Below are 262,646 nucleotides of genomic sequence, written 5' to 3' on the forward strand. Positions count from 1 at the left end.
GGCGACAAATGTGTGCTCTTTTATGTTGCAATTTTCTCCTTCATTATAGCATTGACTGCGCTTGAAGAGCAAATTGTTTTGGGTTGTGTAAATGGTATAAAAGTATCCATTGGATAGAGGATCATACTAGAGCTTTGACTGCAATGCTTCAGCATGTGTCATGACAAATGCCCATTTGCAGAAGAATCTTTTTTTTGTCTGGAGGAGAGGTGCCTGCAGCACTGAATATACTGTTGAGTATTTGCATTACTTGGTCTCCCCTCAAACTGGGTTTGGTTCCCAGTCTATGCTGAGTAAGGATGTGTTGCAGTCTGACTGCTACTGTTCTGTTGACTGTTGGTGTTGATTCTCCTAAGCTAGTGGGGGCAATTAAGAATTAAGTGTAGCTTTGTGTTCTAAGAGTTCTTAAAGATTTCCCAAATCAAACAGTCGCATTGAAATAGAGTGCCGAAGAAAGCCCTGCAAACCGTCAAGTCTACACTTGACCATCACCACTCATTTATACCAATCCTACATGAATCCCATTTTTATGTCCCCACATTTCCATCAACTCCCCCCTCCCCCAGATTCTACTGCTCAGCTCCACACTAGGGTCAATTTACAGTGGCCAATTAACTTACTCACCTGCACTTCTTTGGGATGTGGATGGAAACTGGAGCACACGGAGGAAGCCCACACATACACAGGGAGAACTCCATGCAGGCAGCACCGAGGTGAGGATGAAACCCAGGTCTCTCATGCTGGGAGGCAGCAGTTCTACCAGTTTGGTTGTAAAACCTTGCCGACAAATAACTACCTGTACTTACCTGGGTCGCTTGTCCCGAGTCTTTAGTGTTTCACTTTATTAGAAGTAGACAGCATGATCCTATAACTGCAGAAGAGGAATGATTCAGGGGAAAGCAGGGAACTATTAGTAATACAATATTGAAGGCTGTATTAGCAGCCATTATTCTTGGAGATGTGTAACACTATGTGGGATATGACTATTACTGTCCTGAAGTGGCTGCTGGTGTGATGATGGATTATACTAAAGTGTTTAAAATAGAACTAATGTATATTTAATGCTGACTCATTTTAAAGATTTGAAAGGCTAATCTTTGCATCAGAATTTATAATATTTCTGCAAATGAGGACCACTGAAGGCAGAATATTGCACCTTAAAACATGCCATTTAACAGACCTTGAAACTTGTTCACCTCATCCTCTTGTGGAAGTTCAATCTGCACAGCATAATAATCAGCCGTGACTCGAATTCCTTTGTTCACCAGATTATTTGAGCATGTGCAAGGAACCCACCCAGATACAGACTATTAGGCTGCCTTAAAAATCACATCTCTTACAGTGGTAAATATACCCTCAGCATAGTTACGTGGTAGAAGAGACAGTGGTCAGTTTTTGTTTAGCTTGCGTCCACTTATAATGATGTGACTATGACCTAGTCACTCAGTCTTTACTGGTTTCTGAGATGTTGGAAACTAACCCTATTTGAAGATCATGGAGGAAGGGAGAGGTGAGGGTTTGAGTCTTGGCAGGGCCTTGGCTGCATAAGTCCCAACACGTCTGCGATGAAGAGGTTAGTACAGGTCCATCCTAAAAAATAGCTGAATTGTCAACGACAATTAAACACTCAATACCGCTGCATGGGTCTGGCGATCAGAGTACATGATTTACAGCTGAAAGGTAAAATAGCTAACATAATTTAAAATATTCTAAAACACTAATACTTCTCCCACAAATCTGTCAGCTGAAACCCAGTGTAGGATGTTGAGTGAATCACCCTGTGTTGAGGAGTTGTCACAACACTGAGGTTTATCATTGGACCCCCAGAGGAATTCAGTATTAGGTTGCAGTTGTCGAATCTCCAGTGAACAGTTGACAGCATGTGTGGGATTTAAGTTGACGCACCAGTAAGTGCCTTGCTGTGGGAGAGCAATATTGATGGAAGTGCCATCATCCAGAAGAGACATTAACTTGAATCACACCAGCTCCCTCAGATGGATGTAAGAAATCCAATGGCATTAGTTTGGGAAAGAACTCGCTATCCAGTCATAATGTCCCATTTTGATATTTGTATTTTGCCCAACAACACATGTTATCGCCTTTTGAGAGAGTTTGACTTTCATTCTGTCTATTCCCTTCATGAACTTATACAACTCCATAAGATAAGACTTATTTTCAACCCCTGGGATGAATGCATTAACTATAAATGCAAAGGAGATGTTAGGTCAAACCTCCAGAGATACAACAAAGTTGGCAGCATTACCAGGAAGAAAAATCTTGCAGTCAAATGAATGAAGTCCTAGCCTGCCCAACCTCACCCTATAGCTCAGGCCTTTGAGTCCTGCAAACGTACTCGGAAATCTTCTCCATGCTCTGCCTGTTGTCAGTGTGAGCCTGCGTTAATGGAGACATTAAATGAATTGCTGCAAACTCCCTTATCTTTCCTTTTATATATGTCAGCAACAACACGGTCATATTGCTGATGGCTAACAAGCAGATTAATCTCTCAGAAAAGAAAATGCTTCATTTTCTAACTAGATTAGTGTTTCCTGGTGCACTTTTGATGATTTTGTCTGCAGCAGTGTAAAAAATGTCAATTTATCCAACCCTACTTAGTATTGCTTATCTTCCCAGTTCTTGGTCACACAATATTGAATGATTACTAATGATTTGTTGACAAAAAGATGCCAGTGCAAATATCAATTTTCTGCGCTGTATCTCTCAACTAAACTAAAATTAAGCTACATTTATCAACAATTTTTATCCATTTATATATTTCCCCTTTCCAATTTGTTTTTTTGACCAATAAACTTCTAATTGGTCAAAATTAGGGCAGCACAGTGGCACACCTGATAGAGCTGCTGCCTCACAGCACCAGATATTCATGTTCGATCGTAACCTCCGGTATTATCTGTGTGGAATTTGCACAATTCACCCTATGACTGCGTGGGTTCCTCCCAGATCCCGAAAACGTGGGTGTGTAGGTTAATTGGCCTTTGTAAATTGCTCTTAGTGTGCAGGGAGTGGACGAAAAAGTGGGATTACATCAAACTTGTGAGAACAGCTGTTCGGCATGGACCCGATAGTCCAAAGAGCCTGGTTCCATGCTGATGTATCTTTCAATCAATTAAATCGATCAATCTATTAATAACTAAATTCAACTGGTGTCAAATCAAGATCATGAAAATTGTGTTTTTAAACTTTTCTGAGATGTTGATAAGCCAAACCAGCACGTACCTTCACACAAAAAAAGCATTGGTTAGACCCATGGAACAGGCCAGAAACTCATCATCAGGGTTTATAATCTATGATTATTGCTGAACAACAACTTGACTTTCAAATCTTCTTCTTGCATAAGGCGTGCACAACCTAAAGTTGTAGGACAACTTGTTCTATTTGATCTTATTTGATTGTGCACACTGGGTTGATTGCATTTGTCGAAACAGGGCGGACCACGTGAAGGTTGCAATCTCCCACCACACTTTCAGATTTGATAATGCTGTATGTGCTGCCCTATGTAGATCAGAATTGCAGTTGAGATCCAATCTCTTGCAAGCATCTGCAGATGCACGATAGAAAGCATACTAATGGCGTGTATCACAGCTTGGTTTCGGAACAGACTGCCCTAGACAGCAAGAAACTGCAGAGAGTTGTAGATGTAGCCCAGTCCATCACACAGACCAGGCTCCCCATTATGACCTTCACTTGAACCTCACGCTGCCTTGGAAAAGCAGCCAATATCATCAAAGACTTGTCCCACCCTGGTCATTCTTCCTTCACCCTGTTCCTGTTTGATGGATGTACAGAAACTTGAAAGTGCACACCATCAGACTCAGGAACAGCTTCTTCTCTATCAGGCTTCTGATAAGCTAGGGTACTGTCTGAATCACCTCTACCCCATTGTGGACATTGGACATTGTCTATGAAACTGATGTGCTACAATGCTGTGAACTATATTCTACACTCACTATCTTCCCCTTTGTCCTATCTATTCTACTTGAGTTTGGTTTGATTTGAATTCTACGTATGGTATATCTGATCTGTTTGGATTGCATGCAAAACAAAGCTTTTCACTGTACCTCATTTCCAAAGATGGTGGAGGATCTTTGTCCTGAACTCTTTTTGCTGATTGAGTTCCTTGGGAAATTCCAGGATCCTCTACAAATCAATCGGGGATTAGAAAGGAGAAACTTGCCCATGTAAAGCATTTAACAATCTCAGGATGCCAGTCGACCAAGTACTTTTGAAGACACAAGGGACTGCAGATGTTGGAATCTTGAGCAATACACAAAGTGTTAGATTAACTCAGCGAGTCGGGCAGCATCTGTGGAGGGAATGGTCTGAGGACATTTTGGGTCAGGACCTGGAATGGTGACATTTTGGGTCAGTGCCCTTCCCAATCCAAAAGAGCCCCAACCTGAATCGTCATCTGTCCATTTCCCTCCACAAATGCGACCTGGCGCTCTGAGTCCCTCCAGCATTTGTGTAAGTATTCTTGAACTTTGGTCAACATTATAATGTAGAGCGTATGGCATTCAATTTGTGTATTCAAGTTCCCACAAGGATCAAGTGCACGTTTCCATCCTTATCTTGCATCCCTTACACATCACCTGTCTCGAAACCTATTATCTCATATTTAATATTCATTAATGGATAATGAACCCACAAAGTCAGGAAGGTGGTGGCCCTGTCAGTGTTGAAGTTGCAGAGAAGGGAGTTGTTGTCAAAGTCAACTTGGGAAATAGTTGATATGCATTTTGTTGACTTTGTTTAATATGGCCACAATGCTCTGTTGACAGAGTACAAAGTCAACTTCTCTGCTGTGGATGTTATCAAACTTTAAGTGTTGTCAGAGCTGCATTCATCCTTGTACATTCGTGGCATGAAGCCTGCGGTTGGTAGAAATGCTTCAGTGAATTAGGAAGTGAGTTACACATTGCAAAGCCTGTGTCCTCTTCTCTGGCTGTAACATTGACTCACACTGGACTGAGTCCTAAACAGTTACCTTTGTTCAGCTGTGGTCAATGGGTTTGGTGTATAGGCAATAGACAATAGGTGCAGGAGCAGGCCATTTGGCCCTTCAAGCCAGCACCGCTATTCAATGTGATCATGGCTGATCATCCACAATCAGTACCCCGTTCCTGCCTTCTCCCCATATCCCCTGACTCCGCTATTTTTAAGAGCCCTAACTAGCTCTCTCTTGAAAGCATCCAGAGAACTTGCCTCCACCGCCCTCTGAGGCAGAGAATTCCACAGACTCGCCACTCTCTGTGAGAAAAAGTGTTTTCTCGTCTCCGTTCTAAATGGCTTACTCCTTATTCTTAAACTGTGGCCCCTGGTTCTGGACTCCTCCAACATCGGGAACATGTTTCCTGCCTCTAGTGAGTCCAAGCCCTTAACAATCTTAGGCAAGTGAAGTTCTAGGGAGTTGGTGGGCCAGACCAACTAATGGTGCAAAGATGGTCATCCGACAGAAGGGGAAACAGGATATAAACCATGCGTTATTGGTGTATCAGAGTTCGATACTTGATTGGCAGTGCTATATGTCCCACACCTTACCTCCTGCTATTTTGCTATCTTGTCTCAGTTTAGCACAGAGGGATTATGCTGTAAGACGTTGTCACTGCAATCAGAATCACCAGTTCTAAACATATTCAGCAAGACGGTTGGACCAAGGTCACCATGGTTGGACGTCCTTCTTATTGAAGACTTAAGCTGAAAAGTCAGGCTAAATTATTGGTGAAGCTTTGAGCAAGTGCTCCACTGAGGAAGATGCTTTTTTTTGGATGCATCACTAAAACACAGTTTATCCGATATCTCAGATGGACCTTAAAGTATATTGTGGCCGCTATTTAAAGAACATCACGAGGAAATAAATGTTACCTATTTTCTCTCATTAAAAAGTCTAATCTAATTCTGTACTACATTCTTGACTTCATTCCCTACATTCTTGACTTCATCTACCCTTGCTCCTTGATTAATATTTTAAATACCTTGATCAAATCATTCCCTTTAACATTCCACAAAAAAGGGTGTATGCATTTATGAAATCTCCCCACAGAACACCCAAAGCCCCAAATAATTTTCATGTGAGTCTTGTCTGTCCGTTGATGTACAAGAATTAATATTGGAATAATTAAATTCCTGGTCTATCTATTTAGTTCCACTGTTGTAACATTGAGCTGCTGAAGCGCATCAAGATGTAATAATGTTTGTTTATATCCTGGGGATAAATTGTCTGCTGCTGTGGCCGGGAGGAGATTGGTTGCTTTGTTCAAAACTCTTAAAGCAGTGCAGACTCGGCTGAGCACACACGATAACGTTCTTCATTCTGTTATAGGCAGAGTTTGTACACAGCTTTGCAAAGAGCGACATAAATCTGGAGCACAGGCTTATGATTGCTCATTAAATAAATGGTCTTAATGGTCCTGCGATAATAATTGAAGCATAAAGCAGAAGCTGCAAGATGACAGACATTCTCCCACATTGTTTAAACAGGGCTCAGTTCATAGTCATTGCGTACTACCCCATAGGTTCAGTTGGCGCCCTTCCCATTATTGTCCAGCGCTCTCTGTATTCTTGTGTCTGGGGATGTGGTAGAATGGGGTCTGGGGGTGCGGATGCATTGGGTGGAAGGAGCATAAAACATAGCTGAGCTTACACAAATGCATTTCCCTAAGGTAGAAGCAATGCACAAAGTGCTGGAGGAACTCAGCAGTTCAGGCGACATCTGTGGAGGGAATGGACAGATGCATTTCAGGTTGTGGCCCTTCTTCCAACCCTTGAGTCTTAAACAGGGTCCCGTCCAAAAAGTCGGCAGTCCTTTTCCCTCCACAAATACTGCCTGACCAGCAGAATTCCTCCAGCACTTTGTGTTTTGCTCAAGATTCCAGCATCTGCAGTGTCTCCCTTAAGTAGAAGATTGATCTGTGTTCCCCAGACTTACACCCAAATATGAAGGGACAGCAATTTAGAAATATGATCTTTCAAATACCTTTGATTATATTATTTTCAGGAATGAAGCACTGGAATTGCAACTTCTTTGAGCTCCTCTCATGATTCCTAGTTTGGTTGTCAACTTTGTCCTTCTACTGACTTGAGTAATCACATTAACTGCATACACTAATCGACAGTAGCTTAAACTATCTGCACAAAAATCAATAGGCAATCTCCTGAAACTGCCCACTCCTGATTGATTTCCACACATCTGTGCCAGTCCATTTCAGTACTAATGCAACTACATTGCCCCTGGGCGGAGGATCATGTCGTTGGAACACAGCTATATTGTTATTAAACTCAGGACTAAGTACGGGCACCCAGAAATTCCATTGCTGATCTCTGAAGCACCTTGGCATATTTCTATTCCATGTTAAAAAATAGTGTAAAAATGAGAATAGATGCTGTTGTAAGAAATATTTACTGATGTGATCAGGCTTTATGGGTGTAACCTTCCAGGCACGCAGATTTAATAACCTCTGCAATGGCTGATGCAGTGGGTGCCACAGTAGCACCCACTGCATCAGCGCCCGAGCCACATCGACCCCCGAGCGCACCGTCCCTCCCCTCACACACCCACTGCTCAACCTTCCTGCAGCTGGTGTCATTTTGTATCAAGAGGTCCTGTTTAACCCCAGCATTGCCTTCCAGGCTTATTTCGTTTTTCTCTGTTAACAGCCCATTTCCCATTCATTACCGCACCTTGTAATTACTGCAAGAATAGGATATTAGTAGCGCATAATCGCTGAGAAGATGAAAGCAAAAGCGACCAAAGTGACGGTAGTGCAGGGTTGTAATTCCATCAGTGTATCATCTATTCATTATTATGATTATAGCTTCCTGTGCAATGAAGCATCCTGTGCATTTTCTGGCTATTTCAGCAAGGAACTGTTTTGGGGAAGTGTTAACATCAGATAACATCATTGCAAAGCAAAGAAAAACTGCAGATACTGGAAATCTGAAACAAGTGCAGGGAAAAAAAGGAAATACTCAGCGTGTCAGGCAGCATCTGTGGAGTGAGAAACAGAGTTTAAAGTAATTCAGCAAAACCTTTAGCTTTGTTTTTCTCTCTCTCTCTGCAGGTGCTGCTTAACTGGCCAGGCATTTCCAGTAGTTTCTCCTTTAAGTTAAACCCCGTCTATGCTGCTTAGAATGTCCCCATAACTTCTGAAGGAACGATGTGTAGGGGCTCGAGCAGGGGCAAGGCAAGCTGGGCTGGGAAACAGTGAGAAATGGAACGGTACAGAAGATGTTTTTAGGCATTGTTTAGTTTTGAAATACAGTGTTAGAAACAGGCCCTTTGGCCCATTGAGTCCACACTGCCCAACGATCACACTAGTTCCATGTTATCCCACTTTCTCATCGACTCCCTACATACTAGCGGCAATTTACAGAGGCCATTTAATCTACAAACCCCCATGTCTTTGGGATGTGAGGAAACCCACGCAATCACAGGGATAAAGTGCAAATCCCACACAGACAGCACCTGAGGTCAGGATCAAACCCATGTCTCACGCATTGAGAGGCAGCAACTCTACCAGCTGTGCCACTGTGCTGCCCTTAAGGCCTTTGCTCTGGGGACTTTTGCAGAGTCGAGGGAACCTGGGTCCTACCATCCAGATGCTGGAACATGATGATGGAGTGAGGGGGATGGCTCTGTAGCCTTGCTGGGACTGAGCTGCTTTCAAGCTGCTTACTCCACACTCATGGGCAAGATTAATAAATGCATCTTCAAATCCCTTACCCCTAGAACCAGTAGCTCTGTGATTGTGACACTGCAGGAATTGCTACATTCCGCCATTGCATCTCCTGAAGTGGTGATGTTAGGCACCCGGAGGATGTTGTTAGGCAATGACATGGGCTATATGTCAAGGCTGAACTGGGGAACAGCGATGAATGACAGAACTCTGAGAGTGCGCACCATGTCCCTCCAACTGCACCTATTATCCTGCAGTCCCACCCCACCCCACCCCATAGTTTCCAGTTGTGTTCCCCTTGACCTGCTCGTGAGGGGCAAGTGTCAGTGGGACACGCCGTGCTGGAGGGGACTCAGGCAGTATCTGTGGAGAGTAGGAACAAGGAACTGCAGATGCTGGTTTACAAAAAAAAGACACAAAGTGCTGGGGCAACTCAGTGCGTCAGGCAGCATCCTTAGAGAACATTGAAAGGTTCAGTTGGGACCTTTCTTCTGACTCCGTCTTCAGTATTTGTGGAGGGAATGGACAGACAGACTGAAGAAGGGCCCCAACTCAAAACGTTGTCTGTCCATTTCCCTCCACAGATGCCGCATGATCCACTGAGTTCAGCACAGTAGGTTTTGCTCAAGGTTCCAGCATCTGCAGTTTCTTGCGTCTTCAAGTGTCAGTGGGAGCCGTGCTGTGTGACCAGGTGACGTGCTGTCACAGTTGAATAAGTAACCATGTACAAGCTGTGAGAAATGGGTCTTTGACTTACAGCAGTAGCACGTGAGTGAGGGTGTGATGGGGAGTATGAGTGTGAGGTACAAATGCTGATTGGCTGGTGTGGCCATGTTCGCCTGGTCCATTCATTTAACATCTGTCCGTTCGCAAAAGAACGTGCTGAAGAACATCAGGGTGGCACACTGGCACACTGGCACACCTGGTACAACTACTGCCTCACAGCACCTGAGACCCAGGTTCCATCCTGACATCGAGCGCTGTCTGTGTGGAGTTTGCATGCTCTCCACGTGATCCCTGTGGGTTTCCTCCGGGTGCTTCAGTTTCTTCCCACATCCCAAAGACGTGCCGTTTGTAGATTAATTGGCCTCTGTAAGTTGAGCCTAGTGTGTAGGGAGTGGATGATGCTGCAGTAGGGATGACATAGAATTAGTGTGAATGGGTGATTGATGGTCAACATGGACTTTGTGCAGCAAAGAGACTGTTTCCAAATTGTATTTTTCAAACAAAAACATACTTACAATTACTTGTGTGACACACATCATGTTATGTAATAAAAAGAAAATGTGTCGGAATCATTCAGCAGGTCAGGCAACATTTTTTATTAGATTTCCAGCATCTGCTTATTTTCGGTTTTCAAAATCAGTTATGATTTTAATTGGCCTGCTCTCCCAGCAAGGTGAATTATATTCTTAAAGTGAGACAAATGCCACTGTCAGGCGTGTGATTAATTAACACACTTAGTAGTCTGGCATCTCTCCATGAGACATTCTCGTTGCATCTAAAATGAGAGAAACCTGTCCCATTGCCTTCATTACAAAGTTGTCTTGTCAACAAGATGATGTGTGTTTAAGAAGGAACTGCAGATGCTGGAAAATCGAAGGCACACAAAAATGCTGGAGAAACTCAGCGGGTGCAGCAGCATCTATGGAGCGAAGGAAATAGGCAATGTTTCAGGCTGAAACCCTTCTTCAGACTGATGGGGGGTGGCGGGGAGAAGAAAGGAAAAAGGAGGAGGAGGAGCCCGAGGGCTGAGGGATGGGAGGAGACAGCCCGAGGGCTGAGGAAAGGGAGGAGACAGCAAGGGCTAACAAAATTGGCAGAATTCAATGTTCATGCCCGCAGGATGCAGACTCCCCAAGCGGAATATGAGGTGCTGTTCCTCCAATTTCCGGTGTTGCTCGCTCTGGCCATGGAGGAGACCCAGGACAGAGAGGTCGGATGGGGAATGGGAGGGGGAGTTGAAGTGCTGAGCCACCGGGAGGTCAGGTTAGTTATGGCGGACCGAGCGGAGGTATTCGGCGAAACGATCGCCCAGCCTCACGTCTCACTATCTAGAGCAGCGGATGCAATAGATGAGGTTGGAGGAGATGCAGGTGAACCTCTGTTGCACCTGGAACGACTGCTTGGGTCCTTGAATGGAGTCGAGGGGGGAGGTAAAGGGACAGGTGTTGCATCTCCTGCGGTTGCATTGTTGCTGACAAATGCACATCACAGGTTTGCACAAGTTTTATAATCAGACAATGCATGGTTACTTTGGATCGCACTAAATTAGCCAGGAGTAGATTAGGTTAGACTGGATTAGATGGAATCACCTTGGATTATGCGTGGTGTAAGATCTATGGAAGGGAGTCTCACCCTGTATTGAAAATTCCCATTCAACCTCCATAAACCTCGTCTGTATTATCCAGAGCCAAACCTCTATCTTATTGAATGGCTGTCTGTTAAATTTATTTGAACGATAGGATGGGAGCTTTTATTCATCGCAAAGGTTAGGTTGATTAATTGCATAGACACTATACAATCCATATGTTTTTGTTGAGAGGATAAAGAAGCTTTATTTTAGTAACATCATATTGAACGTTCTGCACACAGATCAATTTTTTCATAGTTTATGAAATGGCAGTGAAGATTAATACGACAATGACAGACATTTACGATTCAGGGGATTCATTCCCAGGCAAACAATAAAACTGATCTTCTCACACTGAGAGGGAACCGCAAACCCAATTCTATTTTCATCGGAGCAACCCAGATTTTAATGGGCATGCAACAGTCCTTCATACTGGAGAAGGGTCTGACTCGAAATGTCACCTATCCATTCACTCTGATGGATACTGTCTGGTCAACTGAGTTTCTCCAACACTTTCTGCTTTGCTCAGGATTCCAGCATGGTGAAAACCGCCCATCATATCATCGGTGCCCCGCTCCCTGCCATGGCTGTCCTTCACCGCACACGGTGTCTGAGACGGACTGGCAAAATCATTAAGGACCCCTCACACCCCAACCATGGACTGTTTGCCCTCCTCCCACCAGGGAGGCCGTACAGGAGCCTCAGGTCTCGCACCAACAGGCTAAGGAACAGCTTCTTCCCCAACACCATTACCCTGCTGAACTCACAGGTCTGGCGCTAGCCGCCCCCCCCCCCCCCCCCCCCACTTCTCATCAGTATTATTTCTAGTTTATATAATTTATAGTTAAGCTCTTATTCACCATCAGCTGCTATGATTAATGTGTCAAACTGGTTGCAGTTTTCTGAATTGCATCTAAATTTGTCAAAGACTGTCTGTATGTTTTTCTCCAAAAAGGCAAGTACAGATGCAGATCCGGATGTGTTTGTTCATGGAACAAAACTTAAAATTGTAAAGGAGTTTAAATATTTAGGAATCGTGATTGACTCACAGCTCGGTTTTAAACAACAGGTAAAAAGAACAGTCAATTTAATTAAATTTAATTTGTCCAATTTTAGATATATTAGGAATAATTTAACTACTGATTCGGCTAAATTATATTTTAATGCTATGATTATGCCATACATGACCTACGGTATAACGACTTGGTCATTGGCAGGTAAGTCCACGATAAAGCCTGTTGAAATTGCCTACAAACAAGCCTTAAAAACTCTTGATAAAAAGCCCAGAATGTACCATCACTGCAGCATCCTTAAAACATTTGATCTGCTGACCTGGGAAAATGTAATAAATTATTCGGACTCAATTTTAGTTTATAAAATCATCCATGGACTAGCCCCACCTCCGTTAAAAGAATTTATAAAGAAGAACATAAATAGGTCGACAAGAGCAGCATCTGGCAGGTGATTGTGTTGTCCCGTTTAAGAAAAGTGTATTTGGCCAGACAGTATTTTCCTATAGAGCGTCGCATACCTGGAACGCGATCCCCTGCTTCATACGGGATCTGCCAACCATCACCACATTTACAAAACAACTCAAAAAATGGTTACTGGAAAATCAAACCTGTATTCATAATCAACCGTAATATAATCATCTGGCAGTCTTTTATTGTTACTTTTTAACTTTATTGTCTGTTTTGTTATGTTATGTTTTTTGTTTGTCTTTTGTTTTGTTTTGATTCTTTTCTTATGGATTGAATGTGTTGTGATGTGTTAACCTGGTTTACCAGAGGGACTACAGATGGAAATTAGCCTATAGCTATAATCTTGCGTATTGCATGCAAATGTTTATAAATATGTACTGTCCTTAATTTTAAAAAAAAAACATCTAACCAGAATATAGCACATGTTAATCTTTTGCACCTTAACAACTATCTGCATATATGTATATGCCCATATACATACACCAATATAATCCTCATTTGTATATATTGTCTTAATCAGCATGTTACTACTTTACACCCCGGTCAGATGCAAAACTGCATTTCCTTGTACTGTACTTGTACTATGTGCAATGACAATAAAGTTGAATCTAATCTAATCTACGGTTCATTTGTGCCTCCCTGGATTTAAGGAGATTGACAAACAATGGCATCTTGAGGGAATTTTTCTTTACTTTTGCTGGGGATTCGTAATGTACTTCCTGAAGAAGGAAACGAATTGAATGGCATCTTTCAAAAGGGGATAAATTGTTGAAGGAAAAAAAATGCAGGGATCTGAGAAAAGAAAGGGTCAGGACAAACCAGGATGTAGTTTGAAAATAATGTTGACAGCATGGGCTGACTGGCAAGATCCTGGACAATCCTGTTCCATGATCCTTATCCTGGGGCAATTGGAAAGTCGTTAAGGGCTCATATTTGTGAGCAATATGTGCGTATGTGCCTAATGTTCCCCGCCAACGGTAGTCATATTAAAATCCTCCACATCACTGTACAATTCCCTGCAAATCTTCAGGACTTCAGGCTGTGGATTCTGCCTAACATTAGAGAAATAATGAAATAAATTGTGGCATTTCCAATTAAGTGTGATATAATATCACAGAGTAATTCAGCTGCCATGATTCATTCTTATAATTGACTGCTGATTTATCACGAAATTGAATCTATTCCTATCCAGCATTATTTTTTAATAAATTCTACACGTGTTTTATTTTTAGAGCGATCGCTGCAAATAATCGGTTGACCTGTCCTTGGTGTGGCCTGCCACCCAGACCTGCCCTCGCCCTCTCCACAGTGGCCCCTGAGCCTGGAGCTGAAGGTAGGGTGGCCTCAGCTGGTGAACCATTGAAGCCCTCTCCCCAGAACCCACTGTCAGACTTTGACAGGAGATAGGATTGGGCTGGAGATTCAATCTTTGTAGCCTATAGGGCTTTAAAATCATAGCCATACAGCATAGAAACAGGCCCTTTGGCCCAATGAGTCTTTCTCACCCTTTTACATTAACTCCCTTTACATTTCATTCATCCAGCACTGCGTGCCTTTTCTCGTACGCCAGCATCTACAGTTCTGTGTTTCAACGCCAGAACAATGAGGCAGTAACTTACTAACTACACTCTTGTGCTGCCTAAAGGGCCTGTCCCACTTGGGCAACCTATTCCGCCAGTTCTGGCGAATTTGCCCTCCACTCATACTGGTAGCATGGTCGACACAAGCTCGTAGGAGGTCTTCGTAACTCCTTCATGCTTGAGAGTGGTCTCCGCGTACTAGAGGCCTCATCTAGGTGGCTGCGTTTTTTCAATATGTTAAAAAATGCCCGCAAGTAAAAAAAGGTCGCCATGGAAAAAATCAATACTTTTTTTACTCGTAGCTTTAGTCGTAGTAGGTCGGCATGTTAGTCGTAGGTAATCGAGGGTAGTCGAAGGTAGTCGTAGATAGTCTTCATCATAGTCGAAGGGAGGTGGAAGGAGATCGAAGGAGGTCGTCTTCACTCTCCACTATTCGGTGTCCAATTTTCCCTAAGTTAGTCGTAGCTAGTCGAAGCTGGTCTTCAACATAGTCGAAGGAGGTCGAAGGAGGTCTTCTATATGTCATTTTTTAAACCTCTTCTAATTAGGTCGCCCAAGTGGGACAGCCCCTTAACTGAGGTTTTCAAATGACTGTCATGCCTAGCATTATGTAAAAAATATTTACATATTTTGATCACTAACTATTTAATGGAGTTCTAAAAGTGAAATGTGTTAAACCTTTAATAATTAATCGATAAGCTGACAAAAATAACAATGAAAACAGTTGAACTTACCCTTTCCTTTCTTAGCCCTAGATCTAACTAGCGTTAGGGTCACGGAACCAGATGCCGTGTTATGATCAGACTTCTTGGCCACATTAGCACAACACAACTCACTCAGTTCCTTCCAGGTGGCTAGATGTTGGCTGTTTCATGAGGAACTGCTGGCCACAGTAGCTGAACCCGGGCTGGATCTCGTGCGATTCTCCTTTCCCATCCAGTCAGTTTTTAAATTGCCTTGGCTGCACACAGACCAAAGGAAAATTAGGATCTCTGTCAATTAGCCCATCTGGTTCGAGAAAGTGGAACTTGTTTTATTTTGGAGGCGCAAGATGCTGGAGAAACTCAGCGGGTCAGGCAGTATTTGTGAAGGGAATGAACAAATTACCTTTCGAGTTGGGATTCTTCTTCAGACTGATTGGAGCAGTGGGGAAGAAGTTGGAAAAGAGAAATGGGGGGGGGGGGGGGAGGGGGGGACAGGACAAAGCCTGGCATGTAATAGGTGGATTCAGGTGAGGGGGGTTAATCGGCAGAGGAGTGGAGTAGGTGACGAAGGCCATGGTGAAAAGGAGACAAAAATGTATCAGATAAGGAGAGATGAGGAAGAGTGAAATGTTAAAAGGGAAAACCTGCATTATTTTAGTGCCTTTCTCTGGGCCAGCAGTTTACATTTTTTTGAAATAGTTTTGCAGGCTGATGTCAAGCATTGAAGACACCAATTTGTGCTTGGCTTGTTATACTCATGTATAGTATGATTTGATTTGACTGGATAGCATGCATACTAAAAACTTTTCATTCTATCTCGGTACACATGACAATCATAAACCAACACGGTGTGTTGGCAATCCATGGCCTTCAGCTCTCTCTTCAACAACATGGACTCATTCAACCAGCAACGTTCACAGTGATGGACCTAATGGCAAGATCAACAATGGAGGGATCAGAGAAGGAATGATCAGATGGTGAAAACACACCAAGTGGGGTAATGGGGGAAACAGAGATGGGATGTGAGGAAAGCGAAAGGGGAGAGTGATGTTGGTGTGTCAGAGCTGTCCGTTTACAGCTTTTGACCTCTGAGAAGAAGGAGTAAAATTGAATAACTAAATTCAGTGAAAAATAAAGTGAGCAGGCAGACTACAACAGACTACAATGAGGTAGAATGAGTTGTGTTGTTGCAGAGAGAGCTGAAGAGCATGCACTGCCTACACATAGTATTGGTATATTATTGGCATGTGTTATTGTTATTGACATGTGCGCCAAGATTCAGTGGAAAGCTTTTAGTTGACATGCTATCCAGTCTAATTAAATCCTACTATACAGGAGTATAATCTAGCCATACACAAGTACAACAGAACGCGCAAAAACCAAAGTACCAGAGTGCAGATTATAGTGTTACAGCACAATAAGTGCACCTTCTGCGTTGAGGTAGGTTGGAAGCCCAGCTTATTGTAGGACCGTAGTCTGATAACACCACGGAGGAAGCTGTTCCTGAATATAGTATTATGTGCCTCAAACCTTTCGTATCACATTGAGTACAGATCGAGAAAATGAAGAGAACGTGACCTCGTAAGATATTGGACAGTTTGAAAATACCTGTGATTCTGGGAGGGGTAGAATTGCAAATGATAGAATTTCCGTTGGAATCCATATGGGATGAGTTGGAGGCAGCAACATTTACTAAAGGAAGAGATATGATGTGATGTGAATGTAGGATAGGTTCTGGTCAAAACCTGGCGACCATCACTGTGGTGAATCAGAGCTTTAACCTTGCATATTGTACAGAGAGAAGTGACCCAGCAATAATAATAACAGCAAGTGACATAAAACAATATACTGTAGTGGCCTGGATGAGGTCAGGAAAAGGCCAGACGCCAGGCAAGTTCAGAAGTCGTTTAATGAATCATGGCAAAACACACAGAACGCCCGAGAGCAGGACCCGGGAAACCCTGTGGGCAGACAATCGTCCCTGTCCCGAGGGGGATGACCCAAAGAGTGGCCTAACCCCCAGGGACCGCCACAATACTGTACGTTAAATGGAGAATCCAGCCACGATTTTCCTTGGACTATACTGCCTTGCTGCACTCTCCCTGCTCCTTTTACAGATGCATCTAAAACATGCTTCATTGGTGTTTGTGGTTGAGATAAACTGTCATGATAGCATCATACTCACTTCCCAAGCTTATGCCCGTGGTCTAGGCATAAGATTAGGGGCGACCACGCCTTTGCAGTTGCAGCTCCTAGACTGTGGCACAGCGTCCCCCTTCCCATCAGAACTGCCCCCTCCATCGACTCCTTTAAGTCAAGGCTAAAATCTTATCTATACTCCCAAGCCTTTCCTGACGTCCACTGAGCGAGGGCTACATGTATATATGTATGTAGTTTGTTTGTTTATACTATTCTTATAACAAATGTAAAGCACTTTGGCCAACGAGAGTTGTTTTTTTAAATGTGCTATATAAATAAATGTGACTTGACTTGACTTGACTTCCACAGCACAGTGACAGGTCCACATTGTGAGTCAAGTCAAGAGAGTCGAGGATGGGGGATGTTTTGGCCCTTCATCAGACTGATTGTGTTTGGGGAGAAAGCTGGAAAAGAGGAGTAGATAAGGCGCCCCACCACCTCCACAACCAGTATGAGGAAGGGCCCCGACCTAAAACGTCATCTATCCATGCTCTCCAGCGATGCTTCCTGACCCGCTGAGTTACTCCAGGACTTTGTGTACAGTATATTTTTGTAAACCAGCATCTGCAGTTCCTTGTGTCTCCAGAGAGTCACGAGTGTTTAATTGTCATATGTACTGACAATGGAACAATATAATTCTTATTTGCAACAGTATAACAGGCCTGTACACACAATACACATAGTTAATATATAATAAACGAAAAATTAACAACCCCAATCCTACTGCAAAAAGAAGTCTGCAACCTAAGATATTTCATTGGGGCGGGGTGTAGGGTTCAAGAGCCTATTTGTTGTTGGGAAGAAGCTATTCTTGAACCCAATGGTTGTGGTTTTCAGACTCCTCCATTACCTTCTTCACAATGACAGGGGTGAAATGAGAGCATAGCCATGGTGGTGTGGTTCTTTGATGATGCTGACTGCCCTTTGGAGTCTGTGGATTAGGTGTGGCTCTCTCCATCCTTGAGTATCTTCCATTCTGGACTCACCTTCCCTGAATCCTGCTGAACATTTGCCCTGAACGTAACATGACTGAAAACAGACGAGGTGCAGTTACACAAAAATGTTGGAGAAACTCAGCGGGTGCAGCAGCATCTATGGAGCGAAGGAAATAGGCAACAGTTGTTGGCTGTGGGAGCTTGCAGGCTGCAGCATCCTGTACAATTCAACACTGCTATACCTTGGTGCTTATTTTTACTGAGACAACCTGGGGAGTTAAAAAGATCAAGAAGGTGCCGTTATAATTGAGCTGTTCTGAAATCAATATTAGCTGTTATTAGCTATGAGTCATATTCCTGTGCAATTTCTTGGTGTTTCAAAGAAAATAGGCTATGGCAAAACACAAGGGGCTGGAGTAACTCAGCGGATTAGGATGGGATGGAAAGGAAACGTTTCAGGATGGGACCTTTCTTCAGACTGATTGTAATAAGGGGGGAGGGGGGGGGGGGGAGAAAGCTGGAAAAGAGAGGTGGGGAGAGGACAAAAGCTGGAACTAGACACAAAATGCTGGAGTAACAGCGGTTCAGGCAGCACCTCTGGAGAAATAGATGACATTTCCTCCTGAGATGCTGCCTGACCCGCTGAGTAACTCCAACATTTTGTGCAGCTTCGGTTTGAACCAGCATCTTCAGTTCCTTCCAACACATGTGACAGGTGGATACAGGTGATGGTGGTTTGATTGACAGATGGGTGGAGTAAGTGACAATGTCTCGATGTGAAAAGGAGACAAAAGTGTGACAGATAAGTGGATGTACAAGAGAAGAGTGAAATGTAAAGTCATAGGGAGGGAAATAGGTGGAAAGCAGAGGGGGGGAATGGGCGAGTAAAAGAGGCAGGATAGTGAGATAAATGGGTGTAATAGGTACATAGGACAGAGAGAGAATGGGGGGGGGGGGGGGGGGAGGGTTTACTTAAAATTGGAAGATTCAATGTTCATGCTGTTGGGTTGTAAGCGACCCAAGCAGAATATGAGGCACTGTCTCCCCAGTTTGCAGGGGGCTTCACTCTGGCAATGGAGAAGGCCTCACAGAAGGCTTTAGTAATGCAGTGTTGAAGTTATTTACTTTGAGCAAGTCCCAGAGCGATGTTAGGCCGACACCTTCTGTTTACTTTAAAAGCAGGTGGAGACCGATGCTCAGAGAACAGAATGTCACCAAGGCCAGGCAGGATTGTTTACCCAGGTTGTGCTGTGATCAAACAGAGCTGCACCTCAGTGGACTGATCAGAGAATGTCTTTCGCTAGACACCATAAAAATACGTCCAAGACAAGAACTCAGATACGTTTCCCAGAAAGTAGTTAAAATGTAGAGCTGACAGTGGCATAAATGAAGTGCAGTGAAGTGTGTAGGAAGGAACTGCAGACGTTGGTTTAAACCGAAGATATACACACAAAAACCGCAGATAGACACATTCCATCTCTGGATGAAATTGGAAAGGAAACATTTCAGGATGGGACCTTTCGTCAGACTGATTGTAGTACAAGGGAGAAAGCTAGAAAAGAGAGGTGGGAACAGGACAAAGCCTGTCAAGTGATAGGTGGAACTAGACACAAAACGCTGGAGTAACTCAGCGGGTCAGACAGCATCTCTGGAGAAAAGGAATAGGTGATGTTTAGGGTCGAAACCAAGCTGGATAACAACATGAAAAAGAACAGAATAGAAGAATAGAGGGAGGTGGAAGGACTTTGACGTGCTCAGACACTGATATTGATCAGTTGGGCTGCAAATAATTTTAATCTTTTATCAGTCAGGAAACAGTGATTGGGTGGTGCAAAGCAGTTACATACACATCCTGATGATTGTGGCATGAAGGACAAGAGTGCAGGTACTGGCTGCCCTTTTTTCTGTATTCCCCGACATCTAATCAGTTGATGTTTTTGATAAGTTGGAAAATACATACATTTCATGGGCTATGATAACCACACCTCCACAGTACTGGAGCGAATGACATCAACAGCACATAAGACTGGCAAAAAAGAACAATTACTAAAAGTGGAGTAAGATTAAATTAGTTCTGCTATTTGTAGGAACTGTTGTAAGTAATACGATGTATATAAATGTGAGGTTATCCATTTTGGTGGCAAAAACAGGAAAGCAGACTATTATCTAAATGGTGGCCGACTAGGAAAAGGGGAGATGCAGCGAGACCTGGGTGTCATGGTACACCAGTCATTGAAAGTGGGCATGCAGGTGCAGCAGGCAGTGAAGAAAGCGAATGGTATGTTAGCTTTCATAGCAAAAGGATTTGAGTATAGGAGCAGGGAGGTTCTACTGCAGTTGTACAGGGTCTTGGTGAGACCACACCTGGAGTATTGCGTACAGTTTTGGTCTCCAAATCTGAGGAAGGACATTATTGCCATAGAGGGAGTGCAGAGAAGGTTCACCAGACTGATTCCTGGGATGTCAGGACTGTCTTATGAAGAAAGACTGGATAGACTTGGTTTATACTCTCTAGAATTTAGGAGATTGAGAGGGGATCTTATAGAAACTTACAAAATTCTTAAGGGGTTGGACAGGCTAGATGCAGGAAGATTGCTCCCGATGTTGGGGAAGTCCAGGACAAGGGGTCACAGCTTAAGGATAAGGGGGAAATCCTTTAAAACCGAGATGAGAAGAACTTTTTTCACACAGAGAGTGGTGAATCTCTGGAACTCCCTGCCACAGAGGGTAGTCGAGGCCAGTTCATTGGCTATATTTAAGAGGGAGTTAGATGTGGCCCTTGTGGCTAAGGGGATCAGAGGGTATGGAGAGAAGGCAGGTACGGGATACTGAGTTGGATGATCAGCCATGATCATATTGAATGGCGGTGCAGGCTCGAAGGGCCGAATGGCCTAGTCCTGCACCTAATTTCTATGTTTCTATGTTTCTATGTTTCTATGTATGTACTTTGGAATTTGATGATATTATGGGAACTCATTTGTATGCAGGAATGTCCAATAGTCGTGTGTTCATAATCCAGGGATGGCCTGTAATAAGTTTTAGCTTTTAAATTCTAAAGGAGAGTGGAAGCTGTGAGGAGCATTAACTTGTGAGAGCATGGAGGAAAATGTAGAAAAGGTTCGGGGGGGGATTGCATGGCAATAGGCTCAGTAACACTGTACATAGAAAGGAAAGGTCTTGAGAAAGAACTTGGAGCCAAAGGTGGAAAAGGGATTTCACAGCAAAAAAAAATGTTTTCCCCTTTATCTCGATCAACTGAGATGAGTAATGTCAGCACAGTGGCACAACTGCTGGAGCTACTACCTCACAGCGCAAGAGACATGAGTTCAATCCTGACCCGCGGGAGCTGTCTGTGTGCAGTTTGCATGTTCTCACAGTCGGTGCATGAGTTTCCTCTGGTTTCTTCCCAATTTCCAAAGATGTGCGGGTTTGTAGGTTAATCGGCCTCTGTAAATACCGCTTAGTGTGTAGGAAGTAAATGCGAAAGTGAGATAACATAGAACTAGTGTGGATAGGTAATCAATGGTTGATAGGGATCATGACGGAAGCCTCCTCGTGCCGATCCCTGGAAGCGACGACGCGATGCACTCTGTGCCGCGTCGGGCGACAATTCTGTCAACGTGTTGGACGACCACAGAAGCCAACAGCGAGCGACATCGTCTGACACACGAGCGAATGATCAATGGTTGGTGTAGACTCAGTGGGCCGAAGGACATGTTTCCGTGCTCTATCTCTGAACTAAGCTAAATACAGCTGAGAACAAATAATTCAAGTATTTGATCTTCTATGGATTGATAACCATAAATCCTGTAGACAGATACAAAAGGCTGGAGTAACTCAGCAGGTCAGGCAGCATCTCTAGAGAAAAGGAATAAGAGACATTTTGTGTCGAGACCCATCTTCAGACCATAATTCCTGTGTCCATTTTGAGAATGTTTTAATTTTCCTCTATCTGGGCTACATTCAGTTCTAATTCCTTACTCAGATTCATCTTGGATGTTGGCACAATGTGAGCAGAATCAGATCAGGCACCAATATGCGCAGTTCCAGATACATCATTCAACAGAGTGCATTGGAACTGAATATTGCGTGCAAAATGCAATGGAAATGTAGTTTTGTACTGAATAGCAAAGAAGTGAGGGTGATAGAAATCTGAACTTAAAAGCAGAAAACACTCAGCAGGTCAGGCAACATCCGTGAAGGGAGAAACAGGATTAACATTTCACTTTAATGATTGCTCTTTAAGCCCCATGGTAGGATATCAACATGAAATCTTGACTTTGTTTCTCTCTCCATAGATGCTATCTGACCTGCTGAGTATTTCCACAACTTTCTGTTTTTATTTAATCCATCCTTAGCCACACTGCTGTTTTGTGCCCAGATCTACCATAGCCTGTGCATGTGAGCAGACGAGAGTGTCACATGGTTGTTAATCATAGCTGGGTCTCATTTTGTTCAGATCTAGTATCCACACAAACAAACTTTAGAATACAGGACAATCTTGGCAAAAAACATGGTCTATACATTGGCTTTTCTTTATCTTTACGAATGGCTCCTCCATTAATCTACTAGGGTTCATAGTTTTTAGAGCCGTAATTGACCAAGACTTGAACATAGCACTCCACCTGTGTCTGATTAGGCCTGGCTTTGTTTATACCCTAGTGGTCAGTCAGACAGCACAGAAATAGGCCCTTCTGCCCAACATGTCCATGCCAACCAAGATGGCTGTTCTAAACTAGTCCCAGTTGCTTGAGAAAAGAGGAAAAGATTGTCCTTTATTATGAAATCCATTTTTCATCTGTGGCTCCAAATTCTTTAACAAGATCCTTCCTTCCTCTATTTCGTTGATGCTTTTCCAATGCTTTGTCCTTCTAACCTTTCGTTTCTGCTCTCTAAGCTGCAAATATTCTCCTCTCTATGCCCTCCCCATTTGAGGTTGTTGATGTTAATGATCTTCACAGCTTCCACCCTCCTTTACAATTAAAAAACTAATATTTACAGAGACTGACCAAGCTGTAATTTGCCCTTCCCTTGTCCTGGGGCTGTTCCATGTCTGCAGTCCTGTGGCTAACGTTGGGTAACAGGGTTGGACCTCAATTCTATCTGACTTGGAGCTCAGTTCCTCTTGGAATCCTGGATTTGCCTCTGTGAGGTATTCTCGGAGGCCCATACTTGCCCAGGCTTTTATCTGATCAAGACTGTTTGCATGAGCAAGTCTCCTTGTCTCAGGAAATAAAAAATAGCAAATTAACTTTTTACTGACTCATCAAACACCAGCTATGTTGATGGCTGTGAGAATGATGTGACTCAATGATAGATTACCAGCGTGTGTGAGGATGATAGAAGGATTTAGGATGGGGTGTGACTGCACCAAAGGTATCTGCTTGGTCCATTATTCCTGTGTCAATATTTTAGTAAAAGTAGAATTGTATGTATAAGATGGTGTTCTTCCTCAAACCATCTCACAACAATGAAGTCATCTTCTTCTGAGGTGTGGCCTTGGCATTGGGAGGTGATTTGCTTTCTGCATTCTGATGTGACTGATGGGACCGACAGACCCTTGGGCTAGGATGTGCTGACATAATGGGTTAGGAGGATAGTTTGGGATCTGCTGCACTCAGCTCTGGAAGCACCTTAAAGTTATGTCATCAGCCGGTGAAGCGGGACACGGCGTCCATGGGGCAGGGAAGCGGAGGGACGGCTGCTGTAGGAGACAGACGACACGTTTGCGGTGGTTGTGGTGTTGGCAGAGATGCTCCAGGATTGACCCAGACTGGATCTGACTCCTCCACCTCCTCCGGCAGCGAGTTCAATACATCAACCACTCTCTGTGTGAAGCTCTCCCCTCAATCCCCTTTAAAACCTCTTCCTCTCACCTTAAACCTAGGCCCTTCATCAGTTATCGACCTGATAACTATCGGCCCTCTCTACACCTCTTATCATTTTTATGTATCTCTTTGAGGTTACCCCTCGGGGTCTCTGCCTTTGTGGGAATCAAGTGTATCCTATCTCTCATAGTCCTAGAGCTGTAAGGCACAGAAATGGCCCATATGCCCACCTTGTCCATGTTGGCCACATTGACAAATGCATTTGGCCCAAAGCTCTCTAAACCCTTCCTATTCTTATATCTGCCCAATTAAAAAAGTCATAATTGTATCCACTTCTATAGCTGCCTCTGGCAGCTCATTCCAGATACAGATGACCCTCTGAGTGAAAAAACATTGCCCCTGAGGTCCCTCTTAAATCTCTCCTCTCTCAAGCCTATAGTGTTAGAATGCTCTATCCCATGAGCGATCAATTTATCCATGCCCCTCATGATCCTGTATAAGGCCACTCCTCAGCAGTGCCGGCCTTAGGAGGTGCAATTGGGAACAATTTTGGTGAGCCGCAGGTTTCCAGCCAAGGTCTGTAGAATCATAGAAATATAAATAAAGTCTATTATAGACTTTATATCTCTATGGTAGAATGGAAAGTAGTCAAAATGTGCGCTTAAAAAGTGCCTGCGTGTTAATGGATCAAACAAATCTATGCTACATTTTAATATAAAATTGCATACATGTAAGCCTACAAGTAACAAACAAAATGTGTAGATCACCTCTGAAAAATACATGGTTACAATGCCACTTGTTTTAGTGACTGTGAAATGAAAATGAAAAAGTAATAGATCCTGGAAAACCAATAACCATTGACGAAAAACCAGTCCAGGCATTAGATTTTGGGAGGTACACAAAAATGCTGGAGAAACCCAGCGGGTGCAGCAGCGTCTATGGAGTGAAGGAAATAGGTCACATTTCGGGCCGAAACCATTCTTCAGACCCTAATAGGTAACGTTTCGGGCCGAAACCCTTCTTCAGACTCTGGGATTCAGCCCCATCCTACCATTTCCGGCTTTGATTACTGCAGACCTTTTTGAGTGGAAGACTTGCTATTTAACCACGGATTTTATGATTGAACTACTTGGCTTCCCCCCCAAGTTGACTCTCTCCAACTTTCCACACGAGAGCTCGCTTAAACCAAATATTTAAAAAAATTACATTTGGCTGCCACTCTCCAGAAGCTGATGAATCCAAATCCAGACATATATTGAAAGTTGAGTGGTGATTTCCACATATCGATGAGGTGTCTGTACTCAACACATCATTGCAACATAATATGGTGCTCAGTTTCAACTGTCTGGTGCCCTCCCATCCTCCCATACTGTGAAATGATTGATTAAAAATGTTAATTTATTTTTTCTCAGAAAAAAAAAATTCAGAATTGTTGGAAACAAATTATCTTTTTTGGAGGTAGACAAAAGTGTTGGAGAAACTCAGCGGGTGCAGCAGCATCTATGGAGAGAAGGAAATAGGCAACGTTTCGGGTCGAAACCCTTCTTCTATTAACATTCATAAATTATAAATTAGTTATATTATTATTGCCTTTTATTATGAGAAAGTTATCTTTCTTGCTTTTTTTTTAATCTGCAAAGTGTTTTAGAATTTTGTCTAAGTTTAAACTCCTGCTAATTTCAGATTCAATGGACATAATTGCCAAACTGTTCAAACGTTCTTGCTGAATTGATGATCTCAAGTAAGTTTTGATCAGTTTCAGCTCGGAAAAACGCCTTTCTCCAGATGCCACAGTCACTGGGATTGTCAAGAAAATCTGAAGAGCAATAAATACATTTGGAAATCCAGGTAGACCTGTTGTTACAAGCAAGGAATTCAACCATTTTCATGGGGTTTTGAATCTCTGGTGGCAGAATTGGCTTTAGTGCCTCCATTTCCTCACTAAGCATGTATCCATCTATATCAGCCAGTTTTATGGTTTTAGCTTGATCTTTTTCCTGTCCCAGCTTGACCTCTGTCAATGCCACTTCCAGATCTGCTGCACATATTCTTATGGTGTCCTTGGACAGGTACTGAAAATTGCACAAGAATCCAAATAAATGTTGATACTTTTTCAATTGTTCAAACCGTGGCTCAAGTGTTTGCAGTGCTTTATCTACCACCTGATTAAAACATTGCACTCTGAAGGCTGTTTCTGGATCTGGCAAAGGTTCATCTGTAGATCCATAATCAAATAATTTTCTTTTTTTGAGTAAGTGCTTACTCTGAGGCTTGAATACAGGCTCAGCATCTAGGTCTTTGGCAAGTTCACTAGCGTCAATCAAGGCTTCATCAAAACCCTTTTCCCCTGTATGTCTTTAACCAGTTACAAAGCTTTTGAAATCTAGAAAGCCCCATAGCAACATCCATGGTATCACTCTGAAGTTCCTTACTCACAAAACTTACTTGAAAGAGTAAGGAGTGCCAGAAAACATGAGACCAGAAACTTGTAATCTCTCATTTGACTGACTAACGATTCAGCATCGCTCTTTGCTTGAGCATCATCAGTGTTCTCTGCTAACGCTTCTAGTGCATTACAAACTTCAGCAGCTTGGTACCGTACAGCTTTGACACTTTCCATTCTACATTCCCATCGCGTTTCAGAGAGAGGTTTTACAGACAGACCTGTTACGTGTTTTCTAAAAACAGTCCATCTTTTAGTAGATGATGCAAAAATGGTGTAAATACGCTGCAGAGTTCCAAAGAAAGTCATTGCATCTGGACATGTCTTGGCCGTGTCTCCCAAAACTAGGTTGTAGTTGTGACATGCGCATGGTGGAAAGAAAGCTCTTTAATTCTTCTGTAGAAGTCGTGCCTGCACACATGAGGTGTGTCCCTTCATATTGGCACCATTATCATACCCTTGTCCACCGATATTTTCCAACATCCAGCCCTAATGTTTCAAGTTCATGGAGAAGGGTGTTGTACACACTTTCACCTGTGCTACTTTCCACCACTAAAAACTTGATGAAATGGTCATATACTCCTGCTGGAGCATTTGATTGTACACCATCAGCTACATATCTAATTACCATCGACATTTGCTCCTGATGACTGATGTCAGGAGTACAGTCGAGAATTACTGCAAAAATATTTAGCAGCATTGATTCGCAAAATGATTTCCTTGACCCATTATATTAATAAGCTCATTCTGGATTCTTTTTCCTAAATAAGGATCTTGTATTTCCTTATTCTGGACTTTTCGCAGATGATCTTGCATTACTGGATCAAACTTTCCTAGCAACTCAATAACACCAAAGACATTTCCATTATGTGGTGTTCCTATGGTTTCCTTAGAGCCCCGGAATGGCAAGTTTCTTTCTGTTAGGAATTGTACAGTGGCTACAAGTCGCTCAAAAGCTGGATGCCAGTGTTTTGCTTCTTGTCCGGTTAATTTTCTACCACTTCATCAATAGTTTTTTTCAGCAGATAATCTTTGCTGCAGTTCACAGCAACTGAGCATAGCTTGCAAATTCTCTTTGGAGTTCTCATGCTCAGCTAGTCTTGAATGAATGTTCAGCTAGTTATTAAAACCACAACTTGCAAGTGCACTTGCTGCGTTATTATCAAAAAGCTTGCAGTAGTAACAGAAGATGTTATCACTTGATACAGAGTATATTAGCCATGGACGATCTACAAATTCACCACTTGGCAGTTTTCTTTTGCAGTGAAATTTTGAAAAACGTGATTCACTCTGACATAATTTCTGGCCATGTTGCAAGATCATCTGTTAATTCTACAAAACTGGCATATTTTGAATTCCCATTCTCCCTTGCCTCAGAGGCACCAGCAGTCACGTCAACAGGCGAGTTTCCTTGTTTGTCAAATTCAACACTTTCGAAATGGCTGATCTCACTTTCAGTAAATAAATTCCCACTTTGATTGTCTTGCATAACTTCTTCAGACTGGGCTTCCATCGGTGTCATCATCTTCACTGTGTTGGGGCTCCACTTGCTCTTCAGCATTTTCTGAGAGTTTTGCTGAAGTACTTATCTAATGCACCTTTCTCCTTTTCTGCTTCGGCCTTCTTTGCCTTGGCAACACCCCTCTTTTTACTGCCACTCAAATATGTTCTGCCGATGTCCCATATGCCCCTGTCCCACTTAGGAAACCTGAACGGAAACCTCTGGAGACTTTGCGCCCCACCCAAGGTTTCCGTGCGGTTCCCGGAGGTTTTTGTCAGTCTCCCTACCTGCTTCCATTACCTGCAACCACCGGCAACCACCTGCAACCTCCGGGAACCGCACGGAAACCTTGGGCGGGGCGCAAAGTCTCCAGAGGTTTCCGTTCAGGTTTCCTAAGTGGGACAGGGGCATTTAGTCTTTTACTCATATTTACAGAAACCACATAAATCTCTGTAGAACCTGCAATGTGGTGTTCCATATATATTGCAATGTGTTGTGTGTACTTCACGAGCCGAGATTATAATTACTCTAGCGCGGGGCTCCCTTAGACGCAGGGCCCAATTGGGAGCAATTGGTCCAATTGGCTTAATAACGGCCCTGCTCCTCAGCCTCCTACCCTCAATAGAAAGAAGTCCCAATCTCTCCAACCTCTCCATATAACACAAGCCCAGGTAACATCCAGGTCAATCTCCTCTGCACTCTTTCCAACCCTGTCCCCATAACTGAAGCTCAATCCAGGCAACTTCCTCATGCATCTCCTCTGCACACAACACACTAACCACTGAGGGGATTAGGTATCCTGCCAAGAAGTCAAAAGTCAGACTTCCATGCAAGGCACACACTGATTATGTTATATGCACCTTCTGAAAGAAGATTCTTGCTGGAGTCCGAATAGACAGACAGAGCAGTGGTTCCATCTCCTGAGTCCCTGCCCCTTTCTCTTAGCAGCCGATGAAAGAACTGTTCCTTCCTGTGAAGTGCTTAAGGAAATGAAGCTCTCACCATCCTCTCTGAGCCGTGCATATTGTTGACCTTTACAGTTGACCTTTTGAATAAACAACTTCCCTCAATGTCCTTCTGGCTCAGACAGGATGCAAAATTGAAAAAAATCAAAGCTGTGAGAAGTAGCTTGTTAACTCAGCGTCTTGTTAACTGGGAACATATGTGGCTATCCGCTACTTGCGTAAGTGTGCACAACTGCGTACAAGAGGTACCTATGAATGCGATCTATGCATGCTTTATTGCCTAGTCCAGTTTCAAGCCCCCTTCCATCAGGTACGGCAGTAGTCCCTCATCCGCAATGTATAGGGTTGTGGATATGGCCCAGACTATCACACAGACCAGACTCCCCCACTACACTTCATGCTGCCTCTGTAACGCAGCCAACATAATCAAGGACCTCAAAATTGCTGGGGAAATTCAGCGGGTGCAGCAGCATCTATGGAGCGAAGGAAATAGGCGACGTTTCGGGCCGAAACCCTTCTTCAGACATAATCACATAATCAAGGACCTTTCTCTTCTGGCCATTCCTTCTCCCCACTCCTGTTGGGCAGAAGGTACAGAAGCTTGAAAGTGTGCACCACCAGACTCAGGTACAGCTTCTTCCCCTCTGTTATTCTGAATGGTCCTTCCATAATCTAAAGTACTATCCGATTCAACTCTTCCCCATTATGGACTTTAGACTTTACTTCTGGAATGTTACGTTTCAATGCCTAGATCTATTTTCTGTATCTTTCCTCTCACCCTACCTATTGCACTTGAGTTTGGCCTGATTGCATGTATGTGTAGTATTATGTAATCTGAATGGATAGCATGCAAAACAAAACCTTTCACTGTACCTAGGTGCACACGCCAATAATAAACCTCAACCTAAACGTGTTCCTCACTGTGCATGTTAATCTTGGTAAAGCCACTCACCCTGCTATCCAGCAGTAAGGCCATACTCCACCCTACCTCAAATCAAAACAACCCACAGAGGTGAAATTCTACCTTAGTTTGGTTTGGATATACCGCATGTCAACCAGCATTTCCGCCCACTCAGCCCATGCCGACCTGGTCACACTAGTCCACTTTCTCATCCACTCCATACACACTAGGGGCAATTTACAAAGGCCACTTAACCTATAAACCCGCCTGTTTTTGGGATATGAAAGGAAACCGGAGCCCCCCCCCAAGAGAAACCCATGCGGTCACAGGGAGAACGTGCAAACTCCACGCACCCAAGGTCAGGATTTGTCATAAGGAATAGGAGCACAATTAGGCCATTCGGCCCATCAAGTCTACTCTGCCATTCAATCATGGCTGATCTATCTCTCCCTCCAAACCCAATTCTCCTGCCTTCACCCCATAACCGCTGACACCTGTACTAATCAAGAATCTATCCATCTCTGCCTTAAAAATATTCACTAACTTGGCATTCACAGCCTTCTGTGGCAAAGAATTCCACAGATTCACCACCCTCTAACTAAATACATTTCTCCTCATCTCCTTCCTAAACTAATGTCCTTTAATTCTGAGGCTATGACCTCTAGTCCTAGACTTTCCCACTGGTGGAAATATCCTCCCCACATCCATTCTATCCAAGCCTTTCACTATTCTGTATGTTTCAATGGGGTCCCCCCTCATTCTTCTAAACTCCAGCGAGTACAGGCCCCAGTGCCAACAAATGCTCATCATAGGTTAACCTACTCATTCCTGGGATCATTCTTGTAAACCTCATCTGGACCCTCTCCAGAACCAGCACATCATTCCTCAGATAGGGGGCCCAAAATTGTTCAAAGTATTCCAAATGTGGCCTTACCAGTACCTAATAGAGCCTCAGCATTACATCCCTGTTTTTGTATATAAGCCCTCTTGAAATAAATGCTAGCATTAAGTTTGCTTTCTTTACTACTGATTCGACTTGCAGTGAAACTATTTGGGAATCCTCTCAAGTCCCTTTGCATCTCTGATTTCTGGATTCTACATCAAAATAGTCTACACCTTTATTCTTTCTACCAAAATGCATGACTGCACACTTTATTCTTTCTACCAAAATGCATGACTCCAACCTTTCCAACCTGCGTCTCTAGCACTGTGAGCAGCAGCTCTACCAGCTGTGGTGCTAAATGTTTTATCTCCTGTGTGATCTTCCTGAATTGCTGTCATACACACTTGCTTTGATTCATTGTGGCGAGCTGCGGATTGTTTCCCTCCCGCGGGAATGTGCATTGAGCTGATTTCAGTGAAGGCAAAGTCTCCATCCTACTCTGCTGTCTTGGCTGTACCACGATCTGCCCCACCAAGGGTTAACTATGCTCTAGACTCCCCTGAGTCCCAGGAGAGGGAGCTGCTAGGAAGACCGGGATTTCCATCTCTCGCTCCGTTACACCAAGCTCACTCCAGCAACAGCTCACACCCTGTTAGTAAAGCTCAGCAGAAGGTATGGTGACATTTCTGAAGCATTTACTTTGAGCCTTAATGAACCAGTGACCAGTGCAGGGAATGGCAGCTTCTTGCATCCTTACAGCACAGGTAGGTGTACATTCATTGTATCACTTACTGCGCCCCGAGATTTTTAAATGGACAGTTTCAGGTCAGTGAACTAAAATCCTCATTAAATCTACGCTTGGATTTGAGAATGTTTTGAACATTGTCTGAGACAAAGCCCAGTTCAGCACCATTCATGAAAGATGCACATCAGTGAAATCCACAGGGACTCTGTTGCCTTCTTTTTAATTATTCATTTAGAATAATATTCTAAAGATGTAACATTCTAAACTGTGATATGCATTTTGTGCAAATGTCTATCTAAAGCTGGCTCACAATGAATAATGTGCATGTTGTTACAAAGCTGTCGGATTTATTGATGATAAACTTTCCCAGATCTTTTAACTGAATTCTCATTAAAGAGGATTCTCATTAAAGAGGATTGCATTTAGTCAAGACAATCAGTGTAATCGCGTTAATATTTTATCTTAAATGATGCGACATCATTTGCCGTGTTAAGTACATCTCTTCAAGAGGTTTCTAAAGTAAAACATATTTTGTTTACATGCACTGTACAATGACAAGACATTAGCGGTTTGCCTCGATTTTAAACAGCATTAAGATTTATAATCTGTGCAAGTTGACGATGGCTTTAAACTGATGGTGCACACACAGCACTTCCAGCCGCAGAGTTAGAAGCAGATAGATCACTGCTCACTGCCCTGTTGTGGTCACTGTGTTTCTAAAATACCACTCCCTAAAATATATTTCAAGGCGTGTTTTTGTCGGAGGACATAGAGGTCAGTCTGTGGGTTGGTTATTTTTTAATTAGAAGGAAGACATAGATTTATTACTAAAGAATAATGCAGGAATGTGTATGAGATAAGTGACAGAATATCTGCATAATTACCACAGTGGAATTTGAATTGGTCCCCATTTACACAGTAACTTGTAGCCCGATGACACCTTGCGCCAAGGGGCGCAGAATAGGGAATGTCCCAAATAAACGAAGGAGGACTTCAGAGTCCACTCCAATACATGTGACTCAGCATGGGTTCTTCCAGGTGCTGGCCCACTACATGGCTGAGGAACATCGCCTTCCCTGCGGCCCAGATGCTGAACCCTTTAGTAGCCCTGACGCACAAGCAATGATTCAGGGACAGTTTCTCCCCAGCTGTTATCATGCAACCGAATCATCCTACCTCAACCAGAGAGCAGTGCTGAACTACTATCTACCTCATTAGTGACCCTCGGACTATCCTTGTTCGGACTTTGCTGGCTTAACCTTGCACTAAATGTTATTCCCTTATCATGTATCTATACACGGTAATGGCTCGATTGTAATCATGAATTGCCTTTCTGCTGACTGGATAGCACACAACAAAAGCTTTTCACTGTACCTCGGTACACGTGACAATAAACTAAACTGAACTGAACTGATCCCCTAACCCCAAGCGACCACATGCATTTGTATCATGCCTTTTGTACAGTAAACTTCCCAAGAGCAGCATTGTTGACATTGGGTCAAAGAAGCAATCATTATGAGATTTTTAAAGCTGTAGTCTCTAATGGTGAAGAGGTGGAGAACATGGGTTGGGGCAGTTCCAGAGCTTGGGACTTAGACTGATGGAGAGGCACAGTAGACAATGGTTGCAGGATATTCTTGAGAGGTCAAAGAGGGCCGTAGGGTTGGAGGTTCTGGAGGGGTGACACATGAATGTAAAGATGAGGATTTGGCAATTGAGTAGTCACTATTGGTCAATAAGGAAAGGACGTGATGAGTGTATGGATGATACAGGTTATGGCACGAAGAGCAAAACTTTGGATGATGAATGAACCAGTAATTGGTTATCGGGCTTTGTGATCTACAGGCAAGATAAATTCACAATGATTATTTAAACTATAGCGAGGGAGACCTATTTTGGAAGCTGAGGACCATTAATGTAAAAGACAAAGTGCTGGAAGAACTCAGTGGGTCAGGTAGCATTTGTGGAGGGAATGGGCAGACGACATTTCAATGTGAAGAATGGTGCTGACCGGAAATGCCACTTGTCCATTCCCTCCACAGATGTTGTTTGACCCCCTGAGTTCCTCCAGCACTGTGTGGTTTACTCAAGATCGCAGCATCTGCAGTTCCTTATGTCTCCACTACACCAAAGTGCTGGCTAATACTTTATGCTCATATCTATGAAACGCAACTTAAATCCCATGGCTTCTAACTAGGAGATGAGGGCTGTCCAGAACAATGCAGCTGTCTCACAATCCATATTTTAATGAGAGTGGGAATTCAGCGCTTTGGGAATTAGAATCTGCTCCATGGGGATCGTGAGTGCTTGAGGTTTATTATGGCTGTAACCAGGCATTAATGTCCTTTGCTGTCAAATGAATGTTGTAAGTTGCTGTGCTGGTTTTGAGTCTCACTGCATATTGTAATATTCAGAGCGAACAGCAGCCATGAATATGTAGTGGAGTCAGAATTCACAAGTGGAGATGCCACTTGCATCAACAGCTGCTCGCCTGAAAATCTGGAATTCGTTTAAGGGATCTATTATTCGTCGCAGTGTTTTCATTGAAGTTTGAAAGCATGCAAGTGCAAAGCCAATTTAAGGGAATAGAGTAACATAAGCTTCTGGTGCAAAGGTCAACGTCAACAGCTGTCAAGTGCATTGAAGCAACATAAACTGGAGGATGAGGCCATGGAAGACAACTTCTTGGGTAAATTATCCTTGGGAAGAGAAGACCACACATTCCGCTGAGATCAGACTAAACAAGCAACACTGTGCATAGAAAAAAGTCTTCCACATCTGCAATGAGATCAAAAACATATTCCATCTGAACAATGATATTATGCAAAGCTACCTTCCCCTATGATACTTAAATGATGCTGCGAGAGGCACAGTGGTGCAGCTGGTAGAGCTGCTGCCTCACAGCTCTAGAGACCCGGGTTTGATCCTGACCTTGCCTGCTGTCAATGTGGAGTTTGTACGTTCTCCCTGCGACCAGGTTAGGTTCCTCTGGGTGTTCCGGTTTCCTCCCACATCCAAAGACATGCGGGTTTGTAGGTTAATTGACCCTCTGTCTGTAAAATTACCCTTGGCGTGTGGGGACTGGATGGGAAAGTGGAATAACATGAAACTGGTGTGAACAGGTGATCAGTGGTCAGCGTGGATTTGGAAGGGTCTGTTTCCATGCTGGATATCTAAACTAAATTCAGTTCATGTTCTGAAACATAGCCTACAGCTAATTTAATTTTGTTTCAGCTTTGCGGTCAGCCACATGTCATTGCATAATGTATAAGCAGCAGGAAGAAGACGCACATTAGTATGTCGCCTTCCACGATGTCCTAATTCATCTCACTGCCAATAAATTCCTGGCACTGTGACAGTGTAGTAAAAGCAGCAGCTGATTTACATCGAGTGATCTCTCACCATTTGAAATACAATGATGATAACATAGGCTGTTTTTCTTGTGATGTTGCTCATGAGTTGCACCCTAGGGGTGAGCAACTACTGCTGCTCTTCATACTGTGGGGTCTTTCCTGTCTCTGTGAGAACATAGATAAGGCTTAATGGTGAACTTTAATGTCTTGATGAAAATCTGCTGGAGGTGAATGTATTTGTGTACTAGAGAGCCCAGTTTTGTGAAGGAAGGAACCGAAGATACTGGTTTACACCGAAGATAGACACCAAATGCTGGAGTAACTCAGCGGGACATGCAGCATCTCTGGATAGAAGGAATGGGTGACGTTTCGGGTCGGGAAGAAGGTCTCGGTCTTCATCTCGGGCTTCTGTAGGTCTGAAGAAGGGTCTCGACCCAAAACGTCACCCATTCCTTTTACCCAGAGATGCTGCCAGTCCCGCTGAGTTACTCCAGCATTTTGCGTCTATGCCCAGTTTTGTGAGCCCATTGTCCTCCCGGTAACTGTTGTACAATATTATTTTTGCCTTTTTGAGAAGGACAAAGGAGATTACAAAAAGTGGTGGATACCGCCAGGTCCAACACAGGTACTGGCCTCCGCCCCATCGAAGGGATCTATAGGAGGCGCTGTCTGAAGAATGCAGCCAATATCATCAAAAACCCACACCACCCTGGCCACATTCTCATTTCAGTCCCACCATCGGGAAGAAAGTACAGGAGCCTGAAAACTGTGACCATCAGGTTCAAGAACAGCTTCTTCCCAACAACTATTAGGTTCTTGAACACTGCAAAACACTAACAAATCTGTGAACTATGAACTATCCATGAGTGAACTAAGGACTTCAGGCTTTTTCACACCAATATTGGAGTTATAACTTTATTGATTTTTGTACTCATTATCTGGGTACGATGAGAATTAAACACTCTCGACTCTCTTGAGTGGATTAACTTGGTATCATAATGGGGACCAGGCATTGGAATTCTGGTGTAACATGGTTGGTGAGCTAAACGCTCACATCAGGAGTGACACAGACACTACCTAGCAGTGGAGGAAGAAAACAGAAAGAGACTCATAAAGTGTGTAATAGGGAGAGAGAGAAAGCAATAGAAAATGGTGGGAATGTTCAGCGCACCAGGCAGCATCTGTATAGAGAGAAATTGGGTTAGTGTTTCAAAGCTCATTGACCTGAAAGCACAACTGTTTCTTTCTCTACTGATTCAGCCTGACGTTCACAATTTTCTGTTTAATTTGATAACAAATACACGTGGCATTTTATTAAGGAATTGAGGAATTACGCTGCTAAAAGACACGGTGCTCTCTGCAAACCGAGAGAAGCAGCCTATAAGTGGAGTCTCCTTGCCTGGGGTAAACATTGCAGGTAAATCTATCAACAGGACATAAGACTAATGCACAAGGAAATGCAGATGCTGGTTTACATTCCGTGTGGGTAACATACTGTAGATCAATCACTATTAATTCCATTCGGGCAGTACCTGATGGTACGAACATTGAAATCTCCAATTTTAGATAAACTACCCACCCCCTTTCCCCCTCTTTTTTACCTCCTCTCTTCCATCTGCCCCATCTGGATGTGCACCCATTTCTCACTTTCCTCTTTCCCCCATTCCCCTGCCACATATATCCTGTCCTCTGGCTTCACTTTCTCACCTCTTCTATCCTTGTCTCCTTATCACCTTATCTTTTCATCTCTGGCCTTTGTCCAACCATCTTCCAATCAACTCTCTTCTCACTTGTTTCCAGCTATCACTTGTCAGGCCTTGCCCCACCTCCACCTCTCTTCCAGGCTTCTCCCCCCCCCCCCCCCCCCACCCCCCCCCCCCCCCCCCCCCCCAACTACAATCAGTTCGAAGAAGGGTCCTGAACTGAAACATCACCTATCCCTGTTCTCCAGAGGTGCTGCCTGACCCACTGAGTTATTCCAGCACTCTGTGTCTTTATAAGACTAATGGACATTCCTTTTATTGGGGTCAGTCTGGGTGCTGCCATATGTATTGGAGATAGCAAACTTTCAATGGTATTTCCAACAATAACTAACATGTGGCAAGCAAGGACCTGGAAATAAACTCTGTCAAATAATTGAAAATAAGCTGCATAATTTCTCCTTTTAGCCCAAACGTCACTGTATGTCATGTTGTCACTTGCGGGCGGAGCACCAAGGCAAATTCCTTGTATGTGAATACTTGGCCAACAAACTTATTCATTCATTCATTCATTCATTCAAATAAGAGTTAACTTCAAATGTATACAGGCAAGAAAAATGAAAATGTACATGTTTGTAGGTTATTTGGCCTCTGTAAATTGCACCAATTGTAAAGGGAGTGGATGATAAAGTGGGATAACATGGAACTAGTATGATTGATGGTCGGCGAGGACTTGGTGGGCCAAAGCACCTGTTTCCATGCTGTATCTCTTAGTTTCAGTTTCAGCTTCAGTTTATTTTATTGTCACATGTACAGTGAAAACCTTTCGTAACTAAACTAAAACTAGATATGAAATTGTGTTATCAGACACATTAACATGCTAGCATTACCACCATCACACCAACGAACCTGATGGTTTGTTCGAGCAATTCTTGATTAGTACGGGTGTCAGGGGTTATGGGAAGAAGGCAGGAGAATGGGGTTAGGAGGGAGAGATAGATCAGCCATGATTGAATGGCGGAGTAGACTTGATGGGCTGAATGATCTAATTCTGCTCCTATCACTGATGACCTTATGACCATCATTCTCCGTCTAGGTATCAAGCGGTCTCTCCCAATGGCAGCATCAAGTTTGTCCAGATGGTTTCAGTACATGAAGGTTAACCCATTGGGGGATGGAAGGACACAGGTTGGATCTTCAGGTGCAGCGAGTACATGTGCGAACGCAGACTCGCTGCCACAAATCATTTCATTCTTTGCCAAAACCACCTCAACAATTGCTGTGAGCTATCCAAAGGATAGCAAGGTTCAACAAAAAGTCCCCAGAGAGTTTTTTAGACAGTTGTCAATGCCTTTTTCGATGTAGCAGCCAAAGGCAAAAATGTGTCAAAAGTAACAAACTCAAAAGAAAGTTTACAATTATTAATTTTTAAAACCATTTGAACAAAATATCTGACAAAGATATTAATTAGTGTATTTTTTGATGTCACCAATATCTCAAGGATTTTGATTGAAAGATTGAAAGGTACAGCTTGGAAACAGGCCCTTCGGCCCATCAAATCCACACTGACCATTAATCACCCATTCACACTAGTTCTGTCCCACTTTCCACTTTCTATCCCACTTTCCCATCCACTCCCTACATACTAGGGGCAACTTCCATAGGCCAATTAGCTTACAAACCCGCACATCTTTTGGATGTGATACTGGAGGATACTTTCACTGGGAGAGCATGCAAACTCCACACAGACAGCACTGAAGGTAAGGATGCTTTGGAAATGATTGTGAAAGTAGCCAGGATTGAGGGCCTTCAACTGCGACAAGACACTAGTGAAACCAGCGAAACAGTCTGCGGAAGGGTCTCGCCCTGAAACGTCACCCATTCCTTCTCTCCAGAGATGTTGCCTGTCCCGCTGAGTTACTCCAGCATCTGCAGTTCCTTCCTACACATAGTGAAACCAGGGGCATGTTTTAATTTTTGAGGAGAGGAGATTTAACAAAGAGGATCAAACTTTTATATGATTGTAATAATAAAGATCCAATGAGTGAAGAACCAACGAGGTCTCTATCACTGTGAGGCAGCAACTCTACCAGCTGTGCCTCTTCAAAAGTGATAGAGACCTCAGTGGATCTTCACCTACCAAGATTTGCGCGGGTGTTGTTAATATTCAGGAATTTAATTATTTGAACAGCTCAACGTTGAATCATGGCCTGAGCAACTGCCAAACTGTAAAGCAATAAAGGCTTTCAAGGCAAATTACAGCCGCAATGATATATGCTGCAGAATCCCATTAATTGTTGTTTAAAAGGAAGCTTTAAGGCAGCACGCTCAATCCCGATGCAGAGTGCTATCAGTGGTAACATGTTTCATCTCTCCATGCTCCTCTTCCCCTTGAGGCAGTTTCTTTCTCTGTCGATAGATTATGACAAACTGATTTGTCTCCTTGCTTTTATTACTCTTTTAATTTCCCACTGCTATTTTTGTTTGTGTTGGTGCTGATCTATGTTAAGGGCCTGTCCCACTTTCACGACCTAATTCACGACCTCTGCCAAGTTTGCCTTTGACTCATACTCGCAGCATGGTCGTCACGAGGTCATAGGTAGGTCGTAGCAGGCTGTGATGCTAGTCGTAGGTACTCGTGGCATCAAGTAGGTCGGGGCTTTTTTTTCTAGCCTGATGAAAAATGTCCACGAGTAAAAAAGGTCGTGAATTAGGCCGTGAAAGTGGGACAGGCCCTTTAATGTAAGGAAAGCAATACAACCCAATGCACAGTTATTTCAATCTGAGCACTGATGTTATGCTGGGTTAATGCTGGGTTAACACCATGGACAAGGATGAAACAAAACCCTTCCTCATCTGCCTACTAACCACTTTCTTTACTCAGAGAGTGGTAGCTGTGTGGAATGAGCTTCCAGTGAAGGTGGTGGAGGCAGGTTCGTTTTTATCATTTAAAAATAAATTGGATAGTTATATGGATGGGAAAGGAATGGAGGGTTATGGTCTGAGCGCAGGTATATGGGACTAGGGGAGATTATGTGTTCGGCACGGACTAGAAGGGTCGAGATGGCCTGTTTCCGTGCTGTAAATTGTTATATGGTTATATGGTTATAAAGGGGCCTGGTACCTCTGTCCAATCACCACTGCAATTCTGCATGTGTGTTGGCATTGTTTGCAGAGTTTCACAGCATCTCATAGAATTGATGACCCATGCACAAATCAGCAGAAGCAACCAGGTTGAATTAATTTTGGTTTAGTTTCGTTTAGCAATACAGCATGGAAACAGGCCCTTCGGCCCACCGAATCCACGCTGACCATCGATCACTTGTTCACACTGGGTGTGTTATCCAACATTTATATCCACTTCTACACACTAGGGGCAATTTACAGAGGCCAATTAACCAACAAACCCACACACCTTTGACATGTGTTATCCCAATTTATGTATTATTTCCATGGATTTTTTTTTGTTTTAATTAATTGCTTAATCTTTTTGCATTGTTTATAAATGTTTCTGATGATCATTTAGAAGCAGCCCGAATGTCTTTGAGAGCAGTGACCATTCTAAAGGGGCTCAGTGTGATCTATGGTAGACCTGCCGATCCTGCAGTGTGAAGCTGAGTTGTGGGATGGGTGCAGCAACAAGGACCCCAGCAGCATCAGACCCACACGGCCATAAAGAGTAAGGATGGTCCTAGGATTAGGGTGGTCCAAGCAACCCGTGTGGGCAGTGAGCCAGATTGTGCATATTCACATCCAACATCACTTCATTATACAATTGCACCTGATAACATGCCTCTGAAGCACCTTGGCACATTTTACTACAATGTTTACACTGAGATTTTCAAATAGATCAAGAGTGCAGGAGTAACTCAGCAGGTTAGGCAGCATCTCTGGAGAACACAAACAGATGACATTTTGTCCGGGGCCATTCTTCAGACTGATTGTGGTGGTGGTGAGGTGGGGGGGGGGGGGGGGGGTGCGGGGGGAGGAGAGAAGGCTGGAGGAGAGATGGGGCAGGACCAAGCCTGGTGAGTGATGGGTGGATACAGGTGAGGGGGTTGATAGGAAGTCCAGGTGTGGTACAGGGAAGAGAAAGGGGGAGGGGGGGGGGGGGGGGGGGGGGGAATAAATAAATAAACTCCGTTTGTTCAATAACTAATTTTGTAGAATTCAATGTTCATACTGTTAGGCTGTAAGCTACACAAGCAGAATATGAGATGCTGTTACTGCAGTATGTGTGAGAATCTGTATTCATTTTTAACAAGGATTTAGTTATTTAAATTGCAAATATGGTCACTTCTTTTCTCAAACTATTTAGTTCTTTAAGTGAAGTCACAACTTACCTGACACAGCAGTAACATGATTCTAATCCACTCGTGTGGCCCTGTGCTTTGTATTTTTCCAGATGCCTTCTTGTGCCTGTTTGAGGGATTCTACCAACAGCGAATCTGTCACTGAATCGGCTTAGGAAGAATGATTCACAGCCTTTATCCTGAGCCTCTTTAGCTCCTGGACATAGCGGGCATTTCCCACCCCCTTTAATCTCTCCTGACCACCATTTCACGGAGGACCTGCGCACTCCTTGGGTCACTCCTGTCAGTCACCATGGGATGTGTGATGTGTTCTCCCCTGCTGGAAGTGTGGAGCCTCTCCTGGAAGGAGCGCCGGAGGAGGAATTGCATGGAGCTGTCTCTGTTCCCCAGCTCGTGTCTCTCGCAGTACCAGCGGGTGTCGGGGTTGCATTACCTGTCCTCCTTCTCGGAGGCAGAGGACTGTTGTGAGGAGAGTTCCGCATCTGGAGACTCCGACTCTGAGACGACTTGAGTGCAGACGATGCAACATGAAACCACGGAAAACTGAACTGGATTGCTTGTGTTAAATCAATCTCCTTGTGTGATATTTTTACTGCAGAAACAGGTCTCCCCCCCTTTGTTTTTCTTCCCTCGTACTTAAAACGACAACCAAATGCAAGTGAAGAAGAAATTAGCCAGGCTTTTGGGTTTGATTGCTGTCCTGTAGTTTGGCTACGATATCAATCATAGCTATGTAACCAGCTGGCTTTGAGAGTAGGCAGGAACTGCAGATGCTGGTTTAAACCAAAGATAGACACAAAAAGCTGGAGTAACGCAGTGGGACAGGCAGCATCTCTGGAGATGACCCGAAATGTCATCCATTCCTTCTCTCCAGAGATGCTGCCTGTCCCGCTGAGTTACTCCAGCTTTTTGCCTCTATCTTTGGCTTTTAGAGTGTTCCTTTCTGGTGTAAGAGTGTCTCAAACCTTGCATGAGTTAAGCTGGGTGAACAGCTTTCCAAGAGTCTTTGGAGTGGAGTGGCAGTACAAGCAAAAGAAGGACATAGTGAATGGACACTAGTTGAGACTTGCATACAGGCTCAGGCCATTTGGATCACTGGATTAGATCAATTGTGCACAACTCTCAGCTTGCAAAGTCACACACAGCCTAATCGACACTTCCAAGCAATAACTGGTACAAAACATTTGTAACACACAAACACAGAGGGTAAGTTGGATGGATGCAGCCCATAACCTGTTGAGACCCTCAGCAATGGCGACTTTGACAAGTAGTTTGAGAACCATCGAGTATAATGAAGACCGATCCACTTCTGAACTCTATCCAGCCACCTTGACTCTCGTATCTAAATGCCCCGTTACTCTCTCCAGAATGAAAAGAACGACTAAATTCCAATAAATAAACAGGTCAATTATCTAAGATATTAAATGATTTACTTGTTTGTTTTCTACCCTTTCCAAATATTCGATTTGTCACTTTCCCATTCAAGGGATCAGTTTCCTGAATCACAAAACACAAGGAGAATTTGGACAGATGCATCAACAATCTCCTCACCTTGTAGTATCTTGCATGGAAATCCTTTGGTCTGAAAAGGGTTTCTATCTAAATTGTTTTTATCATACAAGTTAATTTGGCTTTGTGCTTTTGTTGGACTGGCAGTTTTATCTGATTGGAGGATTAGACAGTGGTGCAATACTGCTTTCATCAACTTAAAGCTATAAGCCTGGACGTATCCCTGCCAGCAGAGTCCGTGTGTGTGTGATCTAATATAAAAAGCAGCAATGAATACATTCTGGTCATTATGACTGGATTAAGCTGCACCACTTGTCAGTCAACAGGTTAGTATTGAATACTAATATCATTAAAGGGTTAATTGTGGACTCCTTGTCAATTCATTTACAACTGAAGAAGTCCCCAAAGTAATTGGCTCAAAGTCCTAAAAATTCTTAAATATCAGAAGTGATCTAAAGATGAAATAATGTTGAAATGGTGTAATGTGTTCATAATACTTAATAAAAGTTTACCACTATTTGTTGAATGTCACTTATTAAATCAGGCTGACATTACATGTTGACTAGCTTACCCCTAGGAACCTTGAACAGAGTGGGAATCTCTTTTGTGACCTTATGGTCAGATGATTCCACAGATGAGCCCGTTCAACTTTCCTTCCAGGGTTAAGCCAGTATGTGTCATAGAATTATACAGGAGGGAAACAGACCCTTCAGCCCAAGATAGACACAAAATGTTGGAGTAACTCAGCGGGTCAGGCAGCATCTCTGAAGGGAAGGAATAGGTGACGTTTCATCAAGTTTGTGGAAACAAATTGTGCCGTATACGGAAGCTGGAGGTTAACTAAAGAACACAGAGTTCCAATAAAGGCCATTGATCTAGGAAGGATATGAGGAGCATATTTATAATACACGGCCTCAAAGCATATCAAAAGCAGATTCAAAAATAACTTTCAGAATGATTTGCTATCAACAAATGTACATGAGTACGTGTGAGAGATCGCAGAAAGTAATTGGCAGATAGAGATTTATTGATATTCTCTGAAAATGCGCATGGACCTAAGTAATCTCCTTCATATAAAAGTATAGAAACATAGAAAATAGGTGCAGGAGTAGGCCATTCGGCCCTTCGAGCCTGCACCGCCATTCAATATGATCATGGCTAATTATGCAACTCAGTATCCTGTACCTGCTTTCTCTCCATACCCCCTGATCCCTTTAGCCACAAGGGCCACATCTAACTCCCTCTTAAATATAGCCAATGAACTGGCCTCAACTACATTCTGTGGCAGAGAATTCCAGAGATTCACCACTCTCTGTGTACATTTTTTCCTCTCATCTCAGTCCTGAGATGTAAAATACTGAGAAGAATCCTGAGAAGTAAAATACTGGATGTGGGATGGAACTGCAGTTGCTGGTTTAAACCGAAGATAGACAAGATAGAATAACCAAATGTCTGTTCAAATTTCCAGAGATGCTGTCTGAACTGACGAGTTACTCCAGCTTTTTGTGAGAAGTAAAACAGACAGATACAGGGATAGGAAGAGTTTAGAGGGCCATGCGCCAAATGCAGGTAAATAGGAATAGCCCAGCATGCCAACTTGTTTGGCATGGACAAGCTGGGCCAAAGGGTCTAAATATAGATAAAAAGTCAAGAATGTTTATTGTCATATGTACCAGTAAAATGAACAATAAAATTCTTACTTACAGCAGCAGCACACCAGGTTTGTAAACACATCTATACTCAATAGATAATATAATAGACAAACAAAAATACCTTCAATAAATTTAAAAAAATAATGTGCAAAAACAAAGCAAAGCCCAAGACCTGAGTGCAACCCTGGCAGTTTGTGGCTCAGAGTGTTCAACAGCCAGATGGTTGTTGAGAAGAAGCTGTTCCTGAATCTGAACATTACAGTTTTCAAACCCCTATACTTTCTTCCTGATGGCAAGAGTGAAATGAGAGCGTGGCCAGGGTGGTGTGGTCCCTTAATGACGCTGGCTGCCTTTTCGGGACAACACCTTCGATGGTGGGGAGGTCAGTACCAGCAATGTTCACCACTTTTTGTAATCTTCTCCATTCCTTGCCGTTCGAATTGCTGAATGAGGCCATGATGCAACCAGTCAATATGCTGGTACCATCCTCTACCATGCACATATAGCAGTTCAAGAAAGTATTCATCGATATCTCGAATCTCCACTATCTTCTAAGGAAATAGAGATGTTCATGGGCTTTCTATCTGAGTGCATCAATGGGCTGGGTCCAGGACAGATCTTCAGAGATATGCAGGCTCAGGGACTTGAAGTTGTTGACCCTCTCCATCACTGACCTGTTGATGCAGAAGGGTTTGTGGATCTTCGGCCCTCAGCCTTCCTCTTCTAAAGTCAATAATCAGTTCCTTGGTTTTACTGATGTTGAGAGCAAGGTTGTTGTTCTGGCACCATACGATCAGATGATCGATCTCCCTCCTATAGTCCAACCCATCCATTATCCATAACAGTTGGACGGTGTTGTCGGAAAATTTAGAGATGGTAAACATTGAGTTCTGCAGCTCAGAAACAGGCCCTTGGCATGCCAACATCTTCATGCAACCAAGGTGCCTATCTAAGCTAGCTCCATTTGCCTGTGTGACCTATATGTCTCTCAGCCTTCCCTGTGCTTGTACCTGTGCAACGGTTTTTAAATGTTGTAATTGTACCAACCTCTACCACCTCCTCTGGCAGCTCTTTCCATTTATGCACCACCACTGAGTGGAAAATCTATCCCTCAGATCATGGTTAAATCTTCCCCCTCTCATCCAAAACCCATACCCTCTAGTTTTAGACTCCCCACCCAACCTGGGAAAATGATAGTGACTATATATCCTGTCTATGCCCTTCATCATTTTTTAACCTCTAAAAGATCACCCCCTCAGGCACCTTTGATCCGGGAGAAGCAGTCCCAGCCTATCCTATCCCTCAGCACAATGGCACAGTTGGTAGGTTTGCTGCTGACAGCACCACAGGCCAGGGTTAGATCCTGACCTCGGATGCTGTCCGCGTGGAGTCTGCACATTTTGCCTGTGACCATGTGGGTTTCCTCTGGGTGCTCCGGTTTCCTACTACATCCCAAATCCATGTGGTTTGTGGGTTAATTGGCCTCTGTAAAATTCCCCCTAATTTGTAGGGAGTGGATGAGAAAGTGGGATAACATGGAACTAGTGTGAATAGTCAGCGAGGGCTCGGTGGGCCGAAGGGCCTGTTTCCATGCTGTACCTCTATACTAAACTAAACTAAACTCAAGTACTCCAGTCTAGGCGACATCCTTGGGAATCTTTTCTGTGTCCTTTCCAACTTAATCGCATTCTTCCTATCGCGAGATGACCAGAACCACACACAATAGTCTATTGTGGCCTAACCAAAGTTTTGTACAAGTGTAATATGACCTGCCAACTCTTGCACTCAATGCCACAAGCAATGAAGATGCCACACATCTTCTTCACCACCCTTCTTCCCTGTGTTGCCACTTTCTGGGAACTCTGTACTTGCACCCTGAAGCCTCTCTGTTCAATAGCACTCCCCATGGCCCTGTCATTCACTTGGTAAGTCCTGGGCCCAGGTCGAAAAGGAGAACATCACAGGGCTCTGGGGACTGAACATAGAAATAGCACAGATCAGGAATTCTTCCAAAGTGCAATCATGTGATCATTGGCCAAAAGTGGCAACAGCCAGTTTCCTCCCATTCTCCAAAGCCGTGCAGGTTTGTAGGTTGATGTAAGATTATAATTGTAACATTGTCCCTGGTGTGTAAGATAAAACTAGTTTACGAGTGATCGTTGGTTAGCGTGGACTCAGTGGATCCACGCTCTCTCTCTAAATGGATCTTTATGCCGTTCTGACGGAATTTGTGGTTGACAGCAAACTATATGAATTTACTCCACTCATCTGCCAATCAAATTCCCCTCACCTGTATCCATCTATCGCTTCCCAAACTTTGTCCCTCCCCTTCTCTCTATTCCAGCTTTCTTCCACACTCCTGGAATCAGCTTGAAGAAAGGCCCTGATCTGTTAACCTCACTCCAAAGACCCACTGAGTTACTCCAGCACTTTGTATTCTGCTAAGATTCAAGCATCCACAGTTTCTTGTGTCTCCATATGAACTCTCCAGCTAAGGATGTGCTGGGATCGTTAGCTTTATACTGTAGGAATGTATTTATATGTTTGCAATATATTTACATGTTTGTAATATATTTACATGTTTGCAATATATTTAAATGTTTGTAATATATTCACATGTTTGCAATATGTTTACATGTTTACAATATATTTACATGCTTACAATGCACCAGACAATATGATCTGCTAGGAATTCAGAGTTTAGTTTGTTTAATTGTCACGTGTACCGAGGTGTAGTGAAAAGCTTTTGTTGCGTGCGAACCAGTCAGCAGAAAGACTAGGGTACACAAAAATGCTGGAGAAACTCAGTGGGTGCAGCAGCATCTATGGAGCGAAGGAAATAGGTAACGTTTCGGGCCGAAACCCTTCTTCAGACTGATAGGGGGTGGCGGGGAGAAGGAAGGGAAAAGGAGGAGGAGGAGCCCGAGGGCTGGGGGATGGGAGGAGACAGCCCGAGGGCTGAGGAAGGGGAGGAGACAGCAAGGGCTAACAAAATTGGGAGAATTCGATGTTCATGCCTGCAGGATGCAGACTCCCCAAGCGAAATATGAGGTGCTGTTCCTCCAATTTCGGGTGTTGCTCACTCTGGCAATGGAGGAGACCCAGGACAGAGAGGTCGGATTGGGAATGGGAGGGGGAGTTGAAGTGCTGAGCCACCGGGAGGTCAGGTAGGTTCTTGCGGACCGAGCGGAGGTGTTCGGCGAAGCGATCGCCCAACCTCCGGATTGTCTCACCGATGTAGATCAGCTGACATCTAGAGCAGCGGATGCAGTAGATGAGGTTGGAGGAGATACATGTGAACCTCTGTCGCACCTGGAACGAGTGCTTGGGTCCTTGAATGGAGTCGAGGGGGGAGGTAAAGGGACAGGTGTTGCATTTCTTGCGGTTGCAACGGAAAGTGCCCGGGGAGGGGGTGGTACGGGAGGGAAGGGAAGAATTGACAAGGGAGTTGCGGAGGGAGCGGTCTTTGCGGAAGGCAGACATGGGGGGAGATGGGAAGATGTGGCGAGTGGTGGGGTCAAAGACTATACATGATTACTATCAACTCCACGCACGGGTACACGATCAATGTAAAGCCTGGTGGGAGAGGGGAGAAGAGTGACCTGGGTGAAACTTGTCCTTTGTCATCTCGACTTGCCGAGGCTGCGGAATCAATTCATCAATTCACCAATTAATCATCTGCCTCAGTTCCTCCAGCACTTTGTGTTTTGTTTCACACACACCAGGAAGTCTAGAAATCAGCGACTCTAACAGGCAACACTCGTTGCTTTGCGTAAAGTGAAATCTGAGCGTGTGAGAGGAAGCTGATTGAAGGAAACAGTCGGAGGGTTGCGGTTTCCGCAAAGTGGGATGAGTCTCCCAGCTGTCTGGCGGAGCTGGGACGGCGCTGGCGGGGACTGGGCACGGGCTGGGCTGGGCTGGGCTGGGCTGGGCTGGGCACGGGCTGAGCTGGGCTGGGCACGGGCTGGGCTGAGCTGGGCTGGGCTGGGCACGGGCTGGGCACGGGCTGGGCTGGGCTGGGCACGGGCTGGGCTGAGCTGGGCTGGGCTGGGCACGGGCTGGGCTGGGCTGGGCTGGGCTGGGCACGGGCTGGGCACGGGCTGGGCTGGGCTGGGCACGGGCTGGGCTGAGCTGGGCTGGGCAGGGCACGGGCTGGGCTGGGCTGGGCTGGGCACGGGCTGGGCACGGGCTGGGCTGGGCTGGGCACGGGCTGGGCTGGGCTGGGCTGGGCACGGGCTGGGCTGGGCTGGGCTGGGCACGGGCTGGGCACGGGCTGGGCACGGGCTGGGCTGGGCTGGGCACGGGCTGGGCTGGGCTGGGCAGGGCTGGGCTGAGCTGGGCTGAGCTGGGCACGGGCTGTACAGGGCTGCGCTGGAGAGTAGGCGTGATCGGCTACACTTTGCCCACCGTCCGAGCCACCTCGCTCATTGCCTGCAGTCCGAGCCCCGGGGAAGGACATGGACAGCGCCGTCTTCGCCTGCTTCGCCTTCTACGGCTCGCTGCTCATCCTGAAGATGTACGCACTGGCCTTCATCACCGGGCAACAGCGACTCCGCAAAAAGGTGACCACTCAACCTGTCTGTCTTCTGTAGGAACGAACTGCAGACGCTGGCTCAAACCGAAGTCAGACACAAAAAGCTGGAGTAACTCAGCGGGTCAGGCAGCATCTCTGAGAAAAGGAATGGGTGACGTTTCGGGTCGAGATACTTCTTCAGAACGTCTCGAACCGAAACATCACCTATTCCTTTACTCCAGAGATGCTGCCTGACCCGCTGAGTTACTCCAACTTTTTGTGTCTATCTTCTACTGGCAATGTTTGTATTATATATCTGAATCAAAGCCCGAGATCAGGTGTTTATGTTTGTGTAACGTTAACATGTGGCGGAACGTTCGAAACTCCACCTCGAGTCAATGTTCTTAAGATGTAGACACAGGAAACACAGAAGGTTCACAAACAAGCTGGAGAAACTCAGCGGGTGCAGCAGCATCTATGAATCTATGAAGCATCCTTCCCTCCATAGATGCTGCTGCACCCGCTGAGTTTCTCCAGCATTTTTGTGTACCTTCGATTTTCCAGCATCTGCAGTTCCTTCTTAAACACAAGGAACACAGATGCTGGCTTACAAAAAAGACACATAATATCGGAGTAACTCAGCGAGCCAGGCAGCATGTCTGCCTAACTTTGACTGTGTATGCTTTCAGCAGTTTAAATGTACTGTTTGCACTTGTTATTAAGGCATGCATAATTTCCATTTGATGAGCTCCATGCGTTTTTTTTCTGTTGAAGGGACAGACTCCACTTTGTTGATCTTCAACATGTGCAGGCGAGTGCCTTGTGTTTATACGATCTCATGTTTAATAGCGAGAGAGAGAGAGAGAGGAGATTCTCTGTTCTAGCCGCGAATATCTGCCGAAATTTTTAGCACCTTCATTCCGAGCACTAAATATTGCCAAGAAACTTTATTTGAACAAAAAATATATAAGGAAGAAAATAGAAAATAAAGCATGCCTGTTAGTGCGGGGAACATTGGGCTTGTTAAGGTCAGAGTTGGTACTATATTCGTGTTCTGAATCCCAGCGCCATGAGGCCAATGTTTTCAGAGTGACACTTGCCATGTAAACCTGGAAGCGTCTGGGTTCTTGTTAATGAAGTTGTAGCCAACCTTTTGGTGGCCACAATAGACAATAGGTGCAGGAGTTTCGGCCCTTCGAGCCACTCACGGTGATCATCCACAATCAGTACCCCGCTCCTGCCTTCTCCCCATATCCCTTGACTCCGCTATCTTTAAGAGCTCCATCTAACTCTCTCGTGAAAGCATCCAGAGAATCGGCCTCCACTGCCTTCTGAGGCAGAGAATTCCACAGATTCACAACTCTCTGGATGAAACGTTTTTCCTCATCTATCTCCGTACATGTTCCATGCCTCTATCGTGTCCAATCGCATAATAATCTTATGTTTCAATAAGATGTGGTTAAAGGGACGTTTCTTTGGAATAAGAAGCAATATCTTAAATTATGCGGTTAGAAGCATATTGTGTTTCCAACCACATTATGCTGGGCTGGGGGTTGGGCCTCGCCAGGTCGTGTTTTAGTTGTTTTACTAACGTCTGCACAACGATAGCCCCTTTAATTTATCCTCTCTAATCTTTCCCTGGCCATAAATGGGCTTTTGGCACAGAGTTTGAGATCTTGGGACGAGAGTGAGAAAACAGAAGTTTAAAAAAAATGCAGAAACGTGAGGAACAGGAAGCGGCATTCAGTTCGTGAGCGTTGCTAACCCTAAAATGCATGTTGATCCCTTTCATAACTCCAGCCACCCGCTGCGGCTCTGGGAATGTTGCTGCCTTTAAAGCACTCGGGTGTCACATACAGATGCCCAGTTCAGTTGGTGTATTTATTTCCAAACCCTTTGTGAAGAAACTCCTGCATTGAAATGGTTTGAAACCAAAAACCCTCAATTGTGACAATCTGATTCCCCATATTGGAGGTGTAACAGGTTGAAGGTTGAAGGAGACGCAAATAGTTGAGTTCGCAGATGCAGCAGAAAAACTGGTCCTTCGGCCCACCAAGCCCACGCCTACCATCAATTCACTTTAGTTAAAGATGACGCCTTAGCCAGGTGACTCTGAGTGCTGGTCCCAGAAGTGGATCTGCAGTCATTATTTACAATCGCTCCACTCTTTTAAACCTGTGCTCCAACATGTTCCCTTTATGCGGTATCTGTACACTGTGCACTGCTCGATTGTAATCATGTGTAGTATTTCCCCTGACTGGATAGCATGCAACATAAAGCTTTTCCTGTACCTTGGTACATGTTACAATAAATTAAACTAAGCTAAATTCTATTTTGTACCACATCCACAACCCCACATTCGTCCCGACACAAACTTGGGGCAATTTTTACAGAGGCCAATTAACCTACAAACACCCACACGTCTTTCGGACATGGGAGGAAACCAGAGTCCCTGGCTGAAACCCACACGGTCACAGGGAGAACGTGCAGACTCCACCTGCACCTGAGGCCAGGTTTGAACCCGGGTCTCTGGTGCTATGAGGCAGCAGTTGTGTCACTGTGCCGTCCTAAGTAATTTGTGTTTGCCTGACACAAAATAGTGCAAAGCCTTTGTCTAGTGATCAGTTTGTCATCTCTGTCATCAATGTATCTTCTCTGGCAGATTTCTTTGGAATAGGAAGAAATATCTTAAATTATGTGGTTAGAAACTGATTTTGTCCAGTGATTATTAGGGCCCAAAATGAATGGAGATTGATAGACTGAGAGTAAATGATGGACGTTAACAAATTTGTATTATGTTTAATAGTGTAAAACATGGGAAAGCAGCACTCTTCAGAAACAAACGAGATTTTCTGAAGAAGGGTTTCGGCCCGAAACGTTGCCTTTTTCCTTCGCTCCATAGATGCTGCTGCACCCGCTGAGTTTCTCCAGCTTTTTTGTGTACCTGAGATTTTCTGCTTGGCTGGTGAATGAGACTTTGGAGAAACTAGGAACTGCAGATGCTGGAATCCTGCAAAAAAAAAGTGTTGGAGGAACTCAGCAGGTCAGGGAGCATTTATAGAGAGAATGGACAAGAGATGGGACCCTTCTTCAGAATGAAATGACCCAAAACATTGTCTCTCCGTTCCCTCAACAGATGCATCCTGAGCCACTAGTTATTCTAGTATTTTGAGTTTTGCCATGAGACTGTGGGGCAGGTTTGCCTCTGAGGTAGGTTTTTGAAACCGACTGGGAGGGAGATGGGGAAGTTTAAGAAGGAAGTTCTGAAGCCGAGGGGACTGAAAGAGGAGAAGCTGGTTCTGAGACAAAGGAACTGATGATCTCCAAGAAGCCAGAGGTGAAGGATTGCAGAACTGGTGGAGTCACTGGATCAGATGGAAATTGAGGTTAAAATCGAGTCATTTTCAGGGATGCCACAAGGAGCAAGAGAAACATATTTTACATGTAGAAATAAAGAATACAGAAGGAGAACTGTTGTGAGAAGTAATGGATTGAGTGCAGGATTAAGGAAGGGTCTCGACCCGAAACGTCACCAATCCATGTTCTCCAGAGATGCTGCCTGATCTGCTGAGTTACTCCAGCACTTGGTGTCGTTTTGTAACTTATTTTACACATAGGGTTGTGGAGGAACAGCACAGAGGCTCAGCTGTAGAGTCACCACCCCACAGCTCAGTGACCTGACCTTGGTTCCCTGTGTGGAGTCTACCCGATCTCTCTGCCACCATCGGTTTCCCTGGAAGCTTCAATTTCCTCCAACATTGCATTGACTTGCGGGTTAGTAGATTCATTAGACACTGTAAATTGTCCCTTCTGCCAAGGAGCATTAGAATCAGGCTGAGGGGGAGTAAATGGGAAGGTGAGGAGAATAAAGAAAGTCTGGTGTAAATGCTGCTTGATAGTTTGTCTGGATCCAATAGGAGAACCCTTTTTCCAGACTCCATGACTCTATGGCTGTAGGTTGTTGTATTTCTGGAGATGTTGAATGAAAGAGAAACATCTGCCATGATGCAGTGAGAGACCACTGCTCATGTTTGATAAGATGCTGTAGAATTGTTTACACATTGGGTTGGAGTGTCCTGGTTTAAGGTCTCATGGCGTCAGTCATGATGCCGGCTCAATATTGAATACACTGGTCAGTGCACACAGTAAGGTGAACGCACCCGCTGGGCTTTATTTCTAGAGACAAACAGGTCGGTCTAGAATCATCCCTCACAGCTTCCTCTCTCTCGCTGCCTCTCTGGACTCCAGGGTTGATAGTTATGTCGGATTGGGTTTATTGGTCCAATAACCCTTAATTGGATTTGGCTCTGGCTCATTTGCCTGTGGTCGGGAGAGAAATAGATCTTAAAGAGGATGTGTCATTAGAGTATCTACAGAAGTCACCCCTGATGGGTAGCACTCCATCAGCAGAAGACGGGGAGTGGGAGTGGTGGGAGTGGGAGTGGTGTGGGGGTATTGACCCAATGATTTCGAGAGGCAAGAATACTGCCCTGGGTTAAGGTTTGATCAGAAGTCAATCTTGGTGGGTCAGCACTGATTCAGAGAACTGGGATATGGGGGCAGGAGGGGACTTTGGCCTGATTTAACGATCTTGCCTTTGGATGGGTTTCGACCCATGATCTTGAAAAGCAAGAATGCTGCCGTTTGACTCTCAGCAGGCACGGGTTACGAGTTGTGGAGCAGGGAGGTGATAATGAAGTAGCTGTTGAAGTGTGTACATGCTGACATTTGATCCTGATCTGATTTACTATCTACAATAACAATCTCCTCTGGTGGAGTAAACTGTGGGTAATCATATCGAAGCACTGACATACTGTCTTTAGTTCTAGGTTTTCGCTATAAAGTGACTTGTCTAACCTCCTCCTCCTCTCTTCCCCAGGCCTTTACCAACCCAGAGGATGCGATGAGACATGGCGGACTGATGTACCATCGGACTGATCCTGATGTGGAACGGACTCGAAGGTATGGTTCTCTGAAGCTGACTCGTACAATGAAGCAATCGGCAAAAGCTGCCGAAGCTGAGAAGATCAATTATTTTCTATATAAAAGCTGGTAATATTATGCAGCTGATGCCTCTCATTCCCATAGTCCTGCATTTTTGGTTCCCCTTTATTTATCTGCCTGCCTTCTGAAAGCTTAGCTTAATCTGCCTCCACCTCCCTCCCAAGCAATGCATTCCAGATCACAAATAGAGCAGGAATAAAACCCCCTCTCGTATTGCCTTTGCCTCTCTGGCCATTTAACCCTTTAGATTTGTGCATTCAACTGCAGACTGCGAGGGAAAAGAGTCCTTCACGTGTCCAGCACCTTACTTTTTAATCTGAGTAATGATGAATGGGAAATCATTGTTGAGGATAGATAGGGCAGGTTTTTGTGTTCATTTCCAGCACTACACACAGCTGTAGAACTCGTCTTAAATGTTGTCCATTCCACAAATGTGGTCATATGTAGCTGGAGAATCCGAGGGTAAGTTTTAATCTCATTTTCAGTGAGACTAGTTCTAGTGATACGTCCAGAATATACACTAAGACATTTTTGCATGAATACCTTGAATAAAAAAAGATATTGTTTTTATGTGAATAGGTCTACGAAAAATTGTCGGCCCAATTATACCCTCCCCCCCCCCGGGGGAATGTGGGCTGTCTGTTCATTAAATTGAACAGCAACTGTTAAATTCAACTGACGGCAACTGTTATTATGGTGTGGTGTATGGCATTTCGATCCTATGCCTATTGTGGCAATTGAATCATGGCCATGAGGAAATAAGAATATAATGTATGACTTTGAATTGCATTTCCGTACCACCTCACGCGGAGTTAATCATGCAAGGTCGCCATGCGTCAATTATATGTTTTAACGCTTTTGGTTGTAAATTGTTAATCTAGTTTAAATAGTTTCCAACCTAGTTCCCAGAGGATACAAGTCTGCTGGAACTGAACTAAGCCAAATTTGGCATTGGTGCTTCACAGATCTCCGGAGACCAAAATGTTTAGCTGATAGCTCTGTATGGAGAAAAAATTCTTCTCATTGTTAAAGAATTATAATTGGAAAATGATATTTAGCCTGGTATACAGACTAGATTTGCGATTAGATCTTGCAGATGGAATCCCAATTTCCAGTGCTTTTTCTTCTGAGCGTTTATATTTTTCACCAAGTATTTTCTTTATCCTCATTTACTCAATATTTTGTTAGATGCCTCAATTTGCACACTTGGTGAAACTTGCCACATTCTTGCACATTTCTCCTGGTTCTTTCTCCACTTTATTATTTTGCCGATATTTCCACAGGGGCATGGGCCAGGTTTGCATTGGGGTATGTTTGTGTCAGATCGCACTGGGTGACAGCAAGAGGTTTTTTAAAGTATGTATTTTACAATGAGTTTGCCAGAATGCTACCTGGATGAGAAGATATTAGCTAGATGGAGAGAGGTTGGATGAACATGGATGGTCTTCTCTGGAGTGCAGAGACCGAGGGGAAACCTGATAGAAGTATATTAAATTACTGAAGCCATAATTTGAGTAGACAGCCAGAATCCTTTTTCCCAGTGTGGAAATATCAAAGACTAGAGGACATCTTATTAAGGTGTGAGGGGAAAAGTCTGCAACTACTTCCCTTTGTTTGACACAGGGGGTTGTGGGTGCATGGAATGTGCTGCCAGGAGCAGTGATGGAGGATGTTACGATAGTGCCATTTAAGAGGCTGTTGAATCGTGGAACTGGTTCTTTATGGGAGATGTTCAGGTGCTCCTCTATTCAACAACATTCTTTTGAAGGAAGTTAAAATACAAAAAAGAAAGCATAGAAATCAGATGGAAAGAGATATGGCTGTAGGGTGGGATAGGCTGTCCATTGAATGCATCACTGGTGTGAATCATTTCCTACTTGTGTTACTGTAACAAGTGACCACATTTCACTCTTTACCTCAACACAATTGTTAACTAGTTCTGTGGGAGATGGCCCTTAATCTAACCTGTACACACAAATTCTCAACTTTTAAAACTTTCCTATCGGATTTGATCTATTAATCTTGGCAATATTTCATTGAACTGTTGGCATGTATTTTCTGTGATTCCAAAAAACATTGTATCATTCGGATTCTCAGAACTGCTTATGATGCAGTTAATTTGTTTGCGTATTTCCTGCTTTCATATTCAGTAGGTCAGATATGAAATTATGAGCGTACTCTTAGCACTTAGCTCTTAGCACTTTTATCCCTGTAATTCAAGCTCTTTTTGAATTTTTCGACCTGGAGACGTGCATCTTTTTAAAGAAGACTTAACATCATTGTTGTTTTTTTCCCATACTTTAGAACTTTCTGCATTTTCTTTTCTCACCTCATTAAGCTGTACATGCTAGGGCTGTGTATAATATATGGGGGGGGGGGAAAGGTGTCTTTTCATTGAGCTTACTGCTCTTTCCATCTTCCTAAATACTTTTGTTAAAAGTATAAGAGTCACAAAGTTATATTGCAGCATTCTAGGCCTTTGGTTAGGCTGCATATAGAGCATTGCATGCATTTCTGATCGCCTCATTTCAGGAAGAATGTGAAGGCTTTGGAGAGAGTGCGGAAGTGATATCCCAGAATACCGCGATTAGGGAACTCTGAACTGCAAGGAGAGGTTGGACAGGTCTGGAGCATTGAAGGTTAAGGGGTTACCTGATACAAGTATATAAAAGTGAGAGGCATAGGTAAACAGAGTGGAAATGACAGAGACTAGAGGGTATAGCCCCTGTCCCACTTAGGAAACCTGAACGGAAACCTCTGGAGACTTTGCATCCCACCCAAGGTTTCCGTGCGGTTCCCGGAGGTTTTTGTCAGTCTTCCTACCTGCCTCTACTACCTGCAACCTCCGGCAACCTCCAGGAACCGCACGGAAACCTTGGGTGGGGCGCAAGGTCCCCTGAGGTTTCCGTACAGGTTTCCTAAGTGGGACAGGGGCATTAGCTTTAAGTTGAGAGGGTCAAAGTTTAAACGAGATGAGCAGGGATAGTTCTGACATGGTGGTTGGTGCCTGGAACACACTGCTGAGGTTGGCGGTGGAAGCAGATGTGATAGATACGTTTACTGTAAGTGGATATTAGATAGGCCCATGTATGTGCATGAAATAGAGTGATATGGATCATATGAAGGCAGGGAAGATTAGTTTAATGGCCCTGTCCCACTGTACGAGTTCATTCAAGTGCTCCCCTGAGTTTAAAAAAAAATCAAACTCGTGGTAAGCACGGAGAATGAACGTAGCGGGTACGTCGGAGCTCGGGGATGTCTCTTAGCGGCTTGTAACGCTAACCGGCAGGTACTCGGGAAATGTGGTAAGCTCGGGAAGACTGGTGAAGATTTTTCAACATGTTGAAAAATGTCCAGAAGAGCCCCGAGTACCGACGAGCGGCAATTACCGTAAATCTCAGAGTTCGAATCAGGGCAAACTCGGGAGAACTCTTTGAATGAACTCGTACAGTGGGACAGGGCTTTAACTTGGCATCGTGCTTGGCACAGACATTGTGGACCAAAGGGCCTCTTCCTGTGCTGCACTGTTGTATCTTTTTAAGATGGGCTTCAGAATACAAATATTGCTGTTCAGTTAAAGTCGGGACATTGGTTCAGCTCCCTTGTGTAATCATTCCACAATATGTATGTAACCACATCATTGTTTTTCATTTATTTATTCATCAAAAGTTAGGGGTTGAAGCATTGCAGTTGTTGAGGTGAACGTACTCTACGGTGCTGTCGGGTGGGAAATGCCAGGGTATCAGCAATGAGAAGCAGAGTTGTGTTTTCATGTTGGGTTATGTGTGATGTGAACTTGGAGGGATTCGCAGTCCACAATTTACCACAGGGTTCCTTTCCTGAGAACTGCATAACAAATCTCCCAAAAGACTTCTCTGCTATTTGTCTCAATTACTCCCTGTGCTTGCAAGTTCTGCAATATGACCAGTCTCTGGGTTTCTCCAGAGTGTTTTTTAAATTCATTTTTAGCTTAATAGTTATGTCTTGATTTCAACTCTAAATTTCTCTGCTTGCATCCAAATAAATAATTTTGGTAACCTCTTCAGCTCCCTTCCCAAAATTGTTATTCAGAAATTGGGATGTGGATTTCCACATGCATCACTGTTTTGATTTAGAACAAGTAACTGATTATGTTTGGTACACAAAAATGCTGGAGAAACTCAGCGGGTGCAGCAGCATCTATGGAGCGAAGGAAATAGGCAACGTTCGATTTTCCAGCATCTGCAGTTCCTTCTTAAAAACTGATTATGTTTATTGGTTTTATTCCTCTCGTGGTGAAGTCTCTTTAAGATTGAGACACTGCCTCATGCAAAAACCATGTGTGAAATTGTTCCTTGGCAAAGTCTATTGCTGAGCTCAATCCAACTAAATCCTTCAAGTAGCTAAAATAACTTATTGGCTGAGCTCAATTTACATTTCATAACTCTTGCCATTTCTGTTCTGTGCATCTCAGTCTGATTGCAACAGAGCAATAGGATTAGACGGTGCTGGGAAATAATTTATTTGTCAAACGCAAGGAAATGCCGATGCTGGTATCTTGAACGATAGAGACACAAGCCGATCCCAATCATCACCTGTCCATTCCCTCCACAGAGGCTGCCTGACTGGCTGAGTTTCTCCAGCACTTTTTTAAAATTATTAATATTTTTATTAGAAGCAATCTCCAGCACTTTGTTCTGCTCCAGAATTTGTTCTTTGCTCCCAGTTGGTTAAGGATGCATTTGTTTTAACATGACAAAGAGAATAACCTTTGAATGAAAAATCGTATATTGACAAGCAGATTTACTGTGTTTGAGGTGCAGAGAAATTCTAAGTCAAAGTTTCCATTGGGCAAGGGGAAGGATCTGTTCGTTAAGACAAGGGTTTCTTAATGTATGAATCAGTCAACAGCCGATGCCTCATACCTCTGGCAGCTGTCCCATTATCATCCTCTGAGAAATGTAATGTGGAATTCTGTCCCCCCAGGCCAAACATTTTAATACGTATCAATGCTCTTGTTGATTTAATATAATTCCTTGTGTGTGCAGAATACTTAAAGGTGCAAATATGAAAACAAAGGACACTAAGAACATGGTATAAAGGCAGGAACACCTAACTAAGACTTGATGCCTTGAATGTAGAATGGTTCATTGTTTGCGGAGGGGAAAGTGACAACGAGGCATACAATCAGTAAAATTTAATCAGTGGGACAGTGAAACTAGTCTGAGAACTGGGATGGGGGAGGAATTGAGAGAGAGGGAAAGCAAGGGTTACTTGAAGTTAGATAAGTCAATATTCATACCACTGGGTTGTAAGCTGCCTGTGGTGGTGTTTTAAGGCAGAGAGTTCTCCAGAGTCTTCGCCAATATTTATCCCATCATGTCACAATAATGGATCATCGGATCATTGTCCAAATTACAGACCTGTCATTCTGCTGCAAGTACGAATGTCATTGTTTCGTTTTGAAACTTATGACAACTAAACACTTTTTATCTTGACTCTCTCTGGTCTCTTGTTGTATTTGTGTTCCTGTTATATTTGAGGTGACAGTGACAAATCATTTTAGGATATCCCTCGGGGCGGGTTGACACTCGAAAAATGCATTTTCCTGTTTCTTTATGCCTTGCATTTAAAATATTGTTGGATTCGCCCATCTCCATCACATTCCTCACACCAGTAAATGCAAAACTGTATACTCCTTGTTAGATGGCAAAAAAACAACCGGTGCATCTTGTCCGATACATCCAGAGATGGTGCAGCCTAAGGTCCCATTAGTTGGTCTCTGATTCCACGCACATTGCGAAATCCCCTACAAGAGGACAATGTGTGGAAAAATATCACTTGCATGGTGTCATATTGAATTTGGGAAGAAGTTTCATCTGTGTCTTCTGATTGAATTGGTGGGTCTTGCAGTCAATTGAGTTTGGGTCTGCTTGTGTGGGATTCGAACATAATAGTCCTTTGAATGTAGTAAGATCCCATGGACAGTGAGATGAATGTGCAGTCATTTATCTGGTCCATGATATGGGAGCACATTCCCAGTAATCTTATTACTGCTGCAGCATGGGAGCCCCCTGTTTAACGTCCAGAGTTTGCTCATAATCACCGTTTATGTAACAAGGGACACCAGAGTTTCCTCTGCTAAACCAACATTCAAGAATAAAGAAAGTAAAGAAAAATGGTAATGAAAACAGAGGAAACAAAGTGAGTTATATTGAATAACAAGTGCATTAGGAGGAGGAAAATTGTATTGAGAACTGAAAGACGGGAGTGTAGGCAAAGGAAATGTACACAAAACAACGTGTATTTCCGATTCTAAAATATCAAGGAAGACTTTTCCACCTGAAGGAGTGAGAGTCCTGTTTCATTCATTCCCACCCTGGATTGGAGGAATGTCAATGTCATCCTCTGGAGCAGTGAAGGGTGGTCCCTGTTTCTGGGATCAAAGGAGAGATGGAAAGGAGAAAGGGAGTAGATCGGGGGGGGGGGGGGGGCCCCCAAAATCCTATCTAGTCTTTGACTCTGTTTTGAATAATGCATGCAAAGGTATTTTTGCCATGTGGAACATCATGCTTTGTGAAATTCATTATGCCTGCAATGAGTTTCACCAACTTTTACAGATGTACTAGTGAAAACATACTGTGTTGCATCACAGCCCAAGATGCAAGACATTGTAGCGAATTGTGGATGTAGCTCAGTCCATCACAGACCATGGTCCCCACCCAGCATCAACCCCACCCACATGACACACTGCTTCTGGAAAGCAGCCAGCATAATCAAGGACCTTTCCCACTCTGGTCATTCCCTCTTCTCTCCATTCGTTCTAAAACGCAAAAGCTTAAGCCCGCACCAACAGGCTCGGGAACAGCTACTCCCTCTCTTATCAAACTTCTGCACAGTCCTTCCATAAATGATAGTACACACCTGATCTTCCAGCCTCAGTGCAGATTTTTTCCTTCGGAACTGCTATGCCGAGAGCCTATATTCTGCAAAGTGGTATTTTTCTCTTCACACAACCTTTTGTACTTACGTTTGACTTTATTGTGCTATCTGATTTTATTGGATCACACACAAACAAAAGTTTTCACTGTAACTCAGAACACATGTGAACAATATAGCAATATCCAAAGTATTAGAACAGGTGAAATGACATTTGAGCTCATTTTGGGAGCAAAAAACCTGGCTGGTTCTACAGCGCCCGGTTGAATATAATTGTTCTAGTTCTTGTTATACAGCTGTGAACTATGACACCATGAAAATTGAAACTATTCACGACACTCAAAATATTGTCAAACTGTGCCTTACACACAGTTTGACAATATTTTGAGTGTCGTGTCTGAAGAAGGGTTTCGGCCCGAAACGTCGCCTATTTCCTTCGCTCCATAGATGCTGCTGCACCCGCTGAGTTTCCCCAGCAATTTTGTGTACCTTGTGCCTTACACACAATGTCTCTGCTTTTCCATGCTACCTTTGTAGAAATAAAAACTGGTCTGCAGGCATGTTTGCTTTAATAAAAAAAATAAAAAAACTGTATTTCCCTGGTTGCTGAGGAAACATTCTCCCTGAACTTTCCTCGTAAACACTGGGAAAGGAAATGATGATTGTGTGCCTACTGGCACAATGCATTGGACTAAGTTAATGAAGAAAGTATGTTGGTTTGGAGTACAGACAAGAACAACTAACCTTGGAGACACGAGAGACTGGAGATGCTGGAACTGGACCAACAATCTGCTGAAGGTTCTCGACAGGTCAAGCAACACCTGTCTACTGTGCCTTATGGTCACGATTACCTCACAGAAATCCAGTGTCAAAGTGCGGCAGAGTGTGGTTGCTGATCTCTTGTTTCCCCTCTTGCTGGTCATTTGGGAAAAATGGCTGTAAATATTTGCAAATTTACGGCACCTTTCAGAATCTCAAGGGCAAAGCTCTGGGCAAAAGTATTGTTTTTGCTGAGTTGTGACTTTTGGGTTATGGCGGAAACGCACGAACATTTGTGCGCGAACATCAGTGACGTTCGTCAGAGTGATTTAAGTAACTGTAGAGGAGTAGGTGTAGTGTCCAAAGGCCCTATGAGCCTGTTTTGTGGTTCAGTAAAGTCAGTTTTGACCTGACACAGCCCCTCATCCTCTGTTGCTCAGTCTGCTCTGCCCTTGTCCCCCCCTCACCTATAACATCTAAGTGGTTTGTCTACAGAGGAAGAGGGATGGGAATGCTGGAGGATGGGGTCAGCAGGTTTAGGGTTGTTATTGTCACATGTACTGAGATACAGTGAAGCGCTTTTTTGCATGCTATCAAAAAAGATCAGATATATTAGACATGTCAAACTCAAATACAATAGATAGAGCAAAGAGGAAGATGAAATGCAGCTTATAGACCTTGGCATTGTAGAGCATCAGTTCCAAAGACAAAATGCAATGTCCTCAATGGGGTTGAGGTGAATCGGATAGTACCCTAGCTAATGGAAGGACAATTCAGAAGCTTAATAACAGTAAGGAAGAAGCTGTTCCTGAGTCTAGTGGTGTGCGCTTCCAAGCTCTGTGCCCTCTGCCGATGGAAACGAGGAGAGTGAGGAATGGCCACGGTGGGTCAAGTCTTTGGTTACATTGGCTGATTTTCTGAGGCTGCGAAATATAAACCATACTTGTTCTCAACATCTCCTGTAGTAGCCGGCTTCTTCATCTTCTTGCGTATGGCGTGCACAGCCTAAAGTTGAAGGACAACTTGTTCTATTTGATCTTATTTGATTGTGCACGCCAGGTTGATTGCATTCATCGAAACAGTGAAGGTTGCAATCTTCCACCCCAGTAGCCTGCTGATGTATTGGCTACTCATTTAATGAGTTGGGGAGCTCTGGGGGGGCTGAAGGATGTCCAATGTCCAGGGCAACCTGGGTGTGAAGGATATATATATATAACTTTTCAGTTTTTGTGAATGTTCTAATTTAGCAACCTCCATTGTTAAAGACTCAGAGAGCCCTGGAATACTTGTTGCATTCTTCCCCCAGCCCCCACAGCAACAGGAGCATCCATCTTTGGAACCACTGGTCGACGGGAGGTATAAAGGCCAATAGGTATCACTTTCCACAAGATGGGAGAGGTGATTTCTCGACCAGAAACATCACCTATCCATGTTTTCCAGAGATGTTGCCTGACCCGCTGAGTTACTCCGGCACCTTGTGTCTTTTTTGTTGAGACAAACACTGGGGCATGAAAGATTGTACCAGGCTCTCTGTTCGTTGTTTGTTTATGTAAAGTCTCTGGATAGGAAACATCCCAAAGAGAGAGAGAGCAGTCTTAAGGAAAAACTTTAATGAAGCCAGACATTTTCAGAAGAAACCGCAGGAGCTGGAATCTTGAACAAAACACACACAAAGTGTTGGAGGAACTTGATGGGTCAGGCAGCATCTGGTGGAGGGAAAGGACAGACATTTTTTGGGTTGGGATTGGAAAAAGGTCCCAGCTTGCAATGTTGTCTGTCCATTCCCTCCCCAGGTGCTGCCTGACCCGCTCCAGCATGTTCAGAGCTGTGTTGAATGAACAACTATTTTAATCTGTTTTCCTTCCTTCACAGAGCCCACCGCAATGACATGGAAAACATCTATGCCTTCTTGTTCCTTGGTGCCGTCTACTCGCTGACGGAGCCCAACCTCTTCATTGCCAACGTCCATTTTCTGGTCTTCTTCGTAGCTCGGGTGGTTCATAGTGTTGCCTACGTGTTTGCAATGAAAGCTCCAACCCGTTCTCTGGCCTACACCATTGGACAGATCCCCTGCGTGTCCATCGCCCTGCAGATCCTTGTCCACGCGGTGGCCCATTGGTAGAGCCAAGCCTTCCACAGCGACACTCGACGTATTGTTGGTTCAGGACTGAACAACATGTCTTTATGATGTGGCACACTTTGGAGAAGCCGTGACGCAAAATACACCAAAAGTGTCTTTCAGAATGAAAGTTCTGCTTCAGTACATTATGCGCAAAGATATTAGAATGAACTATTGCTTTACTAGATTATATTTATCTAAGAGGTTGCTGAAAATTGCTACAAAGAGTAAGATACGTGCCTCTATGTTTTTCCAAAGTAATTTAAGTGTGTTTTGTTCTGTTGAGGTGATGGTAGGTGGTCATCTAACCCTATCTGTGGTGACATTTCCACAGTGGTAACATCGAGTCCATGTCACCGCCTGGATGTGGCCAGAGCTGCCTCCTGACATACCACCCTGTGGACTGGGACGGGTAACTGTCCCTGTGTTTGCGTACTGTTAATTTCGAGGATCGTGCTGCAAGGGACATACAGACCAAAGGCAGGAAACAAAATGCTGGCCATGAGATTTATCTTCTCTCATTGTTCCTCCGTCCCCAGACCTCATGCCCTTATCTGATAATTTAAAGCCTGTTAATACTTTCAATACTTTTATTATTAAAGTGTGGAAATATATATCCTTGACTCTCCAGTAACTGAAGTTTAATCTGCAGAACTCTATAAAGAAGAACTTTGTAATTGAAAGTAATAATAATGCTAATTCAAGAAAAATGTTTTGTTATGTGTTTGATTCTGTGGGGGAAAAGAAAACCATTCAATGTACAACCTTTCTCAGAGGAGGTGATTCGGCCCATTGAGCCCATGCCAGTTCCCACTGTGCAATCCTATCACTCCTCTCCTTATCCTGTACCCCTACAACTTGTTCTCACCCTCGTATGCTCATCAACACCCCTCATTGTTTTACCCTTGACCTGTACATGCAAGGGAAAGGTTTAGAGGGATATGGGGTGAATGTGGGCAAGTGGGACTAACGTTGATGGGGCATCTTGGTCGGCATGGGCAAGTTGGGCCAACGGCATGTTGATTTAGCTCTTGGGGCAAATGGAATCAAGGGATATAGCAGGAACAGGGTACTGATTTTGGATGATCAGCCGTGATCATATTGACTTGGCAGTGCTGACTCAAGGGGCCGAATGGACTACTCTTGCACCTAATTTCTATGTTTCTAAAAGCATCCATCAACGATGTGCTTTCTGCTACTGAGCCAATTTTGGATCTAATTCGTTCTTCCCCCTTTGATTTTACGTGTTTTCAGATGTTTTAACCAGTCTGCGTGGCTCCTTGCGAAGAGCCTTGTGAAAACACACAGATTACATCCAATGCGAAAAATTGAATCATATTGGCAAGCAATGTCCTTCCCATAACAAATCCATGCTGACTGGCGCTGATTAATTTGTGCCTTTCAATATGAAGATATTCTCTGATCATTTAATAGTCACAAAGAAATTGAGAGTTGCAACATGAAGGAAAGACTTTTGGAGAGGCTAAAATTCCAACCTGTGAGGAATCAACGTGACTTTTTGCTTTCCAATTGGCCAGGGAGAGGTAGAGTCATAGGGTCATAGATCAAGGAAACAGGCCCTGCAGCCCAACTTGTCCATGCCGAACAAGATGCCTATCTAAGCTGGTCCCATTTGCCCACCACTGACACATATCCCTCTCGATCTTTCCTATCCGCACACTTGTCCAAGTGTCTTTTAAATGCTGTTATTGTACCTGCCTCTATTACCTCCTCTGGCAACTTATTCCCTATACCCACCGCCCTCTGGAAAAAGTTGCCTCTATAGTTCCTATTAAACCTCTCCTCTCTCACCTTAAACCTATTTTCTCTGGCTCTTGATTTCCTCATAGTGGTGATGGACTCTGCATTCACCCGAACTATTCTCCTCATGATTTTGTAAACCCTACAGTCTCCTGTGCGCCAAGGAATAAAGTCTTAGCCTGCCCAACCTCATCCTACAGCTCAGGCACTCGAGTCCTGGCAGCATCTTCTGACTGATTTGATAGAGAAATTTAGGTAATGGTGGTGTGAGCAAAAGTGAGCATCCTAGAGCTGCTAACCCTCGAATGGAAACTGTGCACTATTTGTCACTTAAACCTCCCGACCCTCTCTTATGAGATATAAAATGGCTCCTCTCAATTCAACATGTGGCTGTCAACAAGTGCAGATATTAAAATTGTACTATAAAATAGTCAATGCTAGAAATAACTAGCATCTGCAAAGCAAAACCTGCCCCCATTACATTATGTGTATATCACTTCTTATGATGCATTCTAAGGCAGACATATTTAATCAGTCAGAATACACACATTGTCAATGCTCATTGTGTATCAGAGACAGGATAGGGCTTGCATTTGCAAGAATTTCATGGGCTCATGGGCTATAGCAAACTGTAAATCTCCCAATCGACTGCTTCCCCTCAGCAGATTGCAATGAATGGAGGACAGTAAAGCATGCATTATATCCATATGATCACTTAAAGCAGTGTAGTCTGCGTGCTGTATTGACGGTGGAGTTATCTAATTATTTCCAAGATGGCCAGGTTTAAGGTGTCACATTTTCTCCTTTTCGATTGAATGCACCTCGTGTGCAGCCAAGTGAATGACATTTTAATGGAAATTTGTTCCAGGTTGATTTCGAAAAAATCCCTCATGCCTTTGGTATCAAACATAACGCCAGCAGCCAACAGAATCCACCAACAAAATAACTCATTAAAATGTGAGCACGACAGTGATGAGAATCTTTTAAAATAAGCAACCATCTAAAGATGAACCGTGAAAGGAATGTCATCTTATTCTTGCAATGATTATGTTCATGGAATTATTTAAAGCAGAATTTTTATGCAAAAGATTTTTGTACAATAACTCTATAATAATAATAATAATAATAATACATTTTATTTGCGGGCGCCTTTCAAAGTCTCAAGGACACCTTACAGAAATTAACAAAAGAGAAAAAACATATAGTCGGAGTAAAATAAATAATAAGGACATCACCAATACACAAATTAAAGACAGAAATCGCTCCAAAGACAAAAAATCAAAAAACACAATGTGAAGAGAGAGCAGCGGCAGCTAAAGCGCGCCAGCGTCCACTCTCCCTTCCGACAGCCATCTTGGACACATATTAACATATTAACTTACACACAAAAAAATCATCCCCCCACAATGGTTACCACTGTGGGGGAAGGCACAATGTCCAGTCCCCATCTCCAGTTCTCCCAAAGTCAGGCCTATTGAGGCCACCGCTATTGCCTCTACGGAGGCCCGATGTTCCTGGCCGTTCTGGCCGGGTGGAGTTGCCCCGGCGTCGGGAGAGTCCTCTCAGCGGCTGGGCCACCTGGAACGGCCGCTTCCTAGCTGGGGACCGCGGCTTCCGAAGCCCACAAGGCCATGCCGGGTTGGAGCTCCCAGGCTCCCGATGTTAGAGTCTCCGCAGACCCGCAGCCCGGAGGTGTTGATCTCGGCGGTCACAGCTCACCGGAGCTCCAGCGCGTCGATCCAGCGCGGCGACCCAGGCAAGGCATCGCCCGCTCCGCTCCGCGATAGCGCTCCAGCGCTGAGCCGCCACCGAAGCCGAGGTGCTGGGCGGTCCCCGCCAGGAAACGGCGCTCCACGCCCGCTGGAAGGCCACGAGGACGGGTCAACGGGGCAGCCCGGAGAAAAAGCTGCCTCACCGACCAGGTAGGGACCTAGAAGTATAATTACCCCCTACCCCCCACATTAAAAAGTCAATTTCTCCAACAGACGAAGCACAGGACTTACTAAAAACATCAAAAAAAAGTGAATTAAACGGACAGCTGCTGGTTAGCAGCCGTTCCCCAAGATGGCTCCTCCTCCGAAGGAATTCTAGATCCCAAGGTATTGGTTGGTCCCCACTCTGTAATATTACTGTACTGCTTTACACTGGGACAGATCCATTTTTGGGGTCATGGAACTGTGCAGCACAGACACAGGCCCTTCAGCCCACCTTATCCATTCCGCCCAAGATGGCATATTGGGTAGTTCCATGTCTGCATTTGGCCTATATCCCTCCAAACCCTTCCTATCCATGTATCAGTCAAATATATATATTTTTTTAAGTTGTGATTGCATCCTGTTTTGCAGCTTCCTCTGACAGCTGATTCCAGATACATATTACTTTCTGAGTATAAAATATTGCTCCTGAGGTCCCTCTTAAATCTCCCCCCTCTCGTCTTAAGCCAGTACCCTTTAGTTTAAGAATCCTCTACTCTGAGTGTGAAACTTCACTTTATCCTCACCCCTCATGATCTTGTGCACCTCAATAAGATAACCCCTCAACATCTACGCTCCAAAGAAAAAGGTCCCAGCCTATCTAACCTCTCCCTATAATTCAAGCCTGCAAATCCAGGTAACATCCTAGTGAATCGCTTCTACAGATTTCCAGGGATGCAGCTCTGACAAAGGTGCCATCTTTTCTATGAGACATTAGACCGAGGCCTTGTCTTCACCCTCAGGTGCATGGAAAATCTTGTCACTGTTTTGAAGCATTGAGATTTTGCTATTGCCCTAATCTCACAACTCCAGTGGGAAGTGAAACCAGCTGGCAGAGTACGTAGAGACATTTGAAGAGGAGGGGAGATTCAGCATTTGGAAATAGAATCTCTTTATTGTGAAGCTTTGGTTTGTTTCAAACAGATTGTACTCCAGCAAAAAGTAGTTCCAATGTTTTACTTGACTGCTGCAGATAAAAGCAATATCCCGCCACCTGCTTTTTCTAGTTACTCCTGAAGGTGTTGAAATCTTCTAAGTCCTATCATGCAGGCACCAGTCTCAAAGTTGCACTGCACATCATTTCTGCCATCAATCATAGCGAGCATTCTTTCATATCATACTGCCGCACAGGGACCGACACTAACGGATGAAGTATGAACTAAATGCAGTTGAACATGAGTGCAGTAAAGGCCTGTGATTTGATTCCATCCAGACAGGTTTGGAAAGGGCTGGTTTTCCAAAAGAAAAACAAATGCATAAGAGTCAGAAGTCAGAATAAATGTATTAGTTAAGAATGTATACATACAAGGAATTTGACTTGGTGCTTTGCTCGCACATGGTAAAAACACGATACACAGCAGACAATTAAAGAAAACATTATAATTTGAACATGTGAAAATAAACATGTGAAAATAAATAAGAGGCAGCTGTTCGCCAGAGTGCCTGACCCAGGCCATATGAAAAATTAATGATACCCACTCACTATTTTCTCATGGTTTGCAATTACTCTCCATTGTTAAGCATACAGATGCTTCCTTTCACAATGCTTCACAATAAAGAGATTTTATTTCCAAATGCTGAATCTCCCCTCCTCTTCAAATGTCTCTAAGTACTCTGCCTGTCCAAATTATAATTTTTCACTGTATCTTGGTGAACATGACGGTTGCACATGGTGCAGCTGCTGCCTCGCAGAGCCAGAGACCCAGGTTCAATCCTGACCTCGGGCTCTGTTTGCGTGGAGTTTGCACGTTCTCCATGTGGCCGCGTGGGTTTCCTCCCACATGCCACAGACGTGCGGTTTGTAGGTTAATTGGCCTCTGTAAATTGACACTAGTGCGTACAGAGTGGATGGGATAACATGGAACTACTGTGAATGAGTGACGATGGGCAGCGAGCCGAAGGGCCTGTTTCCATGCTGATCTTTCAATCAGTCGACCAAATGTGATAAACTAATATGAAATAACATTCAAACCTAGTCTCAGCAGGTCCCATGAATAATGAAATGCCAATCATCTGCGTTCGTCATTGATTCAGGGATAGATTTGGGTTATAATGAAGAACTTCCTAGCTCATGGAGAAGAAGCAGCCTGAGGAGACTCAGTCACTGCCACACATTGTGTGTTTGAGCCTGTACGAATCATAATCATAATAATCATGATCATACTTTATTAGCCAAGTATGTTTTGCAACATACGAGGAATTTGATTTGCCGTACAGTCATACCAATAAAAAGCAACAGAACACACAAAATCCATTTTAACATAAACATCCACCACAGTGACTCCTCCACATTCCTCACTGTGATGAAAGGCGAAATAAAGTTCAATCTCTTCCCTTCTTTGTTCTCCCGCGGTCAGGGGCTTCTCGGTGTTAAAGTCCGCAGGCCGTGGTTGGAGCGTCAATCCCAGGCGAGGGATCGTAGGCTCCGATGGTATGTCCACATCCCCGCAGTGGGGCTCAAAGTCAGTCCCGAGCAAGACCTCCTGCTCCACGATGTTAGGCCGCAGAGCGACCGGAGATACGACCCGGAAAACAATCGCATCTCCGGCAAGGTAACAGATTGAAAAAGTGTTTCCCCTGACCCCCTCCCACCACAAAAAACAAACCAGAGAACATTAACACAAACTATTAAAACACACTAAAAATAACACCAAAAAGATGAAAAGACAGACAAACGGTTGGCGAGGCTGCCATCGTCTGCGCCCCTTGGTGGTATGGAGCTAGACAGGGCAAAGGGGCAGAAAACACTGGTGAACATTGTCTGTAGTAGTAAAGTGGAGCAAGGTATAAATCAGGAAGTTAGAAGCATGTGACATATAACAAGGAGAATAGATTAAGCATGAACACAAATTGCTGGAGTGACCCAGTGGCTGAGACAACATCTCTGGAGAAAATGAATAGGCAACATATTGGGTTGGGACCCTTCTTCAGACTTGCCTTCAGTCAACCTTCCTCACTATCCACAACGCCACCAATAATCAAGACTATGCAAACTTACTCATCATCTCTTCACATTCATAACCGCCGTTAATATATTTCCCAAGCAACAAGGTCCCAGCATGATTCCTGTGGTTTACCACTGGTCGCGGATTCCTAATCAGAGAAGCAAAGTCTTAAAGTCTTTGTACAGTAATAGTCATCAATGTGGTAAACACCAGGGCCACAGTGTTTAGTTTAGAGATAAAACATGGAAACAGGACCTACGGTCCACCAACCATATGAGTCACCAGTTCCATGTTATCCGCCATGATCATATCGAATGGCGGTGCAGGCTCGAAGGGCCGAATGGCCTACTCCTGCACCTATTTTCTATGTTTTCTATGTTTCTACCCCATTTTCACATCCACTCTGTGCACACCAGGGGCAATTTGCAGAACTCAATGAACCTACAACCCCACACGACTTTGGAATGTGGGAGGAAACCGGAGCACACAGAGGAAACCAACATGCTCACAGGGAGAACATGTAAACTCCACACAGACAGCACCTAAGATCAGGATCGAACCCTTGTCTCTGGCAGTATGAGGCTGCAGCTCTACCAGATGTGCCACTGCAGCATGGTTTTCTCAATGGCTTAGTGCAGAGTTTGACATAAAATATCTGGCGTCTCCCATTGTGTGGTCTCCACAGAGCTTAAGCAGCAGCTTTTACTGAGCCCAGAGTCTTGAATTCTGCAGCCAAGAGCACGGGTCTCTGTTTGTAATCACGCTCCCTTCAACCAAAGACACTCAGGTACAATTCATGCTCATTACTGTGATGTCTGTGCTAGTCGGAGATGAAACGCAGACACAGCTCCGCTGAGCTCTGTAGCTCTGCTTTGCCTTCAAGGAAAGATGAACGCGTCCTAATAACATAGAAATCATTTCACAAATTGCATTCAATTCTTGGAATGGAGAAGCATGGATAGGGTAGCCTGGCAGAATCTCCTAAGATGCAAATGTCAAATATTAGAGGGCATAGCTTTAATGTGAGAGACTTTAGACTTTACAATAGAGCAGAGAAACTGGCCCTTTGGCCCATCGAGTCCATGCTGACCAGCGATCACCGGTACTATAATCCCTACGCACCAGGGACAATTTACAATTTTACCAAAACCAATTAACCGACAAAACCTGGGCGTCTTTAGAGTGTGAGAGGAAACTGGAGCACCCGGAGAAAACCTATGCAGTCACAGGGGGAACATACAAACTAACTACAGACAGCTCCCAAAGTCAGGATCAATTCCGGGTCTCTGGTGCTGTAAGGCAGCAGATTTACCTCTGTGCCACTGAGAAGGGCAAAGTTGAAAGGAGATGTGCGGGGCAAGTTTTTTTTACACAGTGGGCGCCTGGAACACATGGCTGGGGTAGAGGCAGATACTATTGTGGTATTTAAGAGACTTTTGGATTGGCACAATGCAGGGAATAGAGGGATATGGATTTTGATGACGGCAGATAAGAGATTGTCTTGGCATCTTGTTCAGCACAGGCATTGTATCGTATGGTTCTGGAAAGTGCAAAGAGGATTAATCCTTCAAGTATTATTTTTAAATATGATGTACGTACACGATAAGACGTATGTATTTATACCTCTGTGCTTTGTTGGAATCTGACAAAAACATAAACAATGTAAATTAAACATGTGCACAAGAGAAACTGTTGGTGCAACTCAGCACGTCTGGAGGGAATTAGAAAGACTACGTTTTGGGTCAGGGGCCTTCACAAAACATCGTCTGTCCAATTCCCAGATGCTGCCTGACCCGCTGAGTTACTCCAGCAGTTTGTTTTTTTGCTCACGATACCAGCAATCTGCAATCCCTTGTGTCTCTAAATTAACTGAAAACTCCTCTGAAAATCTGTTCCTTGTGAAATATAACAGCCCTGTTTGGTGTCTCTACGTTAAAGGTCTCTGGCTCGAAATGTTAGCTCAATTTCCAACTCGTCAATTCCCAATGCTGCCTGACCTGCTGAGATTGCCAGCATTTTTTCTTTTCAATTCACATTTCCAGCATCTGTAGTTTTTTGATTGCATGTTATCAAGTGGTGCTGCGGAGTATCTGAATATCATGTGAGAATATCCTATGCCTACTATTAATTTGCCAAGCCTCATTGAAAACAACAGCGTCGGAACCTACTGTACCCGTCCAACTGCTTCGTAAACATTAGGATAGTCCCTGCCTCAACTGCCTCCTCTGACAGCTTGTTCCATAGAACCACTTTGTGTGAGAAAGTTACCCCTCAAATTCCTGTTAATTGTTTTCCATTCCACCTTAAACCTATGTCCTCTGGTCCTACTCAGGGTAAGAGACTCTGTGCACCTACACGATCTATTCCTCTCATGATTTTAATGTGGTTGTGTTCTTTATTATTGCACCGCTGCTGGCAACCCAAATACCACCGACCTTGGTTGTGTGGCAATAAAATTATTTCAAATTAAAATTTTATACACCTCTATAAGATCACCCCTCATCCTCCTGCGCTCCAGGGAATAGAGTCCCAGCCTGCTCAACCTCTCCCTGTAGCCCAGACCCTCTAGCTCTGGCAATCTCTGTCAGAGATCTTGCTTTATTCATCAGCATTCTGTTTTAAGCTTCATTGATCTTCTGTTGTCCTCCACTATCTCGATATATCTTTGAATGCGGTAATGGGATATTAATTATCAAAAGACTCGGGAATCACTGCTAAGAAAACCCTCAGAAAAAAATGCATTCTTATACAAATTGCCACGGGACCAATCACTCATTCTGCAACAGAAAATGTTGTTTCAACAGGAAACATATTCTCACCATAATCACAGGAAAGGCATACAGGGACATATCCAATCCCAAAGTTATTGTGTAATGCCCCTGTCCCACTTAGGAAACCTGAACGGAAACCTCTGGAGACTTTGCGCCCCACCCAAAGTTTCCGTGCGGTTCCCGGAGGTTTTTATCAGTCTCCCTACCTGCTTCCACTACTTGCAACCTCCAGCAACCACCTGCAACCTCCGGGAACCACACGGAAACCTTGGGTGGGGCGCAAAGTCTCCAGAAGTTTCCGTTCAGGTTTCCTAAGTGGCAGGGGCATAACTAACTTAACACAAACTGAATGTTTAAGAAGGAACTGCAGATGCCGGAAAATCGAAGGTGGACAAAAATGCTGGAGAAACCCATCGACATTACACTAGGTTTCTAAACATTATTTTTTAGTTCCAGATCCAAGTTCCAGCTCCAGATCTCATTGCATTAATAATCGATATTATCACCCGAACAATCTCAACGTGAACTGGATCATTCCAAGTTCAAATGTCAGTATGTGTAAATACAAAGCAAGATTAACAGGCTTTCACACAGAAATTCTCCGGATGTCCTTGTTCAAGGCAAATTCGTAAAAACTAAACAAAGCTCCATTAAAATTTGAAAGCTTCATCAAGACGGATTGAAGTTATTATAAATACTAACAGCCTGTGTGAAAGATAAGTCATTTATTGGTGTTTAAATTCACTGAAAGCAAAATTTGGCATGGAATAGATTCCATTCAGACCCAAAGCAAACAGTGCATGTGGATTAACCCACCCCCTACGAGGATAACCTCTTGTACCCAGTGGTGATGTTATCAACAGCTAATCAATCAGGAAAATCCCCATGTAAAGGGGCACCGATCTATGCACAAATGATATATGGCACATTTTTCCACCAAACTAATTTGTCTCTTATCATGTTATACAAGAGACAGGCTGAATCAATCGTAGGTGCCAAAGTTAAGGAAGTGGGTTGGGTGCGAAGGTAAAATTGGACTGGTATATGGAGATATCATTCAGTTCCCAGGTTATTGTGGTCATTCATAAGCCATTTGATAAATCAGAGATTGTTAGCTGAGTTCGGGACTTGTGAAATTGTCCAGGTTATGAAATTAGCAAGAGGCAAAAATAGATGGACAATGGAAGAGAATTGTTCGAGGAGATTGTTGTGACTTAGTATGCTGTTTTTTGTTTTAATTTTGGAGATACAGCGTGGAGACAGGCCCTTTGGCCCATCGAGTCCGTGCTGACCAGCGATACCCGCACACTAACATTATCCAACACACACAATGGACAATTTACATTGACACCAAGCCAATTAACTTACAAACCTGTTCGTCTTTCGAGTGTGGGAGGAAGCCGGAGGTCCCGGAGAAAACCCACGCAGGTCCTGGGGAGAACGTACAAACTCCGTAAAGACAGCACCCGAAGTCAAGATCGAACCCAAGTCTCTGGCACAGCAAGTCAGCTACTCTACCGCTGCACCACCCTGTCGCCCCAATGCTGGGTTAATTACAATGGAGAGACAGTTTACTGCAATGAAAGTTATCATAAATATTATTTGTCACTTTGAAAGGGGTAGTTTGATTACAGTGGTTGGGCGGGAAACCAGAATCGATGAATTTAGACATATGCTTGAGATAAAACACAAAGTGCTGGAGGAACTTATTGGATCATGCAGCACCTTTGGAGAGAATGTACATGCTATTGGAGATCAAAGATAGGATATTTCGGGTTAGGATCTTCTTCGGACTGATTGGAGTGGGGGGGGACAAGAGAGGTGGGGCGGGCCAAAGCCTGGCAAGTGATAGATGAATACAGGTGAGGGATGGGGGCGATTGGCAAATGAGTGAAGCAAGTGGCAAAGGCTAGAAGTGAAAAGGAGACGAAAGAGTGTCAGATGAGCAGAGAGGAGTGAAATGCAAAGCTGGGTGGAGGGACACGGATGGAAGGGAACAGGCGGGAGGAAGGGGGATTAAAAGGGAAATATGGGACTCAGGGAAGAGAGATGAGGGGAGTTGAATGGCTGAGTATGAACTGCCTGGAAAAAAAAAAGTGCATTTATTGGTTGCCCTTTATGATATTCCAGTTCATGTCAATAGAGCTTCTCAAACTAGCAAAATGATGAGATTTTTTTTGGAGGCAGTTTTGCCATCTGGTGGTTCGCTGAAGAACTTCAGTCAATCCCAACTAATTTACAAGAATGATTCCAGGAATGAGTGGGTTAGCATATGATGAGCGCTTGACTGCACTGGGCCTCTACTCTCTGGAGGTTGGGGGAGACCTCATTGAAACTTACACAATAATGAAAGGCATAGAGTGGATGTGGAAAGGATGTTTCCACTGGTAAGAGAGTCTAGGACCAGAGGTCATAGCCTCAGAATTACAGGGCGCTCTTTTAGAAAGGAGGCGAGGAGGAGGGTTGTGAATCTGTGGAACTCATCGCCACAGAGGGCTGTGGAGGCCAAGTCAGTGGATATTTTTAAGGCAGAGATAGACAAATTCTTGATTAGAACAGGTGTCAAGGGCTATGGGGAGAAGGCAGGAAAATGGGATTAGGAGGCAGAGATCAGCCATGATTGAATGGTGGAGTGGATTTGATGGGCCAAATGGCCTGATTCTACTCCTATAATTTGTGAACTTGTGAACCAAGTAAAGTGTTGCCTTCTTATTATCCAAACTGAACAAGCAAGTTTCTCATTTCCATTTGGTAGAAATAATCTGAGGATACAAATTCAAAGGACCCAAGCAGTCGTTCCAGGTGCGACAGAGGTTCGCCTGCATTTCCTCCAACCTCATCTATTGCATCCGCTGCTCTAGATGTCAGATGATCTACATCGGTGAGGTTGGGCGATCGTTTCGCCGAACACCTCCGCTCGGTCCGCAATAACCAACCTGACCTCCCGGTGGCTCAGCACTTCAACTCCCCCTCCCATTCCCCATCCGACCTCTCTGTCCTGGGTCTCCTCCATGGCCAGAGCGAGCAACACCGGAAATTGGAGGAACAGCATCTCATATTCCGCTTGGGGAGTCTGCATCCTGCGGGCATGAACATTGAATTCTCCCAATTTTGTTAGTCCTTGCTGTCTCCTCCCCTTCCTCAGCCCTCGGGCTGTCTCCTCCCATCCCTAAGCCCTTGGGCTCCTCCTCCTTTTTCCTTTCTTCTCCCCGCCACCCCACATCAGTCTGAAGAAGGGTTTCAGCCCGAAAGTTGCCTATTTCCTTCGCTCCATAGATGCTGCTGCACCCGCTGAGTTTCTCCAGCATTTTTGTGTACATACAAATTCAAAATATTTATATATATACGATTTAATGAGGAAGTGGGGCAAAAAAATCCATTCATTAAAGGGTGATCAGAGATGTGATTTTCTTTCACTTAAACAAAATGTGATGTGTGTATGATGATGTCCTCCAGAGATGAGTTACTCCAGATTTTTGTGTCTATCTTCGGTGTAAACCAGCATCTGCATTTCCTTCCTATACTTACACTTTGTTGAAGTCTCAGCGATTGTTTCGCAGAACAACTTCACTCGGTCCGCCTCGGCTTACGTGATTTCCCGGTTGCCAAATATTTAACTCCCCTTCCCCTTCTCATTGTGACCGTTCTGTCCTGGGCCTCCTTCATTGTCAGAATGAGGCCCAACATGAATTGGAGGAACAGCACCTCGTATTTTGCTTGGGTAGCTTACACCCCTGCAGTATAAATATTGAAGATAGACAAAAAATGCTGGTGTAACATCAGCATCAGTAACAGTCAGCATCTCTGGAGAGAAGGAATGGGTGACATTTCGGGTCGAGACACTTCTTCAAGTATGAATATTGATTTCTCTAACTTCAATAACCCTTGCATTCCCTCTCTCTCTCTGTCCCTCCCCCACCCTAGTCATCGTACTAGTTTACTGTCATCTTGTTTAGTTCATCTGTCTGCCATGATCATCTACCCCACAACCAGCAATGGCCTATAGTGTGTCCCACATTTCTTTGATTATCCTGTTCCAGAAGGAACTGCAGATGCTGGAAAATCGAAGGTACACAAAAAAGCTGGAGAAACTCAGCGGGCGCAGCAGCATCTATGGAGCGAAGGAAATAGGCAACGTTTCGGGCCGAAACCCTTCATTAGATGCTGCTGCACCCGCTGAGTTTCTTTGATTATCGTTGCTTTTTGCATATCTTCCATTCATTTCTCCTAAGTGCCGTCTCCATCTCTCGTTCCTCTTTCCCCTGACTCTCAGTCTGAAGAAAGGTCTCGACCTGTTCATTTTCACCAGGGATGCTGCCTGGCCCACTGACTATAGTAACTCCAGCATTTTGTGTCTGACTTTGTAGTTCTATTCTCGTGGACTTGATCAAAGATGGCAGCACCGGCTTCAATTTGGCGCAGTTGAACGGGCGCATGCGCTACAATCAGACGAGCCCATGGAAATGTGACTTGATAAAAGATGGAGGCACACACACAGAGAACCGTTCTAAATGGAAAAATAACGGTGTTGCGTTTGTATTTACTCTCTTCACTGGACAACGAAGTACAGAAGATAACAAGAAACGTGCTGACAGCTCAGGAAGGAGTTAAGATCTGCAGATAATCAATATTCTTCGACCAGCCAATCACTGGGCAGGTTGGGGGTGGGTGGGTGGTGGTGATGATCAGGGGCAGCTGTTGGGCAAATGGAGGACGAGGGATCGATGGTGAAGCGCAGTTTTATTACAATACAGCGCGGAATGAGGAGCTTGAGGGGGCGGGAAGGGTTGAGTTTCCGTCGTTGTTTTCCGAGGCCCAGCAATGGCCGGGCGCGGGGCGTCATGGGAGATGTAGTCCCCCCCCCCATCAACATCTTCCGGGTTCAGGATGCAACACCTGTCTCTGCAACTCCTCCCTCACCTCCATCCAGGTGAGTCAGGGATTCACAGGCACTTTTCAGTTGCAAGTGCAGGAGATGCAACACCTGCCCCTCCACCTCCTTCCAGCGACCCAAGCTGTCCTTCCAGGTGGGGCAAGGGTTTGCATGCACTTCCCCAGATATTTTTACTGGCAACTGGAGGTGATGTAATACCTGTCCCTCCTCCCTCACCTCCATTCAGGGACCACAGCAGTCCTTCCAGGTGAGACAAGGGTTTCACATGCACCTCCCCAGTTACTTTCAGCTTCAACCAGAGGTGATGTGGCACCCGTTCCCACACCTCTTCCCTCGTCTCCATCCAGGGTATTCCTTTGTTATTACCTCGTCCCCAACCAACAATGTGTCATTGTGCGCTCCGCCTTTCCTGAGTCATTGATGCAGGCTCTGCTTTGTTCTGTACCCTCCCTGACTTCAGTCTGAAGTAAGGGTCTCAAACTGAAATGTCATCTATTCCTTTTCTCCAGAGGTGCTGTCTGGGTAACTCCAGCATTTTGTGTCTATCTTCAGGGATCTCAAGAGTTGGTCCAGGAGAGACAACGGTTCACATGCACCTCCCGTAACCTCATCTACTGCATCCGGTGTTCCCAATGTGGCCTCCTTTACATCGGCAAGACCAAGTGCTGAACACGTGCTCAGTGTGTTGAGGCCTACGGGATCTTCCGGTTGCTAACCACTTTAACTCCCCTTCCCATTCCCACACTATTCTTTCATACCAAGGCTTCCAGATGCAAACTGGAGGAACACCATAGTTGGCAGCTGGGCAGGGTAACGTAGGTACACAAAATTGCTGGAGGAACGTAGGATTAGCTGAGAAGGGGCATCTTGACTGGCATGGACAATTTGGGCCAAAGGCCCTGTTTCCATGCTCTATGACTAGATAGGATCTATCCCAGGTTATTGAAAGAGGCAAGAGAGAAGATTGTGGGAGGCTTGATTAAGATCTTTGCATCTTCTTTAACCACGTGTGAGATCCTGGAGGACTGGAGAATAGCCAAGGTAGTGAGAATCCAGGGAGTTATTGGCCGGTGAGCCTTGCCACTCTGAAGAAGGATCCGGACCCGAAACATCACTTATCCATCAGAGATGCTGCCCGACCCGCTGAGTTACTCCAGCACTTGTTTACTATGTCTTGCTTTTCTTGCTTTCATTGACTGATCTGTGGGACATTGCCTGCAGTCTCAACTTTCTTGTGCAATTTGTAAATTAATTGTTTAGTTGAAGGAGGAAACAAAATGACAGGAGGAACCAGCTGCGAACAACATGAGTGTCAGAGCAATGGAATTCACACATGCTGCTTCCACTACCTTCAGGAACAGTGGTCATAGAAGCCATCAGTCTAATTGTGCAGAATTCTACAGATAGCAGGGAACTCCCGTCCACTGACTTTTAATCATCCTTTATGCTACATTATGTGCATTAAACTGCACTAGTTGAAGGAAGGCAATGAATGACATTGATGTCCCAAGGCAGGTTATCGACATAAAATAGCATGATTCTAAAGATTGCAGTGTGATAATGAGGACTTTTGAGAACAAACGAGGACCCTGCGAGGGGGGAACCACTGTGAGGAAAGGGGAGGGGGAGGTGGGGAGACCAAAGGTGGAGCCGGTGTGGGGGAATCACCGTGAGGGGGTGGGGGAGAACAAAGGAGGACTTGGCGCGGGATACTTTGTAACTTTGTCAGCACCCTTTACGTGGTGACTATTTGCATACCTTGGGTATGCAAGTAGAGAATTTCACTGTGACTTGGCACATGTGACAATAAAGTATTCAATTCAATGTTGGCCACGGTGTCCAGGGTAATTTCCTTGCTCCTTGCAAGCGGCACTGTAGAGAAGAGGGAGGCAGGGGCCCTGATTTAACATCTTATCCGAAGGACTTGCAGTTTCCTTGATTAGGAATGTTACTTAATCTAGGAACCATCCCTGGAAAACTGGTTCCTTCCCTGTTCCTTGCGACACGCGTTATCCGAGTGACTGAGCATTCATTTGGGGTTGTTGCCTGTAACAAAGTACTCGTTTTTGCACATTCCTACAAAGGTAGGGTTCTAATGTGCCTGTTTCTTCCTTCACACAAGATTCAGCTGCAGGACCAGAAGCAACAAACTTAAGCATTGAAGAAACAATTTGAAGTTTTTGCTGTCAACTTCAGTCAGTAGCAGGTACCACTAACAACAGCCCTCTAGGTGGGAATGATAAAGAGATTGGTTGTACATCAAAGGGGTGAGATCCACTGCAAGGGTGGAGGCTCCAGTTAGTCTTCTCCTTCCACTTTGGTCCCAGAAACTGAATGACTGGCAGACTTTTGGAAGTATTTTTCTTACTGAAAGTCAGTTGAGCATTGATGAGATAGAAATAAGAGTCAGCATGAGTAGTTAGGTAGACAAAAATGCTGGAGAAACTCAGCGGGTGAGGCAGCATCTATGGAGCGAAGGAAATAGGCAATATTTCGGGTGGAAACCCTTCTTCAGACTGGTTTCAGCATCTGAATGAAAGATGTTTGTAAACTAGGATCTGCAGTTCCTTATTTTTACATCGGAAGTCAAAGCTGAGCAACGGTTAAGACTCGATGTGCTGTGATATCTTTAAAAAACATATTTAAACATGCTTCTGGTATCGTCTCCGAATCAGATGCCTCTTGTCTCTGAATCAGAAGGTTATATTTAAGTCCTACAGCACAAGATTCAAGCTGGCACTAAGGTAGATTAGCAGAGTTGGAGCTTTGATCCTTTGGCCAAAGCTCTTTCTGCCCTTCCTGTATGTGATGTTAGACCACTGTGTGAACAAAACCAAGGAAATTCTGCCCAGAGTTCAAACTGGCATTAATTATTTGGCCTAATATAGTCATAATCACATTGTTTGTGGGGCAGTGCTGTGAGCTGCCACATAACTACACTGCAAATGATTCATTGGCTCCAAAATGCTTTGAAATGCCTTGAGGTTATGAAAGATGCTGTATCAATGACTCTGTAAACGTCAGGCCCCTGTGAGAGACCTGAATCATTTCCCACTGAAGATCATGGAAAACGTTGTGGTACTGTAACTGCTCACTTAGTGTGGCTGGCTTTAGCATCTATTTTATTGGCTTAAAGGGGAACACATCTCATCATACTGGTTTGAAATACAGCTGTGGCAAATTACAGACAGGAGACATGAGCTGTTCCCAGGCTTCCAGAGCCACTAGAGCCAAAAGAAGCTCCTTTACAGGGCAACAGAGAGCAAGTGTCAAGACTACCTGCTGTGTATTTGGCAGGAGGATGGGTTCCCACAGGGATTTGGGATTTAGAATTCTGTGCTTTCATTGTAAGTACTGGAAATGAGCTGTTGTTTACCTTTTGGGGGTTAGGTTCAGCAATATATCCAAGTACAGTCTGCATTTATCTCGCACTCATTATAACTTGGGCATTTCTTGTTAACGAGTTGAGATTACTGTTAGCATATTAAAGAATTAAGCACTAATATAACCGCCGTAATTGTTTCTGGATTTGTACCCTTAAATATTTGTAGCTTTAACCCTGTAATATTCTGTATCCTTCGACTTTGTTATGTATTTGCTGTTGTGGGATTATATTGTAATTCTACTGTACAGTACAATTCTACTCGCGCATGCAATCACTCTGAAGAAGGGTCCCGACCTGCAACTTGACCTATCCATGTTCTCCAGAGATGTTGCCTAACCCGCTGAGTTGCTCCAGCACTGTGTCCTTCTCCTTCCACTTTGGTCCCAGAAACTGAATGACTGGCAGACTTTTGGAAGTGTTTTTCTTACTGAAAGTCAGTTGAGCATTGATGAGATAGATATAAGAGTCAGCATGAGTAGTTAGGTAGACAAAAATGCTGGAGAAACTCAGCGGGTGAGGCAGCATCTATGGAGCGAAGGAAATAGGCAATATTTCGGGTGGAAACCCTTCTTCAGACTGGTTTCAGCATCTGAATGAAAGATGTTTGTAAACTAGGATCTGCAGTTCCTTATTTTTACATCGGAAGTCAAAGCTGAGCAATTTGCTGCACTGCCTTGCAGTACCTCTACATTGCCACTGGAGGGCTGTACATTGACATTTTGTTTGACTGGTTGTAAAACGGTTGTAAGTTGACCGACCGCTATAACACCAACAACGTGCATTTGTAAAGCAGCTTTAATAGATGTGTAGCGCTGGGGGAGGTTACAGAGATAGAGAGGCATTCCTGCATTGTGACGTTCCTTTAGCTGAGATTAGCGAGGCCATGTAGCAGGGTTGGGGTGGGGGCTTTAGATTATCTTGTAGTACCGTACATACATAGAACAGCACTGTGCCGAACATGATGCCAAGTTAAACTAATCGTACCTGCCTGCACATGATCCATATCCTTTAATTCCCTACATATCCATGTGCCTATCCAAAAGCCCCTTAAGTGCCACTATCAATGTGGTCGGTGGGGTCTGTGATTCGGTCAGTGTGGGCGCTCCGAGCCAGCAGCCCTGCCAGCAGCGTGTTAGTTTTTTCTACCTTTTTTGTTTTTTTAGTGCGTCTCAATGTGTGTTTTCAATGTTTCTCTGTGTGTCCTGTGTGGGGGGGGGGGGGGGTGGGGGTGGTGGGGGTGTAAGGGGGAAACCGCTTTGGTCGCCTCCTCCACGGAGAGAGGTCTTTTTCCATGTCGCCTCCCTCATGGCCTAACATAGAGGATCGATGCGGCCTTTCCCGGAGACGGGCCCGGGGCGCAGCGTAGACGCTTTCGTCGCGGTGCGGGCGAGTCCACATTTTAACTAATCCGAATGTAAAAAGGAACTTTTTGATTTTGCTCCTGAACAACCAACATGTGTCTAAATTATTATCCCTTGCTCTAGACCTCTTCGCCAGTGGTGTGCCTAGATATAACTTAATGAATTCCATAATCGTTAAAAAAATTATTACTTTTTATTGTTATGTTACAGTTGTAGACGGTGAGGCCACATGGAGTATTGTGTTTAGTTTTGGTCACTCTGCTATGGGAAGCATGTCATTAAGCAGGAGTGCGCAGATGATTTACGAAGATGTTCCCAGGATTTAAGGGACTGAGCGAAAGAGAGAGTTTGGGCAGGCTAGGCCTTTATTCCTTGGAGCGCAGGAGGCTGAAGCATGATCTTATAGAGGGGTATAAAGTCATGAGGGACATAGGGTGAATACTCAGAGTCTTTTACATGGAGTAGGGGAATCAAAAACAATCGGCCTAGGTTTAAGGTGAGATTGGCAAGATTTAATATGAACCTGAGGGGCGACATTTTCCACTCAAAGGTGGGTATATGGAACAAGCTGCCAGAGGACGTTTCGAGGGATATGGGCAGAGCATGGGCAGGTAGGACTAGCTTAGATGCGGCATCTTAGTTGGCATGGGGCCTCATCCCATGCTGTATGGCTCTGTCTCAGATAAATATAAAATATTCAGTCTTCTAATTCATTGCTTAATGCTGTGATAACACTCTGCTGAAAAAAATGTAGAGCATTGTGAATATAGACCAATATAGCACAGGAACAGGCCCCTTTCACCCACAATGACTGTGCCAAACACGATGCCTACTTAAAAGATGAAGTGTCGGAGTAGCTCAACTGGTCATAAGAGTGCAGAAAAGATTTACGAGGATGTCGCCAGGACTTGAGGGCCTGAGCTATAGGGAGAGGTTGGGCAGATTAGGACTCTATTCCTTGGAGTGCAAGAGAAGTGTGATCTTAATGAGGTGCACTGGATCATGTGAGGAATAGATAGGGTAAATGCACTATACCCAGAGTAGGGAAATCAAGAACCAGAGGACATAAGGTTAAGGTGAGAGTGGAAAGATTTAATAGCAACCTGTCAGCAGGTGGTGGGTGTATGGAACGAGCTGCCAGAAAAGGTAGTTGAGGCAGATACTGCAACAACATTTAAAAGGCATTAGGCAAAAGGCCACTGGACCTAGATCCAAAATTAAAAATATTAGGATTATCAGAACATGATAATAGCACAAACTTTACAATAAGCCAGAGACACTTTCATAACTGCGAAAAAATTATTACTTATATTTTGGAAAAAAACAGTAACCCCCACAATTAAAATGTGGATTACGGAAATGACCGAGACCTTGCATTTGGAAAAAATAAGATTTGTCTTTCAATTCAATTCAATTCAATTCAATTCAATTCAATTCAATTCAACTTTAATGTCATTGCACAAATACAAGTATGGGTAGAACGAAATGCAGTTTAGCGTCAGTACGTAGTAATAGTGCAATATAGAAATAAAAATACAGAATAAGCAAACAATGTGGACGGAGAGACTGGAGAAATCTATCGGCGGGACTCCGAGTTCAGCAATGTGATAGTGTTGTTATAGAAGCTGTTCCTCATCCTACTAGTACGAGACCTGAGGCTCCTGTACCGCCTCCCTGATGGGAGGAGGGCAAACGGTCCATGGTTGGGGTGGGAGGGGTCTTTGATGATCTTCCCGGCCCGTCTCAGACACCGTTTTCGGTGGAGGGCATCCATGGCAGGGAGCGGGGCACCGATGATGTACTGAGCGGTTTTCACCACCCGTTGTAGTGCCTTCCTGTCCGCTACGGTGCAACTGCTGTACCATACCGTGAAGCAGGTGGTCAGGGTGCTTTCGATGGTACAGCGGTAAAAGTTGGTCAGGATCTGGGGGGGACAGGTGAGCTTTCTTGAGCCTCCTCAGGAAGTAAAGGCGCTGCTGCGCCTTTTTGATCAGCTTGGAGGTGTTGAGGGACCAGGACAGATCCTCCGAGATGTGTACCCCGAGGAATTTGTAGTTGGAGACGCGCTCCACCTCAGTCCCGTTTATATGGATGGGGGTATGTCTGCCCCCTCTGATCTTCCTGAAGTCAACAATAATTTCCTTCATCTTCTTGGAGTTTAGGACGAGGTTATTGTTGGCACACCAGGTTGTCAGGTGCTGGACCTCATCCCTGTAGGCTGACTCGTCGTTGTCACTGATCAGTCCTACCACCGTGGTGTCGTCGGCAAATTTAATGATGGCGTTGGAGCCATTCTTAGGGATGCAGTCATGGGTGAAGAGGGAGTAGAGGAGAGGGCTGAGCACACAGCCCGGTGGCACGCCGGTGTTCAGTGTTATAGTGGAGGAGGTGAGGTTGTTGACCCTAACAGACTGTGGTCTGTTGGTGAGGAAATCCAGTTTCCAATTGCAGAGGGAGGTGGAGATGCCAAGTCCGCTGAGTTTGGTGATCAAGCTGGCGGGGATGACAGTGTTAAAGGCGGAGCTGAAATCAATGAACAGCATCCTGATGTAGGTGTTATTGCTGTCCAGGTGTTAATTGACAAACCAGAACTATTTTTTAAAATATGGTCTCCATTTATTGAATTTTTTAAAAAGTAAACTGGTTTAACACAAAATTGAAGTTAAAACTTGAGTTTAGGGTTGGATGAACAACTATACTCAACATCTCCCGGATCTATCTCCACAATCTTTATATTTGTAATCTCCTTCCTTTCTTGCTTTCTTTCTTTTTATTAGTTTATAGTTTTTAATATCACTTTCTTTCTTTTCTTTAAAAAGCTTTAAAAATTGAAGCTATGTAAGAACTCTGTAACCAATTTGTCATTTATTACTATTTGTACAAATGCCTTTAATAAAAATATTTTTTTTAAATAAATAAAAGGCATTAGATTAGGTACATGGATAAGAAAGGTTTAGAGGGATTTGGGCCAAATGCAGACAGATGGGATTTGTGTAGATACGGTATCTTGGTTGGCATGGGCAAGTTGGCTCGATGGGTCTGTTTCCATGCCATATGGCTCTATGGCTATGAATATTTCAGGATGTATTTCAGTGGAACAGTATTTGGGTAAAACTGAGACTTGTGTGTATTTTCATTCCTGTTTTCTTGTTCAACTCTCTCCCCTCACTCTACACTCTGCTGCTTGTTGCCCTCTGGCAGAGTATAGGTCACCGTTTGCAACACACTCTGCTTTGACAACGGTTAAGACTCGATGTGCTGTGATATCTTTAAAAAACATATTTAAACATGCTTCTGGTATCGTCTCCGAATCAGATGCCTCTTGTCTCTGAATCAGAAGGTTATATTTAAGTCCTACAGCACAAGATTCAAGCTAGCACTAAGGTAGATTAGCAGAGTTGGAGCTTTGATCCTTTGGCCAAAGCTCTTTCTGCCCTTCCTGTATGTGATGTTAGACCACTGTGTGAACAAAACCAAGGAAATTCTGCCCAGAGTTCAAACTGGCATTAATTCTTTGGCCTAATATAGTCATAATCACATTGTTTGTGGGGCAGTGCTGTGAGCTGCCACATAACTACACTGCAAATGATTCATTGGCTCCAAAATGCTTTGAAATGCCTTGAGGTTATGAAAGATGCTGTATCAATGACTCTGTAAACGTCAGGCCCCTGTGAGAGACCTGAATCATTTCCCACTGAAGATCATGGAAAACGTTGTGGTACTGTAACTGCTCACTTAGTGTGGCTGGCTTTAGCATCTATTTTATTGGCTTAAAGGGGAACACATCTCATCATACTGGTTTGAAATACAGCTGTGTCAAATTACAGACAGGAGACATGAGCTGTTCACGGGCTTCCAGAGCCACTAGAGCCAAAAGAAGCTCCTTTACAGGGCAACAGAGAGCAAGTGTCAAGACTACCTGCTGTGTATTTGGCAGGAGGATGGGTTCCAAATCTGAGGAAGGACATTATTGCCATAGAGGGAGTGCAGAGAAGGTTCACCAGACTGATTCCTGGGATGTCAGGACTGTTTTATGAAGAAAGACTGGATAGACTTGGTTTATACTCTCTAGAATTTAGAAGATTGAGAGGGGATCTTATAGAAACTTACAAAATTCTTAAGGGGTTGGACAGGCTAGATGCAGGAAGATTGCTCCCGATGTTGGGGAAGTCCAGGACAAGGGGTCACAGCTTAAGGATAAGGGGGAAATCCTTTAAAACCGAGATGAGAAGAACTTTTTTCACACAGAGAGTGGTGAATCTCTGGAACTCTCTGCCACAGAGGGTAGTCGAGGCCAGTTCATTGGCTATATTTAAGAGGGAGTTAGATGTGGCCCTTGTGGCTAAGGGGATCAGAGGGTATGGCGAGAAGGCAGGTACGGGATACTGAGTTGGATGATCAGCCATGATCATATTGAATGGCGGTGCAGGCTCGAAGGGCCGAATGGCCTACTCCTGCACCTAATTTCTATGTTTCTATGTTTCCCACAGGGATTTGGGATTTAGAATTCTGTGCTTTCATTGTAAGTACTGGAAATGAGCAGTTATTTACCTTTTGGGGGTTAGGTTCAGCAATATATCCAAGTACAGTCTGCATTTATCTCGCACTCATTATAACTTGGGCATTTCTTGTTAACGAGTTGAGATTACTGTTAGCATATTAAAGAATTAAGCACTAATATAGCCGCCGTAATTGTTTCTGGATTTGTACCCTTAAATATCGGTAGCTTTAACCCTGTAATATTCTGTATCCTTCGACTTTGTTATGTATTTGCTGTTGTGGAATTATATTGTAATTCTACTGTACAGTACAATTCTACTCGCGCATGCAATCACTCTGAAGAAGGGTCCCGACCTGCAACTTGACCTATCCATGTTCTCCAGAGATGTTGCCTAACCCGCTGAGTTGCTCCAGCACTGTGTCCTTCTGTGTAAACCAGCATCTGCAGTTCCTTGTTTCTACTCTCTCCTGGTTGTCCTCTCATCCACTGTCCATAAACCTGAGCTCTAGGGAACACTGACCAAGTCCCCCTCACCAAATGCCCTCTGATACCTGATTCAATTTAAAGTCGCAATCATTGTGCAAGTGCCTCCAGGACTCTTTGTCATTCTCTTTCTCTAACATTCTTCAACCGTTGGATCTCTCCACACCCCCAATTCTGGTTCCTCCTTTCTCCCCTTCCTCCTCCTTTCTGACTGACCTCATTTGGGACTAGGATATTAGGCCCTTAGTTCTAGAATTCTCGCCAGAAAGAACCTCTGTCCCTTGTCCTCAAAACTTGTCAAATTGTAGTCATGGAGTGATGCAGCACAGAAACAGGCCATTTGACTCAATTTGTCCACAATAGCTGAGCTAGTCTCATCTGCCCACCTTTAGCATATTTCCTATACACTTCCTACCATGTACCTATTTAAAATTGTGTTTTAAATGTATTTAAAAATTATCGTAGCTACCTCTGGCATCTTGTTACATATATGCACCACCCTTATTGCTCTTCAGGTCCTTTGTAAATCTTCTCTTTCACCCTTAAACCTATACTTTTTGTTTGGTCTGTCACCTCTACTCTGGGGAAAAGACTATGACCATTCACCTTTTTTATACCTCTCACCATTTTGTATATTTCTAATATGTTCATCCTTCAGCCTCCTACACTTCAGGAAAAATGTCCCAGACTATTCAGCCTCTCCATGTAACTTAAGGCCGAGAGTCCTGGTAACATCCCGGTGAATCATCTGTACCTTTTGCAGCTTAATGACACCAAAAATATACAAAAACATATTCGATTTTTCCAGCCTCTGCAGTTCTTTCTTAAACTAATTCCACACCTGGTCACTTACCATCGTAAAACAATAACATATCTCAATAAGATCCATTGGAGGCAGTTCTTGTTACTTACTTAAATATTGTAGGATTTAGAGGGCTTTAGGCTGAGAGTCATGAGTGTTATATTGTCATATTTGCTGACATAGAACAATGAAATTATTTCTTGCAGCTGCACAACAGATATGTAAACAGTCCTCTGTAAAATGCAGGTAATATCTTGCCAAATGCAGGCAAATGAATTTGCCCAACTTGGTCAACATGGGCAAGGTGGGCCGAAGGGCCTGTTTCCATGCTGCACTGCTCTATGACTCTATAGGGTCATTGTATCTTGCAATCAGAGCGAGACTGTGTGAGTTGTTGAATATGCTCCCACTCCTTTCAGGCTGTGCATTCCAACATGTTGAGTAAAATATTTTTTACTTCATCACTTTCCACTGCTTCTGCTGTTTTCATCTCTGCCTTGGTTGCCATTCCTCCTGCCACGAGCAATTTCTCCCTCTTCACTCCTATTTTTAAACACTTCTATCAACCTCCATTGACTAAAGCAGATACTTTTGTTGCTGTTTAGGTGATGTTGGTTGAGAAGCAAACGTTGACCAGATCACAGGAGGAACTTGGGGTCTTGTCCTGGGACCATTCACATTATCTAAATCTTACAGACAGATTCAAAATATCACCTTGGACAAAATACGGCAGGGAAACTGGCTTTCCTGTTAGGTTAGGTATTTTTCTCCAAATATTTATTTTTATGAACTGATGCCAAATCGGAAAAGAAAAAGAAAACTTGTGCTGTGACATGGCATTGAATCAATAGTACGTGAGATGGCTCACTCCAGCTCTATTTAAAATTCTACTTTATTTTGAAACTTGGTATATTAAATGGTTAGATTTCATCCAGAGATATTGAGACTGAGTTTAAATACTCCTCTATCCAGGGCAAGGAAGAACAGATTGATTTTTGTGAAGAGGGGGGGGAAGTAGTGTCTGACATTTCCAGGCAAAGTGAGGATGAATGTATCGAGGTCAGAGAGTGCATGCTTTGGGTTGCTGAAGGGGTGGTGTAGTTTGTAAAGCCACGTTTCCCCACTACAGCAACTACAGATCCACGGAGGGATTATCGAGTTAAATGTGGAGCTGCGTGACAAGAGAGGTGATAATTTTGACACCTAAATTAATAAAAAGAGTGAATTAATCTCACTTGGAAAGACAGCAGGGATTTTAGTCCTTGCTTCTTTGGACTAGGAGCCACCTGTGTAGATCTGAAAACACTGCTGATAAAAGACTGAACACTGCCGGTCTATGTGACTGTGTGGGAGCTCTGTGTACATTTATTTGAGGAGGAAAACAACATTGTGATATGAATCACCATAAAACTGAGGAATCTAAGAGTGAAGTACTGATTGCTGGAGCCTCAGTGAGGGGTAAATTGAGGAGTGGTATTGGGAAATGCATGGGAAATGCATGGGCAGTGACTGGCCACAAATTTAAATGGTTTCTGTGACTCTGCAGGAGTTATTAAACTAGATCTATGCTTCAGCTTTGTATACAGTGGCCCTTTGAATAACAGGGTACAAAGAGACAGTGTGAGTTTGAACTGAAGTACGCAGAAACTCTGTTTCTATGGCGTGTGCGAATGCTGTAACTAGATTGCCTTGAGTTTCAGCCCTTGCATGTAATGGTTGAGTATTAATTGAACGGGAGGCCATTTGGCCCACTGTGGCTCTTTATAAATACTGTCCAATTAGATGCATCTCCTGAAATGTTTCTGTACTTTCCCTCTAGCTCAATGTTTCCTATGACATTTATTCAATTCAATATAGATTTGCGTTCAGTCTTTTAAAAAAAACCCAATTATCTACCTTTTTATATTTTATCTGCGTCACTTTCACCTTCAATCAATTCTAGCATTACTGTCCATTCCTGGAGAATACTCCCTGCCCGGCCTTTGACTCTCTATTCACTGCAGCTGTTTTACTGCTACCGATCAAACTATTCTGCTACACCATTACTTCTACCTTTCATTGTCTTTTTTCTCAGTCCAACCTTTGCTTTTGTATGAAGGCCACTACCCTGGTACCTCCATAAAACTTGCTGGGTTGGCTTGAGTAGTCAGGTTGGTTTCAGTGAATGAAGGTAAGCAACTTATATCAGCCGCCGCAGAAACTGGGGGTGCTTGAGGGCCAACTCAAACAGGATCAGCAGCACACTAAGTACAGGGTACAGTTTCAGAATAGAACCACAGCCTCCTGCCTTTCTGCTGTACTTGGAGTTATTGTAGAGAATTAAGGTAAAATCTGCTTTGTGTCTTTGTATAACTTCAGAATTTGATATGTTACTGTATGAATTACTAATGTCAACGCAGGTGTAAAATGATTTCAGTTAAAATGGCACTCAACTTGTTGTACAAAAAGTTAGAGTTTCATTGGGAATATCCCAACAGTTTTGTGCTTAGGGCTGAAGTAATTGAATGTTAGTTAACCAACCAGATGTTGTTGAGTGATGTGCAGATGATAAAGTGATGAAATAAGTTAAAGTATTGATGGGTTCAGAAATCACATCACTGGAAACACTTGCTGAGATCAGCCTCCATTATCTGGCATTAGATGGATAAAGCAAAAACAATCGATGCACAGTTTGTAGTTTTATTACAAACTTGTGTAAAGTTTTATACATTTGCAAATTAACTGAAACTGAATTTTTTAGATAAAATTAGTTCACTGTATTTACATAAATTGTCTGAAATCTAAGAGAGAAATGCTTTACTTACTGGCAGTGTTTGGATGAAAGAAAAAAAAGTACCAGAAGGGGATTTTAAGGTTCATAATGTTAAAGATACAGCAGCAGTTACAACAAGGTACAGCATTTACATCTCTCCTAAGGTGACCAAAAGCTCTTTCATTCATACATAAATTGAACCCTGAATTGTTCCTTCGGCAGTACAGTGGATTGATCTGCACCTTTGAACTTCTCTGCTGGGGTGCTCTCCATGTCCTGGACCTCCTTGGCCTGTTCTTGTTTTGTAGTTCAATAGGTTAGAAATGCACATCTATAATGAAAGCTGGAAGGGGTATTGGTACCAAAGGAGGCATTAGGTCACTTTCTTCACATTTTAAGGACTGATGCTGGTGTAGGTTGAGAGTTCATCACCAGGCTGCACTGACTGGGTCTCAGTGCTGGGTCCAGCCGTGTGACTCGATACTGGATACATTGATCAGTCCTCCTCCAAACACCATGTATAACATTTGAAGCACTTGCATTTCTCTTCAATTTTCCACAATGTGAAGGATGCCACAAATCATTTCACAGCCAATGAATTACTTCTGAAACCAGTCAGTGGTTGAAGTGTGCCCAGCAAAACCCACAAACAGTGAGGCACCTATCTTCTTATACTGATGTTGGGTTCAAGGATAACTGGCAGCCAGCTCTTTTAGAGCAGTGGAACCATTTTATTTCACCAGCTGGGGCAAACTAAGCTCCACTGTGGCACTCAGGTTAATCATAAAACACAATTTTTTTTAAAATACAAAGCAATTATTATCATTTAAAAATGCAGTAACATTATGATTTCAGTGTGGCACCAAGGAGCCTCGCACTGAGAATTTGTCTTTCAACTGCTTGTAATAGAGGTAGGAAACGGATAATGCAGAAGACAGTTACAAGGAGAAACAGGAGTTTGGAGAAATTTGGAAAATTGCAAATTTTATATATAAAATAACAGCAAATTCAATTTTGTCTTTAACCAACTTGGGGGTTGGAGTAAGGAAATGCAGTCACCATGCTTCCAGCGAAGACAACAGATTGAGAATAGCATGAGATTGCTTCTGCCATGGTTCCTAATTACATTCATTTTCTGAAACAAAGAAAAACTTTCTACAGAAATGCCTTATGGAACTATAGATGCAGATAAATTGCATGATGTATACCTTGGCTGTGAAATACAGCATCAGTTTGTAGCACCAATATGTCCTTAATTCTCAATCCACTGTTTTAACTGTTGCATTAGCCTATATGTCTTTAAGTGTTTTTGATAGCAGGGGAAAATAATTCCATACAAACTCATAACAATTGTGATTTCAAGATGACACTGTTTGTCATTAGTATTATGCTATTATTTACTCCCTTTTAATTGCATGTAGTAACTTTCACTTAAATTCCTAGTGCTTTTTGACAGGCAGTCCTGATGCAATCCCAGGGTTTCCACATACTGTTAGTAAATAGAGCACCTCTGGGTTCTCGATAGAATTAGCCAGGATTCCAAATTGTTCCCGTAGAAAATCTGTGGCATTGTCAGTGTTCATGTCTCTCGGGACTGATTCACGTAATATACAGCTCAATAGATCATCCGTAACATGGAGGATTTTGGTCTCACCTCGATGTGTAAGATATGGTGCACACAATGCACAAGTTGAAGAGGGCTGCAACGTCTTGCCACATATTGTCAAAATGCTTTGTTTAATTTTGTAAATTTAAAAGTTAAAATCTGTCACTGAAACTTCACGACAGCGAAATTAGAAGCAACACCTTCAATAAAGGAAAACAATCTGTTCGACCAATGTTCTTTTATGAAAAATCAAAGCAAGGAAATTAATCAATCTCTAAGTGGCTCTAGGGTGGGTGGATTGAACATGGAATGTGGTTTGTTTGTATGTATGAGGTGTATAATATCCATAATGTTTGTGAGATAATGTATGAGATGTGTCTGCACCCGTGAACTGTATGAATTGAGCCGAGTGACATGTATGTGTGCACGTCATTTTGCCTGCACGCACTCTGTGTATAAGTCTGTTGAAATCTGCATGTGACTACAGACCCACATGTCCTACAGTACCTGCAGTGTTACATTCATTCAATGTCACCGTGTGCAAATTTACCTAATGATGTGCTTACATCTTTTCACCTCCCATGGATAACTCTTGTACCATTTGAAATAAAGCATAAAATGTTCATATTTTGGTTCATTAATTGTGAGGAGCTTTAAGCAGTTGTCTAGAAGCATGTGGTGATCTCACAGGGGCAGTGTGGACAGCTTTTGGCCTGGGCTCCCTTGTAGTGTTGGCAGGGGCATTGATCCGCACAGCAAGTCCAGCTTGTTTACAAGTCTGTCAGCCGCACACTGCTCAGCAGGAGCTAGGCCCGCTCTGTTCCAGCCCTTCACGGTTGGAGGGAAGGTCAACACGCTGCTCGTCCATCCGCTTAGCCTGCACCCTCTGGATCAGGCTGAAAAAATCCTCGTCGGGGACAGTGGGTCCTCTTGGTGTCGGGCTGGGAGGAGCACATCTCTGGTCATCTATCCTGGACGACTGCAACAGAAAATAAAGCATTTCAATCATCACACATCAGCCCACCTAAAACGAAGGAGCCTGCTTATAATAGTTTTAACCAAACAATGATGGCATACTGACTGGGGGTATTTAGGACAGGCCCATCGGCTGAAAGTCTATGTCCAAGCACGAACATCTTTGAAATCTGTTTGATTTAGACCCTATTGGCCATAGGTCCTTTGAGACCATTCCATAATTTTCTTGAGAAGGGAGAGTCAAACACAATACACGAACAGGGCCTTTGGCCCACAATATCTGTGCCAAAGTTGAACCAATCTCTTGTGTCTGCACATGATCCATCTAACTCCATTCCCTACATATCCATTTGCCTATCCAAAAGCTTCTTAAATGCCACTATCAAATCAGCCTCCACCACCACTCCTAGCGTATTCCAGGCACCCACCATTGTCCATGTAAAACAGCCTGCCCTATACATCTCCTTTATACTTGGCCCCTCTCATCTTAACACTATGGCCTCTAGTCTTTAACATCTCCACCCTTGGATAAAAGTTCCCAGTCTAACCTCACCACGCATCCCATGATTTTATATACTTCTATACAGTCTCCCCCTCAGCCTCCGACTCTCCAAAGAAAACAATCTAAATTTGTCCAATCTCTCTCTATAGCTAATACAGTGTCTTCGTCGGCCACTTAAGGGGGCAGTTAAAGGTCAGAACCTTAGTATGAGACGGGAATGACACATGTCCAGTCCATAATGACATGTCTCCTCACATTAATTAATCCTTTCGGTTTTCAATGGCCATTTGGTATGGTAGCTTTCATTGGTCAGGTCATTGAGTATAGGTGTCAGGAAGTCATGATGCATCTTTATAGGACTTTGATTAGGTCACATTTGGAGTATTGCATGGGGTTCTGGTTACCCCATTACTGGAAGGAGGTTTACCAGAATGGTGATGGATTAGGAGGTATTAGCAACCGTTGGGGAGACTTGGATTCTTTTCTCTGGAATGGCAAAGGTTGGGGGGGGGGGGGGGGGGGGGGGAGGATAGAAGTATATAAAATTATGAGAGGCAAAGATAGGACAGTCAGAACCTTTTTCCCCCCCAGAGTGGAAATGTCAAGTTGTAGAGGGCAAGCTTTAAGGTGTGATGGGGAAACATTTGAAGGAGATATGTGACAATTTTTTTTTTAAATGCAGAGGGTGGCGATTGCCTGGAATACACGAGTGGGGGAGGTGGTAGAGGCAGATACGACAGTGGCATTTAAGATACTGGAGGGAATAGAGGGATATGGTTTATGTGCAGGCCGATAAGAGCTGGTCTTGGCATCGTGTTAGGCAAAGACAGTGGGCCAAAGATCCTGTTCCTACGCTGTACTGTTCTATGTACTCCTGCAGCTTCCTGAACACTATTGATGCCTGTGTTATTTGCAGGGATTAATTTTAAGCTGAATTCAAATGTATTGGTGGGATTTGTACTTGCATCCACTGGACTGCTGCTAATCCTATCATCTGCTCTGTTTAAAATTTGTCTTTTCCCATTCTGCCTGCCAAAACATTTCATACTTCCTTGTATGAGTTAATCAGCCCATTTCACCACTCTGTTGGTGACTATCAATGAGTTTATCACCTTGCTTTAACACTTGAGTTTAACATCATGTGAGTGGATGCACATTCAAAAGGAATTCAAGAGAAATACCTCAAGGGGAAGAGAAGTTGTGGAACTACAGAGAAAGAGTAGGGAACGGAATGTGGAATCAGGATTATCAACAGACGTCAAGAGAGCAGATATCCTAATACCAACTTAAGGGGCCCACCATTCCTAAACAATCACTTGACACTATTTTTATGTCCGTCAATCAATCTTGTACCAATACTCCAAATGCGGCCTAACCAGACCAATAAAGATGCAACATGACTTCCTGACTCAAACCTCATACCCCATTTGATGAAGGTAAGCATACCATTCAATATTAACATATTCATACGTGATACATTGCTAAAGCAGTGGGATTTTCCTCACTCCTGGAGTGAGCCAGACCCCCTCACAGTTCCCACCTGGCATTTCATTAACATGTTGAAGAAATCATCTCCGGGCTCCTGAGGATCTCCATCGGGCCGCAGATGCCCCATCACCACCTGGCTGTTGTTGTGCGTGATCCTCAGTCCAGGCAGGCCGCCCACGTTGGCTCGTTGATCATCTAACCTCCGACTCTGAGAACTTGCTATCAAGTCAAAAAATTCCTCTGTCTGCGGGGATGTAATGAGTGATGTCTGAGCTGTAAAGGAAGGGGCAAAGGGTGGAATACCATTAAAGAAAATGAGAAGCCATCATCAGAGTGAAAATAACAGCAGTGTATTTTAGTTGTTAACTATAAATGACTGCCTGAACAGTTTTGGTACCACATGCTAAGGAGTTTGTGATGGACAGGACGTCTTTCAATGCTGTTGTTTGGATGAGATACAGTGATGCTGTGAGATGGTACATCAGGGCTTCATTTAACCCTTGCAAGTGACATTAATCAAAGTGCATAGGAATTCACCCTGGTGCTCTGGCTAATTTTTAGACCCCAATCACACAGCAAATAACCAGCTAATCACAAAGATTAGCTGGTCATTTATACAACCACATGTGGTAACCAAAAGTACCTAAATTAGCTGCAGCACTACTAACACCACAGCAATAATTATACTTCAAACGTGCATAAGTGCATGCCCAGTGTTGTGAAATGCAATATACAAATACGTTTAATTTTCTTTTTCTGAGGTAATCTTATCTAAAAAATAGTAGTGGTAGATCCTCATTCTCGTGTCTATTCAATAAGATCATGGCTGACCTTATCTCTCAGCACAATTTTTCTGCATTACCCCCACCGCTCTCAATTCCCTTAGCATCCAAAGATTCATCCATCAACTGTGCTGATAACCATTCCTTTGGTTGGCTGAGATTTTTTTTAAGTTTGTTCATTCACAGTTTGTGGACACTATTGGGAATACTTGTGTTTATTGACAATCCCCGATTGCCCCTGAACCAAGGAGGCAGTTACGAGTCAACCACATTGGTGGGTCCAGAGTCACATATAGATCAGATCAGGCAAAGCCAAAATAATTCCTTCCATGAAAGACATAATTGAACCTTTGGGTTTTTAGTGGCATTGTGCTTACTGAGTCCAGATTTTTTATTTTTTTATTTCAGGTTTATTTGGTTTAGTTTAGAGATACAGTGCGGAAACAGGCCCTTCGGCCCACCGGATCCGCACCAACCAGACATCATCCCATAAAATATCACTATACTACACACCAGGGACAATTTTCTGAAGCTAATTAACCTACAAACCTGTACGTCTTTAGACTGGGAGGAAACCGGAGCTCCCGGAGAAGACCCACGCAGTCACAGGGAGAACGTACAAACTCGGTACAGACAGCACCGGTAATGATGATTAAAACATAATTATGAGTCTTAGTTCTGGAGTCTCCACGTGTGCAAATACATCTCCTTTGACTTAATCTCTTTTAAAGTTGCCTTTAAGCTAAATCCTTAGCCTTCGCTTCTCTAAGCCTTCAATCTTTAAAATAGACATAATCCACCAAGTTTGGTATCACCTTTGTGAATCTTTTCTGCATATTTTCCAATGTCTCCTCTCAGTAAAATGAAGATCTGCATTGTGCACAGTATTTCAACTGTTTGCTCAGCAGTGTGTGATGATTGCAAAGTAACTTGCTGTTGGTATATTGTCTACACGGGCAAAAAAAGTGGACCAATGCTGACAAATGTCACATTCACCTGTGCACTGTATTCACACTGCCACCTCCTGCATGGGTCAGCATTTTAAAATTTGGTTTCTGACATTGAATGTGGGGTTTGCCAAAACTGGAAGTGGAGGCAAGATGTTTGCCACGATTAGATGAAGTGCTGCAGGCACTGTTCAATGTATTGAGCGGGGGGGGAATCAGAGAACTGGATGCACGTGAAGCTCCTGGAGTCCCATTGCGCCGGCAATTGATTCTTGTATAAGCTGCGTTAACTGGATTATTTGGTATGCCGATCTTGTTTACCCAAAACTGGGTGTGATATAACCCCTCTCCATGGTTTACCAGGCACACTGAGGCTGCAACATTCTTGGTCAGTTTAAATTATAAAAAATAGTTCTGGCAGATCAAATTTGGTTATTCCTCAAATCAACATGGATGGACCTTTCGTCTGAAAGTGATGGTGTTCAATTGGAACTCTACTGTGGCCTGTTACAGAGTTGTAGCAGCTGGATCACCGGGGGAGGTGGCTTAAACCAACACTCAAGTTACATAGAGACACAGAAGACTGCAGATGTTGGTATCTTGAGCAAATCACTGGACATACTATGTTACTCATCTTGTACTCACATATTCTGTCCTGCAGAGGAGACACTGGGGTTGATGTACTCCCAGTCAAGCCATTCTGTTGCTCTTCAAACGTGCAGCGCTGGTCATCCATACGATTACTTTGGAAACGACTTAGTAGATCGAAAAAGCAGTCTTCATCTGAAGGATCCCGGTTTACCCTCTAAACAAATAAGGTTATAATTAACAAAATGTGAATTTAATGTTGATTTAATATTTTGGACAATGTACCAATAATTTACAATATTTAGGCAATAAGAAAAAAAGAATTTGATCTGGAAGAAGATGCAAGGAACTGCAGATGCTGGAATCTTGAGCAAAACACAAACTTCTGAGTAACTCAGCAAGGTCAAGCAGCATCTGTGGAGAGAATGGATAGGTTTGAAGACCCACTGGAAGATGGATCCAGACTTGAAAAGTTTCTATATACTCCCTCCACAGTTGCTGCCTGACTTGCCGAGTTGCTCTGGCATTTTGCTCTTTGGAAGTACCTCGAATTGTTAACAAACTGTTCAAACATGCTTTTGATGCAAATCAATAAATACAATAGAAAAAAAGGAACATTTTCAATATTCCCTTTTTTACCTTTACATGCACCTATACAAAATGATTCTTCTGACACTAGTCATTCAAAACTTGTCACAGTATGAAAGTTAGGAACTGTTATGATGCAAGAAAGCTGACCTGAAGTACTGACCTCATGGGCAGGGCGGGGTGAGGGATCTAAATAGGAAAGGAATCCAATGCTGTTGAGATTCACACTGAGACCGTTTACTCGTTATAAAGTTGTGCCTGACAGGCTTGATAGTTACTAAATTTATTTTAACATTGTATTGCAATGAAAACAATGACATAATACTCAGTGAAATTTAATGTTTGTGACATATCAATGACCATAATCAGCATTTACATGATTTTATAGTCAACATTTCGATTATAAGCTGTGAGTGAGCAGAGCATTCTCAGTTGAATTACTTTTTGTGTAGTCTCATCTGAACAACATTCACTAGTTACAGCACATGATGTGCGGCACAGACAAGCTGGAGCAGTCAGTCCCATCTAATAGATGTGGAAGGAAGTCGCCCGTTCATCCTCGCTATTCAGCCCATTTGCAGGGCACTACCACTTACCCACGACTGTGCCGCCAAACACAACACCAACCAAATAATCCAATGCGCAGATGACACTACAGTCGTGGGCCTCATCAGAGACAACAATGACTCTGCTTACAGAGAAGAAGTGGCGCAGCTTGTGAACTGGTGCAAAGACAACAATCTGTCTCTGAACATCACCCAGACCAAAGAGTTGATTGTAGACTTCAGGAGAACGCAGGCTGCCCACTCCCCCCTGCACATCAATGGTTCCATCGTGGAGAGGGTGAGCAACATCAAATTCCTAGGGGTGCACCTCGCTGATGACCTCTCCTGGTCTCTCAACACCACACACCCGACCAGGACGGCTCAGCAGAGGCTGTACTTCCTCAGGAGTCTGAAATGGGCGAGGCTTCCCCCACCCATCCTCTCTATGTTCTACAGAGGTACCATAGAGAGTGTCATGACCAGCTTCATCACCACCTGGTACAGCAACTGCACTGCATCAGGCAGGAAGACCCTGCAGCGATTAGTCAGGAAAGCGGAGAAAATCATCTGAGAGCCTCGCCCATCCATTCTGGACATTTTCAACAAACGATGCCTCCGAAAAGCCTCTAACATTATAAAGGACTTCTCCCACCCCTCCCATGAACTCTTTGCCCCTCTGCCATCCGGTATGAGGTACCGGAGCATCAAGGCTAGTACCACCATAATGTGCAACTGCTTCTTCCCCTGGCTTAGAATGATGAACACCCTGCTGCCCCCCAACATACACACACACCTCAACGAAAACACACGCACGCTGCACTCAATATCAACCACTATGCACCTTGCACCTCAGCCCCGTGAGGAACAACATTTTGTTCAAATGTATACTTAGAAGCTCGAATGACAAATAAAAAAATATTATTAACCTATTACTTGAAGAGGCAATCACAAGTGGAACATGCTAATTTATATTTTCCACTCTAATGGAAAAGTGAGGTTCACATCAAGTTGCAATGGCAAGAATCGTTATACTCTGCAAAATTAGTCCATGCTCATCTCTTAATCTACACCAGTGCTACAGATCACTGGGAGATTATTTTATTACTGGGCAGACTCATTGTCTATAAAGTACTTCAGGAAATCTTGAGGCTGTGAACAGCATAATGGAAATGCATATCTTTTGTTACATAATAAGTCTTAATTTACTCTAAAATATCGCCCAATTCTGTACAGGTTAACAAGTGTGGCAGTTTGTATAATACATAAAGATATTAATCAGTACACATCAATGACACTCAGATCTTATCAGGGGATCTTATATCAACGGGTCAATGGTTGAAAGGGTCAAGAGCTTCAAATTCCTTGGTGTGCATATCTCTGAAGATCTCTCCTGGTCCCAGAACACTGATGTAATTATAAAGAAAGCACATCTGCGCCTCTACTTTCTGAGAAGATTACGGAGAGTCGGTATATCAAGGAGGACTCTCTCAAACTTCTCCAGGTGCACAGTAGAGAGCATGCTGACCGGTTGCATCGTGGCTTGGTTCGGCAACTTGAGCGCCCAGGAGTGGAAAAGACTGCAAAAAGTTGTAAACACTGCCCAGTCCATCATTGGCTCTGACTTCTCTACCATCGAGGGGATCTATCGCAGTCGCTGCCTCAAAAAGGCTGGCAGTATCATCAAGGACCCACACCATCCTGGCCACACACTCATCTCTCCGCTGCCTTCAGGTAGAAGGTACAGGAGCCTGAAATCTGCAACATCCAGGTTAAGGAACAACTTCTTCCTCACAGCCATCAGACTATTAAACTTTATTTATGCCTACAATATTCTGTCGTGCTGAAGCAAAGCAAGAATTTCATTGTCCTATCTGGGACACATGACAATAAACTCTCTTGAATCTCTTGAATCTATTGTCAAATGAGAGATTCAATGTCATTTTGAGATGTAAATGCATCCACCCCCCCCTCCCCCCGCAATCACCCTGCAAGTTGTAGATAGAGCAACAATTGATAATTTCAACACCAAGACCAACAGGTAATTTTATAGAATTTTCTGGCACATTCTGATTTGAGGGGTTTAGTTTTTTGTCAGTTGGAACAGGGTTGGATGGAAGTGGAATCTGCAAAACTGTGTGATTCTAAAGGGACCTGGGTTCAGGGTTTGATTCATGACTAATAATAAATCAATTAAACTAAAACATAGCTCCTGAGAATTGGTGAATTACAGAACAGAATCACAGCAAGTTACAGCACAGGTTGTGGGCAATCAGACCTGATTTTATTGCAACTTTATGCATGAACAATCCAGCTCCTTTACCCTCTCCCTGTTTTCCTACCCCCCACACCCCCAGTTTGCCCTTGAGCATCTGACTCCACTAACCTCCCTCCTTAAAGAGTCAGTGTCTGCACTAGTTTTTCCATGTATCACATTCGGTTCAAAATCAAATTATATTCTATTAGGTTGAAAGCAGTTTTAAAACAGTTCTGTTCCATATTCATGCGATATCCCAGGGTGGTTAGATTTCATATTTTAATAGGTAATCATTTACAGCATGAGAGAAGCATTTTGAATGTGATAAACTTGGCAGCTGCTTCACCTCACGTCTGGCAAATCACAAATGTCTACATGTCACGGTACGCAGCTAAACACTGGTCACATGGATGCAGAATATGGGAAGGAGCACAGATAAGATGTGACTCTGTGTTGTGTTAGATATACACTCTGAAAACCTCACCATCAGGCATCGCACATTGCACAATCATAACCAGGAATTATTCTAATCTCAGAGTTATGGAAACACTTAATTTCTTGGCAGGACACAATGAAGTCTCCATTGTCGATGCTAAAAAAGCCCTTCCACTTGATAAAACACGGTGCCTCAAAATGGCACGGCACTTGAGGATGTTATAATAAGAAACAAAATACCGTGCCTGTGACAACACCTTCTGCAGAACTCGTTATGATGTGGCCAAATTATTTTGAATAACAAAAATAGCAAAGACATAAGTTGATTTGATCAACATTTGAAAATAAAAATAGATATTACTTTAAAGCAGGATTCCTTATTGGAATCCCAACAGTCAATTGGCCACTCTGAGATTACCTAACTGAAGTGCTTTCTCATTTTTCAGATTTGGGAACAAGGTGGTTGGTAATGTAAATAATGACCCCAAGGCATACATTTGAATTGATCAAATTCAACTTAATTACAGTTAATTACTGCAGCACAATGTTAATCCAACTGCAGAATAATAGAGGCAACTGAATTATACTGTACCAGAATTATATTCTACCAGGCGAGAACATGTTCTAAAATACGAGAATGACGCAGCTGAAACCTAACAAGTTTTACAATATGATTACATAGCTCAGGACCAGGCCCTTTGTCCCAAAATGTCCGTGCCTAACATGTCAAGTTAAACTATTCTCAGTTTCCTGCAGAGGTCCACATCCCACCGCTCTCCCGGCATATCCAAAAGCCTCAAATGCCACTTTCCTATCTGCCTCCACAACCACACCTGACAGAGTGTTCCAGGTACCCACCCCTCTGTAAAAACAAAATTTACCCCGCACATCTCCTTTAAATTTTCTCCTCTCACCTAAAACCATGCCTCTAGTTTGACATTCCTAATCTCAGGAAAAACGGTTCTGACTGTCTAGCTTATCTATAACTCATATAGTTGATCAATTCAATATTAAGAGTTTTTGAAGAAGAACCAGATTTGTCAAAAAAACATTTTGAATGTCCAGAGAGATGCAAATTGAACAAACCAAATGTCTTAAAGTGGCTATTGGTTCCACTTGGAACCTTCAGCAGTGGAGGACAGAGTGTAATTTGGTCGAGTCCCACAAACTGTGGAACACTGACAGTTTGTCGAATAAATCCGTGAATTTTCACGTTAGCTATTTGGCTATTCTGGCCAAGGCCATTCTGGTACTGTATAAAAATAGTAAGATTAAACGAGAACTTACCAGTTTGAAGTTTGATCTTGATTTTATGAGGAGTTACGATGAGCGATTATGTGAAGAAGGGCCGTCCGTCTGCGTGCGCGTCAATCTTCAAAGCAGCGGTGTTAAATCACAGATAAAAAGAAGACCTGAGAATAGTAAGATTGTGAAGAAACTAGAACTTCCATATGACCTTGATAGTATGAGGGTGGGAGCGGTGGGCACGTAATCGCTCATCGTAACTCCTCATAAAATCAAGATCAAACTTCAAACTGGTAAGTTCTCGTTTAATCTTACTATTTTACTTCGGAGTCACGTGAGTGACTACGTGAAGTTTTCAAAGCTCTGTGATTTTACGCCGGTTACGAATCCAGGCATCACACACTGAATGGATTGACCATGGATGCGTGTAATCATTAAAGCATTCAGACTTTACGTAGTTAAGTAAAGAAACTGATGCCTTAAATGAAAGAAAAGTTTTTACAAAAGTTACCCCTCCCAACCTTGGGGGGGGGGGGGGGGGAAACTAAGGGACAGAACTTAAAATGGTACGTGCAAACACCTCCAGTCCGGTTATGGGTTTGTTATAAAACCGGTGGACCGTTATTTCATTCGTCCATCCTGCAGCCACTAGGATGTCGTCAAGGGGCACGTCCATAGCTCTTGCTGCCGACGTAGATGCAGCCCTGGTGGAGTGAGATTTAACCATATAAATGTTTACTCCTGCTACAGCCATTACCTCTTCTGACCATCTGGAGATGGTTTGAGTTGACACCTTTTGGTGTGGTTTTTTTATGGCTGATGAGGACCGATTGTTCTGAGCCTCTGAGGTTCTCCGTAACTATCAGATATTGGTGTTAGTATGTTACCACCCACACAACCGTTGGTCCTCTGGATATGCCAAGAACTGGATCTCCATCCTTGGCATTCCTGGCCTGCTCTGTTTTATCAGGTTCCTGATTAGGAATGTTATGTTGTTCATATTGGTGGTCATGTAGTCCAACCGTAGCTTTTGCAGTGTCTGGACTCTTTGTCAGCATACCACCTTCAGAGTTAGTTATAGGCGGTCCCCACTGTCAAAGTAGGGTTTGTACCACGCTCACATCCCATGTGTCAGTGTACCTTGGCCTTGGAGGTCTTAAATTGTAAATTCCCTTCATGAATTTTGTTTTTGAAATTGGTGCGTTCCTATCGAACTGTGCCCTGCTTCCGGCATCAGATTGGAGGAGAGTGCGCCTCTGGCACTATAGATGCACTATAACTTAGTTTATAGTTATAGTACAGTTGATAGGAACTCCAAGACATCTGTTATCCGAACTGTGTTGTATTTGTTCGGACAGTCCTATGCCTTGAAATGGCCTCCTCAGAATCTGCAGACCAACAAGTTATACGTTCATGTAGTGGATGATTGCTCCCTGTAACTGGGTTCACTAGGAGGTCCCTGCTCTTGGGTACAGCCATTACTGGCTGGACTATAATTCCCAAAATTTTTGGGGACCAGGCTTGAGTAGGCCAATCTGGCACTACCAATATGCCTGTGGCTTAGTCTTGCTTGATTTTTGTCAAGCATCGGTTTGTGAGACAAATTGGCAGAAAGCATACATAAACATTCCTCCCCAATTAAGGGAGAAAGCATCCACTGCCTTGCTCCTGGATCCAGCTCGCAGGACACATATCTGGGTAACTAATGGTTAGTCTAGATGCAAACGGATCAACATCTGGTATGCCAAATCGTGTAGTTATTTTGTTAAATACTGTCTGATTCAACATCAATTCTGTGTTATTAAACATTCGTGATCCAGCATCTGTCACCGTGTTATATCTACCTCGTAGATTTCCCAAATATTCCTCTCGATACACCAGTGCCAAATGAGGTTCGACAATCTGTCGTAAGATACAGATTTTACACCACCCTTGTTAATGGATATATGCCACCGCAGTGGTGTTATCAATCTGAATTTGAACAAGCACCGGTTGCATATCGTAACAGAGAATCTTGAGTCCATATTGTGCCCCCAACAATTCTGGGTAATTGATTCCATGTGTTGGGGAATTACAGACTCCTGCTCATTCCATCTGCCCCCATAGCTTTAGACTGTGTTGGTGTCTCCCCATCCTTAGCCGCTTGCATAGGTCTGAAGAACCCTCGATGGCTTTCGAGCAAAATTTCCCTGAGCTGTCTCCCATTCGTTATCCACCATAGTTATTCAACAATGGCCTCTGCTGGCAATCCATAGTTTGCCAATTCGGCCTGCATGTAATCTGAGTGTTCGTTCCTTTGCTTGCTGTAAGTTCAGGTAATGCAAAGGCCCGTACTGCTGGGAATGCAGCTGCTATTTGCCAATTACACTCGCTGTTTGCCTGATAGATGGCTAGAATTTGACTATCAGGTCATTGCAGGCTTAATTAATATTGTCATTTGCCCCTAGGCAAAGTCACCAACATATTTACTGTTTTTGATAGTAAATTCTAGGTAATCAATTACCCTTGTAGGTGTCAATTTTGATTTAACTGGATGGATGAGGTAACCAATTCTTTCAAACAGGGTTTTGGTTTGCCTGACTGATGCTTCTGCCAATTCTTGGTGACTCCAAAATGAAAATGTCCTCCAAATATGCCATTACTATGTGGTTTTGAGACCTTTGTAGTCCCAGAATTGGTTTCCATAGTTTAGTCAATAGTCTAGGAGCTGATGTCAACCCATTTGGCAGAGCCATACCATCCAGCTAAACTTCAAATATCTCCTGTTCTTAATGAATAGACACTGAATAGTATGCATCTTTGAGGTCGATGCATGCCATGTGACCATTTTATAGGAAGCTCCTATAAAACAGTAGTTAGACCGTAACAAAACAAAAATTGCTGTTTCTAAAAGTCTGTACTGCACAAATGAGGTAAACCTGGATGAAGTGACATCCTCCATCTGTCACCCGTCCTGGAAGGCAATCCTGCCCAAAATACAGGGCCTGCCTTGAAGACAATTCCGGTCCGAGTTCCAAGTCTGCTTGGAACCTATGTATGTTGTGCAGTAAAAAATAATCACATGTTGTTATCTGTTTTTTAAAACCAGATCTGAAATTCATGTTATTGTCATTTTGAACAAAAACACAAGAGTAAAATTACCAACATGTAACTGGTCCACAATCCCTTGTTTCAGTAAACCCAGACCCACCTACCTCCATGGCTACCGGTGGTCTTGTGGTAAGCCCAAAGGCCCCTGAAGCGGGTTCCTTTTCTCTCCTTGATTGGGAGTTGGACTGGTAGGAAGTGTGGATTCCATGTTTCTCATGACCTCTGCTTGGGTCTTGGTCTGAAAACCTTATCATACTGAGCCTGCCTTGTCGGACAATTCTGGCCATAATTCTGAGTCTGCCTTAAAAGACGACTCTGATCATATTTCTGTGCCCAGCTTTCAAGCTACCACCGGCTTCAGTGAACTGCTTACCCCCTATGGAGGTGTGGGGTGTGTTGTCGCCTACTGATGAAGTTTGCTTGTCGTTGGTACCTTGATTGGTCTGACAGCTTTTGCATCCTTCTTCTGGTCCTACCTGAAGAGAGGATTCGGCGGCTGGTTTCTCCAAAGTCACCCTGATAGTGCTGTTCCCTTGCCGGCATTTGTGCGGATATTCTGCCAACTGGTGTCTCTTGAGGCCATATGCATGTGCTTCAGTATGTTCATACTTTAATTCGAGATCAGTTACCTACTGATCTTGAAACCAAATTTAGTTTGAACGTTATGTGAGGTTCAAATGACAAATAAATGGTATTGTATAGTATTGTAATTCAAGATCAGATACCTACTGATCACTCACACTCCCCTCCATTGAGAGTGAGATTTGTAGGTAGCCCTGAAAACAGGTGCTGCCGCAGGCCCCTGAGGATACCTGCGCTGACATGGTCCCTCCAGCGGGCCTAAATGAGATTCTTGCTTTGGGTCAGACTGAAACTGACCGTGAATGCTCCTCTCCTCAGAGCAGGAGACATTTTCTAGATCTCTATCCAGGGAAGCACCCAGTGGAACCTGGATGATTGCAGAAGTATTTCTTTTCTTTTGTGCTTATTATTTATTTTATGTAAAGCTCTTTGGTGCAAGTTAACTTAAACAGTGCTATATAAGTAAAAGTTACTTACTTCCTTTCTTCTGCCTGTCCCTGGGAAGGTTCCCCCCCCCCTGCTTTTGTACTCTGATTCAGAGTGGTTTCTTCCATATGTACTTCCCCCTCCAATGGGGAAGACATTGGGTTGCCCCATTATGCGAGGCTCCCGGTACTGCCTGCTGCTGTAGGCAACGGGCTGACACAGCTCTCTCCTTAGAGCAGGTCATTGTTGGAGCAACTTCTCCAAAAAGTTGCTCCTATGTGGGAGAGTCGTCCTCAGACGTTCTCCGTTGAGGGAGGGTATCCCTTTCCCTCCCTGGACTCTTCTGAGTCAACGGGTTGTTTGACTTGCGGGTGGATTTTCCCGTACTGCAGGACCACCAACGGAGCTCTCCTCCTGCAACAAGTCTCCTGCCGGTTCAGCTTCCGGCGCTAAATGTCGGGAAACACCGTTGCCCGCTACTGGGAAATGCTGCGGTCTTCAGCAGCCGACTTCCCCGCGGACCGTCTCCTCGACATCTGGACCCTGAAACTACAAAAGGTTTCAAGCCCGAAAGAACGCAGGTAAGTGATTCAACTTTCCTTACCTGCTCATCCTAACGGCCTGGGAGGACGCAGTGCCTCTGCCAGTCCGTCGTGCGTTGCGTTCAGACGTAATGACACGCATGCAGACGGACGGCCCTTCTTCACGTAGTCACTCACGTGACTCCGAAGTAAAATAAAGTAAAACCTTTCAATGTTAATAAAAAATGATTTATACCAGTTCAATGGAGCAGCTGATGCCCATGCAGGAACTTGTTTTATGTTGCAGAAAAGAGCATGAGAAAAAAATTATTTCTCAGCATCAATCAAAAATTAACAGGATGGAAATTTTCCAGCATGGGTTCATGAACAAAGTCCAGACTCTCCCATTGTTTAATTTAACACACTCTGAACAATTTGCAAGGTTCAGACCCTCACAGGTAAGGAAAGAGTCCTTGGATCTAGAGATTTAATTTCCTGACTGTGTTCTCTTGATATTGAGATGATATTCTGAATACTGTCAGCTGAATGTGTCTGCTAACATTGCCTAATCAAAGTGCTGACACCGACAACGCCAAGAAAAACAACTATGAATCTGAATTTAACAAATAAATCCACACTTGGACACAATCTCAGCCATCAATAACGTAACAGCCTTCTTAAGAAATGATTAACTACAAACATTAATGCTAGTGCATATAAAGATCCCACCAGTAATGCCCTTTTAGAAAGTTCCTTAAGTTCAGGTACAGTTCCAAATGAGTACAATGATTCTCTTTGATGCATTTGGTGCATAAATGAATATTTTCTTGAAATCATAAGGATTCAAAATTATCTAGTTAAACACTTAATTTTTACTACTTTAATTCTATCTTCACAAATAGTAAACAAAATGATTGTAATGTGAAGAATAAACACGTTCTTGAATGTGATAACGTTGAAAGGATTAAGATATCCAGCCAATACTGCCACGAGTCTACAAATTCACAGATTCATGCCAAAGTGCAGGACTGTCTGAAGAAGGGTCTTGATCCAAAACATCACCCATTCCTTCTCTCCAGAGATGCTGCCTGTCCCGCTGAGTTACTCCAGCATTTTGTGTCTATCTTCAGAACTGTTGTAAAGTTGGGCAAAAAGAAACGTACGTACGGTTTAGTGAGTTGAAATCAGTCAGGGCCTTTAAGGAATGGAAACAAGCAGGAAAGAAACCAAGCAGGGAATTAGGCAGATCAAAGGGCCCATGAAATGTCATTGGCGAGTTGGATTGAAGAAAATCCCAAGCCATTTTATACATATATTGAAAACAAGAGGGGAACTAGGGACAAGATTAGACTGCTCAAGGACAAATAAAGGAATTTATGCTTAGAGTTAAAGGATGTAGGTGAGGTCCTAAACGAGTACTTTGCATCTATATTCACCAAGGAGAAGGACATAAAGGATGGTGAGATCAGGGTGGAGGGTAGGAATGTCAGGAGGCGATGTTGGGTGTCTTGAAAACCATTAAGGTGGATAAATCCCCAGTGCTAGTTCATGAACTGAAATTATATACTTCGATCCTAATCTCACATTGATTCCTAGTATTCTATTTATATTCCTCTTTAAATTATGTTCAACTCCTTCTCAATAGGCATCCGTGAAGCATTCCTAACTCCAATGACTTGAAAAATATCAACACCGATTCTTTCAACAGTCTGCTAATCGTCCTCACGCCGTGATGTTCTCCTGAGCTCTTGTGAATGTGGGGAAACTGAGCTCTGAAACATGGAGTGCATTGTAAAAATCAAATGCCTCCTGTCTGAGCTCATACAAGTCTGCATTGAGAGATCTGCAAAGTTTCAGCATGGATTCCTCACAGTACGACTGCACGCACAATAGTTTATAACTTTCCCATTACTTACAGTGGATGAGTTGAACTAATGCATTATCTTTTCACTTCTGGGATCAGCATTTTGAATGCAGACCTCATAGGTTGTGTAACAATCTTCCTTTGCAACTAATGGCTTCCTGATATCCTACTGTGATTACGTTCTCTTTAACCTTTTAGATAAGTCCAAAACCTTTTAGATGTCCTCATTTCATGAGGTAAAGGTCACCTCCTCAACATCAATCTTTATTCATAGTTACAACTTAATATTCTCAGTATTATTTGAGTAAACCTACGCTGCATGCGATCCACGATCTTTCCTGTAAAGTCGACCAGATATAATCAAAGAACAAATCTATTCTCGTGCTAGTGTTAAAACATAAAACAGCGCAGCACAGGAACAGGCCCTTAAGTCCATGATGTTAAGCTGCAGAGCATAAACATTTTGAATTAATTTTATGAAAGCACGATATTCTCACTTGGAATCCATACACAAATTCTGGTTTTGTTGTGCTTTGCAAAAAGGCATTGTGCAGTACCAACTTTTAGAACACAGCACAATTCATTCTTGGGAAACTTTTTGGCAAAATGCATACCTTGTTTCTTGCCTGGTGTCTGAGTCTACGGTTTTTCTGTCATCCCTTAGGCGAACAATCAACGTTTATATTTAGAGAGTTTCAAGATCTCAGAAATTCTAAAGTGCTTTACAGCCACTAAACTATCAGTGGTCAGTGCAGGAACATGCTCCTACTTTTGGCATGAAGTGTTTGCATCAAGCATTCCTAGATAGTGCATGACTAGAAACAAAATAAGGTTTGCTCTGTTCTTTTCCAGCAACGTGTTCTGAAACCAAGCTCAGTATTGCTCGTCCCCTCGACTTTTCACTTTCCATTTACTTCAACTACCTCTTCACTGCTTGTGCAGAAGAGATTGACAACTCAGTGCAGCACTGACGTAGCTTGTGCCATTTGTACATGACAGTAATAACAAGCAGTAATAAACATTTAAACAACTAATACATGATTTATTTCTAACATACGAAACAGGAGCAGATGTACACTTGTGATGAACTGACTAACTGAGTTTAGTTTAGTTCAGTTGTGTTTATTTTATAGATGCAGCATGGAAACAGGCCCTTTGGCCCACCGGGTCTGCACCGACCAGCAATCCTTGCACATTGACAATATTGCATACACTAGGGACAATTTACACATATACCAAGCCAATTTACCTACATCCCACAGTCTACTGTCTCCGCCTCTTCCTTTCTTCTTCCCGACTCAATCAAGTGGCCTTCCTTCACTGTACTGTTTTGTTCTTGGTTTCTAGCCAGGACCCAACACCAGATGTGAGACTTAACATCTCTCCCAGGCTGATATTGACTGGCCACAATGAATTTTAGGCTAAAAAGGCAGTAAAAGCATTTCTACAGTTGCAAATTCAATAAAAAGCTTTACTCAAGCCCAATATCGTATTAAACTATTAAAAAAAACTTTTCTCTGGCCAAAGATCTAACCAAAGTAGTTAACTGATATGATGATTTTAGTGCTGGTTGATGAAAATAAACTTGTCACAACAAATCACGTTCTTCAACTATGAACAACAAAGAGCCCAAATCCAAGGCGCAAGCTTTTCAATCTGGAATCTCAAACATTTTTACAACTTCCAATGGACTTTTAGTACTGAACTCTCTCTGGTCACTTTACACAAACGGCAATTCAGTGAAAAGTCTTGAAAATATTTATCCGTCTGCTGGACTGAATGTTGAATTATATTTGTTAATAGATATTTTGTAAATGAGGAATAGATGTGAAACTCACCAAAAAGTGTTCAGATTTGGAAACCAATTGAGCAGACTGCCATTTGAAGCGTCAGGTCTGATTCAGTAGTTGTTTGAATGTTCCAAATGTTCCTCTGAGCCCACATTTATAAAAACATTTTCAATGTAGTCTAATTTTATCAGAAGATTATTTCTACAGCTGTGGACGTCCTCTCCTTTGTATCGTCAAATGAAAGTGGGAACTCCCACAATTAGTCACCTGAGAATTTAACTAAATTATTATGGCCCGAAGACAGTGAGGTTGCTTTGAATTTGTACCGAAGCGTCCAGATCTACAGTAAAAATATTTGTTACTGCCTTATGTGGCCAATGCCTTGTGCCAGTTACTGTTTCAGTATGTGCTCAGCCTTCGCCTTCAACATTTATTTTGGCAAGATGTTGAATATTTGCTAAATAGCTAGATGATACATTTCAGCTCCTTAGAGGTGATGGTAATGAGAGAAAGATGAGGAGGAAGAAAGAAGGGTTTCAAAGGTAGACAGACATAACTGAATGAGATGGTTGTAGCGGTGTATGTGCTTTTATTCACAAACTAAAATCACACAGGTCCTGTTCTGTTAGTCAACTAATGGAACACACGTTTCTTACTAAAAATTGTAATTATTAATTTTATCTATCAATTACAGGCATCAAGGCATAAAGTCTATCCCGCCCTTGCCAGCTCTTTGAAAAAGCTATCTGAATATCGTCCCATGTTTCCTAATCCCCCCCCAAAGCAGAAACATTTTCTCCTTTAAGTAGGAAACTAATTTCCTTTCCAGAGTTACTTATAAATCTGCTTCCATCAACTCTCCAGGCAGCAGATTCAATGTACGCAGCAGAGTCATACCCATTCTAAATTTCACTGCATACGGGTAATGTCCACTTTTCAACATGTTCTTCCATCAATCATGTTGCTCTTATCCACTCAGATGGGTTTTTAAGAATAGTGTTACATTTAGCTAGACAGAAATCCCATCATTTACAAAAAAATAAATGTATCCTTTACATTCTTCTGTAAAATTACGAGAAACTTTCATGAAAGCAGTATTGCTCTGTTGCCTTTGGCCACCTGATTTACTGCATATTAATGCAATGATGAGATTATTGGAAAAAAAATCCAACTACCTCTTCTGGTGTCACAATTACAGTTATTTAAAAATATAAAATTCTTCTAACTAGTGTAATTGGTCAGTCTATTGCATAAGCATGTCAGTGGACGGATGATGAGGCAGGAGAAAGGGCAGGGGGCAATGTTCGATGGCAGGGAGCAACAGTGGAGAGGATCATAGAGAAGAGATGGAGGCTGGGAGTTAAAGGAGGACACTGGAAGTCATATAAGGAGGAACATGGGTAGAAGGAGAAAGGCATGTGAGAATAGTTGTTTGTTGAGGGGAGAGCAGGAGATGAATACAGAGGGAAAGAGGGGTAGTGAGGGAGGGGAGGCTGGTGGGAGAGCAAGGGGCAGATGGACTACAGTTGAAGGGTTGATGATAATGATGGAGGTTGAATGTGGGTTAGAAGGGAAGGATGGAAGAACAGAGGAATACAAGAAAATATGAGCAGTGGTCTGCCAGACCGCTCAAGCCTGCCTCAACATTCAATATGATCATGGCTGATCAATGCTGGTCTTAACTAGTGTGCTAGTTCCCTAGAATCTACAATTCCTCAATCTTTAAAATATTTATCTATCTCCATTTTAAGTACATTTAATGATCTGGCTTCCACTACCCACATAGACAGAATTCCAGAGAGTCATTTTCCTCCGAGAGATGACGTGTTTACACGGCTCAGTTTTAAATGACCAGCCCTTATTTTGTAGCTCTGTTGTCTTGTTTGTGTCTCTTCCACTGGTGAAAACATCACAACATCTATTAAATCCCCTTAGGATCTTACATATTTGAATAAGGTCACTCCTCATTCTTCTCAACCTCAAGCAAAACAGACTAAAAGTGTCTAGCCTTTCTTGGTTGGGCGACCTCATCACTGGAATTAGGACAATCATCTTTCTGCTCTCACGTCTTCCCATTTTTCTGACCAAAATGCATCACTTTACTTTTCTCTGCATTAAACTTCGCCTGCGCATTACAACTGCCTGTCCATGTACTCTGTATTATCAAATTGAATTATAGCGTCAAGTAGATTGCAAATGAAATCAGGACCTGAAAGCGCCCATGGTCAAGCTTTGATAAAGCTTCTATGTGTGTAACATGTGCAGGTTTAATGGATGTTCAGCAAAGCAGCAGTGATAACACTACATACTATTCACATCTGACACAACTGCTACCACACGAGGCACCCTTACACAATCACAGATACAAACATAATCACAATGTCAAATGTTGATGTGATAAATACAAGTTCAGGACACTTACCATTGGGGCCACTTGAAGTCTGACGTCACTGGCATCCACCAAAGGCAACAATGTACTGGCTCCTTGCGGTTTACTTTCTGTGCTTGATTGACTGTCGTTAAACTTTCTATTCCTTAGTTTACTAATCTGGGGTGTTTTAACTGTGCCTTCAAGATCGTTGGAATGGTACTCTCCAGTTAGTTCTCCATTTTGGTCCTTAAAAATTGTAAATCAGATCAATAGAAAATTATGTAATATAGAGATAGATAATGGCAGGGTTAAGATTTTCAATTGGAAAGTAATCGTAAATTGCACCTAAAAGATGTGTCAGACATTGCATGTCAGGTGATATTTCATTCCCAGCTAAATATATCCTGAACAGCCTTGACAAGACAATGAAATCTCACAACTCTGACCAGGGATTCATGGTCAGTTTTAAGAACATATGGTTGGGTAGCTGATCCAGAGAACTGAATCCTGGTGCAGTGTGAAGGCTTGTGGAAAACCAAACAGAAATGATTTTGGTCTGACTCACGTAAAATTCCCCATTCTATTAGCATTGTTTGACTGTTTCCACTTGGATTGCAAGGATGGAACGTGGAACTAGACATCAACACAAACAGGACTCACCAGGTCAGCAATTAACCGTTGATATATCTCCAGGATATTTTATTGGCATTGCAAGCAAAGGCCTGTGTGTGGTACCAATGCTATCCTGTTTGGTTCTATTAGAATGGTTTGCTTTGAAATGTAGTGATAAACTATTCCAGTTGATTTCACAATTGATCCGTTCCCAACATGTTTCAAATCACAGCACCTGCACCATTTTCATAAATTACAATGCTATGCATGGGACAACCCCGCAGCTTCATTTTGTTCTTCTCCATTGAACGCTCATTTTGTGGCAAGATTTTCCTTCCTCATTCATGAAAAATATGCTTAAATCTTATGCACTTGCTACCATGTTAGTCACACTCCCTCTTATACCAATTTAAAGTCTATTCGCGCTCTCATTCTTGTATCCTTTCTTAAAACAAATAAATCAAATTAGAGGTTGATTTTTTCCCCTAAACATGCTTTTATGAATCTCAATGAAAATGAATCACCTCACCTTATCTGGTGAAAACTTGACGATGCTCATGTTCTCCATGCTGTACCGGGCCGCTATTCTTGGCCGAGCTCCTAAAGCACAAGAAGATTAAACCGAGTTAAATCAGGTTTATTAATGTTATGTTTATTCATTGGAAGCAATTACCTTATTTCAGCACAAGTTAATCAAGACAGTGCGTAATCAACATTTGACTAATGCATCAAAATTGGACAATGCTGCTCAATGAGTATAAATTACAATGTCAACTTGTTTTTCCATCGGAACTTATTGTACTTGAGACTATCAACTAACTATCTTGCCAATCAATGCTAGCAACTGAGTTCCTCCAAAATCTCAATGGCAGTCAAAGGTGTTCTGCAACAGTCAACCTGGTCAAATTTTCGATTTTAATTCTCTATGAATCAACAGTAAAGTTCCCCCAGCATCTTTCCACAATGATCACTCATGCCAACTTTGCTGTTCCTCATTCACCCAATCTTCTCAATCTAATAAGGGAATTCAGTGATGGGTCTCAGATGGAACTGCCCAGTATTCTGCTGGGTGGGCCTATGCAATGTATGTTTTGTTTAGTTTAGAGATACAGCATGGAAACAGGCCGTTTGGCCTACCGAGTCTATGCCGACCATAGATAATCCATTCACACTAGTTCTGCTATCCCACTTTCTCACCCACTTCCTACACACTCAGAGAAATTTACTGAGTATATTTTTGGGATGAAGGAGGAAAACAGACCAGAAAGAGGAATCAAATGAGATCACAGGGAGAGCGTACAAACTTCACAGATAGCACTGAAGATCAGGTTCAAACCCACGTCTCTGACACTGTGAGACAGCAGCACCTTGCTGTTGATATATTTTGCATCAGCCTACTTTAAATAAAGAGAAGGAAATATTAATCTTGCTTCTATGAAGAAGGCCCTCCATGCCTTCAGGACATAGCAGAGTACTTTACAGACAGATTTTGAAACTTGACACAAGCAATTGGCATACATCCCACAAGCAGCACTGTTGAATGGCTAGTTATTGGAAGTCGAGCAGGATTCTTTGGACTTGTAAATTTTCCGATTGAGTGGTCATTAGTATCAGCACCCTCCAAACATTAGACGAAAGCCACTTGCAAAACTAGCCAACACAATTCAACATCCAATTCAACATCCAGATACTATCTACATTATCATCAATACATCAATAAATGTAACATATCATTGGAACTGTATAATTTGGGTTTTTTCGGGAGTAAGCATTGTAAATAGGCTCGGTACAGTTTCTGTCACCAATAAGCTTGTGCATTATATTTAACAAGGCTCAATGCAAAGGCTGGAGCGCAGCACTCCATCTTCCATCAGGGCATGTTGCTGACATTTGGACTCTGTTCAATTCTATAGCATCAAGCACAGTGTCTATAGCATCAAGCCTCAAGCTCCCCCCCCCCCCCTCCCCCAATACAGCAGTTTAGGTAATAGAAATTCACCTTTATACAAATTTCTACCAAAAATTTGAAATGCAGAATAAAAATTAACTCTGGTGAAATTTCTGTGAGAAAATAAAGGCAAAAGAAACAAATGTTGTCAATTTTTGTCAAGGGTTCAGGGAAAACCACGATACAATGGTTTACGAGGAAAGCACTCTACAATATACACAGGTGCATTGTAACTTGCTTTCTCTGTTTGTATCCGCGATGGCCATTTCCGTTCTGTTATTCTCTCTTCGTTAGCATAGTCTCATCCACTGGGCATGTCCTGAAGTTCTGCTCGTCATTGTATTTTGTGCTCCTGTGTATTCTCTGTCTCTGACTACCCCAAATGTCCTCTACAACGTAAAAAAAGACAAAGTGCTGGAGTAACTCAGTGGGTCAGGCTCTTGAGAAAAGGTATGGGTGACGTTTCAGCTCTGGACCTTTCTTCAGACTTCGGGTCAGGAATCTTCTTCAAACAAAGATCGGATTGGGACCCTTCTTCTGTCCATGCATCCTCAGCCTTCTCTGCAACTCAGAATTAACTTGTTTTTTCTCTTTCTGACGAAAAAGTCTTAAACATTAAATGTTGATTTAATTGTTGATTTAAAGATTAAATCCTTCTACAGATGCTGCCAGACCGACTAAGTGTTTGCAAAATGTTGTTTTCATTTCAGATATCCAGCCTCTGCATCTGCCTTCACCTCCTCATTCCTCCAACCCTCCTGTAACACCACCATCAACAAATTCAAGACATAGCATAAATGTGTTAGAGTTTAATGTGTATTACAGTTCCAAACCTTACAGCCTGTCCACAATAGTAATGTGTTGCCACAGTAGGAATGTCTATAAAGAGCTTTTTACACAATTGTTTTCTCTTGAACATTGGAGCAGCAATAAACAGTGTGAAAGTAAACAGCATGGATTGAGACAACAGAGAGAGAAATAATCTTATTTTGAGTCCAACAATATGTGTGACAAGCTGTACTTCACCTTTTTCACCCACCTTTGCCTGTGTGTGAATGTGTGTGAGTGATTGGTGGTGGTCGGAGGGGCCGTAGGCGCAGATTGGCAGCCATGCTTCCGTCAGTCTGCCCCAGGGCAGCTGTGGCTACAGAAGTAGCTTACCACCACCGAGTGTGACTGAGGAGTGAATGAATAATGCGATGTAAAGCGCCTTGAGTATTAGAAAGGCGCTATATAAATCCCATCCATTATTATTATTATTATTCTTTTTAATCCTGGTATCGTTTGGTTTCCTGATTTTGGGGTTAGGGTTGTTGCCATTGCTGCTAAAATCTATATGTATTACACATGTTGAGAAGATGTTAATGGGCCATTGTATGCTGCAATCTGTGTGGTGAAGCTGTTCCCTCTTCAATATGCTTTCACAGAATCTTACCTCATCGATACACAAAATGTCCATGTTGTGGTTATATCCAATTCAGAATGAGATGCTTCAGTGATGATGTTCCCATGCATCTACTCTATTATCAGGTGACAGAACACGCAAGGAAACAAGGATTTTTGTCCCAGCGTGAGGAAATTGAGAAACACATCACTTCCAAGTTGTCAGATCAACACAGTTTTACTGGCAAAGGCCAGTGAGCAGGTTGTCCGAGTTAGTGGTGGCTCAAGTCCAAGCGCAAGGAATGAATTTGGCAAAATGGTGATATACACTGATGGTGTATTTTACCTCTATATCAGTATATTTAATGATACATAAATATACTGATATAGAGGTAAAAAAAACACCAGTAAATTTGTTTATTTCATTTTTGCTAATATCAGAGACACCATTCATATTGGTCTTCTTATAAGGGTCAAATATGACAGAGTAGGGGAGTATTTTTTTTAATCCAACAGACTCAACCAACCCTGTCTGATTGACAGAATGTCATATTTCACACCTGGCTCGAAAGTAACATCAAAGACCAAAGATATATTTTCATAAATCAATACAACTGCTTGATAGGGCATCGTGACTGTTTTTTGGGAATTTTGCAAGTTCAAATGCTTATTCTATGCGAGTCATTGGGGAAAGCACGAAAAATGCATCCTGACAACTCGAAGAATTGTAGCAATAGAGAACTGATGGGTGAGTTAGGCCATTGCCGGCTCAGTTCCAATCATCGCACGGATGTAGAGAAATCTGAGTCATGGAATCGTGCCGGCAGTCAGCTCACAAATCGGACACGTAAACAGCAAAAGAACCAACATCAAGCACTGTGTGGCTCTATGTGTGCTCATTGGCGCATGTACAATGTAAAGGCCAGCTAACCTAAAAGCTATGGAGCCTTCTAAATACAGGCTTTGTTTTTATTTTCCTTCAGGGTCCAACTCAGCAAATTTGTATTTCTCGGATAACAGCCCTCAATAAATGACAGGGTGACTCATTTACCATTTTACATATCAAAGTCAGGAATTAATTCTCTGCTCCTGATGGAAAAGCATTTATTCTTGCAGCAATTGTGGAATGAGCAGCAGAGCTACCATTTCAGGTCCTTGGCTGTTCCTCAGAACCCGGAAAGGGAGACAAAAAGTTAGTTTGAAGTTGCAGCCAGACTGGGGGAAGGACAGATATGGCAAAGTGAATATCTCTGATAAGTTGTTGTAAATAAGCTGTAAATGTTGTTATCTGACCGATAGGTTAATGGGGACACGAAGGAACTGCAGATGCTGGAATTAGTCCGAAGAAGGGTCCCTGTCTATTCTCCCTGATGCTGCCTGATCAGCTGAGTTCCTCCAGCACTAGCAGCAAAGTAAAAGCCATGAAGTGAGAGCAGACGGAGAGTGGCAACACTCATGATATGTAACTGTTGGAGCATGCAGAGCTGCAGGAGGTTCAGAGCATGTTCTCCAACAGAAATCTGCAACATTTACATTGCTTTGCTCACTCTCTACCCACCCTCATCTTATAGTCGTTATGTTGCTTTGTTCAGGCTCACTCTCTTTAACTGTCACTATTAACCCATCAACGAGATGCCTTGTATACAGCTGGTCCCCATGCCAATCCGAGGCCACCATGATCAGAGATATTCACTTTGTCCGATTCATCCCTCCCCTCCCCAGCCTCTCTGCAACTTAAACCCAACATTTGCACCTTCTTCACAGTTCTCATCAAGGGTCCACAACTTTAAAAGTCAACTGTTTCTCGTCCCACAGATGCTGTTGAGTATTTTTGGATTTTATATCTGATTTCCAGTAGCTGCATTTTTTGTTCTGATTTTCATTAACTGGCATACATTCTTTCTGGTTATGTTTAGCCCTTAGACAAGTGGCCATCTTCATGTGTGAGCCTACAGAGTTGACAAATGGCAGGCTATTTTCATAATTCTTCATGACATAGGAGGCTAATTGGCCCTTCGAGTATTTGCTGGTTCTCAGCGTAATCCTGTTCTCCCCTTTATTTATGAGGGAGTTTGGCGGAAGTTGTCCAGCGTTGAAGAGTATTTTACATTGTGAATTGGATTCATGGAAGGGATAGCTAAGACTGATTGGAAGATGATTTAATGTAACATATTGAAAGTCACTGGGCAATGAGATACAGTGCAAAGTAATTCTGTTGAAGTTACAGTCAGCACCAGCAATGTTACGATTGATTCTGATATGTAATGTCAGAAGTGGTTGAACCGTTCAATGGAATTTAATGAAATTCAGTCAAAAACCATAAGGAAAGATGCACGAGGTCCAGGTATTTAAGGGGCATATTGTCACAGCACATGAAATACATCTCTATAACTAAAAGTCTCATCTTAACCACTTCCTGTAGATTGGCTGTATATTGATTTTAGAAAAAACGCCACCATATATCGCTATGGTTTTTGGCCATCTTACTCACAGTCCTTGCAATGAATGATGATTTGTTAACCCTTAATGTGCTTGCAATAAATGATTTGTTAGCCAGCAATGTGCTTGCAATGAATGATTTGTTAACTGTCCACCTGCCCTGTGCTGGACTTGACTTGAAACAGATTGACAACTTGAAATGGATTGTTGGCCCTGAACCTGGCTTGACTTGACCCACAACACCCATGCTAGCGCTCCAGAACCCCCACTGGCCACCAATATTGTAACTGGTGGAGAGGTTGAATATTACGTTGGGGGACCAGCCCTCCCGTGTGAACCTGGGACCCAACGGGTCCCACTTAGTCTAGTTCCTATTATTTACTGCACAATGAACCCTGCAATCTCACCCATTGAACAAACTGAAACAATGGATTCTTCTCATATAGGTACTTTTCAATTGATTTAGATCATTTCTATATTTGGCATTTTCATTAAACGCTTTATTGTGCAATAAATACTAAAATATAGATTCCTGCACTGTACCCAGCCATCAAACTGAAGAGTCCCTGCTTTGAAAATATGTTTTCTCTTGTTGTTACTAATTATTTTCAAGTTTTGTTTACTCCCATTTGACATACATCCATCTCTCTGTTGCAAAAATCCTGCTGCTGGAAGAACCCAGAGTCTGGCAGCATCTGTGGAGAGAATGGAACGGTTAATGTTTATCTTTTTTCAAGTAAGGAACTGCAGATGCTGGTTTAAACCAAAGATAGACACAAAAAGCTGAAGTACCTCAGCAGGACAGACAGCATCTCTGTAGAGAAGGAATGGGTGACGTTTTGAGTCGAGACACTTCTTCAGACTGCAGTCTGCAGTCTGAAGAAGGGTCTCGACCCGAACATAACCTATTCCTTCTCTCCAGAGATGCTGCCTGTCCCGCTGAGTTACTCCAGCTTTTAGTGTCTCTCTAATGTTTATCTTTTGTTCATTAGGTTTTCCTTCATAAATAAAAGATTTTCCAGCTTTAATATGAGGAGCATGGCGTTAAGGGCCTTTCCCACTTGGGCGTCATTTGCGCTTCACGCAGGTGGCGTGTGAAGATTTTGTGAATCCCAAAATCCTGGGCAAACCGCGTCACTGCCTACGTCACCACGCACCATGCGCGCATCACGTGCATGTCATGACTCGCGCGTCGAGAAGCGTAAATGATGTCGCGTAAATGACTCGCAAATGACTCCAACTGGGACAGGCCTGTTAGCCAACATTTAACCATCAAATAACTACTACAACAGATTTTCATAGGTGTTTGCAAGAGCCAGCTGTGGGCAACATTTAAGTTTCTGATCGAGACTCCACATCAGGAGGCGACGTGGACGTCTCAACCTAAAATGTTGACCATTCCTTTTCTTCCACAGATGCTGCCCGACCCAATGAGTTATCCAACAGATGGGTTTTTGTAGCAGATTCCAGCCTCTGCAATCTTTAGATATGAGAGAGAATGCCATTCACAGATTTCCATTAATAGCCTATAAATTGGGAGGTTGTGAGCTCAAATCCAGAGATGTGAACACATAAGTGAGGCTGACACTTCCACTATTGCATTGACTGAGTGCTGCATTGCAAGAGATACCGTCTTTCAGTAATTGTTTTAAATTAAGGCCCTTTTGGTTTTCCTTACTGAACGAAAGATTTCTCAGTTTTAATATGAAGCGCACAACTTTAGCCACCGCTTAATTCTCAAATAACTCGACAATAACAGATTTTCACTGGTGATAGCAAGAGACAGCTATGGCCAACATTTCATTTCAGAAGTAAATGATCTACCCCACCAGGCTGTTTTATCGCTGGCCAGGCTTTGTTCTGTCCCTGCCTCTCTTTTCCAGATCCCATCCTCCTATTCCTATCAGCCTGATGAAGGGTCCTGACCTGAAAGGCCATCTATCCATTCCCTCCCCAGATGCTGCCTAATCCAGTCATTTTCTCTAGCACTGTGTGTTTTGCTCAAGATTACAGCATCTGCAGTTCCTTGCATCTCCAGTGGAATGTTTTGTTTGTTTTACTACTACTTCATATTTATGATGAAACCTTTTATTGTAAGGAGCAAAACACCAAAGACCATGTTAAAAGACATGTGAAATGAAATCCACGTCGGCCACATCCGATTTTAAGATGCTCTGGAAAGATGCTCAATGCAGATCAAGCAAACAAGTACTTATCAGCTCTGCTGGCGTTTCCATCACTGAGCAGCTGGTTATACACAGCTAACTGGTGGTGGTCTGGCACTAGCCTCCACACTTACATGCTTGGCCAAAAAAGACACCTGGTGTGATAACAGGAAAGGGGAAAAAAGCCAACAGTTTCTATAATAGTTATTTTATGTTTCTTTGCTTAATGTTTAATTACAGATGTTTAATCACAGTCATACAGCAAGAAAACAGGCCCTTCAGAACTCATTCATGAGGAGCAAGTTTACTATATTAAGCTAGCCCATTTGCCTGCGTTTGGCCTATGTCCCACTAAACCTTTCATATGTAGAATTAGGCCATTCAGCCCATCAAGTCTATTCCGCCATTTAATCATGGATGATCTATCTCTCCCTCCTAACCCCATTCTCCTGCCTTCTCCCCATAACCCCCAACACCTATTCTAATCAAGAATCTATCTATCTTTGCCTTAAAAATATCCATTGACTTGGCCTACACAGCCTTCTTTCATATCCATGTACCTGTCCATGTCTTTTCGACATTGTAACGCCTTTGACAAGGTCCCGCAAGGAAGATCGGTGGTTTAATCAGGTGGATCCAGGAGGAGCTGGTCAATTGGATCCAAACTGACTTTGCGGTAGATGGTAGTGGTGAAGAGTTGTTTTTTTCTGATTACACCCCCGTCACCAGTAATCAGCTCAGATATAAAGGGGACTAACATTTACAAATCTTTACAATTACTGATGCTTTTTCTTTTTAATATAATCTTAAAATTGATTCACGAGTCTGCGGGACTTTAACATTGTGGAGCTTGCGATCCCTTAGCTGGGGATCGAAGTTCCAACCACAGGGCCTGTGGACTTTACCATTGTGAAGCCCGTGGTTTCTGGTAAGAAGAGGCTGACTCGGGAGCTCCATGCCGCGGAGAGAGTTTGAACCGCCGGGAGTTTGAATCACCCCGACGGGGCCTTCAATCGTTGCCTGCGGGGGCTTTGATGGCCCCGACTGCGGATGGTTTGACTGCCCCGACCGCGGGAGAACAAGGGGAAGAAGATTGAATTTTATTGCCTTCCATCACAGTGAGGAATGTGGAATCCACTGTGATGGATGTTTATGTTAACGTTCATGTGGTTGTGTGTCTTGTTGCTTTTCACTTAGTATGGCTGTATGATAACTCAAATTTCACTGTACCTTAATTGGTACATGTGATAATAAACTGACCTTGAAACCTTGAAAACGCCATTTATTCTTGGTTGGTCTAAGAAAAAATCCACTTTTACTATTTTCAGTCACACTCAGACCCTTCTCCACACAATCTGCTTTCCTGCTTTCACAGCCAATGTAGAGAGGCTCAGGTATGTTATTAAAAAAACAAGGGCAGCATTCAAATAACAGACTGATCTCAACTCACCATCAAAGCAAACAGTATAATTTAACTTTATGGGTCTCCTCTATTCTCTAACATGTGATACACTTCCTAATCTCAATTAATAGTTTCCTAATTCAGTTAGCTGCTGACATTTCAAGTTTTGTCATTGTCCTAAAACAATGGATACTTAAATGAAAAATCCCAAGTTTTATGGTGCCTAACCCTTGAAAGTAAGCAAGTTAAGGGGCTGTCCCACTGTACAAGCTAATTCAAGAGCTCTCCCGAGTTTAAAAAAAAATCAAACTCGTGGTAAGCACGTAGAATGTATGTAGGGGGTGCATCAGAGCTCGGGACGTCTCTTAGCGGCTCGTAACGCTAACGACAGGTACTCGGGAAACGCGGTAAGCTCGGGAAGATTTTTCAACATGTTGTAAAATGTCCATGAGAGCTCCGAGTACCTACAAGCGGCTATTACCGTAATGCTCCGAGTTCGAATTAGGGGAAACTCGGGAGAACTCATGAATTAGCTCGTACAGTGGGACAGCCCCATTATTGATTGACATTATGTAAAATAAAATCAGGCATTGATTTGGTAATGCACTCTTGAAAGCATTTTCTCAGTTCTATTTTAAGGTTTAGTATTTATGTCCAGTGTTGGAAACTGCTGTTAGATTAGTATCAACACTCTATTAAAAACATAGCAATTTAACATTAACAATTTAACATCTGTACAGTATCTTTGCTACTGATACTGAAGAAAACATTCCAGTGACACGTACTTTCAAAAACGATTTTGTACAGTTAACATCTTTCAGCAAAAACTGCATCTGTTCATTTAGGTAAAGAGTGAGATTTTGCAGTGCGGAGGAATGGTTTCATGAAGAATCAGAACATTTTGCATGACCAATAATCTCTATAGAAGGTGTAAATTTTCACTCAATTTTGAAGTCAGCAGAGAAAAATTACATGGACTGCCAATCTTTAAAAATAAATGAATTTCAGTCCACACCCTTTAAATCGTATAATTAGGGCAAGAGAATAAATTGATTGATGCATTACTGTATATAAACATTTAATAACACTATTAATATGCTTTGGTAGAGCATGAAGATCCAGGTATACAAATTGCCATACATTACTTGCTCAACACTGCATACAAGTGTAAGCCTTCACTTCTACCTGCTTTAATCTTACCACTTCTATTTGGCAGCCCATGACTTTTTGTTAAATGATCATTTTTGGGAACACGTTCCCTAGCAAAAGTAACATTTATCCGCTGGTTATTCAACAAGAAGACAAACAACTTTAGCTTGTTCTGTGTCGATAACAAAATAGCTGACTGGATCATGCAGAATTTGCTTTGAAAGACTGAGAAGCACTCAAGTGGCAAAGTGGAATGTATACAATTAAATCAAGTTTAAAACACTGTCAGCTCGATAACAATTAGCTTTCTCTGCAAAGGTGCATTGCAGCTTCAAATTAAAATTGATATTTGTGCTCAGCTCTTTGAAATGATCATATAATTCCCTTATCTAATTGCTGTCAACATGCAGACAAAATCCAGTTTTTTTTTTGCAATTCTCCCAGAGTACACAAATGTAACCTCCATAATGTAAGTCAGTCATAATAATTGCCTTTGGTCCTTATCTATATTAAAGTACGACAACTTTGGGGGTCAGTTATGACCCAAGATCAATGGAATGTTATTTAAACATAGCAGATAATATAGTGAATGCAGTTTAAAAAAAAGAGAGAAAAACCTACTTGTTCCAAACCAGTTTCACAGGCAGCATTCACAATCTGTTACAGCCACCAGCAATGACAGGTTAGCATAATCATCTGCAATATTGTTCCTTAATTCACTGAAGTCCATCCTTCAAATTCGGTTGTTCAGCAAATGAATTCAAGTCCACACCACCTTTTAGTAATGTATAAATGCTCAAAGCTCCACCTCCTGCTCATTGCACGTTAATGTGATTTCTCAGTCAATCATACATGCTCTCTATCCACGACAAGTTTGTTGAAAGCAGCCTGTGTTGTTCGCTGCACAAGTAATTCAATTCAGAAATAGAATTATCGAAAACCAGTAGGATGATCACGACCTATGTGCAATCCAGTGCTGATGGACTGTGTGACAGGCCTCTTCAGGGAATGAAAGTGAAGACAATGTCATTTATCCTGCGGTTTTTAAAAATTTCCCAACAGCATCACCATTAGTCACCGTTTTGTAGGTGACTGTGGAGAGATATCTCCCAAATTTTAAAGATCTACAAACAATAATGTCTGATGTCATTTAATCTGTGTTTATCTGTTAAATTTCAATATATTAACATACAAATATAAGATTTAGTGACAAGCAGATCGGTTTATATAACTGAGTCAAGAAGATCAGAAAGACCCAGAGAATTCTCACTTTGAGTGATGAAGTAACAACAAACTGCCCCAAAAGCTGGGGGAAGAAAACGTTTGCCTTGGTTCTGATTAGTATCCATTGACGCCTACTGGGAATTGGTTAATGTATCATTTGCTGATAAAGAACATACTTGTTTTTGGAGGAAGCAGAATTCAAAATAATTATATTCCATAGTTTAAGTGCGAAATTAGTCCAAAAAAAGCCTAATTCCTGCCAGCTCATCATTGTTAGTTTTGTTAAACTAGTGTATAAAGATGTCTCAGCCCCTGGTAGGACACAAAAGAGTAATTTCTTCTTACCATGCATCAAAATATTTACCAGAAGAGGTTTCAATCACGTAGCACATGACTGAAAAGGCAACATGCTAAAGTACACAAATACCTTTGAACATGAGCTTGTGGAAGAACAACCCATCATCTGGGTACATTGCAGCCTTCCAAAGTCAATACTGAATTTAACAAATTCAGGCAACTCACAGCTGCAGGGACTCAGCAGATCAAAAATATCAAATGCTGCAAAAACTCAGCAGATCAGACACCACTTGCTGACAGAGAAATAGAGTCAATGCTTCACGTCGAGTAACGATTGTCAGAACTGAAGGGTCTTTAACCTGAAACCGTAACTCTGTTTCTTCTTCCGCAGGCACTGCCTGACTTGCTTAGTGTTTCCAGCTTTTATTTCAGGTAACTTACTTCTGTTTGTAACAGACCTGATTAGTTCTACTGTAAATCTTCCATATATAATATGACTCGGTATCTTTCTGGGGCCAAGGAAAGAGCGTTCACGTCGCGGCCCTGTTTCAACCAATCTTTCCACCACCACGCACAAGAAGCACAAGAAGCGCAAGACAGACACCATTGTGCAGATGCCGAGAAGTGTGTTCAGCTCCGGCTGAACAACTTCTAATCTTGTGTGTGGACTCGATAAGAAGAAGAAGGAGTATCTTTCTCTCCATCAGTACTGCATAATCCACTGGGCATCCCCAGAGCTCTGCATTGCACTTGTTTTAGATCCATCTGTTTGTATTTTCCCTCACTAACCGATCAATCAATTCATCGACATCTTGTGTGTCGCCACACAAGCCTCATCTTCTCAGAGATATTCCCTTAATCCTACCCATCACTCCTCTCTCTGCAATCTGCATGTTAAAACTGATGTTTTCCCACTTTTTCCATTTTAACAATGGCTCTTGTGACTTGAAATGTTAACAATTGTTTATCTTTTCATAGATGAGTGAATTTTCTATTCCACTCCTTTAAAGTTAGTTTTCCTTTAATGTGATCAAATATTCTCCCCACAATCAATTCCTCACCTACACGATGTGGTCTTCGTGTGGGACCTAAGCCGTTTCTCTAAAAGATGGAATAGTAATAGGGCTTAAAGATGTGTCTCTTTCACTGATCTTGTAATGATAATTAATAAAGGAACTGATTATTTTTTTAAATCCTGCACACATTACAAAAGAGGCCTTCAATTCATTATGGCTGTGACAGTTCCTAAAAATAATTACCTAATTAAACTTACTTTCTTGCGTCATTGCTAAATTAGAATTAGAAAATGTCTCATTCTACTTTGAAAATTATCAATTAATTTACTTCCATCATTCTTTTGGGCAATGTATTTAAGATCATCAATGTATCAAAAATGTCATTCCTTGAGCTTTTAATACTCGTAAGACTTTTCTACTGGTAATTACCTACAGTGCCCTCCATAATGTTTGGGACAAAGACCCATCATTTATTTATTTGCCTCTGTATTCCACAATTTGAGATTTGTAACAGAAAAAAAAAAAAAATCACATGTTGTTAAAGTGCACATTGTCAGATTTTAATAAAGGCCATTTTTATACATTTTGGTTTCACCATGTAGAAATGACAGCAGTGTTTATCCAAAGTCCCCTCCATTTCAGGGCACCATAATGTTTGGGACACAGCAATGTCATGCAAATGAAAGTAGTCATGTTTAGTATTTTGTTGCATATCCTTTGAAGTCTGCGATTCATGGACATCACCAGTTGCTGGATGACTTCTCTGGTGGTGCCCTGCCAAGCCTGTATTACAGCCATCCTTAGCTTATGCTTGATTTGGGGGCTAGTCTCCTTCAGTTTTCTCTTCAGCATATAACAGTCATGCTCAATGAGGTTCAGATCGGGTGATTGACTTGGACACTCAGGAATTGACCAATTTTTAGCTTTGAAAAACTCGTTGTTGCTTTAGCAGTATGTTTGGGATCATTATCTTGCTTTAGAATGAACCACTGGCCAATGAGTTTTGAGGCATTTGTCTGAACTTGAGCAGATAGGATGTGCCTGTACACTTCATAATTCATTATGTTATTACCATCAGCAGTTGTATCATCAATGAAGATAAGTGAGCCAGTACCTTCAGCAGCCATACATGCCCAGGCCATAACACCCTCACCACCATGTTTTACAGATGAGGTGGTATGCATTGGATCTTGGGCAGTTCCTTCTCTCCTCCATACTTTGCTCTTGCCATCACTCTGATATAAGTTAATCTTCGTCTCATCTGCCCACAAGACCTTTTTCCAGACTGTGGTTGCTCTTTTGAGTACTTCTTGGCAAACTGTAACCTGGCCATCCTATTTTTGCAGCTAACCAGTGGTTTGCATCTTGCAGTGTAGCCCCAAGAAGTTTTCTGCTGACAGTGGTCATTGACAAATCCACACCCGACTCCTGAAGAATGTTTCTGATCTGTCGGACGGGTGCTTCAGGATTTTACTTTATTATAGAGCAAATTCTTCTGTCATCAGCTGTGAAGGTCTTCCTTGGCCTACCAGTCCCTTTGTGATTAGTAAGCTCACCAGTGTTCTCTTTCTTCGTAATGATGTTCCAAACTGTTGATTTTGGAAAGCCTAAGGTTTGGCTGATGTCTCCAAAACCTTTATTCTTGTTTCTCAGTCTCATAACGGCTTCTATGACTTTCATTGGCACAACTTTGGTCCTCATGCTGATAAACAGCAATAAAAGTTTCCAAAGGTGATAAGACTGGAGGAAAGGCTAGGTGCTGAGAGCTCTCTTATACCTGCATTAAGGAGGCAATTAAACACACCTGAGCAATTACAAAGACCTGTGAAGCCATGTGTCCCAAACATTATGATGCCCTGAAATTAGGGGACGATGTATAAACACAGCTGTAATTTCTACATGATTAAACCAAAATGTATAAAAATGGCCTTTAATAAAATCTGTCAATGTGCACTTAAACCACATGTGATTTTTTTTATTACAAATCTCATATTGTGGAGTACAGAGCCAATAAATGATGGTTTTTTGTCCCAAACATTATGGAGGGCACTGTATCTGTGAATGGAATCTATTTCTCTTTATTAAATACATTTAAAGACTTTCACAATTTTAACACTTGCATTACATTTCTTCTCATCTCTCTGTGGATCAATCCAATTACTCTGAACATCTTGCAACCTTAGTTAGGTATCAGTGTATACATCTGGGACAAAGCGAGGCAAAATATGATATACAGTGTATGTAAAATAGTAGGTGATAAATGATTTAGTTGCAAACTACAAAGTCACTGTTTTATAACTCTCTATTCACTTGACATTCACTTACCCATTAATATTACCACTGGTCTACCTCACAATTTGCAGTGAATGCTCCCATAATCATTTGATGTTCAAAGGTATTTTCCCCCACAGCATTTTTCCACTGCAATGTGGCATTTTGCAATATGGCATCTTACTATATATTCTGATGACCCTCCGTTTTATTTGCCGCATAAGACAATTACAGTACATATGTTTAAATCAAAATGTGCCATCTTCCTCAACAGATTAAGTTGCAAGAATGAATTAATGATCTAAATTGTAACAGTACCACAATGCACACGTACCAAGGAATCCATTGTGGTTCAGTGCTTATTTTAATTCAATAGTAGCCTTGTCTCCCGTGTGCTGCTGCAGTGTCTAACGGCCTCTGGCTATGTTTGTATATTCTTTCTTATCCAGATTTAGGTGGTATGAACAGCAACCGCCATAGATACTTGCCTCTCAAATTAACCATGGCCAAGAAGGGACAAAGGATTTATTCTCAGAATCGGTTTGATTAAATATGAGGCAAGATATTTAAAGTGTGCTTCATGAAACCCTTCAGACTGAAGAAGGGTCTTGACCCGAAACGTCGCCTATTCCTTCTCTCCATAGATGCTGCCTCACCCGCTGAGTTTCTCCAGCATTTTTTGTCTACCTTTGGGTATTATCTTTATGGAATTTACACATTTACATCTGTGACCATATGGGTTTCTACCGGTTTTCCACCTTTCTTCCACATCCCAAAGACGTGCGGATTTGTTAATTGGCTTCTGTAAATTGCTTGGGAATGGATGTGCACGTGGCATACAGTGATACAGCATGGAAACGGGCCCTTCGGCCCAACTTGCCCACACCGGCCAACATGTCCGAGCTCCACTAGTCCCACTTGCCAGCATTTGGTCCATATCCCTCCAAACCAGTCCTATCCATATACCTGTCTATATAACTGCTTCTTAAATGTTGGGTTAGTCCCTGCCTCAACTCCCTCCTCTGGCAGCTTGGTCCATACATCTACCACACTTTGTGTGAAAAAGTTACCCCTCAGATGGGCATTAAATCTTTTCCCCTTCACCTTAAACCTATGTCCTCTGGTCCTCGATTCACCTACTCTGGGCAAGAGACCTTTGCATCTATCTACCCGATCTATTCCTCTCATGATCTTATACATCTCTATAGAACTAATGTGAACAGGCGATCGATGGTCGGCACAGACTCAGGGGGGTTGAAGGTCCTGTTTCAATCCTGTATCTTTCAAACAATCAAATCTATTGCCAAATTCTAATTGACAACTTCCCAATTCTTCCTCAAAGTGGTGATATAGGTTATTTTCTGCAGGTTTCTGCCCGAAGTGCACTCGGTGCCAGACTTCAATCGAGTCCTGCTCTTGAGTACTTGGGTCTGACATGATTAAACTAAAAATTCACTCAACCTGAAATGATACAAGCAATAAAAACCAACTGCACAGTTATTTGTGCACTGAAACAAAACCAAAAGTGTTGCCATCATTCAGGTCAGGCAGCATCAGAAAACAAAATGAATTACTCTTACCCCCTGCTTCTCTTTACATTGAAGCTGTCTGATTTGCTGAGAATTACCATAGTTGCAACACATGTGGCATTTCGGTTCAGTAAACCATATAGAGTGGTAGACACTGCACGGTCGATCACAGGTACTGACCTCCCCACCTTCAAAGGGAGCTATAGGAGACACTGCCTCAAAAAGGGCAGCCAATATCATCAAGGAACCACACCACATTGGCCATGCTCTTATCTCACTATGACCATTGGGAAAAAAGTACGGTAGCCAGAAATCCATGACTACCAGTTTCAAGAACAGTTTTTTCACCAGCCACCATCAAGCTCTTGTAAACAGTACACAACTAACCTCAGCAAGTATGATCTTCTATGGACTGTGGTTTTGGTTGCACAGTGGACTTCAGGTTTGCACTATTATGGTTACCTAGTATTACAGTTCTTGATTTATTATATTATGTTATTGCTTATTATTTATTTGTGTGTATTATTGCATTAACGGGCCTGTTAAGCTGCAGCAAGCAAGAATTTAATTGTTCTGTCGCCAGTACATATGACAATTAAATACTTATGACACACCAAATGCCATCACAGAACGAAATGGAAAAACAAATATGGAAGTAGGCCATCTAGTTCCACTGACCCATTTTGGTAATTCAGCTTTTCCATGCGATTGTGCCACTGCGTCAATGCTCTTTTTCCTCTCCAGTATATAAATATTTGGGTCCGGCCATAGAAAAGCAGAGAGAAGTAGGATGATTTAACAGGAAGAATAATGCAGCAGAAACGAGGGTAAACTTCACCCACTGCACCAGTTATTTAATGTATAAAGCTACCTGCTCGCCACAGGTCCCTGTAAATATCAATTGACTTTTTGTGTTTATCATTGAAGTGACTTAGCAGGACTCAGCTGAGCAGTCTCCAGGATTCAGTAGATAAGCGATGAGCTTGGCCTTCAAGGAAATCATTTGAGATGTTGACAATGTGGCAGCTGATGGGTTTCATAAAAGAAATCTAGCGCTTGTCATCAGAAACTTAAAGACAAAAGATGATAAGAGTAGGGGAAGTGGGACCTAATGAAGCTTCTTTATTCTATAATGTCAGCGGGCTGGAATCTCTCTAGAAATGTAAACACAGTGCTGAACAAGTGAGCTACTTTCTGCCTGAAGCAAAGGACAAATGCAATGGAAAATCTGGTTGAGATAATTCCAGCACTTTGTATGTGCATTTATAAAGAGACAATGACTTGCATTATATGGCATATTTTCTGATTTTGTGATACCTCAAACTCTAGCCAAATTTTTCTGAAGTGCGGTCAACACTGCAGTGGAGGAAAAGCAGCAACTTTTCTGCACATAGTAAGCTCCCACAAACAGCAATGGGTTAATGGCAAAATTGGTTTAAGTGATATTGGCTGGGATAGGAACTTGGTTGCATTCTTAAGTGCTATTGTGGGGTCTTCCAAAACCACCCGAGCAGATGGATACTACTTCAGTTTAACCACAACCAAATGGCAATGCAGCATACTCTCTGTACTAGTTCCTGACTAGACGCTTATGTTGTATAGTATTTCAACTCACAACCTTCTAATTCACAGATAAAAGTGATGTCAACTGAACATTGGCTGATAGCATAATTTAGGAGTTAAGACTTATGAAAACATTTAATAATTTGACAAAAATGGTGAAGCACCTGCACTTCTCATCATTGATTTTGTTATCACTCACACCATATGGCTTTGAAAAGAGGCGATTGTTTTACATATTGCACTCACAATATGCCTTGAAGTCTCTCAGCTGCAATTCTATCTGTTACACAAGCTTGCTTCAGTATAACATTTTTCTCTCATCCTCACTTTGACTATATAAAATGCTCAAATATTGTTGCTGCATCTGATTTTCCAATTATATTTTATTAGGTTATCACTTCTTCTTGTAACAGGTGGCTGGGTAGATCCTCAAGTCTATGTATGACAAGAACAAAGCATCAGCATCAAATTTCTCGCTCTAGGGGCAGGGATTCAATAACTGAAGATGCCAAATTAAAAAAGCAGACTGCTGGTGGGTTCAAAATCTCTTTCAGTTCCAAGCACTTGAGGGTGGGAAAGTTGGTGACGTTAGGATGTGTAAAGGACTTATCAGTGTTCTGTCAAAATTATTGCCCCAGAGTTTGACATGAGTGACTAAAAATCAGGTGCTGTTTGTGGTGGACAAATTGGCTGGAATAGCAATCCTATGAAGAAAGGATTGGATTAAATATAAAACTATGGTTTAGAAGAACTACGTAGGCTTTCCAGTTCACAAACATTTAGTAGCTGAATTGTGCATGGGTGTTTAATTAGGGGTACTATTGTAAAAAGCTGTTGCAATGTCAAAACATTGAACACATTTTTTTCATTGTGAAACATGATGGAAATAAATAAAATGCACATGATGAAATTCTGAAAAAAATGAACAGGACATGTTGGAAACAGCAGATCAACCAGCATCTGTGGGAAGGGAAACGGTGTTAATGTTGCAGGGTGAAGATCCTTCATCAAAACTGAAAAATTGAGATAAATATTTGTTTTTAAGGTGCAGAGAAGATGTGAAAGTGGTAGGAAAAATGGAACAACTGAATGCCACCCAGTTGACAGGTACATGGAGACGGGAAAGGTTTTGTGGAACAGAGCTAAACACAGGCAAGTGGGACTAGCTTAGATCTTGGTCAACATGGACGAGATTAGATGAGTTGGGCCGAAGGACCTGTTTCCATGCTGTTTGACTCAATATGTTACTGAGGGCATTTACAGAAAGGGATCAGCTATGAAACTATAGTGTTTAGAGGGTGAGAACACAGTTGAATGTAAAAGTCACAAAATGTAGGAGATGTCCACCAGATCAAGTTTTAATAATGGAGGGAGAAAAATTAAGCCAACATCACAGATGGATGACTTACGGAAGAAATGGCCAGTTCTGACACAGATAGAGAATGAGAGTTACCTGAATATACGGAATTCAGTATTGAGTCAACATGCCTGGGTGCAAGATGTTCCTCAAGCTAAACTTAATGGGCTGTAAAGCATTTTGGATCATTCTGCAACCCCTGTAAAGTATAATAAAAATATAAGTCCTTTCTTTTTTATCACAATTGATTTGTTCCTCACAATACAAACTTTGCAAGACCTAAACTAAACTATTATTAAGACTCACTACTATGATTGAGTTTCCTGTCTTCTGGAAGAGTGTGCATTTCTAAATAGACAGAAGAAGGGCCTCGACCCGAAACGTCACCCATTCCTTCTTTCCAGAGATACTGCCTGACCCGCTGAGTTAATCCAGCATTTTGTGCCTATTTTCGGTTTAAACCAGCATCAGCAGTTCCTTCCTACACTGACATTTCTAAATCACTATTTGATTTGGCATCCAGTTAGAGGACTGCCTTGATATTATTGAAGGAAAAAGGATATCAAAGTGCATTTCACTTTTTCACTTTGCACATTATAATTTATTCTATCGATTGGATATGGAAAATATTTGTGTCTTTCTTCAAACCCCCATCTTTATTTGCAGGGATGTATCTGTTCCATTGTTAACCCATATATAAATATAAATGAAGGCATTTTTTCTCATAATGGAATTTAAATTATATTCACTAACTAATTTATTAAGCAATTAACAAAAATGTGCTATTACAGTTAATGCATTCTCAATATTTCCACAACTTGTTAATTCTTAGTCGAAGAAAAACATAAAAAGTGTGAAAGTGTGTGACATGGGCCTTGAGGGACAGTTTTTGAGTGTGAATATTTTAAAAGAATTCTATCACTTCCTGTGCTTTTCCTGTTTGCCCGTAATTTAACATAGTCAAGAAGATTAGGGCAAGCAAACAGTACACAAGTTCCACATTTAATTTTAATTGCTCCTGTTGGAACTTTCAATATTAATTTATTGTCGATGTGAGATTTGTAATCATGTGATCAGCGTTATTTGTACAATATATATTTTGAGGCCCTTGCAAAGGGGTGGAAGTTTAATTATCTTGCAAAGAGGAAAAATGAAAGGTTTTGCATTGCAGGATGGCAGAAAGATGCAAAGTGCGTTACAACTGTTAAGTGCTTTTACAATGACTTGGAGCGGAGGTGTTCGGCGAAGCGATCGGCAAGTCAATGCTTGGTCTCACCTCATCACCCAAGCAGTCTTTCCAGGTGCGGCCGAGGTTCACCTGCACCTCCTCCAACCTCATCTATTGCATCTGCTGCTCTAGGTGTCAGCTGCTCTACATTGGCGAGACCAAGCATAGGCTTGGCGATCACTTCGCCCAAACACCTCCGCTCGGTTCGCAATGACCAGCCTGATCTCCCGGTGGCTCAGCACTTCAACTCCCCCTCCCATTCCGAATCCGACCTTTCTGTCCTGGACCTACCCTCGATTACCTACGACTAACATGACGACCTACTACGACTAAACCTACGAGTAAAAAAAGTATCGATTTTTTCCAAGGCGACCTTTATTTACTCGCCGGCATTTTTTTAAATATTGAAAAAAATGCCACAACCTAGCTGAGGCCTCGAGTACGCGGAGACCACTCTTGAGCATGAAGGAGAGTTACGAAGACCTCCTACGACCTTGTGTCGACCATGCTGTGAGTATGAGTCGAGGGCAAACTCGCCAGAACTCGCGGATTAGATCGCCCAAGTGGGACAGCCCCTTTATTATAGAGCAATATTCCTTTGCTCCTAACAACCTACATTTCTTCTTGAACCTCAAACCTCGAGGGTTGCTGCAAGCAGCTAAAGAGCTGAGCAATGACACTCACATGAATGTGATCTCTGACATTGTGCCTGAGTCTGGGCTTGGATCAGGGATCCATAGGTGAGGAAACAGGTGCATGACCTCTGTGCTCATACACTGGCACAGTGTGTGCAATCATCAACGTGTTCTACATCACAAATCATCCTGCTGTTCGCTTCAATTATTACCAAGAGATTTCAATCCATCAAAGTTGTCAATGTAAACAACCATCAATCTTTGTGAACTTTAGTAACCTGACCACATTCAGACAGGTTACTGAGTAACTTGCCAAAATCATAAGGACTGATTAGTGCATTGTTTTCTGAAGCACTATGACTGAATGATCTATTACACAAGTTCAAGTCTAACACAATAGAGCGATCAGAAACTTAATAAGTGGTTTAAAATACAGTAATCTAAGTTTTATGCATTCATGATTCCTAAATAACTCAAAATGGAACAGAGGGTTAATGGGACAAATTAGCAGTTACCTCTATTACCAGCAGAATATTACTCTTTAAATCCGCATTTCACTAAATTCACTAAATCAATACAGAGCTGTATTCCGCGTTATTTTTGTCCTCCTTGACCATAACAAGCAGCAAACGATTTCCACAAGTCTGACAAATATATTTTGCAAAATTTGCCACTGAAAGAAACAGAGAGATGTGGCATTATATACAGGTCCTGCACAGGTTAAGATGGAGTTCTGTTCCTGTAAACTGTTCGTGACCCGGGCAGTTTGCAAGTCAGAAATGCGGCGACAAACTAGTTCCTTGGCAGCGGTGAATGCCTGCAGCCCCGCAGCAGCCGGCAAATCCATCCCACCGGTCTTTTTTTCCTTGCTTGATGTACAGGCTGTACATAAGTCAGCCATTAGTACCCTGGTGAAGACCTGTAGTACCTTTCATGGCCGCAACACAACCAGCAGTTACCGTGGTACTTTTGAATTGTTCTTTTGCAGGAAATAAATTAATAATCCTCAACAAGTCTACACTGCACCCTTTCAGATGTGATCTCACTGAAGTCTTGTACAATCTTGCATTCTACTCCCCTCTCCCCCACAATACATGCCAACACAGAATTTCCCTCCTTGTTTGCTTGCTGTGGTTGTACACTAAGTTTTATGGTTCACATACAAGCACCTCAAGAGCTCTTGTACTCCAGTATCAAAGATCTCCACTGATGAAAATATATATTCTGTTTTCCATTTCCTCCAGCCCAAAATGAACCATCTTATTTCCCTGCATTATGACCCTTCTGTCACATTCGCAATGCATTGTGTAGCGTCTCTGAATACCTACTCTCCAAAATTGTCTCTGTATTTACAACCACAGGAATCTTACATTCCACGGGAATCACATAGTTTCCCCAATTTACAAGATAAACTATTAGGCCAATGACCTCCAAAATTCATTAATAGTTTTTATAAGGCCACTAATACGGGTTCAGGCCTACATTAATATGGATTGTCTCTGCCAAAATATCCACCTGTCCAATTGTAATAGTAGCACAATCATTTTGGACTTCCTTACCTCATTTTCTTCATGAAAACAATTCACTTTTTGGATTAGTCAATCTACAGAACAGTGTTTACAATGGTATTAAAATAGCGTCTCAAAAGGAGCTGACAATTGATCCGTTTCCACAGATGGAAATACTTTGTTAGCTAATATTGCATCCAAATGCAATGTATTTCATGCATTTTATTAAATTCAATTTCTTTTAACAGCCTAAAATGCTGAATCTTTACTAAAGTGCTGTCAATTAACTTCACTAGAAATATTGTGGAATTGCAGGACCGATGACCAAACTGTGTTGTCTCTGAAGTTACTCATGCAACTACAAAATGATAAGTTATGGATCCTTTCTCTGGCTCCTCATTTTTCTCCCAAAGATATTGACATCTGTTGGGCAACAACTTGGAAGAAATGCCTCTCCCTCTTCTAGAGAGCCAGAGTTGTTATACGTGAGCCACAGTTGTGAATTCCAGTAGCAAATGCTAGGGCAGATAAACATGATCAGTGGTGGTGGTGGTGGCTAACTGCACACATTCTTACCTTTGAGCCTGAAAGGCAGAGGTGCAATTCCTGCTCCAGGAATCCAAGTACACAAATTAATGCTAACAGTGCTGAGGGAGTGCTGAATCACTGAACAATTAGTACACAAAATATATTTTAATCATTTAATTATTGGTGTACTGAGAATGTAAGATTACATTTAGTTAGAATGTACAAGACTTTGGTGTGGTCACACCTGAAGTGGATTGCTAGATTTGTTCTGAGATGGGGAAGTTGTCTATATAAGGTCAACATAAGGAGAGAGTGATTAGATTGCACCTACAGGGTGGAAGTTTGAAGAATGAAAGACGGTCTCAATGATTGATAACATTCTTGGAAAAATTGTTCTGGTAGCCGTTGAGACAATATTTCTCAGATTTAAAAGTTTAATCAGGATAGAAGGTTGACCAAGTGAACCTAAGATGAGGAGAAGTTATTGAGAGGGTTGAAATTCATTTTTTCAATTCTTTATCCCATGCTGCCTGTGGATAATCAATTCATGAATGCATTTACATCGGAGATAGATCTTTGACACCAAAGGAATCTGGATCTACTTGCGACGACCTATTCTAAGGCATCATTCAAATATGTGCAATGAAGTTCTCCTAGAGTCCGGGCCAATATTTATCTCCCAGCTAAAGTCAACATAACTGAAGAAGGGTCTCAACTCAAAACATCGCCTATTCCTTCTCTCCATAAATGCTGCCTCATCCAGCATTTTTGTCTAACAGATGATCTTGTCACTGTTACTGTTTGTTGAATCGTAGTGTGACCAGATTAGCTCCATGTTTCATCCATCATCACAGTACCTTCATTTGAGTAGTACTTCAGCCTAATTATCTGTTGCTGGAAACATCAAACTGTGTGGATAGAAATGTCCATTTCTATCCACACAGTTGCTGCCCCTCCTCCTGAGTTTTTACATCACCTTCAATTCTTAATTCACAGTCGGCAAAGTCCCAAGGTCGTAAAGTATTAAATATTTGTTTAGTTTAGTTTAGAGATACAGCGTGGAAACAGGCCCTTCGCCTCGCTGAGACTGTGCCACCAGCGATGCCCACACACTAAAGGACCTGTCCCACTTGAGCGTAATTTGCGCGTCATTTACGCGACAGGCCGGTAGTGACTGTTGCGCGAAAATCGTCTAGCAGTACGACAATCGCGTGCCAAGTGCTCTTGAGGGTCCTGCTTCTTTTGGGAGCCATTTGCGATGTCGTTCGTACTTAGTCTGATCTCCGCTGCAAGGATTTTCCCAGTGAAAATGTTTCAAAACTTCGCGCACTTTAATCCCAGACTGGTCACGTGGAGCGGCGCTTAAATGATGCACAAATGGCGCGCCAACGGCGTATGGCGGCGCACAATAAATTAGCATAGGCAATGTTCGTGCGTCACCGTGCATAACCATGCGTCACCACGTGCTACACTTACGCCGTCAGAACGTCAGCGTGCACAAGGGAAATGTCACGCAGGTAGCGCGTGAGGGTTTTGAGCATTCCAAAATCCTGGGGCGCCGCGCGTTACTGCATACGCCACCACGCACCATGCGCGCAAACCAATTTTTAGGATGTCGCGTAAATGACGCCCAAGTGGGACAGGCCCTTAACACTATCCTACACACACTAGGGACAATGTACAATTTTACCAAGCCAATTAACCTACAAATCTGTACATCTTTGCAGTTTGGGAGGAAATTGGGGCTCCCGGGGAATACCCATGCAGGTCACAGGGAGAACGTACAAATTCTACACAGACAAGCACCTGTAGTCAGGATCGAACCCGGGTCTCAAACACTGTAAGGCAGCAACTCTACCGCAGCGCCACCATGCCGCACACATTTTTTCTCATTCAGCTTCCAGAGATGGTCACTGATTCATTCTTGACATAGTTATTAGCACAGATACACTTTCAGTAGATATATTTTTTGGGAGCAGACTTTCCACAACTCATTGCCAAAGCACTGCCCTGACTTTCACCTTGGCTGCACCTGTCGGGATTAAATCTGCAAAATTTATGGTCACATGGTTCAGTTATACTTCAACCATGTGACCATAAATGTTATACTTCAAGCATTTCTTCCAATATATACTCTTTATGCTTAATTGCCATGGGAAGTGAATCTTAGATCATTTTTAGTAATGTAATAACAGGAATTGGTGTTCCGTCTCTTGAGCTTGTTATGTCAGTCAATTAGATTCTGGCTGATCTATACCAGCTTGAGTGGCTTAACTTCAATTACAGGGTTATGCACCACCAAAGCAAAGCTCTTTTCTTTAACCCACCTGAAGCAACACACCTGCTTGTGACCTACTTAAAATTGAGCACACAAAACTTAATAATGACAGTCTATTAAAGTAAACTGCTTTCTGCCATGTGATTAAAAAAAACTTCAGCCTAGGTACGGCATCCGCTTTTAATAAGCTGTGAGAAATAGGGGAAGAGTGACGGTGATTTGAACACGAATGTGTGTGTGCGCATAGAGACACAGAGCTCTAAACAATCAGTTGGAGGATCACAGCAGGTTGAGCTGCAACTGTGGAGGGAAAAGGTCAGTCGACATTTCGGGTCAGGAGTCTTCACCTGGACCCAGAGAGTAGAGGGAAGAAAGCCAGTGTAAAAAATGTGGTGGGGCACGGGGTGAGAAGTATTACAGCGGAGGAGGAATTAATTGGGGGGGAGGGGAGAGGGTGTGGAAAGGCGAGGGGAGGAGGTAACAAAGGGTTGAAGTTGGTGGGATCTGATAGGAACAGAATGTAAAGAATGGACCCAAATAAGGGACTGGGGTGGGCAGATGGAAACAGTGGGGACACAGTGGGAGGAGTGTGTGAATGATGGACAGTGGGGGTGGTGAGGAAGTGGGAGGAAACTGGGTAAATGTGGGCTGGACTGGAGCAGGGGTTGAAAACAAGGGTGTGTGTGAGAGAGAGGATCAGGGTAGGTCAGGAGGAGAGAGACAGGGACATAGAGGGAGTAGGTTACCTGAAATTGAACTGGATACCATCAGGTGTATAATACCAGCTGGAATATGAAGTGCTGTTCCTCCAGTTTGCGTTTGGCCTCAAAATGGCATTGGAGAATGGCGAGGTCGGACAGGATGATGTGGGAACGGGAAAGGGATTATATTGGTTTGCAATGAAGAGCTGCAGGTGGTCACAGTAGACAAAGTGCAGGTGCTCGGTCATCTAGTCTGTGTTCGGCCTCACCCATGTAGAAACCACATTGAAAAGATCAAATCCAATAGACGCTGTGCGAGAAGGTGCAAGTGAATCTCTACTTGGAATTGTCCACAGTCGCATTTCCCTCCACAGATGCCACCTGACTGCTGAGTTCCTCCAGTAGATTGTCCTTTGTTCCAGATTCCGGCATCCGCAGTCTCGTGAAGCTCATGCCAGTTTCCACAAACTTAAGTTTAACAAGGTAAAACTTTGAAGCAATTCTGTGAATTTGCAAACTCATAAGAATAAAGAGCATAAAGCACGAAAAGAAAAGCACAAAACAGAGAACTATGAAAATTACTGTTGCCAAGTGACTAAGAGGCTTGTTTAATTTGACATAGTCTCCCTACTGCAGACTTGCCAATCGTGATTGAGAGGGTCCACATAACTCTGATGTCCCATAGTATCAGTGAAGCAACTCGAAGTTGTAAATGTCAAGTTTAAAGCAATAAATGTTACCAAACCAGGATTGATGTCAGGTCAAATTATTGATTTCTCAGAAGTAGGCATATCTTATACAGTGATATAACTATTGTTCAATGTCTGGATTTTAATTTTTAAATCAATTTTGCTTCAAGCCGAATATTTTTTCATTACAACTTGGAAATCTTAAAAAGCAACCTCATCCTCAACATCTTTTTGATTTCAGTTTTCTCACACTGAAATATCGTACGGTTGTGGAAGGAACTGATAAAAACACATTTTTTGATGAAATTATGGTGTGTGACACAAATTAAATGGTCATATACAGATAAAATTGCTGCATGCCAATAAGCTTTGACAATTATAATGCAGAATCTAAAATAGTCTTGAATCATCAGTTTATTTTGTACAATATATTAGTTAACTGAATGCATTCCATTAAAAAATTTAACTACCAACAGTAATCAGAAACAAACTCTCACTTTAGCATTAGTGCAGCAGGACAAAACTTCTCGCTGATATGATGTTTAACTAAAAATGTTAAGAAAACAGAATGCAAGGAAACCTACCATGCAATTCATACGCCTTTCCCTTCCTCAACATGCTGCACCTTTCAAAATGTCCTACTGTTTGTATCCGGTTCAAGAAACAGCTGGGATTAAATTGATTGCTTGTGCCTCATATAAAGATTTTATGACCCATAAAAACCCAGGAGTAAGTCGAGCAATGAAGCACAGGTGCGACCCATGCATTATGTTGTCCAAAGAGTGAACAACATAAGCAAGGCAGCATTATATTTTTAACATCAGCGTGGGCATTTCAGCATCAGAATACATGAAAATAATTCAGTAGAGTGTGCTGATTGTACAATAAAATACAACTTGAATTTTACATTGCAGCAGCCCAGTGAGGCATAGAACAGTACAGCACAGGACAAGCCCTTCAGCCCAGCATATATGTCAGTCCAAACTAATCCCATGTGTCTACCCTAAGACATCCCTATGACATTCCCTATTGTCCTTGGAGGGCTAAAGCTTTGGTTGGCCTTGCAAATTATCCTCAACCTCAATATCCAAGTGAGCAAGTAGATTTGAGACCTCTGGTAAAAATCAGTCGCTTTAAAGGCACATCAATTACCACACTAACTAACCATAAACACTGCAAAACTTATATTACCAGCTTAAATGTATCGATGTCCTGTAAAAATAGGATTTAAATGAAAAGTCAAACACAAAATTGATCGGCATAGATGAAAGAATAGTTCAATTTTGGATTAGACAAAACTCAATAATCATATTTTCACTAGTCCTGTTCAAATGTTTTCTAATTTGTCTTCCTCTATTTGTGTGACTTTTCAAAGCAGCACTAAAGACTTGCATGATTGGGTCAGGCTTTATTCCCCATGTTTGTCTAAGGATTAATCTATTGGAGGATAATACAGGTTTATTGCAGACAAAGTACACAATCTTGAAGCAAGTATGAAGTAACGCACAAAGAAAGCATTATTTGGTTATTTGCATAAATTGTTCTCCTTCGCGATATTTGGACCTCAAAACAGGTTTTCCACCAGAGGCTGCATTGGGCTCCCTGTAAAATAGGTTAATCCCCTTAAGAACCAGAAGAATACTTTTTCAAATTGGGTGCTCAGGGATAATAATTAGCCTATTTAGCACGTTAAAATTCACACTGTATTCCTACTGCGCCTGGGGACTCCAAACAGACCAATATTATCACTCCAAGACCTGACTGTGCATAATCTAAAATAATTGAAATTAACTCTTGTCCGGATATTGGGGAAAAATAGCTGAATAAAAGATTTAGAAACATTCCACAAGCATTAGTTCAACCTTTCGGATTTCAGATTTTTTTGCATGAAGAATAATAAATAGATCTTCTTTGCACACTTCTCTTTCTTGCTTTTCTCCTTTCTTTTCTTCCAACTATAGCTAAAAGTTAAAATTGAAGCTGTACAATAACTATTATTTCATATGCCGTTGGTTCGATTTTTGTACATTTGCTTCTAATAAATATAATTAATTAATTAATTAATTAAGAATAATAAATAGATTGACATGGACCTCCTCACCATGTCCTCTTTAACAATGATACAAGGACAAGAAGGGTTTAGAGGGTTATGGGCTAAATGTAGGCGAATGGGATTATCCCCAAATGCCAACTTGGTCAGCATGGACATAGTGGGCTAAATGGCCTGTTTCTGCACTGTATAGCTCTATGACTATCGACTTTTGCTGAAGGGCTGGTTAACTAATGCTCTGTTGCAGATTCTCACAATGTAACTGCATTGTGCCTCAGACTGTTTCAATCAAGCTCCTTTGGTCAGTCGATTAGATTTAATTCCATTTTAGCCGCTTCCAATTGCGACTGCTTGTTTTTTGCTAAATTGTGCTCATGTTTCTTCAATGCCTCTCCAATTGACTTTAATTTATTTTCTTGTCCTCCACACATTTAAGTTCATTCAAAACTCTGCCACCTGTATCTCAACTCTCAGACATCAACTCCATCAATGCATCAACAATATTCCTTCTTTGTTGTCGTTGACAGCAACACTGTCAAACAGGAACTTTGACAGCAACCGTGTCGAACAGGAACTCAATCCAAAACGTCATCTATCCTTGTTCTCCAGGGATGCTGCCCGACACCTCGAGTTACCCCAGCACTTTGTGTCCTTTTGTGTATAAACCATCATCTGCAGTTCATGGTTTCTACAGGAAACAACTCATCCCCCCCCTCATCTGTCCTCAGGTGACAAATGCCCTTCTCAATGCAATTGACAGGATGACTTTCAAACAGTAGATGTGAATACTCATAGAAAATTCACACAAATTCACTCTGAATGGCTACTGTGAAAAATTTGCTGATAGACAAAGATCAAACAATTCAAACTGGAGCAAATATAAAAGTTTCAACTAATTTGCTGGAGAAACTCAGTGGGTCAAGCAGAATATGTGGATTCAAAGAGATGGTCAAGATTTCGGGTCAGAACCCTGCATCAGGAGCCCTACGCGAGTCCTGATGCAGGGTATCAATCTGAAATGTCTTCCCTTGCATGGATGCTTCTCGATTTTCTGAGCTACACCAGCAGATTCTAGCATCTGCAGTCTCTTGTGTCTTCATTATAACAACTGAACAGGGGAACGAGTTACAATCTGGCAACATGTGCCCTAGAGAGCATATTCAATCATTGCACAACATAATTTGGAGAAAACTAGTCTTCCATACTTGCACCCAACTCTGAGAGTCGTTGGTAGTACGGTTTTAAAAAACAACCAAGAAATCAGAAGATCAGCCAAACGTAACACAAACACATACATACTCCAGGAAACACAGCCTGTAAATTCCAAACGTTTTTGTCACAGCTCGGGCTAATGCAACTTAGTATGGGTGTAAAGAGGGTTCAATATCCTACATAGACTATAAACCATTTCTATTCATTGTACATCTTGCCTGTCTGATGCCCATGTCTATGACAGTCTTCTTCAAATGTCTCAATTCCACCCACCACCACCATCCCTCCCCATCCATCCCCTCTTTAACCAGTAAATCAATCTGATCCCTCATTTAATTTTACTTGTATTGCAACATAGTTTTTAGGTCAGCACTTCTCAGCAAATTAGTGCATTTACTAATATAAAATAGAAACCAATATGCACATAGCAAACAGACACAAAACACCAATGTAACTATGATAAATCTGTTCTTGGAAAGGTTAATGGAACATCGGTAGAACAACACTAGCTTTTTACCCCCCCAGAATTGTTCACTTGGATCTTTTGAATCCTTCTCAAAGGAGAGAACAGGCCTAGAACAAGCTTCATCCAAAAGGCAGCACCATCACCAATCTGGTAAACTCAGTCGGGCAATGGGGCAATTTAAGCGACCTTCAGTCACTTAAATCCACGGGGAATAACTTCGACCCGTTATCCTCCCAGTCAGAAACTAAACTGTTGAAACAAGGAACTGCAGATGCGTGTTTACAAAAAAAAAGGACACAAAGTGCTGGAGTAACTCATCAGGCCAGGCAACATCTCTGGAGACATTTTCTCCACAGATGCTGTTTGACCCACTGAGTTACTCCAGCACTTGTGTTTTTTTCAGAAACTAAATTGAACCCTGCCGAGAACCAGGTGAACTGCTCAAACTTGTTGCATCCACTCCCAAGACAGTGCTATTAAAAGATGCTCCATCTAAATTACTTGCAAAACCTTCTCCCTCCAGTCCAGTTCCTGAGTATGTAATCACAACTATTTTAGCAGAGCAACCATGGTGGAATACTCGCACTTGCCTGCCCGGTAATTTATTAATGTTTGCAGTATGAAGAATGAGGTTGAGAGGAGATATGGGAGGACAAAACCTTGAAGGGTTCACTTTGGGTAGAGAACAATAGTTCCAATGGTGGAGGATTTAATGACCACAGTGCACAAATGTAAAATGATTGTAAAAGATTGAGGGGTGTAAACTAGCAGTTTGTACCTGGAATGCTCTGCTTGTGAGTGTGTTAAATGCAGATTCAGTTATAGTTATCAGAATGGAAATGATTAAATATTTGAAGACCAAAACCAATGTAAAGTTGTGTGGAAAGCACAAGACACTCAGATTGAACGGATTGCTCTGCAAAGAGCAGGCACAGGCTTGATGGGATAAATGTCCCCATGCTGTTCCAATTCTTCTATCCTGAAAGTACTTCAGGGTTCAGTAATATCAACCGAAACACTTGTGCAGAGTCATAGGCGTTGCTTCCTTGATCCAGAAATGTACAACGCTGATGCATGGTCTGGGACCACAGCTGCATTTTTTAGCACTGAACCACATGTATTGGCCTGAATGATTTTGAATTTTTAGCACTGAACCAGATGTATTGGCCTGAATGATTTGTGCTTGGTTTCTAATTCACTGTAGACTCCATCTAAATCTCATTCATTCACCTCATCAATATATCCAGCTGATGAAAGCTTACTGTTTCACATTGATAACTAAATCCCTCTCAACAAATGCTGCCTGATTTTGTGAGTTTGCCACATCCTTGGTTTACATTCAGCATTTCTTTCTATGCTCAATTACCTATATAGTCTCTTCTCAAATGCACCCAAGGAAGAGCAACCCATATTATTTCATTTACAAGACATGCTGTGTCCCAAACATTATGGTGCCCTGAAATGGGGGGGGGGGGGACTATGTATAAACACCGCTGTAATTTTTACACAGTGAAACCAAAATGTATAAAAATGGCCTTTATTAAAATCTGACAATGTGCACTTCAACCACATGTGAGATTTTCTATTACAAATCTCAAATTGTGGAGTACAGAGGCAAATAATTAAATGATGGGTCTTTGTCCCAAACATTACGGAGGGCACTGCAACCTTCATTATGTTTGCCAGATAATCAATTCCCTTGTAGACTGAAAAATGAATGTAGAAAACCAGGCATCGTTGCAATAACCGATATGGATGATATAAAAAGTTGGAAGGGGCTTTCTTTTCCCAACACTTTCCTGCACCTTCACGATTCTTGCTCACTTTCCTTACTTCTTTTATTTCTATCTTTTTTAAAGCTTGAAAAACGAAGTGGTACAACAAATGTATTAAGATATATGTGATGTGTATTATTGTAATTTACTGTACTTCTAATTAAAAAAAATATATAAAAAAAAAAAAAAAAATGTTTTTAAAATAAAATTTAAAAATAAATAAATTTAAAAAAAAGATAGAAAAGAGTTGGAATGTTTTAAATATGTCTTCAAGCATCACAGGTATGAGCAATAAAAGAACAAGAAATTGTCACATATAAAAACCAAATTAGAATACAAATGCACCTTACATTTATTAGAAGACAAACAGACTGTTCTTTGAGATCTTCAGCTAGTCAACCTGGACTTAGCTTAATATGTATTTACTGAGCTCTACTTTGCAAAACTCATACAAGTACATTACTGGATTTTTAAAAAAAATGAAAAGAACCATACAAACCCCAGAATCACACCCACAAAACCAACAGCTTGTGTCAACAAGACATAACTCAGACAGTCAAAGGATTTTTTAAAAACAGGGATAGATCTTCGAGGCAACTTAACACCACTAATCATTATGCCTTTTACGGTGATTTAAGATTATTGGCACACACTATGATTCTACTCTGTTTCTGTCCAATTACATGCCTTATGAATAAGAGTTTATCCGTAACATTGTTATTTTAGGGGGAAAAAAGGATCCACCTACCTTGTGCTTCATAATCGGAGTGGTAAGGAGTCGACTGTCTATTCTCTGGAGCTGAGCTCATGCCGAGCACCGACTGCTGTTTTGTCACATTAAAACTGGCTGCAAGTTCACCACTTCGATCGCCGATCTGCAAGAAGACATCCCAAGACTGAAAACTTGCACTGCACAAGGGATTACCTCCGAGGTTATGTTGCCGTGTAGGTTTTTTTGGATTTGGGGGAAGGGGGTGGGGTTGTCCTAGTGATATACCGAAGGTGGCAAGTGTGGGGTGGGGCAGGAGTCAGGAGTTGAAAGCAAAGAAAAACAGGAAATTTAGTGCCCGGTCTGATGCAATTGATGCAAAAAACATGAGACTAAATTCAGAAGCTGCACTGTACGTCGATGTTTAATTGAGTTGTCATTGCACATTCCAGACCACCTCCTGTTTATTATTGTTTAATGGCCAATCCCGATTGCTGCATAGCAGATGAGACTATGATTCTTCCACAGTTTCTGCACATTACACCAGACCAATGCAAAAATCTGTATCGCTAATGAAATATATTCATATGCTGAAGGAACATTTAAATGTTGATATTACATTATGCATAATGGAACATTGGAAGTCTTGGGCAAATCTTTAAACCACTGTGTTTGAAAGACACGCTGCTGTTATTGGCATCAAGTTCAGCGTTTGGAAAGTTGTTTGTTTTTGAACATTGCTTGGGCACCCGAATACAAAATTTTGTTTGTTTTAAAATATTAACCCTTACTCAGCTGAACAGCTATGATTAATGGAAAGGGTTGAATTAAAACCATCTTCATTCAAGGACTGATAGTGAAAGAACAGCACTTAGCACAAACCTCAGTATTTTACTTAGACGGGGATGCACAACAGTAGCGTACACTGATGGGACTGTCCCACTTAGGCGATTTTTTTCGGCGACTCTCATATTCGTAGCAGGTCAACAAAAAAACGGCGACTGGACTAATGGGCCTGTCCCACTTGGCAATTTTTTAGGCGACTGCTGGCGGATACGACATTGAAATTCACCGAAGTCAGCACCTGCGCCAACCTACGTCACCTGCCGACAACCGACAACATCCTGGCGACACCTTACGACTACACCTACGCCAAGCTACGCTAATTTAGCATCAAACCCAAAGTCGCCACTGTCGCTGAAATATTTTCAACATGTTGAAAATTTTTCGGATACCAGAAAGGCGCTACGACTCTTTGGGCGACTGAGGAGACTGCTCACGACCATACAGGCGACACCCCAGCGACCATGTGGCAGCCACATCGGCACCTTTTTTGGTGACTTCAGGAGACTAAGTGGGACAGGCCCATTAGTGTGGTTCCTTTTCTCTGCATGACATTTTTTTTAAACAGTTTTGAACCAAGGACATAACCTTGTTTTGGACAGAAACACATTACATTCCCCGGACTTTAACAGATTGGAATTCCTTACCACAATAAAGTAACACCTACTTCTTTAACTTAAGAAAACAACATTACCAATTCTTAATTTTCCCACTTTAACTTCCAACTCTTTTCTATCATGGATTCTCCGCAATGGCATATTGTGTATATACAATGCCTTTAAACATGCTAAGGACCTAAAATGGACAGGATCATGACCAAGTCAAATTGGACACTGGGCCACAGTGCATGTGGCACACCTTGTTCATGACAACCACGGTAGCATATTGGCCTTGTCCCATTTGGCTGCATTTAGTTCATTGCCTTCCAAACCCTTCATATCCATTGTGGTATGATGCAAGTCAACGTTTCAGCATTTATTCTTACTCAACATGTCGTCCCCCAAATCCATCCCCATCAGTTGCATCGTCTAGATTCATCACCCATAATTTGCATCCTCCAAATCCATTCTATCCCTCACATCCTCCACGTGTCAAGTCCAAACCCTTCTTAAATCTGAAGAGGATCATGACCCAAAACATCGTCTGTCCAGATGCTGCCTGACTCACTAAGTTCCTCCAGCACATTGTGTTTTGCTCAAATTTCCAGAATCAGTATTTTCTTGTGTACATAAAGGTGTTGAAATGTGTCAGGTTTCCTCAGAATAGTGGCAAACATTTTATTCACAAGAACTATTCATAGAGTGATACGGAGTGGAAAAAGGCCCTTCGGCCCAACTCTCCCACACCGGCCAACAATGTCCCAGCTGCACTAATCCCACTTGCCTGCACTTGGTCCATATCCCTCCAAACCTGTCTTATCCATGTACCTGTCTAACCGTTTCTTAAACAATGGGATAGTCCCAGCCTCAACTACCTCCTCTGGTAGCTTGTTCCATACACCCACCACCCCTTGTATGAAAAGGTTACTCCTCCGATTCCTATTAAATCTTTTCCCCTTCACCTTGATGCTATGTCCTCTGGTCCTCGATTCCCCTACTCAAAAGACTTTGATCTATTCCTCTCATGATTTTGTATTCCTCTAAAATCTCCCCTCATCCTCCTGCGCTCCATGGAATACAGACCCAGCCTACTCAGCCTCTTCCTATAGCTCACATCCTCTTGATCTGGCAGCATCCTCGTAAATCATTTCTGAACCCTTTCAAGCTTGACAATATCTTTCCTATAACATGGTGCCCAGAACAGAACACAATATTCTAAATGCAGTCTCACCAACATCTTATACAACATGACCTTCCAACTTCTATACTCTGACTGATGAAGGCCAAAGTGCCAAAAGCCTTTTTGACCACCTTATCTACCTGCAACTCGACTTTCAAGGAACCATGCACCTGCGCTCCTAGATCCCTCTGCTCTACCCAGAGGCCTACCATTTGCTGTGTAGGTCCTGCCTTTGTTCGACGTCCCAAAATGCAACACCTCACACTTCTCTGTATTAAATTCCATCAACCATTCCTCCGCCCACCTAGCCAATCGATCCAGATCCTGCTGCAATCATTCACAACCATCTTCATTATCTGCAAAACCACTAACTTTTGATCCATCAGCAAACTTGCTAATCTTGCCCTGTGTGTTCTCATCCAAATCATTGATGTAGATGACAAACAGTAACGGGCCCCAGCACTGAACCCTGAGGCACACCACAAGCCACAGGCATCCAGTTCACATGTACCCCCTCCAGCCTCGTCTACTGCATCTGGTATTCCCGATGTGGCCTCCTGTACATCATCGAGACCAAGTGTAGACTTGGCGACCGATTCACTGAACACTTGCGCTGGGTCTGCCTAGGCTTGCGGGAAATGGGATTCCAGCAGTAATTTCTTCCTTAATGAAGACTCAAGTACTTATTTGGGGTGGAAGATTGCAACCTATACGTGGTCGGCCCTGTTTAGACTAATGCAATCAACTCGACGTGCACAAACGGAACATCAAATAGAACAACTTGTCCAACAACTTTAGGCTGTGCACGCCACACGAAAGAAGAAGTACTTATTTACTATATTGCCTATTTCTCTGCCGTGACCCAATGTGTTTCAATATGATGTAACCAGAAATTGCGCAGAGGCAGAGAGTGAATGGTCCAAATCCTGCCCATTTCATCAAACTCAAATAGGTGGCCAAATGGTAAAAAGGCAAATACATTGCACCCAAGCATTGATTTCATCACATCAGGAATCAGGAAAGAGAGTATTTCTGAACACGACAAATTCTTAAAATTAAATATTTTATACTACAAAATAAAAATTCTTCAAACTGCATTCATCAAGCATAAGTACACAGCAAATGCTTTGTACAATTCACTGCTCTCCTGAGATTACATTAAAGCTGTGTAACACTGTAATAACCAGATGTCATTACTTAATAATGACTATTTTGTTGTTATGTTTCTTTGTTCATTATCAGTACAAAGTCTGCAAATGTCAGGAGGTGAGAAAAGGGCAGGAGATAGAAAACAGAGGCAATGGGAGGCTTAACATTTACTGTGCAATTCCGCTTGCTGAAGATCAGGATGAGGAAAGGAATTGTGTTTTATTTCAGCTTCAGCATCTTCCCAGTTAATCCAGAATGGACGAAAAAGATGATTTACCAGTGATGCTCAGAACACACCATTCCTCTCCATGAGGAAAATATAACAGCAATACAAACATATCATTGATTTATTGGAAGACATTAAATCAGCATGATGCTTTCCTCTCCGTAACTCTTCGACAAACACCATGAGCACAGGAGATGTACTCATCAAAGGCTGAGCTGAATTATGTTAAGTACCGGTAAGTTACTGTGAATTTGTTAATGATGTAAAGCGTGGAACCAGGCCCTTCAACCCAACTTCACCATACTGACCAAGGTGCCCCATCCAAGCTAGTCCCATTTGCTCGTGTTTCGCTCATATCTCTCCAAAATCTTCGGATTCATATACCTGCCCATGTCTTTCAAATATTGTTATTGTACCTGCCTCAATTACATCTTCTGGCAGTTCATTCCGTATGTCCATCACCTTCTGTGTGAAAAATGTGCTCCTCGGGTTCTTATTAAATCTTCCCCCTTACACCTTAAACCTGTGCCCTCCCGTTCACGATTCCCCTACTCTGGGACAATGACTCTCTGCATTCATCCTATCTATTTCCCTCATGATTTTATACACCTCCATAAGATCATCACTCAGCCTCATGCGCTCCAAGGAATAAAGCTGTTATCTCATTCTAAAAGCTTGTCATGTCAGAACCAGTAAAAACGACACATTGAATTACATTTTAAAACCAAGATGTGTGATTATTCAAAATCCAGACTTGCCATCTGAGATAAAACTTAAATTGGAATATTCCCCCACTCCCCTCCCACACATTCCTAAGGTGTTTTTAATCCTGTGATGTGTTCTTCAGATGTCATCTCACATGCTGAGCATTACGAATCCACCTGATGTTAAAGAGTAATTCCTTATATTACCGGAAGGATGTGGAGTCTCTGGAAAGGGTTTGGAGGAGGTCAACTAGAATGCTGCCTGGATTCGGAAGTATTAGCTGCAGGGAGAGGTTGGACAACCTGGATTGTTTGCTCCGGAACACCAGAGATTGCACGGAGACTTGATGGAAGTACCATATATAAAATAATGAGAGGCATAGATAGGGTAGGCAGTCAGAACCTTTTTCCCAGGATGGAAAAATCAAATACTAGAAGGCACAGCTTTAAGGCGAGAGGGGCAAAGTTTAAAGGAGATGTGCGGGCAGAGACACAACAGAGATTGTGGTGAGTGCCTGGGTCGCGCTGCGAGGGGTGGTTGCTGAGGCAGACACGATAGTGCCTTTGGATAAGCTGACTCCCACAGTTATCTGAACTACATTTCCACCTACCCTGCCTCTTGCAAAGATGCTATTCCCTACTCTCAATTCCTTCGTCTCCACGTCTGCTACCATGATGACACTTTCCATGCAAGGACATCCAAGGAATCCTTTTTCTTCAGGAAACATGTTTTTCCCCCTTCTGTGAAAGATGGATCCCTCACTGGCATCTCCTGTGTGCCGTAGTTCTGCTCTTCTCCTTCCCCGCAGAACAAGAATAGAGATCCCCTGGTCATCACTTTTCACCCCACCAGCCTCCGCATCCAACACATCATCCTCCGACGTTTCAATCACCTCCAATGTGATCCTACCACCAGTCACAACTTCCCATCTCCACTCCTTTCTGCTTTCCGCAGATACTGCTCCTTCCGCCACCCCTTGGCTCACTCATCCCTTCCCACCCAAACCACCTCGCCCCCAGGTAATCTCCCCTGCAACTGGAGCTGTAATACCTGGTCCGTATTAGGCAACTCAAAATTTGTGGATTAAGCCATTTGGCACCACTCTGCCCAATGTATCAGCATTCTATCCCGTGTACATAAGCACACTATCCTCATTGTCTACAACTTCACAAATCTTTGCGTCATCAGCAAAATCACTCACCAAACCACAGACATTCTCATCCAATTTATATACAAGACAAACAGCAAAAATCCCACTACCAATTAGTGCAGTACACCACAGGTCATAGAATTCTAGTCACAAAAACAACCCTCTACCTGCCTCGTATAATCAAGCCAATTTTAGATTCAATTTAACAAACCATCTTGGATTCCAAGTGGCCTAACTTTTTAATCTAACTTTCCTCAAAAGTTACAGCACTTTCAGAATAATTCAGTTGAATTACGTCATAAATTTATTTTGTGCATTCACTTTTAGACATAATTTAAAGATATGCTTCGTTGCTTTAACTCTTCAAGCCTAATGCCCATTAATTCTTACATCTGTTAAACAAACTTGAATTTAAACTAGACTGAATGCACTTGAATTTAAATAGATTCTCATCAAACTACTCAAATTTTTCCAAAGCATTCTTGGAAAAAAAAAACATTTACAACTTCGGGAAGGCAAGAGTGCGAGAAAGACACCTGGATGCGTCCCCGATCTTCAGACAGTGCCATTGGATTTTCTTTATGTACGTGCATGAATGTATGAGCGACAGCAGTGCTTGGTACTGCAATGATGTTTCAACCCTCAAAAAGGATTCAAAATGTATTCAGGTTTACTAATTCCCCAGATCTAATGACCACGTTATCAAACATCCACGTACTTGGGAAGGTTTTATTTGACGTACAAAAATAATATTAAATTTGGTTTAAAATTAGTACCACAAATGAACCTGATTTCCTCTTGCCATCAGATGATCTGGACAATTACGTGTAATGATCTTCTGCTATCGGATGCAGCAAAGATACACTGATGCCTGAATAACCCATACTTCACTTTTTAACGAGTATGATTCATGTTGATTGCATCAGTCGCTGTTCAAATAATATTGGCTTGAATATCCAAGCTGTATCATTCTTCCTGGAGACGAGCAACATTTTTGGCCAAGCACAACTTGTGGAAGCCGTTCTTAAGTTATCGCAGTGAAGAAAGATTTCATGATATACCATTTTAGTTTGTAATTAACACAAATAAACCATCTTAATTAGATTTAGGAACAAATACATCAGAAGGATTTAACTCTGACAAATGTCTTTAATGAAATCAAATGCAGCATGATTTTTAAGTGTTTTGGGGGGTTTAAAGATAACACCAGATATTAAAAGTCTCTCAAGGACTGTACAAGTCAATTTAAAATGGATACGAGTAAAGTTTGTTTACTGGTCTGCACAATTAGGTTATCGTGCCCTCTATAACGAACTCCAGGAGGAGGCACATTTAGCAATTGTTAATTACTGGGCTCTAATCAGAATGTAAGCATGGTGTAGAATTTAAATGTCAGCAGAATACATATTGCCCAATTTGTGATCAGGTGAGTCTTGTGCTTGCAACTAAAACTCCTCCTCATCTTTTCAACCAGGATTGTGATCCAAACTAACATTTAAAAGGAGAATTTCTTGTTTTGACAGGTAAAAATCACAAATGCAATTAGCCTGTAGCACGGTGCTAAAATGAGCTACACATACAGATGCTTACAACAAATAGGGCGTCAGCATTACATAGAATGACTTGGCTTTTCAACAAATGAGTCCGTATCTAATTAGCCCAATTCTGTATATATAATTTAGATGTAATTACCATGACTAATTAACATGTTACCTTTAATAGCAGAACAATTATATGACCCACAAGGTTCGAGTTTGGAGTCACTAATTTAAACATATGAAAAGCTGATTACTGGGAGAACAGGTGCTGTTTCATTAGCTCCAATGCTTGCATTTTTCATTGTGCCTATGGCATAGTGCCTGCAATATTTTACACAGGGAGATGGAGGTTCAGGGAATTGCGGGATATGGAACACGTGCAGGCAGAGAAGATTGGTTTAGTCTAGGGTCATGTTCAGCATTGAGATTGTGGGCCGAAGGGCCTGTTCCTGAGCTATATTGTTCAATGCTCTACCCTTCCACTGTTTACACAGGGTTATTCCTAATCCTCAAAGTGGTTTTATCACTCTCAGTGCCAACCTGAATGCTCCTTCACTACTTTGAAGAATCAGGAACCAGGCATCAATGAAGATGTTGCTATTTTTGAAGGAGACTCTTTGAACATCCTTCATTCTTTTCCTTCATCCACCATGTAATCTCTTACCACAAAAGAGCTTGGACTGAGTGTTTTATTCAGCAATCTGTGGTTGTGCATTGGAATGTCAATTATGCCAGTTATACCAGTGGATACAGCGGATGCTTAAGAAAGAACTGCAGAAGCTGGAAAAATCGAAGGTGGACAAAAATGCTGGAGAAACTCAGCGGGTGAGGCAGCATCTATGGAGCGAAGGAATAGGTGACGTTTCAGGTCGAGACCCTTCTTCAGACTGATGTGGGGGTGGGGGGGCAGGAAGAAGAAAGGAAGAGGCGGAGACAGTAGGCTGTGGGAGAGCTGGGAAGGGGTGGGGAAGGAGGGAGAAAGCAAATACTACCTGAAATTGGAGGTCAATGTTCATACGGCTGGGGTGTAAACTACCCAAGCGAAATATGAGGTGCTGCTCCTCCAATTTGCGGTGGGACTCACTCTGGCCATGGAGGAGGCCCAGGACAGAAAGGTCAGATTCGGAATGGGAGGGGGAGTTGAAGTACTGAGGATGCTGTGCAGTGGTGGTCTCTTTCCAGTGCTGAGATGTCTACTGTTGATAATCCATGACTCAGAATGGTACAGAAGTGCTGTTTGGTAAACCACTGAGTTGGGTTTGAAGTCGTGACCTTTCAAACACTCTTTACCCTATAATGACCAAAAATCTGTCCTGGTGCATTGAAGGTGATGATGAATTTCATTATCGCCATCAGTTTTCGTTGAGCAGTGGCTCTCGAGTTATGGGAGGTGGTCAGTATTTTCCAGTGCATCATCATGGACTTTCATTGTCAGAAGGCAATGTTAACAGTGAGGGCAAGTTGATACAAGATATTTGTTTTGCTGATGTTGAGTGTCAGGCCCCTCCTTTCATACATTTTGGTGAGTGAGACAGGTCTTAATGCAGCTTGACTACTAAGAGTGGGGTAACCATGGTTTTGAGTGGAAGTAGCATAGCTTGAACAGTTTCCCATTTGCCCTGCAGGTTAATTGCACTCCAGCTGGAAGCCTGTTGCATGTGTGAAGGACTGAAACATTGTGGTGGCAATGATATGGCCTTGCTTAACTCCAGTCTAAGATTCATGACAACATGCAAGGTGGCCCAAGGTTATTTTAGGACACTTTCAATGATCGAATCCATGTTCAATCTGTTTACTAATTAGATAAGGACTTTTTTTTATTCATTCAATTTTGTTTCTTAAACACAATATTCAGAATTTGAAATTTATCCACCACTTTCCTTTGCCTAAAACCAATGATCTTATTCAGTTTCCTTACTACTTAGCATGCCGCCGATTTGATTGGTACAATGCAGTAAAATTGGATGCAAATACACATTGGAATGAACTGAACCTTTAGTGTTTATCTGCTCAAACTCTTTTCATCACAATAGGAAAATCTTGGCTTCTGTGCTACACTTGCCTGTATTTCAATATCTGACAATGTGGGTTCAAGCTCAAATCAGGACCCGAGCATATAATCTCATGTCAGTGCAGTACAATAATTAGAGAAAGCTGTATTAACAAAATATGTCATCTGTTGGCAGAGAACGAAGCCATCTGCGTATTCTGGTGGATATAAAAGATAGTAGGAAACAATTTGGAGTCGAACAGGGAAACCACCCTGGCCAACAGTAATCCTCCATCAAGGGCCAAAAATACATGTTTAGATCATTTTCCTTATCATCATTAATGAGGCCCTACTTTGTGTAAATCAGCTGTCGGCATTGTCAACAATGAAAGTTCTTTATTTGCACAAGATTTTCCTTGGTGCTTCCAATTAACATATACTCTCACCCATCTGGCATCCAAGGAGCATGAAGAGGCCAGTCGTATTAATAGGCAGGTTATAAAAGAAATTTCCTAAAATTAACATTACTGCACATCACGCACTAGTGTGCTAAGCCAAAATCTTCTAATTAATTGTCAAACTCTTAGATCATCTTCTTACTCTTTTAGATTACAATGTTGAATGTCTATATTTTAAGGCCAACTAATCAGTATGTGTAAAACAGAAAATTAAATCAAATGAATGACTGTTCTTACTATCATATGAAGTGCTAAAACATCCTTTGGATGTTGCCGCTAATCAGCTTATAACCACACGGCTCTTATTTATTAACATAAATTAACTAAAAATTATCTTCATTTTGAATAACACTAAAAATAAAATTCACTGTTTTGAGTTTATTTTTATATTGCTCAATGTTTACTGGGGACATGAGATTCTCGATGCAGTCACATACTGCACGTTTTAACCAGCGGAATTATTTATCTCGTCCACAATTAATCTCCTTAACTATGTACATTGAGATAAAGACATTTACAGCACACTGTTCAGAATATTTTGAACATGTATGTTTTAAAATGCCAAGATTATTTATGAGGCTCATTTGATTTCATGTTCAGTCATTCTTCTCTGTCAGTCTTGGAAATTATTGGATTATTCCATCGAGTGCAATGTGTGTGGAGTAGATATTTCATGCTTCTCTCTGCCCTGAACCAAGACTGTTCTTGTTAGAACAGGGAAAATAGAAAAGATTAAATAGTGATAAACTGCATCCACTGATGGAAAGGGGATATATGTAAGGTGACTGACATATGGAATAAAGTTGAGATGATCAGAACTTTGCTGAAAAATATTAAGTTACTTCAAATCTGGACTACGCTACCTGACAATAGACAATGGGTGCAGGAGTAGGCCATTCGGCCCTTTGAGTCAGCACCGCCATTCAATGTGATCATGGCTGATCATCCCCAATCAGTACCCCATTCCTGCCTTCTCCTGAAGGGATGTTGAACGCAGATTCAGAAAGTAAATTTCAAAAGACAACTGGTTACGAGGACCACAAATGGACAAGGGGAAATAGATGTATGGGTATCACGAAATAAGACAAACCTTTCAAACAATCAGCAGAAGTACATTAGGCCAAGTGGCAGCCTCCACTGCTCTAAGATTCTATGATGTGGGTGTGAAGTTTTCTCACCTTTCTGGAGATTTCTAGGTGTCTTGACGCAAAATGTAGCCCTTGCTCATGGCTCCCAAGTGATACGTAGGCATTTCCCAGACTCCAACACGCTCTTCCTTCGCCAACTCTGTCCAAAAACCAAAAAGAACACCTGATAGCTCCGTTTCTTGTGCCCTATCGTACAACTGAAAATGAGTTTAGAATATTTTTCTTTCATCGGTTGTCAAATTCAATCAAACATATTTCTGTTATCTCTTTTCTATACTATAAAGTAGTTTAGTAGGATGGTGCCCATCCTTTACTGCATAACGAAATTCATGAATTTGGAGACATTGGAGACCATACAACCAGCTATACTGTGAAGAGTGTGAAACTACATAAATTCTCATCTGGCTGTTTGTTTGCATGGTCAGAGTGTCATCTGCACCACGATTTATTGGATTCTCATAGCAGATCTTCTAACAAAGATAACAGATTTTCTTATAAAGATAACAAGGCCAGACAGACCGAAGATGGTAAAATAATCATGAAAGGGATGAAGGTTCATTGGGAAATTTGCCAACACACTGTAGCCAAGCAAACTTCAACCCAGAACATCAGATGGGCAAGTTGCACGTATGAAGAAAAATACAGGATTGCATTTGCTTTGAGAGGTCAGATTTCTTAAACACTGCAGAAAGGTCCAAAGACATTCTGATGTACAGTGCCTTCCATAATGTTTGGGACAAAGACCCATCATTTATTTATTTGCCTCTGTACTCCACAATTTGAGATTTGTAATAGAAAAAAATCTCATGTGGTTAAATAGCACATTGTCAGATTTTAACAAAGGCCATTTTTATACATTTTAGTTTCACCATGTCGAAATTACAGCAGCATTTATACATAGTCCCCCCCATTTCAGGGCACCATCATGTTTGGGACACATGGCTTCACAGGTGTTTGTAATTGCTCAGTATGCAAGGAGAGGTACAGGGATGGACATGCAGGTAGAGGACATTGGTATAACTTGACATCATGTTCGCCAAGGACATTGGCATTGTGGGCCAAAAGACCACTTCCTCTGTTGTACTGTGCATCAACTCAATTTAATTGCCTTTGCTTCATATCCCTCTTAAATTTTTTGCCAAAAAAGATATAACATGCTTTGAAAATTTTAATTGATTTATCATCTACAGCTATTGGGGGATGACTTCCCAATTTTTACTGACCTTTGGAATAAAACAAAAACTTCAAAATGTACCTCCAAAATGATCGTACCTTAGTTTTAAGATTCCTTTCACTTGAAGGAATTGTTCCTTTACACTGAGCTTACCAAATACTTCCAAAACTGCAAACTCTTTGATTAGTTTATAGAACAACATTTTTCTAAACTTAATAGAGCATGAAAAAAACCACATACAACATCTGTTCCATTCCTGGGTCAGGTAAAACCAGTAAGTTTTTTCCCCCAACAGCAGCCCCCCTAGAAGTACAGAATCAAGATCTCCCTGCTGTATACCCCTCTAAATGAGTATATAGTCACCAAAGCAACCAAAGATGTATAGGGATATGCTTTATTCCACTGAACTGAAATAGATTTTACTTTGCAGGTAAAATGAAATATTAATTGCTCCTTTTATGCTGAGCTTAAAATTCAACACATAAATGAAATATGATGAATTTCAATCGTTACTTTCAAAGCCAAGATAGAAATAATTATTCTCCGAAGAGTTAAAAGCCCACTCACCATTGTTCCTACTATAGTGAAAACTGATAAAAGACCATATATTTACTTTCATGGGATTTTACCATTGTTGTTTACAAACCATTGCAGGTAATTAAGAGACAATAGCTTTAGGCATGAAGCAAGGAAACGCCTGTATGGAGGCCTTTAGGAATTGTAGGTCAAAGTCACCCAATCCCTCGAAGCAGACTACATTAATGCATGCCATGTTCCAAATTACTAATATACTGTAACCCACACCAACTGAATGAATCAATGCTAATTGGTTCTAACATCATCCTCAGGAAGCTGATGCACACGATGACCACATGTTCAATGAGATATTATTTCTATCAAAAACAGGAAGGCAAAAAGTAAAAGCTGGTATCAGTAACACCGCACGAGGAAAATCAAACAAATACCAACATGAATTAACATATACGACAATTTTTTTAATAATCATTGTAATCAAACTTGTACCTATCATTCAGTTCCTGAGCAATGGAAAGATGTTTGAGATGGTAGTCGATAGCTTTCTCATAATCCTCCAGCAGAGTATGTGTGTTGCCCAGGCTATAACAAGCTTGAGCTTCAACTGCCTGGTCCTTCAGCTGTCTTGACATATGAAGAGTTTTTCTGTGGAGATTAAAGCAAAAAGTCCATTGACAAAAGTTAATCAAACTGATTCCTAATAAGGAAATGCAATATCACAAAGTAAGCATTACTTACATCATTTAGACAGTTTGGATATCCTAACACCATCACAAAAATTTTACAACACTCCAGTTGTTACTTTATTAGCCTTTATGGAGAAGCAATAAAATTACCGACCCACTTTCCAAAATTAGAAAGGATTCCATGACATGTGCTCTGTCAATACATCCAAAGGTTGATTACGTGTTTGTTGGAACGTGGTGCAGTAAACTAGCTGATGAGCTTCCTACAGCATGACTAAAATTGTACAATGGTTGTACAGTGCTTTGGAGCAGGCTTTTGCAAGAGCAAATGAAAGTGCCCTACAAGTACATGCATTCTTTTACTATTTTAATTGGCAGTAGATGAAAAATGAGGAGGAACAAGATCACAATCATGCCACATCTGAAGTTAAGATGGTGGGGATAGGATGCCGGGGCTGAGCTGAGAACAGCCTTCTGGAGAGAGAGGCATATTCTATCCCAGCATTTTTAGAAAGAAAAAGTCAAAAGCCGGAAATGAAAAATGCTCAGACTTAAAAGGGGAAAAAATGTCTCCACCATAAACAAATTTTCAGATTAAGGGACAGCAGTAAGCCAATTGCCAGTAAAACAGCCCCTCACAACCTGCAACTTTCCGTGTTTGCGCAGCTGCCAGGTATTTCTGCAGGCAAGTTTCAAGACTTAGAACTTCAAGGCTAAGCTGTACTTATCACAAAATGTTGCACAGTTAATCAGAAAACAGAAGAAAGCTTTTTAGCCAAGGAGCAAAACACAAAATGCTGGAGGAACTCCGCAGGTCAGGCAGCATCTGAGGAGGAAATGGACGGCAATGTTTCGTGTCGGGACTCTTCTTCAATCAATCTATCAATCAACCTTTATTGTCATCTTGCAAGTAACAGTTGTACAGTGCAAAATGAAAAGACGTTTCCCAGGGAATACCGGAGCATCGCACATGAAATTTAAAACATTTCACACATAATAACACTAAAAACAATCCAGTCCCTGATGGAACAGTATAAATAGTTTAAAGCAGGTAAAACACAACGTTAAAATACAGTAAAACCAATCATAAAAATGTCCGGGGCAGCTGATTTGAGTGGCCAGTGCCAGTTATTAAAGAGACCGTGCCAAGCCGCAGAATCAGGTGACTGTGAGTACAGAGTGACTGTTTAGCAGCCTCACAGCCTGTGGCAGGAAGCTGTTTAGCAGTCTTGTAGTCCAGGCTTTGATGCTGCGATATCTCTTGCCTGATGGCAGGAGATCCAGGTGTATGTGGAGGGGGTGCAATTTGTCCTTAGCAATTCTCTGAGCTTTTTTCAGACAGCGGCTCTGGAACAGTTCTTGTACCGAGGGTAGGGAGACGCCAATGATCCTCTCTGCTCCCCTCACTACCCTCTGCAGAACCTTCCTGTCCGAGCAGTTGCAGGTGGAGTACCACGTATTTATGCAGTACGTGAGTACAGACTCCACCGTATCCCTGTAGAAAGTCCTGAGGATGTTGGTGGGGAGTGAGGCCTGTTTGAGTTTCCTCAGGAAGTGCAGTCGCTGATGGGCCCGTTTGACGGTCCCAGTGGTGTTCCTGGACCAGGTGAGACTGTCTGTAATTTGCACACCGAGGAACTTTATGCTCTCCACTCTCTCCACTGTGGTGCCACTGATGTTGAGGGGTGTATGCTTTGGCTGCGCCCTCCTGAAGTCGACAACCATCTCCTTTGTTTTGTCGACATTTAATTCTAGATTATTTTTGCCGCACCAATCCACTAGTTCTTTTACTTCCTCCCTGTACATTGATTCGTCATCTCCGCTGATGAGTCCCACCACTGTTGTGTCATCCGCAAATTTTACGATCTTATTGTCCCTGAATCTGGCAGCACAGTCATGTCATGTCTTCAGACTCCTTTCCCCCTCCACTGATGCAGCCTGACCCGCTGAGTTCCTCCAGCACTTTGTGTTTTGCTCAAGATTCTAGCATCTGCAATCTGAAATTCCTTGTGTTTTTTCTTTGCCCAGGATACGGCTTTGCAAAATTACAATTCAGTTCACTGCCATAAACAGCAATATGCAAAGAACATGACATCGAAATCTATTAAAATGGGAGCAAAGAGAATCCACTGTGAAATGTAAATAGGCAGCATTAGTGAAGAACTAGAGATGAAGTCTTTCCGAACATCGACAGAACACACTGGATTTTCATTCCTTCTTTAAGACTTCCTATGACTAATTACAATTCAATGTGCATCCAGAGATTTAAGAAGATAATCTAACCCAGCAGTCCCAATGCAACATGTAATAACAATGAACTACAGATGCTGGTTTATACCAAAGGTAAACACAAAATGCTGGCGTAACTCAGCGGGTCATGCAGCATCACTCAAGAACTAGCATAGGCGACGATTCGGCTCAGAACCCTTCTTCAGACTGATTGTAGGGGGACTGGAAAGAAAGTTGGGAGAAGGGGCAGGACACAGCAGCGCCAGTAATAGGCAAACACAGGCGAGGGATTTGATAGGCAGATTGTTGGACAAAGACCAGCGATGAAGAGGCAGGTGTGAGCCTGAAAGGAGCCAGAGGCCTGCAAATGATTAAGCTCAGGGATTGAAATATAGTGAATTGTGCATCCATTGTGAAAGGTGCTAGCAGATGGGGAGTGGGGAAGTCGGTGTGAGGTCAGCCAGATTTCAGTGAGGGGGAAGGAGGTTGTTGTGGGTTAGTTATTTAAAATTGGAAAATTCAATGCTCATACCATTGGGTTGTAAACTACCCAAGCAGAATATGAGGTGTTGTTTCTCCAGTTTGTGTATGGCTTCATTCTGCCAATGGAGGTGGCCCAGGACAGAAAGGTCAGTATGGGAGTGGGAAGGGGAATTAAAATGGTTACCAGCCAGGAGATCCAGTAGCCTTGGCGGACTGAGCGCAAGTGTTTGGCAAATCATTCGTCGAGTCAACGTTTGGTCTCGCCGATGTACAGAAGCACTTATCAGGAACAGGGAATGCTGCAGATGAGGTTCGAGATGGTGCATGTGACCCTCCTCTGTCTGACATGGAAGGACTGCTGGGATCCCTTGATGGAGGCAAGGAAGAAGGTAAAGGGACAGGTGTAACATCTCCTTTGGTTGCAGGGGAAAGTGCCTGAGGAGAGGGTGGTTTGGGTGGGGATGAGTGAACCAAGGAGTTGTGGAGGAATCGGTCTCTGCACAAGGTAGAAAAGGGTGGAGATGGAAAATTGTGACTAGTGGTGGAGATGACAGAAATGTCAGACGGTGATGTGTTGGATGCGGAGGCTGATAAGAGTGAAAGGCGAGGACCAGGGGAACTCGATCTTTGTTGCGACTGGGAGGAGAGGGAGTGAGAGCAGAATTAAAGGCCACAGAAAATATGTGGGTGAGGGATCCATCTATGACAGGTGGGGGGGGACCCATGTTCACTGAAAACAAAGACATCTTGGATCAAGTTTCTATTCAATCTTGCCCACAGAGTTATTCTAGCACTTTGTGTCCTTTGTTTTTGCAAACCTGCATCTGCATTTCCTCGATTCTACATTTCTCTTTTGTTTTTTTGTTTATTTCTTTTTCCAATCTTCTCTTGTTCCCAAAAGCATCATGAATCTCTGTGAGCAGAAAGCAGTCATTTGAGTCCCAGGCATGTGACTTTAAAGCCACACTCACCATAATGCTTTGAACTTTGATGTGTTTTCCCAGGCTACCCTTCCGTTTGGCTCTACACCTGGGAGCCAAAATAGTCAGTCCCAGCAAGTATTCAAATCCTTGATTGATGTTCCCATTCTTTGTTTATGGGCACTGAAGTCAAATGCACAGCCGCTTTGGTGCTCCAGCTGATACTGGCCATATCTGGAAAACGCTGCCTTAAAAGGTCTGAAGAGAATTCAGTCTGAAGAAGGGTCTTAGCCCAAAACGCCACCCATTCCTTCTCTCCAGCGTTGCTGCCTATCCTGCTGAGTTACTCCAGCATTTTGTGTCTACCTTCTTCTTGAAGACAATTCAATACTTATTGTAATGGAATTGGATGTGTTTTTATGAAGAGGGGGAAAAAAAACACACTGCAGTCCTTAAGGAAAAGTGGAAGGGAATTAGATTAATTGGATAAGCAATTTTAGTACATTCCAGATTTTAGTACATTCTGACACTGGACAAAAAAAAGTTTCGAAGAATTAAAAACATGTAATGTTATATGACAAAACAAAAAATTGTCATTATTAGCGATAAGGTGTGGTCTTTCAGAAATTGTGCAACAGAAATAGAGTGGAGTGGAGTTCAGGATGTGGCTGTTTCTTCAACAAGTTCCATGCAATTTAGGAGAATTTTATTTCTAAGTACATAATCTCATGTATCTTTATCTGGACTTGACCCTGAGCCATAAAGCTAGCGTGCGACTTTGTCTAACACTGATCATCACAGAAGCAGGAGCTCATTTAACGGGCTTCTTTGTCAGTTGTGCTCTTTTGTGACGATAAGCAGCAGGACAGAATATCGGCACCTCTGTAGTGTTAAAAACTAGATCGATGTACAGCACCCAATAACCAAGTATGAACTGTTATATGTGTACTGTATATTTTTGTTTAGAAGTTTATGAGTATCATGAAATCAGTAACCATTCTAAAATTGCCGCTGTTTATGTCTTACAGTAAAATGACAAGTCTTCAGATAAAAAGCAGCTTTTTAGCCAGAAGCAAAAAAAAACTGAAAATTTAGCAATCCAACAATTTAAAAACAATATCAGACAATTCTCATTAAACTGTACAAAGTCGGGTATTTGGGAATGGGTACTTTCATAAAATATAGTATCTATGAAGTACGATGCGATTGAATACTCTGTGAATTCATATCAGCATCAGTGAAGCCTAAACTGCACCTGCAAAACAAAATTAACAGTGCAATGTGCCATTCAATTTTGAACCAGAAAATAAAACCTTACTTGTAATATTCAGCAGCCACATCAAATTTCCCCAGGAATATGTGTGCGTTCCCCAGGTTGCTGTAGGCCCTTCTCTCAGCTGCTTTATCACCAAATTCTTTAGCTATTGAAAGACGCTGAAAAAGAAAACTAGAATAAGTATATTCGATAAACATCCTGATTATCTTGAACTTCACTGGAATATCATTTCAAGATTCACTTCCCAGATGGTCAGGCAATTAAAAAAAATCATTTTTAACATATAATTGGGAGATTTCAGGGCCATCCTTTGATTGTATGACTTAAACTGTGTGTTTTACGAACATCTTATTTTGCTAAGCTTCTTATTTGACACCAGCGCCCCCTATAGAAGATGGTCTCAAACAGCCGCAGGAGCCTCTGATAATCATTACCTCCAGACACTGCTGTTGTTTTCAACAACATTTTGAAATATGCCTCTTTCTCCAAGCTCTTAAGAGATAAATACAATATGACCTACAGAAATTTTTTTTGGCATTTTCTATTGAGCATTTGGGAAAAGTACACAACTCTTTTGCCCAACATGTTGATATACCACTTGAATAATACCAGTGAAACATTTAAGACTTTCCTCAATTGAAAACATATTATAAATATATATTGCCAATTTTAAATCAAACCTTGCCCTCAAATTAGATGCTCAATGTTTCCTTATTCAAATACTTGGTCACTACCACAACAAGACAATCCCTTAAAGCTCAAGTCTTCATAACATGTAATCTTTTTGAAACACAAAAAAACCCATAGAGAGATGGGACTGAAGAAAGACCCAACCATTCTCTAATCTGATGTGGATTGATCAATACCTTGCATAGCTTCCTTTCTCTTATTTTCCATGGCCAGACTAAAGCAGAGTACCTGTATGACTTCTTCTCTATTTCATTTAAAGTGCTGCCACCTTCTGGGATCCTTTGGTTATATACCAATGTCCCTCTGTTCAAACTTATTCACAGGGGTTTATTGCAGTGAATAATTGATGGGCAAATTACCCAATATTCTGTCCTCTGGATGAGAAGGTTTATGTAAAGCTGATGTTTGTAGCAGCAAGAGCATTGGGATTAAGAAACCACCCAGGTGAGTCGAGCTGGCCAGATGGCTGAATTGGCCAATGTGATGAATGTTGAGGGTTATGAAATTTAATTTCTGCACAATGTGTTGAGTACCGACTCTTTCCACAGGCACCAACTCGAGCATGTTACTTGCTGAAGAAATGACGATCGTAGACTTTTAGTAATTAGAGTTCTACAGTTTAAAGAGATGTGTGTCTATGTACATGAATTATTTTCAGCTGCAAAATTCATACTGTGAACCACTTTTGTCCAGAAAGCAAATCAGCACATAAATATTAATAATAGACTTTCAATATAATTGCTGGGTAATTGATTATTTTGATCTCACGAGGTTACAGTGGAAATTGAAGCATCAGCTCAAGGGTAATAAACAAAAGACAATGTAAAATATAAATATCCTGAAATCACTGCTTTCTAAGTTGTTGGTATTAGGGAGGGTCTTGGTTCTAAGTGGAAGATGATCTTTTATCCAAACTTAATCCAGAAATGCTGTGTAATGTGGAAACAGAAATGCTTGCCATCGGAAAATAAGGCAGATTTAATCATGGTATCTTTGGCTACAAAGGATGATATTGATAGTCACACGGAAAAACTGGACTTGTTTTTTTCCTCGGAACGAGGAGAGATTGCATGTTTTGAGTGATTTTGATTGAACATATAAGGAGGAGTTATTTCTTTTGTTGTGTGGAATGGTAATCTAATACTTAAACCTAAGAAAGATGATTCTTGATCTTCAGAGAATTGCTAAGATGTTGGAAGCTTCACCCAAAATGACAGTAAAGTCCATTTCCAAAGAAATTTAAAATGGACATAACCATCACCATTCATCACATTGACCAATTCAACCATCTGGCCAGCTCGACTCATTTATTAACCTGGGTGGTTTCTTAATCCAAATGCTCTTGCTGCTACAAACATCAGCTTTACATAAACCTTCTCATCCAAAGGACAGAAGATTGGATAATTTACCCATCAATTATTCACTGCAATAAACCGCTGTGAATAAGTTTGAACAAAAAACAAATATTCAAGTATATGTAACTCACAGCATCAAACTAGAGAAACCCTCTGGTGTGCAAGTTGCAGTTTCAGTCAAATGTTCAGTACACGATTCATGGTAGGGACCCTTTTTGAAGGGTGTTCAGTTTAGGTTAGAGATACCACCCCAGGTCCTTTGGCCCACCGAGTCCACACCGACCGGCAATCCCGGCACATTAACACGATCCTACACACACTTGGGACAATTTTACATTTATACCAAGCAAATTAACCTACAAATCTGTATGTCTTTGGATAGTGAGAGTAAACCGAACCATCTTACCACCCGCAAGAGAGATCTCGGAGAAAACCCATGCAGGTCACGGGGAGAACGTACAAACTCCATACAAATAAGCTCCCGTAGTCAGGATTAAACCCGGGTCTCTAGTGCTGTAAGGCAGTAGCTCTACCGCTACGCCACCTTGCCATTTAACTAGACTCTACTGCACAAATTGATTTTATTTGCTGTTAAATTAATTGCTTACATTTAAATTGACCCTACATCCGAGTTGTTTTTTTGCTCCAAATTATTGCCTGACATACAAGTTAGCAGTGGCACACTGATGCTAATGGGCTCTATGACAAAGACAAGACTCGTGTTCCTTCCTGGGCTACACTCTACGGTGTATTTAACATAACGCCACAAAAGCATGACGAAAGGATCATATTATGAGATGGTGGAGACCAAAGAAAATACTTCCAGACACCATCCTTTGGAAAAGTTTCATGCAAGTGAGCAAACTTGAACAAACAACATCAGAACTTTTTCAAATCTGAGGTGAAATGCGATAACTGGATTTTTACCTCCTTGTGAAACGAAATGGCATTGTTGTAGTTTCCTAAAAGATAATGTGTGTTGCCAAGATTACCATAGGCTCGGCCTTGAGCTGCTCGATCACCTAATTCTTTGACAATTTTAAGATTCATCCTAAATGAGACAAAGAAAGAAAAATATTATAAACATTGAAAACCCAGACAATCCTTTATATTCAACATAACCACAAAATGAGGGTTTCGGCCCGAAACAGAGTCTGAAGAAGGGTTTCGGCCCGAAACGTTGCCCATTTCTTTCGCTCCATAGATGCTGCTGCACCCGCTGAGTTTCTCCAGCACTTTTGTCTACCCACAAAATTATTTTCATTCTAGAAATAGACTTACTTTGGACTCAAGAACTCCAATAGTTTCTAACTATTGTCTAAATCTAGATATGTTATACTTTTAGAAATGCTTTCAGATACACTTGTTTTGTTTTATAATGAATAGCTTGTATATTCATGACCAGTGTTACACAAATTCCACATCAGCAAAGAGAGTTTAATTCAAATTAATAGTTCAAACTAAGTTTGATCAAGTGGTTGTAAGTCTTTAAGAATTAGCTTTGAACTCTTTTCATGAACAGCTTTTAGGTGAAGAATAGCATTGATCCTATTGCCGCATTTTCTCCAGATACTTGGTGAATGCAAGCCTAAGTTCATCATTGTAGACTTTGGAACAAGATGGCTACTGAAGTGATTTGCTCGATGAATCAATCATTGATAGTGGTGGTCCAGTTTGTCATCCAAGATAATTTGCAATCTGCCCTCTGATGCAGGAACGGGAAAACAAAAGATGGGAAGGCAGGAAGTGAATTTTTTAAATGACACCAAAGAAATCAAGGGAAGGGAGGACATACACCATTAAAACAGCCATGATCTTATTGAATGGCCGACTCCTGATTCTATTTCTTAAAAGATACAAACTTGAAACGGGAAAGTAGGGAATATAAGCAAGGAGGAGATGGATGAAAGAAAAGGAAAAATATAAAGAAAATGAAGCAAAGAACTAGAAATTAGACCTTAATGAATAATTAATACAATGAAAAAACAATTATATGAAGCAATATTCTTGACTTCCACTTCTCTTTGTAAAGATGTAAAACTATATTGGTATAATTTACAAAAAAGGATACACTTTCAACCATCTGGTCTTTGATGCAAATATCCTCGAATCAGATCTTTAAAATTTTTACAATGAGTTCTCTGTTCTAAAGTCCCATTCTTCCTTTCATAACCTGTCTCCTTTGTATATGCAAAATCTATATTACCATCTCTATTAATGGCATAAGGCTAACCTCATAACTGTGAGAGTTCACTTTTGATGACAAGGGACTACAGTGGTATTGAAGGCCAGCAAGATCCATGTTAATTTTTCACTGAAAGCCAGGAGCAGCCTTGGGCGCACTACACAAGGCATCCGTGAGACAAGAAGAATTCAGCAAAGACAAAAATAATAAAGTCATAATGAATAAGTGTTCTCATTTATGAATTCACCAAACTATTGGGTGGCACGGTAATGCAGCGGTAGAGTTGCTGCCTTACAGCGCCAGAGATCCAGGTGCAGTCTGTACAGAGTTTGTACGTTATCTCCGTGGGTTTTCTCCGAGATCATCGGTTTCCTCCCACGCTCCAAAGACATACAGGTTTGTAGGTTAATTAGCTGGGTATATATGCGAATTGTCCCTAATATGTGCCGGATAATGTTAATGAGCGGGGATCGCTGGTCAGTGCGGACTCGGTGGGCCAAAGGGCCTGTTTCCGCACTGTATCTCTAAACTAAACAAAATTATTAGATGACAGCATTAGATGAATCTGAATATCAGAAGTGAATAAAAGACCAGATTTAACATCAGTTTTAAAAATTGCATGCAAAAAAAGTTCTCTCTTCTGGACATTCTCAAACCAACTGACATGATGATTTTCTTCTCTCAAAATATCGACCCAACAAAATCGCCTGTTATAATTTCAAATTACGTTGCGTGAACAGGAATATTTTAAAAATGAGGCTTGAGGATCAACAAGCTACCTCAGGTCTGAGCAAATCTCAGCCTTCCGCACTCCAAATTCTCTAATGAAGAAACAAGGAAATGCAAATGCTGGAATCATGAGCAAATCACAAATTGCTGGGGGCATTCAGCAGGCCAGGTAGCATCTGTGGAGGGAATGGACGTTGCGACATTTCAGGTCGGGACCCTTCTTCAGTCTGAAGAAGGATCCTGACCTGATACATTGGCTGTGCATTCCCGCTACAGATGCCACCCAACCTGTTCAGTTACTCCAGCACTTTATGTTTTGATCAAATTCTCCAACTTGTTATGCATCTCCAACTTACTTTCTGTCTGTATCAGATATGGCTATTACTATCTATCATCCATCTTTGATTTTGGTTCCGTTTTACTGATTCTGTTACTATAGTCTGGCCTGCTGGGCACGGTGCACATCCTGTTATTAGCAACAACAGAAACAAGGTAGCATAATCCGATTCTCTCTGCAGTTAGAATGCATTTGTGCTCACCCTGTCTGAGATATTCCCTTTCTTCCAACCATCCCTCTCCAAGAAAAATAACTTGTTTTTTTCCTTTCCCAGTTCTGACTAAGTGTTCTGGACCCAAAACATTAGCTTGATTCCTCAGAGATACAGCGTGGAAACAGTCTTCTTCGGCCCACTGAATTCATGCCAACCATCAACTACCCACAAATGCTGTCTATTCCAGCATCTTATGGTTTAATTACAATTTTCCAAAATCAGCATTTTTTTAATTCTCTTTTGCTTATGTTGAGATTCAGTTCCCTCATCCTGAAAAGAAGTAAAATTATTGGGATTATGAGGGTGGGACTGTATTACTGGACAAAAGTCAAGTGGTATATATTGAATTCCAACAACACTTTGAAGAGATTCTGAGAAGTCATAGAGCTGTACAGCACAGAAACAAGCCCTTCGGCCCACATAGTCCATGCCATTTGCTTGCATAGCCCTCTAAACCCTTCCTAAGGATTTTGGGGGATTGTGAAAGAAATTTCATTAAAAAAAAACTGCTGACATTAAGCATGAACAAAGAACATTAATTAGACTTGGATCGCCAAAGAAGTGAGAGCAGAGATTTCTGCAAAAATGTAAATTCACTGATTTCAAAAGATTTAAAATTGGTGAATACATTTGACTTCATTACTTTCAAACAGAAAAATCATTATTAAATGCACATTAACCTCAAGAAATTTTGAGTGATAAAGATGAAGCTGTAAGCATGAAATTGCCTCGGCAATGGCAATTGTGACCTTGCAGAAGGGGAACAAAAAGAAACACCAAGCAGTCTTTCCAGGTGCGGCAGAGGTTCACCTGCACCTCCTCCAACCTCATCTATTGCATCCGCTGCTCTAAGTGTCAGCTGCTCTACATCGGTGAGACCAAGCGTAGGCTTGGCAATCGCTTCGCCCAACACCTCCGCTCGGTTCGCAATAACCAACCTGATCTCCCGGTGGCTCAGCACTTCAACTCCCCCTCTCATTCCGAATCAGACCTTTCTGTCCTGGGCCTCCTCCATGGCCAGAGTGAGGCCCACCGTAAATTAGAGGAGCAGCACCTTATATTTTATTAGGGTAGTTTACACCCCAGCGGTATGAACATTGACTTCTCCAATTTCAGGTAGTCCCTGCTTTTTCCCTCTTTCCCCTCCCCTTCCCAGCTCTCCCACAGCCCACTGTCTCCGCCTCTTCCTTTCTTCTTCCTGCCCCTCCCCACCCTCACATCAGTCTGAAGAAAAGGGTCTCGACCCGAAACGTCACCCATTTCCTTCGCTCCATAGATGCTGCCTCGCCCGCTGAATTTCTCCAGCATTGTCTACCGTGCATTATTTGAAGTGACTTTGAAAGATTGAGACAATAATGAGCAAGGTAAACTCCACAATTCTGTGACAAATGGCATAGACTATGTGGGCTGAAGGGTGTGTTTCTGTGCTCTACAGGTATATGGCTTCTCAGAATCGCCTCAAATTGGTATTGGAATTCAATATCTATCATTCTCACCAGGGAAACATAAAATAAAGGAGACTTGATCTCACTACTAATAATTGATGGGTCATATATTTTGCAAATGCTGAAATTTTGTTGCACTTGTTTAGAAATTACAGGAAAAGCTGGACAAACAAATGACAAACAAAAGTTTTATTGGTGGGGTTAGTGAAAGGGGACAAGAAAATTGTGTGTGGTGTATAAATACAGACCATCAGTTGGGTCAAATGGCTCGTTTCTCTACAAAAACTATTATATGGAAGTATATCAATCAACTTCTCAAATGCTGCAGAATTTAAAATTGACAACAATATCATCCAGCAGACAGAATGGTGATTTTTCTTTTCAATATGTATATAGTAAAATTTGAAGTTCAGAAATATGTTTTCCTAAATATTTCTTGTGATAAATGAATAGATTCTTGAAGCAGCAGTTCAAAGAATTGTTTTCTCCTTCACTCAAAAAGATGGCTCAGTCCCTTGTATTGTAGGAGCTACTGAATTCCACGACAAAGCAAAGAACAAATGACACTTAGCTGAGCCACTCACCTTGTGACACGTTTATTCCATACGCCCCTTTTACCTACATTCTCACCAATCATAACCCGTTTGTAGATAAGGCTAATTAGTGCTCCTGATATTGAGCTCTTGTGGCTGCACCTTCTCGTGAGGCTGCAGCCGAGCCGCCAGCAGTGACAGGCTGTATGCAAAACCAACATGGCCGTGAAGGCGCCACAGTATCTTTTCGTCTTCTAAACTTGTGTCAACTTTGATAGACTGAGAAATAAATCTTCCCATAGTTCATGCCCATATTCATTGGCCAGGCTGGAACAATCCATTGGTCTTACATTCCCTCATCTTTGGGAAACTTTAGGACTGCAACAGTCATCCATTTTTAAACAGGTAGAAGACAATGAATGCAAGTAAATACTGGAAATTAAGTTGGGAGCAGTGAAAGAGAAAAAGGAAATGCTTTCAAATTATGCCCTTCATAACCTTGGGACAACCCACTGCACTTCCTTTTTAAGTAAATGATTCTGAAGTGTAGTTGCCCAAACAACTATCTATATAACCATTTTTCTAAAATGTGGTACGTTATTAAATGTGGTACGTTATTAAATGTGGTACTTTATTAAATGTGGTACGTTTAAAGCCTAAAACCTGATTGTTTCCTTGCATTATCCATGGAAATAATGATTCGAATTCCCATGGCATTTTTAAACAGACTGAAACCTCCCAATAAAACTTGACACCATGATTCTGAAAGAGATATTCAGACAGCTGGCCAAAAAATATGGCAAAAGGGTATGATTTAAGAGAAAGAGAAGGAGAGGAGAGAATTTCTGAACTCACTGTCCTGCCAGATGAAGGCACTGCCAATGGTGAAGCAATTCAAATCAGGGATGCAGATGAGCACGAGATTGAAAAAGGTTATACAGCCATTAAGAGGTGAAATAGGACAAGGTTGTGTCTTGACAAGGGATTGAAAACTTGATTTTTTTAAGTGAATTTTAAAATCACGTAATTACTGGATAGAGACGGATATGGCTCGGTAAACACAGGACTGATGAGCAAACAGAACTTGGCACAAGTTTGGATATTGAAAAATGGATTGCAGACAGTCAACTAAACTGGTGGATCTCAATTAATAAGGTACAGTGAAAACCTTTTTTGTGGTGTGCTATCCAGTCTGGTGAAAGACTATACATGATTACAATCAAGCCGTTCACAGTGTAAAGGTAAAGGGAATAACGTTTATTGCAAGATAGAGTCCAGTAATGTCTCAATAAAGATAGTCTGAGGGTCTCCAATGAGGTGGATGATAGGTCACAATTCCTCTCTAGCTGGTGATAAGATGGTTCAGTTGCCTGATAACAGCTGGGCAGAAACTGTCCCCGAATCTGGAGGTATGTGTTTTCACACTTCTGTAGCTCTTGCCTGATGGGAGAGGGGAGATGAAGGAGAAGAAGGGCGAGACTTGTTCTTGATTATGTCGGTGGCATTGCAGAAACAGCGAGAAGTGTAGATAGAATCAATGGAAAGGGAATATGGTTTGTATGATGGTCTGGGCTGCTTCCACAGATCTCTGCAATTTCTTGTGGTCTTGGATGAGCTGTTCCCAAACCATGCTGTGATGCATCCTGATAAAGTGCTTTCATGTATATTTTTATTCATGTATGTGTTTCATTTTTAATGTACATCTTTCACCAAGTTGCTCATGAAAACATTTGAGTTAAAATTCCAAGCATTCAGGGAATGATGTAAGTGAGAGTGTCGGAGATAGATTTCAGGCTCATGTGACGTGGTGACATGGTGATGTTGCAAGCGGAGGGAGGAGAGTTGATGTTGGTGTCTGAAGAGAGATACATCCTGGTTTGCTTTTTTGGACCATTTTCAAGTCCTGATTTACATGGATTTAGAAACTGCAGGGACTCAGTTCATTGAAATGCAGATACACAGTTACTGTGCAATGATGTCTGAAATGAATGCATTTATTGTGTTCCTAATGTACTCCAAATATTTCAACAAATACAAAGCACAAACACAAGATTTTCAAATTGTGGAGGAGTGCTGTCTAAGCACTGTACATTCTTCATGGATAGTCAGAACACATTTTGGACAACAGTCTCAATTACTACCAATTCCTCTCAAGAGCTTAATTTGTAGGCAGATGCAGTATTACTCACTCATAGTGCTCAGTGGCCTTCTCTAAAGTTTCCTTCACTTCACTCGGCAAGTCTCCGGATTCCTGGGCTGTGAGCCAGGACAACTGCTTCCCTTTGGCATGAAAAACATTGCCAATGTTGTACTGTGCTCGTGCTTCACTGACCTGGGCAAGGGAGAGTAAGAGAGATACTTTTAGTAATCAACCATTGCTTTGAAAAATTATGGAAAACAAACATTTTCAGAAGGAAGAAACAATATTCTCAGCATCCAGTTAAGATTAAGTGTGGGACAGCAGGAAAATAAAATATTTTAACATTACACATTGGGCAACTTATTTCCCATTTTATTGTAGAATTACTTTCAATGAGGAGAGTCACAGGAGATTCAATGGGTGCCCTCAAAAAATTAGGACAATAAATGTGCCATCTATGGAGAAAACAAAAACCAGGATTAATCTTAACATGTTGGGTCTGTCTCTTTTCTATTACGTTTGGGAATTAAAGTTAATGATACGACAAAGGTTTCAAGTGAATAGAGGAACAGAGATGAGGGGAGAGGAAAGAATGAAAATGGAATATCTGCGATAGGGTGAATGCCAGGAGGGTTTGGCTGTCAAAACAATGGCAATACAGACAACGTTGGTTAATAGGACAAGTAACAAAACATGAATTGAGCAGAGTTGCAAATGGCTGTTTGTTGAACGTAATCATGAAAACTGAAAAATGTCATAGACCTGAAACACAAACTTTTCTTCTCTCTCACAAGATGTTGCCTGACCCATTTCCAGCATTTTCAGTTTATATTTTAAATTTCAATTTATAAAATTTTGCAATTTGTAACATGGAGAGATCCATTAGGGCAGCGAATACTTGGATGATTATAATATAATTATAATTTTTTTCCACAATTAAATATTGTTTTTGCACAATGCTCCCGGCATCATCAGTCATCCCTTGAACTTATCACAATGTAATCATCAATCAAGTAGAGTGTGACACGGACAGAAAATTGGTTGGCAGACAGGAAACGAAGAATAGGGATTAACGGGTCCCTTTCAGAATGGCAGGCAGTGACTAGCGGGGTACCGCAAGGCTCGGTGCTGGGACCGCAGCTATTTACAATATATATTAATGATTTTGATGAAGGGATTACAAGTAACATTAGCAAATTTGCAGATAACACAAAGCTGGGTGGCAGTGTGAACTGTGAAGAGGATGCTTATGAGGATGCAGGGTAACTTGGACTGGTTGGGTGAGTGGACAGATGCATGGCAGATGCAGTTTAATGTGGATAAGTGTGAGGTTATCCACTGGTGGCAAAAACAGGAAGGCAGATTATTAACTAAATGGTGTCAAGTTGGGAAAAGGGGAAGTACAACGGGATCTGGGGGTCCTTGTTAATCAGTCAATGAAAGTAAACTTGCAGGTACAGCAGGCAGTGAAGAAAGTGAATGGCATGTTAGCCTTCATAACAAGAGGAGTTGAATTTAGGAGCAAAGAGGTCTTTCTGCAGTTGTCAGGGCCCTAGTGAGACCACACCTGGAGTATTGTGTGCAGTTTTGGTCTCCAAATTTGAGGAAGGACATTCTTGCTATTGAGGGAGTGCAGCGTGAACTTAGCGACTTGGTCCGTACGAAAGGTAAACAAGAGACAGTGTGTTGCCAAATTGAAGATTGGCTCAGTTTCTTAGTTTTGATGACCAATTTATGTACCAATTTTTTTTTTTAATTGATTTTAAAAAGTCGGAAAATATATAGTAAACGGTCGTTGCGCTTTAGACACCACGATGTTTTTGATATATTAAATTGGAAAATAAGAAAAAATAATTAACTCGTCCAAAAATCGCTACTACCATAGGATACCTCATTGGGTTTTTGAAGAGCATTAGAGGTTTGGAGCCTCCGTGTTTTAATTTACGGAGGTACCGACCCCGATAACGGTCGTTGTGACAATGGACACCAAGCACAACGACCGTTACGGGATCTTTACTGTACGGTATTTTGTTACTGTATTTTTCTACTGTTATTGAAGATATTTCCCTAGATCATTATCAAAACCTATATGTATGAGGGGCCATATGAAGTTTATTTATTAATTAAATATTCATGACTATGTCACATTTTTGTTGTTCAAATTGGTGGTAAAACGATGAAAATTTGTCAGTCGTGAAAAATGTTTTTGGCTTTCGGTCTTGAAGTTATCTAATTTATATCTGTTATTTATAAGGTTTCACATGATGGGTAGATTTTTTTTTTTGATTTTTTTTTTTAAACAGTGTATTGGTGTAAAAAATGGAATAATAATCTTGTTCCTCAAAATCTCTCTAGTATTGTAAAAAGACACTTATGCAATACCACATAATCAGCCACTTTCTCATTGAGAACGGCTTCAGTGATTGAAGTGCTTGTTCTAGTTCTCCACAGTATTCATATTGCATGGGGATGTTTTATGCAACAGGCTTACATGAACAGGTAACATAGGACATAACTAAGCACCTTCTGCGTGCAAACATTAACTTTGCAATCAAGGAAGAAACAACTTAGGCCAAGATTCAGTTTTATTTTTGGGAACACCAATAATTCAGGACAATGAAATTAAGTGGATGTGACAGGGCAATGGTAACATGCAACTCCCTGCCTCAATTAAACAAATATCATCGATGACCATCTTGGAAATTAAATTGGTCAGCACATAAATCAAATGGTCAACCTGGAAAAGAAGATTACCTTATCCTTCTGTTCTATCGAGATGTCCAGGTGCCTCTGACAACAAGCAATTGCTTCATCAAAGTTGCCAAGTATCTTCAATGTATTTCCAAGATTACCACTAGCTTTTGCCTCACCAATCCGATCCCCAATGGTCCTTTTGAAAGACAGATCAATTAGTCAATGCTGTGTTACTGGAACTCAAACTAACTGAATATTTTCGTGTAAGATGCCATTTATTCCTACTCAGGGCAAAGATCTACCAGATGAAGGTTCACAACACTTTTAACAAAGGCATGGTGCCATGAAATGGCACCTTAAAATAGGCATCCAAAGCTTCCCATGAATCTACAGCAAATCAGTTAGTTCAAGCATTCCTTAATTGATTTAAAAAAATGTTTTATAAGGTTTGGAACTATTCAGTTTAATGGGGAGATCTTATCGCAATATCTTCAGCAGCAGAGAAATTACACTCGCCTCCGAATAGAAAAGTACAATTGAGAAGCTGACCAATTGGTCTATCGTATCTGCATCGTCTCTTTCCAAGAGCAATCCATTTAGCCCACCTGAATCTTGGGTAACCAAGCAGGTTGGGGAATGGGCTCCCTGCACCTCAGATTGTTTATAACATTCTGCTCGAGCCAGATTCACCAAACTCACCTGGCCAGGGTTAGATCATGCTTGTGGTACTCCAGAGCCTTGGAATATTCCTTCAAGTAAAAGTAGGCATTGCCCAGCTGACTGTAGATGGCGCTCAAAGTCTTCAGGTCCTCTGTCCCAACCTGCACAGCAGCTTCAAAGAAGGCCACTCCAGCCTTGAAATCTCCAGTTTTGCACAGCCGTTCCCCTTCGAGGGCAAGCTCAAGGCACGAAGCCTCCATTCTGTTGAATACAAAAAGACATATAGAATTGAAGTATTCTTTACACATCACGGCCCTCTGTTATTGTGCAGCAATTGCACCATCTCTCTCCAAGCCCACTGTCCAAGGCCTAACCATATCATTCATTAATGTGGTGTCTAATCGACCCTAATGTAAGCTCCAATCATAAAAACGTCCTATGACCAAGACCATACGTTTCCACCACAAAAACACGACCCATCTCCAGTCCTGCCTCAGACCAGACACTCCTGGCCAACTTCACATCTTCTGCACTCACTCAAACTAATTGAAAGCTCTGAAGTCCATTTCGTGACTAGCATCATTACTACCACACAACTGCTTGGATTTGTGGAACGTCCGTAACAAAATAATTTCAAAATAAAAACCAGAAATTGTCAGAAACAATCGTCAGCTAGCCACATTACTAGACATTAGAATAGATGACCAAAAACTTCAAACATGCAAGTTATAAGGAGATGGAGCATTTTAGGAAGAGATCCCAGGGCAACAAGGCAGAATGATCAAAAGTATTCTCGCCTGAAAATCCACTTTAAGATTTCATAATTGTCATGTTTTACTTGACCCTGAAGGATCTTCAACCACAGAATCGCCTGGTGACCTCCCAATTACAACTTTTTAATAACATTTTCCTTATGAAAAATAAGAGATTAAGAGGCATCCTGAACCATTTCACAGATGTTTTAGTTCTGGTAAAAGAAGTCTGGGCGAAAAGACTCAACATTTCACATCGATTCACATCTGCAATTCTAAATCTCTGCATAGAGATGGAGAAAATTATTATATTTGTCAGGATAAAAGAAAAGCTTTAATTAGTACCAACGTCTGTCCTTTTTCAGGATGAATTAAAAAACTGTACAGCCAATAAAATACCTTCAAAGAGGAGTTCAATATTGCAATACATGAAACTGGAAGCAAATAGGAACACAGCTCACTCTAACAATGATTAGATTACATATATTTTTAGTAATACAGGTGCACAACCTTTTATCCGAAAGCCTTGGGACCAGACACTTGTCGGATTTCGGAATTTTTCGGATTTCCGAATGGAAGATTTTTAGCGTAGATTAGGTAGGTAGCGCGGGCGGCTTGAAAAGTCTGGAGCGGCTGCCTCCTCCCCGGAGACCGGGGAAATCATTGCATAAATGTTAGTCAGTTAGTTTGGAGGGATTTTATGTGGTTGGTGGGTGGGGGGTGAAGGGGGAAACTTTAATTCTTAGTCCCCTACCTGGTCGGAGAGGCGGGGAGCGGGCAATGCCTTACCGGGTCGCCGTGCAGTAAGCTCCGGAGCGCTGTGGCCGCCGACTCCCAACATCGCGGAGCTGGGGGCTGCGGGCGTCCGGCCGCGGGCGGCGCCGGCTGTAGCTCCGACCCCGGCAACTCTACTCCTGGCTGCGCGGCGCTCCAAATCCAGCGCGGCCCGCGGCCGGACGCCCGCAGCCCCAGCGCGTTGTTGGGAGTCGGCGGCGTCGCAGCGCTGGGATACCAGCGGGGAGCGGGCAATGCCTTACCGGGTCGCCGTGCGGTAAGCTCCGGAGCGCTGTGGCCGCCGACACACAACATCGCGGAGCTGGGGCTGCGGGCGTCCGGCCGCGGGCCGCGCTGGATTTGAAGCGCCGCGCAACCAGGGGTAGAGTTGCCGGGGTCGGAGCTACAACCGGCACCGCCCGCGGCCGGACGCCCGCAGCCCCAGCTGGGAGTTGGCGGCCACAGCGCTCCGGAGCTTACTGTACGGCGACCCGGTAAGGCATTGACCGCTCCCTGCCTCTCCGACCAGGTAGGGGACTAAGAATTAAAGTTTCCCCCTTCACCTCCCCCCCCCCCCCCCCCCCTTTTTCACATAAAAGCCCTCCAAACTAACTGACTAACATTTAAGCAACGATTTACAAATGTTTAAGTGTCTCCCCGGTCTCCGGGGAGGAGGCAGCCGCTACAGTAGTACAGACCTGGGTTGACCGTGGGTCGTTTCGGGTCAAGTTTGGCGCCAAACGCGAGCTTTGGTGTGCAGACGACATCCTGGAAAAAATGGCCGGTTTTCAGAGTTTTTCGGTTTCCGGAACTCCGGATAAAAGGTTGTGCACCTGTACTTACTGGACTGAACACCAGGGCCAACTCAATGCAATAAAAAGGAACTGCGGGTGTTGGTTTATACCAAAGAGAGACATAAAATGCTCAGTGGGCCAGGCAGCATTTCTGGAGAAAATGGATAGGTGACGTTTTGGGTCAGGACCCTTCTGAAGGGTCACCTATCCATTTTCTCCAGAGATGCTGCCTGATCCGCTGAGTTATTCCAGCATTTTGTGTCTACCAGAACTGAGTCACTTTTTACGTGCAATTCAGTGCACGTGGGTCCATGACTGAATGTCTCATGAAATTGTAGACATTCCCTCTGTTGTGCATTGTGCTCAAGACTTAAGGATGTGGGTTACATCCTTAACATTACCCAACTGAAATAGAACCAACTGCGCTTATGCGGATCTTCGTAAGGACTAACGACAGATATGGGGATTGAAAAGGTTCAGAGAGATTGAGGCCAAACGCAAGCTAATGAGACTAGTCCAGTATGCCAACATGGTCGGCATGGACAAGGTGGGCTGAAGGGCCTGTTTCCGTGCTGTACAGCTCTTTGACTCTATGATTCTGAAATCATAGATGTATTCAGTTGCAAAATGCCTCCACTGTGCAGGGTAGAGACAATATTGCAGCCATTCTGGTCAAATTAATGGTGCAGGTGGAGGTGGTAAATAAATTGTACGAATTTAGAAACTTACTTCTCAAACTAGCATCAAACACCCCCAGAAAACTGCGCTGTAATGTGTACGCTGAATCTATAAGGCCCTCTTCCTTCTGTTCCTGGAGTTTATGTTCAATAAGCTGGCATAACTCTGATCAAATGTCAGCAACAGTTAAATAATTTGAGGCATTATTTTGTGACTTCAGGCAGTGTGGTGCTGTGTTTCTGCACTGTGATTATAATCCAAAAATATATATCAGTGGAAACAGCAGGGAAACAGTAAAGAAAACTCACATCAAAAATATAATATTAATGTCGAGGAATTGGCTGAGAAGCAGTTTCTAGAAGATGCAGCTGTTTTCATGAGACAACAGAGAGCAGAGCAGCTGGTTCTCATCATTCTCAGAGAGCCACAGTAATCATTAAGCAACCTTCGTCTGGAGGTTATGCCCTTGCTGCACCATTGAACATTACGTTGATGAGACCTATTAACACCCATTACGTGTCACATAAGCTTCAGAAGCAATCAGACCAGCGTATAAACCAGGATAAAATTGGTACCATTTACAAGCGAACCACTTTTCACGTATTATCTACTGCTTGAAGAAAACTGCAATCCTGAGTAAAATAAGGCAAATGCAATTAATGGTGGAAGAATTTCATTACATAGAATTTACAGCACAGCGAAAGGCCACGTTGTTTAACTACTCACTAACATTTATGTTCCTTGTGAGCCCATCATTATTCTTCATTCAATGATATAAACATACTTTTCTATTCAATTGTTGATCATGATCCAGCTTAAATTTCCCCTTCTTGATTTAATTGCTTCTATTCCTCCATGTGGTTGAGTTAAACATCCTAATCATAGAATTACAGAGCATGGAAACTGTTCCTTCGGCCCACTGAGTGTGTGCTGATCGGCAAACACCATCACTAATCTTTCTCTCAACCAATTTTATTCTCCCCATTTTCTCATCAACTCCCAATTCGACCACCCACTTGTACACATTTTACAGGACAATTAACCTACCGACCACTCTTGATAGAAATAAATTTCCGAATTAGTCATTGAATTTTAACTATTACTAGACCAAGTGCAGACCCGTTGGGTCTGTTCCCCCAACGTGCGGTTGTGGGGGGGAGGCGGCATGCAGCGTCACACACACTAACTATCCTCCCCCCCCCCCCACCCCCGCTAATTACCCCCTTGATATTATATTAATATTATTAATTTGCTCCTTTTACCCCATAACCACCCCATCTACTGACGCATAGCCCCCAACTTGCAGTCACATCTAGAGACGGGGGGGGGGGGGGGGGGGGGGTTAGAGAGTGAGGGCAGAGAGAGAAGGGGCAGAGACAGAGAGAGAGACACACACAGAGAGAGGGCAAGAGGGATGAGGGGTGGAGAGGAGGAGAAGAGGGAGGGTGGGTGAGGGGGGGGAAAGGTGGGGGAGGAGAGAGAGAGGGGGAGAGAGAGGGGATGCTGAGAGGGGGGTGAGGGGGAGAGGTGGGGAGCAGGGAGGGGGAGGGAGGGGGGAGGGAAGAGGGTGGGGGTGTGGAGGGGAGGGGGTTTAAGGGAGGGATGGTGGGGGAGGGGATGGAGGGGAGGAGAGGGAGAAAAAGAGGGGAGAGAGAGAGAGAGAGAGAGAGGGAGGGGGGAGAGGAGAGGGGAGGGGGGAGATGAGAGGGGAGGTGGGGAGAGGAGAGGAGGGGGGGAGAGGAGAGGAGGGGGGGAGAAAGGAGAGGGGGGGGGAGAGGAGGGGGGGGGAGAGAGAGGAGGGGGGGGAGAGAGGAGAGGGGGGGGAGAGAGGAGAGGGGGGGGAGAGAGAGGAGAGGGGGGGAGAGAGAGGAGAGGGGGGGAGAGAGAGGAGAGGGGGGGGAGAGAGAGGAGAGGGGGGAGAGAGAGGAGGGGGAGAGAGGAGGGGAGGAGGAAGGGGAGAGAGAGAGAGAGAGAGAGGGGGGGGGGGGAGGGGGGGGGGGGGGAGGGGGGAGGGGGGGGTAGAGGGGGGGGGAGAGGGGGGGGTAGAGGGGGGGGTAGAGGGGGGGGTAGAGGGGGGGAAGAGGGGGGGAGAGGGGGGGGAGAGGGGGGGGAGAGGGGGGGGAGAGGGGGGGAGAGGGGGGGGGAGACGGGGGGGGAGACGGGGGGGAGACGGGAGAGGGGGGGAGTGAGGAGGGGAGAGAGAGAGAGAGAAAGGGAGAGAGACAGGGGGGGGGAGAGAAAGAGAGAAAGAGAGAGGGATCGGGAGAGAGAGAGAGGAGGGGAAAGAGAGAGGGTGCCTTTTTACTTCAACCCAAACAACCATTTGCAGGCAGTGCTTTTTTCCCTCAAACTAACCCTATTTTCATTTTCAAACCACATTATGGGTACTCACAGCTGTGGAGACATTTGTTCAGTGTTATTCAGAGCTCTGATTGAGGCACACCACTTCCTGGTTTTATAGTCCCTCCCCCTCCCTCCAGCAGGGGCAGCAGAGAGAATGGGGAATTTTGTAAAAACATTAATATCTCTGTCATGTTTCATCGACGGGAAAAATCCTCGGCACACATGCGGCGGAGGGGGGCTCTGAGCGAGGTGGCCAAAAATGATGGCCGTAGGTGGCGGCGTTCTCTCGGAAAGCGCAGCACAGAAGGCCAAAAGCGGTCAAGAACAGAGATTTAGTAATATAGATATATTAACCACTCCCAATTTCAGACTGCACGCCAGTTTTTAGGTTCCTTCAATCATTCTGTTATTATACTACAGCATTTTAAAAAGTGTGATCAATATTTTTTTTGATTGTTCCTGCTGTAGAGCACATCACACTGCATAACATGAGCAAACAGATTAGGGGGGCTATATTCCAAAACAGACTGCATAAGAGAGGGGTAGAAGAGTAGCTTGTTGAAATGAATCTTTAATTAACGTGGCAGGATAGATGATTAATGCCAATGTTAAATTCTCTTGCGAGCTAAATGAAAAATCTTATAGGCATCAAAGTCAACAATTAATGTGAACGGGTGCTGAGATTGAAGAAAAAAACATAACCAATCTGAGACACAATTGACGGCAGATGTTGCAATCTGGAGCAAAAGAAACAATCTGCTGGAGGAACTTGCAGATTGAGCAGCATGTGTAGGGTAGAGAATTGTGACTATTTACTCGAGATCCCGTATCCGGAGGGGGAAGATAGTCAGTATAGAGGGGACAGGACGGGACGGCGGACAGGGGTGAGGGAGGGCACAGTTGGTGACAGGTGGACAGGATGGTTGTTTGAAGGAAGATGGAGCCATGGGGTGGGTAATGGAGAGACAGGGGTAGACAAAGTGGGAAGAAAAAGGGCAGATAAAGCCATCAGGGCACAGGAGACAGTGAAGTTGGACAGTTGTTAATTATCTCTTTAATTTTGTAATGGCAAGCTTTAATCTCTCCACCTATATTCGTTCCTACACAATCCCTTGAATTGTATTCAAACTCAGATAAAACTTTGTAACACCACCCAATCTGATGCGATTGCTGGGAATTTCTATAGCATAGCAATGAAACTCCAGACAGATGAGGGGGTTCTTCATTTGGACTTTTAATAAAGAGGAACCATTTTTGTTCTTTATTCAAGGAAGAGCTCCAAGCAAATTCAGTCAATTTCACTGGACAGTTATGGTTCCCATAATAAATTCCATATTCTGTCCTCTTGTGTGCTCTGGTGCAGGAAGATATTTGATTTCAGTTGCAGTCTTGGTTACCTTTATGGTGTAGGATTATCCTAGCAATCTATTTGTACACTTTGTAAACGCTGAATTAAGTTTGGAAAATATAACACAATCATACCAACGCTTTGTCATGTCGAATCAAACAGGAATTCTGAAGACTCAAATAATAACAGCATCTGTTTTCAATTTTGTTAAAAGCTAAAGGAAATTAAGGTGGTGTAAAGATTGGAATATAGGTCATTTTATCTTCCTGTAATAACTTAATTTGTTAAGCACTAATTATCATTACAAAAATCAGAGAGGATATGCTGTTTGGATATGGATCAAGAGTATTATAAAATTCCCAGAACTGATAAACTGATTAAAAGAAAATGATTTCATGCAAATCAAACAGTCGAGCACAGTATACTGAAACATAATTTCCTGCAAATTATATAAACAAAACCTTGCTCAAAACAAAGGGTCGGAGGAACTCAGCAGGTCAGGCCATATTCATGGAGAGAATTGATAGATGACGTTTTGGGCCAGAAGCCTTAGTATCTTCTTATTGTTTGCTAATAATCTGAACAGAAATTAATCCGTTCATATCTTTTGTTTCTTCATATTTATGACGAGAGTAAATCATGCCCTCAGAAATCAATCAAACCCACCCACCAATATCCCAACGCTCCCGCTGATCATGTAGTTTGCATGGATTACATGATATTTATCAATGAGTTAAACATAAATGCTGGAGTCACAATCAAGAGATTTACAAACCATGCACGAATTGGCCAGATGGTTGTCAGAAATTATCTTGACCAGAGGAACATGTTAATAGATTGTTGAAGAAGGGTCCTGACCCGAAACATGCTAAAGGAATTCAGTCAAAAGAACCATGAAGTAACGAACCTGTGGAGGGCAAATAAAGTAAGGGGATGCACAAGATAAGTCTAGCTGACCAAATGGACCTTTGGCTGTGTGCCTACAGATCCCTGAAGATAGCATGGAAAGAGGATGAAATTGTTGAAGTAGCATACTGAGACAGGGAAGATAAAAAGAGTAACAAAGGTAAAGACTACTTAGACCACAACTAGTCAGCATGCATAGCTCGGATTGTCACGAAACAGGAACAGTGAGATACCATTATCGAGGGTGCAATGGAGATCTACAGGATGCCGTCAAGACTTCAGCTAGGAGAGAAAAATCGAACAGTCTAAGCTTCTTTCCCTTGGAACAAAAACAGCCAAGGGGAGATTTAATTGAAGCGCACATAATTACATGGATTCTAGACAAAATGCATGGAGAGAACATATTTCCTTTTGTAGGAAATAACCAGTGAGAATAGATTTGAGGGACAAACAACAAACCGGAGGAACATAGCGGATCAAGCAGATATGTAGAGGGAAATGGAGAGACGATGTTTCACGTGCGGACTCTTCATCAGATTTGAAGTTGTTCAGAGGAGCATTAAAGTGAAGAATAAGTTAGAACTCACTGCCTGAAAGGGTATTAGAGTGCAAAGTACTTGCATATCCACTTGAATATTAGATGCAACTTACATTCCCTCAGGCATATACATTTCCTTTCAAAAGAAATGACCAAAGCTATTTCCAATAGCACCACAATAAATATAACAAGTACTCACATGAATACTGAAACCCACCAAACTGCACAGCCAGTACACATCGGCAGTGTGATTTTGGGCGGTTTGAGATACAATGGGATTGAAAATGAAACCCTGAGGCTTATGCAAGCACAACGCACAACCATCAGGCGTTTCCATAGTAATCTCGCAGATGCAGTTATGGAAGAAATCATCTGATTAAAAATACAGTGGAGTTCTATTTCAAAAATGATTCAGGATGCTAAGCTCCACAGGAATATCGTGAGTTGTTTACCAATGAAAAGCAAAGTCAGACATTGATTTTCAATTGTTTGACTAATTGATTTTGTTCTTTTGCCGAGCACAATATACCAGTGAAACAGACCATGTTCAATGTACTCAGAAGTCAAGTTTGCAAAAGGTCTCTATTGAACCTCTGTTTTTCATTTACAGAATGGCTGGTGATCAGAAGGAAAGGCCTTTGGACTGAAGTCATGTAAATATATGCATACCATAGCAATTTATTCTGCAAAGCTTTTTCATGACTAATAATGACAATACATTAACAATTCAATACGACTCCATCAAAGAACACGTTTGGCTCTTCAATTTGACATCCAAACGTAAGACAGTATTATACCATGCCTAGACCAGACAAGTAGTTCTGTAAGGTAGACACAAAATGCAGGAGTATCTCAGAGGGACAGGCAGCATCTCTGGAGAGAAGAAATGGGTGATGTTTTGGCTCGAGACCCTTCTTCAGACTGATGTCAGGGGAGTGGGCGGGACAGAGATAGAATGTGTAGGTAAGTCTCCGACTACAAGTACTTCTGCAAGATGTACCTGACTTTTCAAAAGCTGTGACATTTTGGGCTTTGAGGTAAACAACTATTTACTGCCGATAACTGGTAGCATAAGCACTACTGATTGTCTGAAGTGGCAGCTTTTTAAGTGTTAAGTCACAGAGACGGTCAACAGCGTAAATAATGATACATGCAACAACTTGGGCATTTATCAAGCAACTTTAACAAAAGTCAAATGCCCAAGGCATCAGATAAAACTGTTATGCAATACAACTTCACTATAAGGAAAGTCATACAGCATGGAAGCATTCAACCCAACTTGCCCGAGCCAACCATGATGCCCCATCTACACTAGTCACACCTTCCTGTGTTTGGCCCATTTCCCACTAAACCTTTCCTATCCGTCCAAATGTCCTTTACATGCTGTTATTGTACCTGCCTCAACTACCTCCTCTGATGGCTCGTTCCATATATCCACCACCCTCTGTGTAGAAAAAAATGTCCCTCAGGTTCCTATTAAATCTTTCCAGTCTCACCTAATATCTATGTCCTCTGTTTCTTGATTCACCTACTCTGGCTAATATACTTTATGCATCTACTTTATCTTATCCTCTCATGATCTTATACACCTCTATCATCCCCGAGCCTCCTGTGCTCCAACACACCTGCCCAGCCTCTGCCAATAGCTCAGGCCCACTAGTCCTAGCAATCTTTTCTGCACTCTTTCCAGCTTGACAATATCCTTCCTATAACAGGGTGACCAAAACTGAAAAGAAATACTCCAAATGCAACCTCCCGAAAGCCTTCTACAACTGTAACATAACATTCTTAACCACATAATTGAAGCCCTAGTCAGCCCTCTGAAAAGCTGCTATAGATTCACTTCTAGGCTAAGATGGCATTGGTGCAATAGCTTGTATATCTTTTAGGCTAATATGCAATTTTTAAATGTATTTTTGTATCTCCTTATACTGTATGATGTGTTACATGGACCTGGGTCTGAAATAAAGCTTTAATTCTAACATTTATACAATACCCTGACTGATAAAGACCAATGTTCTTATTAATCAATGGCGATTAGTCTACCCATGATGCCATTTTCAAGGAACTATGTACCTGCACTCCTAGATCCCTCTGCTCTACAACACTCCTCAGGGCCCTAATATTCACTGTGAAGGTCCTTCCCTGGTTTGACTTCCCATTGGGCTAATAGGACAGGTGAGCAGTGAATCAACCTGCACGGCAGAAGGAGAAGCCCTAGGAGGGAATTCTAGAACTTTGGGTACTTAAAACTAAAGACCATCGTTGAGGACAGAGCAAGGGAGGCTGAGAGATTGCAGATCTGGAGAAAACAGTATTGGAGAAGTTCAAAAATAAAATTTAAATATATTTAATTAGTCCAGCAGGAGAGGCAAATCCATTTGCTTCTGACACAGAACCTTTACTCAATGATCACAAGCCTGGAAATAAAGTCACAATACTTATTTTGCAACTAGAATGGGTGGAGGTAATAGCCATAATGTTTGAGGTGGTTGATTGATTTAAGATTTTTTCATTACCATAAATTCTCTCAGATAATTTTTATCAATTCAACCATTGAAAATGAATGGCTTCATTCTTCATCTTGACTGTTCTCCCAATGTGTGATATTGTAACTGTAGAGTTACACAAGATGTGTTAAACTTCCATGACAAGGAACACACACAGAATGATCTAGGTGGAACATATTGAGCATGTAGGTACAAGCCAATAATACCATGTGCAAGATCTTATCTTAAAGCAGCTTTGTGAGTGAAAAGCGCATTTTACCTGTAAGGGTTAACAAGTCTCCAAGTTGTCTTCAATACTTAAAAATGTACTTTTGTGCAGAGAGAGAAAATTTGTACAGGGCCTGTCATAGTGTGGTGAAAACACTTCAGAATTTTATGTGGAAGTAACAATATTGGCTGCAAACAGACCGAAACAAACAAAATAATCAATTACAACTTGTAGTGTATATAATGATAACTGTGACTTTAAGGACTGAGTACTAGAATGGTTTGATTTGTGTAATTGATATATTTAATATCTTATCACGCTCATGAATATGCGCGAGTATGCGTAGTGTACATTTGTAAAATAAAGAAGACCTACACTGGCAACAGCGTGTACTGAAAACCTGCGCTTGTTTCTAATTACATTGAAGCCGTAATATCTTACAATGGCAACGAGGATCGGATAGAGTTGGTGAACTCAACATTTAAATACGGTGCAGGACTGTTTTGCAAGACGCAGTATTGTTTAACATTTTAAACAGCAAATATGAAGCTGTGTTGCAGTTGTTTGCGAACTGAACACGATAGGCCATAGATCCTTCTATGCATGGGACTGTAGTCCAAAACAGCAGCTGTACAAATTGTCGAGTTTGTCAGGCTATCTTTGTGTTGTGTCTACGGGGCAAGATGGCATCCTTGGGATACATAGGCAGACTAAGGACTTTCAACAAGGACCATGAAATCTTTACCTTGTACTGTGAGCAAATGATTTTTTTTTTTAAATTGCAAATTACATTATTGAAGCTGAAGAAACAGAGGATGATGATCAAGTGCAGGTAAGAGCACAAAATAAGGCCATCCAGGAACAAAAGAAAGCCATTCAATTAACTGAAATTGGTCCTGAAGTTTAAGAAACTCTCACCAACATCCTAGCCCCAGAGAAAGCAAGGAATGTTTCATTTGAGACTGTTCTTCCAAAACTTGATGCTCACTTCAACCCTAAACCCATAGAGATAGCAGATAGTGACAAATTTCACACAAGAAACCAGAAGTCTGGGTGAGGACATTATCTCATTGAAGAAGTTGTCTCTACACTGCAATTTTGCGACATTTCTGGATCGAGCTTTGCGTGATGAGCAATGCTGGATGAGCAAATCCAATCAAATGGATCACACACCAGCCCTAACCTTTGATTTGGCATGCAAAACTGCTTTGGCCATGGTCAGCAATACCTACAATGGCAGCCTCGAGGATGCAGCGTTGCGCAGTTCTCCTGTCACAGTATGACAACAGCATTGAATACCGCAGCTCAAAAGAAAATGCTATCGCTGATGCATTGTCACGTTTGCCTCATGAAGAATCAGATGTGGGCACTGAAGGTCCTATCTACGTCACAGAAGCAGTGGACAATGACTTTCCATTCACAGCAGCTGAGATTGCTGCTGAAACCCAAAAGGACACAGTGCAAAAACAAGTGTATGAACAAACTTTGTGTGGATGGCCAGAAATAAAACAATGTACAAATGAACTAAAATCTTATCACAATAGAAGACATGAACTGTCATGTGAGCATGGGTGTATTAAATGGAGTCAGAGTAGTCGTGCCCAATTGTTTAAGACAAAGATTACTTAAAGAACTCCACAGTGAACACACAGGTGTTATGGGAATTAAGTCTACAGTCAGAGGTTGTATGTATTGGCCAGGATTGGACAATGACATAAAAGCAATGGCAAGCAAATTAGCACCTGTTAGTTGTGGAAATAGGTCTGTCCAAACCCCTTTGCAAACATGGTCTTGACCTACTAGATCTTTTCAGAGGGTTCATGTGGATTTGTATGAACATGGGAATAATAATTTTCTTGTTTTGGCAGATAGCCACTCAAAGTGGATTGAGGTGGTACAAATGGGTACGAACATAAGACAAAGAACAATAGATGCCTTGTGGTCTATATTTGCGTGTCATGGATTACCTGAAGTCCTTGAAGGGAATTAAAAATTCAATATGTCACAGCGGTTAGCTAGTTTCTTACTGAAATATCGTACCATGCCACAATCTACCACAGGGTATACGCCATCTGAACTTCTCATGAGAAGAAGGCTCAGAACTAGACTGTTTGGTTCTATCTAACCTACCTCCGAAGGTTAAACGCAAACAATCTGATCAGAAAAGTCATTATGGTGGAAGTCAAAAAGAATGTAGGTTCAATACACATGATAAGGTTTGTGTTCTCAGCCCCCCTTACAAGGCAAACAAATGGGAGGTGGGAACAGTAGTTGAAGTGTGTGGAACCAGGAGGTATTTGGTAGAAATTGGAGGACGTGTTAGAAATAAACCATGTGATCCCAGCAAGGGATGAAGAGCAAAGCATAGACGAAGAAACAAATCTGTCAGACTTTGGTATTATTCCAAGTTCAGATGTAAGAGCAGAATCTCCAAAGAAAGTAGAGACAAAGGTAAATGACCCATAACTTGACTTTTCTTTAGAACCACAATCTGACACTCCCCCTAAACAACTCAGGAGATCAGAAAGAGTGCGTAAACCAATCATCAGATTAAATTTATAAAATTATTTGTGTTTATATAATTTACTAGTTATTTTACTTTCTAATGGGAGAGCAGTGTACTGAGTACTAGAATGGTATGATTTGTGTCATGTGATATATTCAATATCTTGTCTCATAAATATGCGCGAGTATGCGCGGTGTACCTTTGTAAAATAAAGACGACCCACACTGGCAACAGTGTGTATGGAAAATCTGTGCTTGTTTCTATCTACATGCTGAAGCCAGAATATCTTAACACACCTCATTAAAAATCATACTGAAATTCACATCACCGTAGCAACTTACAAACCCTGGCTCCAGATTGACTAGAGATTTATTTAACTTGGCTACAAGAGATAGAAAGAAAGAAATGCGTGTGCCAATCAATCCTCATGTTCTACTTAGAAGGAATATATTGTTGGCAGGCATCACTTCACAGATGTGGTTCAAAATTAACAGCAAAGATCATAAAAAGAATGTTATACTCCTGTACTAAATGCTCATGGCAGAACATATTGATTTGGTCCATAAGCCAATGCCTGTTCTGATCACTTGCCATTTAAACTCCAAATCACTCGGATCACTGCCTTCCAGGCTGTTCCAATGAGACTTTCCGATAAACTTCTAGTTTTATATCGTTCTAGCCTCAGGAATGAAGACACAAGAGACATCAGATGCTGCATTCTTGAGCAAAATCAAACTGAAGGAGAAACTCAGGACATCAGACAGTATCCATGGAGGGAATGGACAGTTAACGTTTTGGGTCAGGATCCTCACGACCATGAAGGCGACTCCCCGGCAACCACCCGCAAACATGTGGCGACTGCATAGTCTCCTACACTCGCCTATAAGGGACAGGCCCATAAAGAACCACACAATTAGATGTTTAGCAGTCTTACAAAGCACAAATATATAATTACCAGGGGATCATTCGAAGGTACTTGTGTTTTCCAGAGTGTGCTCAATTTGGAGAATTGTTTTATACTGCTGTTAAGTATAACCTTAAAATTGCTTTTCTGAGTTTTTTGCAAATCAGAGAAATAAGTCTATAAACTTTGATAAATAATTTAGGCAAAGAAATGAGATGGAAAGGTATTATTTTCTCAAATTAAACAGAAATAAACCAGTGTGTTTTTTGCTTTCATGACAGTTTGTGACACTTCTAAATTTCTGCCTCCATTTTACTCATTTATTAACTGCAATCAAATATAGGATTTTATATTTTCCAGTGAAATCCTGCATATTAGTACATATTTTTAACCATGGACTGAAATCAGCATCTTAATCTGCCTCACAGCAAAACAAACCCAAGATCTCAAAACCATAGTTTATAAATCTATTATTTGGGGATGGGGAATGTTATTTAAAGTTATTTGATTCATTGTGTGGCTACAACACTCGGAAGGGGAAAATAGAGAAATTCAAGAAAAACTTCAAACTTTATTTTCTTTCTATGAAATACAATTCTTGAATTTTTATCTTCTATAACCGCAGGTTAACATGAAAAATGCTAAATTAATTTCACCTTTATCTACCTCTAGAAATGCAGGAAATACAGCAGTCCATTTTGCACAGCTAGTTTGCAGAAACAGTGAAGATAATAAGTGAATTGTGTCACTGACATTGATAGAAGCGTGAATTTGCAGCCGGACACCCGAGATAGATCCTTCAGGATGACAGCGGCGGAAGACGGAGGAAATGAACAGTTCCATTGCGGAGACTGAGGGCTCAACTCTCGTGCCCCAGGAGGTGCTCTGGTTTTCACAGGTTAGTGTGCAGGAGGGCACAGAGGCTGAATGTGACTCTGAGGCGAGGGACGGTGTGCTCACAGGTCAACATCTCTGGATCGGGCCGCAGGAGGTCTTGTAGAAGCTTGGGACCAAATTAGATTGGGTGTTGCTCCAAGTGCCGAGCGCACGCACGGAACGGGCACGTCTGCAGAAGCACGGAGCGACAGAGAAGGGGACCGACAACATTGCCTGGCCAGGCCCACCCTTGCAACTCCAACCCAGTGCTGCCAGGACAATGCGCCTTTATGCCCAAGTTCAGACCAACATTTTTAGCAATTCTGTACTTGAAGGATACCAGTTGGCGCTGGAAACATGGCGACTCTTGTGGACTACCTCAGAGTACTACTATTTTTACACTCTTGTCCTTAAGTATGATTGTGCCCATCTATAATAAGACTTTTACTGAACTGCATGCAAAAAAGGAATTTCACTGTACCCAAGTAAATATGATAATAATGTATCAATGAGCATTAGGAACAATAAGTGGGCAAGGCAGGCATGCAACCATCTGAAATTACGCAATGGGATCTTGCATGTTCAGTTGATGGAGCCTCAGTTTATCATTTCATCTGAAAGCAGTTGCCTCTAATATTGGAACACTCCTGTACTGGACTGGCAGCGTGGAACTTGCCCTTTAGATTTCAGTCTTGCACCCATGACCTACACTTGTTTTGTTTTCAATTATCACAGCTGACACAGTGGGTCATAATCTCCAGTGCTGGAGAAATTATGTGTTCATTGATTCTTTTTGAAGATGTACAACAGCAAAACATTTGAAATCTCTTAATCCTCACTTTCCCTGCAATTCATTTAATTTTAAAAGCAGATTGTGTTAAAACATTCATTTTTGTTCAATGGCCTCTCTAATTATTGCCAGTAATATCCAACACCACATACTCCCAGTCTTTCTAAATGCAACACATATTTTATGAGAAGCAAAAGGCAAACACTAAGTGAGATAGTCGCCTTTATGGATTGTGGATTTATTTTGACAAAGTAACAGAGAGTATAGTACAAGCCCTCAATATGTGTGAAGATTTATGTGTTAAACATTGATTGAAATGGATCACCAAGCATACTGGTGTTGTTAGCATTTGTTTTTTTAAACTGTGCAAAAACAACTTACCTTTTCTTTTGCATGCATTTAATCTTCTGAACATAGAGCCCCAGCTCTATGTCTATTGGCAGCAAGACTGCACGGGGTCTTGACCTGGAATAGATAAGTCTGCAAACAGCCGTCTCAGCCCTGTTGAAACCCAAGGGCTGAGTGTTTACATGTAGTATCCGCATGGTTTAGTAGATTTGGAACAAGATCCAGATCTTGCAAGAAAACGAAAAAGGTATCCACTTTTTTCCTCAGGATGAAAATGGGACTCCTTTTTATGAATGGCAGATTCACAAAACTGTAATATGAATACGATGTAATCTTCATGTAATTGATAGTGTTCTTACGGTTGCTTGAAATACAATAAACTTTTATAGCAAAACATGCAAGATTCTGGAACAACACAGGTGTATCGTAACAACACTATAGACTGAGCTACTCAAATAAAAGGAATTTCACTCCTTTAAAATCATGGAAGGCACAATGACATCTGTTACTGCGCAGCTAACACTGTCACAGAAATCCTCTAATTCAGAAAAGTGCCAGCATCAGCTTTCTATTCTTTAACCCTCAGATTACTGGCAGGGAACATAAACACAGATGTGAGCAACATGAAATATTTCACAAAACGTCATGTGAAACATACTTGATTGTTCTAACCTATTATTTCCAAGAACCATGTTTTCAAAGATTGCATCTTCAATTAAAATGAATTGTCAAACACTGGATTATTGCATCACTGACATTGAGCAGAGGGTTGAGGGCTGGGAGGTGGTAAGGGCAAAGGAAGTTCAGATATGAAATGCAAGAGTGGAAAATGAGTAGCAACTGGTAGATTCAAAACATAAGTACGAAATGTTATTCTTGATAACAGGCAATGGTCAACATGTGGCTCACAGCTCTTGGACACTGGTGACATCTTCAGTCTAAATCAAAGATCTTTACTATAATCAACAGAAATACCAAACTACTTTACCCACTTGGTCAAGCTTTTCATTGTATGTTCTGATGACTATTCATAATTTTTTTTTTTAAATCAGTAAAAGCTTATCTGATACCAAAAGGGCCTCAAAACAGCCATCTGTTAAACAACCTGTTAGATCAATAGTTTAATTTCACTCTGGAGCACTCGTGCAGTCAGGATGAACGGCCCATGTATATCCCGTAACAATGCCTTGAACTAAAGACAAAAGAGCCTGCACTTGCTGGAATCTTGAGCAATAATCAAACTGCCGGAGGAACTCAACGGATCAAGCAGCACCCGTGGAGTGAAATGGACAGACGATGTTTCGGGTTGAGACCTTTCAGCCTTGGTAACTATCTATACGGCCCGACTGATCCGCCTGTCACCCAGTTCCTTCCCCTTCCTCCTTTGACTCCAACTGCTCATCACCCAACCCTCCCTACTTTGGCTTCCTAATTTTTCTTCCCTCCCAATCACCGTCCCCTTCTACTCATCCCCCCCTCCTCCCACTCCAGTTCTGCAACTAATTCCCCAATCCCCAACATTCTTTCTTATCAGATGATACAATTTGCACCCTTTTGTCTTCTCCACTTGAGTCTTAGTATTTAAGTCTACCCTAGCTTCCCCCACCCGACTCATCTGCTAATCAACCCCTTCTTACCTGGATCCACCCAACGCTTGCTAGCTCTTGCCCCACCCGATGTCCTCACCACTTTCCACAAGCTATCCCCTTCTACCCCATCAGTGTGAAGAGGGGCCTCGACCCGAAACATCATCTATCCATTTCTCTCCACAGATGCTGCCTGACCCACCAAGTTCCTCCAGCAGTTTGCTTTTTGTTGAATGTTATTAATTAAATTGTTCTATCAAATTTAGAGATTCTTGTGTCTTTTGGGCAGCAGTATCATTCCTCATTCACTCTCCAAGATACCATGGATAACTGGTAATTTAAATAAACACAGGCAATTTTTTTTTTACAATGGCTCACTCTACAAAGACAGCTTCAGATCTGCAACAGTATTGAAACACAGTCGTTGATCACATTGGTAACGTATGAAGTCTGAGGTAAAACTACCAGAATAGAATGGTGATTAAATAGTTTCAATTAACATTTTATTCAATGCCAGAATTGGGGTTTGCATGAAACACTGCAAAACTTTCCATGTTGTGTTTCAAGAAGATTGATTACACTAGGATAAAGTCTGTTCCAAATTCTTTGGTATATTGCACACTCGGCGCTTTCAAGAGGTTCCTTAAGTCTCTACATGCTCGAGAGCAGGAGCTTTCCTTTCGTCAGTAGCATGCACACATGCATCACAATGTTTTCCTAATCAATGCACATACAAATTTCAGGCGGCTTTGATTCAATATTGTTTCATGCAAATTACTAGGCAGGTCTATGTGATACACTTCAACAAAAATAGCTCACAGGGTGCTGATTCTTTTCGACAGTCATCCAATTCAAACACGACTTGAAAAATAGTATTCACAAAGTTAGTGAGATCCAAAATGCCTAGCATCCTATTAATGTTACCACCTACAAAAACAAAAAGAATAGAGCTGGGGCAACAAAGCAATTAACACTTCAACTCCTGTTATTTACCTTATCACTCAGAGATTTCATCAACTAGCAATTAAAAATCAATTAATGACAGATTAAGAAAACCGAGCAGGACTCAGAGACACAAGTTTATATCATCCAACTGATCTGGCATCTTCCAGAGAGCCTGTAAAATAGATTGCAAGTAGTGATAGAAACTAATAAAATAATTTAAGAGAGAGCTAGGCAAATTGCAGGCAGCATTAATTCAGTATTGTTTCATGAGACGGAGGCAAAAAGATAATACTTGGCCCAAGTTACCTCCCAATCTGTTTCGGATTGGCTTGCAGCAGAATTTTAGTCTATTGCCCATTCCTTATAATGGGCGTTTTCCAATTCTTAATTCCGTCTCTCCTGGAGACAATAAGGTGGCAAACTCTTGCCATCAATAATCTTTTCAAGACTTTGGTGATTGTAATTCTTACTGTGCCCAACGCTTAAATGTCTTCATATATTTTTGTAGATTTCAAGCAACATAACTCCATTTTAGCAGCACTTGCTTTAGCAGTACACTCTGCAGCATTGCTAAAGGAAAATGCAACAAGTTATGTGTTGTGCTGTGCGAATCCGGTGGGCGGCGCGACTCACGTCGCAGCGGCCTCTGCAGCCCGTCTGTATTTTTATTATTTTTTGTCTCGTTTGAATGTAGTTTTTATTTTATTTTTTGTGTATGTGTGTGGGTATGTGTGTGGGAGGCGGGGGGTGGGGGAAACTTTTAAAAATCTATCCCCTGCACGGAGAACCCGACCTTTTCTCTGTCGGGTCTCCGTTGTCGTTGGGGCCTAGCACCGTGGAGCGGCCTCCAGCAGGAACGACCTAGGGCTCCAGTCGCGGAGCCTGCGGACCTACTCACCATCGCGGAGCTGGCCGAGTTCGGAGCGGGAGGAGCGGTGGTGGCACGCTGCTGCGACCTGACCCCGGAGATTCGGAGGCTTACCGCAGGTCTGCAAGACAGGAACACCGGGAGCCCGCGGGTCCCTGCTGGGAGACCGCTTTTCGGGGCTTCCGCAACGGCGACTTCACCCGCCCGAGTTGCAGGGTTGAAGAGTACCTGGAGCGGGGCCTTACATCACCGCCCCGCGCGGCTTGGAATGGCTGCGGGACTTTGCTAGCGCCCGCCGGGGGCTCCAACAACAAGACCCGGAACGTGGCCTTGCATCACCCGGCATGGCGTAAATGGCCGCGGGACAATTACCATCGCCCGCCGGGGGCTTTGACTTTGACTCTGACATCGGGAGGGGAATGGGAAGTGCAGGGGAGAGATAAGTCTTTGCCTTCCATCACAGCGAGGAGGAGATGCGCTGTGATGGATGTTTGTGTAAATTGTGTTGTGTCTTGGTTCTTTTTTGTGTGTATGACTGCAGAAACAACATTTCGTTTGAACCCCAATGGGGTTCAAATGACAAATAAATTGTATTGTATTGTATTATATTGTATTGTGCTATGCATCAATGTCTGTGTTGTGGACACAAACACAAAATTGAAATACAGGGCGATCTCAACCCCTCGTTCCAGAGATGAACTGATGTGATCTAAAGCACACTCAGACTAAATGTCATTGACATAGCAACAGAAAGAAACCTATTCAAACATCCGAGCAACAGACCATGGGCTGGCACTATGTAAATGAGACTTGTTTGGTCGATCAAAAGATAGGCACAGTCATTACTTTGGCTTATGATGCACTGGATTTTTTTCTGATCTTCTAAGATTTTCACCTTATCCAAGCAGAAATGCTTTAAAATTCTATTCCAGCGAGACAGTTTTCAAATTGAAAATTAAAATTCCAAGTATTTGTTTCATATTATTTCATTAAAAAGGTAAATATTAAATGAAATTTACAGTTCCTTAAAGCAAACGTCCTGAGTGTTTGAAGTCAACACAAGCAGCGTATCGTTCTTCTTCATCCTCTTTCTTCAATATATATTTCTGCAGTACTCTCCAACTTACCAGCAAATGTTTCAATGATATTCACCTCAACTGTGCCATGTTATCTTGAATCCACATAGCTGGTAATTCAGTTTTTGCTTCTCATTCTGTTCAATTTCTTAGGATTTCTGTCCAATTGTTTACTCTTTGACCAATATTATTTTTTCCAAAAAATGTTTTATTCCAAATATCCGGTGCTCCTAATTTAAAGGTAGGTCTGAAATAGTTCATCAATTTCTTGATTTTGCAAACCCCAGCTCCAGAAAATAAAAATCAGTCTCAAAGAACTCACTGAATAACACAGGAGACTATTCAGTTCATTGAATTTGTGCTGTTAATGAAATATCTAAAAGATAAATTATACTCTTTCACTCTGCTTATCTTACTGACTTTTAAATTCCATCGATGATTAACCAGTAAAACAGAATCCCCCCCCTTATAAAGAGCCAGTAAATAGCCAGCTAACATTAAACAAGAGCAAGGTTAATTCTGGGTTAAACACTGGTAATGCTTGTCAAATCAAACTGTTTAATGCTGCTCCCTTTGTTTTCCAACGTCATGGTCTCTGTTACATATTCACAAAAATACCTACCACAAGTACAGAATGTACTGGCTGGAACGGACCTGTGTTACAGCAATGTATTTAAGATCAAAGATAATTATTCCTCAATGGTGCATTTATTGGTACTTTATTCTTAAGGATTGCCATCTCTCCGAGTGAAACACTGGGGGCGAGAATTACTGTGAACTGTTTGATTTCACTGGCCTTTATCCTCACAGAGTAAGGAAGTCAGTGATGCAGAAACAACTCCAAATCAAAGTGGAATACTTTGTTCCAATTATTTGGAAATAAAATGCAAGAGTTTATTATTGCCTGTCATGTTCTCTGCATTATTCCAATTCCTGCTTTCTGTGTATCCCAGATTATTCATCTCTCCACCATAACCAAACCAACCAAACTCTGGAGTCCATCCCTAAACCTCTCCTCCCAAGAAGCTTTATACTTGGTCTAAGCGTGACACAACGCTTATTTTCTTGTCTGCTCACACAGCTCAATTGAAATTTAGCAGAAACCCCTGGACCCCGGACCAATGTTCAGAGTTGAATTTATAATAAGATCCTAACTGAATAAAATCTGAACTCTGCATTCCCACTGACCCCCAGTAACCTTTCACTTCCTTTCTTATCAAGAATCTAGCACTACCTTAAAAATATTCAAAGTCCACACAGCCAGGAATAGAGTTCGAAATATTCATGACGCTCAGGGAAAAAAAAAAATCCCATCTTTCTTACATGGGTGACCCCTGTTTCTAGGTTTTACTTCAAAAGGAAACATCCTCTCCATATCCATCTCTTGGGATCTTGCATATTTTTGTCAATTGTTTACCAAAAAAGATAATTCAAAATACCAGTGTCATAAAAATTCTGGGCCCAATATGGGCATTTTTTTTAAGCATTATATTATTTCTGAAGCTGAAGAATTCCAAAATTTCATAACTCATTTACCCAATTGACCTTAATTTTGTTTACAGCAAAGCATTTAAATTAATTAGACAATCAAAAATCTAAGTATCGTTGTGCTGCAATGAAATAGATCTTTTGGAAATTACAAATAAAATATACTCTCTACATTGGTTTGCTTGGTGTCGACCAAGCTTGGTTTTAATTGCTCGGGGCAGGAAGAAACTTCTATGTTTCAAAAAAATAAAAGCCTTGACCAAGGGGGGCACTCCACCAAATATTAACTCAAGGATGCAAATGGCTGGAGCATTTTATTATTTCCTCGTTTTAAAATCCCTGTCTTTGTAACCTCCGCCAATTCTTTAACCTGCCACAGTTCCTTCACTCCTCCAATTCAGACTTCTTGCTCATATTTGAAAGTTAATCCCTCCACCAAATTATTTGAGATTTCAACTGGTCTGGGATTCCTTCTGTAAATCCTTTACAATTTTCTACTGTGCTGTTCGTTAGAATGGTTTTCAAAACCTGTCACTTTGTCCAAGCAGTTAGTCATGTGAACCTTGTGGTATTATCAAATCTGTTGCTTAACAATGCTTCAATTGTGTTCTTTGCAAAGTTTTCATGACATTAAAAGTGCTTTATAAATGGCTACTGTTATCCTTCAAATCATCTGTTTATTAGTTTAAGATTCAAATTAAAAACATTTAGGAAGCTGATATAATGGAAGAATTCGGACCAGCTCAAGATGAAGGACAATCAACCTCAATGACCCAGTTATTTAGCTTGTGCACTGCACCCAAGCCTGTAGCTGTAGCTAGGCAATTACAGGAGAGGAAAATTGCAAAATAGAAACAGAAAATCCTGGAAAAATTCAGCAGGTCAGGTAGCATGTATGGAGAGAGAAGCAGTTAATACTTCAGCTCTCGGACCCTTCAGACGGTCCCTCACCTGAAATATTATCTGCTTCTCTTTCCGCAGATGCTGCCTGACCTGCTGAATGTTTCCAGTGTTTTCTGTTTCTATTTCACATTTTTTTCTCCTGTAATTGCAACCTATCCTTGTGCTGTCAGTACATTCAGTCAACATACGTTCAACACCTTCACGCAATTAATTATATAAAATGTAAAAAAAACAGGTGCCAGCAGTAATCCTCACCAATCCTTGAGGTTCACCAACAATTACATCCTGCCAACTGGAAAAAGATCCATTTATGCCTTATTTAGCCGGCAATTTATCAATCCATGCCATGCTGCGAGCTACACCATATGCTTTGATTCTGCAATGACTCCATGTAGCACCAAATGCCTTTTAGAAATCTAGGTGGAGTAAATCCACCAATTCACTCTTATCCATAGCATATTATTTATTTTGTTCTATAAAAAGTCCTCAAATGTTATTTCCTTTCCATAAAACCACATTGACTTTGCCAGATTGCCTTGAATTTTCGAAGTGCCCTGTTATAATATGTTTATTTATAGCTTTGAACATTGTCCAAAGCAGAAGTTAACAAGGCTATAATTTCCTGACTTCTGCCTCTCTCCCCCTTTAGAAACCACAAAGATATCTGAAAGGTCACCTTTTTCCTTTTACTCACTCCAGAATAAATCTCGTTATTTTATTTGTGCACCATTGCATTAACTCATCCTCACACTTGCACCAATATTTTGCAGACAGAATTTACTTGAACAGCAACACTGAAAACCTTGAGATATTTTGGCTAGAAGCTATTGTGCAAGATTACACCCAACAGGAGACAGCAAGGTTTCCAAGCGTAGTTCAGCACTGACTGTATAGTACAAACAACAATGTACAACAATCCTCTTTCCTACTTCAAGAATTAATATAATTTCTCTTTGCATTTGAAGCAATTGGGGGCGATTCTTAACCTGCTCAGTCTCTCCTCATTTGATTGAATCGCATCCCACGAACAGTGTGATAATCTTCATTGCACACCCTCTGTAGTAAATAGTCATATTTAGACAACGAGTTGGAAAGTTGTGTCCAACATTCCAGGTGTGATCACATCAAATGTTCCTTTTAATTGCAGTAAGACCTCCCGAACCTGAATATAAAATCCTCCAGTATTAAATGTCAGTGAATAATTTACCTTCCTAATACACATGCATATGTATTTGAACTTACGTTCCCAAAGCACTTGTGAGGAAATGCAAGATATGAAGCTTACCTTTGCTGAAAGCTTATCTGCACAGGGCAGTGTCACACAAACAGGAATTAGGTTGTCCTAAATTTTAGGAATCTCTTGGAGAGAGATGTTAGGAATGCAATGTTAATCCCCAGGCTAAAGTAACCTGTGAGGAAAACCACAGGTCAGCAATGTAATTGTGGTTTCTTTAAAACTTATTTTCATTATACTAGGACTGGAAGTTAGCTTAGGGAGTAGGTTGAGGGTAGGGGGAGGGGCAGGACAAACAAGGCTGTTTGGCAAGGTAAGACTATATGGGACAAAGGTCATACGATAAAACCATTCATATAGATTCAAACCTGTTTGGTGAGGTGTGAGGTATTGGTCAGGAGACTGAGAACGTTACTGCTCTTCAAAAAATACCGACCAGATTTTGTTTTAAAGCAGCAATAGAACCAATTTCTGGTGAATGCGCAAACTTTGCACAGTTATCACTGGATATTATGATTGAACATGGGACTCTTGAGCTCTGTAGCTGCAGCTATAGATGATGCCTCACTATGCCACCCATAACTATAACTGTTCCCCTTGGAGTCCTTCCTGTAGCATGCATCAGCACCACATCCTTCTGCATATCCTCTTGGATGTTTGAGTATGTTGGTCCACAGCACTCGTTTCATCAAAGGATGAATATATTATGCTCAGATCAAGCGGCTCACCGTGGAGCCGTGAACAGAGATTGTAGGATTCAACGTTCAGAATGTCAACATTGTGTCAAGAGCGCATTTAAACTGGTTGCAATATTTCACAAAACCTTTCCGATTCCTTTTTTTTTTACAATTTTGATTTTGAAAAACCTATCAAAGTCCAAATCCCATTGGGAATATTAGCAACTCAAAGGGCAAATACCCTTGAAAATGATGCGGCCAACAATTGCCTGGATTTTTTTTTTTTTTTTTTTTTTTTTAAAGAGAGAGACGATAGAAATAATAGGTCTCGTGGCGCACCAAGTCCACTGGTCAGGCCGCATTTGGAGTACGGTGAGCAAATATGGGCCCAATCTCCGAGGAAGGATGTGCTGGCTCTGGAGAGGCTTCAGAGGTGGTTTACAGGAATGATTCCAGGAATGAGTGGGTTATCATATAATGAGTGTTTGACAGCACTGCGCCTTTAATCGCTGGAGTTTAGAAGGTTGAGGGGGGACCTCATTGAAACTTACAGAATAATGAAAGGCAAATATAGAGTGGATGTGGAAAGGACGTTTCCACTGGTTTCCACTTCCATCAAGTACTCATACATTCTATCCTGCCCTGCACTAATCCCATTTTATTCTCTCTACATTTCTATCTACATACTCGGGTGAAATTTACAATAGCCAATTCCCTACAACTTGGGGTATAGGATGAAATTTGTGGAGAATATGAAAACTTTACACTGTTAGCCCTAGAGATCAAGTTTGAACCTGGGTCTTGAGCTGTCAGGTGCAGATCTACCAGCTGCCCCACTCATAATTTAACATGGCGTACATCATCATCCTCATCATCATCGTTGAAAACAGTGGTGCTGGTTTTCGATGGGAACGGTGGCGGAGGCACCACACATCTCTGTCCTCCAGTTCCTGCGGACTTCCGCCGCTGGAGTATAGGATTTTGGTGTGTGTGCTTTATCATCATTCCTTACAATGCTATGTACGTCAGTAATCAATCAATCAGTTTTATTCATCACACACACAATAAAGTGCAGTGAAATGAATTTGCCAGCAGCGGTACAAACAAAAAAGAACACACAATACACAATCAAAATTTAACACAAACATCCACCACAGCATTCTTCACTGTGGTGGAAGGCACAAAGTACAGTCAGTCCTCCTCCATTGTTCCCCCGTTGTCGCAACTTCTACTGAAGTGTGGAAGGCAGTTGGCTCGCTAGAAGCTCATCCGCCCTTTGACAGATCTTGTTTTTGGTCCTGCTGGGGGTCCATAGCCCCCTCCTCACCTGGCAAACAAGGTGGGGAAGACGGTTTAGTCGCCGACTATCCGACCATGGAGCGGATAGCACGGGAGTACATGGTACCCGTGGCGGGGGGAACTCCCCCCGACCCGACCTCAATGGCATATATAGTTAAGGAAAAACAAGCTGCACATCATCAGTCTCCCCAAATTACTTTTGTGCGATTTCTGAAATAAAATGACAAACATATTTTATCTGCTGAAAGAATGTCTGTCTTGGTTCTGAGTGCAACTTTGCTTGTGTCAGCAGGTTATGGGTTCACATCTCTACTTTTGCATAAACATCTTGGCCTACACTGAGGAAGTCCTACATTGACAAATTGTTGTCTTTTTAGGAAGAAGATAAGCAGAGATATTTTATGCCCACTCAAGTGGAACAACATCTAGCGCTAAACACGCAATTAAAATGATGAATACAAACAATGATTTTTAAATACGAACTGGAGACCTGGAGCCAGGAATGTGGACAGAAACATGGCTGGAACTTGGGAATGGGTGCGTCTACCTAGGTCAGTGGCTGAGATTGGGGGTTGGAAGTCAGAACATAGCCAGAAATATGGGAGGGAGGTACAGAGTGGCCAAGAAACAAGTTGGGAAGCTGTGAGCCAAGAGTCCAATTGTGAGCATGACAGGACAGATAGTGCATGTGTTTAGTGGCACTTCACATGTACCCACCAATATTTGAGCATTAAATCCCACAGAGCAGACTGTCAAGACCTTGGGAAATTACAGAAATGAGACACGAATGACATCATAGAAAAGACGAGGAAGTGTTTGGCCTTCAACAGAAAATACGCACTAGATAACATAAAATAAGGATTGCTTTACCCGTCATCCTAAGAAAAATGTCACAAACCAGAGCTGTGCAATTCTTAAAAACAATACCATGAAACTTTACCAAATGATTCACTACCCTGAGAACAGACACATTTAAAACAAAAGCAAGTGTGATTTTTCCACCAGTAGCATGATAAAGCAGTGTTTCCACTTTGAAGGAAATTACCCGAAATTCGGGAAATTCTGGTTGTCCAGGTAATTTTAGGGAAATTAAATAATTTCGGGAAATTTCCCGGCCCGCTAAGCCTCCCCTAACAGCGCATGTGCGACTGCCGCCCCAACTGCGGACGCGAAGGGGTCCATTCAGGCCCACGGGGTGATTTGAGGGAAAAAAAGAATGTTCCTGTATATTTACGACCATCCGCGCCTGCGCAGTTGGGGGAGGCCCGTCAACAGCGTCACAATTGAAAATGGCGGCGGTGACGCGGTAGGGATGCAGTCTCCCCACGCATGCGCAGTGGGCCCGATATCCGCATTCGAGCAGTTGGGGCGGCAGTCGCACGTGTGCAGTTGGGGAAGGCTCACCGGGCCAGGAAATACCATCAAATTCCAGGTAATTTGGAATTCTATTTCAGGAAAAAAAAATTTGATGTGTGGAAGCACAGTGATAAAGTGGCACCTCAACCAAAGATACATTCTGCAATAATGACAATTGAAGTTACATCAAAAGCTGATCTCCTGGCTCACTACCCTGCCAAATGTAAATCACCCCTTACAATAGATGATGACAATAATACCTTAAATAATACATATCGATCATTCATCTTTGGGTAAAAAATACCGAGAAAATTATCAACATTTATTTGTCAAATCTTATTGTCTCACATTGAATCACTAATATTGTAATCTTGAACAACAGCTGGGATATCAGGCGAGTTTGCAATGCAGTTGGACGAGTCAGTTTACACGACTTTGAAGGGGCCTTCCATTTAGATTAACTGCACTGTGAAGAACTGCCAGAAAAAACGACTGATGCTGAAATATGTTGAATTAAGCACAAAATATATTTAGGGCATGGATTCCAAAGGATGATGCTGGAGGATAGACAAAAATTGTTGGAGTAACACAGCCCGTAGGCAGCATCTCTGGAGAAAATGCATAGGTGATATTTCGGGTTGGGACCCTTCTTCAGACTAAACAGGGATGTTCACTGGTGAGCAGCTGTAATGACGTGGACATTTAGGTGCCGTGGCCAGAGGGAGAGAAAATGCACCAGATGCTGAAGCAACAAATTACTGCATTCATGCAGAGATATTGATAGCCAGGCAATTGCCTCTCGAGCTTTAACAACCACTTTGTCACAATAATTAAAACTATGAATAACGTTGGTAAGAACTGCAGATGCTGGTTTACACCGAAGATAGACACAAAATGCTGGAGTAACTCAACGGGACAGGTGTCTCTTGTTAGAAAGAACGGGTGATGTTTCGGGTAGAGACCCTTCTTCATACCAGACTTCGGCTGAAGAAGGGTCTCAACCCGCAACGTTTTCTCAGTTGTCACGCCTATGCCGCAGTGTAATGGAATTTCAGGTGACCATCACCTACTTTTATTTGCTGAAGTGAGATAGTTGCCCCCTTGGAAAGTTTGAAACTGATTGAAATGCAATGTGAACTTGAAGCTTTCTGCCTTGGTAGAATAGTTTCACAATTTCCAACATCGTGCTAAGCTTGCATATCTGGCACATGTATTTGATTATTTCAATCACCTAAATCTCAATAAGCAGGCATACCTATCCACTGTGTTTGAAATGGCTGACTAGATCAGAACTTTATAATGGTTTGTAGTCTGGTTAAAAAAAAGTCAGATGAAACACTTGAACCACTTTTGCATCAACAGCGCATCTAGACTGTATATAAATCATTGTCGCTCATCAAAGCAGTTTCTAATGTAAAGCACTTTGGCCAACGAGAGTTGTTTTTTAAATGTGCTATAGAAATAAAAGTGACTTGACTTATCCCAACTAAAACAATAATTATTACAATTAAAATTCCAACTAAAACTGCAATCGAAACCAAGTTCCAAAACAAACTGGACATTAAAGAGATCTAAGAATCCTTGGCTTATATTCATCCCTGGATTGAAAAGTTTATGCTGACCCAGAAGGCAGAGAAATCCCGATGGAAAACCTTGACATAATCATTTTATAAAATAAATTATCTGTAAAGTACAAATGTAGAATAAAAGTAGGAGAGCTTGATACTGCAATTATGCCCTTAATTATGCTTTTATAAAAATGTACAATAATTTTCAGTTACTATTTATGCAAATTATATTTCTGAAGTAAAGCAATTTCCCACAACTGTACCACAGCTGGGGGCATGTATTTTAAAAAGAAATGACTTGCTCACTTCAAGACTTCATGTTTCCTCAAATATTATGCTCTTTTTCTATCTGTGCTAGATACACCCAGTGTGTAGATTTCCATTTAATTTCAAGCTCATATGCACAAATCTAGCAGCAAACAAGAATACAAATGGTCATGATCCTAACAGATCCACATCAGTCTATGAAGATAACGCTAGACCTCGGCATCAAATACATTGAGAAGCAGCCATAGACTACTACATTTATTGTTTAAAGTACATATAATCTGCATTGTGACATACCTTCTTTGAAAGCAAAGATACACATTGTCAGAGCCTCCAAGATAATGTTTCCACAATTCTGCAGGGTGAGGAGTTAGGCAAGCCATATCATGTTCAAAGGATTATTCTCTGGCCCTGCTGGCTTCCTGTTACACGTTGAAGTCAGAATGTACGTTCTCCTGTATCATGCTGCTTTAAATAACTGCTTTGCTTATTGCTGTAGCTCCACAGAAACCACTACTGAGATTTGATTGGCAAATTTATGCTTTCAAATTAGGTCATGTGATCCAAGTAATAATTTATCACTTATGCTTAGAATGTTTTTGAAATGGTCAAAATGTGTTTTTTGGCATTCAGAAAGAGCATAAATATAATTTAGGAGACTATAAATACATGTCTATGCACAACCACACACATTACAAGTTAAAAAGACTTGCATGTGTACAGTCCTTTCAAGCCTTCAGTTTATCGTTAGCATATTACAATGAACAAAATACTATGGAAGGGAAAAGGTCATTGTCACAATTTAAAAATATGCAGGTTAATGTACAGTAAGCAACTTCATAATGACGAAATAGTCTGATTTTAATGATGTTCATTTATAAATAACGGAATAATAATAAATATTGGCCAGGAAACCAAGGGAAAAAAAAAGTTTTGAATCATCAATGGTGCAGCACAAGTTTTCTTTCCCCTTAGGTTTACATAGGCAATATAAAGCTTGGAGAAACAAGGATGGGTTAAAGCAGGTTGAATCTAACAAATAAAGTGACAAAGGAAAAGAGGCAAAAATGTCATCCAACTTCTGAAATGGCAATGACCGAAATAAAACATCATTTACACTCACACACACACACACACAATAGAAAGTGTGTACTCGTGTATGAACAGACCATTGAATATTTAACATGGAGACGCCAACAAATTTATCTTGCACTTCTAAGTTAATTAAGCATGTCAACATTTAAGGTGAGAGATAGTGACGGAGGGTGTTGTGGTCTCAAGCAAAAATCGAGAGAGAGAACTAAAAGTAGACAGAAAGCTTTCTTCAACAAGAGATAAGCTTTTACAGAATCTTTTGAAAGTGAACGGGGAGAGATGAGGGAAAGAAAAACTGAGGGATTCAAGAAGATCACTGCAAACAGAAAGGTATCAGTAGTTTTAGATTGAGGAAAAATGGAATGTAGGAATGCACACAGGTCCAGGACGGAACACAAGGTTAAAATAGATTTTAATCCTAAATAGATTATACTTGAAGGTTCATGGTGGAAGATGTACACCATGAAAAATATGTAACAACACGAAAGGGAGGTTTAGGTTTATTATTGTCACACGGTGTAGGGTATGAGGTACAGGGTGCATGCTATCCAAACAGAAGAGATATGTTATACATAAATAAAATCAAGTCAAACTTTTAAGTACAAATAGACTAAGTGGGACCCGTTGGGTCCCAGTATCACACGGGAGGGCTGGTCACCAACGCAATATTCCACCTCTCCCCCAATTCCAATACTGCTCACCAGTGGGGAGGGGGGGGGGGGGGGGCTGTCTGTTACGCTAGTATGGGTGTTGCGGGCTGAAGGTACTGGTTACCAGAGGGCTAGTATAGACATTGTGAGCCGTATGGATGCTTGGGCAGGCATCCAACTGTTGCAACGATTTTAAAAGCCAAGCCAAGGCAAACAATTGGGCTGCAGCCACCCGACAACCAAAATTCATTTTGTGAACACAAACCTGTCAAAAAGGCGAGGCAAACAATTGGGCTGCAGACACCCGACAACCAAAATTCATTTTGTGAACACAAACTTGTTAAAAAAGGCGAGGCAAACAATTGGGCTGCAGACACCCGACAACCAAAATTCATTTTGTGAACACAAACTTGTTAAAAAAGGCGAGGCAAACAATTGGGCTGCAGACACCCGACAACCAAAATTCATTTTGTGAACATAAACTTGTTAAAAAAAGGCGAGGCAAACAATTGTGCTGGACAAACTTTTTAAAAAGGGCTGCAGCCACTTTACAGCCGCATCGAGGGGACTCACCGTGGAGTAGACGTGCGTTCAGTGTTATTCACAGCTCAGAGAGCCGTGACCCTCTCGCTTCCTGGTCTGGCAGAGACTGAGTGAGGCACGACACTTCCTGGTTTTATAGTCCCTCCCCCTGCCGCCAGCGGGGACAGTAGAGAGAATGGGGAATTTTGTAAAAACATTAATATCTCTCTCATTTTTCATCGACGGAAAAAATCCTCCGCACTCAAATGGCGGAGGGGGGCTCTGAGCGAGGTGGCCAAAAATGACGGCCGTAGGTGGCGGCGTTCTCTCGGAAATCGCAGCACAGTCGGCCAAAAGCGGTCAAGATCAGAGATTTAGTAATATAGATAGATAGATACAGCAATGGGGAAATTACAAAGTGCAGAATGTAGTTCTCAGCACTGTAGCACATCAGTTCCAGAGACAAGAGTCCAATGTCCACAATGGAATAGTGGTACCCTAGTTCATGGGAGGACTGTTCAGAAGACTAATAACAGAGAGGAAGAAGCTGTTCCCGAGTCTGGTTGTGCATGCTTTCAAGCTTCTGTACCTTCTGCCAGACAGGATCAGATAAGAGGAGGTATGATCAGGGTTGGACACGTCTTTGGCAATGAGACATTGTGAATAGCAACAAAAGAATGGACAGCCGAATTTGAACAGGATATGGTTTCAGAAGTGTAAGCCTTCATCTGCTTTATCAAAATAGAATTGCTGACTGAAAACATGCCCTAAGGGTTTAAAAGAACTTTAAATGAGCTGAAAACATAAGAGCATCTTTGTCTGCAGTGTTTAATAATCTTAATCCGATATGAATTTGGTTTCAAATGCAAAATTTCTGAGCAAACAAATGACAAAGTGCAAAGTTTATCAGGTTCTGATTGTATTTTGAACTGAATGCCCAACACGAGGAAAACCAGAGTTTAAAAAAAAAGGCAAGAAAGAGCCACTTATTCGTCAAAGCTAAATTTAGAGCAGACTTCAGACTTTTCTTCAACCAAGATGAATGATTAAAAAGCTCTTCTTACATTTATGAGATCTCGACTCAATTTGAACTCAAGCCCTTTTACCTCATGCTGTATTTCAATCATGCATAACAATAATAGTCCCCCAAATTTCCTTTAAACTGTATAAAGATATGGTGGTGCTCTATTTGGATTAATGTTTGATGGAAGTCCTTTGATGGAGAGTGAAGAATTCTACACAATATTAACAAAATGCTTTTTCAAATAAGATGTTCAGCCAAAGTCCTCTCCAAAAGAGTGTAATAGATTCTATGGCAGTACTTTTAAGAGTTACCCAGGAATTATTTCTGGTGTCTTGAACAGTGGTATTCCTCTGTCAACAATATATGAAGACGTCAGGACATCAAATCGATCTTTACCATCTATAAACATCTCATGCCACATTTGTAGATGGAATTACTTTGTTCTGCTATCTTTGCTCAACCAGCATTGAATGGTTACGGCCACTCACTCAAGGCAATTTCAACCATTTTCCCAACCTTTCAAATACTTCCTCCTCTCATTTGATTGTCCAATTATTTACGATCTCTTCCATCCAGAGTCAAAGCCATCCCATTAATCTTACCATTTAACCTGGCCCTTCTACTGTCATTAGAACTAGAAAATGAAATTACTGTTGTTTTTTTTTTCAGGTTTTACTGTCTACTCCTGTTCCTCATATCCCAATTCTCCCAACACCAATTCTCTGGGTACTGCTCTGGAACAAGCATCCCCTGAAATAACTTCCAAAATGCCAGTTTTCAAGCCTTCAGTCCTCTAACCATTTCACTGCAGCTAGTGATCTTGTGAATCACAGCCCCAAGATGCTCCTTGTCTCGAATAAAAAAACTTCCCATCACATTTCAAGGTCTACCTTTACCCTATGTTCTGAAATCAAAGGATTAAGGGTTGAAATATCTCCAGCAGAAATTCGGTTTGGCATCAATGTCAGATTTGACTAGACCACGTTGCCACATGCTTTCCTTTTACTAAAACTGATCATTATTCCAAGATCAAAGGATTTGAAATAATTTTTTTTATTGCCACGTTGATTTCTTGAGCTATTTGTTTCTCCTTCAGACACCACTTTTAATAATAAGAGTCCTCATTGTTTCTAAGATTTGTACTGGCCTATCACAACCCCACTTCTCATTGTTCATGTCCATACCTTCCCATGTTTCTTGCACCACAATCGCATTTTCCTCAAGATCCACTCTGAACTCCTTATATGCTTGCTCCAAGTTCAAAACATGAGACTCATGCTCTTTCAATCAAACCACAGACCACCAATTTTCTTTTTGTTGCAACATTAGCCAATATTGTCAATGGATTCCTCTCGTCGAATGCTAATGTATCTGCTTTCTTGTTCTTGCAACCAACCAATCATCTTTGGTCATCTGCTCAATCTCATGCAACCCTAAGTGATCTCACTCAATATGAACTTTGAGGCTATTCAATTGGGTTTGTCAGAACAGCTAATATGACATCCAATAATCAATGAGGGTGGAATTCTGCCAAATATATATTTGATAAGCACATTGTGAAGCATTTTGCGATATTTTATTACGCAGTGGCGCTTCATAAATACATGTTACTGCGATTGTTAAAGTTCATTACTGTGTCAAAAACATGAATAAATTAGACAATAAATGTTCAATTAGATGCTTGACATATTTGCTGCATAGAGCTTTGTTCCATCTGAAAGGAATACAGTTCAAGATTTTGGCTGCTGGAATAGTTCATTGTACAATACAATAGAAATTAATCCAGCCAGATGCATACACAATTGCTGCAAGTGCTGTGTGCACGCACGCATGCATCAGTGCATGCTTGACTAAGCACCATGGCTGTGGAGTTGGAGTCATCGAGTCGGAGCAGGAGTCAGTAAAAAAGTCCCGACTCAGACTCCGACCTCAACATAAATTTCAGAGACTACGTAAATCGGAAAAAAAAATCCCGCTTTTTAAACAAACCGCACACTTTATTTCCACCCGAGAGAATAAGAAATCACATCGGTGCTGCCATCTGCCATGTGCCAATAGTCACAGAGTTCACTATTTTGCCATCAATGCTAGATCTGTTGATGAAAACAATAAAATAGTAACTCGGACATTAGGAGTAAAGGACACCAAGGCACATCATGAGAGCATTTATCTCCAGAACTTAGTGGAAGAAATTTTGAAAGATTTTGAAATTAAGAAAGACCAGATTCCATGCATCGTCACTGGTAACGCTTCAAATATGCTAAGCACAATAGAAAAGATGAATAAAGTTGAAGAAGAAATAGTCACTACTGAAAGGGATATTCTGAAACTGAAATAGTAGAAATAGAACAGAATAATGAAACTTTAGATGATATTGTTGAGGAGCTATCTCAGCTCTGTCTAATCCAACATATGCGTTGTGCTGTACATACATTGCAACTAGCAATAAGAGATGGATTGAAAGAACGCCATGCAGCTACTCTGATAGGTAAGGGGAGGCAAGTTACCACGGTAGCCAGGACCTCTAAAATTGATGCTATCCTCCAGAGATGTGCAGGAAAGGGAGCTATTTTGGACCAAGCAACTCTCTGGGGCAGCACATATATGATGGTTAAGTGGTTGCTTGACCTAAAACCCTTTCTAGAAGACATTGATAATCCCAGTGTCTTACTCACTAAAATTCAATGGAGGTTGGTATCACAATTAGAAGCTCTGCTTCTAAAAAAGGAAGTTGTACAGAGAATGTAATATGTTAATATAATGTTGGGAACCTGTAAAAAGGTACCACTGTATTGTACTTACTTCTAATAAATAAATTTTAAAATTAAAAAAAATTAAATTAAAAAAAAGCTCTGCTTGCTCACCCTTATGCAGTCACCAAAAAGCTGCAAGCAGAGGATTTAACTCCTGGTACATTCCTATGGGAGTGGAAACATTTAATATTTCACCTATCCAAAGATGGAGGATTAATTGCTGAAGGAATTGTATCGTCAATGAAGAAAAGAGAGGGTCTGCTACTTGAAAATCTACATAGATCCAATTAACCGAATCTTGTTGAGTGAAGATCAAATTGCCAAAGCAAAAGAGGCACTCTGTTATGTTGCAGTTTGGATAAAAGGGCTACTACCTGAAAAGTCAGAACCACAAAATGAAGATGGGAATACCAAATCCTTCTCATCCTCTTAAAATGGTCAGATGTTGCAAAATATTTAGATAAAATTGAACAGTCAAGAGCAAAGTGTTCCTGTTTAAACGTGCGAAGGCAGCCTTTTGATGTTAAACTTTTGGAATTTAAGCAAGATTTTCTTGGTGGTTTGAAAGAAGTAGAGAAATATGATCGCTCATCTAAACTTATAGTTCGAGAAGTCATCCCTGCTTATCCAAAAATAGTAAAATTTGCAGCTATGATAGTAACAGCCATGCCACCCACTCAGGTCAGCGTGGAGTGACTGTTCTCCGCACTGAAAATAATTAAATCAGATTGAAGGGCTTCAATGAAAGAGGATCTGACAGAAGCAATTCTGTTCCTAAGGACAAGTTATTAATACATTTTAGGTATGTACTTTTGTGGCAAACTTAACTACCTATGCATTTAGTTTTAATTTCTATTGTACTTGAGATCTTTTTTTGGTCATAATTTAGCTCATAAAAATGCTGGAGAAACTTAGCAGGTGTGGCAACGTCGATGGAGCGAAGGAATAGGTGACGTTTCAGGTCGAGACCCTTCTTCAGACACTCCATAGATGCTGCCTCACCCGCTGAGTTTCTCCAGCATTTTTATCTACCTTCGATTTTTCCAGCATCTGCAGTTCCTTCTTAAACAGGTCAGCTCCCGATGTTACCATCCACAGGGCCCACGGCTGAAGCCTCCGAAGCCTCGCGCGCGTGTTTGTGTGTCGCTCGCGCGCAGCCACCAAGAAAGTGTGTGGTCCCCGTTTCCCCCTCCCTCCATGTTTTGATAGCAATTTCCGCTCCTGGGTAATCACACCTCAACAACAGAACACAGACTACCCCTTGCACTACCATGGACTTGTTTTCTAATTGTGTTTTCGCCTTTTTTCGTTTGCGTAGTCTTTTTCCTTTTGCTCTCTTGTAAACTTTATGTAGAATATATTGTGTTGTCTGAGTCTATTGTTCTGAGAATACTGCTGGAAGTAAGATTTTGTGCCTATGGCAATAAACTTGACTTGATTTTGTGCATATGGCAATCAACTTCAAAGGGACTTGAATTATCCCACCATATTCTCAAAATACACACCACAATACTCTCCAAAGCTTTACAGCTGTAAATATATTATTTGGTAGTGGTACCTGACTGCTTTTACCTGGGCTGGTTGGGGTTCATAAATCTTCTCTCAACTCTGAATGTAATCTTCAGTTTGATCAATGGTGCCCATCATGACTCCATAAATCAAGGATGAGATAAGACATGCATAAAATAAGAGAGACTGAGAAAAGCCAACAACAACAACAACAACAAATCATAAAAGGGAAATCATGTTTAACTCAACTGCTGGACTTCTTCAAGAATGTAGAGTGGACAATGAGGTGGGGTGAAACAAGCAGATGTAGTGTAATTAGATTTCCTGTTGATTTTAAATAAGAATTCCCCCAGAAGATTGCAGAATGAAGTTGCAGCACACTGAATTGGGGATAATTTACCAATTTGCATTGAGAGTTAATCAATATTTTGAAAACCAAGAGCAGGAATAAACTAGTCTTTCGTTGGTTGGGAGGCAGTGAACTTAGCAGATACCACAACTCCAACTGTTTTTAATCGACATCAACAATTTGGCAGAGAAGGCCAAACATTTGCTGATGACACAATACCAGATCAATATCAATGATCATTAGGATGCAGAGAGACTTTTAAGAATATAGAAAAGCTGAATAGGCAATAACATGGCTGATAGAATGACAATGTAGTTCAATGCGAGGTTGTCTCCTTTGGCCATAAAAACAGAAACACTTAGTATAGAAGGAGGAGAAATGACATAATTGAAAGGTTCACAATTCTTAGAAGGCTCAGCAGTGTAGATACAAGGGGGATGTTTCCAGAAAATACAAGCCATGCATTTGTGACTGAAAAGAGAAGAAACAAATCTTAAAATAACATTTTTCATCTGAATTTACCATGAAGTAATGAAAGCTGGGGAATTCAGGGAAGAGAATTGTGATGTTTTGAAATATATTTACATCAAGAAAGAGCTAAAAGTGGGGCTTTTTCCCTTCAAGTGATGGATGACCTTTTGGAGGTAAATAAAATCATGAGGGGCTTTCATAAGGTGTACAATCACACTCTTTATTCTCAGGATAGGGGAGTCTATAAATAGAGGGCATGAATTTAATGGTGAGAAGAAGAAGACTGAAAGGGACAGATGAGCAGCTTTTTAAACGAACTGCCAGAGGAAGTAGTAGCGACAGGTACAATGACAATGTTTAAAAGAATAGCAGCACAGATAAAAAAAGGTTTAGAGGAATACAAGCCAAAAACTAGCCCAGGAGCCAACTTGGCTGGCATGGACAGTTTGGCCTGAAGGGCTCATTTCTATCAAAACTGCAACTTTATGACCACTCAAAGGGTGGTAGATCCTTGGAAATGACATCCCTGCTCAGTCCATGATGTCATTTAAAACTGAGATCAAAATAGTTTAATGATTTAATGAATCATGGGATGCGGTTATAGGACAGGAAATTGGTGATGAGGAAGATCAGTCAATGATGTTGCTGAATGGTAAAACAGGTTAAAAAAGACAAGGTAATGCTTCCATTTCATGTTGTTAATGACTGCTATTACAATTGCCCACTTGATTTGAACTCTTTCGACAATTAAGATTTGAAATAATCTGAACTCTAAAAAAATAATAATCCTATTGTTGAATATGCGCTCGCATTTATATGTAGAAAGCCATCTTGCCCTAAATCTCTATTTCAAATTATTGTTTAAAATACTTTGTAAAATTCCTTCATGCTGAACTTTGGAACCAGCCCCGCATATTGTGCAACACTGATCCTGTAGTACTAGATGGAGACCTGTACCTGCGATTCTGATGCATGATATAATAGCTGTGGATCCTCATTAATTGAGCGAGAAGCTCCCTGCTGATGAGAAGGTGAGGAGATTCAAGTCCCAGCAATGTGGCGTGGGATCAGGTTCGCCAGCAAGCAGAAGGTCGATGAATCGGTGACTGCAAAGGAAATTGCTGGCCTGTTCATCTTCTGAGCTGTAATGGCAGCAAGTATACACTGTTACAGCAGTTGTACCATCCAGCCCACTAACTGTATTTTGCTCTCTCCGGATGTTGTTTGGCCTCCGGATTATTTCCAGTGTTTTCCATTTTCTGGAAATGTTTCTACGATTAATGAAATTCATCCATTAAAGCTCTCTGATGAGTATGCGTCATCGGGGATTGTTTGCTTTAGTTGTGAATGCCCAACTCCGACACCATAATGGGACAGCAGCTTCTGATCTCATCACTATGGTAACCTTGCTCTGAACACAGACCAGGGAAAAATACCGTGATTGCTGCACAACAAAAGCGAGGTTAATTCTTTCCATTTGCACAATGTAATCGAAGGAGCTGTTGATTCACTTTTAACAAAACCTCGGCTTTGTGTTTAATCAAATGCACAAAGAAAGAAATTACCCTGGACTTGTTCTGATAACCTCCCATCACATCCGAAACTGGCTTTCTACGCATTCATTAATAGGGGTGTACATACATATTTACCTACTTGTTTAACAAGTGCTGCAGAAAGACAGTCTAATTCTGAACGCTATATAAAAACGCTAAATAAAAACAAGCTGTACGGACAATTCTATTTCACAAGGCCGACAATCAAAATGATGATGTCCCTCCTCAGTCAATTGTGGCTATCACTTGATTTGAATCAATAAATCTTCTGAACGGGTGCCATCATCATTATCTCTTTTCGAAAAATATCAAAATGAGCTTACAAATACTTCTTAAATGTATATTTAAAAAATCCCATAAGGATTTTCAAAGATAAATTGTAGAGCTTTCCCTTACCTCTACAAATATTCATTTCTCAACCTCCACCCAAAGCAGATTATTTGGTCATTTTGTTTGACAACCACTCTTGTCAAGTATCTTAGGACATTCTACACCATTAATTGTACGACATAAGTAGTTGACCATCACTATCATGATCCATTAATGTGCAAGTTGCTGCAATCACATCAGAGAACAACTGAACGGAACTAACAGGGAATCTGTAGCAAGGAACTGCAGATGCTGATTCGGGATTCTGTGGAGCCTGCCAGCTATGAGCCATTTGTGATGCTGCACAGAATCAGAGTCTACTAGCAGCAAAGATCAACTGTACATGGTGGCTTGGTGCACTCTCACCAGGTAACCATAACATTTATTTTAAAGATTATAACAATGTAACACTTCCACATGCCCATCCACAATTTATACAGGCTGTACTTCAAACTCTGTTCAACTATCATGTTTTCCATCAGATACCAAAGACAAAAATACTTTTTGCATTTTTGTCTTGTTTAGACAAGCATTCAGCCTCAATTGCACCAGCTTCACAGTCACCCACCTGTTAGTTAGAAAGTGCCGGTTCAGCAAAGCATTGCAACTACACCAACCTACAGTCTGTGCCGCCATGTGATTAGAAACATAGAAAATAGGTGCAGGAGTAGGCCATTCGGCCCTTCGAGCCTGCACCACCATTCAATATGATCATGGCTGATCATCCAACTCAGTATCCCGTACCTGCCTTCTCTCCATACCTCCTGATCCCCTTAGCCACAAGGGCTACATCTAACTCTTAAATATAGCCAATGAACTGGCCTCAACTACCTTCTGTGGCAGAGAATTCCAGAGATTCACCACTCTCTGTGTGAAAAATGTTTTTCTCATCTCGGTCCTAAAAGACTTCCCCCTTATCCTTAAACTGTGACCCCTTGTTCTGGACTTCCCCAACATCGGGAACAATCTTCCTGCATCTAGCCTGTCCAACCCCTTAAGAATTTTGTAAGTTTCTATAAGATCCCCTCTCAATTTTCTAAATTCTAGCGAGTACAAGCCGAGTCTATCCAGTCTTTCTTCATATGAAAGTCCTGACATCCCAGGATTGGTTTTTGACGGCACATGTTGCATCAATTTTATAGCATTGTAGTTCTTTACAACTTGACACTTAGCACTACTCATGCAGAACTTGCATCAGACTTAGTGGCCCAATTGGAACCCAATGTCTAACTGTAGTATACACATGTCTGCTGTAATTTCTACATGGTGAAACCAAAATGTATAAAAATGGCCGTTATTAAAATCTGACAATGTGCACTTTAACCACATGTGATTTTTTCTATTACAAATCTCAAATTGTGGAGTACAGAGGCAAATAAATAACTGATGGGTCTTTGTCTCAAATATTATGGAGGGCACTGTAGCTGACAAATGACAATAATGCACAAGTTATACTCCAGATAAGAATTATTCAAGGCAACTTAATTCATGCATTTCAGCATTTGATTTTACTGCAGATCTTTTGGTCTCATTGTTTGTGGACTCTCTCGCATTGCAATTCAAAAAAACTCAAAGCATTGCTAAAATATAAACACCACAGAAATCAAATTTCTTTGTTATATTATTGAGTACTTTTACTTTCCCTTTGCTGTATCTGTACTCTGAATGTTTCATTGTTACTTGGAAGAAAAAAAGGGAAATTAAGAAAAATCTTGCTTGATAATAATTTTCCACCGTTCAATTTTATATGCTTGTATGCAAGTGCAGGATATTTGACCAATAACACGAACACAGAAAGATATCAATTGCAAGAAGAATCAATACTGCTGGTGACATGCTGTATGTTTATTAAAGCTTTGGTCTGTATTACTCCCTTGTGTTTTGTCCCAAGCATCAATGCAATTATATCCAACAAGCATTAATGTCAATCACATTGCATTGTTCAAACTATACACCAGTCGTGAGATGTTTTATTTCAAAAGATTGCTCACAACATGGAAGGAGCAAGACTGCACACGAGAGCCAGAGGTGTGGTGATGAATACTAATATTCCTTATTTAGTAACCTTTAAAAAAGACTGCAAGGTGAAAAATGGGACTTAAAAACGGCTTAGGTACATACGTGTCTGATAGATTTGCATACACTCAAACAGAGTAGAGATGAAGTCTACTACAAAACATGTTTGAAATTGAGATGTAAATATGTCATTACCATTATTTACTAATAAAATTAATATTTGGATTCAACTGGTGTGAGATAAAAAAGATTGTTCAAGAAAACAGAATAAGTTAATGTCATTTAAATACAGACAATGTTTATTCCAAATCTTAACAACATATGCAAGTTGTAAAAATACAAATTGATTAAGCAAAAGACACATGAACAAATAGCAGAAAATATGAGACTGCAACATTGATGTATCCAGATGAGAACAGATGTCAGATGCACAATCATTTTACCTGGATGATATTGTCCTTGTTGTTAATCTCCCATTCTCATTGCTAGGAAACAAAGCCATGAAGTCATCGACTTGCCTACCTTTTACCACACAAACGTAGCAGTGACAGGAATAAATCAGCCAAGCCAGCTCTAGCAACTCCTCCCAGCTGTTAACTCTCCATCTGCTTATGCATTTGGGCTGTGTGGTCGTGTACCGAGGATGAGACACGGTAAAGAAAGAGGGGAAGCCGCACCCCGCTGTTTCTGACATCATTATAACCAAAGCTCCCACTGGAAGGTCAGTGGAAGGAAATACTGACCATTCACGCAAAAATCCAACCTCCTGACTTTTGGTTTCAAACATCAATGAGTGTTCGATCTTTCCACTCACAAACAGCCTTTTGAAAGCCGACTGCTCTGGTTCCCAGGCACGAATCATTAATTAGCTAGTTATCAGTCTCAGTTGTTCAACATGTCCATTGTACATAAACAAAAGCAGCAACAAGCCGAACACAGCCAGGGGCAACACTCCAAGTGAAAATAAAACCTCAAGTCAATTACTCCACATCAGGACCACGTTGGAGTTTATTTTCCTGGCGAATCATTAGATCATGAGTGTGAGGAGCAGAATTAGGCCATTCTGCCCATCAAATCTACTCTGCCTTGCAAACGTGGCTGATCTATCTCTCCCTCCTAACCCCATTCTCATGCCTTCTCCCCATAATCTCTGACACCATTTAACAGGTATGATATGGAGTAAAAATTCTCATTCCAATAATTTGGAACTTGTTTAATAATTTAACAAATAATAGCCAAGATGAATAGCATAGATAGGCGAGACAAATATATATATATATATTGGTGGGGAGGAGAACAATCATAACATTTATAAAACAGTAGATCAGCTAGAATTGGAGGACTGTGCCCAGTTCTGAGTGCCACACTTCAGGAACGATATACGGGCTATACAGGGAACAAGAGATTTACTAAAACTATTCCAAAGAGGAACATCAGTTATGTGGATATTACAAGAATCACTATTACAAGATATTACAAATCTACTATTACTAACACTCTAGACTAATTACCTAGAGAGAGCCTGTTCAAATTGGTGGAAGGATCAAGAATTAGTGAATAGAGAAAGAATGTGAAAGGCACACAGGCCTCCTGATGATCCTGTGCATCTGAAAAAAGAATATAACATAAAATAGAATATACAGCAGTGGAACAACCCCTTTGACCCATCTGTGCCAACCATGATGCCAATCTAAATTAATCCTATCTGCTTGCATGTGGTCAATATTCCTCTGTTGCCTGCCTGTTGATACCTCTCAAACATTACCATCACATATGGTTCTACTATATACCCTGGCCTACAAACTTGTACGTCTTTAGTGGTCCTAGCAGGCATCTACCACTGTAAAAAAAAAAAAAATGGCCTCACAAATCTCCATTAAACCCACTCCATTTAACCTTAAAGCTATGCCCTCTTGTATCTGACTTTTCCATCATTGGCAAAGACTATCTGCCATATCTACACTGCTTGTGATTTATATACTTCTATTAGGTTGCCACTCAGTCTCCAAAACGTGTTTGAAAACAATCCAAAGATGTCCGCTTTCTCGTTATTGCAAATGAATTCCAATCCAGGCAACGTCCTGATGAACAACTGCCTTACTTCTGCTCTGATGACATAAACGTATGAACCCCTTCTGCACCATGTCCGAAGGATTCCTATAATGAAGTGACCAGAGCTGCACACAATACTGCAAATGTGGTCTAACCAACGTTTTATACAACTGAAACACAACTTTCCCAACTTGTGTAGTCAATGTCCACCAATGCAACAATCTTTACCGCTCTATCCACTTGTGTTGCCACATTGAGGAAGCTATGGACATACAGTCCTGGATTCTTCCGTGCATCAACACTCCGAAGTAGCCTGCCGTTCACTGTATACTTTTCTCTTGCATTCTACCTCCCAAAATGCTTCACCTTACACCATTCTCTTCACCAAAATTTCCAATTGATCTGTATCCATCTACAACATTCCTTGCTATTCACACTCAATCAATTTCATGTCTTCAGAAGGATGTATTGCTTGGAAAGCAGACTGAAACAGACACAATATTTGACTGGATGCGATGATAGCTTATTTCTGCACTTTAACTTCCATTTAATTCAATTAATTCTGCATTGCATAGTTGGAGAGAAAAAAAGTATGCTGTTAGAAACATAGAAACATAGAAATTAGGTGCAGGAGTAGGCCATTCGGCCCTTCGAGCCTGCACCGCCATTCAATATGATCATGGCTGATCATCCAACTCAGTATCCCGTACGTGCCTTCTCTCCATACCCTCTGATCCCTTTAGCCACAAGGGCCACATCTAACTCCCTCTTAAATATAGCCAATGAACTGGCCTCAACTACCCTCTGTGGCAGAGCGTTCCAGAGATTCACCACTCTCTGTGTGTTAGATTGTAAGGGACAGTGCAGCAGTAGAGATGCTGCCTTACAGCTCCAGAGACCCAGGTTCAATCCTGACTATGCATGCTGTCTGTACAGAGTTTGTAAGTTCTCTCTGTAACTGCAAGAATTTTCTCCGGGTGCTCCAGTTTTTTCCCCACACACTAAAGACGTACAAGTTTGTAGGTTAGTAGGCTTTGGTAAAAATGGTAAAAACTGTCCCTGGTGTATCGGAGAGTGTTAGTGTTTGGAGTGATCGCTGGTCAGCATGGACTCAGTGGGCCGAAGGGCCTGTTTCCGCACTATATCTCTAAAGTCTAAAGTAAAAGATGGAGGTGGGATTAAGCCACACTCCATCACGGAGATACTCATGCAGATTTCTGCCTTGAATTTCAAAATAAAATACCATTAACTACCCGGTATAGATGCTGAGAGACAATCTCTCTCAAGCTGGGAAACAGTTGTACACTATAAAAAATATCCCCTTCAGTCTACAACTTCTATGCCTGCCGCCAGATCTATCCACGCTAACTGCACATGCCCGCATTAATGCCTTATCCCTCCGCTTGCTCATTCACACATCTCTTAAGTGTTGCTACTAATTCTATCATTGTTGAAATTATGTTTCAATAATCAAACAGCAACTAAACAGAAGCAATTAGGTTAGAAAAAAACTGTTTTAATACACAGATAGAAATCGAACAGCATCTGCTCTGCCCTTGGTCCGAAACTGCAGGCAAATGAATCTTTCGATGCAATATGTGCATCTTTGGATTTAAATGCGAAAGCTAATGGAAGGACACGCAATCAAAGCAGGTATTCATAATTAAGGTATATAACAGACATAATCACATTGAAAACTTGAACAAGTTTATAATTCATATAATTATTTAGAGAGGACACTACAGAACCAGGCCATTTGGTACACCCTAGCATTTAATATTCCACAATCCTCCTACTCGCATTCAGCTAATCCCCATCTAAAATTTCTAATTCTCTCCCCTGGCATTTATCTAGACACTCCTTAAATGCATCCATTTTTGTCCTCAACTATGAAACTTTAACTTGTCTATAACTCATTTTCACCTAGTCCACAGCTAACAATGGCCTGTTTCCTTTATCATAATTATTTTTTTGAATATCTTCATTCATTTGTTCTAAATCTCTCTATAATCACCATCTATATCTCTTGATTCCCTCTCACCTGACGCTTAGCCTGAAGAAGGGTCTCAACCCGAAACGGCACCTATTCCTTTTCTAGAGGGATGCTTTCTGACCCACAGAGTTACTCCAGATTTTGTGTCTATCTCCGGTTTAAACCAGCATCTGCAGTTCCTTTCTACAAATGAAGCTTTAACACATGTACTTGCATACTTACGCATTCACTTTATACATGGCAGCACAAGGCACACCCACGAAAATAAAATAACTGTCACACTACGGCACAAAATGAAAGTACAAGCCCATTACAATTTTTTTTTTACAAAGAGGCATTAAGAAAATCAGAAGACATCCGGAAAATCAGGATGTCCGGAAATGTCATGGACATATTGCAATCAATATTTCCTCCCATTTATAAATAAACCAAAAGGTAAATCAGGAGATAACAGATTGCAATATCAATCCAATTAAAGAATATGCAAACAGATGAAAAAATGGAGGAATGCAAAAAACAGACAAGCACATGTGGACTATTCCGCCTCCACAAGCCTGCTCCATTATCTAATTAGATCTTATGACTAGCATCTCAATGTCCATTTTATGTCTTTGCACCATATGTCTTTGCACCACCGGCATCTCAATGTCCATTTTATGTCTTTGCACCACCGGCAGCCCCACCCATGACTCTTTATACTGCTCAGGTCAAGGTGATGCTGGACAGACTGAAGCCAGGGAAGGCAGTGGGGCCTGATGACACCAGCCCAAGGCTACTGAAGACTTGCTCTTCAGAGCTGTGTGGTATTCTAACACACCTGTTCAACCTGAGCTTACGTCTACAGAGGGTTCCAAGGCTGTGGAAAACATCTTGCCTGGTACCTGTTCCAAAGAAGACCCATCCCACTCTCTACAATGACTACAGACCAGTAGCGCTCACTTCTCACATAATGAAGACATTTGAGAGACTTGTCCTTTCCTACATCAGGACTAGTGTGTCAAATCACATGGATCCTTTACAGTTTGCATATCAGCCTAACATCAGTGTCGATGATGCCCTCATTTACATGCTGCAGAGGGTGTACACACATTTGGACACTACTGATGCATCTGTAAGGATTACTTTTTTTGACTTTTCAAGCGCCTTCAACACTATTCAGCCCCGACTGCTAGGGGAGAAGATGGAGAAGATGAAAGTGGATCCATTACTGGTACTGTGGTGTTTGGATTACCTTTCCCTCAGACCACAGTACGTGCGCCTACAGAACAGTGTCTCGGGCACCATCTTGAGCAGCACAGGGGCTCCACAAGGAACTGTGCTGGCTCCGTTCCTGTTTACCATCTACACAGCGGATCTCCAATGGAACACCAACAGCTGCTTTTTGCAGAAGTTTTCGGATGATACAGCTGTTGTCGGCCTCATTAAAGGGGGCAATGAGGAGGAATACAGAGACATTATAAGTAACTTTGTGGAGTGGAGCGCACACAATAACCTCCATCTTAACACCAAAAAAACAAAGGAGATAGTGGTGGACTTCAGGAGGGGGAGGAGGAGGACTCAAGCAACGCCGATCACCATTAAGGGCACTGAGGTGGAGGTGGTCGCTAATCACAGGTACCTTGGGGTGCAGCTTGACAGTGAGCTGAACTGGAAGTGTCATATGGAGGCGGTGTACAGGAAGGGACAAAGCCGACTGTATTTTTTAAGGAGGCTGAGGTCTTTTAATATCTGCCAACCCCTACTGTGCAGTGTCTACCATTCAGTGGTGGCCAGTGCTCTGTTTTTTGCTGTGGCCTGTTGGGGAGATGGCGCCCGTATAGCGGATAAAAACAGACTGGACAAACTAATCAGGAAGGCCGGCTCAGTGGTCGGGGCTGAGCAACGAACGGTCCAGCAGGTGGCAGAGGCCAGAACTCTAAATAAACTAGGTTCTATAATGACAAACCCCACTCACCCACTCCATGCCCTGAAGGTGATCAAGAGCAGCATCTTCAGTCAGAGGCTGATTGCACCAATGTGCAAAACGGAGAGATACAGGAAGTCCTGTTTACCAGCTGCTATAAGACTTTATAATGAGCATAAATAACTGCACTTTTTTTTAAATTAATTGTATTTTAACTTGTATTTTAACGTATTTTAACTTGTTATGTATGAAAGCGTGGTGTTATGTTTGTCTTGAAGCTGTCGTGGCACTGTAATTTCCTGAAAAGGATTATTAAAGGAATAATCTATCTAATCTATCAATCTATATCTACAAAAACAACCAAACAAATTCATCCATCAGTCTTAAATGCTCCAATTAAACTACAACATGCACAGCATGTATGGGGAGAGATTTCCAAGTTTTCATTAACATTTGGTTTTAATCTTGAATTACCAAACTCCAATAGATCTCTAGGTTACGGAGCAATAGGAAATGTTTCTCAATCCCACTCTACGTTGATAATCATTACTAGTACTGATTACGGAGATCACTAAGTTAGAACTAGGAGGTAAAAAATGAAAAATTGCCCTCAACTCTTGCACATTTGGCAATATTTGGCACGGCACGGCTCTGTAGGAATGCATGTGTAGAGATAAAGTGGAAAACACAGTAGGTCAACAATCACTTACATAAACATAGCTTATGAGTTTGATGGTCTCCCATGATGCATTTCGTTATTGCAATGACGAGGACATATTGAGTGTGAATAAAGCAGGCAGGTTGGAGAATGCATATGCAAAATATCAACTCAAACACAGGAGTTGCTGTTCTAGATAATTGTAGCATGGGATGCAAGTGGCCAAATGTGATATTTGGTTCAGATAGTACCGAGGTTGGATGGTGGGTAATGTTAATCAGTGCAAATTCAGAGGCAGGGTAGAAGGCAATGACGATCTTGTGTGAATCCCATTGCATCCAAGGGAGTGGTGGAGTCAGATTTTCTGACAGTAATTAGGATTAGCTTGCCAGGTGAATTTCAGTTGGGTTGTGCTTTTAAAACTAGAACAGGCCAATTGACTGACACATCTACATAGTTCTAACTCTATTCCATTTGTGAAGGACACAAGCTGAAGGCATTAATTTGTAACTTAAATAATCACAAACATGCATTCTCCTTCACTCAGGTTACTCAATATCTTCCCATAAAATTTCCTCTAACTTTACAATGAGAAAACAGCCTGTTATATTGGTAATCCACTTACAATTGGCACATAGTGAGAATCGTTGCAAGATTACATTTGTGTAGTGTACAAGATAAAATAAGTGCATTTATCACCAGCTACTAAAGGTTTTTTTTAAATCACATAGCTGTTTGTTGAAGCAAAGTATACTCTCCCATCCACTGGCAGTAATTGTGCTTTAAGAATGAAAACCCCATGTGGAAATGTGCTATGCTTCGGGTATTCCAAGCTTTTGTTATTATTTTCTATGAATGTTCAATGATATGTTTTCAAAGACTATCAATGGTGAAATATGAATGATTGGGTATGGAGTTGGGCGAGGGGTTGGTGGGGGGGCTCAGGTGGGTTAACGCTTTGGAAATAAAAGATCATGCAGCACTATTCAACTCAGATCTGCTGAATCCCAGTGAGATCAAACAAATAACATCAGGAGAAACACAGGAAACACTTCCTACACCAAATTTCCTGATTCCTTAAATTACAATAGCAATCGCATTTTAATCATCAGTTGTTAGAATAACCCATTGCATTGACTGATGCTACTTAAATGCAAATCTTTCTAATTATTACCTGCAAACATCCCAAGATCAAATACTTAATTACTTCCCAGAAAGAGCACATAAATTGATCATGATTTGATGCCGAGACATTTTTACTATTATCTATCTATCTATCTATCTATCTATCTATCTATCTATCTATCTATCTATCTAAAAGTCTGTTCTTGACCAGTTTTGGCCATCTATGCTGCGATTTCCGAGAGAACGCCGCCACCTACGGCCGTCATTTTTGGCTACCTCGCTCAGAGCCCCCCTCCGCCGCATGTGTGCCAAGGATTTTTCCCGTTGATCAAAAATGACAGAGATATTAATGTTTTTACAAAATTCCCCATTCTCTCTGCTGCCCCCGTTGGCGGCAGGGGGGGTGGACTATAAAACCAGGAAGTGGTGTGCCACACAGTCTCTTCAAGATGGAGGAAGGCAGAGGGTCACGTTTCTCTGAGCTGTGAATAACACTGAACACATGTCTACTCAAATGTAAGTGCCCTTAGTGGTTCTAAAATGCTTGCGGAATGTGTCTATTGGTTCTAAAGCTTGCAAAAAGTGTCTCTATTGGTTCTAAAGCTTGCAAAAAAATGTCTATTGGTTCTAAAGCTTGCAAAAAAATGTCTATTGGTTCTAAAGCTTGCCAAAAAATGTCTATTGGTTCTAAAGCTTGCAGAATGTGTCTATTGGTTCTAAAGCTTGCAAAAAATGTCTATTGGTTCTAAAGCTTGCAAAAAAATGTCTTGGTTCTAAAGCTTGCAAAAAATGTCTATTGGTTCTAAAGCTTTGCAAAAAGTGTCTCTATTGGTTCTAAAGTTTGCAAAAAAAAGTCTATTGGTTCTAAAGCTTTGCAAAAAGTGTCTCTATTGGTTCTAAAGCTTGCAAAAAAGTGTCTCTATTGGTTCTAAAGCTTGCAAAAAAATGTCTATTGGTTCTAAAGCTTGCAAAAAAATGTCTATTGGTTCTAAAGCTTGCAAAAAAATGTCTATTGGTTCTAAAGCTTGCAAAAAAAATGTCTATTGGTTCTAAAGCTTGCAAAAAAATGTCTATTGGTTCTAAAGCTTGCAAAAAAATGTCTATTGGTTCTAAAGCTTGCAAAAAAATGTCTATTGGTTCTAAAGCTTGCAAAAAAATGTCTATTGGTTCTAAAGCTTGCAAAAAATATGTCTATTGGTTCTAAAGCTTGCAAAAATATGTCTATTGGTTCTAAAGCTGGCAAAAATATGTCTATTGGTTCTAAAGCTTGCAAAAAAAATGTCTATTGGTTCTAAAATGGTTCATACTAGCGCTCCAGAAAGCACCCCCACCCCTGCTTGGCTTGGCTTGGGTGTGTCTTGAAATTGAAAGGCACTACTTACTGCAAATGGTGGCATGAAGTTGAAAGGCACTACTTACTGCAAATGGTGGCTTGGTTGCTTTGGCTTGAAGTTGAAAGGCACTACTTACTGCAAATGGTGGCTTGGGTGTGGCTTGAAGTTGAAAGACACCACTTACTGCAAATGGTGGAATGAAGTTGAAAGGCACTACTTACTGCAAATGGTGGATTGGTTGCTTTGGCTTGAAGTTGAAAGGCACTACTTACTGCAAATGGTGGCTTGGGAGCTTTGACTTGAAGTTGAAAGGCACTACTTCCTGCAAATGATGGCTTGGGTGTGGCTTGAAGTTGAAAGGCACTACTTACTGCAAATGGGGGGCGTGGGTGCATTGGCTTGAAGTTGAAAGGCACTACTTACTGCAAATGGTGGCATGAAGTTGAAAGGCACTACTTACTGCAAATGGTGGCATGAAGTTGAAAGGCACTACGTACTGCAAATGGTCTCTTCAAGATGGAGGAAGGCAGAGGGTCACGTTTCTCTGAGCTGTGAATAACACTGAACACATGTCTACTCAAATGTAAGTGCCCTTAGTGGTTCTAAAATGCTTGCAGAATGTGTCTATTGGTTCTAAAGCTTGCAAAAAGTGTCTCTATTGGTTCTAAAGCTTGCAAAAAAATGTCTATTGGTTTTAAAGCTTGCAAAAAAATGTCTATTGGTTCTAAAGCTTGCAAAAAATGTCTATTGGTTCTAAAGCTTGCAAAAAAATGTCTATTGGTTCTAAAGCTTGCAAAAAAATGTCTATTGGTTCTAAAGCTTGCAGAAAATGTCTATTGGTTCTAAAGCTTGCAGAAAATGTCTCTATTGGTTCTAAAGCTTGCAAAAAAAAATGTCTATTGGTTCTAAAATGGTTCATACTAGCGCTCCAGAAAGCGCGCCCACCCCCACCCCTGGTTGGCTTGGCTTGGGTGTGTCTTGAAATTGAAAGGCACTACTTACTGCAAATGGTGGCATGAAGTTGAAAGACACTACTTACTACAAATGGTGGCTTGGGAGCTTTGGCTTGAAGTTGAAAGGCACTACTTACTGCAAATGGTGGCTTGGTTGCTTTGACTTGAAGTTGAAAGGCACTACTTACTGCAAATGATGGCTTGGGTGTGGCTTTAAGTTGAAAGGCACTACTTACTGCAGATGGTGGCATGAAGTTGAAAGGCACTACTTACTACAAATGGTGGCTTGGGAGCTTTGGCTTGAAGTTGAAAGGCACTAATTACTGCAAATGGTGGCTTGGTTGCTTTGACTTGAAGTTGAAAGGCACTACTTACTGCAAATGATGGCTTGGGTGTGGCTTTAAGTTGAAAGGCACTACTTACTGCAGATGGTGGCTTGGGTGCAATGGCTTGAAGTTAAAATGCATTACTTACTGCAAATGGGGGCGTGGATGCATTGGCTTGAAGTTGAAAGGCACTACTTACTGCAAATTGTGGCTTGAAGTTGAAAGGCACTACTTACTGCAAATTGTGGCTTGAAGTTGAAAGGCACTACTTACTGCAAATTGTAGCTTGGGTGCTTTGGCATTAAGTTGAAAGGCACTGCAAATGGTGGCATGAAGTTGAAAGGCACTACTTACTGCAAGTGGTGGCTTGGGAGCTTTGGTTTGAAGTTGAAAGGCGCTATTACTGCAAATGGTGGCTTGGTTGCTTTGGCTTGAAGTTGAAAGGCACCTCTTACTGCTAATGGTGGCTTGGGTGTGGCTAGGGTGTGGTTTGAAGTTGAAAGGCACTACTTACTGCAAATGGTGGTGGATGCAATGGCTTGAAGTTAAAAGGCATTACTTACTGCAAATGGTTGCTTGGGTGCATTGGTTTGAAGTTAAAAGGCACTACTTACTGCATATGGTGGCGTGACTTGAAAGGCACTACTTACTGCAAATGGCGGCTTGGGTGCTTTGGCTTGAAGTTAAAAGGCACTACTGTAAATGCACTTACTTCCTGTTTGCACTGTATATTGATTTTAGATAAAACGCTACCACTTACGGCTGTGATTTTTGGCCATCTTACTCAGTCCCATCTGAGCAGGTGCAGAGAATTCTTCCCATCAATGAAAAATAAAAGTGTTATTAGTTTTTAAAAAAATGTTGAGAATCTCTCTCCTGTCAATCACTCCATGAAAGCCACACCTTTTCCGGTGATGGGGGGGTGGGGGAAGGGGTTATAAAACCCGGAAATGTGGGTGTGGCTCAGTCTCTGCAAGATGGAGGAGGGAGAGGTCATGACTCGCTGTCTTTAGTGGCTTTGCACCCTACTTCAAATGGTATGAAACTGTACTTGAATTTGGTGGCCTTGCACCCTGCTAGAAGTGGTAAGAAACTGCACTTGAATTTGGTGGCCTTATACCCTGCTTGAAATAGAATTTCAAGGATTAGCCGTGAGTGAGTGAGTTGCCAGCACAACAGGCTTGATTGACTGAGACGCCAGCCCAAGAATCCATTTGGCGCACAATTTGCATACTAGCCCTCGGGAAACCAATCCCTTCAGCCCACAACACCCATACTAGCGCTCCAGAAAGCGCCCCAACGGGTCTCACTTAGTCTAGTAACATATAAAGTGCTGCAAATTGTCTTTGAAAATATGCACATTGCAGGATCAAAAATACAACAGGGAATAAGGTTATTCCGCCCATCATCCCGGCAGGCTCTTTGAAAGAGAGCTTCAATTAGGCTCCCTTTGCCAAATATTTTTCCCTTCGAGTACGTGTTGTTTGAAACAACTAAATCTGCTGCTTCTAGTTATTCATACTGCACTTTGCAGACTACCATAGCTGACCGAGTCAAAACCAGGTTAAAAAAAAGCACTTCCACAGAACAAATTAAACAGGGAATGCCTTCAGGATATGACAGAGTTGGAAATAATATCTTCTCCCCTCAGCTTCCATCATAGTCTATTCCCAACAGAGGATGAACAAGAAGTCAAAGCTTACCGACTGCGAGTAGACCATGCACTTTCCCAGCTTGCGGTCCCTGCGTCAAAGGCCGATCCATTCATCAGGATCCCATTAGCACGTGCTGCATAGAAAACAGAACTGGTTCATATGACACTAAAATAGGTAGCATCATAGATATTGAAAATGGTTATCAAAAATTACAGCAGGAGCTTGATCAGCTGGGCAATTGGGAGTAGGATGGATGGCTAATGGATTCAGTGGAAATAAGTGTGAGGTTTCAATACCAGGGCAGGACCTTCACAGTGAATGGTAGGGCCTGGGGAACGCTGCAGGGCAGAGGGCTCAGGGAGTACATGTGCATAGTTCCATGAAAATGGTGTCACAGGTGGATAGGGTAGGAAAGACAACTTATGGTACATTAGCCTGCATCAGTCAGGGTATTGTGTAGAGAAGTTGGTACGTTACATTACAATTGTACAAGACGTTGGTGAGGCTGCATTTGGAGTATGGCGTTCAGTTTTGGTCACTAGGCTACAGAAAGAATATTGTTAAGCTGGAAAGAGTGCAGAGAAGATTTACGAGGATGTTGCCAGAACTCGAAGGCCTGACCTATGTGGAGAGATTGAGCAAGTTCAGGGCAGTCACGGTGGCGCAGCGGTAGAGTTGCTGCCTTACAGCAAATGCAGCGCCGGAGACCTGGGTTCGATCCCGACTACAGGTGCTGTCTGTACGGCGTTTGTACGTTCTCCCCGTGACCTGCGTGGGTTTTCTCCGAGATCTTCGGTTTCCTCCCACAGACGGACAGATTGTAGGTTAATTGGCTTGGTAAATGTAAAAATTGTCCCAAGTGGGTGTCGGATAGTGTTAATGTGTGGGGATCGCTGGTCGGCACAGACTCGGTGGGCCGAAGTGCCTGCTTCCATGCTGTATCTCTAAACTAAACTAAGTTAGGACTTTATTCCTTGGAGCACAGAAGGCTAAGGGGTGATCTGAGAGATAAAGTCAAGAGGGGTACTGATAGGGCGGATACACAGTCTTTTACCCAGGGCAGGGAGATCAAGAACAAGAGTAGATAAGTTTGAAGTGAGATAGGAAAGATTTAATTGGGACCCGAGGAGCAACTTTTTTCACTCAGAGATCGGTGAGTACATGGAACTGCCAGAGGAGGTAATTAAGGCTGGGACAATAGCAACATTTGAAAGATATTTATGCAGGTACATGGATAAGAAAGGTCCAGAGGGATATGGCCAAATGGAACTTAAATGAGGCATCTTGATCACTATGGATAAATTGGACCAAGTGTCTGTTTCCGTGCTGTATGACTATAACTATAATAAATTCTGTGCAGTGAATGCTTGAACTGTCCAATGCAGCAGCTGTGTTAATCAAGCTGGTGGCAGTTACATGTGGACATGTAACAAATAACTTTCACAGTGGCATGATACTAAGACATCTAATTTTCTTAAGAATGTCACTATAAATGACGCCAAACATTGAAGGCGCTGGAAGTACAGCTAAATCTCCTACTGAACGCAGTTATTCTTCCCACAAAAAGCACTGGCTGGCGATTAGCAAAACAAAATTTTGCACAAAAATATAAATCCCAATTAGTTGCAACAGTGCTGCGAGTGTATTTAATGGCATATCTCCAAATAGTCTGCATTCTGCCTAGAGAGCAATGTTATTATATGCAGCCATTTATGGGTCCCATTTAGAAGGAGAGAGACACATTTTGGTGGAATAGCAGAGAACTGATGAGCAGAACTTTTCTTCACTCAGATTTCTTGCCTTGATGGATCTGTGCCAGGTTCAGAAAGGAATGGAGGCTAACAATTCAGTGCACGCAGTACCAAGGGAAACCTGCACTGTCAGAGATGCTATCCTCACATTAAATTGTGGCACCATTCCCATTCTTATAGCGCTTTCTCACGGGGCGACTTGACGCAAGATGTAACCAGAGTGAAGTGGTCGTGGCCTAGCACGATATCACACGATATAACGGGGGGTAGATAAAGAGTTCCCACGGTACTCGGCATTTCTGTTATTTGTGCGAGTGACTTGTCCGTCTCCCGAGCTTTCCCGTTAAATCTTGAATGAAGATTGTGAACTGTGAAGTGTTGTTAAATCATCACGTGGCACAAATGATGTCACTTTTTTTTTCACACACTATAAATATCCTCCCTTGGTTGAATTGGCTCATTTGGAGACATGCCTGTACTAATGCCGTGACATTACTGCAGGAAGATGCTACATTACTTAGGAGAGAGGGGGAGAGAGACAGAGAGAGAGGCACAGAGGCAGTGTGATGTACTTCGGGGTGACTGGCGGAAGAGAAAGAGCGCACATGACCTTGGTCTATCTGTGTGTGTGGGAGCGAAGAGAGACTAAGCAGAATACATCGGTCTTATTGTGTGTGGGGGGAGAAAGAGAGATGTGGGGGAGGGGGAGAAAGAGAGAGGTGGGGAGGGGGAGAAAGAGAGGGGTGGGGGGGAGAGAGAGAAATGAGGGGAGACGTATATACACACACAAAGCAGAGTTTTACTGTGTATGTGGGAGACACAGATGGACTGAGCACAGTACCTCGGTCTTACTGTGTGTGGGAGAGGGGGAGAAAGAGACGTACACTCACAGAGGCAGAGTCTCTCAGCCTGTGTGAGAGGGAGGGAGGGAGAGAGAGAGAGGCACACACAAGGTGGATGTGAAATCTCACCTGCCTGTTTCAGTGACAGACACCCGCCGCCAGTAAATGAAGACACCCCCATCTGTCTCCCCCTCCTCTCCCTCGACTTGATAATCAAAAACTGTCTGAATCAACAAGTTAGACACAAAATGCTGGAGTAACTCAGCGGGCCAAGCAGCATCTCTGGAGAAAAGGAATAGACGACAGATGGCACAATGGGCTAAGTGTTCGGCTGGCAACCGGTAGGTAGCCGGTTCGAATCCCGCTTGGAGTGCATACTGTCGTTGTGTCCTTGGGCAAGACACTTCACCCACCTTTGCCTGTGTGTGAATGTGTGTGAATGTGTGTGAGTGATTGGTGGTGGTCGGAGGGGCCGTAGGCGCAGATTGGCAGCCACGCTTCCGTCAGTCTGCCCCAGGGCAGCTGTGGCTACAGAAGTAGCTTACCACCACCGAGTGTGACTGAGGAGTGAATGAATAATGTGATGTAAAGCCCCTTGAGTATTAGAAAGGCGCTATATAAATCCCATCCATTATTATTATTATTAATCCATTTTTGGTCAGGACACTTCTTCGGGATGATTGTAGGGGGAACTGGAAGCAAGAAAAGACCGGGACAAATCAGGGCCAACAACAGATGACCTCAGCAGGGTATTTTGAAGAGGGGTCCCGACCCGAAATGTCGCCTAACCCTTTCCTCCAGAGATGCTGCCTGACCCACTGAGTCACTCCAGCACTTTATGTCTATATTTGGTTCCCTGATAGGCCAATTGTTGGCTAGGGATAGTGTGATCCCAAGAGGGAACCATCATTGCAAACCTTGGACTGGTTAACTGACATTTACTGCATGGGGGAGGGGGGGGGGGGGGGAGAGAGAGAGAGAGAGTGTAAGTTACCTAAAATTAAATAATTCAATGTTCATAGTGAACACAGACACAAAATGTTGGAGTAACTTAATGGGTCAGGCAACATATCTGGAGAAAATGAACAGGTGGCGTTTGTGTCTATCTTCGGTAAAAACCAGCATCCGCAGTTCCTTCCTGCACAATGGATCTCAGTGTCAAGTCTCTGACTCCCGTTGGCAGGCCATTCGGCCCACAGCCCGACCATCGATGACTAACCCATGTCACAGGGGGATGGTGTGAAGGCGGAGTTAGACAGAGCTTGATTAATGTTACGGTTGGGGAATGGGCCATAATATGGCCAGGGAAACGCTGTTATTCGTGACGCCCCCTCCGCCCTTTCCCAGCTGTTCTCAATCGCACCCCTGGCCACACAAAAATGTATACTTTAAGAAGGAATACACGGAACATTTAAACTCAGAACGCTTCTAACAGAGTGAGCCATGTGAGCACTTTGATCATTCTCCCTGTATTTGCATTTGACAAAATAGTCGGAAAAAAATGTTTAAAAGTGTTCATACCTTTTGCTATGCCTAATTGGCCCTTACCTCTGCGAAAATAGTCTGATATTCGTAGGTGAAATGTCACCAACAATAATTGATTCTATTATTAATTGACTAATAATTGACTATTAGCAGAAAGATGCAATTCTGATCTAATATTATCAGTGCCTCTGTCTTTGGAAGCAACACCAGCAATTTATTAAATCTGACTACATGCGGCACAGTGGTAGAGTTGCTGCCTCACAGCCCCAGAGACCGGGGTTCGATCCTGACCATGGGTGCACCGGTTTCCTCTCACTCCAGAGATTACAGGTTTGTAAGTTAATCGGCTTCAGTAACATTGTAAAATTGTCCTTGGAGTGTATAAGAATAGGTGGTCGGCGCGGACTCGGTGGGCCGAAGGGCCTGTTTCCGCGCTATATCTCTAAAATCTGAAGTTAGGTAATGTCTAAAGGAACTGCAGATGCTGGTTAATACGCACAAAAGGACACAAAATGTTGGTGTAACTCAGCAGGTAAGTCAGATCTGGGAAGAAAAACATAAAAAGCTGGAGTAAGTCAGCGGGTCAGGCAGCATCTCTGAAGAAAAAGAATAGGTGGCGATTCGAATCGGAACCCTTCTTCAGACATCCTAATCGGAATTGAGTCTGAAGATGTGTCTCGTCCCGAAACATCACCTATTTTTCTCCAGAGATGCTGCTTGACTCGCTGAGTTACTCCAGCTTTTTGTGTCTGTCTTCGGTTTAAACCAGCATGTGCAGTTCACTCCTTTACACGGGTCTCTGGAGAACATTGATAGGTAGCGTTCCGGACCCTGCTTCGGAAAGGCATCGATCGCTAGTCGGCGAGGACTCCGAGCTGTATCTCTCAAAGAAGTACATGTGAAAAATTTCTCACGGACCATAAAAATACGGGACCTTTCAGTAAAGTCCCTTTTAAAGATTATAGTTATTTTCTTGATTCTCATTAACATAACTCATGAATAAGTTGATGTCCATACGCGGATGCAAATCTTTATTTTTTTAATTCAATCCCACAGAAGACAATTTTTACTCATCTTCTGTCCCCTCTGTCCAGTTTCCGGGTTCACCGTTCGCAGGAGTTCCCACGGTAAACGCAAGAGTCAATACGGATATCGCACTGGCCACTACGTGCATATAATGTTGCAATGTTCAACCACAAGTGTACAAGTCACTCTTGGAGAAATTCAAGCTTGTTTGAATTTTCTCCCGAGTCACCAAGTTACACGAGTACCTGCCGTTAGCGCCACGGTGGTCAATGAATGCCGTACGGTTATCGCAAGAGGTTCCCACGATGTTCAACTCTGGTTAACTCTTGCGTCAAGTCGCCCCGTGAGAAAGCGCTATTAGGTGCCCACTGAATTTTGCAGTGCACTATTTCAAACCAGTGCAGAGTTTGCATAAATATTTATCCCTCAATCAGCTTTCAGTAAAATTGCTTATCTGTTCAGTATCGCTAGCGATTTTTACCACCATGTCAGTAATTACATTACCAACGTTTATGGCATTGGATGCAAAGTTTATGACAGATTCAAGTTCCTTTCTCTCATTCCCCACAACCCAAGTTAAAAATAAATTCAAATTTCTGGTTTGCTCAAGATTCCAGCATCTACAGTCTCTTATGTCTTAAACATTTACTTTCTCTTTCCACAGCTGTTGCCTGATTTTTAGTGGTTCCAGCATTTCAGATTTCCAGCATTTGAAGTAAATTGATTTTCCTTTGCCATGACTTGTGAAACCATTCAAGGAGCTGCTCTGTGCAAAACAAATCCTTCAATAGGAGGTCTAAGTAGTTTTTCCCTACATGGGATTCCAACATAGAAGCTCACCACTTCCTGCTGACACGTTGAGTTCTTGTTACATTCTTACCCTATGCAGACATGTTCACTGAGCTAATTCTGCATGAAAATAGCTGTTGCTGTTTAAGTCACACATCAGGGCCATTATGAGTCAGATAAATGCAGGCAAGATACAGGCATTTAGGCTTGCCACCCCCACACACTATATGTTCAAGCCAACACTACATGTAAGCAGCCAATAATCACTAACAACCTTCATGTTTCCTCTTGAAAATTCAGTGAAACAAAGGACAAAACGCATAGTCTGGTTTGAACATAGTTAAAGTAGAAAAGCATGTTCATCAATTCATTTGGACAAATTTCCCCTTTACTTCAATTTTTTTTGTTTCAAAAGCTTTTTGAAAGGTTGGTGTGGGAAATGATGCTGCAGTTATTCTTGTGCCAATGGTTTGGTGACAGCCTGGGGTATGCGTGAGGAACTGACAGCAACTCAAAGGGCTCCTCCATTAAACAGTACAAAGCCATCGTGGCCTCCTCCCTTTATTCCCAGTATTATTAAACCCAGTCTTCAGCTCATTTGATTCATTACGCCTACGTTCAAGAGATGGCTATTAGCACTGAATTCAGCAAAGACTGTGGGACAACATACCAACCCACTAACTAAACACGTATGCTTCTTAGTAGTGAGCTAAACTTGCATGCTAAACTTGCATTCCAACTACTCCAACACAGTTACTACACTGGCATCAGACTGGAATTATGAAAAGTTGCCACAGTTGCCCTCTCCACTGAAAGAACAAATCAAAGCCAGTCAGCAAAATTATCGAAGTTATCATCAGGTAGTGCAAAGACATACATGCTCAGTGCAGTTTTGCCCAGACTGCTGACCCCAGATCTCATTGTACCTTTGTCTCAACGTCAAGTCAACTTTGTCACATGTACGTACAAGATGTACAGTGAAATGAAAGTGGCAATGCCCGCACGATTGTGCAAAACAACAGAACAGAACCAATATTTACATTTTTTTTAAAGACCCAACAGTAAATTAGTCCCTGGTGAGATTAGAGTTTACAGTCCTGATGGCCTGTGGGAAGAGACTCCGTCTCATCCTCTCTGTTTTCGCAGGGTGATAGCGGAGGCGCTTGCCTGACCGTAGCAGCTGGAACTGTCCATTGCTGGGGTGGTAGGGGTCCTTCATTATCTTGCTGGCTCTGGATCTGCACCTCCTGGTGTATAGGTCCTGCAGGGAGGTGAGTGTAGTTCCCATGGTGCGTTCAGCCAAACACACTACTCTCTGCAAAGCCTTCCTGTCCTGGGCAGAGCTGTTGCCAAACCAGATCCCATTGGTATGAGAATGGTTAAGTACTGCAGTTGTTTTTCAGTTACTTCTGCTAACTCAATTCTCATTCCACTCACATTGATGTTCCCACAAATTCAGAACTTCTTGTAAATCTTTATCATCTTCTACAATTCTATTAAATGTAACTATGTCATAATTAATATGGAATATCAGTGGAAGAACATTATATCTCCCTATCTTAATTCCAGAATTACACCATTCCCGCACGTATGATTTGTTTACAAACAAGCTAAAAAAAAGTGAATGCAATTTAGGAATTCATTGCCCTTATAAATATTCTGTGCTTTTCTGTTTGTCAGCGTCAAACCACAAAACCACATTTCATGAGTCTTCTAACATACTATCCCTTCTCACACCAGTGATGATTTCTGATAACAAAACTGCCACCCATCTTATATCTCCCCCCCTTGATCTTGTCTGGAAAACAGAAGAAACCAAACTCAGATTGAATGACTGTTTTAGCAAAACTGCCATTGTCTACAAGGGTAATCCTGGGCTCCGAGTTGCCTGTCACTTTAATTCTCCATCCGACACCCATAATAACCTCTGCCTTTGGCCACCTGCACTGTTCCCAACAACGTACAACTTAACAGCATCTCATCCTTCAACTAAGCTCATTAGAGGCCTCAAGATTCACCATGCAATTTAGCCTTTTCAGCCCCCGTTAAACCAACCAGTTCTAATGAAAGGTTATCAATATTGTCACAGTAACTTAATTTTTGTTCTCTTCAGTTTTTTTTTAATCCTTTGAAGAAATAACAACATATATTGATGAGAGCTGGGTGTAAATGCAATTTACATGCATTTCAATACGTCATGAGAGACCAGTTCAATAGGTTAAGGCCCATGGGATCTGGGGCAAGTTGGCAAACTGGATCAGAAATCAGCTGGGCCATAAGAGACAGAGTATAATGGTAGAAGGTTGTATTTGCAATTGGATACCGGTGACTAGTGGTGCCCTACAAGGATCAGTACTGTGGCCCTTGTTGTTGTGGATGGAGGAGGCAAGTTAAGTAAGTTTAGGGATGACACAGAGATTGGCAGAGTAGGTGAAGATGTAGAAGATAACTTCGGCGACAGAGGGATATTGATGTTTATGTAAAATGGGGTGAAACATAGAGGGGGGAATTAATCCAAATAAATGTGAGGTGATACATTTCGAGAGCACTAATAAGGCTCAGCCAAATTAGAAAGTGGCAACGGAGATATACAACAAGGCTAGGAAGGCAGGCAGGATACTGCCCTCATTGCTTGGGGCATAAATGCAGAAGGAGAGAGATTATGCTTGAACGTTATTAAACCTTGTATGAAGAAACACTGCATGCAGTCTGGTCAGAACAGTACAGTAAGGATGTGATAGCTCTGGAGAGGGTGCGCAGGGACTTCAACAGAATGTTGCTTGAGATGGGGCATTTCCGTTATGAGAAAAGATTAGAGAAGCTAGGGCTTTTCTCCCTGGAGCATAGGAGGTTAAGGGGAACATGATTGAGGTAAATCAAATTATGAGGGGTAAATAGTGTAAAGGAGATGTGCAGAGAAAGTGTATTTTTAAAAACACAGGGAGGTGAGTGCTTGGAATGTACTGTGGAGTGTTGGTTGTGGGAGATACGATAGTAGCATTTAAGAGACTTATGGATAGGCACATGGATATGCAGGGAAAGGAGGGATATGGATTATGTGCAAACAAATAAGAGTTGGTCCTGGCATCATGTTCAGCACAGAGATTGTGGGCCAAAGGGCCTGTTTTGGGGACATACTGTTCTAATGTAGAAAAGTTATAAATTTAATTTTTATAGTGGTAAATGAGAGTTGCTCAGCAATGGTGACAAATTCTGGTATTTTGACTATAGAACAGGAATGTGCAATAATCATCTCTCCTGCCCAAGAAAATGTCATGAAAAGCTGGTGTGGAGCGGCTGCTGGAGAGCTTTCAGTTTAAATTTGAACATGCAACTTTTTTTTCCAATATATGCTCTTACTGGAGTGTACAACAACACCAAAGCCTTTCCCTCCCTCAGATTAGTTAATTTGACACGTCTGAATCTGTTGGAGGATTTAACATGTCCAAGTTTGTTGGAGTGCCAAGTTACACCCTTCATTGATCCAGCTGCTGTACAATTTGATATCCATACAGATCTGGAGTTGATTAATGTAACATTGCCAGTTTTTCAGGGTCACACAGACTGACGTCTTGGGATGCAATGTTCTGTGGTTAAATGCACTTACTGAACACAAATGTCAGTGAGCTGTATAAACAAAGATACGGACACAGATAAATGATAATCGAGCCGTATGCCTACTCAACTGCTCTTTAAGTGTGCGAAAAATAAATAAATGTTAGCTCACTAATCAGTTGACATTGAACCACAAGAGAATATTACAGCTAAACAATAATTCCCTGGTGTCCTAAATTCGTGTAAACATTAAAGTTTCTGCCAGTTTGTTTGCAGGCCACTTGAATACTATACCAAAACACATGTGTGCTGAGACACACTGTTTCAAAATTAATCTTTTAACTTCCTTTTCCAGGTTAACGGAGGGCTAATGAGTTTCCAGTGTGTTCCAACAACACAGACCAAACGTGTACATTTTCTTCTTCCTTACATGAAAACCCAGCAGCAGAGGAGGAGAATGCAACCTTCGCCGCTCAACTTAACTCCCTATAACAAGGCCACAGATCGGAAACGCCTCGCCGGCCTTGCCTCCCCTTCCTGCCGCCGACACTCTCACGCGGGGCCGAGGTCCCGTTCTGGGCCTTGTCATAAAAAGTAAGCAGCGGGAGAGAGCGAGAGAGAGAGAAGCGAACATATTAACTCAAACGCACAACAAAAGTCACATTGGCACGTGTGAGAAGGCTTTCCTTTTTAAATGCGAAAGAAGATTTTACGCAGAATGCCCCGAGACAGTGAATCAGGCAAAATGTTCCGAAGTTTTTGAAACAATTACGACGGTGAAGACAACATTTTCCTCAGGTTCCTGAAACGCTGAAGTAGGTGGAAGTAAAGGTGACGAGCTTTGTGGTGATGATTGTGATATATTCTACTACTTACACAGCATGTCTGGCCGCAGGTGACCACAGCTCCAAACCTCTCCTCCACTATAACTTGTGTTCCCCTCTGTGGAGTATTTCGCCGCCCGCAGTCACTGGGACATTGCGCTTCTGCCCGGGGACATCCCAGAGCCGGGCCTCGGCGCCGAGTGGGGAGCGGTGGCCGAGCAGGCAGCTCCATCCATGGTGACCCCCCCTGCGGTCACGGTCCTCCCGCTCCCGCCGCCGCCGCCTTCCACGGATGAACTTCCCCGGGTTGAGTGGGAGCAACTAAAGACCGTGTACAATGGCTCCACAACACAACGCAACCCCGCCACTCACTGCCTTCAACTCACAGCTTTATTGTTAACTTGCAGCGTCACTCTGTGCAATGCTAAAGGATGATTGTTTCAAACTTAGTTCTGGTTTGCTTTGTGAAACTTTTATTCTGGAGCAATCGTGCCATCTGCCGTCTGCAGAACTTCTAGCTAAAAACCCAACATCGAATTTTAAATACTATCCTCCTACCCCTCGTTCTTTCCACTGCTTACTTCCCCGGTGCGCACCCATTTCTCCCACAATCTTTCCCCACTTTCCAACCACCCTTTGCTCCAGCTCCTCTATAATCTTTGCTTTGCACCCCCTTTCCACTCACCTTTTCCAGCCCCTACTTCCACTCTCTCTATCACTGCCTTCTCCAGCAACATCCCTCCCTCTGGCTTTACATTTCATGATTCTTCTCTCCTGATCTGACACCCTCTCAGATAAAGAGAGAAGAGGAAAAAAATGTTTCATCTCTAGCCTTTGTGTTTGTCCCGTCTGTCCCCCTCGCCAACATCCACCTATCACTTGCTTGTCTTTATCCTGCCCTCACTCCTATTTTCAAGTTTTCAAGTTTCAAGTCACTGCAATCAATCTGAAGAGTCCCCATCCGAAACATCACTTGTCCATTCCCTCCCCAGATGCTGCCTGACTTGCTGAGTTTCTCCAATGCTTTGTGTCTTTCTCAAGGTTCTAGCATCTGCAGTTTCCTGGGTTCCTGTTTTATTCTGTCTCTGTCATTGGCGGCACTGATGTAATTACATTATTTTCATACAGAACGATGGCCAGAAGTTTATCTTTATTTTATCAATAGATCTGACGGATGTAAAATAATGCAGCTGTTTATGTGTATCTTCCCCAACACATTCGACGAGATATTTTAAAGGACGTTGGCAACTCGCTGTCAACAAAAAAAACATCCTCTTGTGGATGCTCAAAGAATTTGCATTTTTATATTCATTATTAAAATTATGCCATACCTGCACTGCATATTGCTGGAATGTGGTAAAAGTACCGCGATACCAGTATCAAGTTAGAAGGCTCATCAAGTTATAAGCCTCTTGTGTTAGTTGGCTGATATCCCTGAGAATCAACATGGGACACTAAAGAAATGAAAGTAAATGATAAATATCCAAATTGTGTTCTGGCACTGTGGGGTGAGTGGGCTGCAAATACTGGATAATTGATTGGGTCCAGAATTTGCTGGGAAAATAACAAGTCATTTAGTATTTGTACAGCATTCATAGAATTGTACAGTGTAGAAGCTGGCCCTGTCCGCCCACCTCGTCCAGCCCTATCTAGGCTAATCCTGTAATAGTCTCATATCCCTCTACGCCTTTCCTATTGAAGTACTTTCCCAAATGCCTTTTAAGCATTGTAATTGTATCTGCCTCCACCACCCTAACCGGCAGCTAATTCCTGATAACAAGCACCCTCTATGTGAAAAAAACATACCCTCCTTTAAATTTCTCCACTCTCATCTTAAACCCATACTCTAGTTCTAGACTCCCTGCCCTGGGATAGAGACTTCAGCTGTCCTATCTTTGCTTTACATAAGTTCAAATAAAGATTGCAAGGGTTTATGACATGGCAATGAGCTACGAGCAGGAGGCAGAAAAGACTGCAGATGCTGGCATCTTCAGCAAAAGAAAAGAGAGCTACTGGAGGAACAGCAGGTCAAGCAGCATCTGTGAAGGGAAATGGACAGTCCATTTCTGTTCAATACTCTTCATCTGGTCTCCTTTTTGTCTGCTACAGGAAAAATCATCTCCAGGGTCCTCCTTACCTGCGTCCTCCTGCGGTAGCCAAAGAGATGCTCCTTGAGTTTTACATGGATTCCATCAACCCAAGGGCACAACACACATGATCTTAGCTGCATGACTGCAGAAATGCAGAGAGCAGGACCAACCACTCTATTTGGCCTTTTTGAACCTCATTAAAATATTTGAATCCTCCAAACTGGAGGTAAAGTGGGGAGCTTTCTATTTCAGCTGTTCAGAGAAATTCATCTCTCTATTACATTTGCTTCAAATGACATAAAGCACAATTTTAATAATCAGGTCTCCAACAGAGCCAATAACACTGCAGACTAATGTCAAACAAAGCTATGTCAATGCCCCGGCACATGTTTCAGTCATTTGCAACCATAATTATGCACATCACCTCGACAAACTCTCCACTGGAGTGGAGCTAATCTTCACAACTGGTAAGAATTCAAGCCAAGGTGATGAAATATCAGAACTAATTTAACCTGAACCTTAATATAAAAGTGTAAGCATACCTTTAGAGATGAGTATACCGTGGTATACAATTTTAGTACCATTTTGGTACAATGACTTATGGCCCTGTCCCACTGTACGAGTTCATTCAAGTGCTCTCCCGAGTTTAAAAAAAAATCAAGCTCGTGGTAAGCATGTAGAATGAACGTAGCGGGTACGTCAGAGCTCAGGGACGTCTCTTAGCGGCTCATAATGCTAACGGCAGGTACTCGGGAAGACTCGCTAACGCAGGTAAGCTCGGGAAGACTCGTGAAGATTTTTCAACATGTTGAAAAATGTCCACGAGAGCCCCGAGTATTTACGAGCGGCCATTACCGTAAATCTCTGAGTTCGAATTAGGGCAAACTCGGAGAGAACTCTTGAATAAACTCGTACAGTGGGACAGGGCTTTTAATTGCAAATTATTAGATTTTTACCCTTCTTTTCAGTAACAGGTCTTATTGACAGCTACATTGAAAATCATTAGCGAATTAGTCAGCCGGAAAATATTTATAGTTCATTATAGTTCATTTCCGCTGTTTCTTAAAATAAAAAATAATTTGTTTCCTTAATGAAGCCAAAAAGGACTGAAGGGTTGATTAGATTGGCTTATTATTAGAACAGATGAGCTTGATATGTTCCAAGGAAGTGCAGACTCCTTTCCTCCTTCTTACCAATTTCCTAGTGGTTTTGAAGTTGATCAATAATTGCAGCAAGGAAGTTAATGCAGGAAGGAAGGATCAACTCTTCTTGTTGCCTTTGTTGTTTTGATCTGGCCATAGGAGGGTGCTCAAGGACAACAGTTCCTTGTATTTACATAAGAATACAGCAAAACCGAGCACTGCACAAAGAACCAAGGAAGAGAGCAAACAATGAAGAGAATGTGGAGGTTGAGTAGCATGAGAATTCGGCATAGTTTTGTCAATAAGAGAAAGCTTCAACATGAGGCTAAAGAAATTGGAAGAGGCAATGAGGGAGATCAGCAGTGAGAAAAATATATATGTAGGTAGTTGAAGGCATGGTTGCCAATAGTGGAGTACAGGGGCAGAGATACATAGGAGATCAGAGGAGGGATATAGCAATTTGGAAATACTGGGAGAGGTGATGGTCATATTCTGTAATTGAAGGGAATTGAAGGCAACATATTGGGTCGGGATGCTTAGTAATTTTTGAGTCTGTTCTCCTCAATAACTGATCCTTGACTCCTCAGTCTTCACAAGCCATTACTTATCTCCAATCCTCAGTGGAGGCCAAATCACTGGATGGATTTAAGAGAGAGTTAGATAGAGCTCCAGGGGCTAGTGGAATCAAGGAATGGGGTGGGAGATTGCAACCTTCACGTGGTCCGCCCTGTTTCGACGAATACAATCAACCTGGCGTGTACAGTCAAGTAAGATCAAATAGTACAAGTTATCCTACAACTTTACGCTGTGCACGCCATACGCAAGAAGAAGAATCAAGGGATATGGGGAGAAGGCAGGCACGGGTTATTGATTGGGGATGATCAGCTACGATCACAATGAATGACGATGCTGGCTCGAAGGGTGGAATTGCCTCCTCCTGCACCTATTTTCTATGTTTCTATGTTAAAACAGAACATCTGGAAATTTATTTTAGTCCAATAACTTAATGCGATGCAGTACCCTCCATAATGTTTGGGACAAAGACCCATCATTTGTTTATCTACCTCTGTACTCCACAATTTGAGATATGTAATAGAAAAAAAATCACATGTGGTTAAAGTGCAGATTGTCAGATTTTATTAAAGGCCATTTTTATACATTTTGGTTTCACCATGTAGAAATTACAGCTGTGTTTATACATTATCCCCCCATTTTAGGGCACCATAATGTTTGGGACACATGGCTTCACAGGTGTTTGTAATTGCTCAGGTGTGTTTAATTGCCTCCTTAACGCAGGTATAAGAGGGCTTCCAGCACCTAGTCTTTCCATGGAGAGCATTGTATCTCCAGTACACCCATTCCGGCCTCCTCTCTCCCAAATTCAATCCCCCACCCCCCACCATTGCTATAGGAAAAATGCCATTAAAGTGGAAATAATACAAAAACGATTTAACTAAGCACAACACAGGAAAAGGCCCTTCAGCCACAATGACTATGCTGAGCATGATGCCAAAGTTACTTATCTCCTCTGCCTGCGCGTGTTCCATCTTTCTCCATTCCCTGCATTTCTATGTGCCTATCTAAGAACCTCACAAACGTCAAGCCACAAGCAACAAACCGTAGGATCTTAGGCACAAAAGTATCAACATTGATGACAATGAAGCAGCACTTGTTCTTGACATAATTAACTGTTTAAATTAATAACTTAAAACATCAATCATGGGTTGTATAATTGTTTTGCTATATGCGGAAACAGTAAAAGCGAAAAGAAATGTTTGGTGGAAATTCACAATAATCTTTTGTGTTTGTTTGATTTTACAAGAACGGTGATGGTTAGATTCTGGTTTTAGGAGCATGTTATGGATATAAACTCTATGCTGTCTCCAACATTGTAGTGGGCTTCAATACAACAACAGAAGTTTTTCAATAAGTTCCCCAGCACAAAAGACCAAACACACTCACACAAAGGATAGTTCAATTTTGAGCTATCAGCATGGAAACAGATCCATTGACCGACCAAGTTTGCATTGACCATTCACCTGAGTTCCTCCAGCAGCTCAGTTTTGTTCCAGATTCCAGAATCTGCAGTCTCTTGTATCTCCATCAATTTACCTCTCCATCTCTGTTGTGACTTTGTTGACCTTTTTGTGGATTATTGTTCGTTCCAAATCCACTGACCATTGGCAAGACCCACCCTTCTCCAGACAGACTATTCCTTTAAGGATGGTTTCTCTTTTAGCTATTGCTGTTAAAACAAAGATATACTCAATGATTGGTCAACCTGTCACATTTTTCTTCTTCATCAATGGAGTGAGGACATCATTAGGAAGGTCAAAGGTAGACAAAAATGCTGGAGAAACTCAGTGGGTGAGGCAGCATCTGTGGAGCGAAGGAATATGTGACGTTTTGGGTCGAGACCCTTCTTCAGGCTGATGTGGAGGTGGGGGCGGGGGGGAAGAAGAAAGGAAGAGGTGGAGATAGCAGGCTGTGGGAGAGTTAGGAAGGGGAGGGGAAGGAGGGGGAAAGCAAGAACTACTTGAAATTGGAGAAGTCAATGTTCATACCACTGGGGTGTAAACTGCCCAAGCGAAATATGACGTGCTGCTCCTCCAATTTGCGGTGGGACTCACTCTGGCCATGGAGGAGTCCCAGGACAAAAAGGTCGGTTTCGGAATGGGAGGGGGAGTTGAAGTGCTGGCCTACCAGGAGATCAGGTTGGTTAGTGCAAACCGAGCGGAGATGCTCTTTGGTCTCCCGAACGTTGTTGACCACCCAGCCGAGCGAGATGTCCATCGGGGAATGTTGCTGACTGTCCCGCTGCAGGCTGCAGGAGTATGTGCTGAGGGACGCACTGAAGCTTGGTGCAGCCAACGCCAAGGCTCGTGGGGGAGGACCACAGTCTAGGGTCCTTCTGCTGCTGGACATAGGGGGCAGGGTGTGGTGGAGATTCCCCTCAAAATAAGGGAAGGGCTTCCACACCTGTGGGCCACGTGTGGCAAGAGTGTGGGGTAAAATTGTGATTTGGGGAAACTGTATTGTATGTATGCATAGTTCCGAGAATGTCGGATGGAATTTTGTAAGGATCATGTATTGTATATATTTATTTCTCAAAATAAAGTCTATTTTGAAATAAATTTAATAAAAGAACGGAGCGGAGGTGTTGGGCGAAGCGATCGCCAAGCCTACGCTTGGTCTCACCGATATAGAGCAGCTGACACCTAGAGCAGCGGATGCAATAGATGAGGTTGGAGGAGTTGCAGGTGAACCTCTGCCTCACCTGGAAAGACTGCTTGGGTCCTTGGATGGAGTCAAGGGGGGAGGTAAAGCGACAAGTGTAGCATTTCCTGCGGTTGCAAGGGAAAATACCAGGGAAGGGGGTGGTTTGGGTGGGAAGGGACGAATTGACCAGGGAGTTACAGAGCAGTCTCTGCGGAAAGCCGAAAGGGGAGGAGGTGAGAAGATGTGGCCAGTGGTGGGATCCCATTGGAGGTGGCGAAAATGGCTGGAGTAGGTTACAAAGGCCACATGTGAAAAGGAGACAAAAGGGTATTTGAGAAGGAGAGGTGAGGAGGAGTAAAATGTAAAGCCGGAGGGAGGGATGTGGGTACACGGAGACAGTGGGGGGAGGGGAAAGTGAGGGCATAAAATGGAAATGGGAAAACATACTGAATTTTACTTACGGTTTCTTTAGTCAGTGGGTAGTTAATCTGTTGAACTCATTGCCACAGAGGGCTGAGGAGGCCAAGTTAGTGGATATTTTATAGGCAGAGATAGACAAATTCTTGATTAGAATGGGTGTCAAGGGTTACGGGGAGAAGGCAGGAAAATGGAATTAGGAGGCAGAGATCAGCCATGATTGAATGGCGGAGTTGTCTTCATAGGCCAAATGGCCTTATTCTGCTCCTATAACATGTGAACTTGTTTTCCCAATGTTCTCCATAGACCACAATTCTAGCCCATTAGTTGGTTGCTGTCCAGATTTTGTGGCAATATTTACAAATTTGCTCAGAAATAACACCAGCTTTCTTTTGGTGTAATAAAACAAATCTGCATGAATATAGTAATGTTCACAGCCTCTGGGGGTCCTAAAGTGCTCCATGACTAATGAAGTACATTTGAAATGAAGTAATTGTTGTACAATGGGGAAAGTTGCATTAATAGTGAAAAACATTCTTTAGAACCAGAGCTAAAATGACTTCATTAATTGATAAGGGAATTTTACATCATAACATTGGATTTTTATGGAATATTTAACCAGCAGTGAAAAATATTCTTTGATATTGCAGCTGAGCTCAATTACTCTGAAGCAATTTGTGCAGTTTTATTACTAGTTAGAGTCATAGAGTAATAGAGCTGTACAGCATAGAAACAGGCCCTTTGGCCCACCTTGTCCATAATGACCACATTGGCATATTGGGCTACTTCCGTTTGCCTGCAATTAGCCTATATCCCTCAAAACCTTTTGAAACCATAAATCTGTTCAAATGTTTTTTAAACCTCATAATTGTATCCACTTCTATAGCTTCCTCTGGCAATTTATTCCATATGTGGGCTGAGTGAAAAAATCTGCCTCTGTGATACCTGTTAAATCACTCCCCTCTTACCTTAAGTGCATGCCCTTTGGATTGAGAATACTGTGTGGGTGTTTACTTTATAAACATATTGCATGATCTTTTACACCTCAATAAGGTCATCCTTCAGCCTCCTACGCGCCAAAGAAAAAGTTCCAACCCATCCAACCTCTCCCAATACCTCAAGCCTGCGAGTGCAGGCCAATTAAACTACAAACACACATGCTTTGGGATGCGTGTGGAAACCAGAGCACCCAGAGGAAACCCACATGGTCACATGATGGAGAACATGCAAACACCACGCAGACAGGAGGAGGTCTGGATCGAACCTGGGTCTCTGGCACTCTGCCCCCAGTGGATTTCTAAATATTGAAGCTTGAGTTCAAATGCGCGCATGGTGGAGCTGGGTACAGATGCTGCAGCAAACTACACTCCAGGACTCCAAAGGTAGTTCCTCAGCCGTAAAGCAAGTAGGAAAGCCATACAATGTAGACATAAGGAACTGCAGATTGAGGTTTACAAAAAAAAGACACAAAGAGTTGAAGTAATTGATCTCCAGATGCTACCTAAACCATTGAGTTACTCCAGCACTATATGAAAGCCATAACACTGATAACTATCCTTCTACTGTGGCTCAATAAAATATAACTTTATGGATTATAAACCATCTTTCTTACATTTTCTGCTCCTTGGCCAATGTGTGCGGTTTGACAATGTGAGTGCGCCTGCTGGCAATCCTTATATCCAAATCCTTTTCTCTTGATCCCCAAATAAATCTCTACGTGGAAAACCTTCAGCTTGCATTTCAGAGTAAGAGTTAATAGACAGTTGAAATTTACACAATAGACCAAACTATGAAAATTAAATTGACATTTTTCAAATACAAATTGTTAGTACCTATCAAGTTCTGGAGTACAACAGAGCCTCTTAGGAAGTTTTATTGCATAAACAAAAATGTCAATTTGGAGCAGCACAGCTGGTAGAGCTCCTCCCTCACAGCACCAGAGACCCGGGTTCAAATCTGACCTCGGGAACTGTCTGTATAGAGTTTGCATGTTCTCCCTATGACTGCATTGATTTTTCTCAGGACCTCCAGTTTCCTCCCACACCCAGCAACGTACGTGTTTATGAGCTAATCGGTCTCTGAAAAAATTGCCCCTGTTGTGTAGGGAGTGGATGAGAAAGTGGGATAACATAGAACTATTTTGAATGGGTGATCGATGGTTGGTGTGGACTCGGAGGGCTGAAGGGCCTGTTTCCATGCTGTATCTCTGAACTGACCTAAATTGTTTTTCAACTCGAGTCTGAACAGGTTTTGTACTTTAATGGAACTTTTGGTGTTTTGCTTTAATGAAGCTTCATTTATTGTGTCCAGAAGCTGGGTACAATTATTGTTTTTTGCGGCAGTCATAGATTAGTGCAGAGTTCTCAGGTTCTGCATGATGATAATCAATTGAACAGGAGGGGGGTTGGGATTAGGAACTGATGGGAAGCAGCTCACTTCACTTTGCATTGAATTATGGAACATTTACTGCACACGAGCAGGCTGTTCAATCAAACTACTCTATGGTGGCATTTGTGCTGCAAACAAGTAACCTCCCACCTCTTTTTGTCATATCCTATCAGCATAACCATGAGGGAAAATTGATGGAGGAACAGTATACAAAGCAGAAATCAATGAGTCACACTGAACCAGCCAATTAGACAGTTTCATTTCCTTGTGCTTTCACTGTATTGTTTGCTGTTTGTGCTTTTCCTTTTCATTAATTTCATTATTCGTTACTTCAGCTACAGTAACATTTGAAAATGAAAAAAACAAAAATGCTTTGTATGCTATATTTTGGCTCAGTTATAATGATTGCTCTCAGACAGAATCCCCATAAAAATTGAAGATATTCGCAGAAACACAGCACTTGTTTAGAAAAATTAGTCCTGGAGGAGAATTAAGTCCAACAAACGTTGGATTTGAAATAATTTCAAGACATGTGTGGTTTTTGTGTGTAACATTAAGAAATTCAATCAAAATCTAAATCGGGAACTAGTTGCATAGTTCCTGAAAAACTTAAATAGTGTCTGAATTACTTTAATGGCCTCAAACTGCATGCCCAACATTTATTGTCTGAAAAAAAAGTACCAACTCGAAACGTCATCTGTCCATTCGTTCCACAGATGCTGCCTGACCCACTGAGTTCCATCAGCACTTTATGTTTTGCTCACAATTCTAGCTTATGCGGTTCCTTGTGACTCCACATCAGATATTTTCTTGTGCATCTGCAAATGACTCCTGCCCACACATTCACGCAGAATTTTGCAATTTATGTGAGGTCTTCTCGATGCACCTTAGAGGGGATTATTCCAATCAGGCTGTGGCTGCAGAGTCTAGGACAAGATCCCCTTTAAGATTTCCACCTACTTGGTGCTTCATCCCTAATCTTGTTCTCTTAATATAGAGTCATAGAGTCATATAGTGATACAGCGTGGAAACAGGCCCTTAAATCCAACGCCCACACACAAACAGCTACACTAGTCCCACCAGCCCACTTTAGGCCCATATCCCTCCAAACCTGTTCTACCCATGTACCTGTCCAACTGTTTCTTAAATGCTGGGATATTCCCTGCCTCAACTACCTCCTCTGGCAGCTTGTTCCATACACCCACCACTCTTTGTGTGAATAAGTTACCCCTCAGAATCCTATTAAATCTTTTCCCCTTCACCATAAATTGGGACTTTGCACTAAACGTGCACTGGCTCCCACCTATTGCCAGTTTATGCACCTTTTGAGGCAGGGACATATTTTGCGGCAAATGGACTGTCACTCAATTAGGTTTTAAAACAATTGTATAAACACCTGATTTCATACAGGAAGGGGAGACAGTCTTTGCCTTCAATAACTTGGTGTGGCATATTGCACTGGTATTTGAGCATTTGTTGGGTTGGAGTTAATGGACTGCAGAGAAAAGGGAGAGAGCAGGTGGGAGGTGGGAGGTGGTGGGGGGTGGGGTGGGGTGGTGGTGGGGGGTGTTAGTTTTGGCCTTCCATACACAGCAAGAGCTAGAGCAACAGATGTACAGGAAGATCATGGAAAGGTTTAAAACAACAGGATTGTTGTCATGGGTGATTTTAATTACCCCACTATTGATTAGGACTTCCTTTGTACAGGGTTGGATGGGGCAGAATTTGTTAAGTTAATTCAAGTGGGCTTCTTGGAACAGTTAGGAATAGGATGTCCAACTAGGGACGTGGCGATACTAGATCTCATATCAGGAAAAGACCCTGAAGAAGGGTCTTGACCCGAAACGTCACCCCTTCCTTCTCTCCAGAGATGCTGCCTGTCCCGCTGAGTTACTACAGCTTTTTATGTCTGTCTTTGGTTTTAACCAGCATCTGCAGCTCTTTCTTACACATTTTGTCTGTTCGTATGCTGTACTGGTTTAGCTTCTGTGTACAAGAGAATGTAATGCAACAATCACATCTAGAAGTGACCAACAGAGTGAGAATGCATCTGTTACTTATTGAGGTGATGAAGCCATTAAGGTGAGTTCAGTGAAAGATGTGTGAAGGTGGTTGGGGAGGTGATCATAAGGTGGAAGTAGGAGTCCTTAAGATCTTCAGAGATGGGAAATTGTGCTCAGAGATTAAAGGAATGAAAACAATCGTACTTTCTCAAGGAAATAATCTTGTGCTATCTGGTTCGTTCAGGATGTCTTTGTCAAGAGGACTATGGAATGAATATATTGGGATAAGATGTCAGAATTTAAAATGGGGGTGCTTAGCTGTGACTTCAACGCAACATTGCAATGACAAGTGATGGACTGGCTATGTTGGGAAAGAGGCATTAATAGCTTGTTTGAATGATAGCCCTACACATAGAATAATAGTGCCATATAATACGGACACAGGCCCTTTGGCCCAACTCGTCCATGCTGATCAAGATGTCCCATCTAAGCAAATACCATTTGTCCACTATTGGCCCATTACCCTCTAAACCTTTCCAATCCATGTACCTATCCATCTCTGTTCAAACACAACCCCACCGTCTGCGGTTACTGAAAAAGATATCTGCAAATCTATTAATAGATAAATATAGTTTTATTTGCTTGATAGCCACCCGCAATGTCTCTTATCCATGTTCTCCAGAGATGCTGCCTGATCCGCTGAGTTATTCCAATACTTTGAGCCTTTTATTTTATTACTCTCTCTGTTTATTTCGCTTTAATTTTGAAAGTGTAATGACTGAAACTATTAGTTTCCACATGTATATTTGCCTAGTGGGCAAAAAGTGGGAGGAGTAAAACCACGTCAACTTGGAAAATGCAAGCGAAGTAAAACAGTTTGCCGGAGAGAACCCGTCTTCGATGCTGGCCGCAAGCGGTCCCTTTAAACCGGAGACTGTGAGGTTTTCCCGCTGGGGTTGCCGCGCCGCTTAGTGTGTGTCCACCCTGGCGGAGTGCGAGAAGCAGGTGTAGCGGGAGCTGGCTCAGGGAGCGCTGCCCAGAGCTGTCCAGCTGATAGCTGCGAGGGAGCCAAGCTCGCACTGCAACCCATCTAACCCTGAGGGAAAGTTCATCTCTTCAAGGTACATCAGTACCTTTGAAAGTACTTCTCAAGCTTGTTCTTTTTCACATTAACAGATGAGAATTTAACTTTTGTTTTTTTTTTAAAAAGTGTGCGTGTTTGTTTTTCTCTGCGGGAGATAGATAGCCCATTTGTTATTTTTTGATGGTAGACTTTCAATTTTACTAGTTCTCCACTGATCTACTTTTAGTTTCTCAGAGATAAAAATCAGACCAGTTTATTGTCACAAATTTTTTTAAAATCCTCATTTACATGATTTAAAATCGAGAACAAAAAAACAAAGTGCAGGAAGAAGGTGAGCTTTTTGTTTTTTTGCTTGTTGGATGTTTTCCAGCAACTGGTTCCTTGCGTTTTCATTTAAAATCAATGTGTCACAGGATTTGTTTTAACAGGATATCTGCTCTAATAATTATAAAACATTGAGAAATATTGTTTTTTAGGTTGAATTTTGTATTTGTTTTTAAGAAAACATTGAATGGTTAACCAATGATTTCTGAATATCCAGATTCAGTTGAAGGAGTTACCCTGAAATTGTGGTGTGTGGAAGATCTTTCTATTCACTAACACCAGGTGTTGCCATTTAACGGTTGTGTGCATTTTGTTTGTCTTCAAGTTCTAATTACAGAGGCAGACTTACAATAGAGTTCAGAGTTTGCCTGTATCTGGCCTGCCCACTCAATTGGCACCAGTGATAGCTAGATCTGCCACTTGCATTTAATTATAACATTGTTTTTATATTTCCTTCCATTTTGCTGTCCAAAAATAGTCTGCAAGTGAAGCCCCATTTTTTTGGATGGTCACGCATCTTTTTTTGTACAAAGACACGAACAACATCAAAGCAACCAGTGGTCATTAAATATATCTTCAAAGCACTTAGCTTTAGTCTACAGCTTTCACTGTTCCACCCTGAGTACATATTATCATGGACAATGAACTGGAGGCTGTAATTCCAAACTCACAATTTATAGAGCCATTGAGCATGGAAACGGGCCATGCGGCACAACTTGTCCATACCAACCAAGATCTAAGTTAGTCCCATTTGGCCCATAGAAGTTTTTTTGGCCTTCCATCACAGCAATGTGATGGATGTTTATGTAAATTATGTTGTGTCTTGGGTCTATTTGTTTGTAATGTATGGCTGCAGAAACGGCATTTCGTTTGGACCTCAAGGGGTCCAAATGACAATAAATTGAATTGTATTGTATCCCTCTAAACTTTTCCTACACATGTACCTGTACAAATATCTTGTAAATGTTGTTATTGTACCTGCCTTGAGTATTTTCTCTGGCAGCGTATTCCATATACCGATGTTGCAGATTCTTGTCTGGAAGTATTTTCAACTCTCTGTTTGATATTTATGGTGCTGTCTGTCATGGAGGTCTAGTCAGAGCGATGTATGGTATCAAATATTAATTTGCTCCATTAGTTAATATTGCTTCATGCATGGTTGCTTCTTATTTGCACTCTATTTTTGATAATGTAACAGTACTTGACCTTGTTTACGTTAGAGATATAGCATAGAAACAGGCCCTTGGTCCCACAGAGACCATGCCGACCATCGATCACCCACTCACACTAGTTCCATGTTATCCCACTCCCTATATATTTGGGACAATTTCCAGAGGCCAGTAAACTTACAAACACGCACGTCTTTAGGATGTGGATGGAAAGCGGAGCACCCGGAGCAAACCCAAACAGACACAGGGAGACCTGTGCAAACTCCGCACAGACAGCACCCGCGGTCAGGATCAAACCCGGGTCTCTGGTGCTGTAAGATAGCAGCTCTACCAGTGGAGCCACTGTTCCACCGTGACTGACATTCTCCCAATATGTTAATATCCAACACAGAATATTACTGCAAGATGCTATATGATTATAAAACGTTACCTAGCATAATAAAATAGTATATTCATTGTGTTTCATAAACTAGCAACATCTAAAAGAGCTTGATGGTCAATTAAGTACTTTTGAAATGCAGACATGGCTGCAGAAACTGGAGGACAATGGAGAAGGAGACTATTCAGGCCATTGGGTCCATCACCGAACCTCAAACAGGGCAATACTCTCAATCCAGTTCCCCTTTTTCTTATTTCACTGTGTTGTGCATCCTGTTCTCTCGCTCATGCCATACAATTAGTAATTTACAGCGGCCAATTAAACTATCTGTGACCTCTTTGGGAAGTGAAAGGAAACCAGAGTAACCTGGGTGTGAAATCCACACATTCATCTCCTGAGGTTGGAATTGACCTTGGATCCTTAAACTTATGAGACAACAGCGCTACATCACTGTGCTGCTGAGAACCCTGACTGCAGAGCCTGTGCTAAGTCAATCCTCAGAAGGGAATAGCAAACCCAGTCAAGTGAATTAGAAACATAGAAAATAGGTGCAGGAGTAGGCCATTCGGCCCTTCGAGCCAGCACCACCATACAATATGATCATGGCTGATCATCCAGAATGAGTACCCTGTTCCTGCTTTCTCCCCATATCCATTGACTCCAATAGCCCTAAGAGCTATATCTAACTCTCTCTTGAATACTCCAGTGAATTGGCCTCCATTGCCTTCTCTGGCAGAGAATTCCACAGATTCACAGCTCTCTGGCTGAAAACGCTTTTCCTCACTTCAGTATTAAATGGCCTACCCCTTATTCTTAAACTGTGACCCCTGGTTCTAGACTCCCCCAATATGGGGAACATTTTTCCTGCACTAGCCTGTCCAATCCCTTAAGAATTGTATATGTTTCTTTAAGACCATCTCTCATCCTAAATTCCAGTGAATATAAGCCCAGTTAGTCCATTCTTTTATCATATGTCATTCCCACCATCCCGGGAATTAACCTGGTGAACCTATGCTGCACTTCCTCAAAGAATTGGTGCCATCAAGTTCCAGAAAAGGTCCATGTAGTTACAATTTTCTTTATGGAGTCAGAAGAAACTGCAGATGGTGGAATCTTGAGTAAAACACAAACTTCTGGAGGAACTCAGCATGTCGGACAGCATCTGTGGAGGAGATGGACAGATGCACCTAAATTCAAAAATATATAAAGGCCCAGGCAGCAGCCTTTGCTAAGTAGTTGCAACTCATTTCAAAATGTTTGCTTTGTGATGATGATGCCTTTATGAGCTGACCTCTTGCCCATCAGGCCACAAGATTAATTTATTTCAAGGTTGAGGGTTTGTAAGCGAGCTCATGGGAAATTTAAAAATGATGTAGAGTGGGAGAGCTTCGTTGAGATGAGATGAATTTTGGGGGGGGGGGGGGGTTTTGGGGTGCTTTTTGCAAACCCCAAGTTTGTTATGAGGTCAATCCCATCTTCCAAACGTGGGCATTTTTACCAATGTTCCATTTTAAAGAAATAGCAACAACTGTTGGTCACATCACCGTTTGCAGAATGGAATCCACATGGCTCCTATCTCTTACTTCCAAGTAATTCATTACTCTTGAAGAACTGTGAAATATTAGTGATTGGTTGTAAAGTTCTCTTTTAATGCAGCTCTTGCTTTTTTATTTCTTCAGATCATGCAGGAGACAAATATGAAGCAGAGGTTAACATGCTGTAGCTTATGTTGAAGCATATGAGCCATTAAGATGGAATATGCAAATAAACTTGATGGTGAGTTGATTCTGTCTTAAAATAGACGTTTTCCCATTTGCTTGACAATAATCTAAATTCTTTGGGTCTAAGATCCTTAAGATCAATATTGGTAAGTATTAAGTATTTTTTCTTGGCTAGAATTATCTTTGCAGATTAAAAGTAATCTTGAGTAAATATACAATATAAATTTTAAGGGAAAGTTGATTTGAACAAGCCGATGAATCTAGAATAGGTAGGAAATGGCTGGTTGGTCTCTGGAGTTTGCCTCTTGATGCAATGGCTGGCTATTGAACTAAACATTTCTTCCTGTCTGCTCTCACCATCCCGCGTCTGCAACTTCACATCCTTCCACCTTGCAAAATTCGACAATATACCCTATCATTTGAATTATTCTGGAGATGTCCTTTCTGACAAACCTTCCTTCCTCCCACACTGCAAATGAGGAGCTCCCAATGAATTGCTTGCACAAAGTGTTGTCTACCAAGACACATGTCTTTCACACAGAATGATTCCCAATCAACTTCTAGCTTGGCATTTTTATTGAAGTCCCTTTATAGTGGTGGATTCACAGCCAGGAATATTTCTATGTTTTTAGTATTGGTGTGGATCGACAAAGGATGGTGGATTGACACATGATGGGATATTAAGGTTGGCATTTTGCACGGTGTTGCATTTCGCTCAATGTTTCCTGGCTCTTTCCTTGCTATTTTCCAGAAGTGGACTTGGCCTGGGACAACCTTCAAGAGGCAAAAACAGTGGTGAGTTTGCTATCTCAGTCTGTGATCTGCTGTATCATTAGAAGAACCTCAGAAGCACAGAAGCTGCCCAATTCCCTTTCTATTGATAATTTTTCCATTGTGACAAATTCTGAGTGTTTCATTGGAAACTACCTCGGTTATGGAAGAAATATCAATGCTTTTATAAAACGAAAATGTAACCTTAACCAAAATTTTAACTCGTACCTTAAACAGTATTTTGTTGAAACAGAATAATTCCACAGTTGGGGAAAGAGCAAGAGACTGAGGCTAATTGACAATAATTTTATAGACCTTGCAAATGCATGTGTGAGAGCAAGCTAAGGTGAACCCCTCAAATTAATTGCATGAAATAATATGAATAATAATAACCTAATAAAATCTTTATCGATTTGGAAAAAAGTGATTTCACTTATTTGCACTGATTGGAAAAACCTTTACTTCTGCAGTGTATGGATGCCTGAAAGCATCCGACAAAGATTTATATAAAGACGCTTGTTAAGTTTAAGCACATGGGGGAATTCAGGACAAGTTTTGAGAGTATTGGGAAATTAATTAAGAGGATTGCTCTAGACACTGATGTTGAGGGCGCAACTTTCCATGACTGTGTGTATGTGGCTTGGACACAAAACAAAGGTGAAAATTCATATTTGCAAACGATGCAAAACGAGGAGGATCAGTTAGTTCCAGGACCAGAATACTAGTTGCTCTTGCCTATGTTAACACCTGCTTTGGCCGTGTTTCAGTTTTAAAATACAAAAACCTATCATTCTATCATTCTAAACAGCTCTTTTAAAGTTGCCCATTAATTTGCTGCTTTCAATGGAATATCTGAAAACATTCCTCATAATTAATCGTACCATAAGAGTAAAGTTTCAGTTGAACTATGATATACTATTCAACAACCCCCCACCCCTCCCCTCCACATATTCCAGCCCAGCTATGAGTAAATGTGGAGAACAAGAGTGGTTAGATATTAAATTGTAAAGGTCATTGGACTATTTTTAGTTAAGCCAAAGAACCAATCATCTAGTTCAGCCAGTGAAATGTTGGTTATGTGATCAAGGTATTAAAGTTAAACCAACAAATCCCTAACTAATGCATCAAAATGCATAAAATGTTGTGACAATTGCAAACAATCTATCAGGTATGTTTAATGAAATGTGTATTGTGTGGAGCCAGAAGGAGTCATAAGGCGTGGGCTGGTCCTTTTATATTCTTGTTACAGCCCGATAGTTGCTCAATATGAACATGACTGGGCTTGCTTGCTTTTATTTCCTTGGCAGACTTTGCTCTAATTGTTTGCCAGAACCATTGAAATTCAATTTCTCTGCAATAGACAAATGTATTTCAGGTTATAGTTGGATGCCAAGAGGGTTATTGTTCATACAGATTTTCTGTTATTTCCCCTCCATCTTGTACTCTTTGACTTCTCTCCTGATGTGCAATTCCACTGACAGTAACTTCCCGTTGAGCACTCCCATGCAGTTAGAGATTTTGAAAGTAAGTGGGCTGTTTTACTTGGGTCAATTGTGGCTGAAACCAGAGTGAGGACATAGAATAACAGAGCACAAGAACCTTTGGTACACAGTGTCTATCGAACATGGATTTTAGCTCTGCATTCAACACCATTGTGCCAGAGCTATTACACTCCAAACTCTCCCAGTTGTCTGTGCCTGAACCCCTCTGTCAGTGGATCACCAACTTCCTGACAGACAGGAAGCAGCATGTGAGGCTGGGAAAGCACATCTCAAATCCGCAGACCCTCAGCATAGGAGCACCGCAAGGCTGCATACTCTCCACTCTCCTTTACTCACTCTACACCAACGACTGCACCTCCACAGATTCCTCTGTCAAGCTTCTCAAGTTTGCAGATGACACAACCCTGACTGGACTGATTCAGGATGGGGAGGAATCTGCCTACTGACAGGAAGTGTTACAGCTGGCGTCCTGGTGCCTTCGTAACAACCTGGAGCTCAATGCTTTGAAGACAATGGAATTGATAGTAGATTTTAGGAGAGCTCCCCCTCCCCTCTCCCCACTCACCATCAACAACACCACAGTCACATCTGTGGAGTCTTAAGTTCCTTGGAACCATCATCTCCAAGGAATTTAAATGGGGGGCCACCATCGACTCCACAGTTTAAGGCCCAACAGAGGATGTACTTCCTGCGGCAGCTGAGGGAACACAATCTGCCACAGGCAATGATGGCCCAATTGTATATTGCCATCATAGAGTCTGTCCTCATCTTCTCCATCATGACCTGGTTTGGCTCAGCCACCAAGGACGACATCCGGAGGCTGCAGCGAATTGTTCGATCCGCTGAGAAGGTTGTTGGCTGCAAACTCCCCCGCCCCCCCCATTGACGAACTGTACACTGCAAGGGCCAGGAAGCAAGCGGGTAAGATCATCTCTGACCCCTCTCACCCTGTCCACAAACTCTTTGAAGCACTTCCCTCTGGAAGGCGACTCCGGACTGTCAAAGCCGCCACAGCCAGACATAAAACAGCTTATTTCCACGAGCAGTAGCTCTACTCGATAACCAATAGTCTGCAGCCTCCTTTTGCTCTGGTATTTTATTTCATTCACATGATTAAACTATAATGTTTTATTCTTAATGTTTTAATGTTTTGTGTTTTATTCGTAATTGTTTACTGGATGTCGTGTTGTTACTTGCGAGTGGAGCACCAAGGCAAATTCCTTGTATGTGTACATACTTGGCCAATAAACTTATTCATTCATTCAGGTTAAACTAATCTCTGACTGTGTGTGATCTATATCCCTCCATTCCCTGCATATCTATGTACCTACCTTAAAAACCTGTAAAATGCCACTATCGCATCTGCTTCCACCAACTGAAATGTCGACCATCCTTTGTCTGCACAGGCAGCAGAACAGTTTTGAGGAGCTAAGTATTCCTTTGTTGCACTGTTGATCATGCTAAGGCAAAGTGTTTTATATTTACATTTGCCTTTTTTCACATGTTCTAAATAGATTCATCCTCCTCCTGGAAACCAGAAACCACAGTTGAGAATTAAATATAATTTATTGGAATGATTTGTTCTGATAGAATTATAGAGAATAACTCAAATGGTGCAGAATTAGATAAGA

General features: G+C 42.1%; 3 protein-coding genes and 1 long non-coding RNA gene across 6 annotated transcripts in view; 3 read left to right on the top strand and 1 right to left on the bottom strand.

Annotated features, from left to right (window-relative positions):
- Positions 1-31,026: 31,026 nt before the first annotated feature.
- Positions 31,027-42,605, top strand: LOC116990750. Its single transcript, XR_004416625.1, has 2 exons — positions 31,027-31,230; positions 40,670-42,605. It is a non-coding gene; the product is annotated as an uncharacterized LOC116990750 (long non-coding RNA).
- A 5,460-nt stretch (positions 42,606-48,065) lies between these two features.
- On the top strand, positions 48,066-63,181 carry ptges (prostaglandin E synthase). Its single transcript, XM_033048689.1, has 3 exons — positions 48,066-48,300; positions 53,131-53,213; positions 62,805-63,181. The coding sequence occupies exons 1-3, from the start codon at positions 48,196-48,198 to the stop codon at positions 63,052-63,054; spliced, it is 438 nt and encodes a 145-aa protein (XP_032904580.1). The 5' UTR covers positions 48,066-48,195; the 3' UTR covers positions 63,055-63,181.
- A 27,411-nt stretch (positions 63,182-90,592) lies between these two features.
- gpsm1 (G protein signaling modulator 1) lies at positions 90,593-243,319 on the bottom strand. Of its 3 annotated transcripts, XM_033048937.1 has the most exons (16): positions 242,859-243,317; positions 232,583-232,667; positions 203,109-203,232; positions 178,722-178,943; positions 178,083-178,218; positions 175,378-175,520; positions 168,673-168,796; positions 165,743-165,858; positions 160,596-160,751; positions 158,429-158,537; positions 147,452-147,578; positions 114,420-114,490; positions 113,330-113,524; positions 97,625-97,784; positions 95,303-95,523; positions 90,593-93,264 (listed from the first exon to the last, which is right to left on the bottom strand). In XM_033048937.1, exons 4-16 carry the CDS (start codon positions 178,940-178,942, stop codon positions 93,082-93,084), a joined length of 1,962 nt encoding a protein of 653 aa, XP_032904828.1. In that variant the 5' UTR covers position 178,943; positions 203,109-203,232; positions 232,583-232,667; positions 242,859-243,317; the 3' UTR covers positions 90,593-93,081. The 3 variants fall into 3 exon arrangements, with proteins under 3 accessions (XP_032904828.1, XP_032904827.1, XP_032904829.1); XM_033048936.1 differs by lacking the exon at positions 203,109-203,232 and having other exon boundaries at positions 242,859-243,319; XM_033048938.1 differs by lacking the exons at positions 147,452-147,578; positions 158,429-158,537; positions 160,596-160,751; ... (6 more) ...; positions 232,583-232,667; positions 242,859-243,317 and adding an exon at positions 124,998-125,104.
- A 12,121-nt stretch (positions 243,320-255,440) lies between these two features.
- Positions 255,441-262,646, top strand: part of LOC116991073 — a 19,982-nt gene continuing 12,776 nt past the window's right edge. Inside the window, exons 1-3 of the mRNA XM_033049416.1 lie at positions 255,441-255,480; positions 258,701-258,797; positions 259,494-259,537. Of these exons, the coding sequence (XP_032905307.1) occupies positions 258,773-258,797; positions 259,494-259,537 (69 nt within the window). The 5' untranslated portion in view covers positions 255,441-255,480; positions 258,701-258,772. The remainder of the gene's footprint in view (positions 255,481-258,700; positions 258,798-259,493; positions 259,538-262,646) is intronic.

This window comes from Amblyraja radiata, chromosome 32 (genome assembly GCF_010909765.2).
Source record: "Amblyraja radiata isolate CabotCenter1 chromosome 32, sAmbRad1.1.pri, whole genome shotgun sequence".
NCBI lineage: Eukaryota > Metazoa > Chordata > Chondrichthyes > Rajiformes > Rajidae > Amblyraja > Amblyraja radiata.

What these genes read in the sequence shown, in the direction of transcription:
- gpsm1 (XM_033048936.1), bottom strand. An exon ending in CGATAGAACAGAAGGATAAG is followed by an intron (nt 175,521 to 178,082) that starts GTAATCTTCTTT and finishes TCCCTTGCCCAG; the next exon opens with GTCAGTGAAGCACGAGCACA. An exon ending in ACATGTTAATGAAATGCCAG is followed by an intron (nt 93,265 to 95,302) that starts GTGGGAACTGTG and finishes TTTCTGTTGCAG; the next exon opens with TCGTCCAGGATAGATGACCA.
- ptges (XM_033048689.1), top strand. Translation starts at nt 48,196, where the DNA reads ATGGACAGCGCCGTCTTCGCCTGCTTCGCCTTCTACGGCTCGCTGCTC. An exon ending in AACAGCGACTCCGCAAAAAG is followed by an intron (nt 48,301 to 53,130) that starts GTGACCACTCAA and finishes TCTCTTCCCCAG; the next exon opens with GCCTTTACCAACCCAGAGGA. An exon ending in GATGTGGAACGGACTCGAAG is followed by an intron (nt 53,214 to 62,804) that starts GTATGGTTCTCT and finishes CTTCCTTCACAG; the next exon opens with AGCCCACCGCAATGACATGG.